Source organism: Nyctereutes procyonoides, unplaced genomic scaffold (assembly GCF_905146905.1).
Source record: "Nyctereutes procyonoides isolate TBG_1078 unplaced genomic scaffold, NYPRO_anot_genome, whole genome shotgun sequence".
Classification (NCBI taxonomy): domain Eukaryota; kingdom Metazoa; phylum Chordata; class Mammalia; order Carnivora; family Canidae; genus Nyctereutes; species Nyctereutes procyonoides.
Window position 1 is genome coordinate 63685586 of NW_026575135.1, and position 288358 is coordinate 63973943.

Below are 288358 nucleotides of genomic sequence, written 5' to 3' on the forward strand. Positions count from 1 at the left end.
CAGATGGCTTGCCAGGGGAATTCTATCAAACGTTTAAAGAAGAAACCATACCTATTCTACTAAAGCTGTTTGGAAAGATAGAGATGCAATACTTCCAAATTCGTTCTATGAGGCCAGCATCACCTTAATTCCAAAACCAGACAAAGACCCCACCAAAAAGGAGAATTACAGACCAATATCCCTGATGAACATGGATGCAAAAATTCTCAACAAGATACTAGCCAATAGGATCCAACAGTACATTAAGAAAATTATTCACCATGACCAAGTAGGATTTCTCCCCGGGACACAAGGCTGGTTCAACACTCGTAAAACAGTCAATGTGATTCATCATATCAGCAAGAGAAAAACCAAGAACCACATGATCCTCTCATTAGATGCAGAGAAAGCACTTGACAAAATACAGCATCCATTCCTGATCAAAACTCTTCAGAGTGTAGGGATAGAGGGAACTTTCCTCGACATCTTAAAAGCCATCTACGAAAAGCCCACAGCAAATATCATTCTCAATGGGGAAGCACTGGGAGCCTTTCTCCGAAGATCAGGAACAAGACAGGGATGTCCACTCTCACCACTGCTATTCAACATAGTACTGGAAGTCCTAGCCTCAGCAATCAGACAACAAAAGACTTAAAGGCATTCAAATTGGCAAAGAAGAAGTCAAACTCTCCCTCTTCGCCGATGACATGATACTCTACATAGAAAACCCAAAAGCCTCCACCCCAAGATTGCTAGAACTCATACAGCAATTTGGTAGCGTGGCAGGATACAAAATCAATGCCCAGAAATCAGTGGCATTTCTATACACTAACAATGAGACTGAAGAAAGAGAAATTAAGGAGTCAATCCCATTTACAATTGCACCCAAAAGCATCAGATACCTAGGAATAAACCTAACCAAAGAGGTAAAGGATCTATACCCTAAAAACTATAGAACACTTCTGAAAGAAATTGAGGAAGACACAAAGAGATGGAAAAATATTCCATGCTCCTGGATTGGCAGAATTAATATTATGAAAATGTCAATGTTACCCAGGGCAATTTACATGTTTAATGCAATCCCTATCAAAATACCATGGACTTTCTTCAGAGACTTAGAACAAATTACTTTAAGATTTGTGTGGAATCAGAAAAGACCCCGAATAGCCAGGGGAATTTTAAAAAAGAAAACCATAGCTGGGGGCATCACAATGCCAGATTTCAGGTTGTACTACAAAGCTGTAGTCATCAAGACAGTGTGGTACTGGCACAAAAACAGACACATAGATCAATGGAACAGAATAGAGAATCAAGAAGTGGACCCTCAACTTTATGGTCAACTAATATTCAATAAAGGAGGAAAGACTATCCACTGGAAGAAAGACAGTCTCTTCAATAAATGGTGCTGGGACAATTGGACATCCACATGCAGAAGAATGAAACTAGACCCTCTCTTGCACCATACACAAAGATAAACTCAGAATGGATGAAAGATCTAAATGTGAGACAAGACTCCATCAAAATCCTAGAGAAGAACACAGGCAACACCCTTTTTGAACTTGGCCACAGTAACTTCTTGCAAGATACATCCACGAAGGCAAAAGAAACAAAAGCAAAAATGAACTATTGGGACTTCATCAAGATAAGAAGCTTTTGCACAGCAAAGGATACAGTCAACAAAACTCAAAGACAACCTACAGAATGGGAGAAGATATTTGCAAATGACATATCAGATAAAGGGCTGGTTTCCAAGATCTATAAAGAACTTATTAAACTCAACACCAAAGAAACAAACAATCCAATCATGAAGTGGCAAAAGACATGAAGAGAAATCTCACAGAGGAAGACATAGACATGGCCAACATGCACATGAGAAAATGCTCTGCATCACTTGCCATCAGGGAAATACAAATCAAAACCACAATGAGATACCACCTCACACCAGTGAGAATGGGGAACATTAACAAGGCAGGAAACCACAAATGTTGGAGAGGATGTGGAGAAAAGGGAACCCTCTTACACTGTTGGTGGGAATGTGAACTGGTGCAGCCACTCTGGAAAACTCTGTGGAGGTTCCTCAAAGAGTTAAAAATAGACCTGCCCTATGACCCAGCAATTGCACTGTTGGGGATTTACCCCAAAGATACAGATGCAATGAAACGCCGGGACACCTGCACCCCGATGTTTCTAGCAGCTTGTCCACAATAGCCAAACTGTGGAAGGAGCCTCGGTGTCCATCGAAAGATGAATGGATAAAGAAGATGTGGTCTATGTATACAATGGAATATTACTCAGCCATTAGAAAGGACAAATACCCACCATTTTCTTCAACGTGGATGGAACTGGAGGGTATTATGCTGAGTGAAGTAAGTCAATCGGAGAAGGACAAACATCATATGGTCTCATTCTTTGGGGAATATAAATAATAGTGAAAGGGAATAGAAGGGAAGGGAGAAGAAATGGGTGGGAAATGTCAGAAAGGGAGACAGAACATGAAGACTCCTAACTCTGGGAACTTGGGCTGGTGGAAGAGGAGGGTTAAATGGGTGGGGGGTGGGAGGTGGGGGCAAATGGATGGGTGACGGGCACTGAGGGGGCACTTGATGGGATTAGCACTTGGTGTTATTCTTATGTTGGCAAATTGAACACCAATAAAAAATAAATTTATTAATAAAAAATTAAAAAATAATAGCCAACACTTACACAGCCTCTACTATGGCTCCCCCTGACCACTGTGTGAGGGGCTTTCTACCAATAAGTTTTTCTGATCCTCCCCAAAGCCCTGTGAGGCAAATATCCCAATTTCACATTTCAAATGTTTTCGTCATGGGACACCTGGGTGGCTCAGTGGTTGAGTATCTGCCTTGGGCTCAGGTTGTGATCCCAGGGTCCTGGGATTGAGTCTCCCCACAGGGGGCCTGCTTCTCCCTCTGCCTATGTCTCTGCCTCTGTTTCTCATGAATAAATAAATAAAATGTTTTTTTTTAAATAAAGGAAAGGGGGTATCTATAATAATCAATAATATATTGAAACCATACACACGCCAAAAAAATTACCCCTTAGAAACGGTGGTAGGCATGGCTTTTACTCAGCAATATGCAGATCTCCTTCCCTTTTTCGGGTATATGGGGACTACAGTGACTAGTGGTGGCCAGTAAAACTACCAGGAAATGAGGTAAATGCATAGGGAAGACTCTCCAGCAGCCCCACCTGCCTGCCGTTGTGTTGGTCCTGGAAGCGGACGCTTGACCAGATGGTGGTTCTACACTCTCAGGGCAGCAGCCCATATTGTTGAATGACTGCTTGGAGAGTCTCCCGGACTCAGGATGAACTTGGAGTGAACGAGAAATAACTTAGGTCCCTCTGAGATACTAGAGTGATTTGCTACTACAGCATGGCCTAGATTATCTTGACTTAAACAGAAATACACTTGTTCTTCTCTCATGGGCTACCTTTCCACAGCTTCAGATAAGTTCTAGTAAAATGGTGACCTTCAACTGCATAGGTTACTCATGCACAATGCTAGGGCTACTCTCTTAGGCAGTTCTGAAAGGCTGGGAAGAATTGGGCCATGGAGGCCAAGTGCCTGCCTTACCATTTTGGCCTGGCCACTTCCTGGTTCTACCATCTTGGGCAGCACAGCACCACTCTGGTGCCATAGTTTCACTTGCAAATGTAGATAATAACAGTGTCTAAGACATTGGGTTACTACAAGGGAAAATGGTGTTATGAGGGAACAATAATACATATAAAACATGATGAAGAATGTTTGGCACAAAGTGAGCCTTGACAAGGGTTAGATATCACGTCTTGTCAATATCAACCCTAAACCACTCCAGGGCCCATGGCTGGTTTATTTAGCCAGCCCAAAATCCCCTTCAGTGGTTAAAAGAATTGACAACTACGTTATCAAACAGTGGAAAATTGTATCTGTAGTCTAGTAAAAGGATGGAAAATTTTTTATTAAAGAGAGCTCTAATGCACTGGTTCTTTGGTGGTTCCCTAGAATGGATCAATTGCTATTTTTAACTTTAGGGTCAATATTAAATAGTTGAAATTCACAAATGAAATACCAGGAATGAAAGTGACACATTCAGGGTCAAATGGCATTAATACTATGAAATCAGAACCTCTTAGGCAAAGATACCAAAATAATAGACAGCCTTTGAACTTAGAGAAAAAAAAAAAGAAAGGTGAAGCTGCTGGTATAATCCACACGAAAATGAGGCTGGCATTATTCAGCAGCTCATTCACTTTAGACGGTTGCTAAATTGCCTGAAATCCCTTTTATATTCTGCAAAGATCAAACATATTAAGACTGTCAAAATAACATTAGGTAACCCCTTTCAAGCGTCAAAATAACTGCTCAGAATAAAAGAAAGATTTGCAAAGTTCAGGGTTATGAAGAACCTAATTAAATAGTGATGTTATGTGGGGAAATTATGGGGAGTCAAGCTGGCATAAAATGCTAGCTCAGTCACTTACTAAGGGGTTGATTTTGGCAAAATATTGAAACTGAGGTCCTGGATTCCTTCACTTGTGAATCAGGGTAAAGTCATCTATTTTATACATTCATATGAGAACTTAGAGAACCTTTAATGTATGTAGTTTCAGAAAACAGTTGATAGTGTTACCTTACCTAACTCTGATCAATCTAGAAGTCAAAATTATACGCAATATTTTCTCCTTATTTTTCCATGGCACTTACTCAAGTGTCTACCCCATGTTGATTTAACTACATTTTAGAGAGAGGGTTATTTGCAGAGCTTCTTTATGTTCCACTTTAGTTTTTCCTAAAAAGCCTGGAATGATAGACTCAAGTGCTTCCAAGGAAATGACACCCTACATAATTGCTGCTTCACAATGATGTGGCTAACTACAGTTTTATGTTCAACACCGCTGTGTGCCTTAATGGTAGTATTACATCTGTCATTATTTCAAGATCAGGCAACCTGAACGATTCGAAAACTCTAAAATGTTTAGTCTAAACATTTAAATACACTGTCACAGTTACAAATTGACCTGAAAAATGTCATATGATTTGGTGATAGTGTCTACTAATTGTCAGATTCTGTGCACTTTATCTAATTATGTGATATGGTTTTTTTGATGATACGAGTTTTTAATGGAACTTCATTGCTCATGAATCATTTCCTCACTTAGAACTCATCGGTATGTACAAAGTACATTACACTGCTATCCCCTACTACATATTTCAGTGTACATTAGAGCAAAATGTGCTATCAACAGAGAATCAGGAGAAACTGAATTGGGACAATTATAAGACTTGACATCTCATCATTGCATATATATTTATATTCCATGGAAAAAGTTCAGTCAAGGCAGTGATTCATGACTTGATTATATCACTCCCAGTGCAAATACATGTGGAGCTACTCAGGCTTTTCTTCATGGAGCATCCAAAAAGAACTATAATTAGAATCTGTAGATAAAAGGTCTTGCATAGTTTCATAGATGGTATGTAGCTGCTGCTCTTGGTAATGCTAAAAGCAACTGCTGATTTGTCCAAAGAAAGTTTTATAATACAGTGTCCTATTCCTTTATTCATTAAATAATTAGATACAGGCATAATTCAAACACAAGATTTTTTAGGTTAATTAAACCACTTCAGTTAATACCACTTATTTTTTTCCTAGAATAATGTGAAGCTAATGAGGGAAGGTATGAATATAATAATAACAAATTGGAAGAGTGGGAAATTTTGCACGCTCTGTATTTTTGAGCAGATATTTTAAGTTTAGCTTCAGCATAACCTAAAAAAATATCAGTTTTATCTCCTTCTATAACTGCTATAACTACTGGGGGATGGAAGAGAACTTTGGTCAATTTTTATTTCCTTTTCACCTTTCATCTGATGTATCTCATCAGATGAGATACAATAACCTCCCATTCCCAAAATGGGATAATTGTTTAAACTAGTAAGAGAAACCCTTTCCTGTTCCAACTTAATAGATGCTACTTAAAAAAAAAACAAAAAACAAAAACATTTTTTTACCCTTTGCTCTGAGTTAATGTTGCCATGAGCAGCATTACCCTTGTACATTTTGTATAGCAATATCGCCTTCAAAAGAGGATGGAGGCTAACTCGGGGGGTATGTACTCTGCAAGGGAATGAAAGTCAAGTGCACACTGGGGGAAAGAACAGCCCTGGAGGGTTTGAAGAAAGCATTTTTGCTTTGGGATCTTCAGGAAGAGCAACTTTTTGCCATGTTTTGTGATGATTAAATGGATGATGGGCAGAGCCTGTACTACAGAATTTAAATTTTGAAAGCAATGTTGGCTCATGGAAGAAATGGCACTGCCACTTATGATACTTTAATTATACCTTTATTATGATGCCCTATGTTAGTTGTTTCCCATGTTTTACAAGTTTATATCTATTTAAAGACATAAGTTCCAGTGAATGATGCAAAATGATCAGTTGGGGAAAAACAAAAACAAAACAAACCCCATTGGCCCAATATATTTCACACCTTAAAGGAAAAAAATGAAATAACATATGGAATAAATAAACCCAAAAGAAAGTCCCAACACGGGTATAATCTAACATTTAATGCTGAATATTTAATAAACTGTAATAAGGGAAGGTCAACACCTCTTACCTTTTTTTTAAGGTTGGGATTTAACTTGGCCTTCTATACCAAAAGTTACTTATAAATATGTTGACTGAGAACATATTTGTGTTGTCATTTTGGCAATGTCACCAAATTCACTTAAAAAGATGGTTTTTCACAGGATACCTTTGTCTATACTTTGAGAAACAGATTAATTTGAACCTCACAGGTTGTGGCTAAGCACCTGGCTCAATATCCTTCTTGGATCAGCTTGAATTAGCTTATTCAACTTACTTCATTGCAATTAAGTTATCTACTCTGCGAATGATTTGTGGTTTCTAGGAAGCTCTTTTTTTTTTTTTTTTCTAGGAAGCTCTTACCTTGAGATCCAGACTGGCCCCCAGATTGACAGAGGTCAGCATTTCAAATGAAAAGCTAATTATTAGGTCATGGTACCTGGTTATGGAAGGAAGATGAGCTGAAGGGAGAAAGCTACATGTCTTCAAAGACTATTTATAATACCAATATGGTCTAACACTGCATGCACATTTGAAAGGAAGTAATTATTAAAATCTAGGAAGATGATAAAAGCTGGGTTTATTTATATCAAGCCTAAACGAGTGCATGAAAAAGTTAAGAATATATTAGTTTGGTATTCGGGAAGTCAATTCTGTGTTTACTTGGGTCAGATTTATTAAACATACTTATCACACTATTAATTTATCTATTTTAGATTATAGCCTTTTTTTATTATTGGTCTTATGTTCTGTAACTTCCTGAAAAACATGGATGTTTTGTGCTTGCATTATCTTCATGGCCAATATACAAAGGAATGAAAATCATGCTGAGTAAATTTGTAACATGACATCCTCTATTTTTTTACTTATTTAATTGTTCCTTCAAAAAGTAATGCCTACTTTCTGTTATTCTGCCTAAGGTACATTAGCATCTTTTAATAGGAAGTTGTTGAAAACAGTATTCCAGATTACCATGATATGGCTTGAAAAAGCAACAAAGAAATATGACTAGGTCCCTGTTAGCAACAAAAATGAAAGTTTTGAGATCAAAAGCCAAATAGTCCAAAAGATTACAGTATTCTTTATTATGCTGCACAATAAACCAATTTCACCAAAGATAACTCCCTCTACTCCTGCCACTTAATGGACAACTTTTGTTCAGGTGTGCACCTATCAATCATGATTCTAGGATGGATAAACTAATTTCTAGTTCCAGGGCAAAATATCCAATCATTCCAAAGCATAGTAGTTGGGAAGTGAACTTGAACTTGGGTGGGTTATTACATAAGTTAGCAAGTTAGGTTTAAGAGAAGGCCCTTTGTAAGATGTCAGGAGGAAAGGATTTCTCCTCTTCCTTCTATAAATGACAAGGACCCCTGGGATGCTTCAACTGTGAGGGGAAACAACATTAAGGCTGGTACTTAAAACATTCTATTCCAGAAGCATCTTTATTTTCTTCTGGGATTCTCTTATAAATAGGGATTCCCTTGGGGAGGCAGAGGACTTGCTGATGCAGGGGGCAAATCATCCCACTGCTTTAATGTCCTGGTTTATGGTGTGTCCAGGAGGGATGCTGAGTGTGAGGAGGACCTAAAGGGCTTGGCCATATACTGTGTCAATGAGACACTTAATATAGGGTCTTGGGGTGGGGTACCACAATACATAATATGAAAATGTGTAAAGCACTACTTATGATCTGATTAGGATGTTTAATTTGGAAAAGTCTGCCATATACTCACTGTAATCTTCAAACTCTGTCAGAATAGCTATCCATTTTGATGACTATTAACATGGGATTAAATGAAGAAGCACGGCTGCATTTTAGTTCTGAGGAACATTTGCTTTTGCCATTATGTACTGTTGTTTATTGACATATGATATTTCCACAGACAAAATCTTTCATTACATATATAGCTGAACATAGAATCATAATTGTATAGTATAGAAAATAAACTTTCTGGTATTGTTCTTGGCATTTCATGATGTAAAACTAGTGACAAACATCTTTAGAAAAAATAATAAAATAGTCCTTCTGTATTAAAATTTCTTCCTTAAAAAGCATCTGGTCAAAGTGAGAAGGATGACATGTTATTAATGCATAGATGAGTTAGGCATGAATAAAATGAATCTAATCCCGTCTGTGAAAGTAAATGAAACTATTTGAAATCTACAGGTCACTGTTTATCCTAGGTCAGTTGAAAAAAAAAAAAAAACATAGGCAGCTTTTTCATGGTTCTGTGGTTTCTGATGACGCAACTTGTTAAATACCGCATTACCCGGCATATAAACAATATACTGCATACTTACCAGGTGGTTTTTATGCCACTTTGCTGAATGCAGGATTAATATATTTGGGATTTTTTTATTGCTTGAGTAGAAAGTGCTCATTACTTATTATTTTATGTTTATAATATAGAAATTAAAAAAAAACAAAAATCAATGAAAAGGTTTTGGAAATGGCATACATCACACTGTTGTAGTGGTCGATTTCCTCAAGATGGTCTTCTGTGGTTTTGGTGCAGTGGGAGGAGGCACAGTTGCAGGTCTGAGAGGGGGGAAGCTGTTACTGTGGCTTATTCCCAGTCCCCCGTTTTCCAGCGGAAAAGGAGGGAGATGGGGTGGAGGAGGGAGGGGAGGGCCGGGGTGCGGGAGCTTTCCCGGTGGGTGGACAGGTTCGCGGTGTAAATGGACCTCCCTGTTTTTTACATTATACCGGGCATCACAGTCGGGACAATAGCCATGGTACTGCACTTTCTCATTAAACCGAACCCGTTCTCGGGACCCTGCCTGGGGACACCTGTCTTTTTCAGGTCTGTGCATCAGAGGCTGCATTGGAGCCTTGTCCAAGCCACCAGTGGGGATGCAGCAGATGTCTCCGTTTGGAATTTTGTTCGGTGCTAGGGGTAAGCCTCCGTTTCGCAGAAGGGTGCCATTAGTCTTCACAGGATTGACAGTCGGCACCACTCTTTGGGCGTCTTCACACTTCACAGGTGTCAACCGTGGGGGCGGCGGCGGGGGGTTTGGTTTTCTCAGGACCGTGAGGATGGCAGACGGGTGGGCGGGGGGTTTAATGAGGGGTGCGTTGGCCTGCACTTTGATCTTCTCTATGCTGGAGGCTGTGGTGCCGCTTGAGCTACTATTCAGGGTGTCCGTTTTGGAGCTGTCGGTCATCTCATCCTCCAGCTGTAGGTCAGAGGTCAGGGTATCAATCTGGTCAACCACCTGGTGGAAAGGACAAGGTAACTGTGTTGAACAATGACCTAAAGCCAAGCATACTAGAAACAATGTCTCCCTGTCCAGCTGGAAATCTGCTCCAGGAGCCTTAATACACTAATACTACATTGTGTATTCCAATTTTTTTTAATATTGTATTTATTTATTTGAGAGAGAGAGAGACCACAAGCACAAATGGGGTACGGGCAGAGGGAGAAGCAGATTCCCCGATTCCCTGCTGAGCAGGGAGCCCAATGCTGAGCTCAATCCCAGGATCTTGAGATCATGACCAAGCCCAAGGCAGACACTTAACTGACTGAGCCACCCAGGTGCCCCTGTGTATTCCAATGTTGCATAATATTTACATTCAGTGAATTTACAGAACAGCCTCCATAGGCATGTCGACTGTTTGACAACCTAATGATTTCATGTATCTAGAATATAATGGATGATTTATGCACACATTTTATTCCCGGCTCTGCTGAACTCACCAAAGATAAAAGCCTGATGCAGAAACATAACTGATTTGTAAAAACAAGAGGCGGGGACTTTCTCTCTGCTCAGCATGTCGAAAGCTACAGAGGAACATTAATCTCATGCTAAGAAGGAGAAAAGCCAGATACTCTGCAAAATCCTAACTTTTCTTGAGACCATCGGAGAATGGAGATCACAAGGACACCCACCGAGATGAGCTGCAAAAAGTCTCCAGCCCTCTGAGGATAGAAAGGACACATCAACTGTTTCACCTCTGGCAAATCAGAAGGAAGAGGCAGCCTCCACCAAAATGAAGAAAGGAAAAAGCTACAATTTTAATGAATAATTAAAGGTGAAGTATATGCAATCCTGACAATTTAGAGTCCCCAGGAACCCAGACACAATGTGGTCTGTCCTCACTCATTGTCTCTGTTCCATGGGCCTCTCCTGTTGGGGGCTGAGGGCAGGGCAGGGGACGGAATGAATGAGCTCGCCCTGAGGGAACACAGGCATAAAACCCCAGGGACTTCCCAGACCTTCGTCCCACATAAAACAGAACACCAAAGCATTGAGGGAATGGCAGAAACCCCTGTGACACCTAACACACAGGCAGAAAACTCTCTTGGTCCAAGAACTTGCACTCTAGATGGGTGCCATCACTTGCAAGGAGAGATCCAAGTTGCAGCATCTCAAGACCTGCCACAGACACAGGGCAGAGGCAGAGAATCAAATGTGGCCCGCAGAGCCACCAGACCATGATGGAGGTTTGACTCAAATGAAGAGAATGGATGTGAAGGAGCAGATGTGCCTGAGGAGTCATGGTGCTAAAGCCACTCATGGAAGGAATCTGTCATCACCCCTACGAGGCTTGCCTGAGGGTCTCTATCCTGTTCAGTCATTGTCTGGAGGCAGTAGCTTCTGGAAGAACAGCCTTGGCCCAAATGCTGGGCATCAGAACATGGTCATTCACTCTCTCTCAGAGATCTTGGAGACCATTCTCACGGTTGCCATAAATGCACGATTACCCATAAATAAAGATGGAAAGGTTACAGATTACTTTTAAAATAATTTATTTATATATGGAGATAGTCTTTTCATTTCACGTTTCCATATGCACATTTTTCTCTTATTCAGGCCTCTGTTCAACTGTGAAGTTGGCTCTTTGACACACAGTGGCAGAACTGGGCTCCAGATGAAAATCTCGTAAGCAGCCAGAACTTAGGGAGGATGTAGAGATTCTACTTCTTCCTCAGGTGGGTCTTAAGTGATTGCTTCACACTACTGTCACTAGAGCTCAGCCTTCTATTTTTTAGCTCCTAAATATATATCAAACCACTTCTCTGCATTTTCATTTCTTTGGTCCTAGTCGGAGCCACAAATATTTACCACGCCCCCCTCCCAAGTCACAAGGCTTCCTCTTTCATTTCTGTAGCATCAGTGATTTTTTAAAATAGAAATGAGCTCCTGTCAACGCCCTGCTTAAAATCTTTCAATGCCTGTTCATTTCTCCTGTGATAAAGATCAATTCTTATCACTGTCTCCCAGGTCGTGTACAGTTTCGCTCAGTGCTGTGCTGGTAAATGTTTAACAGCTGGTTCTTAGAGGTCTAGGGGAGTTTTAAATATAACAGCCTGCCAATTTCCTTGGTGTAAATTCCTACTTGATCAATTTCGAGTTAGTAAATGTGACATCACTGCCTGTGAGGTTGGAAAGAAATGTTCAGTGGCATAGCAATATGAGGTGTTTCTACCATGCCAATAGAATAGGCAAAAAATAAACTCAGGAGCACAATAGTAAAATGTGTTGACTACATTTTACTATTAAGAATGTAATTAAGAATGATTAAGAATAATTAGAAAACCTTTGTATTTGGGCACCTGGATGGCTCAGTGGTTGAGTACCTGCCTTTGGTTCAGGTCGTGATCCTGGGGTCTAGGGATCGAGTCCAGCATCTGGCTCCCTGTGGGGAGCCTGCTTCTCCCTCTGCCTATGTCTTTGCCTTTCTCTCTGTGTCTCTCATGAATAATAACTAAAATTTTTTTTTAAAAGAAAGCAAAACATTTACATTTAACATAATTACTTAATATATTAAATGTTTTATTGGTTATATAATTTATTATCTCAAAAACACAATTTTATTAATATATTAAATAATAAATATGTATAATATAAAATATATTTTTAGATTCAATTTAATTTTATTTAAATTCAAGTAGTCTACATAGGGTGTGTATTATTAGTTTCAGAGGTAGAGTTCAGTGATTCTATACTTTTGTTTTTAATAATGGTTATTTAGTGGCTGGCTCACACAAAATTTCTGAAAATAGAACAATTGGCCCTTATTAGCCAGTACAAGTCAGCATGTCACAGTTTCTCCTTAAATGGCTCTCCATTCTCAACTCTAATAAAATTTCCTTTTCTTTCATTCTCAAATCTCTTGGGTCTTCTTATAGACCCTTATCATTGTCAATCTGCTTCCTACCATAAGACATTTGCACATACTAATTTTTCTCCTTGAAGTGCTCTTACCTCTCCCCTTTGTCGAATTAAAATCTTAGCTCAGGAGTTAGTCATGATGTTAGCCTTCCCTATCGTCCTGCAATTTCCCATGTAGGTCATGTGAATTTGTTAAGGTCACAGGGAACTTTATTTTTTTCATTCAAAGCATTCACATACTTTTTTACTATTTAGTTACTGGTAGGAGTACAGGAATATGGAATAGTCTTTCTTCTCTATACTCTAACTTCAGTGATAACAGTATCTATGCTGGTTTTTTTATTAGTGTGACCTAAAGTTCTAATGCAGTGAATGGCACTCAAAAGCATCTCAATAAATATTTGTTAAATAAAGGCACTGAAGGTTATTTCTTTAGTTCAGAAATGAATGAAAACATGTTCTTTCTCATTTGATTTTTGAAGTTGTTACTTTTAAAAGTCACATCTGCTCAGTTATTCTGGAATAAAATAGGCGAAAGGGATTTATCAGAAATGATCCAGAGGTGGTGGCACTTTCTGCAGCTCTGGCTCAGACATCCCAGAAATTAAAATGGGAGGACACTGAATGAATGTGAAACACAGGGGGAGTCCCGACTCAAAGGTACTGTATACTATTTAACCCAGAAAGATCTTGACCCTGAGCTGTCTATTGTATTAAGTATCTGCAGAGAAAGAAAGAGAGCTGGTCTACTCTAGGAAGTGAAGCTGCTGGTCAGAGACGAATCAGTATTGCCTGAGTCTCTCATAGTTCTAGAGCTTCTGGCTGGTTTTAGTTTCCACGTGGTTATTTCCCGAATGCGTACAAAATGCCAACAAGAATAAAAAAACTAAAACAGACAAAATACAGTTGACTCTTGAACAATAAAAGTCTTAGGGTGCCACTTCCACTGTGCAGCCAAAGATTTGCATCTGTTGGATCCCCAAAACTTAACTACTAAGAGCTACTAGCCTACTGTTGGTTGGAAGCCTTATTGATAACATAAACAGTTAATTAATACATATTGTGTATATTATATGCATTATATACTGTATTCCTACAACAAAGGGAAGAAAATGTTATTAAGGAAATCATAAGGAAGATAAAATACATTTACAGTAGTGTACTGTATTTTTTGAAACAAATCTGCATATAAGTGGATGTACAGGGTTCAAACCTGTGGACTTAAGGATCAACTGTTCTGCTTTCATGGAGGAGGGAATCTCATAGAAGCACCTGGCATTAATTAGATACTCAAATAATTGTAAAAGTACTCATGCTCCAGGAGCTCTGAATGACAGACCATGGTACTGTAAGAGGAGGGGCACCTGTGTGGCTCAGTGGTTAAGCGGCTGCCTTTGGCTCAGGGCATGATCCTGAGGTCCCGCTTTGGGCTCCCTGTGGGGCTAGAGCCCTCTGTCTCTGCCTCTCTGTCTCTCATGAATAAATAAAATCTTTTTTTTTAAAAGATTTTTAAATAGGAGAGGAGATAAAACCCCCATCAGAAAAGTCAGTGAAGCCCACCCAAAGGATGAGTGGCTGTTAACTGGCTAAGAGAAAAGAAATTCCAGAAGGCCACTGAGGAAAGAGCCTGATGATAAAGGTACTCTGACAGGAGAGAGGGCCTTAGTGTGAGCCATATAAAGAAGATTCTAGGCTGAAGAGCACCATGAGAGGTGAGGCTGGAGAGTCACTGAGCAGCCAGGCTGCTGGGGTCCCTACTAGGTGCTGAGCAAGCACCCCATAGTTTTAAGGAGTTCCAGAAGTGAGAGACACAATGTTTAAACAGATGATGAACTGCTGTTTTTCAGAATGGAAGCATCGTCTAATGAGAGAATACACGTCGCTGAAAATAGGAAAATACAAACAAACCCATGTGCTGACATACTGTAGAACATACACAGAACAAGGAAAAGTGTAGGTGCCAAGGGTAGGCTGCCCAAAATACCACAAAGGCATATTATTTTGTGTTAAAGGTACTCGGGACCCAGCTGGTACAAGGACACTCAGACCCTCCTTGGTCCCCCTGAAAACAAGATATAAATCTTCTGTATAAAAGGTACCCTCCCTGTACTAAGAAATAAAAAGGCATCTTTATCACCAGAGATAGGAATTTTAAAGTCAAGAAAATGGTAGAAACAAATTTTATTACTTTCTTACTCATCTACTACCTCAGCCCAAATTCTGCTTAGAATTCCTTACTAATTAAAGTTCCCAAGCATCTGTTTTCTTTATCCTGTCAATTCCTCATTATTAATTTATTTCCTCTTTGTCTAAAATGTATAAAAACTGCCTGCCTCAGTCATCTGTTTGGGTCTTAATTTCATCATTGAACCATCATGCACACGTAATAAAACTCTGGTTTTTTTTCCCTCCTGTTACTCTTTCCCATGTCAATTTAATTCCTCAACCAGCTAGAAGAACCCTGGAAGAAATGTCTCCTCCTATGAAAGGAATGACACAAGTTTTACAACAATAAAACAAGGGGTATCAAGTATGTATTGAGTCACAAAATTAGGCTGACAGATTTCCAACCAAACGAGAAATCCAAAGAAAATTTTAGGAATATGGCTCATATTGAAAGGAAGTAACTGGAAATACAATTTAGTTGAATTCTTCTGTAAAAGCGAGGGTGAAATCAACATTGTCAGACAAAAGGATTAGGAGACTGTACTTTTTATAGCTCAGTTTAGAAAGTACTGATAAATGACAATTCAGAAAGAGGTAAAAAAGAAAAAAACAGAAGAAAGGGCTAGAATACAAAAAGCATATGTGAGCAAAGAAATCATAAAATATTAAAAACGTGCATTGTTTACAAAATGGTAATATACTAATGACTAAGCAGGGAGATTAGGAAAATGTGAAAATAAAATGCTAGGGAAAATGACATGTCTGTTTGAAGAACAGGGTTAGAGCACTTTAAGGTCATGATATTTGTGTGCGTGTGTGCCTGCAAGGAATCAGTAGCTATCTGATACTGATTCATTAAGTCAAGAGTGTGTGTGAAAAAATTTTAGGGCCACTACTCAGTTAATAGACAAACTTATACTTTCCAAAATAATATAAAGTTTAAAAAGTGAGTGAGAAAAATTTGGCAAATTTTAAATTTTAAAAAGACAGAAAATAAGAAAACTAAAAAAAAAGCATAGTAATAAGAAAAAAAACTATAATATAGAAAAAAACTTCAAAAATATTAGTAATCATAACAAACATAGATTACAATAACTTATTCATAAAGGAACACAGAAAGATTGATATAAACTGACACAAGTAAGATATAGCAGGCAAATAGCCTAATAAAACCTGATGCAGCTTATACACACTAAGCAAAACACCTAACATAATTTTTTTCATCAAAACAGTATTGTATTGATACTTTGGCAAAAAAGTGAATGAAACAAAATTTAGAACTTATGTACATATACACATGAAATATCAGAAAAATGTAAAAAAAGTAACTGACACAGCTGAATGACAGATTTCCAAAAACCATGAAAATGCATTTAATCTCAGAAGTACTCGAGGGATGGCAAACTGAAGATGCAATAGCATTTCATTCTCAATCGTTATTCAAAACAAAACAGTCTGATAATTCCAGCTGATGATGATGATGCAGATAAATGGGAACTCTATACATGCTATTGCCAATATAAATTTGGTCTGTGGAGAAAATTCTTAACAATGTCCTCTAAAATGGATAAGGTACATACCTTATGTTATAGGTATTTGAGGAACAAAGCCTACCCTATTCTAGAGAAACTCGAACGGATGTGTACAAGGGTTGAAAAAGCATAAGAATGTTCATTGCTCGTTGTTTTTTTTTTTTCTTTCTTTTTTTTTTTTTGTGTGTGTTTTGTTTTGTTTTTTTGTTGTTTTTTTTTCATAGCAAAAAAGCTGGAAACAACCTAAATATCTGTTAGTAAGGGCCTGGGTACGCAAATATAAAGCAGTTCAAAGGAAATAACTAGAGCTATATGTATCAGTAGGGATAAATCTCAAAAACCTAATGTTGGATGTAACAAAGTTAAAATACATATACTCAGTACGTCTGTATTGTTCAAATATAGAAACAAGGGTAGTTTTATTTATAAAATGTGAAAATAAATAATACACATCAAATATAGGCAAGGAAGAAGGTGAACAGATGTTGAAAGGCAGCAGTCATATAGTTAAAATACTTTATTTCTTTTAAAACTCAAGGCAAAGACATGGTAAAAGGGTTAGCTTTCATGAAATCTGGGTTGCATTTGTTGCCATTAGTTTATTTATTTTTGGTCATGTGTGAAACATTTTATAATTTCAAAATAAAAGAAATATTTAACACTTGTTAAATAAAGTTAGAAAGAAAGAAAAGAAGCAACGCTTACAGCTGCCATGTGGAGAACATATTGAAAGGTGATGAAGTTTATTTACTTGGCTAGTTAGACTCCACGGCAGCCAAGTGGGAGATGAATAAATTAGCCAGACAAGGAATACACTGTGTCCTTATAATTACACTTCAGAGTTTTGCTGAAACTCTTCCCAAAGTATCACACTGAAACTCAAGGAATCATAACCACAGGAAGGATAGAATTCAACAGAACAAAATGAAAGAAAGTAGGACTAGAGGGACAGATCGTTTGCAGATATTTGGAGGTGAGAAGAAGCGTGACATCAATCATAAGTCTGAGAACATGCACACCTAAACATGTGATGCAAAGGAGACATGTATATATCAAACATGAAACTGAGCCATCTGTCCAACTGTGGCTATTCATGTCTATAGAAGAATCTGCTAATGGAACTAAAACAGAGAGATTTAAAGAAAGGACAATGACTTGTGGGTTTGATGATTTTAGGAGCTTTCTGTTAGCATCACATACAAGGAAGCTGTGGTTCAACTGTGGAATAATTAAGAATAATGGTAATTGACTTGGGAATTAGGAATTAGGAAACCTTGAGCTCAAGGTTTTCATATGTGGGGAATACCCAAATATTTCACAAACGAGAAGTGGATTTGGTAGAAATTAAGTGAGTATATATGATCTAAGTTATTTGTGGAAATCCAAAATTTATTTATATGAATTCTATAAATATTTAATTATGAAGAATAAAAATAGAAACATTGTAGTGTTATCATTAGAGTGAAATTCAGGACAAATAGATTTACCTAAAATTAAGAGCTCTTTGTCTTATGTTCTCACGTGGCTATGTCCTTTTATTATTACAACAGGATTAATAAATTGGAATTGTCTATTCATATGTGTTCCACTCAGACCATGAGCATGGATTTTTGTCTTTGTTTCCCTGGGTAGGGAGCAGTGATTGCCAAGAGTAGATGCTCTAATAATATGCTGAGAGAGAGAAGTGACAAAAGTAGACTCGGAGAGAAAAGACAGGTGTTGACCTCACTTCCATCCCTCCCCAGCTTTTCCAGCGTGGGTCTGATTTTCAAAGTCTTTAAAATACACCAATTCCAGAGCAGCCTGGGTGGCTGAGCAGTTTAGCGCCACCTTCGGCCCACGGCCTGATCCTGGAGACCTAGGATGGAGTCCTACATCAGGCTCCCTGCATGGAGCCTGCTTCTCCCTCTGCCTGTCTCTGCCCCCCCCCCTTCTCTCTCTCTCTCTGTGTCTCTCATGAATAAATAAAATCTTAAAAAATAGATAAATAAAATACACCAATTCCAGATGGTTCTAGAAGGCAAAAAGGAATGGATTAAGCAGAGAAAAAGGAAGGCAGAAATAAGGCACTGTTGACACTTGGTGAGCTCTTTTATTATGTTCTTGACTTTGCGCACCTGGCTCCACAGCTTGGGACAGAAAGCATTTCAGTCTCTCTCCAAAACAATGAAGATAGCTAAAGTGTATATTTATCTTTAATTATTTGTCTACATCGATAGCTCTAGATGTATTTATAACTTTCCTAAATCCTGTTTATCGGTTTAAATAAAAACCACACAATATATAGTTCAATTGCCTTAGAAACAAAGAAAACACCCTTTCAATGTGAGGGAATCTTCCTCTGGGATCTGTTCAGTAACAAATTGCAACTATAAAAATTGCAGTTACAAACTTAATGGAAAGAAAGAAAGAATTTAACCCCAACTTAAAAATCTGTATAAGAAAATTTATGAAAACTTCTAAGGTTTTTAGTGTTGATGTATCAAAACAACCACTTTTAAAATATGTGGTATCAGCAGCAAAGATCTAAAAAGAGAAATTGAGTGGTACCTGGGTGGCTCAGTGGTTGAGCGTCTGTCTTTGGCTCAGGGCATGATCCTGAGGTCCTGGGATCAAGTCCTACATCTGGCTCCCTGCAGGGAGCCTGCTTCTCCCTCTGTCTGTGTCTCTGCCTCTCTCTGTGTATCTCTCATGAATAAATAAATGAAATCTTACAAAATAAATAAATAAAAAGAGAAATTGAATGGGAGCCATACGAATTTTTTCCCAAGAGAAGGAGGCAGTTGAAAACATTCCCTCCTCATAGCTCTTAGACCATAGTCAGTGGCTGAGCCCAAATGTAGGTGGACCAAAGAGCTTTGTCCAGCAGAGGCACAGTATAGAGAATAGCAAATGATGGACTCAGTCAGATCCTCCCTGGATGGATGAAACAGAAAGGAGTGGAGTCACCAATGGGGCTATTCCAGCATGAGGACAAGTAGTCAATTTCCTTGGCCTCCTGTTCATAACTCACACACTTCATTTCTATTTTTGATATTATACCAAATTTTAAAAACTAACATTTATACTTATCTATGTACCCATTATCTATCTATGCTACTGATCTATTGATAGGATTGAAATAAACAGTTTATCATAGAGCATACAACTTTGTGTTCCATTGCCAGATCACAGGTTTTGTTATTTACTGCATCTGATTTACTATGTACAAATAATTCCTGTAATCATTTTGTGAATGCACTTGTGTTAGAAACAATTTAATACATGGAAACACTGAAATTATTCCACAATTTGGTTAACTCTACTTTGGCATTTATTTAATCTTAAAATATATATATATATATATATATATATATATATATATATATATATCTGTGAGAACTTTAAAAAAAAAAAAAGAAGTGACTCAGGATTCTCTTGACTTTTGAAAAGGCCCAATGACCAGTATGAAAGAGCTGCTCGAGTGGTAAATGCTAAATGCTTGCTTCGCAAGGGATGACTAGAATAGTCTTGGGTTCCTAAAGCTGTTTCTGGATTTCTACAAGAAGTGGGGTTACATCTTTAACCATATTATTTCTTAGAGACCTAGCTGATCAGCTACTGATACATTTCCATAATATGCCAAAAACCATAATAAAGCTGTTGAATTAGCTAATGTTTACTCTCCTTGTCCTTGGTGTGCCTGACAGAATATACAATGCTGGTAATGGAGATACCTATAAGTTGGCAGAGATTCAAGCCCTGGGTAGCTTTCTGCTTTAGTGCATAACCTACATTTTCAAGTCCCCAAGTTCTGAGCTCGACTTCCAGTCATCACATAAGCATTTCAAGGGAAAGAACAGATAAGGTTAGCAAAGGCATAAGTACTCCTGTTTAAAGAGCTGTTTCAAGAGTAATGCATTTGATTTGCTTATGTTTTACCAGCCAAAATTAAGTTTCCTAGAGGAAAGGAGGCTGGGAATGTAGACTTTTATCCGGGGCTCAGTGTGCCTAGTGAAAAGCAATGATTCTAAAGAATAAAAAGAGAGGAAGGATATTCCAAGTCAAAGAGCATCCTCTGAAACAGAGACTAAATAAAACACATACACATACATAGCACACAGACAAAAAAAATCATATACATGTAATCATTCTTGTTAGGAACTACATGGGAAGGATAAACATACTTAAAAATGTTTAATATTTTGAAACTTTTATAGGTATGGGGCTTGATCTCATGACCCGTGAGATCATGACCTGAGCTGAAACCAAGAGCTGAGGGCTTAAATGACTGAGCCACCCAGGTGCCCCTTTTGAAACTTTCTGAGACAGCACACGGTATATTTTGAAGAGCTATTGTGTTGTTTGCTTTTGTAATATACATAAAAGTGGCAATTCTCAGCCTGTTCTCTGGAAGTAACTAAGATTAAAAAGAAAAACAAACAGTACATCATTCATGTCAAGCCTCATCAACAGAAAAGCAAGATAAAGCTATAAGGCAATCTGTCTTATTTTCTGTGTGTTCAGCTGGGTTTGACAAATATTTCTTGTGCAAATACTACTCATGTTATTATATGAGACAGTGAGGATTAAAAAAAAAGTTTCCAAAAAAAAAAAAAAGTTTCCAGTTTAATAGGGACTTATCTGGGCAACCCAACCCGGGTGGCTCAGTAACCACTGAAGGCACTGCCTTCGGCCCATTGTGTGATCTTGGAGACTCGGGATCGACTCCCATGTCGGGCTCCCTGCACAGAGACTGCTTCTCCCTCTGCCTGTGTCTGTGCCTCTCTCTCTCTCTCTCTCTGTCTCTCATGAATAAATAATTAAAATCTTTAAAAAAAAATAGGGACTTATCACATGTACTTAGTATCTTCCTCTCCAAATCATATTTAGATGAGAGTAAAGTGGAAAAACAGTAATTAATTCAGAAAATTTTATCAAAGTGGGGTATATACAGATCAGAGATTTTTATAAATATAGGGATGAATTAACAAAAAGGTGGAAAAAGCACTGATGGAGTCCCAGAAAAATTCTAAACCTGAAAGTTTAGAGTATAAAGCTTAAAGTATAGAGAGAGTGGTAGTGAGAAGTAATCCAAATTTTAGAGTCTGAAGTTGTTGAGTGACTATAATTCACAATGGCAAACACTGTATCAAATGGCCTCACACTCTTTAATGTGCAGCAACATTAGCAACACAGTAATAGCTCATACTGAGAAAAACTGAGATTCTAGCTATAAGGAAATTGAACAGTGTTTCTCAAGGCTGAGTGTACTCAGTAATTCAAAACAAAGCTCTTCTCCTTTACTTTTTGATTGGGAAAGCAGTGGAAATGGGGTAAATACAGCTAGTTTCTCACTAGCTGGTCTAGACATGGTATAGTAGTGCCTGCCCATCTGACATATTCAGAAACTTCAATCAGCACTGTGCCTTGTCCTATATCTGGAAAAGACTGTAAAACATCTATATAATATAAATATATACCCGAGGATCAAAGGATAATTGAAGGTAAATGTAAACAAAAGCACAAAATAGAAAAATCAGGATAAATGTACAGATCAATACTGATGATGAAGCTTCCATTATTAATGAACCAAAGAACTTTGCAGTAAATCTAATTAATGTGTTATAGACGTTTGAGAATGTCTTGCAGCTCTAAAATAAGAACACACAGTTATTTGAAAAAAAAAAAAAACGTAGTAGACATAAGAGAAATATTTGGAATATAAAACATAAATACTAACTTAAAAAGTTAGTAAAAAGGCCAGAAGATACAATCTAAGAAATATTCCCAACCATAAAGCAAGAAGATTTTTGGGGGGGAAAGTAAAAGAAAAAAAATTAAGACACTGAGAGCAAGAAAATCAATCCTGGAGCCCCAACTGATTGAGTTCCAGAAGAAGGGGGAAAATGTAGTATGACAATATTCAAAGGATCAATGATAGAATTTTAGATGATGGAAAGCATCATCTGAGGGTTAATCAGGATGGATAAAAAAGAAAACAAAGCCAATCTCCTACCACACAAACCCAGGACACTCAGAAAGAAATGAAAATCAAACAATCATCACAATTTCTTCAGGATGAATGGACGACAAGAAACATTTTTACCAGCAACTTCAAGGGTTCTGGCTAAAGTGATTTCAACCTCAATTCTACACTTGGATCAATTAATAACTCATTGTAAGTGACAAAATATTTTTAGATAGTAGGGACAAGGACAGTGTATGAATGTTGTATCTTCTTCAAAAGTGAAGGGCATACTGTAACACAGTAAAATGGAATCCAAGAAAGAAAGAATTAGAGCCAAGAAACACAGATGAAAGCAAATAAAAGAATTTAAGAATAGCACCTGTATTGTTGACCTAAAAAGAAATATTAAAAGAAAGATTTATTTATTTGTTTTAGGGTGGGGAGGGGCAGAAGGAGATGGAAGGAGAGAGAAAGAGTCTTAAGCAGACTCTGTGTTGAGCATGCAGCCCTATGTGGGGCTGGATCCCACAACCCTGAGATCTCGACCTGAGTCAAAACCAAGAGTAACAGACAGAGCCACCCAGGCACCCCTAAAAAATAGTTATTCATAACTGAACTGAAAAGCTCTAAGAAAAACTAATAATGAGTTACATTCAACATGTCATATAATTGGAAATTTGTAACACAGCAGTGAAATGGGGAAGAAGTACACCGTTGGCAGTGTGATTGATAATAACGGTGGGCAAGAAGAGAATTCATTTGAATTTTCAACTGAATTCCCTTCAGGGAGGTTCAAGTTTAGAAACACATGTTTAAATTAATTTCTTTATGAGTCCATTACAACATTTCATTCTATTTTTATTATCGAGATATTGATTATTGGTTGATCTCTTCAACACATGGAAAAAACAATAGATTAATTCTTCATTGTCCATAAAGATGGAGTCAAATTACATGAGTTGAAGTTAAAAAAAAAAAGTGTTTGAGCATATTACTTAGTTGACTAATTGGAAAATAAAGACAAGTAGGGTGCCTGGGTGGTTTAGTTGTTTAAGTGTCCAACTCTTGATTTAGGCTCAGGTCATGATCTCAGGGTCATGAGATCAAGTCCCACAATGTGACCCAAGTCTAGCTCTGCAATCAGCAGAGTCTGCTTGAGATTATTTCTCTCCCCCACTTCTCCTCCTCCCCCCTCACACTGTCTCTAATAAATAAATAAAATCTCAAAGAAAAAAAAAGAAAATAAAGTAGTTAAAAGGGGTTATGTCTTAGGAAAGGATTCGATATTAGATAGAGATGATAAAGAAGGAGGGGTACCTGGGTGGCTCAGTTGGTTAAGTGCCTGAGACCTCAGCTCAGGGTCATGAGTTTAAGTTCCGTGTTGGGCTCTCTGCTGGGTGTGGAGTCTTCTTAAAAAGGGGGGGGGTGTGGATAAAAGAAGGAGAATTGTACTGGTATGCCCTTATAAAGAACCTGATCTGGAGATGGGAATGCAAGTGCATATAAATAGCTCGACAGTGGTTAAAATTATAACCAAGAAAATCAAAAAGGATGAAGTAGACTTGATTCTTCCCTGCATAGGTTAATAATTATGATACATTGTGTGCGTGTATGCTGGTAAAAGGATCTGCAAGTATAGGAAAGCAGGAGTGATCTACTCTTTCCAAGCAGTGGTTGGTAGCATTGGTTAGAGATACTTTCTAAGCCAGGTGACACCTGAGAGAAGTCTTGAATGATAAAATTTGGAGGAAAAGTCATCTCTTGGCAGAGGCAATAGCATGAAGGTACGAAATACTATTTTTTATGTGTTTATAAAGAATAAAGTAAGAAATGACAAGTGAATAGGACACAAGGCTGAAAACAGATAAAGGCCGGGTTGTGGAGGGCCCAGTGGGCCACAATAAGAAGTTTGGATGCTGTAAATTGCAATTTTAAAGATGAGTCCTCAGAAAGTTGAGATTTGCAGCACCATTAAAAAAAAAATGTTTGAAGTTAATGCTTTGACAGAGAAATGCAAATATACGCTCATGTTGTAGTAGATTCATTTCCTTAAAGTTATAACTTATTTATAGCCATAGTATTGAAAGTATATAGATAACCTTGATCTAGTTATAAAATTCAACTCTTGATATGATTTGTCCAAAAATGTTATTGAACACTGACAGCCTTGGAAAATCACACAAGTTTCAATAGGTTATGTTACTTGAAACACTAAATAATCAAAAAAATTTAACTCTACAGTTTTCAAAACCAAAATATTCAATTTTTTAAAAAAAACTCATAACATAAGTGTTCCCAGTTCCATTTCAATCAATTCTGTACAGGACCATAGCATTTCTGAGATGCTCTTGAAGGAAGTAGAAATCCCTGAAATTATTATACAGGCATATTTCATTTTATTATTGTGATCTGCTTTATTGCACTTTGCAGATACTGCATTTCTCACAAATTGAAGGTTTGTCACAACCTTGCATCGAGCAAGTCTGTTGGCATTTTTCCAACAGCATTTGGTCTCTTCATGTCTCTGTGTCACATTTTGGTAATTCTCACAGTATTTGAAACTGTCTCATTATTGTTATATTTGTTATGTTGATTTCTGATAAGGTGTCTTTGATGTTTCTATTGTAATTGTTTTGGGGAACCATGAACCATACACATATTAAGATGTGAAATTTTAATCAATATATATCGTATGTTTTCCAACTGTCCTATTGACTCACTGTTCCCCCAACTCTCTCCCTCTCCTTGAACCTCCCTATTCCCTGAGACACAACATATTGAAATGAGGCCAATTAATACCCCAACAATGGCCTCTAAGTGTTTACATGAAAGGAAGAATCGCATGTCTTTCACTTTAAATCAAAAGCTAGAAACGATTAAGCCTAGTAACGGAGGCATGTCACATGGTGAGACAGGCTGGAAGCTAGTCTTTTGTATGAAACAGCCAATTGTGAACACAAAGGGAAAGTTCTTGAAGGAAATTAGAAGTGTTCTTCCAGCGAACACAAGAATGATAAGAAAGCAAAACAGCCTTATTGCTGATATGGAGAAAGTCATAGTGGTCTGGATAGAAGATCAATCCAACCACAACATTCCCTTAGGCCAAAGCATAATTCAGAGCAAGGCCCTAACTTTCTTCACGTCTGTGAAGGCTGACAGAGGTAAGGAAGTTGCAGAAGAAAAGTCCGAGGCTAGCAGAAGTTGGTTCATGAGGTTTAAGAAAAAGAAATCATCTCTGTAACATAGAAGTACAAGGGGAACAGCAGGGGCTGATGTAGAGGCTGCAGCAAGTTCTCCAGAAAACTTAGCTAAAAGATCACTCATGAGGCTACACTAAACAACACATTTTCAATGTAGACAAAACAGCCTGATTTTGTAAGAAGATGCCACCCGAGATTTTCACAGTTAGAGAGGAGAAGTTGGTACTGGGCTTCAAAGCTTCAAAGGACAGGTGACTCTCTTGTTAGGGGCTAACGCAGCTGGTGACTTTAAGTTTGGAACCCAGGGCTCATTTACCTTTTCAAAAATCCTAGGGCCTTTAATAATTCTGCTAAATTTACTCTGCCTGTATTCTATGAGTGTAAAAACAAAGCCTGGGTAACAGCACATCTGTTTACAATATGATTTACTGAATATTTGAAGCCCACTGTTGAGAACTACTGCCCAGAAAAAAAAAAAAAAGATTCTTTTCAAAATATTACTTCTCACTGACAATGCACCTGGTCACCGAAAAGCTCTGATGGAGATGTGCAATGAAATTGATATTGTTTACATTCCTGCTAACATACATGCACCCTGCCACCCATGGATCAAGTCTCGTTATTGGAGAAATAGATTTCACAGCTGTCCCAGACCGTGATTCCTCTGATGGCTCCGGGCAAAGTAAATAAAAAAACTTTCTGGAAAGGATTCACTAGTCTAGATGCCATTAAGAGCACTTGTGATTCAAGGGGAAAAGTCAAAATCTCAACATTCAAAGGAGGTAGGAGGAAACTGGTTCCAACACTCATGGGTAACTTTGAGGGGTTCTAGACTTCAGTGGAAGAAGTCACTGAAAAGGTGGTGGACACAGCAAGAGAAGTGCAGCCTGAAGACAGGATTGAACTGCTGCCATCTCAAGATAAAACTTGAATGGATGAGGCATTGCTTCTTATGGATGAGCAGAGAAAGTGGTTTCTTGAGATAGAATCTACTCCTGGGGAAGATGCTGTGAAGATAGTTGAAATGACAATGAAAGATTTAGAACATGACATACATTTAGTTGGTAAAGCAGTGGCAGGGTTTGAGACAATTGTCCAACTCTGAAAGAAGTCCTGGTGTGGGTAAAATGCTATCAAACAGCATTGTATGCTACAGAGAAAGCATTCATGAAGCGACATGTCACGCAACACAACAAACATCACTGCTGTCTTCCTTTAAGAAACTGTCATAGCCACCCCAACCTTCAGTGCCCACTACCCTGATGGGTCCTCAGCCATCAACATCAAAGCAAGATCCTCCACCAGCAAAAAGACAGTAACTTGCTGAAAGCTCAGATGATGGTTAATATTTTTTAGCAATAAAATATTTTAAAATTAAGGCATGTACATTGTTTTTTAAGACATAGTGCTATTGCACACTTCACAGACTACAATATAGTGCGAACATAACTTTGTATGCATGGAAACAAAAAAAAATCATTTCGCTTTATGGAGATATTTGCCTTTTTGCCCTGGTCTGGAACTGAACTCACAATACCTCTGAGGTATGACTGTACACAGTTTCTAACAGTGACAGGCCACCTAAATGCATACTCTTTAGAATAAACATAAAACAAGAAGTATTAAGGTAGAAAGTGCCATTAAATCATGGCTTAGCTTTATATAATTAACATGTACTATGCATGTTATAAATCCCACATTTACTTATCAGTTTTTTGCTTGTGTATCAGGTGAGGTATTTACTACTATTCTTTCTCCTGTGACAAACATTACCCACACATTATAAAGGCTGAAATGCCTTTACTAACTTTAATTTCTGCTTTTATAAGATATCTTGCTATTTTAACAGGCAACATGCTTCTACTGAGGCTACTTGTAAAGTATGGAAAAGGAAGTATTGCTCATTGTAATTGCTTTAGCAGCTTAATAGAAGTAAAAGACTTGTCTCCTTGCACTTTGTGAGTATACACTTCAATATGATTCTATTATGCTAATAATATTCCAGAGGAGGCTGTAGCTCATGATAATGGAAGTGCAAACTTTAACACCAGCTTACAGCTCTCAATCTATCTTTTTGTATTTGTAAAAGTGTAAATGAAATAAATCTCAGGGCGTATATTATATTCCCTATTGATGTTAAACTAGCTCAATAAAAAATATTCTGTAAGCATCATGAGTAAGGTTGTACAAACAAAACCTCCCTCTAGCCAATTCATTCTTCCATCTATTCTCTGCATTGCAGTCAGACAGAGCTCTTAAAAAATATGTATATATTTCTTATACGTATTGACATAACATATTCAACCTCAAGTGATTTCCTACTGTTCTTAAAATCAAAGGCAAATAATTAAAAAGGTCATAATCTCTCTCAGATTTAGGTCTGGTTTTCCACACATGCATGCTCCTATGCCACTTTCTTCACTCCACGCTCTTTTCATTTCTTCCAGTGCTTCAAAGAAACTAAGCTCCTATATCTGGGTCTATTTTTTTTTTAAGAGATGGCTGGGGGAAGGGCAGAAGGAGAGGGAGAGAGAGAATCTTAAGCCCAACATGGGACTCAATCTCACAATTCTGAGATCATGACCTGAACCGAAACCAAGAGTTGGATGCTTAAGTGACTGAGCCATGGAGGTGTCCCCTATGGGCCTTTGTAAAACTCATTCATAGAGAATCTATAAATTTACATAGAAGTCCACCTAGACATAATCATTCCCCACTGTTTTCTCCCATAAGACACACACCTGCATACACACAGACTCTGTTTCACACACCTTGCCTATCCTTAAAACATTAGTCTACATATCTCCTCTTCAAGGAAATTTTCCAGAATGCTCTCAAGTTCCATCCCAGAGCCCTAGAGCTTCTGCATGTAACTCTTCAGAGCACAGATCCCACTAATACAGTGATTAACTGTGCAATCAGCTCTTTAACGTCTATCTCTGTGGCAAGAATATAAGCTCCCAAAGGGCAGGGTATCCTATGCCTTTATCTGGAACAGACATATATATTGAAAGAATAAATAATGCGTATTTTAAAAATCAAATGAAAAATACTGTAACAAGACATTTTAAAGTTAGTTACTTATTACTTACAGATTGATACTTATAAACTTTTGGGGTGTTGAATTTGGGTTGTAAATAAACTATATTAATGAGATTTCTAATTTCCCTCTCTTTCTAATATATACTGTTATATTACATATATTTAATAATAAATAATATGTAACATGTTATATATCACATATGTAATGTTTATGCATACATACATATATGCATAGTTTAAAAATTTGGTAACTTTCAGATATAGCTCTCTTGAAGACACTAAAATGACACATTAAAATAAATGTGTAAGAGGATCCCTGGGTGGCTCAGTGGTTTGGCACCTGCCTTCAGCCCAGGGCGTGATCCTAGAGTCCCGGGATCGAGTCCCATGTCGGGCTCCTTGCATGGGGCCTGTTTCTCCCTCTGCCTGTGTCTCTGCATCTCTCTCTCTCTCTCTCTCTCTCTCTCTCTCTCTCATGAATAAATGAATAAAATCTTTTAAAAAAACAAATAAATGTGTAATATTTCTAAAGCATTTCATTTATCAATATCTCTAAAGAAATACATGTAGGTTAAAATGGCATTTTGACAAATGTGTTTACTTTGTACATCTCAGATATTGAATTAAATGTTTAGTAAAAAACATAAAGGAAGAAGTCAGTAAATTAGATTTTTTTGTCTAAAGTACCTTAGAATCCATGCAGAACATTAAATTATTTATTAAAAACACCAGAAAAAAAACTGTTATTCCTTTCCATGATATTTAAAGCATATAATCAAACTTTAGAAATAATAGCATGTATCAACTCTCAAAATAATAGTACTAGAAATATTGATATTGACAATACTATTTGATTTGAAGGTAGAATATCTGAATGTAAATTTAATACAGACTCTGACTAGTTACACAACGGTGAAACTGGGTCTTTCCTTTCTGGCATTAGTTCCCAATTTCATCAATTAAAAAAAGAAGAAGAAGAGAGAGAGAAACTGTCTGTGGCATCTGTGATACTGCTGTAGCCATGGGTAAAATATTTTGAGAGGAGAGAGGAAAGAACAATTAATTCTACCATGGAGGGAAAGACAATGTCAGGGAAGGTCCAGGAGGTAGGAAATATTTAAAATGGACCTTGAAGGATAAGGTAAAAAATAGTGGAAGGCACTTAAAGCACAACAACATGCAATGCAAAGGAAGGAAGGTCTGAAAAATAAATTGCAATTTCCAGATGTGGAAAGTCATTTGATATAGCAAACTGTAAGGGATATGGGATGGATGTGTGTGTGTGTACACACTGTGGACACATGAAGGAGCAGTCTAGGAAGGGAAAACAAATGTAAGGACAGAAAAGGAGAAAGATGCAGGTGAGGAAGTGCTAGAATGCTTACAGGTCTTCACTAGCATCCTAAATACCATGAGTGTGGCTTATATCTGAAAAAAAAAAAAAAGGCAAAGTTTGAACAGAAAAAGGATGTGAGCTTCTATGATTTTATAAAGCCCCAAGGAAGTGGAAACACATTGCCATAAAGCAAGCCATTAAAAAAGATTATTCTTGTCCTAAGCAAACCTAGGAATAATTACAGAAAATGATGCAAATGGGAAGATTATATTACATTATTTTAGCATTAGTGAAAACATATGAAAATCTCTGAAGCTCATCTTTAAAACGTCTTTCCCAAGTTAAAAGTACCCAGTCTAACTCAATTAGGGTGAGAGCATGTTTAGCACGAATGTACACAGGGACACCATCCTTGATTGAATAAAGGTATGCAGGCGTTATGATATTCCCTCTGTGCCTGAGTTCCAGCATTCTTAATGGAATAAGGTGTGTTATATTTTAAAATATAATACCTGCATGTCTAATTTAATGAACCAGAATATATGAAATGAAAGGAAAAGAAAATTTTAAATTTGAAATTCTTTTAGAATTGGCTTCTCAAGCATCTGTCTTTATTGTCTCAGGGCCCCAGAGATATTTTGTAAAAATAAATTGCATATAAGTTGAAAAACAATGAACATTTTCACCAAAGAGAGCCAGCAGCCACTTAAATGTGCCTAAGGCTTTGGAAATTGATATTTCATGGCTCTTATTGTTGCAAATTCCCTGAAAGACTTCAACACACTTTTTTTTTTCTTTGTGAGAATAGAGATTTCAGGGCACTCACAGCAAAAGTTATTCCTATGGGTTAGTTCTAACAAAACTGTTGGAAAAGGTGCTATAAATACACATGCTCTACATATGGTATTTGGATAAGAAAAATGTAGAATATTTTTCTAACACTTTTAAAATGTTAAGTCAATGAACAATGAAAACTTTAAAGCTTCTCACACCTGTGAATATGCATTATTGACTACTTTTCACTTATTAAAATATGAAACACTGCCTTCCCCACATATAGTTTCAAATATTACACACTTTGCTTATACTCAGGATAAGAGTCTCATACACTATATAATCTATATAGTTGTAATATATATTCTATATTATGTAGTTATTTAAAACTTTGTAGTTATACAGTTAAACTTTTGGAAACCATAAAGACTTGTTTATTTTCACAATTATATTCCCATTGCTTTAGAAAAAAAAAAAAAAAAGCAAAGCCCTCTAGTGGCCAAAATTATATACAGATCCATGATAAATCCCCAAATTCTCTATTATTATTAAAAAAATTAAGTAGCGTATTTGTTACACTGTTAGCATAAAGCCTTACTTATTCAAAGTGAAATTTTCTTTTTTCCTGAGGTCTAACTGAATGAAAAGGTAGGACAACTGTGCTATTTAAGTTAATTTCATTAAGGGATTTTAAAAAATATTCCATATAATAGGAAATTCTGAGTGCATAAGCCACATGTTCTGAAATGCCAAGATCAAATATGCAGAGGATTGATTTATATGGATTTTAGAACATAAGATTTTCCTATGTGTAAACCAACAATTAGGGAATGATAACTAAATCTTCTGGGTAATTTGTAATACTCATTCAACTTTTTTTCTTTTTGCAAAAGACTAAGGTTAAAACATTGACGTGAGAACTATACAAGGAATGTTTACAAAATAACACAGCATTTTCAAGCATATCACAGAGTAAAGTGTTCACATCTGACAGGTGGAGGCCGTATGTATATACACCACAATAAAAAAAAAAAAAGGAAACATGGTGGACAGCACCAAATACCACTGTGTAAAAAAGTGACAGAGAAAGAAGGCCTTGTCTTGCGCTTAAAAAAAAAAAAAAAGATTTTATTTATTTGAGAGACAGAGACAGAAAGAGTGGGGGTGGGGTGGAAGGAGAGGGAGAAGCAGACTCCCTGCTGGTCAGGGAGCCCAAGGCAGGCTCCATCCCAGGACCCTGAGATCATGACCTGAGCCGAAGTCAGACGCTTAATCAACCAACCACCCAGGTGCCCCTGCCTTGCCCTTTTCTAAATATTTCAAAAGAAGCTAGAAAGACTGATTGTGATGTGAAATTTACAGATTTTTCAAGCATTGGTGCAATTTAAAAAAATGATGGTGCAGGGCAAGCCAAATCTTCACGCAGGCATCATCCACTTCACACATTACCAATCTGAGACCTCTGACTTAAAAGACTCTGAGTTACTACATGAATACACTATAGTTGGTCTCCTTTTACACAACTGAAAAAATATTTTGGACAAATCTTCCTCTAAATTAAAAAACCTGAATTAGCCTTTCTCAAACGATAAACACAGGGCATCCAACTTTCCCAAGGGTCATTTTCTCTCTTAAGATATTTTTTTCTCAGCCCTGTCATGGTCTCATCACATGTAGGAAGATGGTACACACAGCTATAGTTCCCAGGCCTGTAGCATAAATATCTTACAATACAAGGATCTGTCTGGTTCTGGTTATGTTCACTGTTCTAACAGATACACTGCCGAATATCATTACTGTTTAAAGTAAATTAATTTCCCAATTTCCATATTTACTGTTGATAAATATAAATTACCTTCAGTCCATCTCAGAATAGGATGTGACACTGGGATGTCATAGCACGTTACTGAGGCACTTTCCTGGTACAACATAAACAATGGCTTAGCAAATAGGGCCAGTGCACCGTTAATGAGTTTAGATTCAATTGTCAGAAGCAACAGAATAATCATCTAATCCCCCAAAGTAGAAAGGGTGTACTCTACAGTTACATTAATGTGCATATAAGAGAGAGAAGAGTTTCTGAGATAGGAGAAGAAAGAAGTTGTAATGCTGAAAAGTCATAATAGATAACTTTCCTTTTTTTTTTAAATAAAAGATGATTTTCAAAACAATGTTTTTCTTTCTAAAGCTCCTCTGGGAGCTCCTTCTCCTCAACTTCAAATGCTCTGGTACAAGCTAAGTCAAGACCAGAATCTACTTACTTAAGGCAGCATGATAGATATAATCTCCAGGAAGCAATCCAAAGGAAAAGTTTCTGGGTAATAAGAGCCAACGGCTGGAGGCGGTGTGCTACTGAATGAAAATGTAAATGAAATGACTTTTCACTGTTTTACTTTTTATACCCTATTCAACTTTTTCACTCTTTTCAGCAGCATGTGTGCATTGCTTTACTCATAAAAAGAGAACACAGTGAAAAGTTAGTATAAGTAGAATCTCCTCCCGCAATAACAAACAAAGCAAGAAAGAGCAAAAGTGCTTAAGAACAGAAGTGGTGCCATTCACCATCTTAAATGTGAAATAATATTAGCTAAAGAAAACAAGAGTTTTAGCTTGGCTCAGGCATCCCGAGATCCACCTTTATGCCTCGGTATAGTACCAGTGAAGTTAACAAAAGTGCTCACATTTTCACAAATCATAACAAATATGAAAATGTGATGTGGACTGTGGGCAGGACTGCAGAAAAGCAGGTGGCAGAACAAGGGAAGTGAGCAGGGGCTCAGGGCAGGAAGCAGATGTGCTGGGGCCATGCTGAACAGAAGTAACAATATGACACACAAAGACTTTCCCCATAGGCCCATGATAAACCCTGAACATGGTAGGAGAATGAACTAGAACACAGCATGACCTATGCTATAAAAGGAGAGGAGGTAATTCACTATTCCTTTCCATCTCTGCCTCTGCTCCTTCTCCCCCAGGTGTTCAAGCTCTGGGACTGTGGCTACTACATGAAAGCAGCTCACCTTCAACCTCGGGGCTTGCCTGGGAAAGTAAGTCAGACTCAGACACGAGAAGAAGGTGGTACAGAAATGTCACCCACACTGCTTGAAACCCAAGGCAAGTGCTAAGAAAGATGAAGAAAACTGGTATGGAGATGCTATAAACAACATTGTGGCAAGGGCAGAGGGAAGGAAAGAAACACAGAACACACAAAAGGTGATGAATTCCATTTGGAAGAGATAGAAGAAGATGTGCCCTGAATGCTTTGTGCTAAAGATATACTTAATAAGATATACTTATTCCATTATCTAAAGCATTATCTAGGTCTACATTTATAGATACACAGATACATAATATACAGACATAGAGATAAATTCAGAATGAAAGAGAAGAGAAACTAAAGAGCAAAAGAAACAAAATGAACTCTAAAACACCATCATTACCAAAATGATCAATAAAATGCAGAGCAAGACGGAGAATAGATATTATTGAAACTAAGTTATTGACCTTGATAAAAAGCCTTGGGAAGTCCAGGTTTCAATACAGAATTTTTGGACAACTCTGCATCCTATGTCAGGGTGTGGCAGTGAAGAAGACAAGTTCCTGGCCCCCAAGACCCTAGTCTTCCTTACACCATGAGGGGCTTCGAATGCACATATGGGGATACCCTAGCCCATACTTCCAAGCTCTGTCCCTAAATAGCCTCTGCAAACAGTCACCTTTGGCTACTCTTTGGGTTCCAATATACCAGGGATTTGGTCTGCTCTCAGAAAGAAAGATCATGACAGGAAGTTGATACAAGTCCTTGAACCATTTGGAGCTGAGAGCTGGGGAATGCCAGGCTCTAGGGTACTGGGGTGTGATCTAGATGGGAAATACAGAAGTCAGCTGGACATGAGCGCTGGGTCCCAATGGCAGCACAAGAAGGCAGAACAAATGGAGCTGAACAAATGTTTGAGAGTCATCCAAGCACGGGTCTCTCTTGATGAGCTCTAAAGTCTGTACTGACTGCAGAAATTAGGGAGGAAATAATAATAGATATGGAGAAAATAAAAGTGGATATCCATCATGGGAAATGTTGGTTTTCCTAGTAAATAGGCTCCACTATTATAAAGCAGAAAAAAAGCAATGTATACAAAAAGCTCATTTCTCTGATAGGGAGGAACTAGCAAATGTGGTTGTTTAAATTACACAATACCCATCAGTAAAATCTGCTGGTGAACAACTGCCACCGAGAAATATCCAGCACTTCAAAGATAGGCAGCTGGGCAGAAAGGGCAAGTTGAATTCAAGTGAGAAAAATCAAGCTGGTATCAGAATTTTCCCAGAGCAATATCAAATAACAGGAGATGGAACAACCATGCGCATCAGGTTCTGATGAAGAAGAAGAAAATGTGACCCAAGAATGTGCTCCCCAGCAACAGCGTTGTGCAATGTAGGAACAACAGACATCATAGTCTCAAATCTCCAGTACCAACAGAGCAGACACCAAAATTCGCCAACCCAGATGATAGAAGGGAAAGCTGTGCAGAAAGGATTAGATCAATATTCATCACCCAGGTCCACACATCCCGAAGGAGAAAATAATATTACCCGAGCATTTAAAAAAGTATCTGTCAAGTATGGAGAACACTGACAGAAAATCGCAAGCATCTGAGAACACAGAGACTACAGGATCTCTTGAACACTTCTTTGAAAGCAAATGTACAAATAAAAACAAACAGAAATTACTTGACAGTATACTTAACAACACAGGATCTCATCAAACATGGATGAGGATTTCAAATCCACTTTTGCTTTTTTTAAAATTTATTTATTTTTAAAGATTTTATTTATTTGAAAGAGCAAGAGAGAGTGAGACAGAGAGGGAGCACTAGTAGGGGGAGGAGCAGAGGGGAAGGGAGAAGCAGGCTCTCCACTGAGCAGGAAGCCCAAAGTGGGGCTTGATCCCAGGATCCCAGGATCATGACCTGAGCCGAAGGCAGATGCTTAACTGACTGGCCACCCAGGAGGCCCCACTTTTGCTTTTTATATTTCCTAAGCATCAAGCAATAAAATTAGAAATTAAATTCATAAATTATACCACTTATGCAAATTCTAAAAATGCAGGTAAGACCCTATATTGTCATGAGTATGTATGTAGTAAAAGTTCCAAGAGGAAGGGGGTGGTTGGATTGGGATCAAGGGACTCAGAGGTTTTGTGGTTTCTGTGTTGTTGAAACAGAAAAAAAAAAAAAGTTCCTAGGCAGACAGAGCACACCAGAATATCTATAAAATCTGTTTCTCTGGTACCATGTGCCTGTTAATATTATTTTTTGTAGTTGTCTGTGTGCTTAAAAATGTTGTGAATTTGGGATCCCTGGGTGGCGCAGTGGTTTAGCGCCTGCCTTTGGCCCAGGGCACGATCCTGGAGACCCGGGATCGAATCCCACGTCGGGCTCCCGGTGCATGGAGCCTGCTTCTCCCTCTGCCTATGTCTCTGCCTCTCTCTCTCTCTGTGACTATCATTAAAAAAAAAAAAATGTTCTGAATTTAAAATGTTTAAAAATACAAAGCCTACAAAATGTCTTAGTTTGTGTTACCAGGTAGGAGCTCTGAACATTTTTAATACATAGTGTATTAAGTTATCAAAATTTACATTCTATGTTAAGAAAACATAAAGAGTATCATTGGCAAGCTTCTTCAGAAGGATGCCTGTCAATGAAAAAGAGTTACAAAATATGTTGCCACTAACATTGTGTCACTTAAAATGTGTTGTAAACAAAAAATATTCATAAGATATATGGTTTCAAATTTAAAAACAACTACAAGTTTGGGGATCAGAAAAAAGTTGATGCACTGACTCTAAAATGTTTGCTTTGCATAAAGCAATAGATGTATTTGTACTGTCCTTCTGTATAGTTTCATAATTTGAAGGTGAGTGCAGTAGTGGAGTTCTCCTCCATGACCCGCGCTTTACATTCAAGATTGCTAAGGAGGCAATCTAAGATACGAGTAAGAAGACTCTGACTTGAGAATGTGTATGATGACACAGATGTAGTGACAGGAGGGCATGCGTGTTATCTCAGCTTCTCACTGACCAGGCTCAGGAACCTGTGAGAGTGCTTTGGCTATGAAATCTCTCATCTCCTTGACATCGAATGATCTGTTAACCAAATTGTAAAGCTTCTCCTAGACAATGTGGTTGGACGCATGGTGGGATGAGAAAGAGACCAGCAAATAAATCTTCACTTTGAATGTGGAAAGCTTTTGAGATTGATTTAATTATTGTACTCATCTGAATAATTTCTGAAGACAGTGGTGTGGTGGACATAGGTATTTCTGCTTTCCCTCGTCTTTTATCTAGTGCTGTTTAGGCTTCGCACAGGTTGTGGGCTCCATGGAGAAAGAAATTTCAGAGCATGTCTCTGGACACCCATGGAAAACTGTTATGCCAGCTGCAGAAACACCCAAATCCTATAAACCCAGGTGTGGCTAAAGTTGATATACTACACAGGGATATATTACACCAGAAAATTATAGAGTCATTAACTTCTCAGGATGGCGTGAGGAATGCCTGCCATTGTGAAATCACGTATTGTTCCAGAAAACAAAAATGTGCAAGAAAATTCTGTAAGGTGACTCTATAGAGAGAACGATGGAATTTAAATCTATTAATATTTCATTTCATATGTGGGTCCATAGGTAGACTTTTCTGGAAACAAAAGATAATGGGCGACCAGTACTTCCAGAGGGTACTCAAAGAAACAATGGTTGGTATTGAGGTAGCAGGCTCAGAAAAGTAGGAAGAAAACTCTCCTAATGGAATGCAAGTTTCCCCCCAACAGAGAACAGTATTATTCCTTAATAGTTAATTCTTAATGGTTAAATCCAATAGACAAAAGAGTAAAAAATGCAGAGGATTGGGGGCAATTTATTGAAGATGAAGAAACATTAATACCTGTAATGTTTCCTTCCTAGTGGAGTCCAATATGTTCATATCCTCACTTCTTTGGCCCTTGAGAATGTGGAATGAATGGAAGAGTTTGCAAAGAACAAATATAAAGTTGTTCCTTTTCACTTCCTCTAGTGACTTAGCTATATGCAGAGAACACATTTGTTCAGCTCCAAGTATAAGGAGGGCATCTTCTGGCCTCCACTGTGTGGGGTTGACTGGGTCACCCTGGGATTCAGTACTTAGACTAATTTATGCTTTCAGACAGAGGTACACTGTTAAATGTTTAACAATCAGATCTCCAGGAGGAAAAAAAGTCCCTGCTAAATGTCATTAACTGATTTCCATGGTGTACATACTTTGATCACAGCTCATTTTAAGCTACCAACATGATGTCACTAATCATGGAGCTGGGGAAGTGCATGAACAATGGGCTCTCACAGCCCCTATGAGTTGGCTCCAGCATACCACTGCATATGTCATTCTTCAGGCTGATTTTATCAGTAACTTAGGTGATATTTTAGATTCAAATTGCTTATGCTGATTCTCAATTGGTTTAAAGCTGGAGTTAGCAAGAGGAGAGCTAATTATTTGTCTCCCTCAAACAGCAAAATATACACGGTCTAGTACAGGGATCATTTCTAATTTACCCTTAGAGCTCTCTGAGTAATAGAGTAAATGAATCCTATGAAACACTTAGCAAATTAAAATGAATGAATATACTTGAGTTTATGATGATGCAGAGATATTTCTATAAATATAAAATAGCATGATGTGCAGCCTTTATTCAAATAATCTAGGCTCTTATGTAAAAAAAATCATTTAGCTACTAACAAGGTAAATGCAGACATTTCTCATTCTAAAGCCTTGGGGAATAAAAATACTTAGTCCTTTTATTATTAACCTCAAATATTTCTACTGAAAGTGTTTGGATATGTTTTCTTCACACACATATGGTCAACTCATAATAAATGTATATTGAATTAAAGAAAATCCCAGTTTAATAATGAAACATTAAGCACAAAAATATCACATATGTGTAAGTCAACAACAGACTGACTATTTAAATTGATTATTTCGATTAGACACAAAAATTATATAAGTGGTTATTTTTAAAAAATGGCAAAAAGCTACTTTGGCAAGGTGTATATGTCAACCTAAATACATCCCTTTTGGAGCTTATTTGTCACAGTGAATTACTGGATTTCAGGTGCTGACTTCTGTACTTACATTTATTTTTCCCCTATTCTGGTATGTTTGATAAGTACTTAAACTTTTTTTTTTTTTTTTTTTTTTTTTTTTAGAATCATTACTACCATTACAGAGTCTTTCTACTTCTTTTAGATCTCAATGTGATGAGATATCATGGAAAAAAAAAACAATTTTTTTCACATAATAGCTACCACCTTTCAGCTTTACATCTATTAAGAGGTGCTATAAGAAGTGAACAGGCAATTGAGCCAAAGACAGCAAACACATAACTTTAAATGAGTTACACAATTAAGTTTCCTCAGTTGGCTTCTTTTGCCATGATGCTGAGGTAGTATAATAGCAGATTTCCAGTCAGCAGAAATTAGAGTACAATAAAACCGTAATGACATGGTAAGTAGGCTCCAAGAGATTCATTCATGTAGAAGTTGGTAATGATACTGTAAGGATAACAAAGCAAACTGGACACATCTCTGCAGCTAGCAGAGCTGGGATGCTACAGGTCTGGATGTGCAATCAAAATCTATGAAGTCTCAGCTCAAAATGGGTACCACCTGGTGGCAACTGTCCACTCTGTCTTAAATGTAGAAATGGACAAAGGTCAGATTCCAAGACTTGCTGGGATTTCGGGAGAGTGATAATAATTTAGGAATCTCCTGATTAGCTGGCACCTGTGTCATCCCCCAACCAGAGTTGGGAAGGATGAATACCAAGACCAGGAGGACCTTCCTCAACCTGCCTGGCTCCCCAAGCAAGGTCTCCTTTTTCCTTCCATAACCAGCCTCCTCATTTGATCCTCTTCATTTAAATATATGGAGTGGATTGAGGACGAAAACCAACCTTCAATCACTATCATCCAAATTTGCATTATTGTGGGGCATGTAATTGCATGGTTTTATTGCATTACATTTGATTCTAGAGCATTTTAATAGATAATCCCACAGACCATTTCCCTGAGTTTTCAGATTATAAATTAAATTAGGAAATGTTAAGGGAAAAAAATGAAGCATCAAAATGAGTCCTCAAGTATTACTAAACCACTCCTTCTACCCCTCCTTCCTCTCATTTATTTTTTGCTAATTTATGTGACAGTATATATATATATATATAATATATATATATATATATAAAATATGTATATATAATATCCACCTCCTCCCATACTTTTCTTTACATAATAAACTATTAAGTATCATAAAACTCTTTTTAAAAAGTGTTTTATTACTCAAGAAAAAACATGCATTGAAAACTCCTGTCAACGTAATAAATTTCTTATCCTTTGATTATGTGTACAATTCAATTTTATGGACTTAATGCCAACAAGCCAATATATATAATCACTAGTAGAAAATGAGCATTTATATCATTAACTACCACATTATTAAGTACTCATCATTTCTACAGGCCAGAGTTAACATGAACAATATATGAGCAAGTTACGGGAAAAGGCTGGTGGGTTGTATATTAAGGAAAAATAAGGGAAGATATGAACAATGAGAAGGAGATCTCTTTTGCTTTATGAAGTTTCTGAAGTTTTTCTGTCCTATCAGTTTTTTTGTCTATTCTCACCCTCCACTGATGGCTCAATATATCTTGGTGTGTCTTTCACAGCATTTTTTTTTCCGGTGGTGGATCTTCAATAACTATGCCCTCATCATCTTTATTGTCATGGCTCACGAAGGGAATGCAAAAGTTCACAAAGACAGGCATATTGCTTATAAATATAAATATTGCTCAACCTTATCATTTAATATCATCTTTCATTGAGAAAACACAAAAGTGAAAACTTTTACAATACAGCCTTGGCAAGCATGTAACCTAAGTTGGTTATTTGATTAGATAGTTTAGTGGACAATGTTTTAAAAGAATATAAAGAGGTTGCTTGGTCTCAGTACAAACAAGACTGCACACAGGCTGCTCCATGCATTTATATTATATACCCGAGGCACCATGAAAATCTTTGCGTGGGTGCATAGGGCAGACTAATTCTGGTAGGTAATTTTAAATTAATCAAAATGAAAAATAAATATATCATTTGGCCCTCAACTCTACATCTAGGATTCACATTACCTGTGTGTATGTATTTATATACATATTTTCTTTCTCATGTTCACTAAGGTACTATTTGCAATACAGGTACATATGTGTCAACAGAGATATATTCTCATCATGAATATAAGAATGCTAATCTAAATATCATTTGTTGAGCAGCTCGGGTGGCTCAGCGGTTTAGTGCCACCTTCAGCCCAGGGTGTGATCCTGGAGACCCGGGATTAAGTCTCGTGTCGGGCTCCCTCCCTGCATGGAGCCTGCTTCTCCCTCTGCCTGTGTCTCTGCCTCTCTCAGTCTCTCTCTTTCTCTCTCTCTCTGTCTCTCATAAATAAATAAATAAAATCTTTTAAAATAAATAAATATAATTTGTTAGGGGAGCCTGGGTGGCTCAGTTGGTTAAGCATCTGCCTTTGGCTCAGGTCATGAGCTCGGGGTCCTGGGATTGAGCCCTCCATCAGGCTCCCTGTTCCATGGGTAGCCTGCTTCTCCCTCTCCCTCTGCTATATAGAGAGAAATAATGCAGATATGTACATTTATCAACACTTGAATCACACTCAATTCAAAGAGATGCTTATATTATACAACACTGGGGGGAGTAGATATTACTGAGACTTGATTCTTGTCACTAGACAAGAATATTTATGTTCCCATTCTCGAACCTGTGGACAATGAACAGACTGCATAAATTCACCTCGCAATACCCTTTGTTATGCTGAATCAGCAGAACCAGCTAAATTCCATTAGTTGAAGAACTTACGTTGAAAATTCTCTGAAAATAATACTAACATGTTTTTAAAAAGAAGGCATGTGTATGTGTATGTGTGTGTACAGGAAGGTTATCTAGAAGAATAAATAGCATCTGTGAGACAATAAGATTTACATTGTTCTCAGATCTTTGAATGTTAAGAAAAACATACTTTGTTGGTCTTTTTGTATTTAAATTTTTTACCATGTGCATATTCCATTAAAAAAATCATAATACACATCCTTAGAGAAACAAAGCTTCTCTACCAATAGGACAAAAGTCCTCTAAGATTTAGAAGGGGCATCTGACGTCAAGAGTATTGCTTGCCATCTATTTGATTCAGGCATGGGTTTATGGTGACTGCACTTCCATAAATAATTATAAATCAAATGTACAACCCTGTGGATAAAAAGACAAAATCAATTCAGTCATTTAATGTCGCTGACATTGATGTTCTCTCTCCAGTTCCTCTGCACAGCTGGACAAGTTAGACTTCTCATAGGTGCTTCTCATAGTTGCCTAATTGCTCAGACAACAGCTAATTTAATATCACTTTATCCTTGATGCCACAGCCAGATTGACCTTTCTGAAGTGGAGATTCCTTGGCTTGAACCTCTTCAGGGACCTCTCTCCACTGTCTCAATAAAACCTAAACTCCTAAACAAGACTGTGAATCATCCCCTAACAAATTCCCTTTTCTTCCTCAACAAAAGAATACCTAACTACAAGAATGTTAGCAGGGCACATGGCCACCCTCTGCCAAAAGTCTACATTTCCTAGGCTCTTGTGTAATGAGTAGATGTGATATACAACTTCGGCCTAGCCAATGGAAGATAACGTGTACAACTTCTGGGAAACCTCCTCAAGGGAGGAGATTTTGATCTGCTGTCTGCTCCCTGGAATGCTGATGTGATAGCTGCAACAGCCATCTTGGATCACAGATGCACTGGACTACCTACTTTATATGAGAGAAAAGTAGATTTCCAATTCATTTAAATTCTTGCTATTTTGAAAATTAGTCCCTCAGAGTTAATCCTAATTTGAATGAATACAAAACACATGACCACATGTGGTCAATCTATTCTTTTCACTCATCTTTACTACTCCTACAGTTGCCTCTACACAGCAGCTACAACTAACTGGCACTTCTCAGACCATGCCATGCTATTTCTTACTTTTGTGTTAGTTGAAGACGGCTCATCTGTCTGAAATATTCTGCTCCTACCTCTATTCAAATTCTACTCCTTTGCATGGAAAATTGGGCAATGGACTCATTAGAAGACAAAAATAGTATTTTTATCCTGCCCTACCCCATGTTGTTTGACACATGGTAGTTGCTGCAGAAAAGTTCAGAAAACCTTTAGAGCTGAAGAAAGTCTTCTTAACCTTCTCCTACCCTCATTGGCCCAGGAAGGGAAAAACAGAGAAAAAGGATTTAGAATACAAGGCAGGGAAAAAGTAAACCTCACAGATAAATAACTTCTGAGACAGAAAGAGAATATACCGCACCGACTTAAAAAGAATATTGTAAAAAAAAAAAAAAAGAATATTGTCCTATGAAAATATGCAATAAAAAATAAGAAAGAGCTCCCACATATTTGACATTTTATTGCCCTATTTAAAATTCCAGTGAAAGGGACAGAAGAATAAAGCCCCAGAAAGCAGGACAAAATGACTGAAATGGAAAATAAGAAAGAAAAGATACAAATATTAGCATGATCAATCTGAAACACTCTATAATCCACTTCTAGGAAGGTGAAGTTCAGCAAGAGAGAAGAAAGGAATGAGGAGCATTATCAGAAACATTATACCTGAGCACATTTCAAAAAAGTAAATGATGTTCAGGATGTACTTACTGGAATATGCATGTATTCATTCTTTAAGCTCATGTAATCCAGTCCTAATTACTGACCACATGCTTCAGCCACTGGAGAGCAAAAGATGAATAAGGTAATGTTTCTGCTCTCCATGACCTTATTCTATTGAAAAAAACAGGGCACATAAAATGGTAATTATAATAAAATGACAGTAAGAACAAAAATAAAAGTTTGTAAGAGCTCTGCAGGAGTATAGGAGTGATACCTCACCCATCTAAGACTCAGTTTGGAGTTTTACAATATAACACTTACATGCTACACTTATGGGTTAATACTATAGTTTCTAACTTCTGATTTTCTTTTTTTAAAGATTTTATTTATTTATTCATGATAGACACACAGAGAGAGAGGCAGAGACATAGGCAGAGGGAGAAGCAGGCTCCCTACAGGGAGCCCATTGTGGGACTTGATCCTGGACCCCAGGATCACTCCGGGAGCTGAAGGCAGATGCTCAACCACTGAGCCACCCCGGTGCCCCAAACTTTTGGTTTTCTTTTAAATCATTCCCATAAAATGCATTTTGGCATTCAACTTAATGCTAAAAAACCTTTATAATCTATGTACTCCAAAAGCCACTGGGAAAAACCAAATAACCCCATTCCTTTTTTATTTTTATTGCAGTATAAGACATATAGAGACAAGAATAAATCCTAAGAACAGCTCCATGAGTTTTTTTCCAAGGTGAACTTACCTATGTGACCCATACAGAGACCAAGAATCTAATACTGCCAGCAACCTGGGAGATGCCTCATGGACCCTTTCAGGCACTTTCCTTTCCCAAGTGAAACCATCTTCATGATTCCTAATAGCATGGATTAGATAGGTTAGTTCTATCCTTGAACTTAATAAAAATGAAATCATATCTCATATGCACTCTGTGTCTTCCTTCTTTGGCTGAATATTAAGTGATAAGATATGTTTACACTGTTGGATATGTAGTTTTACTTTAAATAATATTTTTTAAATAACATTTTTAGACTGATGAATGTGAAAATGGTACAAGGAGTTGCCACATAACCTCACACTCAGTTTTCCATATTATTAGAATCTCATATTCATATGGTACATCTGTCAAAATTAATGAACCAATATCGATACATAATTGTTAACTAAAGCTTACAGTGCACTGAAATTGCTTTAGTTGTCCCTTAATGTTTTTTTTTTCTGCCCAGGGCCCCATCTAAGATGCATTAGATATAGTCATCATGTCTCCTTAGGTTCTCTTGGTTGCCCGTTTCTCAGGTTTCCCTTGTTTTTCATGATCTTAACAGTTTTTAGGATTACTGGTCAGGCATTTTGTGAAAGGGCAATCAACTGGAATTTGCCTGATGTTTTTCTCATGGTTAAATGGAGGGAATATATTTTTGGGAAGAACACCACAGAGGTAAAGGGCCATTCTTATCACATCACATTGAGGTATATGTATGTGTATGATGTCATCTTTGATGTTGAGCTAAATCACTTGGCTTCAGGTAGTACTTGTCAAGTTTCTCCACTGTAAAGTCACCATCCCTCTTGTTTTTCTTCATCCTTTCCTACCATACTCTTTGAAAACAAGTAATACATATAGACTAGAAAACAACAAGATTATATGATTCCAAAGTACAAGTCTTAACTACTAGAACATAGAAACTTACATGACAGCGACATTTACAATGGATCCAATTTATTATATCCACACAGATTATCAGCCCAGAAAAACTACTGTAGTTTTTTTTCATGAAATCATTTTAAATGACTGTCAAATAACTTGATTTTTCTATTAATGTGGCATCTATGGAAATAGTCTTAGACTGATTCTAAAAAAGCCAAGTGAAAAACTAGAAAGTATTGTATAAAAATCATTTGAAAATCTGGGTTAGCTAAATTTTGCATGATTCTATTCACTTGTCTCTTTGCACGTATAAGCTTAGTTACAGAGTTTCTAAGGAAGATTTCCAAAAATAAACACCATCTAGTATTAAGAGTTGATATTGCAAATACACAAAAATGCTGAGGGGATCTACTCATAGAAGATTAAAATAGATTACATAATTTATTAAGAAGTACCTTATTAAGAATACCATCAACAGATAAGTTACCACCATCATTTTTATCTCATAAGACAAGATTCATAAATCTAATGAGAAATATGCCTGTCTTAACTACTTCCTTAGTTTAATATATAAAGTATATTATTAATCTAATATCATAAAAGTAACACAGCATTATTTTCCATATATGATATTGTAAATCATATAATCTTCAGTTTTATAACGACACTGAGTAACCTAAACTATCTGCCAAATGGCCATAGGCTAGAATTATATCTCTTCACATTATTCTTAAATCAAGTTTCCATCCTTTTTGAGTGAAGTTTCAACATAAGGTACTGGATAACTCATAGTCAGTAGTAATAGAAATGACAGTGATCTTCAAAACAGATTCTGTATCTTCATCTATCCCTGAGGGAAAATGACCTTGATCTTCACATTAACTGTGAATCACATGGGCTGCCCTGACTCATATTCTGCAAATAGGAATGATCAATGTAAATTAGCAAGAAATACATTGCAAACTTCCCAGAAAAACCCATACTACTAAAATTCCATTATTAAAACTAATACACTGAACTTCAAAAGAGTGGGAGAGAACTATATTGAGATAGAGCTACACTGTTGCCCAGATAGTTTATTTTCTACATGACTCAAAATAGATCCATCTCAGGGGTGTGCTGAAGCCAGCTTATTAATGGCTTATAAGAACCATTTGTTGAATTTTCTGGAATTTGTGAACCTATTGTTGAAGTCATTATTAGAAATTAAATTATATAAACAGTATCATATTAAAAACAAAGGTAATGAATATTCAAACCTTATCACTTCCTAACACCTTACTATTATACATGTTCTTGAGCTCATTTACATCTGCTGTGTATGCAAGAAATTCTACATATAGTTGCTACTGTGCATCATTTTCAATTCCACACTCAGTGACATCAGGCTGGTATCTTGAAATAAGCCATGAGGGGCAGTATTTACACCATAAAAATAAGAAAATGTTACAAACCAGGGCTCTGCTACCTCATCTCAGAGAACTGGTTGTAAAACATTTACCAGCACACCACTGACCAATCCATGTCTAACCCTCCCTCTTGCCAATTCTATCCCCCACTCCAAAAGCAATCTTAGTATCAATTCTCTTTAAAGACACTCATTTTGGGGGAACTTCCAGCTGTGTATATAATACTGGTTCACTTAAAGATAATGAAGATTTAAATTCTTTTGAAATAGAATTTCAATAGAAAAACAGAAAAGTGATGTGATTCCAAGCAAGCAACTGTCTTGAGGGAGAAAGTTCCTATGTGGGTTTAACAAATTCTGAAACTTATATGTGACTTTAAAGTTTTGAATGTAAGAGAAGGTAGGAAAGCCTATTGGTGAAAGACAGAAATGGGTTTCATCTTGATTTCACCATTTACACTAGGAACATAATATCTCTAAGACTTGAGTCTTAAAAATAATAAAAAGTAATACCAATGTTGTCAAACTTTTGATGAGTAAAATGAGATAACAGATGTGAAGTTACCACAGACATTCCATAAACATTGGCTGTTTTGTGGTATACACTTAGGTTCAGCAATGGACCACCATTGGGACCAAAGAAGCTTGAATTCATAAATGCTCAATGAATGCTATGCAGATGAGCTATTTACCCTCTTGCATCTATACATTGAATATTAGCATAGTAAAGCTCAGAGAAGACCAGCATATAAGGAACCTGAATAAGTAGTCAGCAGTGTTTATAAAATTTCTCATATTTTACCCAATCTTCTCATTTTGGTTACTTCTATGCCATTCCTCTCCAAAATGCTGTATCTAATAACATAATAAGTCCCCTTACTTCTACCTCTGTAGGACAGCTAAATATGCATTTACTGCTGTTTCATTCTCTGGTAGCCCCTAAATCAGGATCTTAATACTGCTCCCCCACAAATAAAAGTATATAACCTGGTAATTTCCTCCTATTACCTGTAAATTCATTTTTTTTGGTAAAGTATTTTAGGAAATAATTTTAAAATAAAGTATGACATCCAGATAATCTTATAAAGGCCTATTCTAGACTGTACAGAATTCAGAAGGATTATATAAGCTTTTAAAGAAGGTTCAGAGGTCATCTAAAAGCAATAATGGGTTTTAAAAAATGCACTTATGAGACTGGAATTATTAAAGAAATAAGTTGAAGGGTTGATATTATAATAGATTTCAATAAGTTAAGACTTAGCAGTAAAAGGGATTGGTCAAATGCAATCTATGAAGCCACAGACCAAAAAAAAAAAAAAAAGCTTACATTTTGGTGTAAGTGTTTAATCATACCAAAGTATAATTATACAAGAAAAATTTCTTGGCAGACATTGACATTTGTCACCCAAATATTTCAGCTTCTAAAAAATTCTTTTTTGAGGGAAATCTCTTTAAAAATTAAGAAGATTTTCATGTATTTGGAATACTTAATTGTCATTTACTTGAAAGCCAGAGAGAAGAGAAGAAGACCTTACAATGTTCTTTTCTTTCTACAAATCCATGGTTAAAGCCAAGACACATACCAGGCAATAAGTGAACGAGTGGCAAAACAAAAAATGTAGCCACTATTTCCTTCTGAAATTTCTCATCCTATGCCTTTTATGTCATAGTTCCATTCTAATTTTTCATTCTAAATTTATCCTGAAGTTCCTGTGAATTATTTATAATTTACTTTATTTCACAAAGCATTTCATACAAGTTTTATTATTGTTAGTCATTCTATTCAGTGTCAGACACTGAACATCTCCTACAATGCAGTCTCAGGAATCTACAATAAAGTCCTTCACCTAGAAGAGCCACTGCCTGTTCTTACCACAATATTCTATCCATGTGCCCCCTATCCCTGTAAACAAAAGAAAAAACAAAACAAAATATAATGCCTGCTTCTGGTATCTACAGTTGTGGTGTCATGGTTCTCTTGGTCTTTCCATTGTTAATTCCCTTTTCTCTTCCCTACATTTTAATAAACCTTCTCAATGTAATGTCGCTAGATGTGCATTAATTGCAGTTTTGTTACTCTGCTAATCCCAAATCAGGATCTCAGTAGCTTCTCAGACACTGGCCAGTGTCGTACCCACTCTGTCCCTTTGTGGTCAATCTAACATATCATTGCCACGTTTCTCTTCCAAAAGCATATCACCAATTAACTCTGAAACGTTCCGTTCTCCTTACTGACTGCTAAGAAGAATCCTTGCATTTCATCCTCTGCCTATCATCCCAGCATAGTTTCTGATTCTTCTACTACCTTCACTCTAAGCTTCGAGCAGATGGCTGAGCTTTCCTGATTTAGGGCTTTGCTAATTATGCTCCCATTATCTAGAATGTCCTCCTCTCACTAGCTTAAAATTCTACACATTCTCCAAGGCTATGCATTCATTCTTTGATTCATTTACCAGAGAGGGACACGTTGATGAATAAGATGGTCATTTCTTTTGTCCTTATAAAGTGCCAGTATGGAAGCAACAACAGAAAATAAACAAATCATCTTGTAAGTAATCAGCTGCAATTATGATAGGTGCTATGATGGAAGAGTTAGTAGTAACATCTTTAAATAATGTGACGGAATTTTTTTTTTTTACCACTTTCTTTATCTATACCACACGATCTCAAAGGGATCTTGCTCATTTTTCCTCCTGTCGCTAAACCCCACGTCATTTTTCCATTTCAATAATACCTCAGTAAGATTTCTTGAATTTGTATTATGCTAGTCTGTATAATATTTATTTGCAATTTCAACTTATCTTCCTTCCTATTTGGGGTAATGTAACTCCTGGAGACCTTATGCACTCAAATGACCAGTTTAAATCAATCACGGTCCCTGCAATGGAGGGACTAAGCTGTTTCCACGGACAAAAAAAAAAAATATATATATATATATATATATATATATATATATATATATATATATCCTGTCTTAAGAAAGATAACCACAAGATTACATGGTATGTTTTATTCTTCTTCTGGCCATTGATATTCAAGATGGCCTGGAAGTAGCACAGATAATTAGTCATCAGAGTGAGAATAATACCAAAACCAAGGATGACACAATGAACCAATAAAAGAGCCTCAGCTCTTGATGGAATTCTTGGGCCACTTATTTCACCAATCCTGTGGTACCCACAGACATACCTAACCCTAAACCCCTTATTAAGTTGACTTGAGAATGTTCCTGTCTGTTTGAGCCAGTTATTTGCAGCAAGTCTGACATATTACGTTATAAGATCACAAACACTCTGAGGATGGGAGCATATGTATTTCTCTCTCCATTATTTCCATGTTATCTGTCATGATTTTTGCTCATATTAGCTGGTCAAAAATAGTAGATGGGACAATTAAAGTTGCATTTCAACAGAAGTATCTTTCATTTATATTTTCTCTGTCTCCCTCGGTCTTCCTCTTCCCTTCCTCTTTCACACTGTGTGTGTGTGTGTGTGTGTGTGTGTGTGTGTTTCCAGGTTTTTAAACATCACACAGCAGTTACAGGCTTAATTGTCTAAGCTCAATTAGAATGTGCTTCCTGTGATGCTGTAACACAAAGGTTTATACTTCTGATGATATAAAAGGACAGAGGCAAGAATTCCATTTCATTCTCTTTCTCTTAGTAAAAAAAGGATTCACATCTTGTCTACATAGTGAGGCCATAAACACAGCCAAGTAATCTACAATTTTAAAGAGAACAGAAAAGGTACAGCTGTCAGAAAAGTTGAAAATATTGAATATGCTCCAGAGATGACAAGACATACAAATATTGGCAAGGCGCATAGTCAGACAAGAGCCCTAGGAATATATATTTTATTTCAGTCAATAGCTGGCTTTAGATGAAGAAGTTGTTGAGATGAATCTTTTAACTGTAAATGAGAGTCAGGTAAGAAGGCTTTCTATTAAAGGTCTCATTTCAAGGTATTTAAATTCCCATATGGCTTATGAACTCACAATACAAACCAACTGCAATATATAAACCAGCAATATTATTTCCCTGTTTGGAATACCCTCCGTGACAATGTTCTACCTGAGAAAACAAGCACCATCCATTACTCAAAGCAAGGGACTGGGATGCCTTTCCAAATGCCAGGTCAAATGAAGAATATGATGATGTATCATAAAAAATGAGGTAGGCTTGGCTCACAGCTCAAAACTTTATGAAACATTTTGACCCGAGAGGCAACATTTGATGAAAATATAAATATGATTCCATTTTCTGTTGACTTAGGTGTAAATTCAATGGCTTGCTGTCAGACACACTGGGAAGCCCTGTTCGCCCTCCCTGTTGCCATTAACCTGTGCCATCTATCTGCCCTAAACATCTTTAACTCCCATCAGACGCTTTTATTAAGAACATGAACAAAATTAAACATTATTATTTTGATTTTTTAAGGATTTTATTAATTTATTTGAGAGAGACAGAGAGCGAGCACAAGCAGGAAGAACCACAGGCAGAGGGAGAGGGAAAAGGAGGCTCCCCACTAAGCAGGACCCCAGGATCATGACCTTAGCAGAAGACAAATGCTTAACTGGCAGAGCTACCCAGATGCCCCCAAATTAAACATTATTCGTTATGATTCCAGTGCTTGACATTTTCCAAGCTCTTTGCACTTAGCATATTTAGGCATTTCCTTTTTGCCTTCTTCTCTTGGCAGCCCTACAACATACATCAGAGCTTTTCGGAGGACCAATGTTATACATGTTGGCATCAAATAAAAATAATAGCCAGCATTTATTGAATGCTCACTATATGCCTGGACTTATGTGAAGCACTTTAAGTACATTATTGCCATGGATGCTCACTCAGAGGGAGTTATCATTCCTACTTCCCAGAATTGGGAACTAGAGATTAGAGAAATTAAGTGATTGGCTCAAGTACTCGCATGGCTAATAAGAGAATGTACTGATCTTGGACCTGGCTCTCTTGAGTTTTCCCAAAGCCTCAGCTAAATGCTTTCATCCCATGGCTACTTCCCACTGCCCACTTCATCCAGGTTTACTGAAAGCAGACCTGGAGAAGAGATCCACCTACTAAGCTCACAGTGAGTGTCCACTGGTCCCCATGATATTTTCAGGACATGTCATACAATATTCACCAGGTTCCTGATATGAATATTTAAAATAAATTTTAACAATTTTAAGGTAAAAAGAAAGGATAAATCACAATAGGTATACTTCACAATTTGCTAAAGATTTATACCGTTTTGACCAAAACAAAGAGTAATTTTTTAAAGATTTTATTTATTTATTCATGAAAGATAGAGAGAGGCAGAGACACAAGCAGAGAGCAGAGGGAGAAGCAGGCTCCCTGCAGGGAGCCTGATGTGGAGCTCAATCCCAGGACCCTGGGATCACGCCCTAAGCTGAAGGCAAACACTCAACCATTGAGCCACCCAGACATCCCAGAGTAATTTTTTCTTAAACCATGTTTCCATTTTCTAGCACAGTCTGAACATAGTTGCCCGAATGTAATGTGGACATAAAATGATCACAAATGGTGACATCTGACTGCCAGTACTCCCAATAGAATCACACAGAATACAGAAACCCTGAATAGGCTGGGGACTGGGCAACGTCTCTTCAGATACCTTAAATTTACTACTAATAAACTAAAGAGGCCAAAACAGAAAGTTTCACACCCAATTTATAATAACTGGACCATATCACTATATCAAATGTTTTAAGAGTGTATTTAACTTTGAAATTAACTCTATAATAATTCAAGAGGCAAGTTTTCCATTTATTCATGTTGAGATATTTATTATGAGTGACCCTCTGTAAGCTGAAAGACTCTGCTAGGCAGTGAGAAATTAAGAATGGAGAACTAGTTAAGGTCCTCAAGTATCTTGCAGAAACAGATGGTAAGACATGAGTCCACAAAGCAGTATACTATAGAGATGAAGGTGTAGTATGGCAGGAATGTGTAGAAAAGGAGAAGTTTAGTGTGCCTGGGGAGTGGGGAGAGGGGAGTGTGATAAGGAATAGATGATGCACGCTGAGCACTAGAGGACCAGTAGCCAGTTGCTTGGCGTACTTGTCAGAAACTTGCATTCTGTACAGAGAGATGGATGTTCAAAGACAGATACATGACAGAGCTCAGCGTGCCTGTGAAATAGCAACAGTTCAGTGTGGGCACAGCATAGAAATGCTGAGGGGAGGAAATGAAGAAGGATAATTAAGTGTTCATAGGTAACCCAAAGGAGCTTACACTTTTTCTATAGATTGATGATTTTCAAGCTGCCGATCTGCACTGTAGACACAATGAGGTATCTTAGGTCACCCAGCAAGCCATGACAGTAAGGACCTTTCCGAGATCACTGCTCTCTTGCATTCTTGTCCCACACATTAAATGTCACATTGAAATGGCTCCATACAGTTCAGCTAGTACACAAATATCATTTGAAAGAGGAGTCTAAGAGATGCCTGGGTGGCCCAGCGGTTGAGAGTCTGCCTTCGGCCCAGGACGTGATCCTGGAGTCCCAGGATTGAGTCCCACATCGGGCTCCCCACAGGGAGCCTGCTTCTCCCTTTGCCTATGCCTCTGCCTCTCTCTCTGTGTCTCTCATGAATAAATAAAAATCTTAAAAAAATAAATAAATAAATAAAAATTAAAAAAAAATCTAAAAAAAAAAAAAGAAGAGTCTGCCCAGTAAACACAGGTTTGAAAACTACTGCTACAGGAAATAAGCAGACATTGAGCTATTTTTAAATTTAAATACAATTAGCCAATATATAGAACATCATTATTTCAGATGTAGAGTTCAGTAATTCACCAGTTGCATATAATACCCAGTGCTCATCACAGCATGTACCCTCCTTAATGTCTGTCACCCAGTTACCCAGTCCCTCCACCCATCTCCCTTCCAGTAACCCTCAGCTTGTTTCCTAGAGTTAAGAGTCTCTCATGGTTTTTCTCCCGCTTTCATTTCTTCCCATTCAGTTTTCCCTCCCTTCTCCTTTACTCCTCTGGGCTATTTCTTATATTCCACATGTGACTGAAACCATATGATAAGTGTCTTTCTCTGATTGACTTATTTTGCTCAGCATAATACCCACCAGTTCCATCCACGTCAATGTAAATGGTAAGATTTCATCCTTTTTTGATGGTTGAGTATCATTCCATTGAACTTTTAACAGGAAAATGACAGGTTCAGATTTGCAGGTAAAAATACCCAAAGTTTCATGTGGTGGCAGACAGGGCTGAGGCTGACAAGGAAGGAAGCTGTCCCTACCACCCAGAAAAAGAAATGGTGACACTGTGAAGGAACTAAGGAACAAAGGAAGAGATAAATCATGGAGAACTTTGGAAGTAGAACAGGCAGGACTTGGTGGTTGATGGTGAAGGGTAAGGAAGAAAGGAAGGTTTAGGAGGGCACCAACATTTCTGGCTAGAGTGTACAGATGTACAGATGGACAGCATACGTAACAAGGGAAGACGATGTGCCGTGGTTGGGGACAGAAAGGGGAGAACCACATGGGTTCAGGATTCACATAGTGAATTTGAGACTCTGGGGACAACCAGATAAATGTAATCAACAGGCAAAAGGATGTCATCCTTACAGATTCAGGTTAATGTTAGGCTTAGTGTAACGTAGGAGAGTGAAGCTACCTATGGATGATTTGTCCCCAGAATGTTTTTTAGTGGCAACAGTGACATTTTCTTGTAATTGTTGTTTTCATTTGAAGGAATGAAGGTCAAATAGAACAGAAGAAAGCCTGAGCTGTCCCTACTTGGGAAGGCAAATGGATGGCCATCTAGAGGCGTGAATAGTGTTCTATTTCTACTCTAGAGCATGGAGAATGTGCTTCTGGGCAGAAACGCTGCCTGAGGCCCATTCCAGACTTCAGCCAGACAGTGTGAAACTGTGACAATATCCCTGGAAGCAGGGTTCTCCTTTATCATGAAAGGTTGGATAACTTAGTTAAAGACAAGGAAGAGGAAAAACATTTGCTTCCCAGTCCTATGCATTTTTTTAAGCAACATCATACTCTTGTGCTGTTGCTGCTTATTCAACTGCATTATAATTATTGGTTTGGTCTTTCTCAGCCATTAATCTGTTAGCTTTGCCAGACGAGGTACTGTGATTTTTAATAGTGACTCTCCATCTGTTATACATTACCTGGCACATAGTTCTCAATAAATGTTTGCTGGATGAATATATCAAGAAGGAGTTTTATTATTATTATTATTATTATTACTATTTTGCATATGGAGAAGACGGCATAATCTGCTCAGCCTGAGTATAATTTTAAACTGGGTGAGGATTTCATTTAACTCCTTGCCCTCACTGTTTGTCTTGTTTGCTTGTTTGTTGCTATGCTCCTGCTCTTTTTCCACCTCCACCCCTACTTACTCTGCTCCTCTAGCCTTAAAATGGTCTCTTTTGAAAAATTTTAGGCAACAGGATCCTTCTCTCACTCTCTGCCTCCAGGCTCTGCAGGAAGACAGCCAAATCACTGATGGGCAAGTCACAGACAGCCAATTCACAGAATGGCAAAGCAAAAGCTGCCTAAACCATAAACTAGCTCCACCCCCAGGATTAAAGCAGACTTGTGGTTCTGTGGGTGACCCAGTTGGACATAGGAGCACAGAAGAGCTGGGGTTTGCTCTGTTTTGTCTTTTTTTTTTTTTTTTTTTGAGAGTAGTAAGGTCATTTGACGTGCTCTCTTTCTACCTTTAAATAAAGATGAGAGTTAGCCAAAAGTTACCCTGTGAAGAAAAGAGCAGGAAAATACATGTTCTACCTCTGGCCCCTACTTAATGCTCCATTCATAGGCACATGCAATCATTCTAAACATAATCCTAGCTCTCTATCTGTGTATGAATGGTTACTGTATAAATAAGACACAGGCTTTCCTAAGGATATGCTGCCTTCAGAATTGTGATTGACTGCAATGGCTGTGAATTACAAGGGCTTGGCACGGCATGAAAATGACCATCATCATGAAGCTTGTATGAGTGCCTGTCTCATGTTTTCTTTCCATATGGCATCAAGTACGTTACTGCCATTAATGTAAAAATCCTTGTAGTTTTTATGTCACAAATTTTAATTCAGTGACATTTGACTTAAAATGGCAATGAGACTCTTTTCAGGTGAAGAAGGAGGAGAATCAGAAAACTGATCATCATTTTGGGGCTTTGAATTTTGATGCTATACAAAGCACCTCCATAGAATTTTTTACTAAACTCAGTCAAACTAGAGAACAGAATATAATCTACACTAATATACCAGGCAAGGAAGCAAAATGTTCTTCCTATTCAGCAGACTGTATTTCCATTTTATAATCTTCTTGCTATAATTGAGATTTCTTTCCAAACAATTATATGATATAAACAAACCACAGTAACATGAAACCTTAAATAATATTAAAACAATAAAAATACATTAATTGAATCCAAAAATCATAATTAAATATCAAGTATCGGTTAATAGGTAATTATTATGTATAAGATAACTAAGTACCAAAAAATAAGTTACTTACTAATGATAAATGTCATTCTGAGTTAGTAGAAGGCACATATGCTGAATCAAGTCACCAGATACTGAAATTAAAAATAAAATCTGTTGTTTTTCAATAATCACAAACTAAGAGTTCTTATGCTCCTGAAGTTCACCGTATGGACAATATCTTGGCTTCAAGCCTATGAAATATTTGTCTGTAAAATAATATCTTTCAATAGGATTGGAATATTTGCCAGAAATCAGATAATTCATTTAATTAGGGCCATATTATCAACTGAATAGTGAAAGACTTCGCCTCTTTTCTTCCTAATCAGATAAACAAAGAGAAAGATAGAGGTAGAAATATTTCTAAGATAATTATATCAGAGGTTAGATATGTTGAAGTGTGTATGTGAGAATGTGCATGTGTTGCTATGTGTATATACGTGTGTGTGTGGTGTGTGCGTGTGTGCATGTGTGTGAAGGAAGAGACAGGGCGGAGTAGTAGCTGACAGCTAGTCTGTGGAGCCACATTGCAGATGACCTGGTTATAAATCCCAGCTTCACTACTACATCCTACCTCCATAATGTTGAGAAGGAGCTCAGTTTCTCAGAGAGCCTGGCCTTTAAATGGGATTAGAATATAATTTCATGGACTGTTAGGACTAAATGAACAAATAAATGGGAAGTCTTGAAACAGTGCCTGATTCACAGGGTTATTATCTCATTGATTACCAATACCAAAATTCTTCTAGCTTCTATGTGTTGTAAATTATCTTTAAAGACACTGGGTCAAATACATTGTTTAGAGAGCTTCTGGACATACTTATGCTTAAAAATACTGTAATTACTAATAACCACATGAATGACGTTGGTGAAATAAGCCATCTATGATGTCATTTCTCTATTCTAAAAAAGATAGCTACAATGCTTGCCAACACTGGAGGAAGAGATCAAGAAGAATTAATGAATCTGACTAAAGTTTCTAATGAGGACGATGATATAATAGTATTACGATACCTTAATATTTCTTTGCCTTTATGTGTTACTTTGCATGCATTTCAAAGCAAACCAACAAAACCGCTAAATCAGGGTTCCTTTTAAGAGATCTTTTTTTAAAGTGTGTGGGAGAGAGTGAGCTGAAAGCAGCAAAAAATAGGAAAACATAAAGGCAGAGGAAGTAGATTCATCTAATAAGAAAAAAAAATCAAGAAAAAGCAACACTCAAATGGTAAATTATTTGCCTTCCAATCTATTTCTTTTCATGCTCAGCAGAAAAGGAGTATTCCAGGTTTATATTATGCGTGTGCATATAAAATTAGGGCTCTTAATATGCCCCAGAATCATGAACTTTAAAATACCAGCTCTTTAGTGATGTAGAAAGAGGAGGCTGTGTCTATTTTGAGTCCTGTGAATTCCCTCTGAAGTTTTAGGTTTTAAATAAATCTTCACTATCAGCTTATTCTATGGTCATTTGCTTCTTTATGGTAAGAGTCACGACCAAACATTAAAAATCTGCTTATCTGTGGGTGATTCATGAACACTTAGAGAGAACATATATAACTAAGGAATATGGGAGACTTCTGTGTCCTACAATATACTGGACTAGATAGACCAGAAAACCTGAGACTTCTCTAGAATACATAGTTAGACTTGCTCAAAAAGAAAGGGACCATCCAGGTGGAAGGAAAAGACATGGAAGCCAGAGAGCTAGGACAGAAACAACCTTGTGGTGAAGAAGAAGGTGGCTGATTAATCAAGAGGTTTGGGGTTTGACTCTCAACATGGACCATAATAGGGTAGCAACACCACATCAGAACACAGCCCTGGAAGAGCCACGCCCTCTGTGAAGGTGGAGCCAAGGAAACAAAAATATCAACTTAATGTAGAACTTAAGGACATTGTTCTATACTGTGGGGTCAAGGAAAACGAAGTGCGAGTTGTTTTCCTTTGTTTCATTTTTTTGGTTTCTTTGGGTAACTTAAAAATATTTTACCCAGATTTGGGATTCAAACATACAGAATCTGCCCACTGTGGCAATCCCAAGCCAGGATTACACTTATAAAAGTGTATCTAGCAATGAGCTAGGGATAGCACAGAAACATCTGAAAGAAGTGGAGGCAAGTCTGATCTTAGGATATTTTCAAGATTTAGATAACTTTATCATAAAAAGAACTGACAGGGGGTACCTGGGTGGCTCAGTGGTTACACGTCTGCCTTAGGTTCAGGGTGTGATCCCAGGGTTCTGGGAGCAAGTCCCACATTGGTCTCCCCATGAGGAGGCTGCTTCTTCCTCTGCCTGTGTCTCTGCCTCTCTTTTTCTGTGTCTCTCATGAAAAAATAAATAAAATCTTTAAAAAATAAATAAATAAATGAAAAATAAAAAGAAATGATAAAATGTGTAAGGAAACAGGCCACTATGACAGAGTGTCGGCACAGGGAGCAAACAACAGGAATAGCAATCCAAGAGCTTAAAAGAGACCAGCTGTGAAATAACTATGTTTAAAGTAACTAAAGACATCAATTTAAAAAATTAACATCAAAAAAGACACTGTGCATAAATATAACTAAACATATAAGCAAGCTAAACATCAAAGTAGACAGAGCTGAAGGGGAAAATAGTGAACCAGAAAACAGATAAGGAAGTAGAGTAGAGTAATATGAAAATTGAGAAAATATTAATGAGTGGCTAGGGGACATAGATGATACAGTATGAAGGAACAACACTTTTTAAAAATTTATTTATTTCGAGAGAGCACACGCATGCACATGAGTGGGAGGAGGGTCAGAGGGAGAGAGAACCTGAAGCCAACTCTGAGCTGAGCGTGGAGCCCGACATGGGACTCAATCTCAAAACTGTGAGATCTCAAACCTTAGCCAAAACCAGGAGTTGGACACTTAACTGACTGAATGACACAGGCACCTCAAGAAGGAACAGCATTTAACAGGAGTTCTAAGATGGAGAGGGAGGGAGGGGGAAGGTATGAGAGAATGAAAAAAAAAAAAAGGAAAATGGGAATACATTAGTATTTAAAGGAAGAATGACAGAGAATTTTCCAGAATTGACAAAAAACATGAATCCTTGCATGAGGGAAAAAATTAGATGTGTGATTAAAAAAGAAAAATTCACATCTAAGGGCTGTCATAATGGAATGACCAATGACCAAGGAATAGAGACACTCTTGAAAGCAACCAAAATGAAAAGACATATGAACTGCTAAATAATAGTAGTCATGCCAACAGCTGAATTCAGACCAGTTGATGCTAAAGGAGACACCAGAAGATCATGGATTGGTATTATTAAAAGGCTGAGTGGAAATAACTGTTTGCTCTGGATCCTCTGTCCAGTAAATCTAAAATGTAGGATCAAATACATATTCTTCAAAGCAAGAACAAAGAGAGGCTTCTACTAGCTGCTCTTTATCTAAAAAAAACAAAGGATGTACTTTAGGAATATGGAAACTGAGCCAGTACTGAATGTGAAATAATGAGCAAAGAAATGGGGAAACATCAGTAAATCTAAGTAAAAATTTTTCAGCATAAAACAACTGCTTTAAGGCATATAAGCAAAGAGGAGTCTAAAATATTGGGTAGTAAGGTAGTGAGTAAAACTAAAACATTCTAAGATCCCTTTACCAGTCAAGTGGCATATAGGAATACTGTGCATGTAATGTTAAATTTGCATTTTAGAAATACACACTTGGAGAAATCAAGCAGGCATATTAAAAATTGAATGTGGTCTGTAAAAAAGCAGGAAAAAAATGTGTGCATTTCAAACAATTTAAAGGAATTCAACAATGAAATGAGAGATTCCCACCTTTAAGATGCCTGATTTTGGACGGCAAAGAAATAGATACAATTTCCTGCAACAAAATAAGAGACAAAAATCTGCTTTATCCTACAGAAATCTAATATCTCTGTCCTACATTCCGTATCTTTTCCCCTTTCCAGCTTTAGTGGGGGAAAAGAGTTTCAATAAACTTATATTTTTCCTAGACTTTAAAAAAGCACAGTGCTGGGCACTGCCAAAAACACACAACAGAAACAGAATCTATTATTCAACATGTGAGCAGAGAGTTCTAACAAGTGTCTGCAAAGTTGCCAAGACATGTGCTTTACATTAAGTCCACCCCACTCAGACTCACTTATATCACTTATATCTAAAAAACAACTATCTTCAAAACAAAGTAAGTGTAACCAGAAAAATGTTTACATAGCTCCCATGCATACTGCTTTCTGAAAAAGATACCCAGCTTTATGTCTTTGCTGTCAGCACATCAGTTTCTGAATACAAAAACCATAAAGTGAAAACAGGAGGGCCATAGATACAAAACAAAGCATCCAGGCTTGACGTTCAGCCTTCCAGGGAACAATCCATCTTCACATGTAAGGCACATAAATTTACAAGATAACAGAACAATTGAAGAAATGGTAAGAGGATCCACGTTGCTGTTAAAAGAAGAAAAACACCCCGCAGAAGAAGGACAACAGAAAGAGAATACAATCAAGGAATGTAATTGCAACTAATAGGTCAAGAGATAGTGTTTATTTTTTTTTATTTTTTTTTAAGAGATAGTGTTTAAAACAAAACAGGAAATCATACTGAGGGTTCTTTTATTTCTTTAAGAAAGTGACTAAAGAGGGAGAGAATGGATTTGTGAGGTTTCGACAAATCCGTCTCTGATGGTAAATTGTTGAGTACAGGAGAAATAGCCTGAGATCTGAGGCTTTTAAGCATCTGGGAATGTGCCATTCAGGATTTTCCTTGGGAAAGAATAACTTGGAGGTATGTCAGAGCCCAGTTCCACCTTTTGTGAGCAGAGTATCACTCTTTTGTTTTGATGCATGGAGTGCCAGCACAATAGCTAAATAATCTATAACACTTCCCTAATTTTTTTCAAAGGCTTGAAGCCCAGGAATGAAAAATTATGCACTTAGGAAAATTATCTTTGGGTACAGTTTGTGTGGGATCATACTTTTCTCCATCTGCCCATGTAAGATGCCTGATAATGCACAGCAAAGACTATTATAATGCATCAGTACCAAGTCATATTCTTGATCCTTACTGCTTGCAGTTCCAACTTATTACAAGAAGTTAAGAGCATCTTTTAAGACAATAGTCATGAAATTGCTTAAGAACCTAGTGACCATATTTACCATGGCTCTACCAAATTCATCCATCAGCACTTATTAAATATCTATTATTTCAAATAATGAGTACAAAGTATTAGGATCATCTATGGATCATACATGACTACTATTCAGGGCAACTGAGTACAAGACCCAATTAAATCCCTATATGCCTCTGTTGCTTAATCTGCAAAATAGGGGAAATGAAAAACAAATGCCCTGCATATCTCGCAAAGTAGCAATGAATAAAGATCAACGGACAGAACTTAATACAATTGGACCACTGACTGAAGAAGTATATTAATAACCTATCCAGGGTAAAGATAAAGAGTTTCTTCTATACTTTGCAGAGATTCCTCTCTACATGAATCTAATTCCACGGTGCAACTTCCATTTAATAAATGTTTTTACTTAAGAGACAAGCTTTAAATGAAGTACAGAAACCTAATTTATTTCCAAAGTTAGATACACAGTTTGTCATATCAAAGGGAAATTACGTATGACTGAATTCTAAAGAAATAAAACTTCCTATTTTATTGTTAACTTATTTTGATGCAAAATGTAAACAATGACTTTTTTATTCTACAAATTATGGTGAAAGGGTAGAAATATGTGAAAATTACAATGTTATCAACTTTTGAACTTGATTTTCAGCTGCTTTATCTTAACACTAAACTATGGACCAAAATACTCAGTTTCTGGGCTATGATTAGGTTTATCTCTCTTTTTAATTAAACAACTTTACTGAGGAATAATTTGCATATGATAAAACTCACCCATTAAGCGTACAATTCTTTCCTACTAAATGATTTTCAGTAAATTTACAAATTTGTGTAACCTTCAACACAATCTAACTTTAGGATATGCATCACCCCTTAGAAAGACCTCTCATGCTTATATGTAACCCCTATTACAACCTCTAGTTCCAAGCCACCAATTATCTACTTTTCAACTCAATGGATGTATTTTTTATGGATATTTTATATAAATGGAATCATACATTGTTTGGTCTTTTTTTTTTTTTTAAGAAAAAGGTTTTATTTATTTACTTATTTATTTGACAGAGAGAGAGAAAGAGCACAAGCCAGGGGAGTGGAAGGCAGAGGGAGATGGAGAAGCAGGTTCCATGCAGAGCAGGGGGCCTGATGCAGACTCAATCCCAGGACTCTGTGCCGAAGGCAGATGCTTAACCAACTGAGCCACCCAGGCACCCACCATTTGGTCTTTTATATCTGGCTTCTTTTACTTAACACAATGTTTCTGAGATTCTTGATGTAGCATGTATCAGGATTTGGTTACTTTTTATACTGAATAATGTTCTCTTGCATGGTTATGTTGTATTTCATTCATCCAATCATCAGTTGATGGACATTTGGACTGTTCCCATTTTTTGGCTATTATGAATAATGCTTTTATGGATATCATAATCCAGTTTCACAGGTATATACTGAATTATTTCCCTGATACACACACACACACACACACACACACACACACACACACACACGGGTATATACATCTGTAGCTTTTACTAGGCCTTGGGGAAATTGGTATTGAGATATACAAATCATAAATTTTGGCTTTTCAAATGCTAGTAAGCACTGCCCAAAGTGTGTTCATCATCTAACTCTCACTGTAAGCTTATAAAACAGACATTGTCATGGCACCTGAGTAGCTCAGTGGTTGAATGTCTGCCTTCAGGTTCGGGTTGTGATCTCGGGGTCCTGGGATTGAGTCCTGCATCAGGTTCCTTGTGGGGGAGCCTGCTTCTCCCTCTGCCTATGTCTCTGCCTCTCTGTGTCTCTCATGAATAAATAAAATCTTTAAAAATGAATGAATGAATGAATGAATGAATGAAACATTGTTGGGGTACCTGAATGGCTCAGTTGGTTAAGTGTTTGACTCTTGGTTTTAGGTCAGGTCATGATCTCAGGGTCCTGGGGTCGAGCCCAGTGACAGACTCCCTGTCTGTCAGACTTTCATGGAGTCTGCTTCTCCTCTTTCTCTACTCCTCCCTCTACCACTCATGTTCTCTCTCTAAAATAAATAAGTATTTTTTAAAAAATTAAAAAAGGGAGACATTGTCATTATCTCCATTCTACAGTAAATAAAACCGAAGAAGCTAATGACTTGTCTAACCTATAATTAGTTATGATGGTTTACAAATCTAAGAAATCCAGAATCTGTACTGTCAATCACTTTACAATTCTGTTTCTCTTCACCTCACAACTTTAGAAGAATCACAAAGCATTTGAAATAATTCAGACTGAGAAAGACAAATACCATAGGATTCCACTCATAGGTGGAATCTAAAACAAACAAATGAACAAGCCAAAAAAAAGCAGAATCAGACCTATAAATACACAGAAAAAACTGATGGTTGCCAGAGCAGAGGAGGTTTGGGAGCTGGACATAATGGGGGAAGGGGAGTGGGACATATGCACTTCCAGTTATGGAATGAATAAGTCAGGAAATAAAAAGCCCAGCATAAGAAATGCAATTGATGATATCCTGATAGTTCTGTAAGGGCACAGATGGTAACTACAGTGAACCCAGCATCGTGCATAACCTCGTCAAATCGCTAAGCTGTACACCTGAAACTAATGTAACATTGTGTGTCAACTCTACTGAAAGAAAGAAAGAAAGAAAGAAAGAAAGAAAGAAAGAAAGAAAGAAAGAAAGAAAGAAAGGTTCTCTGGACACAGAGACAAAGCAGCAGAATTGAATTTCCACCACGAACATTCTTCCCGCTAACAGATCCTTTTGAGTAGGACACTAGACATACTACAGAAGAAAGAGAATGAAAAATAGGTAGAAAAGCAAGGACATAGCTTCCTCAGCTTAATTCACTTATTTATGACAGTGCCAGGAATGCGCCAGGAATAATTCTCAATCCTTTAAAAACAGTAACTCATTTAATCTCCATCACTTCCTATGAGAGAGTATCTTTTATCTCCAATTTCAGATGAGAGAGCTGAGGCCAGAGAGGCTGAGTAATTTGACCAGCATCACACAGCTAGTCAGTGTAGCCCGGACAACAGAGATCCAGGGTGCAGTTCACACCATTATGCTTTACTACCTATTTTACTGAAAGACAAAAATGCCCGACTAAACTGAGACATATTCCCAGAAAAGACAAGTAGAAGCCTAATCAGTTTTGTTCTGCACAAAGACCAATTGCTTTTAATCATACTATTTGATTTACTTTAAGCTATAGGAAAAAGCTTCTTTCAAAGACGAGGGAAATAAGGAAGGTCTAAATTATACAATACTTTCAGTTTCATTTTAAATTCCATGATCCATTTTATATAAATGCAATACTGGAAAAGCCAAGCTTCTCAAGATCATAGATGAGATTCTTCATAAGTCAGAAAGGATTCCAAACCTGACCATAAGAACATTCTCTCTTACCAATCACTTTTTCACTATCCATGAATTGAGAGGGCAGTGTTTTTCCCTCTGAGGAAAAACATTCCCAATTCTGAAAAATCTTGCACAATTTATGTCCTTCTTGGAAGATCATGGTGCATATAAACACTTTAACTTTTTAATTATGTAAGCACTTAGTACATACTCCTAAAGATTTAAAAGCTCCAAAAAAATGGAATGTAGCCAGCCCTCCATGAACATTTTAAAGGCTCTGAAAAGTCCTGATGTATAAGAACCTGATTAAATTTGCTTAATGCAGCATTTCTCAAAATGTTAAAATAATAATAAAATAAAAGCCTGATTTTCCCCCTTGGAATATCTGTGACCTATATTAGAAAACATTGCTCTAAAAAAAAAAAAAAAGGAAAAAGAAAAAAGCATTGCTCTGGAAGGCTAACCAATCTAAAACAGATTAATGCAATTATTTCTTATTCTTCTAATGAAAACAATCTAACGCAATCTTTGGAGCCTGCATCATGGGAAAGATGACAGTTAATAATATATGCTAACACAAGTAACTGTAAAGATGATAATAAATAGAGTAATATTTGCTAACTTATTAGGGGTTTATCATGCTCTGGACATTAAGTGTTTCACATGGATTACCTCATTTAAAACCCTAAAAGGCAAGCATGTATTTATTGATTCTTGTTTCGCAAAAGAAAAAACTGAGTAATGTCCCCGGGGCACACACTTAGAAAGAGGTAAAGCTGGGCTTCAAAGGCATGCATTTTAAATCCAGAATTCATATTCTAATTATTAAACTGAACCGCCTTCCACCATGTTGTAGGCAATCCTAGCACTTTACATAAATACAGAATCCCTCTTAAGAGGTACCAACTAGGGAGTAGGTAATTATTTCATAGAATACCAAGGAAAATCTAAGAACGGTGATAGGATTATTTATTTATTTATTTATTTATTTATTTATTTATTTATTTATTTATTTATATTTATTCATGAGACACACACACACACACACAGAGAGAGAGAGAGAGACAGAGACACAGGCAGAGGGAGAAGCAGGTTCCATGCAGGGAGCTACCCAGGCTGCCCTCACCATAATTTATATCAACTCTTGATACATTTATTTTTTTTTCTTGATACATTTATTACAATAAAACCTTTCCATTTGTGTATGTCTCTTTTGCACATTATTAAGGAGTCCGATGATTGGAACATTTTTCTTCTTTCCTATCCTAAAATAACTGCAGCACCAGCACATTTTCAAATGGTGCTATATTCTGTAAATCCCTGGGAAAAAATGTATCTGCAGTCAAAGCACTATTTCATATTACCTTGATTTTTTTCTTTGTGAGGAATTTCATGCATTAATCCCTAATTCCAAAATGCAAAATGTGTTGTGCTTGTGAATGAACAGCATGCATTTTTTTATTGTTTTCTCCCTACTGCATACATTTCAAAGGGCTAACATTAAGTTTCTGCAAATCAAATTCTATTTTGACAGAGACTTCTAAGGAGTAAAAAGGAAGTCATGCAAAATGCACTTGATTTAAGGACTGCAAGAAGTTACTAAAATATGGAGAGCCAGCTTCTAAAAAAATGTACACTTTTCATGATTTGTTCCCAGAAGATGATATCAAAGCCATGAGTGAGGCATTTCTTCAGCTCTCTGAAGCTTCTTTATTTCTTGGTGACCCCTTGACAGCCTCTGAAAATGGAAAAAAGGACAAACTGATCTGCAGAAAGGATCTTTTTCTTTCTCTCCATACATACTTATTGGGCCATTACTTTTCTAGATGTGGAGGATTCAGTAGTGAAAGGAACAGGTTCAGGCCCTTAAGGAACTCACATTCGGCAGGGAGGAGACAGTCGACAGGAAAACAAACACATAAATGAGAAATCACAGAATCGTAAGTGTGATGAAGAAAAATACAAAGCGTACAGTACAGTGAGAGACAACTATGTGCCAAGAGGCTAAGTGTGTGACAATGTGGGACAGCAACACATATGGACAGCGACAGCCCAGGCTGGGTGGTCAGCAAAAGCACCTCTGAGAAAGGTGACCCAGCACTGGGAACTATAAGAGGGGAAGGGACCAGCCACCAAAAGCAAAGACCTGGAAGCAGGAATGAATTTGGGAAGCCCAAGGAACCGAAAGAGTAGCTTGTACAGTAAATGGCAGGCAGGGACATCTGACTGATGGATGAGTTCTGGGGTCAGAAGAGGCCACAGGGAGCTAACCACAAGGTACACAGCCATGGCAAGGAAACTGAAGACATCCATGTGACAATGGGGAAACACAGTTTTCAACATGAGACGACACTCATTCTTTTCTATTTCGACCCCTACTTTGGGTGCTCTGAGAAAAACAGTAGTTATAGGATGGCAAGGGAGGAAGCAGGGTCTGGGTAGGAATTCATGTAAGGATCATCTAGGGAAAGGATGAGGATAGTAAAAAGGAGGATTCAGGATATATTCTGGAGGCAGGTTTGACAAGCCTTTCTAGAAGACTGGGCATGCAAGGTAAGTACGAGGGAGCAGACAAGAATGATCCCAAGAATTTGGAGCCAGGCAACAGTAAGATTATGGGGCCATTTACTGACATTGAGCAAACAGAAGGGAGAAAGAGAGTTGAGGGTCTGGGTTCGGACTCTGAGTTCTCCTTTTGACATGTTCCTTTTGTGATGCCCACGACACATCCATCAGAGATGAAGCATGGGCTCTGGAGACAGGTGAGTTTAGAGCTGTGATTCTGGGAGGCACTCACATCTACCTGGTGATGAGCTCTGAAGGACTAGCTGAGGTCAGCAGCAGGGTGGGGAGAAGGAGAGATGCAGGAAGAGAGCTCTCAGACCGAATATTTGAGTACAGAAACATCTAGAGTTAAGAAAGCCAGAAGTATTCAGCAAAAAGCACTACAGAAGGTGGCCAGTCAGAGGGGAGATGTAATTTTACCCATTCCATGCAAAGGACCTTGACAGTTACCATGGTAATAACCAAAGTCCAGCGCACTCTGCCTTTTTTTACCTATGGCTTTGTGTTTATCACAAATTCAGGGACCTAGGCCATAGAAGCACTTGCTTGCTGATTAAAGTTGAGTGTAAACAATACTCCCCTAGAATAATTTCTACAGCGTTGTGATTTAACAACAAAATCAAGTAAGCCCATCTCACAAGCACATTTTCCTGCAGGTTCTCAATCACTGTACCACCAGTGGAGAATTGCAACATAGCCATGAAGCTGGTCTTCCTGAGTCCCCCTGCAACCATGGGCCCTCCTGCCACCATGCCCTCCCAGTTCTCCACTGGTTACCATATTCAAGGTCATCCTCTGTGATGAATAGATTGGAGATAAATTCCGTCCACTGTCTTGTTATGGCACTGCACAACACCGCAAATGTTCTGCTTGAGATTTCTCATCTCCTTTTCATTGCACTAACTGAAAGAGGAGACTTGGCCATGGCTTGTGCAGTCTAGGTTTAGAAATCTCAATGGCTATGAAACAATACTTATTTCAGTTTGTGAGCCACATTCATTTTAGTTTCTCTCTACTGCCACTAGTCATCCTTATTCCCTGAACTCAATTTATGACTTTATATTCTTGCTCTGATTTCCTTCCAACTCACTTACCTTACCTTGTTTTTTTGTTTTTGTTTTTTGTTCTTTTTTTTTTTTTTTTTTTTTTTTTTTTTTTACTTTTCTACTGCACTCTGAACATATCAAGGGCAGAACTTTGTCTTAGGAATCTTCACATCTCTTTATTTCTAGCACGGTGTCCAGTTCAAAGGACATTTTCACTAATTGCTGAGCAAATGGATGATTAAGTAATCTACTATATTAGTTCAAACTGTTTCTTTTCAGTTTGACAAAAATGATAAAGATATCAAAGGACTGCTTTATTATATCTAAATGACACACTTAGAAGGAGAAATTTTCCTATTGCTGAGATTTATCAACCTCCCAAATTTTCCCACATCTCTTTAAATCGGATATGTAATTTTCATCAGTGTGCTGGTATAATAACAACCATTTTGAGTGACAACTCTTATTCAATCGACCTAAGATTGATTGATTGATTGATTGATTTTTGGCCTCAGGAACTAGCTGTGGTTAAACTCAATAGCATCATGAAATGTTGGAGTTTTCTCTTTTGTGCAAGGTGGCAAATACTTCTGAAGAAGTATTTAAAAATTTATAGCCCTTATAAACATGATGAAGACACTGCAAATTCCATAGCACTATTTTTACTAGTCAACTTTATAATCATTTCAACAGTTAATCCTATTTATAGTTAACTAAACTCAGCTAAAACAGTTAAATATTAGACCTGAATCTTTTTACTAGAAAAACTATAAATGAATTTGAGAGGTTCTATCACTGTCTGATGAGTGCAACAGAAATCTAAAGGGTACAAAATACTTCACTGGAGAAGAAATAAATTGTCTGGTTGTAGACTGTCAAGACTTTATTCCAATGCAAAATGCTGGGCCTACAGTGCTCTGTTTTTTCTGTAAAAGTCATGTCAAGCAGAATACATGGAAATTAGGTCCTGAATTCTTTGGTCCACTAGGTCAGCTGAAGGTCTTAGGAACTCATATTGAATAAATGACTTGCAAAATATTAATCATCAGTTAATATTAGAGCCAGAATTTAAATATAAGAAATCTTTGTTTCTAGTCTTACATTATCTCCACCATGTAATCTGATCTTGGATATGGCATGTAGCTTTACAGTGAAATCATATTATTTATAAAAAGGGGAAGTGAAATAAAAAAGCTATTCTAAATATTTCTCTACAGGTCATACCTACCAATATAGGTATAGACAGTTTTTTTAAAGCTCTTTTCCTGATTTAGTCAATAACATACCCTTACTTTTGATTCAGTATATTTACATAGTACTCAATAACTTCTATTTAACTTACCTCTAAAGTGGAATTTGATTGAGAAGATGAGTATAGCTAAATCCCAAATAACATTCCCTCTTGTTTTGTGAGTAGGGCACATTAAAATGAAGACAATTTATGGCACAGGTCCTAACTATTAAAAACCAGTATGGCTGTTACAACTCCAAAATTGAAAAAAAAAAAATTACCATTTACATTATTGAATTCACTATACACTAATACAGAATGCTTACTTAACAGGCTCTCAACTACAAAATCAACACTACTCTGAGGAATTCATTTCAAATACAGTATTCCCAAATGCATGACAAAAGAATGTAACTGATTAAAGAAAAACAGCCATTGGAAACATGTCTAATATCCCCAATATCTGACATTACCCAGACATCTTTTATTTTTGGTTTTAGATATGATAAATTTGCTCTTCCAATTCAATAGTTAACTGACCATGGCATCTTACAGATTTTATCTAGTGTGGAAAAGTTTAACATTCATATTTAACACAAATGATAAGTAGAATCCTATACAGATACAAATGTTGAAATTAAATTATTATTCCAGAAGCCTCAGAGCTTAATACGTAATAAACCCATATTCTTTCATATATAGAAAAGTACTGGTACCAAGGAAACCTTTATCAGTAGCCTTTGATGTTGGGATAATAAAAATTTGTAACAAAAAACTTTGTTGACCTTGACTGTACACGTTTTCACTTCATTAAGAATTCCCAGCTGTTAAAGGTAATGATCCTTCTTACAGTCACATATGGTATAGCCAACTATCCCTGAATTATGAATGAGTTCTACAAAACACAAATCAACTTTTAAGGGAAAAATGAAAATAATTCAATATTTGATTCTAAATAATCATATATTTAGTAATTTTTGTTTTTAATGGCCAACTTGACTAGTTGTCTATAGTCAATATATATAAAGAGAAATTATGGAAATGTAAGCCAGTTTTGTTCATAGAAAGTGTAAGTGTGCTAACACAAACTCATTAATCCTGGCATCTTGGAAGTCAAATCCTACAGTTACAAAAATACTATAAGGGTTCCATAAAAAACCTTTGGAGCCCACAAAGCAAACAATGCTTCATTTCATGGTGTTATTATATGTTTTTTCCTCTATGAATTTAAACATAAAACACAGACTGAAAAATATGACAACTTACATGGTGTTGTGATTGCTAATTGTTATTCAGGGTCATTATGTAATTACTTTAGTAGTCATATATCTGATTGTTAACCACAACTTTTGTCTATATTTCAAATAACGAATGATATACTGGACTTGCATGTTTCTTAGAAATGCTGGTATGTGTTGTCCAAATCCCTGCACACATCATGTCAAGGTGGGGCTGACCTTCTCAGGCACTTCCTGGTGTCCTGTTGTCACTGTCTGCCTGTAGCACTGTCTCCCTGTGTCATCATGTGGGGAGGTGGGAGGAGGTTATGGAGCTTCTGTTAAAAAAATTAGAGAACTTTTAAAAATAGTGTAGTTACTATAGACTTTCCAAACACACGGAACCTAACAGGTACAGGAGATTATGAATGGTGGGGCATGGGGGGGAAAGCATTAGTCAGGTAATGGAATAGGAAGAAAGAGGCTGGAGTAATGGAGATGGACACGTGACTGGAAGAGAGGACAAGTTAACATATGAAGGAAATGTATGTGAAGGACATCATAAGGCTGAAAACATAGGAAATGTGGTATAGATCAAGCAATCAAGTAAGTGTTCAAGAACTTTTCAATGAGTACCTGTCCTTTCTAAGAACAGAATGCTATATAGCAAGTCACTGGGAAGTTTCCTGAGATTAACACTTATTCATTAATCATTCCTGTTTTAGTACCGCTGCCCAATGAGTCATTAACAGCCACAAATCAGGACCAGCTCTAGCCAGTGATCAGAAGGACAAGGAGGAGTCAATCAAGTCCTGGAGACTGATGTAAATACCCCCAAGTAGTATGGTGGCATTAGAGTAGCCTCTGGAAATCAGAGAATGGTCCTAAAATATTTGAAAGGATGCCTTGTCTTAGGAAACCAAAGCTGGCTGGATGAGGGGCCAGTGGACTCAACTAGCTGCAGACAAATGTACCCTTGAGCATGTTAACAAGCATGTTAACAAAAGCCCACACAAAATCTTAGTGACAGAGGAACTCAAAGCAGAGGCTGAGTGATCTCTTGGCAGTGCTACTATAAAAACTCTAAGTACCAGAGGGTAGTGAACATAGAACCCTTGGACTTGAGGTCTAAATAAAGACTTCATGGTCCATAAAGTTGCACCCAATCCAGAGATGCTAGATCACTATTCCCCAAGGAGGTGGTCCTTACACCTGCTTTAAGCCTTCAGTAATATGTTCCCTAAACACTGAGAGTGCTATACTTGTATTTTATTCACATGAGGTGTCCATGAAAGGACACAAGCTATGTCACTCAGTCTGCTCAATCATTGACTCTGTCACTAATGACTTCCAGAGCCCTGCACTTTGTCAGTACTGGCAATGAAGAGAAAACTAAGAAGTACCCCTCTTTCAAGGACCTCAAAAGAACCAGCTTGGGGCAAAGGGTTGAGAACGGGCACGATTTTCTCAACATCCTGCTGCTTCCCATTCTATTCTTGATTTTATTTATCAACAACCTGAATATTTATCTAATAGTAGAGGAAACGCAAAATTATGCATTTGAATAAGCTCAAATGTTATTTGAAGCAGTTAACTTCATCATTCGTTTATGATGAATACTCATTCATGAAATACTCATTGAGCACCAACTATGTGCCAGGAGCCCTTGTGGTTGTGGGGGGGGGGTAAAACAATCATATAATCCATGATCACTCTTTTATTACATACATGTGGATTACAGGAAACACTTCTGTTAATAATGAATCATAAAATGTGAATGCAAAAAAAATGCTCATTTAAAAAATAATCTAATAAATAGTATTATGCAGGCACTATTATTAGTATTAAACAATTTTATGGTTCACACTTTTAATAAAGTTAACAAGAACAGCAATCAAAGTTTCTAACTACATTTCACATTAAGTCTACATTGAGTACTCCTAAGAATTGTGACAAAAATCAGAGATTCATAAAGTTATAATGTGGAAAAACAAAGAAATGGTAAAAATTAGGCTGTCTATATTAATACTTCTTTTTTTATATTAATACTTCTGATGGAATTTATGTACCTCTGTCCCCCGACCAAAACAAATATTTTACATAAAAAAGACACTAAAATCAAGGCCTAAAGGAAGGGGATCTAGATTTTTCTGTTGAGCACCACTGTATCATTCCTCATACCAAGACACCGGAGAGTAGTTGAAGCATGACGTCCACAGCCAGACTCACTAGCTATGTGTCCCCAGACAAGATACTAACTTGCCTCTCCTTTCTTAACTCTGAAAGGAAGGTAAAAATAAACAAGCAAGTAAACAAATAAATAATCATAATAGCTTCATAAGGTCAATGTAAGAATTAAATGAGCTAATACATGGAAAGGAAAAACACTTTTTTGAGCACATTAGTATTTACTCTCCATTTCTGTTACTAAATCAGAAAAGCAGTGTAGCAACGATCCATGTCAGAATCTTCACTGACAGAAGTTCTCAGAAAGAATTTGGAATCGAACACTTTCACCTTTTCATTAGTTTCAGTGTCAAATATTCTCTGGGCAATACAGGAGCCAACTACTCTGCAGTAGTTGGGTGTCTGTATGTTCCTCCTCATGGTAACGTCCAAGAGCCAAATTCTAAGGTCACCTCCAGAACTCCCCAGCTTCATAATGGCTACCACTTTTTCCATTTTTTTTTCCATTCTGACAGTATAGATTATGTTCTTCTGTTTGGCAGAGAGTGTTTGGCCTTCCAGTGTGGAAAAAACTGTTACCAAACCATGTCAGCCATAACATGTGATCTTATTCAGCAATACAACTTCTCTGCCAACAACAAGCTAAACAATTCTGTCCTTCACCCCTCCTCTGACCCCTTGCCATGTATTTCGCACAGAGTCTCAGATGAGGCTAAAACCAGAATGGAAAAGTTTTGAAATTATCTGGTAAATGTTTGAAGGAAATCATGAAACCACATTTCAGTTGTCAAGAATATTATTACCCATTCTAGAAGGATGCTGTCTGAACTCTATGCTTAGAATCACCTACTGAGAAAGTACAGAAGATGAGCTGAATTTGTGAGAGGGAAAAGCACCAAACCTTAATTCTTGACAAATGTGCATTTACGTTTTTGGCCTTTGCAGAACTAATCAAGATCCACAATCTGTTTTAATACCTCTGTTCTGAGTATTTGCTTATCCTTCCAACAAGAAGATGCAAAAAAAGCCCAGAGTAGAAGAACTGAATGTTGAATAGGTTTTTCAAAAATCATGACAGGTTTTACACTGAGCTTGCCACATTCTCTGGTCTCCTCATGATCAACAACATACATTTGTAAAATGTGTCACATGCACAGGTTCATGGTATGGTAATAGAAGAAAAAGATGTCTCTGTATTAGGCTATCACATTTATCTAGGAATCAAACATACACCCATACCCACAAGCTACAAATATCCATCAACTGAATCCATGTGTGCTAGTGTGCTTTAAGAAAAGCTCCATTCAAATTCTAATCAGTATCCAACTGGCTGCACTGAAAGTTCCTGCAGGGAAGTGATAACCTTTTACTACTCTCTAGAACACTAGCATCTGAAAATCAAAGGAGATTTGTTTATGGCTAAACAAATTTAATTAATGCTCAGCTCTTAGGCATTACTGGACTGAGTCCAGATTTCTTAAATGACTCGTGTCTGGATATAAAGAAAGTTCGGGTTCTGTCTCACTTTTAGTGGCAATCACCTACCTATATGATGTACAACTGCCTTAAAGAAAAGGTATTTATCAAGAATCAACACATCATGATGCTGTTGAAGTTGCATCAAGAGGGGCCTCTAGGTGGCTTAGTGGGTTAAACATCTGCCTTCTGCTCAGGTCATGATCCCAGGGTCCTGGGATCTAGCCCAGCTATTAGCTCCCTGCTCAGCAGGAAGCCTGCTTCTCCCTCTCACTCCTGCTTCCCCTGCTTGTGCACTTTCTGTCAAACAAACAAACAAATAAATAAAAATATTAAAATAAATTGCACCAAGAAACCCAGAAAAGCCTACAATATAAATACATTTTAAAAACAGAACTTAATTATATGACAAATCATACATGTAGAGCAATCATATGAATAAACTAAACTATTCAAATTTTGGATATACGTTACTTATTTTATCCCAAATAGAAGGTAGAATGGATGGCTTAAATCGCTTTCTTGTAAATGATATGGAAACATCTTCGGGGATTTAAGTAATGGGTTTTAGTAATAAAAGGCTTATAGAATTCTAGAAAAAATACAGAGCATGACCTTCCATAGGGTAATTGAAGATTAAAGATTTATGTCTCAAGATTTAAGAGAAAGGAAAATAGCAAAAGAAAAAAATTTACAAACTTCAAATTGAAATTAATTTCAATTTAAGTGCTATCAGAAAGACAATGATGAAAGCTGACTATAAAATTGAACATACCTCATTTATAATATAACAATATTAGCTCTAATTGTGCATTCTATGATTATCCAGAAAACCAGCAATTACATAAGATGTGACCCTTGTTTTAAAATTCAAGCTTAATTACTAGGTTTCTTTCATAGTATTTAGATTTGGGCAAGATATGCTGTACCCAGGATCCATGAATAAATTCATGGGTAGATAAGAGCATTATCTATCTTTCAATTTCTGCTAAACTACTAAGTGGATGCTTTTGCCCAGAGTCTTCAGGAAGTATCCATAACACTCATTCATGTCTTTGTCCAGTAAGAATTTCAATTGCAGAAAAGAGAATGATCTCATCACTAAGGCCTCATTTCAATAAAATGAAAATGTGAATTTTCAGGGCCAAAATATATCACCTGAGTGCTCAATTTCAAAGAAAAAAAAAAAAGCCCGGCATTAATACCCATACTAAAAAGGCCTTTAAAGTTTTGTGAGAGTATATGAGTGATATTATATACATGGTTCACTGAGTAATGCAATAAAACAATTGCATGTATTCACATTTTAGAACACAAAATAGCATATATTTTCAAAAGAATCACATTAAATAATGTATATATGGAAACTTTTTTTAGGTTTAAAGTATATTTCAACCATAGTTAACATTGACCTCAGAATTAGCATTTATTTTTAAGATTTTATTTATTTATTCATGAGAGATACAGAGAGAGAGAGAGAGAGAGAGAGAGAGAGAGAGAAAGAGGCAGAGACACAGGCAGAGGGAGAAGCAGGCTCCATGCAAGGAGCCTGATGTGGGACTTGATCCCAGTCTCCAGGATCACGCCCTGGGCTGAAGGCGGCGTTACACCGCTGAGCCACCTGGGCTGCCCTGACCTCAGAATTAAAAGCTCATATTGCCACATCAGATATTCAGAGTTTAAATAAGAGTGTAGCACTGAAACAATACTCCAAGGCAGCTGAATTTTGAACTAGTTAGCCTTGTAGGGAATTTATTCAGCTGGCTAGCAGAGACACATACAGTGATAGACAAAACATCCTCCACTGCAAATCTATATATTAAACAGTAAGGAACTGCTTTTCTTAGAGAAAAGAGGGGAATAATTTCATAAAATATATACTCAGTCTTCCTTTCATGCCTATATTAATATTATTTTAATCCTGAAACTTTTCATGGTCTAAAAGCCTGAATAAATGGCACTTTATCCTGAGATTTTTGTATCTGTTTCCAGAGGATTTGACAAATGTCCCTGAATAATTTGAAAAAAGAAACCAAGTGATGTAACTTGATGAAGAATATCCCTTCTTATAGAAGGAAAGCACATATTTTTGGAAGATATGATCTTCCCAGGATGAACAGTCAGCTCTTTTTTTGAATATGAGGAGTTTCAAAGATTAATTTGCTTCTCAGAATCCTGAGACCAGCAGGAGAGATCTTCTTTTTGACAACTTTCTGATACTAGGAATACAATGAGAATGAAGATCTCAGCTGACATTCTAAAACTCCACCAAAAGTGGGTTAATCCCATTTAACTTTTTAAGGGTCAAACATAACAAAAGAACTTTGGATGGAGCAGGAATTAAAAATAAAAAAAAAAAAACAGATGAAATACCACCTAGACATTTAAGAAGACTTAATAATTATCACAATATATATTTTTGGGGGGGAGGGACTGAAGGAGAGGGAGAGAACCTCCAGCAGACTCCTTGCTGAGCACAGAGCCCTACAATGAAAGACTCAATCTCATAACCCTGAGATCATGACCTGAGCCAAAATCAAGAGTTGGACACTCAACTGACTGAGCCACCCAGGAGCCTTATTTCTTTAAAAAACCCTGCTTTTTAAAGAAATGGAGTTTTCTAATTGAAAACAGGTTAGTAACATCTAGCCTAATAGAAACATGCCTATAACTAATAGATTAAAATGCTTTTTTTTTTCAGTATATAAAACCATGAATTAGTACTCTAGCCATTTTTTAACTACTCAAGTGCTTATAAAGTTTGAACTGTTAAGCAGTAAACAAACCTTCACTGTGAAGACATGTCTACAGTTTTGTTTTTGTTTTGCTTTTCCCATTTGTTGGACAGCTTTACATCAACTATTCTTCATTTTTGCACCCTATTTTGAATCCTAATGTAATAATTAGTGCTGAATATCAGTGCTGGTTTCAACATTTCTGCATGAGAAGGGCTCAGAAGCAGAATCTAATTGGAAAGTGGGGCCAAAGGCCTGGTCTAAGGAACTTGTTTTGTATACTGAGAACCCTCATTTTAGCGAAAGCATAAGTTCCTTCCCCAGGGGTAAGGATAGGAGAAAACATGGAGATTATAGAGGGAAGGTTAAAGCTTACTCCATCCTTGCCCTTCCAAAAGCCTCTAGTCATTACTTCTTATTCATTTAGGTTCAAAGTGAAACAACTGGATATTTTCCACGGAAATATAAGGGACAGATTTCAATCAAAACAGGTCTGCAGGTCTGTGATGCAGCTATAACAAGTCCAAGATGTGCTACCCACTTGAAGGATGAGTGGAAGGAAAAGAATAAGTGATTTAAAGACATTAAAAAGTAGGTCTCTCAATGTAAGTTGTTACTGTTTATTTATTTATTTATTTTTAGGGGAACAGGAATTAGGAAAGGATCAGAATGGCTGAGGATATGTCAAATTTAAAAGACTTTCCAGGGTTCCTGGGGGTTCAGGTTGGCTAAGCCTCCGAATCTTGATTTCAGCTTATGTCATGATCTCAGGGTCATGAGATCAGGGCCCCCGGTAGGAGGCTCCATGCTCAGCAGAGTCTGCTTGAGATTTTCTCTCTCCCTCTGCCTCTCCCTGCCCCTCCCCTGCTTGGGTACGCACTCTCCAAAATAAATAAAATTTGAAAAAAAAATTTTCGTGGTCTCCTCTAAAGTGAATTAATCAGAACATTAAAAAAATACATAGATGGGTAACAAATGTCAGGAAAACAAGACAAATGGACAGAAACAAAATAAGCACCACAAGAAAATTCCCTGCTGGTATAATTTAAAGAGGTTAGTGAAAATCTTTAACATGCCTTGGGAAGTGGGAAGCCCTGGTAAAACTGCTATCTCAGTGAAGCAGATTATTAAAAGGGACTGTGAAACTAAGACAGACGGTGAACATAGTAGGAGACTCCAAGGAAGCAAAGAGCAAGAGTCTCTAACAGCATCATCCATAATCCCAACACAGCTCTTGTCCTCAGCAACCCTGTACAGACAAGTCTCTGTAAATGCCCAATTAGAATTCCTTTGTAGAGTAAGATATCTCAAAGAAACTGTGGATCTATTTCTAAAAGTGAAAAAAAAAACAAGAAGTTTGTCTCAGTTTCTTCCTTTCAGGGCTAACACGACACAAATAATTATCACATTGCACATTACATCACTGCATCTGGAAAACAGTATGTTAAAAAAAAAAAAACACCGACAACTTTTCAATTTTTGTTGATAGGTGAAAAGAGATGTCTCTCTTAGAAAAGTGAATAAGCTAAGATGTACATTTTACAACTGGCTACCTGAACAAAGTTGTTGTAAATTACGGTTATATTGTAGTGTTTCAAATACCTTCCTGAAACAGCTGGACCAAGCACAACTATATACAGGTTCTAAAGAGGCATCAATAAAATATAATTTTCTGATATTTGAAATTCTTATACTCACAAATCTAAGGGAAAAAAGGATATTTCTTTCTGATTAGATCCTCAAAACATTTCCTCCATTTTTGAAATTATTTAACACAGCTCTGGATGTTTGCTTGACTAAATACCTAGAACCAATAATATATGATCTTAGATAAAGAAAGTGGTATGGTTTACAATAATTTTTCCTAAGAGTATCGCACTGGTGGTCAAGAAAGTAGCATAAGGTCATAACTGAAAAAAACTTAAATTTAATATTATGTATTTATCTTAATATGATTAGAAAAAATATAGCCAGCTTCTCAAATCAGTGACAGAAGTCCTTTTATTTTGATTTTATTTAAGACTTGTTTATTTTGAGAGAGAAAGAGAGAAAGAGACAGAGAGACAGAGAGAGAGAGAGAGAGAGAGAGAGAGAGAGAGAGAAAGGAAGGGCAGAGGCAAAGAGGAGCCCAACAGAGGGTGTGAGGCAGAGCTTGATTCTATGACCCTGAAATCACGACCAGGGCCAAAATCAAAAGTCAGATGCCTAACCTACTGAGCCACCCAGGTGTCTTGACTTTCATATATTTCAATGGCCAGTTCTAGGGAGTCAAAGCCAAGCAATTGGTGACACTTGAGAACAAAAAGCCATCCTTAACTTCGATGAGAAACCTCTTATATTTTCACAATAGTTGCCAATCTTTATTTAGTCCTGCTATGGGCATCTCAACTATAAAAAGTGCTTAAAATATTTTCATGTGTCCTATAAAACAATAACCATTATTATGAAAATCTAATGTTATTTATTAGCCAAGATACAGAAATTTATAGTATCATTTAAAAAATAAATTATGATCCTCTAAGGATGAATTAGGTAGAGAGTGGGCAGCAAAGAAAAATAAAAGAACTAATGTATAGAATAGTTTTATGTCAAATTGCTTTTGAAATAAACCACTGCAGAAGATTATAGCTTCATCATTCACCAAAAAAGCCTGTCTTCTTAATGTCACAATAAAAAAAAAAAAAAAACTCTTCTTTATTCTGGTTCATATACTTCATATAAATGTAAGATATCAGTTGACACAATATATCAAACAAAACAAAAATAAATTGGCTGGTCCTGAATATTGCATTTTACAACTTGGCCACATCAACTGTCAGTTCACTCAAGAGTATTTACTAAGCATTCACCGCAGACAACACTGCTCCAGAGTCGTTCTGCATTTCATTCCCTAGGTATACAAATATATTTTTCACATTCATAAATAGACTATTTTCATCTGAATTTTATGTTTGAAAGACAGTGTTGTGGAAGCAGCATATAAACTTCAACCAAGGTGTGTTACCAAAATTTATGGAGTAGTATAACATCATCAGTATGTATGGCAAAACTGTAACACAGTATAGTGCCTTGATGATGCTAGTTTATTTCTCAGGCATTTTTTGATTTGAAAGTGATAGATGTCCAAAATACAATATAAAGATTTAAGCTATGATGTTGCATAAGAAATAAAGATGAGGAGAGCAATCCTAGAATTTTTCTCTTTTATACACAAATAAAAACGCAAGCTACTTTTGCAAAGCTGTTATACCACGTCTCTTAGGAAATACATAATTCTAAACCTCATACTTTATTCCTTCTTTTAAAGATTCAAATAAGAAATTCCAAATGCTTTTATGCAAGTATATTTACAACACTATTAATTTCTTTGAGTTTACTCTTTGAAAAGTACATTTTAAATACTTTTATATTTATCCTGATATTATATAGCAATTTCTATAATCTTGAAAATTGAAAGCAACCAACACAATTTATATACCCAAGGCACTTAGACCATTCATGTGATTATGGTACAAAAGGAAGTTATTATACAGATAATTTAAAAAACAAAACAAATGAACACATAAAGTTCTTGACACAATAGACCCTCCAAAACAGTTATTGTATTTATTAAATTAACTAAATAAAAAGCAATTTACATTTTACTATATAATGTGCAGATAATTCATAAAATGTGCAGGATTCTAAGACTAATACAAAATAGACATACACTGTTCATTTGTTATAAATCAAGCCAGGGTTGTATCCATCTATAAAAATATTTATACAGTCCTTAGAACAATGATTGTGACAGGTGAAGGAAGAGAAATTTGTGAGATACATGTATATATTCTCTGAAAATCAAGGACATTCCATAAAAAATTATACAATACTATTATTGAGAACAGTCGAGAATATTATTAAATCTAAAGAATACAAAATAGCTAACAGTTAAAGATCAGAGAAGCTTTCTTCATGGTGAGCTACTACATATCAGAACAGTGATAAATAATCACAAATATATGTTTCTATAGATTCATATTTTATTCACAGTAATAAGACTAACATCGAGTCTTTATTGAATGCTCATGATGAGCCAGACACTTGAATTCACAGTCAAGGTGTCCTTCGACTTTCACTAAACCATTTAAAAATTTTTCCTTCTCCATTCTACAACTACAGAAACTGGAACTCTGGGAGCTCACACATCTAGAATCAACCTCACGGTGATGTCAGCCTGGTCTATCTAACCTCAAAGTTCCCCAGGAACAGTTCCAGCATCATTCTTAGCTGCTAAGAATTCTAGATATGTATAGTGGCTGCTCAAAAGATGGCAGCTTTCTGAAGAAAGTAACATTTTCTAAAACTTTCTGGAACATGGAATCGGTCATTATAAAATGAACATAAAATATTATCAATGATTACAGACTAAGTGTAAAATAAAATCTTTATTAAGAAACTCTTACTGACAAAATACTTGTGGAAAACAGGTAGACAAGGCAAAATCCTCTCCAGTGGCTATTTCTTGGGGAAACGAGTCAAGTGCACAAATGGCCTTAGGACACAAAACGATGCCAAGGGTGCATCAAGTTGAGTGCCAATCGCCATGGGCTCTCAGAGGCAGAGAGTGAAAGAGAAGGAATCCTGAACCCAAGCTGGATCTGGAGGGATCAAGCTGAGAAGAGGTTGGAAAATGAGGCCTTGGTAACAGAGCATCTGATGTTGTCACTTATCTTTTGTTTACTTTCTGATGAGACGGAAGCATATTCTTACATTTGTTTCTGAAAATCATGTCTTGGATGGGGAACAAAACAAGCTGAAATGAACACTGGGAGTGCAGGTATCTCTTAAAATTTTGCTTTAAGTGTAGATATTATATTAAGTGCTCTTCTCACAAGATATAATAATGTAAGGGGCAGCTGGGTGGCTCAGCCAGTTAAGCATCTGCCTTCAAGTTGGGGGTCGTGATCCCAGGGTTATGGGATGGAGCCCTGCATCTGGCTCCCTGCTCTGTGGAGAGTCTACTTTTCCCTTGACCTTCCTCTTTGCTCGTGATCTCTCTCTTTTTCTCTTTCTCTCTCACTGTCCCTCTTTCTCTCAAATAAATAAAAAAAATTTTAAAGAGTTTATTTATTTGAAAGAGAAAGGGAGAGCAAGAGAGAGCAAGTGTGCAGGGGGAGGGGCAGAGGGAGAGGGAGAAGCAGACTCCCCACTGGGCAGGGCCCCACCCCCCTACACCGGGCTCCATCCCAGGACCCTGGGATCATGACCCCAGCTGAAGGCAGATCCTTAACTGAGCCACCCAGGTGGCCATAAATAAACTCTTAAAAATATATATATAAAATGAGGGCAGGAGAAAACCTTTGAAAGAGACAGATATGTTTATCACACTGATTGTGCTGATGGTCTCACAGATAAGTATGTATTCAAATTCAGCGAGTTGTGTATGTTAAATAAGGGTGCCTTTCTGTATGCCAATCATATCTCAATGAAATATTTAAAAAGTATGAGTTGAGGATTCTAGATTAAAAAAATTAAATCAACTATGAATCACAGAAATAATTTTCAGTAGAAAAGAAAAAAGCATTCTTCCCAGCATACAGAGCAAAACTGTTCTCAGTTTAAGCTACTTTCTTGGTAGGCAAATTCTGAGCCCAGACCCTCTTGTGTTGTGGCCTTCTGATCAGTTACTCTAAAGATCAGTGCCCTAAATCCACAGCCTCTGATTAAGCCTACGGGAAATGGCAACATTTCTATACCTTGAGAATTTATGGGTACCGTCCTTGGGCTGGGCTAGGTGACATCAAATACTATTAGATTCTAATAAGGGAAAGTAGGTAGAGGTTCTTAAAGACAGTACACTCGGCAAACGTGTTCAAGTAATAGCCAGTAGGGAACACTCAGAAAATTAGCCTTGTTCCAGGTTAAATGGAACAAAGATTTTTTTTTAAGGCAAATAATACATTTCATAAAGAGTCTTTTTTTTTAATTTAATTTAATTTAATTTAATTTAATTTAATTTAATTATGATAGGCACACAGTGAGAGAGAGAGAGAGAGAGAGAGAGAGAGAGAGAGAGAGAGAGAGAGGCAGAGACATAGGCAGAGGGAGAAGCAGGCTCCATGCACCGGGAGCCTGATGTGGGATTCGATCCCGGGTCTCCAGGATCGCGCCCTGGGCCAAAGGCAGGCGCTAAACCGCTGCGCCACCCAGGGATCCCCATAAAGAGTCTTTAAATTAGAGAGTAAGAAAGCCTTACAAATCAGGCTAATAAGCTTAATTTTATTCTTTATTAAAATAAAAAGCTTACTGATTTAATCCTCATAATAACTATATAAAGTGGGTTTTCTTATTATCCCTATTTTACAGAAGATAAAACTGGAGCCCAGAGAGGCTAAGTAATTTCAGTTCACTTTGCTAGAAAATAGTAGAGCCAGCGTTCTAATCAAGGAAGTTTACTGGGACTTTTCCCTTGTGACTTTTTTTTAAAGGAAGAAATAAAGGAGAATGAAGCATGGATACCTTAATCCTAGATTGAGAGCTATTACACATATTATATTTCAAGATTATGATTTGCACACATCAATTTAAAATCTATTTTTGGATTTTATTTCTTGATGTAGAGAGTGAACTCCAAGATAATAGAGATCCCAGAACAGAAGGTAATATGTTACCAAGCACCTGAAACACACATGCTCAGCTAGAAACACTACCTTGATGTGCTGAATACTATAGCTGACATTCTTAATGGAATGAAAATATCAGGGGAGACAAACAAAAATTAAGCTTTATTTTTAACCAAACAAAAAACTGCCTTCCTTCATTCTCTCAAATTAGCAAAATTTTCTTACACTTTTGTATAGTGATATATGCTGCTCATTTTATGACTTGAAATTTGACTAGTAAAAAAATTAGGCCTCACTTCAATAAAAAAAATAATAATAATGCATTTCCCTGAAGCCTAGAAGTAAAACTGACAAGTCTGTCTTGTTCTTATTTACATTTCGAAGTCCACTGATTTTTAAACTGTTTTAACAATTGAACCTCTCATTTCCCTTTTGGGGAAAACGTAAATACATTGCTGTTTTATTTTATAGAATACTTTTGAGAGACTGAGGAGAAATGGGGGGCTATCTGGTGAGGGAGGAAGTCCAGGGACTTGGATTTCAACACGACATGTTTCATGATGCCCTGATCATGATGGAAATGACCTCGTGTCTCTGAATCTTTAGTGTCTCTACCACACCACCTATCTCCCAGGAAGGGGGAAAGATTAAACAAGATAACATGAAAGGAGCTCGCAGAGGTTTTTCTAAAAAGTAGGCTCTGAATGAACACAGATGGTTGCTATTTTGGAAGAAACTACCTTCACTTTAAAGCTGTGATTTGAAGTCAGAAGTCAAAACTATTACTCCTGGTTGTATAAGTTGCTAAATTTTGATCATGGGCTATTCACAACTCACCCAAAAAACATTTTACTCCATTATAAAATGCAGATAATTTATTCTCTGCCTGTCTAAAAAGAAATTGCTTGAGCACCAAATCAGACACTGCATGTGAATAAAAAGGCAATATAAATGTAGTAAAACAAGTTCCAAGTAGTGTTCATAAAATAGTTTTTTAAAATTTAAGAATAAGAGTAAGAAAAAAGTTTAGCAGTTAACTTTTTTATTAATCAATGATGATATGTTCCCAGGACAACTTATTACCCTGCATTTAATTAGAATTATATAGCTACCTCATGACTTCTAAGATCCTTTTTGATTCTTGAATTTTATAATTTTTCATATTCTCCTGCAAAAACCACTTACCTGGACTATAAATCAGAACTCAAAAAAGTGAAGGCATTTTAAGTGTATAGTTCAGGCAACACCCCTCAAATAATAAAACTCTTTCTCTATGTCCCGGATGCTACTTACTTTGATAGCCTCAACTCTTACCACATCCCACTTTGTTCTATAATGAGTTCCTTGGGGCATTGTGTCTCTCTATTCAAGTGCTTTTCCCTCTGCCTGGAAGATCTCCCTTTCCCTGACCTTGTGTCAGGACACTTCACAACCTATAGTGACATGTCCTATTTGCATGTCTTCTTTCTTTTAAGATTTTATTTATTTATTCACAAGAGACACACACAGAGAGGGAGAGACATAGGCAGAGGGAGAAGCAGGTTCCCTGCAGAGAGCCTGATGTGGGACTCGATCCCAGGACCCCAGGATCATGACCTGAGCCAAAGGCAGACGCTCAACCACTGAGCCACCCAGGTGTCCCGCCTTCTTTCTTTTACATATGTTCTTGAACAGGGAAGGACCTTGTACATCTTGGTACTTCCAGTATAGCAAACAGTGCTCGACCCACAAGAGATACTTAATGTGTTACAATGGGCCAATAAAAAAGTCAAGACAATCTCTGAAACTTCGAACAAATTCCTAGAGTACCTGGGACTCCCGGGTCAGATGATTCCAACTGCTATATGATTCCAGCTGTTGTATCAGTGAGTCTGAGAACCTGGCCAAATAATGACAAATAGTGGGTGGCCTAGAGTCACAGTGCCCAGGACTTAAGAGGTGGTTTCCTTTCCAACAACAAACAATGTAATTGGAAAGCATCTACCCATGTCCATGGTTTCCTTTGTACCAAGTAACCAATCTTAGCCTTCGCAGAACAGCATGACCAAATCTCATGAGATTTATAAGCAACTGTACTGCCATTCTCGAGACAGTTATCACATCCTGAACCCAGTTGTTTTATTTTTAGATCTGTTTCCAGTTATCATCAACAAGGGAAATTCCCAGTTTCTCAGTATAAATACTTACCAAAATGTGCATGCTAGAGAAACAGAATAAAATCTCCCCTCGTGAACTGCCCTAACCCTTGCAATTTTAATAAAATACCTCCAGGAGACATATGTGACTCATTGCTTCCTACCTGGTTTGCCAGGCTCTGGCAATTTTTAGAACCCTCAGATGGAATGGCAGATTGCATTTTCAGTAATGGCAGATATACACACACACATACACACACACATCCCTTCCCACACACTTCTATTAAAATGTGATGGCAGTCCTCCAATGAACTGAGGTGAGGTCTATGTTCTCTCCTCCTAAAATCTGGGTGGACCTTTATACCTGCCTCAATTAATAATATGCAGAAGAAGCAGGGCTGTGTGACTTCTGATGCTAGATAATAAAAAGCAAAATGACCTCAGACTGGCTAACCCTCTGTCTTGAGACACTTGTTCCTGGAACCCGGCCACCACATTGTGAAGAATCTCAGGCTACATTAAGAGGCCCCATGTGGGCGTACTAACCAGTAGCCATACATAGCAAGACCCTCTACCAGATTTGGGAGTGAATGAGAAGATAAGCCCAAACTCCAGTGTTGGAGTCTTCTAGCTGAGACAAACCATGACAGATAATAGATGATGGTTCCTATTTGAAGCCATCAAGTTTTGGAATGATTTGTTATGCAGCAATGAATAACCAAAATAGACCTGGCAGGCTGCCTCATCTTTGGAGTATCAATTTGCAACTAGATTTAAGGCAGTCTGAGACCTCATACTCTGAGCAATTTTTTTCTTTTTTTATTGAAAGACTATCTGCAAATAACCATTCTGAATTTCATATCCTATAGCAAATATTACTATTATGGAAGAAACAAGAAAATCATTCAGAAAATACTAAATTCCTGAACTGATAGATTTCAGATTGTTAATAAACTCCTCCACAATGTTTCCCAATGTTTTTAACTATATTTCTCCAACAAGGTTTGAAGAGCATAGTTTTGTTATTATTGGCGGGGTGGTTTTGCGTGTGTGTGTGTGTGTGTGTGTGTGTGTGTGTGTGTGTTCTTTTTTAAAGATTTCTTTATTTGAGAGAGAGAGTGCATGGGTGGGAGGGGGAACAGAGAAGAAGGAGGGAAGAGAATCTCAAGCAAACTCTGTGCTGAGTGGGGAGCCTGGCATGGGGCTCGATTCCAGGCCCCTGAGACCATGACCTGAGCCAAAACCAAGAGTCAGAAGCCTAACAGGTGCCTCTGTTATTGTTGTTTTAAGACTTATTTCTCCCTGTTTTAAATGAAATGTGATCTCTGGCAGAAAATTCACAAGACTCTACCCCATAATGTCTCACAATAAGGCCTTCACACATTTATATGAATTTATCTCTATAAACCCTTGATTCCAATAAATTTTGTGGTTTATAGAAACACTCCTTTGAAACAAACTTTGGTTTACTCAGTTTTCATTCTTAGACTTCCCTCCCACCTGTCATTAAACCTATGACTCATCTTAATCTCTTCTCTTCCCAGTCACCCATCAATAAGCATATCCACATTCAACAAGCCTCCACAGAACACCCTATCTAGAATATCTCACTCTGATCTGCTAGATAATATACTCCCCAGGTCAAAATAAGTCCATCTCCCCTCTGGACCATTATTTATCTTTTATATATGCTTTAGTTTTCCCATCCATCAAATGAGACTAGAAGTGGTATCTAGCTCTTGCTGTGAGAGAGGTTGCTGTAAGAATTAATTAAAAAATAAGCATTTAATAGGTCCAGGTATACACATAATTATTATGATATTTACATCTTCTCCTAATAGTATTCAAGATATTTTGAGCACGTTCTTTGTCTCACACTACCATTGTGCATAGCCAGTTACATAATACTCACTGTATGTGATGATCTGCATTTGGAGTAGGTCAGCATGTTGAACCTTTAAATTACTTACTGACATTAATTATATTCAAAATCAAAGGCTGCCTACAATTTAAAACACAGGCATAAAAGTAGAAACATAATCCTTTTCCAATATTTCATGTAGGATTTATTAATTTTGACAAAATATATGCAAATTCAGGAAATCAAGCTAGGACCAGAACTTCATCTGTTAAGACACAACTTCAGTGAATACTCTGTTTCCCAAGAAAACTGAAGCTCTTTTTCTCAGTTTAGAGGTATAAGGCACCTCCTCCCCTGCCATCTCTCCAAAAAAAGCTTAGGCAACCTCTCTTGACTCACAGGACTGATGTCAAAATATGATTTTGACAACGAGGTCCAGCCTGGGATTTAAAGTAATAAATACTATGATAGAAGTCTACATAGCCTGAAGGTGATAAGGGATGACTTAAAATAAAAAGTTGAAGAACACAGCACTCACTTTATGGAAAAAAGTAGATCTCCATTTGAATATTTCTGATCTGTATTGTTTAAAGGCTTACTTTAAAAGGCTAAGGAAGAATTAAAAAAACAAGTATTACAGTTGTAGAAAAGAAGCTCATTAGTATTCTAAGATTTTAGGAAAAATAACATCTAAGTGCTTTATCTTGAAAATCAATATGATATACCATGGTGGCAATAGCTAATAATACTGTATTGCATATTTAAAAGTTGCCAAGAGAGTAGATTATTTTTAAAGATTTTTTTTATTTATTCATGAGAGACACAGAGAGAGGTAGAGACATAGGCAGAAGGAGAAGCAGGCTCCCTGTGGGGAGCCTTGATGCGGGGCTCGGTCCTGGATCCAGTGAGCCAAAGGCAGACACTCAACCACTGAGCCACCCAGGTGTCCCCAAAAGAGTAGATCTTGAAAGTTCTCATCACAAGAAAAAGAATTCTGTAACTCTGTTGTGATGGATGTTAACTAGACTTATGTGGTGATCATTTAGCAATACATATAAATACCAAATCATTATGTTGCAAGCCTGAAGCTAATATAATATTGTACATCAATTATATTTAAATTAAAAAATGATATACAATTTATTGCAAGGAAAGTTAAAACGTCAGGCTGAAAAGGCTTACTATAATATACCATTTCTAAAATAAATATTCTGACAAGAACCGACTATTTAAAAAGCTTACTACAAAACAGATATTCAGATAGATGATTAATCCTAAATTGGGAAAAAGGTCTATGAATACTGATGTTCATACTTGTATTATGTATCACAGCAAACAAGTGAATGTCCCCAGATGGAAATGCAGTTAATTAAATTATGGCTCATTTTCTTAATGTGGTACTATACACCATTAAATTGTTTACAAGGATTTATAGCACCTAAGAAAATACTGAAAGCATAATGTTTAGTGAGAAAATAAGATAACTAAAGCACATATATCATAGGACCACAATCAAATGAGTGTAACTGGCAGGCAATATAAGAGGTTCCTTGGATGTGAGTGTCTAGATGACTCTTTGCTTTCACATTTTATGTTATTTTACCAAATATTTTATAATGGAAAATATATATTTTCTAATGAAATCTTTTATAATTAAGTTTCTCTTTGTCTTCTTATCCCATCTCCCCCCTTTCCCTTCATTCTTTCTCTTCTTCATTCACAAGTTAGCATACCAATCGAGAGTCTGGTCTCCAGGGGTGTCCAGGTGGCTCAGTCAGTGGCAGACTCTTGATTTAGGCTTAGGTCATGATCTCAGAGTCATGAGATAGAGCCCTGCATAGGGCTCTGTGCTCAGTGGGGAGCTTGAAATTCTCTCTCCCTCTGCCCCTCCCCCCCACATTTTCTCTCTCCCCCTCCCAAATAAATAAATAAATCCTTAAAAAGAGAGAGAGAGAGAGAGAGAGAGAGAGAGAGAGTGTTTGGTCTCCAGATTCCAAAACAACTGAGTTTAAGTTACATCCCAGGCACTTTCCAATAGTGGGAACTTCTGAAAGTTAGGAACTCCTTATACTTCCACATTTATAAAAATTGGTATAATAATAGCATCTGTATCTCTGATTGCTGGAAGATTAAATGGGAATAATAGAAATACAGCTCCCCACATTGTTGCCTGCCACATGGTCATTAGTCAATAAATGAGATCTGCTACCTTACACTTTATGGCCTGCTGCTCCCCCTTCTGTGTCCTCTACCTCCTGGAAAAGAAGTTCAATATTGTTAACAAAAGTAGAAGGCACAGCAAACATTACCCAACCAGAGCAAACATGTGTCTTCTGTAATGTTGCACTGACTTGTGCAAGATTTGCAAAATTCCCAAGAACCGGTGATCTTGAAACAGTGTTTCCCAAAAATATCAGGAGGATGTCAGTGTTTCAAAAAAGAAAAAAACCCACACAACTGAAAATTAGCTTGAAGAAAATAGTGGTGAAAAAAAAGAAAGAAAATAGTGGTGGTATTTCTTAGCTCCTAGTTTATTTCCCCAGAACTGAACTAATGTGCTAATCAAGTCATCGTCCATGGGAGGATGGATTGATCAAGGTCATCCTCCAGACTTTGATAAAAGTATCTCGCAAGCTTCTATAGTTTTCCGAGGTTATAGCCTTTGCTTCCTGAGATTTCATAGGCTATTGCCTTCTCCATATGGACACGGCAGAGCTTGAAACAGGACATTTGAAATAAAAATATAAAAACGTTCTGGTTCAGATTTCTTTGTTAAAAATTTCAAAGCACATTCTTAGAACACATATTGCTTTTGTCCATACACATTGCCATTTATAGTTATATGTGAATCATATTAGTGTGAACCCACAACGATATGCAATTATTCACCCATTCTGAACCGTTTCCTGGAATTCACCCATGTTTATTGCTAAAAAAAAAAAAAGAATATGTAAGCTTGAGTAAAACCAAATCTTTTCAAAAAATGGTTTCTGTGTCAGTTAACAGAATAAATGGATGCATCAAGAGAGAGAATATATGGGATTGGTTTAGGAGGTGATGAAAGCCAAAAAGTTCCAAGATGTGTGGTCAGCAAGCTAGTGATCCAGGAAATCCAACAGGGTTGTTCCATTCCCAGTCCAAAGGCCTGAGAACCAGAACAGCCAAGGGTATAGGTTACAGTCCAAAAGTCCGCAGATTCAAGACCCAAGAAAAGCCAATATTTCAGTTCAAGTTGGAAGGCAGGGAAAAAAATCAGTATCTTGCTACAGTTACTGTTTTTTAAATTTAGTGAGAAATTTCTGATTTTTCCAGACAAAAATATAAGAACAAAAGTAGTAGTATGATTAAGGAATTATGGCTCAATTTAGCATAGTAACTGGTAAAGGGTCATAGAGATGAGTGGGCATTTTCCTACTATCAGAAGTGATTTTTTTTTTTTTTCCTGGACGCCTGGGTGGCTCAGAGGTTCAGCATCTGCCTTCAGCTCAGGGCATGATCCCAGGTTCTGGGGATCGAGTCCTGCATCAGGCTCTCTGCGAGGACCTGCTTCTCCCTTTGCCTATATCTCTGCCTCTCTGTGTGTCTCTCATAAATAAATAAATAAAATCTTTAAAAAAGAAATGTGATCTTTTTCATAAAAAATTATTAAGCTTTTGTCTTGGAGGAATCAATCCCAAGCAATTTTTTTATCTTCAAATGTTTTCCCCTGCATTTATGTTTCCAATCTTTAGGAACACATTTCATTGTAGTATACCATACATACAGAAGACTGCACAAAGTATTTGGAATTCACAAAGAGAATACAGTAATGACATCAGGAGATAGCTCAAGAAATAGACCATGAACAGCATTCCAGAAGTGCTTCATACCCCTTGTGTGATTACTAGTTCTCCAGAAAAATAATCATTATCCTCATTTCTAATTCCATAGATCCCTTTCACCTCTTTTGAATTTTTGATAAATGAATAATCTTTTGTGTCAGGCTTCTTTTGCTCAACATATGAAGTGAAATATTATGAATGCGTAAGATTAAACTACAGCGTTGCATAAACTTCATTCTCTCTGCATGTAGTATTTCATCATAGGAATATATCACACTTGTCCATTTTATGACTGATACGTACTTCGGTTACTGCTACTTTGGGACTATTTTAAATATTCCTGCTATAACATTGTTTTACATGTCTTCCAGTAAATATATGAACAAGTTCCTTTTGGTATATACCTAGAAATGCAATTTCTCTATTTTAATGTATATATTATATTCAGCTTTAGTAGACTCCAGGCATGGTTTTCAAAGCAGTCCTACCAATTTATTCTTTCACCAACAATTTTTGAGAGTTCCAGTCATTCTTTGTGCTCACCAGCATTCCATATGGTCTGTTTTTTTTTTCACTCTAATCATTGTGCTGCATGTTTAGAAATATCACAAAGTGAGCTTAATTTGCACTTCCCTTGACTAATGAAATTGAGTAGCTTTTCTTATGTTTTTTGGGCATCTAGATAAACTCTGGAAAAATGAACAATCACATCATTTGTGCATTCTCTCTCTCTCTCTCTTCTACAGGGTTGTCTCTTTTATTGCTACTGATTTGTTGGAATTAACTGTATATTCTGGAAATAAGTCCCTTCTTAAATATTCATATTACATTTTTCCTCTTTGTTTTCCCCTTTCACTCTTTGTGATTTTTAATAAATAGTAGCTCAATTTTATTTAGCCCAATCTATTGATAGTTTTCCATTACAGTTATATCCTTCTGATCTTTGTAAAAAATTTTTGCTTACTACAAGGTCATGAAGATATTCTATTTTTTTCTTAAAAGGTACAGAGTTTTGTCTGTCACTTTTAGAGCTTCAATAATAGTAACAATGTTTTAATCATAGGAAGGTTCAAAATTCATTTATTATTTCCGGTCTATATATTCAATTGGCATGGTATTATTTACCAGGAAAAAAAAATCCTTTCTCCACAGCTGCGGACATTTTGAGTACTTAAATTTAGCTTTGTTAATGCACAAGCATAAAATAGCAAGTATTACGGATAACTGTTGCTTTTTAAAAGTGGTTTGGGAATAAGCGTATTGTCTACAAAATAAAAAGTAATGCTTATAATCTCACCACATTCCTAATTCCATGACTTTGCTAGCTTCTCATAGAATGAGGAATTCAAGATCTTATATTCACAGCACCTACAATAGTAACTGGCATATTGTAGGTGCTCAGTAAATGTTTCTTGAGTGAAATGATTTCACATTTTTCTAACTGTACCAGATTCTTCATTTATAAAAAACGGTAGTCTTGGTTTTCATTATATATATATATATATATATATATATATATATATATATATATATCCTAGTCCACAATAGTTATGAATATCATTGTGCTTTACATTTCGTGAAAGAAGTACCAGAATTCCAAAATCTGAGAATTCTCTGTTCTGAAATCTCTCGAAAGCAGTTAGGTCCTAGCATTCTGTAGAGCAGGATCCAACACATGATGCTGTCTACCACCATCTCTGTCTACTCACTGGTACTGCAGTTGCACGAGACCACATTTGCTAAAAGAAAACACTTGACTTTTCCTGACCAGGAAAAATTTGCAAATTTCCTTTGCCGCAACAATGACTTCAACAGTTAAGACTGGTGCCATAGAAGGAATTGCTGCTTTTGGAATTCAAGGATTTTCATCTAAAAAGCATCAATTTTTGCCTTGGAATTATATTTCAAGGCATACCTCATTTTATTCTGCTTCACTTTACTGCACTTCACAGATCTTGTGTTTTTTACAGTTTGAAGGTCAGTGGAACCCTGTGTGGAGCATTTTTCCAACCGTGCTTAATTACTTTGTGTCTCTGTGTCAACTCTGGTAATTTTCACCACATTTCAAATGTTTTGATTATTATTACATTTGTTCTGGTGATCAATGATCAGTGATTGTGACTTGCTAAAAGCCCAGATAATGGTTAGCATTTCTTAGCAATAAAGTATTTATTAAGGTATCCACGTTATGTTTTTAGACATAATACATAATACATACTAAATACTACACACTTAATACAGTATCATCAGATTACAGATACCTAGTAATAGTTACACCGTAAGCATAACTTTTAAATGCACTGGGAAAGAAAATTTATTTGACTTGCTTCACTGTGTTGGTCTGGAACCAAACCTACAATATATCTGAGGTATGCCACATGTTACTTTCTTCTTTACATTTCAGTATATTAGCTAAACTTTTGACAATGAATCTATGGTGCTTTTACACACAGAAAAAAAAATATTTTCAAAAGGTCTAACTTACATTAAAACAACTAGTTTTCCATGAGAAACGTTTCTATCAGTTTTCAAAAAAGAAGACTAGTTCAATACAATGCAAGGAGCAAAAGTTGGGATGCCTAGTCTGTCTCTTGTGACTTATGAGGCTAGAATAAGTGGAATGATAAATAAAACAAAACAACAAAAATTTTCTCAAGTCCATTTCTTCCATAAATTCTCTTAATTGTGGGTGGACGTACAGCCATTTGGCTAGAAAAGTCCATGTTTTCTATTAGCAAATGTGGTTTCCATACATCTGCAGTACTCATGAGTAGACAGAGATGGCGGCAGAGAGCATCATGTGCTAGATTCTACAGAATGCTAGGACCTAGCAGTTTACAGAACAGAGGAAATCCTGAATTTGCAATGTCTCAAGTTTTACGAAATCAAATTCTGTGCCAGGTTTTCCCTATGCTCTGGATTACTAAACAACTGTCTACAACCCAAACATTCCTTTCTGAATTTTTCAAGTTAAACCATTCTACCATGTTACCCCTATGTTTATAGTTATTTGAAAGAGAGAGAAAATAGGCCATGTGCTTTGCAGAATGGTTTCAGCATGCCTTTTGATATCTGAATTAGTTTCATAGTATGTAAATTGGTAGATATTGACTATATATAGCCTTAGATCCCTATGTGTACTTCCCTGGGTGAAATAATATCAAAATGAAGATAAATTGAATGAAGACTATCCTTTGTAACTTAACAGAGAAGAGAGAACCTAACAGTTTATTAAAAAAAAATAGTTTCAGGCTTTCTCTTCCCATTATTTTCTTGTTAGTTTAACATAAACATATTTTGAAAATCAGGTTAACACTTTTTATTCCTTGAATCCTGTATATGTTTCTCTGAGTTCTTCTAATTTTTCAGCTTAAAAACAAAGGAATTGAGAATGAATTTTTTTTTCTTGCAGTGGTGTTGTAGAGGTGATGGTGCTATCATTAACATCACTGCTATCAATATCATCTAGTGAGTAGTAAGAGTTCCTCCGCTCCAGTGAGTTCCCACCTGAGGGGCTGATGTCTTCCAAGCTCATTGTGCTACCAAACTTTTACCAACTAAATCTAAGGGAAGGTTGTAGTCTTGCCACAGTGAAACCAACAGTTCAAATACCAATAGCTTTGGAGACAAGGAGGAAAATAAGACAGACCATAGTGGTGTGAACAATGGCCAGCTGGTAAGTGTTAAGTCGAAAGGTTTTCAAATTCCATCTTTTTCCTCATAGATTTGAAATTAGAATTTATTCCTCCTGTCGTTTTGACATACTAGTAAGGAAACATCTCCAAATGAGCATTTAGACTAGACTTAAGTGAGAAAACTTCTGGATGTTTAACAGTGTGAGAGGGAGACAAACAGAAACATCTTCAATGGCCAAAACATTTCTAGCCAACATTCTTTAAGGCACAGACTTAGTGTCACAGACATTACCTTCAGCAAGTGCCCTAAGTTGAGACAAATGCCCTCTATTCACCTCTGTTCAGACACAGGGGCTATAAGATGGAGAATAGACACATTTTATTCTGGCAGACAAGAGGAAGACAAGACAGTGGATTATGGATTTTGCCCATGTTAGCATTCTCTACTTGCTTTCCTCATGTTTTTTTCTTGGGGCCACTCTAATAGGTTTTGGTTCCTATAACTCAAACAAATGGCTCCTGTAAGGTTCACCAATGGGTTCTAGGCTCCAAGGTAATACTCATGTTTCAGTCCTCACCTATGTAATCAGCAGTGTGTACTAATGTGATCATTCCTCGTCCTTCAAAAAGTTTTACTAGGCTTCTTAGACATCATTTTCCCTTGATTCTTCTACTTGATGACTCACTCTTTCTTGGCTTCTCTGCTAGTGTCTCCTCATTTCAGTAATTGCTAATATTTAAGCTTCCCTTAGGCTCAATAATTAGATTTCTCCTCTTCTCCACCTACAATCCTCCCTAAATGAAGCTCATCCAGTCCCATTAATTTAAATACCATCTATATGCAAATAGCTTCTGTTCAGCCCCTTCTCCCGAACTCCATAGTCATATATCTGACAACCTACTTGACACGTCCACTCAGGTGTCTACCAGGCAGCTCAAATTTATCATGTGCAAAATGGAACTTCTGCTTTTGCTTTTCCATAATTTTCCCTATCGCAGTAAATGGCTGCTCTGTCCCTCCAGGTATCTAGATAAAAAAATCATGGTACCAACCCTGATTCTTCTTTTTCTTTAAAAAGGTACATCACATCCATTAGCTAAACCTATAGGTTTTACACTGAAAACTTAACTAGAACTTGGCCATTTCCCACAATCTACACCTCTTGTACTATGGCAGGTTATATATGACCACAAATTCTTTGAGATTCCCACCAAGAGATAAAGTTTAAATCCCCTACCCTGGAAATCCAGTGGGCCCTGTGGCAATTTCAACAAATAGAGTATGACAGAAGTGAAGCTACCCCACTTTTTAGATCTAGGGTTTAAGACATGGCAGCTACCACTTTTGGTCTCTTAATTAAGATACTTGTTTTTGGAGTTGTAATCCACTCTGTACATTGACTGAATAATGTACTGGAAAGGTCATGTCAAGAAGTTCTGAAACCACATGAAGAGAGAGAGACATGGGGATTCACTGAAGCCCAGCCTTCCTGATCTCCCTTCCGAGGCATCGAGCATGCATCTGAAGTGATCTTGGATCATCCACATTAAGCAGCCAACCAAATACCTCTGAATGATCTTTGCTTGCTCCTCATGAAGCAAAACTGGCCAGCTTAAATCCCTGATGACATGTTTGACCCATAGAAATGTAACATAGTATAAACTGGCTGTTTTTTTTTTTTTTAAGATTGATTGATTGATAATAGACATAGAGAGAGAGAGAGAGGCGCAGAGACACAGGAGGAGGGAGAAGCAGGCTTCATGCCAGAAGCCCAACGTGGGACTCGATCCCGGGACTCCAGCATCGCCCTGGACCAAAGGCAGGTGCTAAACCGCTGAGCCACCCAGGGATACCCCAACTGGCTGTTTTTATAAGCCACTAAATTTGGGATAATTTGATCCAAAGTAATGGATAACAAGAACCATCATGCTTTCCCAAGGAATCATCACTCTTCTGTTGGATGACTTCAAAGCCTTTTTAACTGATCTCTGATCTTGATTCCAAGCTTGGCCTTCCCATTTGCTTCTTTACGAAGAAGCCACAGTAACTCTTAAAAATACTATATCACTCATCTCCTCAAAACCCTCCAAAGGATTCCTACCTAATGGCAGTTAATAACCAGGTCTTATAATAAGGTTGATAGACAACGTGATCTGAACCTCCTCTGCTGTTCTGACTTTTCATCCTACCATGTTTCCCCATACCTGTGTGCTTCAGCCATATTGGCTTTTCTGAAGCTGCCGGGACACATCAAGCATATTCCCATTCCATTAGCCACTGCATTTGCATTTACTAGTCCCTCTACCCAGGAGAGGTCTCGTCCTTGGTCAACCACATGGCTTCCTCCTTTAGTTCCATCCATTCTCTGGTTAAATTCCTTCTTCTAGGAGAAAATATTGATGACCATGACCTATTAAATAACATCCCAACATTCCCACTCCAGTGAACTCTCTATTCTCATACTGATTTTTTTCCCCAAACCATGTGATTCAGCCATTTATATTACCTATATACCTTGTTTATTTATTTTCTGTTTCATCCCTTTGTGTATAATTTTATTGAACTGGTATTATTCTTAAAAACTACATATTTTAAAATTTTAGTTGTTTTTAAATTTACAGAAAAATGATGTTTATAACCTTTGAGAATCCATTTTTTCATTGAATAGTTTATTACCAAGATTTATCCATGTCATTGGATTTTGCTAAGGTTATTCATTTTGCCTATGGTATTATTTTGTGAATACACAATAAATCACATCATCTCCTCTTATGCTCATTCACATTGAGATGGTTTTCAAATTTGCTACTGTGAACAGTGCTACTATGAATATTACTGTACATGTCTCTATGCACATGTGCAAGAGTTTCCACTGGTAAAATAAAGCCTAGGTGGTAGGTTATTTGAATGTTATGCTTTTCCATTATTCTTTGTACCAGGTCATGGTTCATGTTTCTACTGAAAACCATCTGAGCTTCTTCAGACCCTCTGTTATTCATCTGGAGCAATATATTTAACTATGCAGGACATCTAGTGGCTGCCTTTTTCACCATCTACCCTCCCTTTCTTCTGCCAACAGTACCCTAATTTTCCCTTGATAAACTCAATTTTCCATTTTCAGAAGTTCAGGTGGGTGTGACAGCCAGCTCTAGGATTGAAAACGACTGGCAGAAACCATTCAATACATCCCATCCTCTCAACCCACAGTAATGCCTTCAAAGATAGCGAGGTAAACTGTTTAGAGACATTCATTGGAACTTCTGGGAGGAAGACTTTTATTACTCTTCTATGGAATTGACTACAGAGGTACTCTCATCTCCTGGATGAAAGAGGCTTGTAACCTTGAAACAGAACAAACCCTGGGGATGTAGGATCAAGAAACAACAACAGAGAAACCAGGTCCTGGTCACAACTTAAGATCCTCATAAGCCATATCTAAACTTAATCTTCTACCTGGAATTTTATACTGTCTGATCCAATAATCCATACCACTTTATTTTTTCTTTAACCAGAGTTTCTGTTACATGTCTCATAAAAGCCATAATACATTCCTAATTTTATCTCCAATAGTTCCTTTGCATTAACCTTTCACCCAGCCATTCCCAGCCAGGTCCCTTGTTTCCAAGAGTCCCCTGATATTTATTATATTCTACCTCCCATCTAGCAAATTCCTGCCCATACTTCATAGCCCAGCTTCATTCCCACCTCTTTTATGGACCCTTTCCTAATCATGCTGGAACTTCACAGGATACCACAGCATGGTTCTGCTTTCCTTTGTGGGGTAATGTTCTGTTTTCTCCATTTCTTTTAGTCTTATGTTCCAATGGACATCTTCTGCTATGCTGTAGTATGCTTCTTGCCTTGTCCAACTCATAAACTTGCTGAGTTCAAGGACCATGAGTTGTATTTCATTATCTCTTCCAAGACAGTAAATCCTTATTAATGAACACACTCTATAAAGCATGTCCATGTCTTTTCCATTCTCACTCCTCTTTCTCAGTTTCCAAGGTGCAAGACTCCATGTTGTATTGAAAACCCCAAAAAGCCACCACTGTTAAAACTAAAGCAATGAATTTGCCTTAACCCTTGACTACCAAGTATCTCTCCCCAGTGTATTACACTGGATGCTCTAATAGTCTATGCACCACTCAACAGTTTTTACAGATAAGAAATTTGCAAGCTTTTAAGAGAGCACATTAAAAAAAAGCACTTTAATGCTCCTAGAGGATAAATTAAACAATTGATTAAAGAACATATTTCATGAGTATATAACAGAAAATCTTAGAACATCTAATAAATGTTTACTTATGTATTCACTTATTTTTATTTATTTTTTAAAGGGGGGGAGGTGCAGAGGGAGAGGGAGACAGAGAGCCATAAGTAGGCTTCCTGCTGAGTGCTGAGCCCGACATAGGGCTCGATCTCACGACCCCAGGATCATGTCCTGAGCCAAAATCAAGATGCTTAAGTGACTGAGCCATCCAGGCATCCCTGACAAATGTTTATAAACATTTATAAAAAGAGAGAAAAACAACCTCTAAAAGCAGGATCGTGATGAGAAAGATTTATGGAATGGGGCTGTCAAAACATGAGTGGAATGAATGAATCTTACTTAACCCAGAATGAGAACTTAAAAAAAAAGATCCATGATTTGAGAAACCAGACAGAAGACCTAGTATCAAAGCTTTAAGAAGTGGCTGGTGATTCCATTGTTGTGTTTGTCAGGAGCCAGTGATGACAGCATTCCAAAAACACTTCACAGTTTTCATAAAATTAGCTAAATTCATTTCACAAATCTTCTCAGATGGTTGTGACAACATAACCTAGTATATCAAGACAGTTAATGTCTAAATCCTATGTGCCAAAAAAGTATCAGAATTGCTTAAAAAAAAAAGGTTTGTGGTATTGTATGATCTATCATTGCCGAAAAATGTGTAATTCTCACTTTTATGTTACCCTACTCACTACAAAAATGAAAAGTGCTGTAGCCTATACACCATGCTATATAACCCAGACAATAAATCCACAAATATTGAACAGTTTTTTCTATTCTGAATTGGTTCCTTTGATAAGGTGATAAAGAAAGTGGGGAGGCTGAGGGGAGACTATTTGGTCCTTTATATTATTTTTTTATATAGAAACACTAAAATGAAAAAAAAAGAAACACTAAAATGTGGGGTGTCTGGGTGGCTCAGTGGTTGAGCATCTGCCTCTGGCTCAGGTCGTGTTCCCAGGGTCCTGGGATAGGGTCCCGCATCAGGCTCCCCGCAAGGAGCCTACTTTTCCCTCTGCCTATGTCTGCTTCTCTCTGTGTGTCTCTCATGAATAAATAAATAAAATCTTAAAAAAAAAAAAACACTAGAAAGTCACTTTTACCCCAGATGATTATATGCTGTTTTCTTTTAAGAAAGATCTTTCTCAAATGTCTGATATCCTTGATTAAAACCAATGACAGAAACTTCATCTCTTGCTCTTTGGTGCTGTAATTCCCTACTAACTGTACAACTGTGTCACCACCTATGGAGCTTTAAAAAGTACATATTGTCTGGGCTTTAGCTCAACCCTATTGTTCCAGAATCTCTTTAGGGACTACCTGGAGACCTACATTTCTAGAAAGCGAGCTGATGAGGGTCTCATATTGGCATCTGCAGTCCTGCATCCTGCATCCCTGTATCCTGCCTAGCTCCAGGTGAGTCGGTTTTTCTGGATTCCCCAGGTCTCCTAAAAGATGACTGATACGCAATTAAGCAATTACCTCACAGCAAAGCTTGTAATCATTTGTCCAGCAGGCAGTGGCGACATATGTACAACCACAGAAACAATGCAAGTCCCTGGTAAATTCACTTAAACTAAAGCCTGTGTCATATCATATTATAAATCTACCTTGCAACCATATGAAACACAAACGACTGCCATAATTCTGTAGCCTCCTCCAAAAGACATGGCAAACCACAGTGGAGACAAGTGGGAAGGAGAGAAGGCCTGGACAAGATAGGGCCTGGACCAACATGACAGATCATTTATTGCACAGGACTGTCCTCTAGAAGGTAGTCACTTATCTTAATGATAACCTTCCATCTGGCTCTACGAATGCAGTCTAGTCCAGACAAGTGCGATGGGAAAAGCACTGTGGTAGGAAAGTTAACTGAAAAACTAATGGGAGGTCTAGTCCATCAGGTAAGAGGCTCTACTAGACAGGTTGTCAGGGCCTGTCTTAGACAGTCTGTACTGTTATAACAAAATACCATACCCTGGGTGACTTAAACAGCAAAAAAATTTCTCTCTCCTGGTTCTAGAGGCTCAGAAGGCCAGCCAACATCCCTCCTGGGTTGCAGATGGCCTTCTATCTTCTTGTATCCTCGCGTGGCAGAGAGAGGAGAAAGAACAGGCTCTCAGGTCTCTTCCTATAAGGGTATAAATTTCATCATTAGGACCTCACCCTCATGACCTTTTTTTTTTTTTTTAAGATTTTATTTACTTATTCATGAGGGACACAGAGAGAGAGAGAGAGAGAGAGAGAGAGAGAGAGAGAGAGAAAGAAAGAGAGAGGCAGAGACACAGGCAGAGGGAGAAGCAGGCTCCATGCCGGGAGCCTGATGTGGGACTGGATCCCGTGTCTCCAGGAACTCACCCTGGGCTGAAGGCGGCGCTAAACCGCTGAGCCACCCGGGCTGCCCTCATGACCTCATTTAAAATTAGGTTGCCTCTCAAAGGCCCCACCTCCTAATATCAGGAGTTAGGACTTCCACACAAGAATTTGGAGATACATAAACATTCAGCTCATGACAGGGCCCTAGGCAAGCAGACTAGATCTCAGAAACAAACAAACAACAAACAAAAAAACTAGCCCAGGAAGCCAGCAACACAGACTGGGTATGAATTCTGAAGTTAAAGAGTTTGTACTGCCAATGAATAGGCACAAGAGTGCTATTAGAGTCTTAAACGACATGTACAAGATATTTGGTTTAGGACAATAGGTTTGCTCCTCTACACCAATTTCTAAAATAAAAAATAAAAAAAGCATAACACACACTAATTTGATCAGCATGAGAGACCAAACTCAAACTGCTGAAAAGCAGTTTACTTAAGAATTATGCAGGAGCTAAGTATGCCTCAGGAACAGAAAGAAAAATAACTGATAGAACTTCATAAGACATATAAGAAAATCACCTTAAAAAAAAAAACAATTTAAGAGTAATATATCAAAGACCAGAGTGAAGCCTAAGCACAGCAGGATGCTGGCTAAGTTAAGGTAAAAGTGCTTTTCTGACTGAATTCATAGTGAATTGCTTCTAGAATATGTATGGGAAGCAATTCGAGAACTGTTAACAGCTCTCACTCCCCAGGAGGAGTGAGAGGCAGAGACAGAGACTATTCTCATTGCAAAATGAATGCCCTTTTGAAGCTTAAATTTTATAGAATGTTTACCAATAAACTACTTTAAATTACAGAATGTTCATCTATAAACTATTTAAAAATTATATGAATTTGAAAACCAGAGAGAGTGCTTCAATTTCTCACTTTGTTTTTTATATATACAAACACAACCATAGTTTGAAGTCTGTGACAAAAACCTTGCATCAGCAGAGAGCATACTTCAGCAAAAGACATTTTTCTAAAGAGTTGTAGGGCCAAGAAATTCTAAACTGTTGGTGCAAACACCATCAAAACAAAATACGTAAAACTCAATAGGATACAAAAACACATGTCAGTCAAGCTACTGTTTTGGTGACATCTACTAGAATGGGCAGAGTAAGTCACCCACTCAGTCAACCGTGACTTTTTATCATTTAACACAGAACATGCCATGATCCATGTGTGAATAGTCTAAATCAGACCTGTCAAAATTTAGGGAGAAAACTATTCAGGATAAATTGCAATGTCAAAATACTGTGAAAGAAATCCATTTGTGAGCCAACTGCAAAGTTAATTGTACTTATAATAAGCCCAGTATGCAAAACAATGAAATTGAATGGTATTTTAGAGAGATCGGGTTTTGAGACAGTAACTACTAAGGCTTATCATGCATGTTAAAATTAACAACGATATTTCTTAGCCAGCACTCTTCCATCCCACAAATCCTTCAGTGGCGAGCATTATTTCTTTTTATTTTACGTGTAAGGCCAGAAATTTGCTACGGATCTCACAGACAGAAAGTGGTAGAGAAAGAAGTCACAGTCTGGCTTTATTACAAACACCTATGATCTTTCCAGGTCACATTTCAATGAATTACACATCCATTGGAACATAGCAGGACATGTTCTTTTTGAAACTATTAGTTTTCCAATGGTTCTCGTTGTTTAGGCAAGGTTAAATCAGATTATCTGGTCTGAATTTAAGAGTAAAGAACCTTAAAATGTCTTTTCATCTCAGTGCATGTATAATTACATCAATTTACCATTTGGTTTTTCAAGATTATACCTTACTTTAATGTTTTTTAAATCCTTTTGCCCCAGTTAACTTCTAATATATTACACATGAAGAAAGTGAAAAACAGCCAGCATTTTAGCACAAGTACCAAACACATACATATAAGTGGATCACCAGTATATTAGATACCCAGAAAATGTTACAACCCATTATGCCACTGCACACATCTGGATCTTTCAACTGTGGATTACTAACACAAGACAATAAAAATTTTTATGTTAATTTGTACCATAGCGTGCTATAATCCAAAGATAACCAAAACCAAAATTACCAAATCCTACATATTTTACTGATGTCATAATTAAGTATGCAAGCTGTATCTCCTTCACATAAGGCAACCACTAAAGTTCCCTACAGAAATTGTGTAAAAACAATTGGAAAATACTGACACTTAGTATCATTTGTTAAAGGGATTTATATATGTGGTTTTAAAAAAGCATCACTACCCAATTGTTTCCCAGGAGGATATGACTAATCTTTCCTTAAAATAATAGGCGAGATCATATCCAAAGTTACATATGGAACTAACATTAGAGCCTAGTGACAATTTATCTATTTTGTTTCAAAATTTTCTATGTCAAAAACACAGAAGAAGAGTTAGCATCCTATTTATAATCCTCCCAAAAGCCTGTTATCTTTCCATACTACATGTCACTTTTATGAAGGAAGAATTTACCTCCAACTCATCATACCAATTTACTTGTTAATGATCTTTCAACCTTTAGGTGAAGAAAAATCTCAGGGCCATTATTCTGTTTTGTGAAAGAATGGATTGTTTCCATTACTTTATTTTCAGCTTTACTGACATAATTGACAAAACTGTAATATATTTAAGTGTACAACATTATGATCTGATGTGTGTATACACCGTGAAAACATTTCCACAATCAAGTTAATTAACATACAGATTAGGGATGCCTGGATGGCTCAGCGGTTGAGCGGCTGCCTTTGGCTCAGGGCCTGATCCCAGATTCCCCGGATAGAGTCCCACATCGGGCTCCTTGCATGGAGCCTGCTTCTCCTCCCTCTGCCTGTGGGAGAGGCATGAATAAATAAATGTGTGTCTCTTTCTGTGTCTCTCTTTCTGTGTCTCTCATGAATAAATAAATAAAATATTTTAAAAAATTAACATAGATTAGACTATTTTAAACAATAGTTTTAAAAATTTCTTATTTTTAAATTTTAATATCCAAAAAACATGGAAATGCTTAAATAACTTTAAATTAAAAAAACAGCCCTGATATAGTAAGATATCTCACTTGTAATAAAAAGCTCCCATACTTTGATAGGTGACCTCTAACCCATACCCATACCATCCCTGATTCTTGGGAATCTGAAATATTTTCTAATATAAGCAGGTTCCATGTAGAATGAGTTCCAAACTACTTTTCTGATGTACTTATGTACAAGAATCCTAACTTTGAAAAACATATTACATATTTTAAAGAATGCTAAAAAATTCAAACTGCCAATAATCTAATTATCAGATATAGTTCATATTTCTTCTAATAAGCATTTAATGAATCTAAATGTAATTATATATCGCAATTCCTATTTAAGAATGCCAAAGAAACCACAGGAATTACAATTATATATAATCAAACCCTTTATTTTGCATGAGAAAATGAATATCCAGAACTGCCAGAGATTTGCCTAAAGTATTAGTGTTGGCAGTGATTTTTTTTTTTTTTGGATTTGACACTAAAAGTAGAGACAACAAAAGAAAAAAATAAGCAAATGGAACTATATAAAAAAGGTTTCTTTCCTTTTTTTTTTTTTTAGAGAGATTATTTATTTATTCAAGAGAGAGCACAAAGAGTGCGGGAAGAAGACACAGAGGCAGAGGGAGAAGCAGACTCCCCACTGAGCAGGGAGCCAACATGGGACTCCAGCCCAGGACCCTGAGATCATGACCTGAGCCAAAGGCAGACATTTAACTGAGTCATCCAGGTGCCCCCAAACTAAAATGTTTCTGCATAACAAAGAAAACAGCAAACAAAATAAAAGCAATATATGCAATGGGAGAAAATATTTACCCTGTATCTGATAAGGGGCTAAAATCCAAAATATATAAGGATCTTAAAAAACTCAATAGCAAAAACCCAAATAATTGGATTGGAAAATAGGCAAAAAAACAAAAAACAAAAAACAAAAAACCCTGGATAGCCATTTCTTCAAAAAAGATACACAAATGGCTAATAGGTACATGCAAAGATGCTCAACATGACCAATTGTTAGGGAAAAGCAAGTCAAAACCCCAATGATACATTACCTCACACTTAATAGGATGACTAGTATCAAAAAGCCCCAAAATAACAAGTGTTCAGAAGAATGGGGAAAAAAACGGCAACTCAGGTTACTTGTTGGTCGGAATATAAATTGCTACAATGAATATGGAAAACAGTATCATGATTCCTCAGAAAATTAAAAATAGAACTGCCACTTGATTCAGCAATCCTATTTCTGGGTAAACTGAAAGGAATTAAAATCAGTATCTTGAGCAGATATTTATATTCCATGTTCACTGCAGCCTCATTTCAAATAGGCAAAATACGTAAACATGGTAAGTGCCCATTAGCAAATGAGTGGATAAAGAAAATGTGATATATATATATTTATATACATACACACAGTCAATGAAATATTAGCCTTTATTTTTTTTTAAAGAATTTATTTATTTGAGAGACAGAACACAAGGAATGGGTAGAGAGGTGTGTAGAGGGAGAAGCAGACTCCCTGTGTGGGGCTTGATCCCAGGATCCTGAGATCATACCTGAGGCTAAGGCAGACACTTAACCAATTGAGCCATCCAAGCACCCCACACTATTAGCCTTTAAAAGAAAGGAAATCCTGCCATTGTGACAACATAGTTAAACCTGGAGGATGTTACACTAAATAAAATAAACCAAAGAAAGGCAAATACTACATAATCTCACTTACATATGGATTCTAAAAAATAAAAATAAATCAGAGAGTAGAAGGGTGGTTAATGAACAGGCTGGTTCAGAAAAAGGCAGATATTGGTTAGATGGTATAAACTTCTAGTTATATTATAAAGAGGTTCTAGAGACTGAAAGTATAGCATCAAGACTATAGTTCATAAAAATGTATATTTAAAATGTGTTGACACTGATCTCAAGTGTTCTCACCACACATACACAAAAGGATAACTATGAGAAGTGATGGATATATTAATCAGCTTAACTGTGGCAATCATTTCACAGTGTGTGTGTGTGTGTGTGTGTGTGTATGTATGTACACACACATATATCTCAAAATATCACATTGTATACCTTAAATACATACATTTTTATTTGCCAATAATGCATCAATAACGCTAGTGGGGAAAAAAAGCTAACAAATAACAGTCATTTATTTGGAGCCAGGTGTCCTGAAACCCAGTCCTTATCTCTTTTCATCTTATCAGGGTAACAGTAATGATAACGTAAAGCAATTGGCAAAGAAAAATAAGAAAGCACAGATACAATAAAATCAAATACCATGATGTAAGTAGAATAAAATAGTGTAAGGAAGAATTGGGAAGTACTTATATATTAAACAGTTATTAGCATGTATATACCTAGAACTACCCAGGCTCTGGTGAGCTGTTTTAATATTTGGTCTTCAAAACACATGCATTTCTATATGCTATAGAAGGAGATACAAAAATGGGAATTAAGACACATTCCTATTTTACACCATTTAAAATGGATTTTCCATTTTAGAAGACTGTGAGTCTTACAATGGTATTGGTGAAAAGTTTGGTGATTATATTCAAAGAATATGACTTGGCTGAAATATAATTCCCGTCCATGGAAGCAAGAGCTTACCATTAAAAAAAAAATCAGTTTTCTATATGGAAAAAACAATTGTGACTGTGGTCAGACTTACATTTTAGAAGCTAAAATTTTGCCCTCCCACATAGGAAAGAAAGTGACTGAGAAATTCAAACTGATAAAACCTTAAAAAGTTTTCTGCCAGATTACATCTATAATTTGTGAACTAGGAAGTTATTCATTTTATAGATCAAGCCATGTTATGAACATTTGTGGGCTGAAGTTTCATGTCTCCATCAAATTCATATACTAAAGCTTTAACTCTCAATGTGACAGCATTTGGAGTGGAGCCTTTGGAAAGTAATTAGGTTTAGATGATCTCTTACTAAAATCAAGATATGATACAAAGGAAGCAGCATCTAACTGACCATTAAGTAACCCCACCAACTTAAGCAAGTGTGATGAAATTGGTTCTTAGGGCATACACATTATATTTTGGTTATCACTGCTCTTTTTAATGGCCTTACATCATGGTTTAACAAGTCTACATAGGATTTTGTAAGAATGAAAATCTATGTACCTCACGTGATCTGTTTTGCTAAAAGGAAGAAAATGATTTACCACTTGGGAATGTGTTTTCTTCTTCATTGTGCATGGCATCTGAAGATGTAGTGGAAAAAGCCCAAAAAGAAGGCAGAAGAATTAGATTATATTTTTAGATACATTAGCTGAACAAATTTGTCTTAGACCAACCAGCTGAAATCTCTGTGCTCTCTATACGAGGAGAGAAGTAGTCGGAACTCAGAGTTACCTGGTCTATTCTCTGCACTGTGCGAGCGAGCCCAGAGTCTAGGGGACAAAGCTGATTAATTGAGGAGGCGGGCTCACAACTCAGATTTCCTTAACTGAGTTCTAATCTGTCACTCACCATCAACATGCAGTAGGAGACTCAAAAATCAGTAAGATATTACCACTAAAGAATTTCCTAAGGCATGACATGCAAATGGAAATGAAAGCTAAAGCTACGATAGTTTCTTTAATATTCTTCTGCAAAATTTGTATTACCCTAAGATTTAATATATCTACAGTGAGAAAGCTGCAGAAGAAATCTGCACATGGTTTATTTCTCCAAGGAGGGTCGAAGATCAAGAAACATGGTTTACTTAGTGAATAAAACAATACTAGTTTTTGAATGACATAATTTCCCAAAATTATTTCTAACTAAAAAACCTGAAAGCCCAATTTTGTGGAATGAGCCATTGCTAGCTTTTCCAAATCCACATACAATTGGAAAATATATTTCTTATTTGCAAGTTCATCTTAAGTGATACGAATGACATGGATTCTGAGTGGTAGAAAGATAAATTTTGTGTTTAAGTACATGCCTTACAAATTCCACTTGACTTCAGTCCTATTACAAAAGTCAACACCACTGCCCAAAATAATACATATGCCTATTGTCTTGGTCATCTTTGTAATTCATTGGTATTTTACAGGTGATATTAATGTTACATCCACTGACTATCAATAAGAAAGAATAAAGCATCTGGTTACCAATGCAGTCACTTGAAGGAATATAATGACAGTGAGAAAAGAAGTGTTTACCATTAGTCCCTACTGACACCTTCAGTTACACAATGACAGGGACCACTGTCCTGTCCAAAATACACAAATTGAATTTCTAATCAGTATAAGCTTTAGAGGCTCATGAAGTCTTATTGAAATGGTCTGCATTCTAGTCTGCTGCTACTATGAAAGCCATATGTCACTTTTAGTCCCAAATGCCGTAAGTGATTATGAATTGGGATCTAAGAAGATGCCTGAGACTCACTTTTGTTTATGGCTCCATCAGCAAGAAAGTTCTCCTCTGGTTCTACATGAGTAGGTAAATGCAACAGATATTCTGGATATCCTGCACTGAATCCCCTGTTGGACACAGTCATTCCTCTCATCAAATATGTCTAAATATTCATTACATACATAAGGCATGAGGCTAGCACAAGAGAACGTGTTCTTGTTAACCATGTGAATCTAAAGTGAAATTAAATAACCAGTTAACAGGCACACAGCTTCGTTAGTCAAGGAGCCATACCCCAACCCAATATTATCCAACTTTAGAAGTCATGCATTAATTCAGCTTCCTTTTAAAAGGAGGAAACACAGTTGGGAGGGCTGGTAGAGAACAGTGAAGGTATTGAAACAATCAGGGCATCTGCCAAGTTCTGTCCTTCCCTTCTTGAGGCTACACTGCATAAAAAACACAGTTGACCCTTGAACAATGGGGGAATTAGATTTGCCAACCCCAGGCAGCCAAAAATATTCATATTACTTTTGATGTCCCGAAAACCTAACTACTAATAGCCTACAGTTGTCAAGAAGCCTTACCAGTAACATCAACAGCCGATTAACACATATTTGGTATGTTCTATGTACTATATACTCTACTCTTACAATAAAGTAAGCCAGAGAAAAGAGAATGTCATTAAGAAAAGCATTAAGGGGACAGCCCCGGTGGCCCAGCGGTTTAGCGCTGCCTTCAGCCAGGGTGTGATCCTGGAGACCCAGGATCGAATCCCACATCGGGCTCCCTGCATGGAGCCTGCTTCTCCCTCTGCCTCTGTCTCTGTCTCCCTCTCTGTGTCTGTCATGAATAATAAAATCTTTAAAAAGAAAAGAAAAGAAAACCATAAGGAAGAAAAAACACACTTATAGTACTGTACTGTATTAACCGGAAAAAAAAAAAAACTAGTTCAAACTTGTGCTTTTCAAGGTCAGCCATAATGTTATCAACAAGGAAGAAAAGTAATGAGGGTCATAAAGAAGGAGAACAAATAATGGAGAGAACATCCATGATCAAGATATTGTGTTGAGTACATACACAAGTATTAACTCAGTTAATCTTCTTAATATTGTTCCTATTTCCACACATGGAGAAATCACCCTCAGAACAGCAACACCCAGATGAAATCTAGGTCTGTTGGATTCAAACACGGTGCATTTTCGGATACTTTTGTTTGCTTGCTGTATACAGAGGTGCGCGCATCCCTTCCGTCAGAATGATTAATACAAGGGATGTGAGAGCACTTCTTCCTCTCATCAGACTGGAAGGGAAGCGTAACTGTGTTCTAAAATTTGTTTCATCTTTATTTGCCACCAAACCCAGAACCTTCTTCCATCTTGTGCCTGGAAAAGAATCAAACACACCATTTGCCACTTTACTGTTCTTTTTCTTAGTTATTCTTTACCATTGTCAGGGCGGGCATATCATTTCTTTCTACCAAAATATCTTAGGAAAACTAAGAGGTGAGCTATTCAAACCTAATGGCCAACTCTGTTATACTTTAAGAAATTCTAGAAAGGCTTAAGCTTCATTTTTGGAGTTAGTGTTAAGCAATAAAAGATGACTATGCTCTTGAAAATCCTCTTCTAGTGATAAGGACAAGCAGGTGCCATAGAACATCCTCTGCATACTTCATTTTCCTGGGAACATTTTTATGAATGGCATGCTCCGCATTCACACAGGCAGACTCTCTCATCAGTTGCTTACCTTGAATTCACTTTTCAGTTTCTTCTCACAGGAAAGTTTGCTCTTATTTTCCTGACCTTGTCAAATCTCTCTTATCACCATCCTTTACAGGGCCGATGAGTGCTGCATTTGTACATTTTTATGAGAGATTGTAATTCTAGTCCTAGGGGAGGAATATAAACTATAGAAGGACAGGGGTTTATCTGCTTTTAATCAATACTGTCTCCTTAAATGTCTAGCGACATTCCAATGTGTAGTAGGTGCTCTGTAAGTATTTTTTAATAGATTAATTTGCAAATTAACGACCTAGGGTTAAGGCTAGACAAATCTGTAGCCATGGAACACAATAAAGTCTACCAGATTGAAATCTTAGTTAATTAGGACACTGTCCCCATCCATAGCTATGTTAGTCGTGACCTGCCTTAGCTCCAAAGACTTTACCAACATGTCATTTTTCTCAATACCAAGAATACAAAGGTATATTTTAAAGAATCAGTAAGTATGCAATCAGAATCTTTCCAACACATGAGATGTTACAGAAGTACAAAGAAATACAGGTTGTGCTTCCTCCTCTCAAAAAATTTGTAATGGGGGCACCTGGGTGGCTCAGTGGTTAAGCATCTGCCATCAGTTCAGGTCGTGATCCTGAGGTCTGGGGATCGAATCCCACATCAGGCTCCCTTGTGGGGAGCCTGCTTCGCCCTCTGCCTATGTCTCAGCCTCTCTCTCTGGGTCTCTCATGTATAAACAAATAAAATCTTTAAAAAAATTCATAATGTAGTTGACTAATATGCTGAGAGAAATTTGAGGAAGTGAAAAAAAAGTAGCAACATTAACATAAAGGTAACCAAGAGGGAGGCCACTGGAGTCAGAGTGAGAGGGGCCTTGGGGCAGACCAGGGCCATGGAGCCCAATGCTCAGCCTGAAACACAAAGGAGGGAGATTGAAACAGAAGATGTGTTCTCAGGCCAGAGAAACAAGGAGAACATTAGCTATTCAGAAGGCAGGGAAAAGGAAGGAAGTCTGCTTGACTCCTCCAGAGGGCAGAAAAATAGTGAGAATGTTTTCCTAAGTAGGGAGACCAGAGAACAAAGAATGTCTTAAACCCAGCCTGAGACTTGAGGTGATAAGGTAGGTCACAAAGAGCCACTTCCAATTCTTAACAATGGAAGGACACGTTGGAACTTATGTTTTAGGAAAACTATTCTAACAAGTTTATTTTTTAAGGAATAAAAGTAGAAAAACATGTAAGTAATTGGAGGTATGAGGAAAATAGTCAATATGCTCTTCTAGAATGGTAATAAATAGGTATATAAGTTCATGTGCAAGTATGTGTGTGTAGAGTGGAGAGAGGGCCTAATTGTTGTTGTTGTTGTTGTTGTTGTTGTTTTTAGCATCAAGTCTCCATGTTTTCAGCACTCAGATATCAGCACATTTAAACTCAGTTCAGTGCATCGAAATCTAATTTGTGGAATCTAACCAAAAGCAGAGAGCATGGCAGTTATGCAGTGGTTTCTATGACTGTCTGGATGCTAATTCTTTAGTCACCTCCTGGTCAAGGGCAAGTCAGATGCCACCTCAGTGTGATATTACAGTCAGTCCATGGAAAGATAACCTGTGTCAAGCCCTTGCTTCTTTCTGGCTTTATTGATGAAAGATAATTCCAGCACAACAGCAAAAGGAAAAGCAGAAGGCTTGAAGGTCAATTATAACATCTGACCCCTTAAATTGAAGTTACTCTGTCAACCAGCCAGAACACGGAAAGTCTGAAATGACCGACCTGTTACTTTTCTATAAACTTCAAAATGTTTCTTTAAAACATCTCTGAATCAACTAAAGTGACACATTCTCCTCTGACCAGCAATGAGAAGTATACAATAATATATATATTTTCTCAGTATCACTGGCTGTTTAAGGACTGTTTTTTTTTCCTGTTCAGTATTTAGTGTTTAAAAATCCAAGCCCCCTTCAATGAATTTGCTTAAAAAGCTTTAATTGAGCCCCCTTCATTGAATTTGTGGCCAGCAATCATCTTCTAGTTTCTGAATCATGGAGGTCCTACAGATGCACTGGGGGAAACTCGGGGGGGTAGGTGAGAGGAATCAAGGGAGGCTAGGTCCGATCAACAACTATCTTCCAACCTACATAAAACTATTCTAGTATTTCAACAATCCAACTGGCACATCTTTACCATTGTGTACTCCCAAAATTAGCCATATTTATATGCATAAGCATCTCCTCTATATTCTAGGAAGTGTGAAGACTTAATCGTTGGTAGACTTACAAGTAAATCTTTTTTAGTTAAGAATGGAGACAATGTAACACAATGGTTAAGAACCTGGGCCATACCACTAACTATACAACACTGTTACTACCTCCAGCCTCCTCAATTCATAAAATGGAAATGATAAGAATACTCCTGGGAGTGCTATGAGAATTGATGGAGTAATGTATAAAAAGCACTTTGCATGGCAGGTGCTCAATAAACACTGGTATACATCTACTTCAATAGTAGAACATATCTTTGTCTAGCTACACTGTCACGATCAGTAGAAAATAGAGCCTCCCATCTATTTTAAGTTACCTAAAAAGAAATTGGCATGAATATATCTTACTTTTCAAGCTGTTGGGGAATGATGTATGCCTTCAGATCAAGTTTGGAAATTGAGGAACAAATGTATTTTTGTAAGATCTAAATTTTAAAAAGGTCAAAAAAAAAGTGGTAGCTGGTGTCTTTTCATTTTAATGAGAGAAATTATTTATTATCAGTTGTGTGCTACGGTTGTGATATTACATGATTCACTGACAAAATATATGGCTTCAGGATATTTCTCCACAGATATGAATAAAGAATTTAAATATATCATGCAGCATTTTTAAAAAAATTTCATTTGGGAAGCACTATATGACATCTTATTTTTATGAGGAAGATCAATATTTTTTGCCAATATTTTCTTCTAAAAATAAGCTCCAATGACTTAAATAATTAAAAAAGCATATGGTAATATTTTTTCAGCCTTCTTTAGGACATCAGGAAAGTCATTAACATATATAAGTTGCCTATTATAAAATTATAAGATATTAGAGCTGAAAGAAATCTTGTCAGGGATGCTTGGGTGGCTCAGTGGTTGAGCATCTCCCTTTGGCTCAGGTTGTGGTCGCGGGGTCCTGAGTTTGAGTTCCGCATCAGGCTCCCCACAGGAAGCCTGCTTCTCCCTCTGCCTATGTCTCTGTCTCTCTCATGAATAAATTTTTAAAATCTTAAAAAAAAAAAAAAAAGGAAACCTTGTCAATGAGCTTGATGCTAACTGGAGAAGGCTGATTAATTCCAAATAAAGTATCTAATAAAAATACCAATCTCATAAATAAATCTAATTAATAAAGCCAACTGTAATGATTATCATCAATAATTTGTGATTTTCATTAGAATATTTTACATTTTCATTAGAAATAGATTTTTATTTGCCAGGAAACAACTACAACATTTAGAAAAGCCAAGGATCCTTGCAGACACTGCCATGTGCATATGAGTAAGCATGAAGACATGCCATCTGTTGGCAATTAAAAGGAAGAAAATTATCTCTTTTACCAAAAAGAGCTGTGATGTTCAAATGTAAGTTTCCTAAAAAAAAAAAAAAAAAAAAAAAAAAAAGTAAGTTTCCTAAGTAGCTGATCTCTGTCCCTTCTCTCCTACTCTCTCTTCTTAGCCTTATCTTCTTAAGGCACTATTATTTTCTACTTAACTGATAATTTGAGACGGAGAAATCCCCCATTCTCCATAGGTAATGCCTTGTTTATGCTGGTTATGGAATGTTCCTTATGATATCAAGTGGAGGAAATCATGTCTGAGGTATCTTGTATCTCACAGATCTAGGTCTCAAAATCACATGTAGGTATCAATAGTATTGCCCTCCGAATTGTTCAAAGGCACAGTGACTAGGAAATGCAGTCCACAGATGAGCCATGAAAATGACTTAACAGGAATGAGACTGCTTTTTTTCAAGAAATTAAACATGAAATTACAGAAGAGAAAACATGTTATACAGAATAAAACAGAAAACATAATTGTATCACACACATTATTTCATTACTTTTGTTTCAATTTCATATAGACATACACATGCATGTGCAAACATCACAGAGATGCATGTACTGTGTTTTGATGAAAAAGGCATTTCTAACTGTTATAATGGGCAAAAGTGTTTGAAAGCCACTGAAATGAAAAAGAAATCACAAACTGGCATTTAACACATAAGTTTCAGTCAACCAATACTACTTAGTCCACAGAGTGGCTTTCTGGACACTGATCCATTGCTAATATTTAAAGACCGCAGGAGTTCACATAAAAAGCTGTGTATGTGGGTTCCTTTGAAAAGTTGGAAGATCTAACATCCCTTTGGGTCACAGTCCCTGGAGCTGAGAATTAGCTTTGCCACTAGAAAAGACATGGGCTCTCCAGGTCATCATGGTTCCTCGCTTCTCCTTTCTTTCTCAGTTTTATACTTGCCAGATAACTTCAGGCATTTGAACTTGACACCACTGGTCTATACCTGTGCTCTGACAATGATCACAGAGGTCCAGGAATTGTTAAAGAAACTCATGGATCATCCACTGCCTGATAGATGCTGAGTCTAGACTGTCTCTGGTCATGAAAAGAATAATTACAAAGCCATCCATCAGTAAAGCCAACATATCCCTTAGAGGTCCTTACTGTCAACTTTTCATTTCACAGACAAGAAAACTGAGACCCAAAGAGAACAAGTGAAATGCCAAATGTCATAGCTTTAGTAGCTCCATGACCAGAAATAATGTCTCACTTCTATCTTGATGCCCTTTCATGGCTGTCATGAGTTGAATAATTTAAAGAAATGAGAGGTATTTTTTTTTCAGGCTACAGAGACATATCTATGTGATGTGTAAATGATCTATAGGTAATGAAGGCACTGCTGGTATAAATAAAGTACTGGCAATCAACATTCTACTCACAACATATTTTGTTCACATCCCTTTCCTTCTTTACCTATGGTATCCAAATGTCTATCAATTGAAGAAATGTAGCTAGGATAGGTCAAGGACTGCATAGCATACATTCTAACATAAGAACAACATGGGTAAATTTCCTAATTTTGATAAATATATCATGGTAAGGCAAGAAGTTAACATTGGGGAAATTAGGTGAAGGGTGTCTGGGAACTCTCTGCACAATCTGTGCAACTTTTCTGTAAATCCAAAATTATTTCCAAAACAAAAGTTCTGTTTAAAAATATTGAGAAACTATGAATAAAGATGTTATGCGAATGCCATATTCCTTAGCAGTAAAAACAGAAAAGGATAAATTTATCTTGAAGAAAACATTCCTTTGTCAAAAAAATGACTCGAGCCCAACTGTCACCACTCAAAACCTTGCAACAGGCTGGCTCAAGGCTTATAAAAAGGTCATGGCTCTAAAAAGGCCCAAATGTTGCTTCCACATTAAACATAACTCACTAGGACATATAACACCACACACACACACACACACAAATAGTTCTAACTAATAAAGAGGGGTGCTTTCCAGATGTTCTTTGTAACACCCTAGAGAGAAATAGCAGATTTGGTTTTAATGGCATAGACCTGAGAAGACATACTGCTTATCTTTAACCTGTGGTTTCAATGAATACTTTAGAGTACAATTAAAAAAAAAAAAAGAAACAAAGGAGTTGGGGGAAGCTCACCAACTGATTCAGAGAAAGTTCAGGAGAATATGAAGAGGCCGAGGTATCCGGGGAATTATCTTTTCAGCTGATGAACAATGTCCATGTCCAAAATAGCCCATCTGGATCCTCAAATTTGCATGACCCCAATTATCCTGGAAGGAACTTTCCTATGTCTAGATCAATTATTACCAAAGACAGGTGTTTGTTAAATAAACAAACAAACAAACAAACAAACATCTGATATGGACATGAGGATATCTCAGCACTTGAATCTTAGGAAACAGGCAATTTTTCAAAATGCCCATAAGCAGTCATTTTAAAGCTCCATATCTTCTGTGGCAGAAGAGACTACATAATTTCTTGCCATGAGTTCTCAGGAGAGGAACACAGTCTAGTGTGCACTGCTCAACAAAATCCTATGCTTGGGATGAGAAATGATGCAGAACTGGGGAGGAGAGAAAACATCCAGGCTTTCCAAAAAAGGTTACCTATTGCTGTGTCTGTATGTCTAAACTGGGCTACTACTGCCCTACCTCAAATACTAAAGCAACCGACTAGAAGACTGCAAAAGACTCCCTTTATAAATTAATAAATCAATGGATAGATATATTACATTCTATTTGTAATTGTCTGAATAGCATTTACTTCACATGCCTTTTGTTTGTGGCTCTGTACCATGTGCCCACACAGAATGTACATTCTATCTGGGCTGGTAGATGATGAAGCTAATTTGTAACTTAGTGTGGTAATATGATAAATGCCACAAAGGAACAGTAGTATATAACACTGAAAAATAGCAAACAAGGGGTGTTCGTCTGTCCTGGGGTCTACAAGCTAAGTTCTGAAGGGCAGAGAAGAGTTGGTTAGGGAACACCAAGTGAGAATGGATGGCGGTAGGGGCTGCTGCAGTGATTCCAAGGGCCAAGGCAAGAAGGGGCATGGTATTTTCAAGGGGTTAGAAAACAGGCTTATGTGACCTGAACACTGGCTGTCCCGGGGCATAAGATACATGGTGAATCTCGATAAAGAGGTGGTCCAGGTCACACAGGGTCCAAGAGCACTGACACAGAAACCTCGCTGTGATCCCAAGAGACCTGAAGTTTCCAGTTAAGGCAAGCCCACATCCGTAAAGTGTGCTAAGAAGCAAAGTGACAGTTCCATATTTATATTCAAAAAAGATCCAACTGGCTGCTGTGTGAATAAGAGTGACTCCTTTTGGGGTCTCTCTTGTGGCCCTAAGACTTTTGTCCTGGCCTCAAGAGAAGTCGTCAAAAAAGCAAAAAATACAGTGGGTGAATGTTCTTGGCTCACTCAAGAAAATGACACTTTAATTAATGTCTTCTCTGGGGCACCTGGGTGGCTCAGTTGGTTAAGTAAGCATCTGCCTTCAGTTAGGTCATGATCCCAGGGTCCTGGGACTAAGCCCCACATTGGGCTCCCTTCTCAGTGGGGAGTCTGCTTCTCCCCCTGCCCCTCCCCTCATGTTTTTTTTTCTCTTTCTTAAATAAAAAAAAAAATTCTGTAAAAAAAAAACTTAAAAAATATATTCTCTATCTAATGAACCATCAAAATATGAAACCTTATTAGGTTCACCAAAATGGAAACGGGTTTTAAAAAAAAAAAAAAAAAAAACATGGCCGGCTACACATAGGTAGAGTCTCTATAGAAGTAGCTATATTCTTGGGCCTTTGGAGCAACATGTATCCAAGTCAAACAAAGAGACGTTTTGAAACAACAAAGAACCTAAAACATAAAAGGCAATGAACTCTAAAAGTAACCAAGTCAACTCTCCTACCACTACATATGTTACCACCCATCAAAAAACACAAAATATTAAGAGGAAAACTTAATATATGTAAAATTTTTTCATAATATTTTTTGCAAAAAGCAGAAAAAAAATACTCCATATACTTTATTTGTTTGAGGCTGATATATTAATTGTTGTTAAAAAATTAACCACCTGGCACGCCTGGGTGGCTCAGTGGTTGAGCGTCTGCCTTTGGCTCAGGGCATGATCCAGCTGTCCTAGGATCTAGTCCCACATAGGGCTCCCTGCTTGGGGCCTGCTTCTCCCTCTGCCTACATCTCTGCCTCTCTGTCTCTGTGTCTCCCATGAATAAATAAAATCTTTTTAAAAAATTAACCACCCAATTACATTATACTGAACTGATCATTTCAACACTCAGTGAACTATACAATAATCTCATGCTTCATAATGCTCTTCTGCACACTTTTTGCCAATAAATATAGCTAACGTTTTGCCAGAAAAAAAGATTAAAAGCCACAGAAGTCTTAGATGCTTATTCACAAAATAAAACCTAAATTGAAATCATTTTGAATAACATGTAGTCATTGTTTCTTATTTCTTGGTCCTTTTGTTAATATTGTAATCTTAATTAAATATCTGGCCTGGATTTAGAATATTTTGAAACTGCCAGGGGAAAAAAATATATTATGTAAAAACACATAGAGTTGCTTTGTTTTACCCAAATCATGATTTTTTGAAACCTTTCTTCCTTCAATAGGAAATATTCATGAGAACCTGTATCCCTTCTCCTGTTCATGTTGTAGAAATAGTCTCGAAGCTGCCTGCCAGAAACTGCACAAAATACTGAAAGCCATACTGAGCTGGTCTTTCCTGTTTTATCAGGAGCCTACGTATTAGGAGGAGAAAAATAAAGCCTTTCCTGCCCTTGGGGTCAACTGCTCCTGATTTAGTCATTTTCCTTCATACTAATTTTCTTTTCTCTCTATTTCACTTCACCCAACTTTTTCTCAATCTGCCTCCAGGGAACAAACTCACATTACAATTGCTAAATCAGCAGCCAAGACTTTCTCCCAACAGTGGCCCTAAACAGGTGGCACAAATTCAAAGACCTCCAAACAGGGCTGGAACTTCTGGGAATAGAATAGTGAGGTCATTCGGAGAACTGAGATCTCAGAGGAACTCGATTATTTGAGAGCTTGAGAAAAAGTCTTAGAAGCAAGGACAACTTTCTTTTGTATCAGCAACCATAACACATTAATGCAAAGGCTAAGACTCCTTTCTGTTTTCAAAAGCACCCTATGTACCTCCTTTTTTTCCCCCGAGGAATTTAAACCATGAAGCAGTTATCAAACTTTCAGCAGTGGAAGACTTTATTTAATCCATTAAATCTCCACTAAAAGTGGCATTTTAATAGTATATATTAATGTTCACAAGTTCAAAATTGTCACATGTATACCCAATAAATGGAAATGATGTATATTTAACAACACAAAATTTTGCAGTTGAGGTTGATATATGACTGCTGCTTTCATAAACAAATTACTCAGGGATTTCATTTTAGTTGCAGAGCAGTGACAAAATCCTAATTCACATAGAAACGGAGCTGAAATTGCTGTGTTTTCTCAAGAGCTCCTCTTAAAATCTCAGGCTATTCATCAATTAAACTAATTCAGTAGCTTGAAATAGGGGTAGTAGAAATTTCTTGTTCAGATTAGAAATGGAACATTAATAATAGCTTTTTTGCATTTCCTAAATAATAAATATTCAACATGGGTGGAGTCAATGAGCAGACAACTCAGCCTTAATCTTCTTTGTTTAGCAGAAAGTATGCTTTAAAGTATATTTTAGAATTATGATAGGTTAAAAATACCATTTTTAAAAAAGATCTGAACTATAGAGGTAACTGATGAAGTTTTGGAATATAGGAATATAGGTGAGGTCTGGAGCCGACAACCAAGAAAGAATTCTTGAGACATCTTTGGTGCAAAATGGTGGTGTTATTAAAGTACCACGACAGGACCCAAGGGCAGGAAGAGCTGCTGTCCCAGGCCTGTGAGGGGTGGTTGATTATATACCTGGAAGTTGGGAGGGGTTTGAAGATGGCACACTCTCTAAGGAATTTTAGGAGCAAAGTTTCCAGGACCTTGAGGGGGCTAGCTATTGTTGGGAAAAGGTCACTTATTACCATCTAATAAAGTCTGAGTCATGAGACCCTTCAGATGTATACCAGTGAGCCATGTGCTTGGGGGATGATAGCCAACATGTATCTCAGGTGACTTAGAGATAATGGAAATTTCTAAAGGAATTTTTATATGTTAAAGTAGACTCACAGACTCCTGGGGGTTGGGCTAAAATTGCCTTTGCCTTTAGCAAAGTATAAGCGTTGTCAAGGCAGTTGAGTCTACAGAGGAATGTCCTTTGTCTGTTTCAAGGAATTGTTAATGTGCTTTGTCCTGAGCTAGTCCTCTGTTCCCTCATCAGTAACCATTTATGGTTAAAAATCATACAAAAGTTCTAAAACAATTCATTTTACGCTGACTTTTTAAGGACAGTCACTTGCAGGTAACTATAGTTAAAGAGTCTGTAATGAAACTAAACTATAATCTTGGCTTGGCCAAATTCAGCTCGTGCTGTTCAGTTAACAGCTGGGGTGGGGAAAGGGGCCTTCTAATTTAATAATTCCACTAATATCATGGGTAAAATAGTGTTTTATGATGGAATGGATAATACTGTATAATAGTTGCTAGAGTAGCCACTGAGTTTTGCCTGGTATGCAATGTGTATGCCACAGGAACTGAAAAATCTGATATATTTCAAGAGAACCAAGTATAACACTATACCCTTCTAATCAGTAATACATTTTCCAGAAGTGTCAAATATATGTCCAGAGATGGCAGGGAAATGTTTATTCCAAGAATCAATTTGGTAAAACAAATTAAATACCTTGGTGATCTTCGCTACATTTAAATTTGTTGATTAGTAAGTGTATGTTATCCTATAACTTTCAAGTGATTAATTTCTTAAAATTAAATTTGAATCAAATAATTATTTCTTCTTGAAGCATACTAATGGTGTTAAGGAACACAAGCAGAAAATCAATCACCTAATTTTAACAGAAAGGGAAAATACCTTGGCTGATACGCAGACAATAGCTAATCTTAGCATTGTAACTTAATTCCTTGGAGACCAGTAAAGACAGAGGTAGATCCAATAAAATGTAAACATAAACACCTTGCACACTCATCAAAATTACATTCTTTCACATAAGCCTGTTTCCATTGATTCATGTATGTTTTGTTTAAACTGAACAATGTATACATACACTTATTTACAGAATTTTTTCAAAAAAGGAAGACCTTTCATCCAGACATCTTTGAATAGGACAGTCAGATATTTAACTGGAAAAATAACATGACTTTTAAAGTACATTGTCTAATATAAAATATGTGTGATACTGTGCTACTACAGAAGAGATGACCATAACTAGTATTAATGGAAATCAGTATATCAATGACATTAAGGCCACTAAAGAGATTCAAACAGAATTTCTCTTCTGATCACATGAAGGTCAGACACACAAAGACATTTGTTTTTGCCAACTGTCATGACTTTTTTTTTTTTTTTTTAAGAGAGGGGTGCGGAAGGAGAGAGAGAATCTTAAGTGGGCTCCACGCTGGGCATGGAGCTCAATCTCAATCTCACAACCCTGAGATCATGACCTGAGCTGAACCACCTAGTCACCACCCTCAACTGTCACAGCATTATAACTAGTGTATAGCTGTGCAAATTCTCTGTGACTGAAGTTCAGAGTACTTTGTTTTTTTAAGATTTTAATTATTTGAGGGAGAGAGCAAGAGAGAGAGAGTGCGTGCTTGAGCGCTCATGAGCTGGGGCAGGGGGCAGAGGGAGAAGGAGAAGCAGACTCCCCACTGAGCAGAGAGCACAATGCAAGGTTTGATCCCAGGACCCTGGGGTCATGATCTGAGCCAAAGGCAGATACTTAACCAACAGAGTTACCCAGACACCCCCAAAACAAAAAAGGTTTTACAACCATCTTACATAGCATATTTTCTTTCATGATGATTAACAACTAATGCAAAGATCTGCAATGTTATTCTTAACTGTGAAAAGAGAAACAAAGTAGCAGATATGATACTCCATGGAGCTTTTATCTATGCACATATATCTTTTCTGTGTCACGTATTTTGTGATTTCTTCAGTTTTCATGGCTTTAAATACTGCCTATTTGCCAACAGCACCCAAATTTTTTATCTCCAGTTTGTACTCCTTGTACAAACTCCTAAATGGTGTATACAATTGCTTATTAAAAATCTGTCTGGAGCAGCCCGGGTGGCTCAGCGGTTTAGCACCGCCTTCAGCCCAGGGCCTGATCCTGGAGACCCAGGATCGAGTCCCACGTCAGGCTCCCTGCATAGAGCCTGCTTCTCCCTCTGCCACTCTCGCTCTCTGTCTGTGTTTCTCATGAATAAATAAAAATAAAATATTAAAAAAAATCTGTCTGGATTTCTACCAAGTACCTTGAGCTCCAACTGTCAGAAACTGAACTCCTGATATGTCCCCACACCTGTCTCTCTCTAGTTTCCCTTATCTCAGTAGAGGTAACCCCAAATAACCAGGCCAAAAAAAAACCCACCTGAATCCATCTATGACTACTATCTTGCAAGTACAACCCACATCCAATCTGTCGGAATGCCTTGTTAGTTTTACTTTCAAAATATATCCATCCCCTAGCCACTTCTTACTACCTCCACTGCTACCTGTCTGGTCCAACCCATAATATCATCTGTCATCCAGACTACCTTAACAGCCTAATTTTCTCACAGTTTTCCCATGCCATCCTCCAGGCTATTCTCAACACAAACATGAGGATGATCCTTTAAAAACATCATTCAGATCATGTACTCCTTTGCTCAATAGTCCACACTGGTCCTCAATTTCACTCAGAGACATGGAAAACAATACTCAATGGCCACGCTCTCTCTGCTTTCTGATTTCATCTCCTAGGACCTTTCTCCTGTGCCCTCGGTTTCAGCCACAAATGCTTTCTTGAATGTACCAGGCAGGCATTGGTCTGCCTTGGAAACTGCCCTGGCTGTATATACCAGCTGAAATATTTTTCCACAGATATTCACATGGCCAATTCCTTCACACCCTTGAAAGTCTTTGTTTAAACCACACCCCCACAAAAACCATCCTATTCAAAATAGCAACCTATCACCACCTCTACCTCCACCATGGCACTCTAGAACTCCTTCGTACCAGATGACCTTTCCTTTTCCTCATCACTTCTAGCATATTATACAGCTTACCAATTTATTATGTCTATTTTTTAATGCCCATATCCCCTTTTAAAACTTAAGCTCTAATAGAGCAAGGATCTTTGTTTCATTTACTAATATATACCCAAGTCTCTGCAATAATGCCCAGCACATAACAGGCACTCAATAAATAGTTAAATTAAATTGAAAATAAAACTTAGTAGGGGTATAGATGATTAACTTGTTTTTGGAATCACTAAATTTGACGCCTTTGGGTTGTATCCAGGTGAATGAGGGGAATATATATAAAGAATACTGCAGAGAAATCCAGTAGGTTACTTCAAATGGCAGGCATGGTAAGATCTTGGTCAAATTAGTCTAGCGACTTCTATCCAGGCTCTTAAGTTCCAGTGGTAGTCGACCACTGAGGTAGACAGCCAAAGATGAAGGGAAGTGAAAAACCAGGAAAGCAACAAACTGCCTGAGACCTAAGGGACATTGTTCTGAGTTAGAATGACCTAGAAACCCTGAAAATGTCAGAGAGACATAACTCCAGCCCACTCATTCTATACATTTTATTTTTATGCAGAAAAGTTTTGTAAATGACATTTGCAAAATACAATGACTCTTTTCCTGGAGAATGGGCTCTGGAGTGGGTTTTTGCTTCTTTGTCATGTCTCTCGTATGTGGATATTTGTCCTAAAAATTCTTATAAAATTAAAAGTTAATTCTTATAGAGAATAAGAGTTCTTCTAAAAGCCTATATACCTTTCCTTGTAAAAAATAAAAGTTAACATTCTTGAAAGATACACTTGAGTATACTGTATATATTCTAAGTTTCTTGAATGTAATTTTATATATTATAAAATTTTTAACCTTTGAGGAGCAATAACTTGGATGATGAATGTATAAAAACTCTCAGTACCAGGGTAAACCAGCATTATTAGCCATTCCTATGAAGTCTGATCTCAGATTTAACACAGAATTTCTGAATCCATTATATCCATAAAAAAGCCAGAAAGGTATTGCAAAGAAATTGTGGATAGATTTTCTAAAGGACTTACATAAAAGAAATAAACACAGAAAATATTTCCAAACCATGGTGTATTATCTTTGCCCAAAATGACATATCTGATAATCATAATGAGATTTGTGTGTAATCTTGCCCAGAGTAAGGGAATTGGGTAAGATAATGTCTTTGGATCTCAACCAATTGGATCTTATGATTTGGAGACCAAATTATACGATTATCATATAGATTTCATTCTCATCTTCTCTGTTGATAGAAAATTCACTCCATGCTTACTTTTTCAAAATATAAGTGAACACAAGGATACTCAAAATGGAAACTTCTAATAGATTTTTTTATAATTAGCTCTTCAATTAGCTCACTGTTAACAAATTGACTTTGGATATCTTCAACTCATTAGGTGCCAGTTAACAACTCTTACATTATTTCTTGTCAACTTACTGTACAATGGCTCAGCAGTCACAGCACTAAATTAATTATGCTTTGTAGCATATTTACATATCTAAATATGTATGCGTAAGTTGAATATTTATAATTTAGTATTATACTGAGAAAATACCACTTATTTTGTGCATGTTCTCTTGGGTTCTTAACCAAATGAGTGTCAGTTTAGAGAGTTTTAAATTTCTTTTTTTTTTTAATTTTTATTTATTTATATATGATAGTCACAGAGAGAAAGAGGCAGAGACACAGGCAGAGGGAGAAGCAGGCTCCATGCATCGGGAGCCTGATGTGGGATTCGATCCCGGGTCTCCAGGATCGCGCCCTGGGCCAAAGGCAGGCGCCAAACCGCTGCGCCACCCAGGGATCCCAGTTTAGAGAGTTTTAAAGCATTATTCAGACAGTGGCACAAAGCAAGCTGCCTAAATAAGTAAAGATACAAATAAGAAGGCATAAATCAAAAGATTCAAACTACTTCATAGAGGAAAACACTCCAAGTGAAGTTAATATGGGAATGCCCTGCTAGTGAATGCACATGTTCAGTGACTGGTTTACTGTATTTGGGAATGATGGATATTATGAATGGGAAGCTTGGCACTGGGCATATTTTTCTAGACCTCTGTCTACTATACTAGACCTCCACCTCACTCACTACAACCCATCTGCCATACTGCATTCTGGTCATAATGGTCCAAGCTCTCTGGAGCCTTGCAGAGGGAGGAAGAATACTAGAAGTATTCTCTCAAAAGTATAAATCACCCCCTCTGAACAACTATTTCCATAGTGAAATTGAGATCAATATGGCAACCTATCATTTGTCATCAAACTACCACACTCAAGATGATAAGATGCTTAAATTCAAGGCAAGTTCTTACCTGACAGTCCTTTAATGGAAATAGAAAACTTGAACTCTGAGTTTTTTTTTTAATTTATTTATTTATTTATTTATTTATTTATTTATTTATTTATTTATGATAGTCACACAGAATGAGAGAGAGAGGCAGAGACATAGGCAGAGTGAGAAGCAGGCTCCATGCACCGGGAGCCTGACGTGGCATTCGATCCCGGGTCTCCAGGATCACGCCCTGGGCCAAAGGCAGGCGCTAAACCGCTGCGCCACCCAGGGATCCCGAACTCTGAGTTTTTAAATCTCCTAGTTATTCTAGCCAGTCTACTGGGGACACAGAGAAAATGGAGCTGAGCAATGAGAATGTTTGATTGAGTAGAAGGAGGAGGCTGTCTGCATTTCTGTTAATCTTCAATTATTTTTCACCAAATGAATGTCTATTTCTGTTTCTATCCTCTGTTGCACTAAGCTATGCACTGCATGGAAATATGTAGGTAAAATTCTAACTGAGATTCAATGTGCAGAATGTTTGCTAAAACCCTCTACTATTTTAGTATATGGATTCTATGAAGTTCTCTGGCTCAGATGGGAAAACAAAAACTTCCATCTTGAGTCTTGCCAAGGAGACGCTTCCTTATTATTCAGTTCCCTCTTCTACTAAAGTTGTTTCTTTCCCCTCCTTTCAAATTCCAGCCTGCCATCCATTTCTCATACCCTACTACTCCCCTATATCCTCTGCACTTTACCTCATCCAAAATCAAATGCTTCTCAACCTTGTAACAAGACTGTTTCACTAACATGAGGTTATCCTAGAACTAGTCTTCTGCTAGTGTCACTGCTTAATCTTCAAAAAATTATTATCAGTTAAGAAAAATGGAAGGAAAAGAAAAAAAGGAACCTAAAGGAGAAAGGAATGAAGAAACAGAGAGAAATTACACAAGAGAAAGTGCAGGGAGACACAATGAAAGTGAGGGAAGGAAAAAATGCAGACAGGAAAAGTCAGAGGAAAAAGCAAATAGCCAGCAGAGAATTACCAGGGTTCACAGATACCTGGGACTTGGTGCAGGCTTTGTGCTAACTGCTTTCCATGCAGTATATAAATTTTTTAAAAATATATATAGGCTTGATATATGACAGGAAAAAATACATTTTAAGAAATGTAAGCTTCCTAAAAAACAAACATGCATGATATATAATGTATTCTTTTCTTCCCATTTTATCCAAGCACATAAAACTTCATTTTATATTATTTTTATTTAGTTTAAAAGGTTAATGTTATAAAGAAAGCAAGCCTATAATATAGCGAGCAATATTTTCTGGTATTATAATTGAGTGATTTTATCTAGTTATGTGCTCTTAAAAGATGTATCACCATGGTAACTAGATCCTTTGACAATTATTCTATTTTAGTGCAAACCAATACAAAGGGGTTAAAAATACCTTAGTCTTGAATCTTGAAATTCACATTCACCCTGCAAAGTTTGTCCATTCCTCCCTTCCCATTTTCAAGACAATGTTTTAGAATTTTTCTCCATCCTCTTTCACCTCGCATCGAAATGATTTGAACAGGAGTAATTCTTGAACCATAAAAGCTGATGCACTTTGTGATGGTAAACTCCTGATGGGAATTTCTGCACTTAATTCCAATGGATAAATACCACTTATATAACTTACTGTTACTTATTGTGCTTGCCAATTTCAGAGAGAAAAATTTAGATTTTTGTCTCAGAGACAGATACTTTTAAAAAAGAAGGCAACATCTGATATGGCCTTACAAAGCATCATTTCAGTGATGACAGGTTGTCAATAAGCCAGTCCAGAAAGCATATCATATTCATCTTTATAATTCTAGCACAGCACCACACACTTAGTAGGCTGTCAACTAACATTGTAAGGAGGGAAGCCATTATAGTGAACACTGATTGTTTTTCATCTAACAAGTGGACTGCTCTAATATACATTAGGAACTCACATCTGCTGGATTGAGATTAAGTCACATTTCAGGGAGGATAATAATAATGACAAGAGTTAAATAGTAATTTTAAAACTTCTGTAGCAACATGGTAAAAGTATGATTTTTCTATTCAAGAGAATATCATCCAGGAAATTGGGAATTATCACCATCCAGGGAAACCAGTCACAGGGTCAACTTTACCACTTTGCACAAGGCTTCATTGTATGTGCCAGCCTCTGAAGAATGTCAGAGCTCTTCAGAGTTTTGGAGAAATCCATACTATTCACTTTCCTGTATTCCTCATGAGCATGCCCATTGTCATCCAGCGTGTGGGTGGTCAGAGGGAAGACCCATCAACTGTCTCCAGATGGCGGCCTCTGCCTGTCTCCGATATTTTCCTGCCACCCTCAAACTTCTGAGGAAAGAACAGGGTCCCACACCCTGCTTGAATGAACTTTGTGTAAGTCACACCCTCTTTGTACCTCTTGCCTTCCAATGCTCCATGGATGTCTGCATTGGATGGGATCCTACTTTGCATTAGATTTCTAAGGCTTGCCTGGAAATCCAGATGTCTTCACTGAGCCAGAATTTCTAACTGATTTAAGGACTCTATTTCCTCAGAGGTTCCCAGTTTTCCCCATTTTCTCCTTTTGCACAGGCTCTCGGACACTCCTAGCTCTTTACTCCATCCCCAGAGTATGGCAAAGGTGCCACAGATGGTTGATGTCCTGATTCCTATAAAACAATGTGTCTAGCAATCAACATTCAGCTGCACTCAGATGAAGGCCATTTTAGAGCAATGTCAACTCGACTATATTCCAACTGGCTCTGCTCTCCTCAATCACTGTTCTCTGAAATTGCCCTTTTGGCTCTCTGCAATGCTGACTTAGTGCAAAAAGCTTTGTGTACTTTTGTCCCTTCACATTTGGATTTTCTTCTTCTTCCTCCTCCTTTTCTTCTTCTTCCTCCTCCTTTTCTTCTTCTTCTTCTCCTTCTCCTTCTCCTTCTCTTTTTGAAAGATTTTAATTAGTCATGAGAGACAAAGAGAGGCAGAGACACAGGCAGAGGGAAAAGCAGGCTCCCTGCAGAGAGCCTGATGTTCAGGACTCCATCCCAGGACCCCAGGATCATGCCCTGAGCCAAAGGCAGACACTCAACTGCTAAGACACTCAGGCATCCTAGATTCTTTCTTTTGATATCACCTCTCCATCACACCTAAATTTTAGAATTTTCCATAGCAGCAGCAGGTAAAGGATATTCTACATGTCCGGGTGCTCAGGATGCTTATCATGGCACGGCGGGAAGAGCTCTGTTGCCATCACTATTAAGGCTTCTGCATGCCTTTCCTATCTGATTTTTATCTAAAATGATATTAAGTAATTGAATTTGGCTTTTTTTTATCATTTGCCAAAAGATTCTGTAAAACATCTCTGGATTTCCCCTCATTTCTTCATCTTGTTTCCACACTAAGCATGAAGGGGAAAGGTAATTTATTATTCTTGCCTGTTTTCACTTCCAGGCTACTGTGTTCCTCTAACAGAGAAAATAAAATAAGCATCCCTCAATGCTGCCTTTGATGTGTTTTTTCTCCCTTCTGTCAAAATGGCCCCAACATCTAAGAACACGCACATGAGAAGGTATATGTCAACCATGTCCTACCCTGTTAGCAAAAAATTCAGGCAAATGTGAAAAGAGAAAGAATGCTCAGTTTCAGATTCTAGACCCTTCTTCCAGAAACCAGGGAACCCATGGCACAGTCCCAAGTTTTGTTTCCAAATGCATTCTACATCTAAATATGTACAGACACTATTACAGCTATACTTCTCACTTCATGACTCAAAATTAGCCAGAGGCAACTCAAACTGTTACTTGCTAACATGTTAATTTGATCAGAATCTCTCATGGCTCTTTTGCTTCCTTAATCTTTTAAGACTGAGGTCAGCAAACTGCAGCCTGTGAGCTAAATCCAGTCTGAGAGGCAAATCCAGCCTGCCACCTGTTTCTGTACAGCCCATGAGCTAGGAATGGTTTTTACCAATGAATGTTAGCAATCACCCTGACAAATAAGGAACAGTAACTTTGAACTACAATTAAGGAAAATGCTATTCCCCCCAAAAAAGAATTCAACTTCTTATCAGTAAACCTGTACTCATTATGATTATATATCTAACTTCATCAAAAAAATGTGAAAATGTTTTTGTGGTAGAAGCATCTACATTATATTCTTGATTTGGACTCTGAGCCCATGAGCCTAAAATAGTTACTATTTGGTCCTTCACAGAAAACGTTTGCTGATCCCTGCTTTAAGGGAACACAGCTGGAGATGTTCCATGGAATGCAAAGGAAAACCTCCACAGCAGTTAATGCAAGAACTCTGTATGTTTCACTATAAATTTTTTTCAGGTTAAACTATATATATAAATATATATTTATTTATCTGTATATTTATATGCACATTTGTTCCCCTGCTTGTTGCAATGTATATTAATTAAAAGTTGTAAATGGTAACTCCTCTATCCTCACTTTCTTGCTAAAACAATTATTACTATTTTTAAATCAGTACTCATTACTAGAACTGAGTGAAAGTTTCCTAAGTAGTACACTTTATGGCCTTCACAGATCATATGAGGTAGGCATTATTCCTGTTCAGAAATTACAAAATGGAGGCCCTGGAATACTATCCAGCCTACATAAGACAGAGAGCTAGTATGAGGCACAGCTGACTTTGACTCGAGTCCCCATTTTTAATCACAGTAATATACTGTTCCTGCTTTTGTTTACCTTCTCATTCTGGAAATTTCCTTTAAGCACCTCCAGTCTGTGGTATAGGTAGCAAGTCACTGCTGTTCACCCTCCACCACACCACCCCCATTCAGAAGCAGTCACACTGGCATGGAGATTTAGAAGTGTAGCAAGAGCTGTGTCCCAAAGCTAATGCCAACTTCTGGTACACTGATCTTGTTTAAATCACAAAGTCCAGCATGTAAGGCTGAACAGAGGCAAAGATCCCAAGTGAGAACCGCAAATGAGCTGGGGCTGCCAGGGCCAACAGGCTTGACTTGCTTTCCTTAAATCAGGAGCTCTGATCAAGGGTGGTAAGGGAGCCTATTTATTTCATCTTCCACTTCAGTACTAACCTAAATAGGCTTTAATTCTGGGAGCCATCGCCTATCATGGCAAAAACCTATAAAGAGTTACAGGAAGTACAAATTAAGTGATCAGGAAAGGCAATGTATAAGCAGTAGGTAAACCTAGATCATCAATCCACTTCAACCATTAACTCACTGAGTGACAGTGGCTTCATTTCACATAACCAGTTTATGATTTAGTTACAATTTTTACTTTGATGATTACTCAAGTTTCTTCCAACTCTATGCTTCCAAGATTTTAGAGCTCTAAAATACATCTGTACAGTGATACAATCTAGACAGGAATGCTGTCTGAATGGTGGCCCAATATGATCAAACTATTCTGGTACTGGCTAATTAGATCACACATTAATGATTTTCTTCTTCAAAGGCTCATCTAGAATAGTTGGGACAGTCTACTATGATAATTTTTAGTCTGGAAATGCTTGTAAACTCTTGGAAAATAATTACTGTATATTCTTTCATCTGTTACTTTGCTGTGATTTTTTGCTGAGATCAGATAGTTCTAAGTTTTTAAGGATGCGTGATTTAACCAATTATTGCACTTACAGACTATACTATTTTATGATCACCAATCTCTGGTAGAGAGCCAAACTGGTATAAGCAGCAGTGGCCATACTTCCAAAGATGTGCCTAATGTAGGGCTTAACCCACAATGGAGCTTGGTATGTGCACTGTGAGAAGAATAAATGAAGGACAGTTTTAATAATTCATGTTATTTCCTGGACTGGTTGCCTTAGGAGCAAACACATTAAGGCACAGAAATGTATTCTGGAAGTCAAAAAGGGAAAGAAAGGTATGTAATTATATTTAAATAACATAAATGCTTTTGGAAGACTAACAGATCTGAAAGTAGTTGTATAAATGAATTGGGGAATAACAAGGGACTAGGGAGGCCTAATCTGTGTTCTCATTGGGAAGAGTGGATCTGGGCAGGACCTGGTGTATGAAGGAGGGAAAGTCTGTGAGACTCAAATTAATGACAAGAAGGTGGCCACAGGATGAAACTTTATAATCCAGACTCATAAAGGCTCTGGGAATTATGTAACACTTTCTTTGCAGTTCATTCCCTGGATGACTTACCCCTTTCTTTTACGCAGGAAGAGGAAGTCTGGAAATGTAGACCTGATTGTCCTCTAGTTTCATCCATCTGAAGAATGAATTAAATTAGATTTCTTTTCATATCTATCTTAATCTATCATGTTATTACATGGGGAAACCCTTGTCCAAAAACGTTGTTTCTTTTTTTTAAACACTTGAAATTCTTCAAACAGGGAGCAAAGCCTATCATTACCTAACAAATCACCCATTGCGTCATTAAAAAAAAAAAAAAGTTTATGCCTAACATCTATTGCATTAACTTGACCATTTGAACTGTACAGTGAGTCTTTGTCCAGGCTTATTTCTCAAAGTGCACTAATGACCTAGAAGCACTGACATGCAGCTGCTTTGTGTGTGTCCATTTTGTCATTATTACTTACTCATGGGTGCAGATTTATTTAGCAAGATAATGGCCCTCACAATACCTAGCAGAATTTTCTGCCCAAAAGTCACTAAAATAATGCAGTACTGTTGTTGCTGCTAAGGAAAATTGTATGTTCTTAAATTAGGTCACTACTGCATATTTATAGTGGCCCACAGAACTGAATAGTTTGAAGTGGAACATCTACTTAATAAATGTATTTACTTATAATCAGTTATGTTCCAGAAATAAATTAGGATGGCTTATAACGATTCTTAAAGTATAGCAAAGAAACATAAATTAAAAGGGGGAAAGTGGTAGAGTTACAATTTGTATTTAATTTATTAAGGTTAAGTCTAGACACAGAAGAAGTGGCAGAAATAAGGAGCTATAATAATAGGGCCACGTGGTATAGCTTCAGTCATTAAGCTTGCAAAGAGAGGACAGCTTGGTGAATTTGAAGACAACTTTAAGTAGTATATTTAAATATTTAATAGAGTCCTCCCATATTTACTAATTACTTTGCAGTAAACAAAGAATGTTAAACACATTTATTTAAGCTCAGTAAGTCCACATTAAAAATGAGGAAATTAAGCCTAGAAAGAAAGTGACTTACCATGACAAGTTGCCTTGTATAGATGATAATATAGAATATTTTCAAGAAGAATTACAGACTGGTAAAGCAGAACTAGAGAATCTCTTAGAGGAAGTCTACACACTATCCTACTGACAAATGACATGTTCCCACATTATCAAATCTTTGAGATATCACTTTCAATATTAGGTTAAACCATGGGATTGCCATTTTGTAGGTTAAACATGGTTAAACATCAGCCATTTCAGATGTTCAACCTCATAGTTTGGGTATCAGTGAAAACCAAGTATGATATGGATCTTCTGAAGCACCGTAATTTGTTTACTTTCACTTAATTTTGTAGCTTGCACATGAGACCTGTGATGTCTTCACTAAGGAAGATATAAATAAATAAAGACACACTAATTATCCTTATAAGATCTTTTTGGAACAGTACTTCAGCAACAACCAACTCCAGATTTTGGTACTACGTTTTCTGCAGAGATTTTGTAAGGGTGGATACTGACAACCGTTCCATAGAGAAAGGTGAAGTAAGAATCTGGCACAGAAGTCAGTTTAACTACTGGAATCCTTAGTCACACTGGATATGTTGCATTAGCAGGTTACATAAATGTCTATGTCTTAGTTTCCTAATCTGCAAGTGGAAAATAATACTATCACTTTTTTAACAGTGAATCCATATAACTGGAGCAATTGCTCCAAAATTTCTATTTTGAATTATGAAAAACTCAGAGCCAAGTTGGAAGCTCAGCTTCAGGAATCACTTTGATCCTTGTGGTCTACAAATTAATATTCTTTTCTTTGATTTTCAGCTATTACTTCTTTATATTTCTCTTGGGGTTTTTTTGAGATTTTATTTATTTATTTATTCTTAAGAGATAAAGAGAGGGTCAGAGACACAGGCAGAGGGAGAAGTAGGCCCCCTCTGGGAAGCCTGATGTGGGACTCGATCCCAGGACTCCAGGATCATGACCTGAGCCAAAGGCAGATACTCAACCACTGATTCACCCAGGTGCCCCTTTATTTCTCCTGGTTTTAATGATCTATTTCTTCTTTATTCCACCTTTAGGAGATAGTATTTCTCTGTATTTTTTTTAAGTAAGGAAATAGCTTTTTTTTTTCTTTTTTGAGAGACATAACATGACCAGGGGAGAGGCAGAGACAGAAAGAGAAAGTGAATCTTAAGCAGACTCCACACTCAGATGGAGCCAGACTAGGGTCCCGATTTCATAACCCTGAGATCATGACCTGAGCTGAAATCAAGAGTCGGACACTCAACCAAAGGAACCACCAGGGTGCCCCAAGAAGATAGGATTTTTAATATTACCTCAAATCTTTGTGGTACAAGATGGGTTAATATATAATCAATAAATGAATAAATGAATAGTATATACTCACTCTGAAAATGTTGACTGTGAAGGAGATTTCTGTCAGGAAATACATGTTATGCTAATTTAAAATGCATACAAATTCAAGCATGATAAAACATTGACTGTGGGGAGGTAATAACTATAGTAAATTATAAAGCTCTCAGAAAAATTTCAATTGAATATAAATGTTAAATCATAAAATATTAATGATATTTTATGTTCAACAAATGTTACTGAAATTAAAAGAAATTAAACAGTATGAAGTGAATAAGCCATATTCACTGACATCAATACTAAATGGTAGCTAACTATACTATTTCCAAATACAAATGTTATTATTCATGTCTATGCTATGGCAAGTTCATATATTCAATTCAAAATAACATTTGCCTCACTGGTAAGTGCACATTAATAATAATGTTGACTACCAAAAAACACATCAGTACCACATGCTGTAATTGGGTTATTCCACTAAAATATATCAATTATACAGGCCAATACACCTAAAAAAATTTCCTTATATTTTTATCAACTCAACACAGAGCTCATGATTAATTAGATCAGAGCCATATATAAATCAAATGATAAGATGCATTATTTTCTAGAAATACACAAGCTGTGAAGTCTACCTCTATATGAAACAAACAAACAAAAGACTTAAAAGCAAATCATTCCAGTCACTCTTTTGAAGTTAATTTAGAATAAGAGAGGCTAGGATTCATGCTTTCTGATTCTAAATTAAGTCAAAAGGCAGATAACAAGCTCAACATTTTACCACAAAAATAAGTCCCATAAAGACAGGCAAACTATAATTTGCGATTGCAGTCTGGGCTGTGTGTGCATGTGCGTGCTCATGTGTGTCACACAGAAACAAAGTATGTACATCCATTAAACTATAGTGATAATAACAAAAAATACAGAAATCTACAGAATGACAAAACCTAAAAATATGTTCTTTCCAATTCTAAGAAAAGGGAATGATTCCAGTCCAGACACATTTAGGTAAGACTTTACATACTTTGAAGACAGAAAACGAAATCTTTTTTGGACCACCTATTATTTCTGTTTCCTCTGTCCTTAAACTCTTTCCTCAGTTATTGCAATTTTTTCCTTCTTCACTTCACCAAAACTGTAAATTTAATTCTGGATGTTGTCTACTATCTCCCTTTAGAATAGAAGCATAATACTCCTAGATGCTTGCTGACAATTTACAGCTGAGTCCCTTCTAGGAATCACCCTAAACCAAGGGAGCTGTCCCATCCAAGGTGGCCTTCCTCCTAGAAGTGCCCTCTACTCAAGGTCTGGATTATGTGGGGGGTAACAAGGGCTCTGGCCTCACATCCAACATCTCTGAAGGGCCACAGCAAGGTCAGAACTTCCACTATAACTGGCTGAACCCACTGCTGCAATGACAGTGCATTTCAACTTCTCCCTCTGCTTAATCCTGCTTCTGTTCTTCCCTTATAGGTGTTTCCAAAGGCACTTCTGAATAAGGCTCTTGTAGACCAATCCCCATCTCCTGAGAAAACATGATCTATGATACTGTGCAGGAAAAAAAAAAAGTTTGCTATAGTTCAATTGATAACAAATTAAACAAAAATGTAATCAGTACAATCTTTAAGAATTTGGGTGGGGGAAGACACAAAACTTCCAGTGGAGAAATAAGATTCTTAAGATTTTAAAGAAAGGACTGTCATTTTCACTTAGACATTTTATTAATTTATGACTAATTTGCAAATCTAATACATACATGATAGCTCATAGAAGATGTTCAATTGAGAACAATAAACTGAAATGGTGAAATATTTACCCAATTCAAAGGAGACCCAATGTTACTACAGGTAGTAAAATAATAAATGTTTCAGTTGTTAAGAGTATGAGACCAACATGAACTGAGTTCAGGTTCAACCAAAGTTCTTTTCAAGGGAAGACGTCATAAATCTGCAGGGGCCCTCTGCCTTGCTTCCTTTTTATTCTGATTTTACTATAACTTCAGGAACAGGATTGAACTCTGTGGGCAAATTCTAAGATATTGGACATCATCCTATAAAAATAAAAAATTTGATTCCACTCTTTCATAAGCTTTATAAAAATGTCCAGGATTAATTGTATCTAGAAAAGATTTAGAAAAGAACAATAGAAAAGATTAATTTAGGGATGTATCTATAGAAGAGTGAATTAAAAAGATTCTGTATTTTCAGTATATAAAGGGGGTAGGTGGAAATGAGGTAACTGGCATTAGAAAATAAAACCCCAAAATATGAAAAATAAGCAATTCCTCAGCACACTAATTCCTCTAGCAGGCCATGCCTTCCTGCAACTGCATTCTGTTTTTAGTTGGATCATAGCCCAGAGCATTCAAAGGCTCTGGAGTCTCTTTCCTTCCATCTTAAAAGATTCCCATCAGCTTCTAAAAAAATTATAGCTCTTTCCGCCATCTCTCCGAGCTGCCACAATGGTGCGCATGAACGTCCTGGCAGATGCTCTCAAGAGCATCAACAATGCTGAAAAGAGAGGCAAGCGCCAGGTTCTTATCAGGCCATGCTCCAAAGTCATCGTTCGATTTCTCACTGTGATGATGAAGCATGGTTACATTGGCGAATTTGAAATCATCAATGATCACATAGCTGGGAAAATTGTTGTGAACCTCACAGGCAGGTTAAACAAGTGTGGAGTGATCAGCTCCAGATTTGATGTACAACTGAAAGATCTAGAAAAATGGCAGAATAACCTGCTCCCATCCCACCAGTTTGGTTTCATTGTACTGACAACCTCAGCTGGCATCATGGACCACAAAGAAGCAAGACGAAAACACACAGAAGGGAAAATCCTTGGATTCTTTTTCTAGGGATGTAATTCATATGTGCAAATAAAATGCCTTAATGGACAAAAAAAAAAAAAAACATTATAATGCATCCTGTCTCCATGTTCTCCACTACTATCCCTAACAACTTAATCAGATCTGACTGCCGAGTCCACTGCCCAAAGAAACCACTCCCGTTACAGTTACCAGTGACCTTAGTGCTATTAAAACCAGGGCTACTTCCATGCTATCTTAGTAAGATACTAGATACTTCTAGTGGCAACTGAGGAACACTCCTTTCTTCCTAAAATTCTGCTTCTGTCCCACCTAATGGTTTTCTTCCCAACCTGTTGGTAGCTCTTTTTCCCTTCAGTCACCTCATTCCTACTTTTGTTCATTTGTTCATTCATTCATTCAACTGGCAAAATGGAGTCTGGAGATGCAACAGTGAGCAATACTAGACATGGCTTCTGCTCTCACAAAGTCCTTTACACCTCCTCTAGCTTTGCCTTGCACAATTCTTTACCAATATCACTATGTTGCTGTACATTTTCTCTAGTTGAGCAACCATGCAAAGGTCTTCTATAGCAATCCTTTCACATGCATTCTTTACTCTTCTTAGAAAGGTCTGCCTCAACTAATGTGTTAAGGAAAAAAAAAAAAAGGTTTGCCTCAGCTAGCCCATCCCTAAAACAATTTCCAAGCCAGTTCTTCAGACACTTGCCCTGGTATTCCCATCTCAATCAGCATATCCTCTTTCTTCACAGCATCCAACTCTTTCCCTCTATAATAACTATAATCTGTAATTTCATAGCTGCTGTGTTTGTTGGCTTGTCTAAGGCTCCAGGAAGTTAAGAATCCTGTTCACTATGCCATTTACCTAGATCATAAAGGCCCAATGAAATAGTGGGCACATATTTTTCTTTAAAATAAATAAGACCTAAACCAAGCAAACAAACAGCTTCCATTTCACTGTTGGTGCAAGAGATGGTTTAGGTGAAAATGCAAATAGGCATCTAAGAGATTTAAGTTTATAAATGAAAGAATCATAATTAACTTTTGCTAAAGTTAACATCAGAAAAGATAACTAGGTTGTTTCATATCACATTACTGGGTCATATACACCCAAAAACAGACAAGAAAAATCCACACCCAGGCAATGTGACTGCAGATGCAATAGATTAACAGAGCTATCCATCCTTCACTGGATGGACATACATTTACCCCCAGCCAAGATAACTCTATTCCATCTGCAAGCATACTAATATACTATAGAGAATCTCAGAATTAGAGCTAACTTAGTGCCTGTAGATCTTAGAGAGATCATACCCAGGAAGGTCAGAGAGAGAGCAGTAGTAGATAAGATACTAGAATTCGGATCTCCTAGTCCTCAGGAAAAAAAAAAAAAAAAAAAAAAAAAAAGAGCTCAACCACTACCCACTTGCCCTTCTTTTTGGAAATAAACAAGGAGGAAGATAAAAATAAAAAAAAAGTTTAACATACGAACACTCTTCCATTACCTACAAAGTATTAACCATGAATATTCTAAAGTACTTCTTCACTTTAAAAAAGAGAATTTTTTAAAAATTTTAGCTACTTCTTAAAAGAAAGGCAATCTATGAAATTGCAATCATTTTAAAGACCCTGGAGGTTTCTCAGGATATATTTTTTGACATAGAAAAGTTTTTTCCTTCCATTTATGTCTTATAAAAAAGAAAAGAGAACTATATTTTGCTATGGGAACCCAATTATGTTTGTGAAAAATTGTGAAGTATATGGAAGAGTACGAACAAAAGTCTTAAAAGTCTTAAGAGTTATGGAGGAAAGTATGTGGAAGTGGGTGGGGGGCCCAGAGAGAAGGAACCAGGCGCATTGTACTGTGGATGGTAGAGCAATTTCTGCTCCAACTGTTTCTCTCTTAAAGGGGAATTAATTGAATTAATCCATTGTTTGTATACCGATAATAAATATAGATAAAATATCAAAACTAATATTCTGAACCAAACAATAAGTAGACCTTCCAAAAGGATTTAGGTCAAGTAAACTAACTGGCCAATGATCTCTGTCATAGCAGTTTTCTCCCAGACTTTTCCAGCAGAGTGGTGGAAAAGTATTTGCTGCCAAAGATTTCTTTGCACCAATTTTTTACTGACTCAGGGAAACCCCAAAGAAGCCTTCTCTTTGGACTGTATTTACCTCAGGAGGATTTCTCACAGATTGTGCTAACAATAGAAATCATTCTTGGTTATGATACAGACCCAGCGGGATGTTCAAAATGCCACAGGCTACTCAGTGGTCCTGCCTGGGAAGGCCTGCTGGTAGGTACCATATGAGCCATATGGAAATGGCTAAAATGGGAAGTAAAAGCAGCAGGTTCTGAAGTCATCAGCTTCCCTTGCCATGGTAGAATTAGTATGAGTCTGATGCAAAGCATTCCTGCTTCTGCAATGCCCACTATTCATGGAGAATCACCAATCCATGGTGGTATACCAAATGATATGTGCCAGTTTCTTTTTTACTTATTTGACTGGCACCTGAAATAGCCACATTTTGTTTTTTTTTTTTAAGATTTTATTTATTTATTCATGAGAGAGAGACAGAGACAGAGACGGAGACACAGGCAGAGGGAGAAGCAGGCTCCATGCAGGGAGCCCGATTCAGGACTCAATCATGGGACTCCAGGATCACACTCTGGGCCGAAGGCAGAAGCTAAACCACTGAGCCACCCAGGGATCCCTGAAATAGCCATGTTTTGAAAGAAGAAAGTGTAAAAAGCAAAGCACCTATGGAGGTGATACTTTGCGCAGCAGAAGTAATATCCTATAGACACTAATGTTGTGATAAGATCATTGTGAAGTGCAATGTAAACACTCTACAACTGACAATGTATGTCTATCTCCTTCCTGAGAGATAATATTGAGACTTTTTTTTTTACTTCCTAACATAAAAATTCTGCAATTTGAACTGTAACATGGAGACAATGTAGGGAAACAACAGTACTAATAAGAGAGACCTGTCAGAAAAGTGAAAATCACCTACCAGAATATCCTCAATAAGGAGAAAAACACCACCAATTCATATTTGACAGGTGTTTTAGGTCAGGCACTCTCCAGAGAGCACTGGAGAAAGAAATTATATCAATATGTAAGTATGAAATACAGAAGCTCTCTTTTATACAGTCTTATGTCTCCCTCTCAGTTACCTGCAGTCTGCTGTGGTCCAAGATGATCCTCCTTCTGACATATGATCAAAAGGTCAATGGTAGCCTAAGACTACATCAGCTGTGACACAATGCCTATGTCATCCACCTCACTTTGTTTCGTCACTTCACTTCATCACACAGGTACTTGATCAGTTCACATCATCACAAGAAGGGTGAGCACAGTAAGGTAAGATATTTTAAGACAGAGACCACATCCATGTAACTTTTATTACAGTATATTGCTCTAACTGGTCTCCTTCATTAGTAGTTGTGATTGTTTAATCTCTTACTGTGCCTAATTTATAAATTAAACTTTATCACAAAGGAGGTATGTGTAGGAAAAATACAGGATACATAGGGTTCAATACTATCCATGGTTTCAGGCATCCAGGGGAAGTCTTGGATCATATTCCCCCTGAATAAAGGGGGACTACTGTACCTTCCAAACAGATAAAAGCAAAGTAATTACAGAATATATAAATGCTATAAAAGCAAGGAGTGTGGGAATCTTTGCATAATCGTAATCCACACAAGGAACACCGAATTACACTTTCCAGGGGTGAATTTTCTGTAACATACTGCTTAAAACTGATGGTGAGAAACATGTTGTGTTGACTGCAGAAATGAATATGCACATACATACGGAGGATGTGTCAAAGACTGATACAATATACCACTAACCTGTTTTTTGAGGGTGACTGAGGGGACAAAGATTTTTAAAAAGAACAATGGTCAGTAGGGAGGGTCTTCTGGATGCTGTTTAAGCCACACAATTTCCAAAGAAAGGTGTCATGCTCAGCCACATTACATAGAGTTTCTGTCATCCATAGCATCAAGCAGTATTACATCACCAGAATTAACCATCACATATTACTTTCTCATTAATTTACAAAGTAGATTATTTTATAATGGTACTTCATATGAAAATAGAATAGGACATTTAACATTTATCTTTCTAATTAAAAAAAACAGGGAGAAGTTTAATAGGAAGGAGTCCCTGGAAGATGTTAGGGGACAGATGATACACTCCATAAATATATCTTTGACAGTTGAAGAAAATGCATCAATATTCCTTTATTACAAATCTTAAAAGATCCTTCAATTCCATTCAGAACTAAATTGAATCCTTGGATTTAGTGACTGTCCAAGCATTGTGGATGCCACCTGTCACAGTGGTATAGAGAATCAGTATATCATTAAGCCTGGAAACTTAGATTCATCTCTTCATCATTCATTTAGAAAATACTTACTGAGCACCTATTATATGCTAGATGCGGTGCTAAATACTAAGCATATGATAATATGAAACAGATGTTTTCGCTAACCCTGTGTGTCTATTTAAAAAAAAACACAAGTAAACATAAAATTACATATTATGACAAGTTCTACTACAAGTTCTCTGGAAAAGGAGAACACAGTGATATAGTAGAGAATACTGGGAAGGGGAGCACAGGGCCAGCACTTAGGACTCAGGGTCTGAGGATGAATAAGGAGTCAGGTGAAAGAACAGGAAGGTCAAGACTCAAGGCAGATGGAACGCCTCAGTGTCTCAGTGGTTGACTGTCTAGACGCCTTTGGCTCAGGGCATGATCCCGGATTCCTGGGATCGAGTCCCACATCGGGTTCCTTGCATGGAGCCTGCTTCTCCTCCCTCTGCCTGTGTCTCTGTTTCTCTTTCTGTGTCTCTCATGAATAAATAAATAACATCTTTAAAAAAAGACACTCAAGGCAAAGGAAGCAGATGTGAAGACTTTGAGCCCAGAGAGTATTAAGTTTTGAGAACTGGAAGGGGATAGGTGTGGCTACGTTGTAATGAATAAAGGAGAATGAGGTCTGGGATGAATGAGGTTGAAAAGGCAGGCAACAAGAGATGGCCACAAGGAGAAGTCTACATTTTCAGTTTACCGGGAAGTCACTGAAAAGATACAAGCAGAATGACTGATCTGATTTAAGCCTTCAGTAGGCTCTTTGGAGAGTGCCTGTAAGCAATACCACCTCAATGTCATCCTAAGTTTTTTCCCTGCTACCAAAATCCAACCTCCTGAAATTTATCCTTCCCTTCCAAATGTATAGGAAAAATGGCCAGGAGCAAGGGTCTCAGAGGAAGGGGTTTGCATATATCAAGTTCTACCAGTACTCCAGCCTTACTGGCAGTTCCCCCACCCCATCCTCAAGATTGCTGATTTTGTTAGCTAAATATAAAGCCACAGCCAAGCAAGTGTGATCTTTAAGGATTGGGTCCCCAGGAGCCCTCACAACCTCAATGCTCAGAAAGCTGGGCAGAAACGGGAAGTTATGCCTCCTAGAGAAGTAAGGGGCAATGGATGCAGGAGGGAACACTATCCCCTGCCTAGGGGTGGGGAAGAAGAGGTCAACAGAAGTCCAGCCACAGTGGGGGTTCCAAGTAGCAGTGATAGCCTACAAAGCCAGTAATGCCTGGATCTAGGGCAGTACTGAAATGTAGCACAGCTGTGATGGAGAAAGTTCTGAAACTCTATTAGCATCTTTCCTCTCAAGGTTGCTTAGTTAGCCACACTAATAAAGCATTACCTAATGCTGCGGTGAATTATTTAACTGTATGGCTTGGGGATTTCTAACAGATTTCTCTTGCACCCAAGGCTTTTAAAAACAATGGTTGTTCATTTTCCTAGAAGATCTCCAGAAGCAGTAAGTTGTTTTTTTCCCCTCTTCCAAGATAACTCAAATCGATGGGAATGACATATCTACAGTAGTTCCTATAGGTGCTGGGGTGTGTGTGTGTGTGTGTGTGTGTGTGTGTGTGTGTGTGTGTTATTGGCACGAAAACTGTGTCAAAAACAATGTTATTACTTCTCTGTTGTCTAGCTTGCATTTTGAAGAAATGTGATTCTTTTCTATAGGATGAGAGTAAAATCTGAAAAATCTAACTGCTCCTCAAACACCAAGAATTTCCCAAATAAATGCATTAAATGAGTAGAAAGTTGTCCTAGATCTGACTTCTCTAAGTACTGAATTAATCTAATATAGGCAGTGAAGGGAGGAGAAAGCTACTGAAAGAAATTCCACCAAGAACTTAGAAATAAGAGAGATAAGTTTTCCTTCGAAAATTGAATTATAAAATCACCACATAAATGGGTTAGAGAGAGATAAGGTGAGTTATTTTGAAGAGCCAGAAATGGTTCCCAGACATGAAAAACTGGCTATCATCAACAATAATGAACCAGTCAGAGGAGAGACAGCAATGGAAGTTGAGAAAAATGTAGAAAATGAACATTCTGAGAGGCCTGGTCCAAGGGAGGAAAGGCTTTGGCCTGAAGATATGTTCTCTCTGGTCCCAGGGATAAATAAAGCCTTCTATGCATGAATTAACTTACCTTAGAGTGATGCCATTTAATCTAAACTGATTTCATGCAACCTGTACAGGCTTTTAATTATATTCTGGTTTCTCAAGTAGCCTGCCTTTAGGAAAAGAAAAAGAAAAATCAGCTAGCCAAAAGATGATACCTCCTCTGGTAATGCTATTTCTCATTATATATTAATACACTGGCATTCTGCTTTTATTCATTAGTTTATAGGAGCCTGTATGGGGGATCCTAAGAGACAGATTCACATTCAGTGTGCCAATAATCAGGTCTCTGAAACAGCCAGGCTGAAAACTAGACCATATCTCATAATGTCGTACTGTACTCTCATCCACATGACATGAGAGTTTTCAAGTAAGTAGAAAGAGGCAACCCATACATTTCACTGATTAGATAACTAAAGTCACATGGCCCATACGTGGTAGAGCAAGGACTGGAATCTGGGTCTCCCCATTTCTTGTCCACGCTGCATCAAAGATATATGTGACACACTAATTATCCACTAAATCTGACTAAATTCTAAGGGTTTGGGAAGAATAGGAATCCTCTAGGTATTCCCATCTGGGGACCATGCTATGTAGAATTCATTTATCTAATTATAGGTGATTTTCAATTTCCCTGCTCATCATCATCCAACGCATCATTTCTCCTTTATCTGCCACGTATAAGGCTGCTTATGATACTTAAGAAAAAAAACTAGTGGCATCGTACCATGTCTAACATCCAATATGTGGGTACAGATGGCATTTCACGGGACATGATCCTTTTCTACAAATGATAGGAAGTGCAAAATAATCCCTCAAAGATAGCAGGCTCTGTTGCACAATGATAAGCATGCCAGAGAGTAATTTTTCATCTTAGCAATTTCAACTGAGGAGCAGTTTCAACTGTCAAGACCTATCCATTTCTCATATTTCTATCATGAACTGTATTCTAACATATATTAACAAGCTCCTATGTAACATGTTGAATGTTATTATTTAGTATTTAAGTAGCTTTCTGAGACCACAAAGTGTGGTGCCAATCATGAGTATTTTGCTCATAATACCATCTCTTTGGAAGCAGGCATAAATCATTCTCCCCCTTTAACAGTTGAGAAATGAACACTAAGTCAGAGGTCAGAGTAACTCAATGACAAAACACTTTAAATGATAAGCCCAGCTAGAATAAAACATGTATTTACCCAGTTTGGGCCATTTTACCTTAAGGATCTTTTAATCTTTGGTGCACTGGCTCTTTTGGAAACCTTCTTTTTTGGCTAGTAGCAGCCTTATTGATGTACTAGTACAAACCCTGACACATAGAGAGGGCATTATACTGAACAGGGAACCAGTCATCCTGACACACCAGAAGCCCAGTATGTCGAGCTGGAGAAATATCCCGGAAAAAGCACGTGAAGTCTGGGTAAACTATTATAGATTAAATATTACTCAGTGCTGATACAAAATTCAGCAGTGAACTTAGGTTATTTGTTCCCATGTTTCTGATTGAACAGATATGATGAAAACTGAACAGCCCTGATATTCACCTGCCAACTTTGGTTCACATGCATTTCCTCTGGCTCTAACTCAATACTATGGGGGAAAACTCTGGTGCTGAAAGATCCCAGAAATTCAACAGCTATCAGTAGCAGAAAATTGATAGCCTCATCTTTTCTAATTTAAATCCACCTCCCTCCACCTCCAAATAATGTCTAGATGCTACTACATTTAACTATGAAGAATGAGGAAGGGAAGTGTCAACAGAGAGAGAAAGCCTCAGTGGGGGAGCCCTTCTCAGTCATTATTCTTTCTACCCCACACTAAGAAAATTGAGCCTTGGCAACCAGCATCCGCCCCCCACCCCCATCCGGGGCATGTGACTACCTCAACTGAAAAAATTCCAGTACCCTTGAAAGACTTGCCATTCATCTTCTGGTGTTCTGAAATGGCCCTTTTTCCTCTCACATAATCCCAAAAGCATATGGTTGTAAATAGTCCTACAGATGGATGCAGAAAACTCTAACAGAAGCCAAGGGGAAAATCTGGCCCACAGATGTATGATTACACCAGAGTGGGTCTGTGCTGCGTATAAACCATGGGAGTTAAAGTATTTACAAGATGAATACAAGAAACACGCGTGAACATAAAAGACAAGGATTGACTACACTACTGCCTTTTGTTAGCTAATTAAAAATTCACTATCTAGAGTTATGGGTAACCTATAACAGAAGATAGAGCTGTATAATCAACTGCCTATTTTAGATTGAGTGAGGCCCATCACTATACAGTTCCAACTTGACAAACTTTGTTTTACTAAGCAAATTATCATCACCATCCAAATTATACAGAATAAAAGCATTTAATAATGGACATTTAAATTCACACAATGACAACCCTGGCACTTCTTATGACTTTATGGTTTAATGTATGCAGCAAATATATATGTTTAATATACACTCACTGTTTGATTAGGCAGATCATGATCACATAGTACCTTTGTCCCCAAATTAATGCTTTAAAACCTCAGATGAATTGGAGCACCTGGGTAGCTCACTCACATGGTTAAGCATCTGCCTTCCACTCAGGTCATGATCCCTGGGGTTCTGGGAATCAAGCCCCTGGTCAGGCTCCCTGCTCAATGGGGAGTCTGCTTCTCACTCATCCTCTGCTCCTCCCCCTTGCTCCTGCGTGCTCTCTCTCTTTCTCAAATAAATAAATAAAATCTTTAAAATAAATAAATAAAACCTAAGATGATCCTTGTAATTGGGAAAAAACATTCAAAGTGTAAAAGTAAAATGTCTGCAGAGGGGTGTTACCCACATGAAGTGCTGCTAAGTAGAAAGAAGTTTTATAATAGGTACATTTTGCACACACAAGAGAAGCGTGAGGAGAAGGATCATACCATTGTTCTAAATACTTTCCTTTCCAATGTAATTTCTAAAGCAATTGAGGCTCAGATTATCAATTGTCTGAAGGAAGTGAATTTTATCATACTGCAGCAGACTGCTATTGCTATTAGGAGGGCAAACTGTCATTAGTCGCCACACTTTTTCCTTTAAATTGAAAAACATGTGAAGTTGCACATAAAAAAATAATAAATAACACTGCTCTTAGCACATAGAGATTTATATAACAGAAAATCCAATTTTAGGCACTCCAGAGATGATGCTACAACCACAAGAAGTCTGGAATGAATACTCCAGATGTCACCCATCTTGGTGTGACTTTTTAATCCCGATGGCTCAGGAGGGCAGCTGTGTCCCAGGGCATTATATCCCTATTTCGGGCAGCAGGAAGGGGAGGTAAGAAAGAAAAAAGAGAATGGTATGTGCAGCTGTCTACTTCCTTTTAAAAGATTTCCTGGAAGCACTACCAGTGACTGAAATTTAGATGTCACTACCTGACTGCATCTCATTTTAGTAAAAGGGGCTGAAAAGTAATTATTCAGGGGGGCACATTAGCACCTCCAACCATACTGGCATTCTGACATGAAGGGAGAAAGAGGGAACATGCAGTGAGTAGTCAACCAGCAATATCTTCTGCTGATATGAATACACTGCTTTGCTGTCTAGTTGTTTCTGCACACAAACACAATAGGACAGAGTTTTGAAAGTTCCAGAAGAATGTTGGCAGTAATGGCCACTCCTTGAATCTCTAAGCTCCAGGTGCCAAGTGTGACACTCCAGGAAGACTCTGAAATACTGTTAACTTTCTTCCAACATCCCCACCACCCCATCTGAAACAAAGATTATAATAGAACAAGGCTCTTTGGGGTATGAAGGTAAAAAGCTAGAAGTGAAAAGGAGGGAAGGGAAAGAAACTAGGGACTCCACCACACACAGGTTCTGTGCTAGGTACGGCACATGTTTTGTCTCACAGAAACACAACTGTCATTCACAGGGGAGGCAGAATTGTCACTGTTTACAAAAAAGAAAACAGGGACGCCTGGGTGGCTCAGTGGTTGAGCGTCTGCCTTAGGCTCAGGGCATGATCCCAGGGTCCTGGCCTCAAGTCCCGCATCAGGTTCCCCGCAGGGAGCCTGCTTCTCCCTAGGCCCCTGTCTCTGCCTCTTTCTGTGTCTCTCATGAATAAATAAACAAAATCTTAAAAAAAAAAAAAAAAAAGACAGAAGCTCACACTCCCCACTTAGTGACTTCACTGAAATCAGACACCTGAAATAATTTGAACCTGTGTTCTCTGACTCTAAAATTCAAGTTATATCCTAAAACAGACTTGAGCTTGTAGTTAGGAAGGAAAAAAAGACATTTCCAATTAAAATATATGAAACAAAGTAATAAAAAATGACCGAAATATTGAATTGCACTCTTCAGGCTTTATATAGACAGACTATGCCTACATCACGTTGGCCCTGTCACCTCCATGACTGATATGGACATGTTGATCATTAGAGAATTCATACTTTTCTGTAAGAAGAGCAAACTAAATTGTTGAGGTATGCATTCTGTTTGCATCCAGTCACACATGGGCCAATTTTGGTAACTAGAAGGTTTTTCTTTTTTTTTTTTTTTTTTAAAGATTTTATTTATTTATTTATGATAGTCACACAGAGAGAGAAGAGAGGCAGAGACACAGGCAGAGGGAGAAGCAGGCTCCATGCACCAGGAGCCCGACGTGGGATTCGATCCCGGGTCTCCAGGATCGTGCCCCGGGCCAAAGGCAGGCGCCAAACCGCTGCGCCACCCAGGGATCCCTACTAGAAGGTTTTTCAAACTGAAAAACACTACTCATAAATTAGGAATGATAATCAATAAAATGTCTGTTTTGTAACTGAAGTAACTATTTTCCAGATATAATGTCATCAAACAGAAATAAATCTTAATGTACATTTTAGCTTTGGCAGATAGAGACATACACACATAACATAAAAATGCCTTAGATAATGTAAATCTTTAAGATTAAATGTGGAGTATTATCCCATAAAAGTGTGACATGTTCCAGAAAGAGGATATCTTTATGTATTTTAGTTTTTTAGGGCTTCTGGATATAGCCTCAAAAATAAAAATTGACTTCTAAATTAAATCATTCAATGATGAGATTGAAAAGGAGAAGCTGTATGGCTAATGTTGAAAAATCAAAAGGTCTCTCCTTTGGATTTCTTTAGCCCTGTGAGATCACTGACAGAAAGCTGTGATGAATGGGGTGACAGACATCAAAATTACTCTCCAACACCTTTACAAGTGCCTTCTTCTGAGTCCAGAAAGCTAAAATACTCCCCTTTCCAGCCTCCTTGCTTGTCATAGGACCCACCTGTGTTCAATGAGATGGAACAGAAAGGAATACTTTTTTAAAGGAACAGATAGCTAGCAAGCACTTCTGAACCCTCTTTAGCCTTTTGCTCTTCTCCCTTCTTTCTGCCTGAAACTGATGTGATGCTGGCATCCAGCAACCATTTTGTCACCAGAAGGGAAAATAAAAATCACATGACGTGGGTAGAGAAATAGAAAGACAGAAGATGTCTCAGTGCCTCATGACACTGTGAATTTGTTGCTTTAGCTCTGGATTGCCTGCCTCAGAATTTACTCTTACATCAGAAAAATCACTGTCACAAATTTTAGCCACTATTAATCAGGTTTTCTAAAATCCATAGCTTGAAGAGAGTCCTAACTTAAACCAGTTCAGCTTACATGTTTGTGTTCATTGAACATTAGGCTGTATCTCTGGCAGAAACCTTTAAACATTATTTAGAAATACCTACACAAAATATATTCCAACGTTTTAATTTTCATTTGCAGGGATTTTCTCCTAAAATAATATTATATTTATCCTTTCCTTATAAAATGGAATAAAAATAGAAGGAGTTGTGAATAAACCTAAGAGGTAATTTTATTAAAAGAATTTTATTTATTTGCATGAGAGAGAACATGAGTGAGGTGAAGGGCAGAGGGAGAAGCAGACTCCCCACTGAGCAGGGAGTCCCATGTAGGGTTCCATCCCGGATGAACTCCCGGATCCGAGCTGAAGGCAGACGCTTAACTGACTAAGCCATCCAGGCACCCCCTAAAAGGTAATTTTTATGAAAATTCTAAACTGAACCAGAGATACATAGTTGGTGACTCAAAGGGAATTCATATGAAAATACTCTGTGGCCTCCATATAGTATATACGTTCCTCTATTTCTTAATCTGTTTTTAAAGTATCATTGCTGAGACATCAGTATTTTTAAGTTTTCAAAGCAAGGAATCTTTCATTCCTTATCACATGATATTACTTTGTCAAGACACAATATGAGCTGATATGTGACTTCACAAAAAGGGAAGTACATTTTTATTTACATATATGCACATAGATACATAAAACACACATATACACACTTTCAGAAGAGAAATAGGAATTTAAAAGTAGATATTACAGCAGTTTAAGGTAGACGTGCAAATAACTTATGAACAATTTTGACGTTGTACAGCTTTTGAGATTTACTCAAAGAGGAAACACAACAAAAGGTTTCAATCTGTTTAAAACTTACTATGTAGCAATCTGTTAAAAGAAAAATGGAAAATCCCATGCCACTTTTTCCATCAAAATAATTGACACTTAAACAACAGCCAAATGCATATAACCTTTGTCCTGCAGTGATGGAGAGAGTCTGATAATTCTTAATAATGAACAATCTAAAGGAAAAACTTGAGAACCATGCTTAGAATTTCAGCTTCACATACTCAAACCCTTTCCATTTGGTAAGTGGGTACGAAGGACCCTATTTAGGAAATCCATTTATGACTGGACACCTTCCCAGACAGGATGCAAAAGCCATATTCAGACATGTTTAAAGTAACCAACTCCCTGTCAGAGTTCTTATCCAGAACTTGGACTGTTTTTATTACATTTTCTTTGGAACACTTAATAACCAAATGCATTGGAAATTGTTCCTTTATTAAGGAGCCCATCAGTAATTCTTTAGACATTCGAGTTTTCAACTGAAATACTTATGAGAAGCCTCATTAAGTTTCTATTATCCTGGAACTCATTTCTAGTAGTCAGAAAAGTGTTTGGAAAGGCAGAAGAAAAAGAGCAGGAGGAGAGAAAGAGGATTAAATTAATCAGGTGGGATTCTATTTAGCATTATTCTTGACACTACTGAAACTCAGCTTGATTCTCCAGATTACATTCCAAGTGTGTACAGAAAACATAATACCAAATTGAGAGAATTTCTAAGAATATGGAGAGGCGCTATCATAAAAGCTGTCAATATCAAGCACAAATGATCCTGCTTCCTATCATCAACTCTGTCTTCCTGTTTCCATTGGTGAGTGAGATCTTTACATCCTCAAAGATGCAGAACATTTCTTTGCCTACTTATATGTGATCATGGGCCCTACGGGATTCAATATGAAGGTATAGGTAATTCCTGAATCTGTGACTCTCTGGCACTTGCATTCAAGATGCCTAAGAAGCAGCATGAAAAGGCCACAGTCATTGTCATCTCCTTCAGAGTCTTGGCTTCAGAAGGGTTCCCTGTGGCTAACAGGGACTGCACGGCTGTGTAGCAAGGAATTGGCTCGGTGCTCTCTTCTGAATTCCCGCATGAGCTCCTCTCTACTAACCACATGATCATTTTCTTCCAGAGTCTGCCGTTCTTTAAACCAAATGTTCACTTCCCCTGTCAACCCTATGAGGAGTGACTCATTGCTCTCTGTTAATTTGAAGTACTTCTCAAAGACTGAAGGAAAGAGTTTCTTTTCAACATGTGTCAGCCCAGTACATGACATATCCACACAATTTCTTGACTAACTCATCAGCTTTGAATATAAGAAACGTCTGGCAGGAACTCAAAGAAATTATCATCATCCCTTTTGATTTGTCTCCATCAGTATATAATATGTTGTAAGACCCCCAAATGCATGTCTGCTGATTTCTGGTGTGTTGCCAGTGACACATTTCCCACAGGAAATAATGATGATGCAATGTGGTTGGCTGTTTATGTCCAGCAGAATCAGCACCATGGCCAGAGGGAAGAGGGCAGAGGGCAGAAGACAGTTGGGTGAGAGTCTAAACCTCTGCCAAATACCACCATCTCCCAACAGGTGGATTAGTTTACAGTTTGTTTTTCCAAAGAAATGTGAATCTACTCGAGTGATAAGTATCCTCGGCTCATGAGGTTATCTGAATCTCTCTGCCCTCTTCTTTCACCATACTTTAGCAGTGCGGCAATCAGATTCCAGATTTTCCTTGCAATGATTGCATTTATTGTTACTTCTATTAGAGCATTCATACTATATCAACAAACTCATTTTCCCTACCCCTAAAATTAGACCATGTAATATTATATCACTTCTTGGAAGTTGTAAAAGAATAAAATTCTATTAAATTTTTTTTAAAAAAAGCTTTAAGTGCTTATAATTTGCATCATTTTAAAGTAAATATTTTTCTATAGTTTACATTTTCTCTCCTTTTCCTTCATTTCATCCAACACAAATACTTTAGTCCCTAGAGTCTGATTGATTTTATTACTTTTATGACATTTACAAAAATGCTCAATACTGATATTTTCTAACTTATTCTAAAACTTTCTTATAGGTGAAATTTGAGGTCTTAAAGATTAACTAAATGTGTAACAATTGACTTTTTTCAACCTAGTGGACCCCTAGTATTTTCTTTTTGTGCTTCAACATAGCATGGGATTGTGAACCAGGAAAATACTTTTTTAAATGAAAGGATAAGCTAACCATTTCACTAGTTAATATGAGAATATTTTTGAATGGCCAGAGTCTCCTCTGCCTCTTAAAGCAGATTTTTTGAATAAGAAGAAACTTTATTTTTTAGACAAATCAGCCTTAACTCTACAACAAACTCACAGATCATTGGTGCTAGGAGAAAATCTATTATTCATTTTATTACACTGAACCAGAAATAGCCAGTAGAGAACTGTTTTGACCAACAAAAACAGCAACATCATATGTTTCAACTAATAAAAAGAAAACTGCCTTCGGAGGGATTAACAGATTTGCCAAAGGTCAGTAACGAAGCTGGAATCTAAACTAGGACCTGTGGATTCCACACCAGGTGGCCATGCATTTTAAGCACACAGAGCCTCTTAACATATCAGTTGTCTTTTTATTACAGTTTCTGTTTTCTCCCATTTTAAACATTCCTATCACAGACACAAGAAAGAATTAAAGGGATTTTGTGCCTAAGGAGTAACAAAGACAGTAAGAAGAATATTTAACCCCTGATTGGCTACTACTGAATGGGTTTTAAATGGGTCAAATATTATAGTTTAAGTATAGGTTTCTGAAAATAAAATTTCTTAGATTTCTTTACCAATTTGGAAAGTGATACTATTACTTGTCAAATACAAAAGACAAGTAAGAGCAGAAATATGAAGAAAATGAAGACCAAAGTAAAACAAACAGAAAAACTGATACAGATATTTTGACACACATACTTATTTCCATTTTTCTGAACTTCTCTGATTATTCCTTTAGAATGGATTCTTTGATGTTAAATTACTGGGATACAGGGTTGGCATGACTTCTGAGAGATATTGACAAACTGCCTTCAAGAACTATTATTCTAATTTGTATCTTCATTAGCTTTGTTTTGAAAGTGTTTGACTACTTCTTGCCCTTCACAGTAATTTTTCATATGTATACTAGCCTCTTCTTTTTTTTTTTTTTATTTTATGGACCACTAGATGACATTTTCTGACACTTTTTGATTTGGATAGCTCCACTCATTTCTATGAATGAGATCTGAACCATCTTACAGATGAAATACCATCTTAGTATAATGTCCTTCAAATTGTAGAGAAGATATTATGTATTAATAATGTCTCCTTAAAAGATTGAAGTAGCAAATAATTAGTCTTTCATCATACCATCATAAACTAGACCTAATTTTAGAAGTTAATCTTTGCTTATCAAGATCCAATTTGGGGTGTGTGTGCATGCATGTGTGTGATTTAATATCTCTAAGCCACCTTTTTTTTCTAAACTATTTTTTTTTAATTTATGATAGTCACAGAGAGAGAGAGAGAGGCGCAGAGACATAGGCAGAGGGAGAAACAGGCTCCATGCACCGGGAGCCCGATGTGGGATTCGATCCTGGGTCTCCAGGATCGCGCCCTGGGCCAAAGGCAGGCGCCAAACCGCTGCGCCACCCAGGGATCCCTTTTTTTTTTTTTAGACAAAAGAAATATCTGGCATCTAAACTTTTGATGAATATAATATTTTTCTCTAATACTATCATAATATATGCTTAAACCTACTTCTACTTCCTTAAGAGTAAGTGGTAGAATTCAGAAGCAAAGTGCAATTAATTTAATTCATGCCATTAAATGAAGTGTGTCATTCACAAATAATAAAGGCAATTCTGAAGATTTATTTATTAATTAATCCTACACATTTCTCCTTTCCTATGGTCCTTTACATTTACTTTATATACTAATGCAGAACCTTTCATGTTATTTTAAGGTAATAAGTTTAACATCTTTGTCATTTGAAGTTAAGGGTCTCTTCCATAAATTCAGATCTTTTTACTTTGTGTTTCCATCATCTTTCGTATTACAGTTACTTGCTTTGTTTTTTAAGGATTCTTGGTTATTATGTAGGAATAAGATCAAAACAGTAAAATCCAAAATAAATACAAGGGAGTCTTATCCAAAACATTAATTTCTAATCACCATACCAGATAACAAAGAAAAGGATATAAAATTTATAGAATTTAGCATAATTTAAATAATGTTGCTTCTCTTGTCATGGATTTACTTTATTTGACACAGCCCACTGTAAGACCACTTCTGAAAGACCACTTCTTTTATTAACAAAAAATAAGTCATGGCCTTTACTGTAATTTCTGTATTTGTATTTCCTTTAATGAGATGGACAGAAAATACAAATTTCTTCAGAGGGAACCAGTTTTCCATGTGATGTTTCTATTATCTAATTACAAATAGGCAAGAAATCAAGAATTAATGCTTCTCTTTGGTGACTGCCATATTTTTGAGATTCATCATTTAAGTTTTAACAATTTAGCCAAGAAAGTTTAATTATTACAGTATGTCTACACTATAATAAACATAGAATTTGTTTAATGTTCCCATTTAAAAGCAAATGGTTTCAAAGATTTCTGCTTCTAAAAACATGGGGTAGATGTATTTTATCCTTCTATGAAGTACAACTAAAATCCCTGCACATTGCATACAAAATGAACATAATAGGACTCTAAGAGGAAGAGAGAAGGAAGAAAAGCTAAGGAGCTCAAAATCCAAGAGAAAAAAAAAATGATGAAGAGTCCCCTGAATTTTATTTTATTTTTTTGCATTATATATCCATGACTTGTTGCTGAAGGAGCCAGCAAGCTGGAAATATCAAAGGAAGTAGACTAAAAAGGGTCAACAAACATCTTTCTCCCTCTAGCCAAATCACCAAGAGGAGAACAGCCCAGCAAAACAGGAAAATTTAGACAACAGCTGCTCTACTCCAACCGAACACAGAAAAACTGTAGACCCACTCCCACCTATAGCAGGAAAGACCAAGTGGGAGCCTAGATTTCCACCCTTGAGAGGCTATAAAGAGGCACTCCAGAAAAGACTGGGTATGGAGAGAACCTGGACTTTCATACTCAAAGGATAGTAAAAACTATCCCTCCCCTTCCTACAGCCTTCTTTCCTTCCCTTGGGTGTCAAAAGAGCAAAGTACAGAAACTAGATTTGTACCTGATGGGGGAACAGAGGACTAGCTGAGGACAAAGCACAGGCCTGGGGCAGCACATTGACAAGTCCTTGAAACAGACAAAGGGACATTCCTCTACAGACTCAACTGCCTCAATTTTTATATTTTGGCAATGTTAGTCCAACCCCCAAGAGCCTGTAAGTCTACTTTAACATATAAAAATTCCTTTAGAAATTTCCTTTACCTCTAAAGCCCCAAGATATGTGTTGGCAATCACCCTCCAAGCCCATAGCCCAAGGTCTCATGACTCAGGCTTTATTAGACGGTAATAAATGACACTTCCCCAACAATAGCTAGCCGCCTCAAGGTCCTGGAAACCTTGATCCCAAAATTCCTTAGAGAGTGTGCCATCCTCAAACCCCTCCCAACTTCCAGGTATATAATCAACCACCCCTCACAGGCCTGGGGCAGCAGCTCTTCCTGCCCACAGGTCCTGTCCTGGTGCTTTAATAAAACCACCATTTTGCACCAAAGACGTCTCAAGAATTCTTTCTTGGTCATCGGCTCTGGACCTCACCCCACCAAACCTCACCTATATTCTAAAACTTCATCAGTACCCACTCTAGCAGTAATCATGTATTACATTCACTTCACAAGACTCTCATAACATACTACCCCAAAATGTCCAGGCTTTAAGCTGGGAATCACTAATCACTCATTAGCTGGGAACCAGAAATTTTCCAAAATGAATGAAAAAGAAAAAAGACAAGAGATATGATGAGAAAGATATCAGAGAAAGATGAGAAAGATTTTAAAGAGGCCATCACACACACACAAACACACACACACACACACAAACCTTCAATAATTATGAATATGCTTGAAACAAACAGAAAAATAGAAAAAAAGTGGAAATAGAAAGACTTGGCAAAGAAATCAAAGATATAAAAAAGAGCCAAATGGAAGTTTTAGCAGTGAAAAATACAATGATCAAAATTAAAAACTTAGTGCATGAGCTCAACAACAGAATGGAGGGGATAGAAGAATCAGTGAATTTATTTGAATATTAAAGATTAGATGGAGCAAAAGAAATAACCCACTCTGAAAAACATGAAAATAGACTGAAAACAACAACGGCAGCAACAAAAAGAGCCTCAGGAATCTATAAGACCTTAATCAAAGATCTAACATTCATTTCACTGACTTCACAGAAGGGGAGGAGAAAGACAGGGTTACAAAGAACTCAAAGAAATAATACCTGAAATTGCTCTTATTTTTCAAAAGACATACACTTTCAGGTTCAGGAAAATACGGAAACTGCAAATAAGATAAATTCAATAAAGTAATACAAACCAAGATACATCAAAGCCAACTTTCTGAAAACTAAAAACAAAGAAAAATAATGAAATTAACGAGAGAAATAATTCTTTATCTTTTCTCCTTATCTTTGAGAAAAGTAATAAAATTACAGTAAATTTTACATCAGAATCCATGGAGATAAAAAGGAAATGGGGCAGCTTCTTTTTTTTTTTTTTTTTTTTTTAAGTGCTAAAAGTAAAGAATTGTTTGCCTAGAATCCTATAGCCAGGGAAAATATCCTTTCAGAATGAAAGATAAATAAAGATGTTCTCAGATGAAGGAAAGCTAAAAGATTAGCCATGAGAAGACCTTTTCTTAAAGAAGGACTAAAAGATGTTCTGTAAACATAAAGGAAATAATTTAAAAAGACACTTAAAACATTTGGAAGGAAAAAACACAACAAACAAAAACATGGGTAAATACAATAGATAGTGCTTTGCTCTTGAGTTTTCTATATTATGTCTGGTGGTAAAATAAAAACGTTTAAGATCACCTGATAATGGTTTTAAATATATAAAGAGAAAATATTTAAGCCAAATATTACATATGAGGAACATCGAAGGGATGGATGCAAAGTGAGGTAAACTTTCTATACTGTACTCAAATTGGTAAAATGACAATCATCAGTAGATTGTGACAAACTATGCACATATAATGTAAATCCTAGAGCCACTGCTAAAAAAGCTGTAAAAAGAGAGAAACAGGGCAGCCGCAGTGGCGCAGCGGTTTAGTGCCGCCTGCAGCCCAAGGTGTGATCCTGGAGACCCAGGATTGAGTCCCACGTCAGGCTCCCTGCATGGAGCCTGCTTCTCCCTCTGCCTGCGTCTCTGCATCTCTCACTCTTTGTGTCTCTCATGAATAAATAAAATCTTAAAAAAAAAAAAAAAGAGAGAGAGAGAGAGAGAAACATAAAAACACTATAGACAAATCAAAATGAAATTCCAAAAATGTTCAAGTAACACAGAAGGAGTTAGGAAAAAACAGAGGAATGAAAAGCAAAGAAAACAAAACTAAAACGACAAATTAAAGCCTTAACATGTCAATAATCATGTTAAATGCAAATAGTCTAAACACATCAATTAAAAGAAAGAGCTTAGTAATGTGAATGATCCAATTCTATATTGTTTACAAGAAACTTACTTTAAATATAATGATAGAAAAGAAGTAAAAAGACATACCATGCAGGCATTAATTTAAAAAAAAAGCAAGAGCGGCTATATTAATATCAGATCAAATAGAATTCAGAGCAAAAACATATCACAGAAAAATAAATATTACATAAAAATAAAAAGATCAATCCAAGAAGATAGAAAACCCCCAAGAATGCACCAAAACAGAGCTATGAACAAGTTAAGCGAAACCTAATAGATAAAACCACGGCTGTAGTTGGAGACTTCAAAACCCTTCTCTTGAAATCGATAGTACAACTAGACAGAAAATCATAAGGATATAAAAGAATTCAAAAATACTATCAACCAACAAGATTTAATTAACATTTATAGAACACTCCACACAACAGCAGGATGCACACTTCTTTTCACTTGTGTATGGGATATATACTGAAAAATACCGTATTTTGGGTCATAAGTAAAAGGCTCAAGTAATTAGCAGAACTGAAACCATACATAGTGTATTCTCTGACCTCAGTAGAAATTGAACTAGAAATCAATCACAAAAAGAGAACATGAAACTCTCCAAATACTTAAAAACTAAACAACACACTTCTAAACAATCCATGAGTGGGTCAAAGAAGAGGTTTCAAGAGTAATTAAAAAATAAACTGAATTGAATGGAAATGAAAATATAAAATGTCAGTCTATGTGGGACACAGCTATTGCAGAGCTGAGAGGTAAGTACGTAGTACTACAAGCTTCCATTAGGGAAGATGAAAAGTCTAACATAAATAATCTAAATTCCTACCTCAAGAAACTAGAAAAAAAGAAAAAAAAAACACCAGTACAAGATAAAATAAGTTAGTAATAAATATAAGAGTAGACATCAATTAAATTAAAACCAGAAAAATGGGGGATCCCTGGGTGGCGCCGCGGTTTAGCGCCTGTCTTTGGCCCAGGGCGCAATCCTGGAGACCCGGGATCGAATCCCACATCAGGTTCCCGGTGCATGGAGCCTGCTTCTCCCTCTGCCTGTGTCTCTGCTTCTCTCTCTCTGTGTGACTATCATATAAATAAATAAAAAGAAAGTATTTAAAAAAAAACCCAGAAAAATGTAGAAAATAAATGAAATCAGCTGATTCCTTGAAAAGATCAATAAAACTGACACACCTCTAGAAGGTGACAAAGAAAACAAGAGACAATACAAATTACCAGGATTAGGAATGGAAGTGGGGAAATCACCACAGTTCCTGCTGATATCAAAACAATAAAAAAAATATAAACAGCTCTACAGACATAAATTTGACAGTTTACATGAAATTGATCAAGTCTGAAAAATACAAATGACTTCATTTTATTCAATATAAAACAGGTAATTTGAATAATCCTATAACCATTAAGGAAGTTGAAATAATAATTTTAAAGCTCCTAAAAAGGAAAACCTCCAAGGCCCAATGGAGAATTCTATCAAACATAAAAAGAATTAACATAAATGCAACATGATCTCTTCCAGAAGATATAAGATGTGCGGACACTTCAAAATTCGTTTTGTAAAGCTAATATCACCTTGACACCAACATCAAAGACAGTACAGGAAAATAAAACACATACCAATATCTCTTATGACTACAGAAATAAACATCCTTAACAAGGTATTAGCAAATAAAATTCATATATATATAAATTATACACCATGACCATATGGAGTTTATTTCCAGAATGCAGGACTGGTTTAATCACCATAGTAAAAGGCTAAGGGAAAAAAAATCACTTGATTATTAATCAATGCAAATAAAGGATTTAATAAATTAAATATCCATTCATGATACAAATTCTCAGGGGAAAAAAATAGGAATAGAAGGAAACTCTCTTCAGTTCATAAAAAGCATCTACAAGAACCCAACAGTTAAATTTTATTGACTGGTGAAAAAAATGAATATATTCTCCCTAACAATGGGCACAAGGAAAGACAGCCACCCTCCCTACTTTTTCTGTAACATTTACTGGAAGGTCTAGTCAGTGAAACAAGGCCATAAAAGGATACAAAAGGCAAATGGATAAGAAAGGCAGAAATAAAACTCCTTATTTGCAGATAACATAATTGCCTGAAAAATCCCAGAGAATTCAAAACTAAACTAAAAAGGAAACCTCCTAGAAATAATAAATGTGTTCAGTAAAGTCACAGGATATAAGATACACAATTCCTACTTTGTGAATGTGAAGTGCCCAGGATTCTATAAAAACAGCACCAACTTTAGCCATGCCCAACAGTTAGTTTGGCTGGTCTACTGTCTTCTGCCAGCCTACAGGAGGAAAAGCAAGGCTTACAGAAGGATGCAGGATGCTCCATCAGAAAGAGCACTCTGAATCAAGATGAGTAGGAAACCATCACAATAAACACATTTTAGATTCAAAAAAAAAAAGTTACATATTGAAGATTTCAGAAAAACAACACATAAGGAAAAATGTAACCGTTAAGGTATAAAGTGCTCTTAACCAATCAATAGGCTCTTTGTTATTTCAACTAATCATCAAACAAACAAACAAAAAACAACAATAGTTCCAAAAATTAACCTTAGAAAACTGAACACAGTGTGTTTTACATATGTGGATTAAAAATAAAGGTGAAGGGCAGCACGGGTGACTCAGCAGTATAGCGCCACCTTCAGCCCTGGGTGTGATCCTGGAGACCCAGGATTGAGTCCCACCTTCAGGTTCCCTGCACGGAGCCTGCTTCTCCCTCTGCCTGTGTCTCTGCCTCTCTCTTTCTCTCTGTGTCTCTCATGAATAAATAAATAAAATCTTTTAAAAAATAAAAATCTTTTTAAAAAATAAAGGTGAATAAAGAGATTAGACGCTATAATTTATTAATTCCATTTTCATTTTCTGTAGTACCATGTACACTGGTAATTGTGTCATTTCAACTCACTGATTGTAATCATGCTCCTATGGGATTTTGCTATTAAGGCTTTCTGATCTTGAAAGTAACACCATTCCCTTAACTGGCAGATAGTCTAAAGAAAGAAAAGTAATAAAAATAATGTGTCCCCCTAGGTCTTATATCTAAGTTAATACAAAATATACAAGAAAAGAAAATACTCTTCAATATTTTTGTTTAAGATTTATTTAGTTAGTTAGTTGAGAGTGTGCAAGGGGGAGGGTCAGAAGGGAAAGTCCCAAGCCAACTGCAGTTAAGCATGGAGCCCGATGTAGGGACCCTGAGATCATGACCTGAGAAGAAACCAAGAGTTGGATGCCCAACTGACTGCATCACCAGGTGTCTCACTTCAGTATTTCTAATGCACTTTCAAGCAAAGAGATTTCTAAGAAAATTAATCATGGGACCTAGCCATATTCTATTCTTTTTGAGTGACTTCTCAAGCTAAACTCAATGTGACAGTAGAAAGCATTAAAAACTAAATCTAGGGCAGCCCCGGTGGTGCAGCGGTTTAGTGCCGCCTGCAGCCTAGGGCATGATCCTGGAGACGTGGGATCGAGTCCCACGTCAGGCTTCCTGCATGGAGCCTGCTTCTCCCTCTGTCTGTGTCTCTGCCTTTCTCTCTCTCTCTCTCTCTCTCTCTCTCTCTCTGAATAAATAAATAAATCTTTAAAAAAAAAACTAAATCTAGACATGCCTTATACCAACATATGCAAAAGGTTCACTAGTACCTCACAATGAACAATTTCACTGCAGTCGATCTATACTTTGCATGATACATCACTGCTTTCATTTAATAGAACTTTAGGAAATCCACAGCAGGTACAAACGGCAGATGTTATAAACTCATAAATAATTCTGTTAATGCCTGCTGTATGTTGGCATTTGCCATCACTCAAAATGTATCTTCAACAAACGGTGAAAAGTATACCTAATTATGTGTACTAATTTTTGACTAATAAAATGCCTCAAACTGCAGATAATCAGTACTTATCCTAATACTTTTTTGGGAACTATGGAAAAACAATTTGAGCAAAAATGTGAAGCAAATTGTTACAAAAGTACAATTATTATACAAGATACAGAGAAACACTTTTAAATCTATTCTTCTAAATGATCTAAAAAAAATCCTAAAACATAACAGTTTAGCAAGTTAATTAAGATTTCATTGTAACTGCAAATTAGTAGAAGTGCACAACCGCCATGTTATTAAGAGAGAAAATGAGAAATAAAAATCTATATGGCACATTTTATTCTAGAAATTCAAAACACCATTATAGCATTGTCTTCTAATTTATATCAACAGAAATGAAAATGTATGCTGAAAATCTCCTATTTCTGAAGTTTCCAGTTTTAAGGAATGAAACTTGTTTTTTACCTTGAATAGTTGAAATGACACCATTTAAAATGTTTCATGTATCTGCCTGTCTTTTTAAAACAGAGTATGCTACTGGTAATTTAACTTTATTTGGGAGAACCTGAATAATAGTGGAATAGATATATTTTCTCCTACTAAAAATATGGTTAATTGTTGTTGCATATTTGCTTGTTTTTTAATAGGCATTCTGGGTTTTTCCTAATTGTTGGTTTTTATGCTTTTGTTTTACATGAGTGCCAGTTCACAAGTCTCTAGCGTGAAAAGAAAACCTGCAAGCCATTCTAAGCTATAACTTGCTATGGGCTGAAAACCAGCTCATGTTAATATTTTGTGCCAACTAAGAACAAGCTGGAATTAAATGAAATAAAATAAATTTGCTTTAGTGCATGGTCTTTGCACAAATTAGTGAAGAGTCACTTAAGTCAATTACATGCATTTCTTTTCTCTCTTAATTTCTGGTCCGTGGCTAGGCTCCGACACTTGAGATCATCAGAAATTCCCTCTCACGGTAAGCTAAATGGTGAGTTATTATTCCATTTAAGTATTATTGACAAGCACAATCAAAAGTGATGTGTTCATGAGTTTACTGTAGGGTAAAGATTTCATTAAATGTGAGTTTCTTCTTTTTATGACACATCCTACCATTTATTCAATCTATTCAATCAAGAAGAATGTTTTCTAAAATTGCACCACAGAATACTAGTTCTGACAGATGGTCTCCAAAAAGCAGAATCCTCACTCCAATAAGTTTAGGAAATAATGCCAAATTTATTGAGTTTGACAAATTTTCCGTGAATGTAGGAATCTCTGTGTGTGTGTGTACGTGTGTGTGTGTTTAAAATCTATCCAATGAAATGAGCATTCCATAAACTTCATTTTTGAAAAACAAGAATCTGAAGACAGTCAAGTTGTGGTCAAGACAACAATGGGTTCATCAAATACCAACTGACTTTCTTCATCATGGGTTTGTTTATAAGAAGACTTCATTTCCCTTGCACTTAGGTTTTTACTACAGTTCCATATGCACAAGCAATCTGTGTCACTTGCAGACTAAATGCAATAAATTCTCCTTGAATTCTTTTTTGCCTGGAAACCATGCATTGAGGTAACAGGATCACAAGAGCCTGGATCCCTTAGCAACTCTTTGAAGCAGCTACAACCCCCATCCCAACATGCATACAAGAGTACAGTGTTTTGGACAAATAAACCTTTGTTGAGTTACACTGAGATTTCAGGGTTAATTTATTATTGCTGTATAATCTAACCTATCTTATCCAATATAAGAGTTGGATTCTGAAATAGAGCAAAGACACTTGATATAAGACTTAAATTATAGATGTTTAAATATTGAAAATTCCTTATTCATTCTATCGCTATATATATATTGTCAACACAAAATGTAACAAATGTTACATTTTACTTTTAAAGGTATTCATTAAATATACTTTGCTAGGCTACTACATGATAGGCACTGCCCTAAATTAAGAAGGTAAAGTAATATAAAGTACACACACAGTCCTTACTCTCATTGAGCATACATCGGATTGTAAGGAAGAAAATGCCCAGCGGGGAATATGCTCATTAAGAAAAGGATGGCAATTTTCTTATTAGATAATCATATCTGTAATTTTCATTCTCCTGCTAAATTTTATTATAAAATATACTAAAATTACAGCTGTTATGGCAACCAAAAATGAACCATTATCACTTTTTGTTAGAATGACAGATATTAAATCAAATATGGATATTTCTTGGTTCTCTTTAGTAATGAATGGAAGCCTCTTTGAGGACAATCATCACACTATTTCAAAATTAATTTTGCAAAAGCAATATTCTAGGCAAACTGAAATAAATTTTATTTAAATCCCAAAATCTAAACTTCTATCACTAGCTAAATTCTGTTCATTGAAGCAACACTTCTGCTAAGAAGCTTTTCTGAAATTTACAGAAACATCTCATTTTTAAATTGTATTCCTAGTCATGTTAATGCATCACTTCCCACCTGTATTATAAAACTCATATCCTTCTATAACTTATAGGAACAATATTAATGTATTATCATTTTTATCTTTACTTTCAAAAAACAAAGAATCTCCCAAAGACTTCCCACAGAATTTTATACTGCATACATGTGTACTAAATACTTCTCCTATACTAATAATGGAATCAGTATCTGTAATGATATATTTTAAGATGCTGGTAAAGTGTGTCTAATTTGAAAGTTAATGAATATCAAAGGGAAGTAAGTCAGCCAAAGTCCTGTCTGCCATGTACTTTATGGTCTGAAAGCACTTGAGGTCAATGCCAAGTTGAGGATACTAGACAGGGTAGCATAGAGGACTTTTGAAGACATGAATTCAATCAGTCCTCATACATTTACTGTTGATAATAGAGTAAAATAAGACAATTTTATACTATAAATGCAAATGAGATGAAAAGTTAGTGACTTAAAAGTAGTCAATTAGTTTACATACCCTCATAATTTAAAACAATCTTATAATTTTGTGTCAACTTAGTAAATAATAGCCTATCTTCATGTTCACTAAATATTATAACAACAGTGACTTAACTCTAAACAACATAAGCTTATTTGTTATATTTCCCATTCAATGATAGCCCTTGTTCTTTTTTTCTTTTCTCTCTGCAACTCTGTTCAGGTATCAGTGCTTTTTAAGTAAATCTTTTTTCCTTTATCAATTTTCCTGAGGAAAGAAGACAGGTGATTAGAAACTAATATGAATATCATATGGTTAGAAACATTTCAAATCTAAGAAAGGACTAAACATGACAATAAAGGAGTTTATTCTGTTAGGTAATAATAAATTATCAATATATAAGATAGGACTACTTTTTAGTAGAATGACAAAAAGAGAGGCACTATGAGTAAGAATTTGGATAGTTTTTTTTATAACTATCCCTCCCCCCTACACCCACCAAAAAATACCCTAGAAGTGTTGTTGGCCAATTCAGTATTCAATATAGAGAATATCAGAACCCAGGTAACCAAAGAGGCTGTTGAATTCATTATGACTCTTATGAACTCCAGGCTACAATGTAGCCAGTTATGAATAAGGTTTAAGTACTGAATATAAATTTCATGGGATAGACGGAAGGTAGAAAATAACATCTCTGAGTCATTAAAAGTAATTTATTCTTTCTATTTTTATGTCATATGATAGTGAGTAACTGAAACAGTGAATATCAAAGTGGTTTAAAGACTGTACGGTATTAAACAAATATAAGTAACATAATTATATGATGTTTGGAAAAATTAACTTTGACCAATAGTCTCTGATTTTTTAAAATGTATAAACAGTAATAATTATTTAACTTTACAAATTACAAATATCTTCTTTTATATATATGCCAAGCAATTATTAATATTCTATATTAAATTACAATTATATATTATTTCTTTTTACTTATTCCTAGGGCTATCTTGGTTATTTCTTAAGGTAATTTGAAACCAATGCATTCAAATAATGTTTCAATGTATCAAAAAAGGATGCCAATTATTTAAATATTTTAACTTCTATGTTCAAACACACTTCTCTAGTTCATAAATTCTTTTCAATTTTGTATATATTTAGCATGTGAAAAAGTTTTTGTTCATATCCAAATTGCCCAACTAAAACCTATATTTCAGTTTAAAATTGAAGAACTATTTGTAATATAGTATTGTCTTTAAAAGACAGAAGCAAAGGGGCATCTGAGTGGCTCAGTTGGTTAACCATCCTACTCTTGATTTCAGCTCAGGTCATGATCTCAGGGTTGTGGGATCGAGATCTGTGGGAGGCTCCATTCTTAGCAGGAAGTCTGCTTGATATTCTTTCCCTCTGCCCCCCTGCTCACTCACTCTCTCTCGAATAAATAAATAGAATATTTTAAAAAATGAATAAACAAAGACAGAAGCCAAGAAGTCCGATATTCTTCCTCACTGAGGTGGAAGACTAAAAATATGTACACAAAAAGACAGACATGACTAGATACATGTAGGAAAGCAGGAGAGGGAATATGTTTTTCATAAAATATGTCACAAGTTCAGCAACCAGACAATATAATCTCCTAAGCAACATAGTAACAACAACAACAACAACAACAACAACAACAACATCAGGTTAAGAAGGCCCTTTTTCTACATTAATGTCTGTTCTTTAGTATCTCAATAGGCTAATTTTAAGTACTCATATTTTTGAACACTAGAGGGAGTACATTAAAGAAAAAGCAGCCCAATGCTGATATTACCTAGTTCTTCAGGGTTTTACATAATATTGGGTCTTTACAACAAACTGCCTGCTTATTTCTTATGGACATGGTGGAATGACTAAAATGTTTTTAAACGGCATCCAATATACCTTTTTAAATGTCATTTGCCAGTTAATTTAAAATTTATAATGCCTATCAGCAAGAAAGGTACACAATAGTCAAGAAATAGCAAAACAAAGTGAATGCTATAAAAAGTAGACATACGTTCTTCTCATTTTAGTCTGCGTATTCTATTAGAAGACAGTAGAATTATATCTTAAGTACTTTGAAGAGTTTAAAATGACATTCCTGGGTTTAAAGGAATAACTTTCAAATCAGAGCCAGACTTTTGTCTGAAGGTGAAGCCTTGAGGTTGCACTGCATTTAGGGGTACACAGACAAGCTGTCTCCAGAATTTCCATATGGGAGAGATAACATGGGAACCAATGGTTGGGGGACCAGAAACATGAGGACTTAATGAATTAATATTTTTTAAACACTCTGCCTCCCACATAGTAAACATTTAATGTATCAGGTATTACAGAGAGATCCTTTGTTTATTTCAAATCATAAGAATATGGATTTGAGTTTTTAATGATATGCATTTGAGCATTGAGACAAGTAAATTATGAAATTGAAGGAGGGGAAACAAGTGTTCCCTCCAGCCAACCTAACACTAAAAGCACATTAATAGGAAGATTATAAAAATTCTTGTAGAAAGTATTTAATAAGCATCTATTATATGCTCCTTCTCTGTAACTAGTAGAGATGCAGTAGAGAGTAAAGGTGATAGGCTGGTCCTTGAGAACTTTGATGGAACAAGAGCTGGAAGAGATCCAGTTATGCATTAATTTGTTTAGTGAGTACATCTCCCATGACAACTATTGTTCTATGAACTTGAGATGCATAAGAGAATGCATACTCTCTAGAGGCTGACACTCTAAAAATGGGACACAAACAAATAATAAACGCTAGAGATAAATTGTTTAGTATGACAGCAGCTGCTAAGTATTAAGAAAAAGGGAAAAGGCTTAACAGGGAAAGAAGAGAATGCCGGACTCTATAAACACAGATGGTGTTGCCAGAAGAGGCTGTGGTAGGGCGACAATGGAGCAAATCATGAATGAGGTGAAAGAGTCAGCACAAAAGCAGAGTGGGCCATGAAAATGTGCATGGCACATTCGTTCCTGGGACAGCAAGATTATTGTGGGTGAAACAAGTAGAACCAGAAAGAAAGCAGAAAGAAAGGAGGGGAAGGCGGTAACAGTCAATGAAAAAAAATATCATGAGCCTGAGAACCATTGTGACTTTGAGTGCAATGGGAGGTGGCTAAGGGGATTTGAAAAGAGTAATGAGATATAGCTTGATCCTGACTGCTAAGCTGGAAGAGGGCTGAAGGAGGCAAGAGAGAAAAACAGTCAGGAGTCTACTGTAGCAATCCATAGGAGAGAGGATGTTGGCTTGGTGAGGGTGACAGGAGGCAAGAAGAACTGGTCAGATTCTGGAAACATTCTAAAGACAGAACCAACTAGACTTTGCAATGAACTGTTGACAATGCATAGGAGAATGAGAAGCTAATGAGGACTCCAAGGTCTGGAAGGCTAGAAATGCCATCTACTGACATGGGAAAGATCACAAAGAAGGTTTTGAGGGAGGAAGGAGATCAGGGTTCAGTTCTGGAAATGAAAAACAATGTGTTTCAGACATCCAAATACAGATGTGTCTTCTGTGGGGAAGACCTCAGAAGAAATGTCTGAACTGAAGATACAAATTTGGAAGGCATAGACCTCTCCATGGAATTTAACCCAAAGACTGAATACAAACACCAAACAGAAGAGTGGAAAAAAATTTTTTTTCAAAAGAGGGTCAAAATTTGAGTTCAGACATCTGAAAGGAGGAATAAGTAAAGGTAACAGAGAAAGAAAAATCATGTGATAAAAGGATAGTATTCATCAAGCCAAGTGAAGAAAGATTAGTAGAGACTCTCAAATGCTGCCAGTAGATTAAACAAAATGAGGTCTCAAAATCAACTATGATTAAGTAAGGAGTCACTGACAACTGTGACAGAGGCAGGCATGGTCCAGCGGTTAGAGCGTACATCTGATCAGAGTGGATTTAGAAAAGAAGAGGAAATAGGTGACAGTAGTGAAGATGACAACTCTCAAGGTTTTTGTAAAAGGGAGCTAGGAAGGAGGATGGTAATATTCAAGGGAAGCCGGGTCGAGAGGATTTCACTATTATTTTTATTTTCATTTGTACACTGATGGGCATCATCTGGGCCAGAGTGAGAAAGGGAAGGCATACAAGAGATAGGGAAGAGTGGTGGGGATTTTCTTGAGTAGACAATAAAGGAGAGGCTCTCCTTCATAAGTAGAATGACTAGCTTTCAGCCCTGAATGCCTTTAATAAGTATTATCAGGAAGTGGACCCTCAAGTTCAAATTCCTCATTGTATAACAAGAATGAGACCTTAAAAATGCTTTACTGATGATGACCTGGGTAGTAATTAAAAGAGAAAGGGTACTGGATGTTTTTAAGAAAACAAAAATAAGGAACAGTTGTTAAGCAATGTAAGCAAATGCAAGTTGGTGACAGTGACAGTGACAGTGATGAGAAACAGGACTACAGAATGTAAATCAGATAAAAAATCGAGATGATGTCAAGATTGGCAGGGATGGTCTCCAGGCTGCTCACTGAAGGGAAGACAGAGATAAAGCCAAACGAAAAATGGGACTCTTCACGTTAAACTCAGAGGCTGGGTTTGTTCATTTGACATTTTAAGTATCAGGAGGATAGTATACGATCTTTCAAGCAGGGGAGTGGCCCGAAGAAAGCAGTGCATTAAGAAGATTAATATGGCTGTGTTTAGAGAATGAATCGGCAGAGAACAAAGGAGAGATTGGCTGTAGGGCTATTAAAACATCATCCATGAAGTTTACAGCAAAGGGATTAGAGAGGTGGCAGTGGGAAGGAAGAAGGCAGCCAATCCGAAATCCTCTGTTTTGCAATGCTATGCAAGACTTATCAGTGACGTTATGCTCTGGTGGCATCCTGCACTTTTCTTTCTGAGTCCTTAACGCTCTTTCATAAATATGATTTCTGTCCCTATCTGAACGCGGACTCCACACTACCACAGAAATTCCGGATGGGAGGGGCCGTGCCCGTGGTGCTCACTATTTTATTTCCATTGCCTCACTTGGGGCAGCCGTTTAAAGAAAATCTCTGAATAATGGAATACAATGTTGGGGCATATCAAAGAAGCCGGTAAGAGAGCAAAAGGAAAAAGAGGAGGACAAAAAATGTGGAAGACAGGAAGAGGGGGAAAAAGAAGGAAAGAACCAGAAAGGGGAAAGTGATGGATAAAGTAAAGAAAGGAGAGGAGGGAGAGGAAAAAGAGGCCAGCAAAGTGAAAAACCCAGAAAACAGAAGAGCAACTTGGTTGCTGTGGGGAATGGGAAGCTGGTTATGGATGATGGTTTAAAGGGAGAAATACCCCAAGTCCAACTCCACCACTTGTTCTCCACATTAGTGACCCCCTCTGTCTTAGCTTCCCCAGAGAGAGATCAACCTCATAATCACCTTGTAATAACCTCACAGGCCAGCTAATGGGGGGGGGGCGGCGATTCCATGAAATAGCTCAGAACAGCTCCTGATACACGAACAGATTATCAGTCATGTTCATCATCACCATTACCACCACCACCATCATCATCATCACCATCGCTGTATTTCTTCTATTGCTCATGCCAGACCCCAGAGCATGAGACACCATTGGAACCTCTTCTATCTCTACAGGCATGTTAGATGCAGAAGGAATATAAAACAAATTGGCAGGTGAGATGCAGAGCCCTTCCTTCCAGGCAAGGTGGCCACTGACCTCCCTCAGGAACCATGATCAGTAAAAACATGAGCACCTAGCTGCTGCCACTACCCCTGCTGAGTCTCCTTTCTTTTCCCCAAATTGTGAAACAGACATGCCCTTAAATTCCTTGAAATGGGTCAGTTTCACTTTTCATTGTAAAAAATGGAAAAAAGGAAATTGGAAAAGTGCTGAATGAATGGAAATGAGGAGGTGACTTTTAAAGGTAGGTTAAGTGAAGAAAACAGAATCAGGTAAATATAGAGGGATAAAAACCCCACAAATAATGGTTTATTTAAAGAGAGAGAATATGAGATACAGAAGAAACACAAAATCCCAATGCTTGATGGATAAACACCAAATAAAAGCATAAATAAAGAAATGGTGGGTGAAGGAAGCAATATTAAGTAACATGGGATAAGAGGGAACACCTAGACCAATGGTTCTCAACCACAATGAGTCCCCTCTCCCCCAGGGGATATCCAGCAACATCTAGAAACATTTTCAGTTCTTGCACTGACATTTTTGGTGGCTATTGGCATCTAGTTAGAAAAGGCCAGGGCTGCTGCTGAATATCCTACAATACATAGGACAGTCTTCAACAACAGAAGTTTCCGCCCAAAATGTCAATAAAGCATGTTTGAGAACGTGCCAACCAGGGATTCAAGTCAAAGAGGAAAAGATGGAGGGCACCTGGGTGGCTCAGTGGTTGAGTCCCGTATCAGGCTCCCCGCAGGGAGCTTGCTTCTCCCTCTGGCTATGTCTCTGCCTCTCTCACTCTCTCTCTCTGTGTGTGCCTCTCATGAATAAATAAATAAAATCTTCTTTAAAAAAAAAAAAGAGGAAAATACGGAAATCAATAGGATCTAGTCACTCCTCTGCTCAAAACTGCAAAGTCCCCATCTCACTCTAGGAGTTCTATAATCCTTAGATATGTTGCCTTGTGTCCTCCTGACCCCTGCTCATATACTTCTGCCACACTAGCCTCCTGGCTCTTCTGCAAATACGCAGGACACTGCTATTCTCTCTACCTCAAAAAATATTCTCCTAGATATCCATACAGGATACCTCTTCACCTTCAAGCTTTTCCTTTGACAGTGCTGTCTCTTTCTCAGCCAGGCTTATTCTGCAAAAATTGCACCTCCTCCCCATGACTGCTTACCCCCTTATAATCTCATATTGTGTTCTAGGACTTGTCACTTTCTAGGATTTGACACGATCTGAAAATTATGTTTGTCTGTTTTCCTCATGCTTAAGACAGATGACTTTCTTCAGCGCCAGGCCCTTGAGCTTATTCATGATTGTATCCTTTATAGTCTTCAGCACAGACCAAGATTTTAATAAACCTTTCTTATTTCGTGAATTAATGTCATAGAGGAAAATGTTAAACAAGGAAAAACACTGTTCTGGGAGTAGTTTTAAGAAAAACAAATGCTTTATTTACAATAAACTCTGAAAACATTTTGTCCTATGTATGATGTATTATAGCACTTATCATTTTTTTTTAAAAGGGGAATTAACCTTTAGACATATGACCATCCCACAGTTTAGGAAGAGTAGTAAATGTGTGTGTGTGTGTGTGTGTGTGTGTGTGTGTGTGTATCAGAAGGAAACTGCTGATAAGCTACCCACTGCCCCCCTCCCCCCAGCATATAAAGACCATCAAATTACAGCCATCAGTATTTCTTTTATTCCTTTCTGAGTTTGTTTTTTTTTTTTGGGGGGGGGGGTGAAGGGAGAGAGGGAATCTTAAGCAGGCTCCATAGCCATGTAGAGCCGGATGTGGGGCTCAATTTCACGACCCTGAGATCATGACCTGAGCCTAAACCAAGAGTCGGGTGCTTAACACTGAGCTACTCTCTACTCTTGCCCCTCTCTTTCTCCTTTTTATATAGGCAGGACATATGATCTTGAAAATTATGGAGCTAGGTTTCAAATATCTACCTGATAATTAAAAACAAAACACACAAGCAATCATTTGTTTTGTCTCTTTACCTGAGTTATTCTCACCTACTCAAGATTCTCTCAGTATCTGCAAAATCTTACTTTCATATGAGCTTTTGTCCCAGGAGGAATATTCATGATTTTGTCAAACTTTTAAAGGGCTCTGTGATATAGAGGGAAAAATTAAGAACTATTGCTGCTAGAAGGTAATTGACTATATATATATATATATATACACACACACACATATATATACACACACATATATACAAATTATATATCAAGTTATATATATGCACATAAGTATATATACACACACATAATAATTTAACTTGGTATTTTTCTGCAGCATGAACATAGTTGGAAATCTTAGGATAAAATCTGATACTAGGCAAGAGGCAAAGAAATGCCAACGTATCTGTTAGCTTTCATGTAGTACTAGAGAAGAAAATCTGTTGGAAATCATCAAATTTGCTTTCTCCAAGCAACTATGGCATACATTATCTGTTGCTGAGAATCTATTTACAGTGTGCCAAACACCATAATAACTGATTCACTGGGTACAGGTATATAATATGACTCATTTCAATTATTCTACAAGTAAACATTTATCCCAAACACCAACATGAAGTAGCATCTGCAAAGCAGGAAGGAGGAGAAAGACTGTAAGTATAAGTTCTGTCTTAATAATGGTAATGATTTTACCTAAAGTGGGGTCTAAAAGCTGAATTCTCTGGGAAACTGCATGTCCTTCCATTCTCAAAAAAAAAAAAAAAAAAATAGGGCATAGAGCAAATAAGGCAATATCCGTCCCGCATTAACAGGCCAACCTGTGAACCCGCTTTGCCTGGATATTGCGTAGATATGTCTATTTCCTCCTTTTAATTAATGGTACCTTCTGGCTCTTATTTAGAGCCCAAGAAGTGCTTACTTTGGGTTCTCCTCAGTTCTTATGAGAAATTATAGCCTAAAGCAGTTCTTCCTTAAGTTCAACAATCTTTTCTCTTCATCAGTCATAGCAGAAAGCTATGAAACCCCAAACACCTCAAAAAAACTTAGGGATACTACCCCCCTTCTAAGACAATTTGTTAACATCGAAAGAAAATAAGTTCCCCAAATTCTTTTAAGTTCATTTTAAATAGCTGTACACAAACTACATATCAGCAAGCACCCATATTAGTTGCTCCTTTATTTGCTGTCACAACATAAAAAAGCTAAATAATATCCTTATTAACATTTTTTAATACTAAGTAGGCTAAAAATAATCTTGTACACCTATTTATTTGGACAAAGCAAATTCAAGGGCTGACTGACTATTAATTCTACTTTGGAACTGATGCCCATAATTGAGTGCAATCCAAGAAAACAAAGCACATTACCACAAAATAATAAGCCATACCACAAAATAATAAACCACAAAACAAAATCAAAAAGATTTATTACCTTTATATAAAATTTTTAAAAAACAGTATCTGATAGACGAATGAATAAAGAAGATGTGGCTTATATATACACAATGGAACACTGTATTCAGCCATAAAAAGAAGGAAATTAAAAAAAAAGGAAATCTTGCCATTTGCAATGACAGGGATAAAGCTAGAGAATATTATGCTAAGTGAAATAAGTCAGAGAAAGACAAATACTGTATGATTTCACTCACATATGGAATTTAAGAAACAAAACAAACAAAGTTAATAAGAGAGACAAAATGAAGAATAGACTCTTTAGATACAGAGAACTGGTGGTTATCAGAGGAGAGAAGGGTGGGGAGGTGGATGAAATAGATCAAGGGGATTGAGAGTACACTTATCTTGATGAGCACTGAGAAACATATAGAATTGTTGGATCATTATATTGTACATTTGACACTAATATAACACTGTATGTTAATCATACTTAAAGAAAATAAAAGGAAACAGCATCTATATATACTGCTGCGGGGAGTAAAAATTCCTAAAAACTCCCTAGAAGACTGAATATGAACTGAAAACTTTTTTTTTTTAAAGACTTTATGTATTTATTCATGAGAGACACACAGAGAGAGGCAGAAACCTAGGCAGAAGGAGCTGCAGGCTTCCTGCGGGGAGACTGACAGGGGGCGCAATCCCCGGAACCCGGGATCACATCCTGAGCCCCTGAGTCAAAGGCAGACAGATGCTCAACCACTGAGCCACCCAGGCGTCCCTGAATTGAAAACTCTAAAACTTATACACCCTTGACTTCTAAGAAAACGTAAACACCAACAAAAAAGTTAAGAAAAGTCACAGAACTTAGTGATTAAATGCCTAGGTTCTAGCACGAAAATGCCTGGTATCAAAGACCCACTTCAGGGATGCCTGGGTGGCTCAGTGGTTGAACGCCTGCCTTAGGCTCAGGATGTGATCTTAAGGTCCTGGGATTAAATCCTGCATCCGGCTCTCTGCAGGGGAGATCTATATAATCATTATGATCTAATACTCTTCAAGAAAGAATATTCCTGTATATAATTTCATAATTTTATATGACTTCACCTACGTTAAAAATATGCATACAAAAAGGCTGAAAGGAATATAGCAAAATGTTTAACATATCTACTTGTGTTTGACATTCCAGATAATTTGAAGTTTCTTCTGTATAATTTTTAGATTTTTCCAAACTTTCCATAATATTCATATATTCCGTTACTTCTGAAATCAGGAAAAAAATAAAATTAGTTATTTAAAAAACTAGTACCTGAGCAGTTGGTTTTGGAAGAGTGATGAAAACACCATGTATGATACCATGATGATGGAAACTTGTCATTTTGCCTTTTTTCAAATCTGTAGAATGTGCGACACCAAGAGTGAGCCATATTATAAGCTGTGGACTTTGGGTGATTATGATGTGTCAAGGTAGATTCATCACTTGTAATAAATGCCGGGAGAAGTTGATAATGGGGGACACAATGCCTGTGTGGAGATGGTGGGGCAGGGGAGGCGGTATTTGGGAAATCTCTGTGCCTTCACCTCAATTTTGCTGTTAACCTAAATCTGCTCTAAAAAATAAAGTCTTAAAAAAATAAAAAATAAAATCTTAGTAAGGGAAATAAATGTTTAAAATATTTTTTAAAAAGAAAAAAATACTATTTGTTGTTATCTTTTATATTTAGCTTGATGACAGTTATGGACATCTCAATCAGAACTGAATCAACAACCTATTGGAATTTTACCCCTCTAATTCTCAAAAATTTCCCATGAATTTTTTCAGAAACTAGATCTATGGAAGGATCTGTAGTTTAATTTGTAGGGAAAATTTGTTTTACTCAAACTTGCATTTCTCTTTTGCTACATTCTGATTTGAACATCTAAGATCCCTTGTGTAGTAAGGGTGGAAAAAAACAGAATCCAGGTAACAGTGAAACCTATTGCATTGGTTTTATTATCTATTTACTTCACTATTGGGGGAGGCACATTATCTATTTATTACTTTAAGGCTGCGTGAGTTTCCTATCGACTAATTCCCTGAGTCTTGAATGGTTTTAATGCATTGAAAACAGAGAGAATGAAAGATGGTTATTGGTTAATTTTATTTTCTCAGAACCATTCTACTCCTTCAGTAATGTGCTAAGCCATCATGTTCAAGACAGGAAAAATTAAAAAAACATTTTAGCATTTGGTAAATATCCTTGAGAGTTTGAGGAGGTAGACTCTTGTACAGAGTAGTCAAAGTACAGCTATTGCTACAATTGAATGAACTGTGAAATTTTATTCATTCACAACTTTAGAACGTGGAAAATGCTCTAGAGATTATTCTCTATAATTTCTTCTAGTAATGAATTTTATGTGCATGGACTTATTCACCAAAAAATACTTGGTAGGATTTCCTAGCGCAATAAACTACAGAACTTGACATGGGTAAGCCATTGAAAGAGAGGAAAACATTTAAAAACAAAAATATTTTGCAGGTAATTTTGAATTCTGTCACGTCTGTTTTCATCAGTCCCCTAATGTATCGTTTCTAGTAGATTTTCCAACTTTTCAATATTAAACTTGAGCTTAATTTATTTCCGTTTATGACCTCAAGAAAAATCATGAGTGCTTTCCAATCCACAGCCACAGTGTTGACACAACTTTGCACCACTGAGTGAGTCCGGAGTACAGAAAGAATAACTCACCTTATCTGGGTCGTCTATGAGAGACATATCTACTCAAAAAGCTTAGCAAAAAATAAATCATATATATATAATTCTATATAGATAGATACACACACATATATAGAACATATGTAACTATTATCAAATACTTTAATAAATTACATTTATTAAACAAATAAAGAATATATGCATATAGTCTACCCATCAGCAGTCTTATTACTTCAAATTGTAAAATAAAACACTACAAAAAATGTTCAGTTATTATCAGTCTAAACTAAAAGAGAATATAGCTAAAGCAGCAACAAATTTTGTTTCCAAATCAAAGGCTCTTTACTACATATTCCAATCTCTGTCTAATAAACAAGATTTGTTATACCATATTAACACCAACATCTGATGCAGAACAGTTTACCAGTGAAATCTTTTTTTTTTTTTTATAAATTAATTTTTATACCAGTGAAATCTTTATAAAAGATCAGGCAAATTGGTACCCAAAGATGTCAGATTACTTGATAACTATTTTTAAAGAGTAATAACTATTTTTTCTACATTTCTTTAAAAAAAAAGGATACACTCACACCTAATAAGCAAGTAATGGTCAATTTTATCCCTAAAATTCTAAGGTTTCACTACTACTTTTTTTAATGTGCAGAAAAAAGTATCATGGGTTAATATTATATCCTAATGCTATTTCCTGTTGATGACATCTCTTCTCTACTTCTTCAAGTTGTATCCACATATCGAAGATCTAAAATTTTCCTTTTTGACTGTTCATCTACCTAAAGGTCTTGTCCTCATGAAAAACTCCCAATACTCAGTTGTAGGACTTGGATATGTGACTTCTATATGGCATCAATCCATTTGTGTTAATTATGACAATGTGAATAAATTGTTAAGTTCCTTAAAATTCTTTTTTTTTTTAAGATTTTATTTATTTATTCATGAGAGAAGGCAGAGACACAAGCAGAGCGAGAGAGGCAGGATCCATGCAAGGAGCCGGATGTGGGACTCGATCCCGGGTCTCCAGGATCATGCCCTGGGCCGAAGGCAGACGCCCAACCACTGAGCCACCCAGGTTCCCCTTAAAATTCTTAACTTACTATCGTTTTAAGCTTCCAATTTCTTCACCAAAGTCTTGCTATCCTACTAAGTACATAGCAAATATCACTGTATAAATCTGCATACACTAATTCTTATTTTCAATTCTGCTTCTTATTCTCAAGCCTATTAGATAAGAGAGTAGCCACTAAAAGCAGTAATGCCTTTTTATACCATTGATGTTCAAAGACAGGAAAAATGCATTTGCAACTAATGTTCTGAGCTCAGTGAGACCAGACACTACAACTTATTTATCTTGGTAGATGTATAAAGATTACATAGCACTTGGCACATAGTAGGCACTAAATAAATATGTTGAGTTATCCTTAAGGATTTTCCATTATACCGTAGAAGATCAAAAGATTATTATTATTTCTGAGAAGTCATGTCATTTGAGATTTTACTGAATGCTGAGGACAGAATAAAACTGCCCTAAGGCTTTGAGAAATGCTGTTCCTCTTCTTCCAATATATAATCCAATTATAAATGATGAAGCAATGGATAAATAAATAAATAATCATAAATTCATTATAATGTGGAGTTTTGTTCTAATTAGTTAAGTGTTTCAAGCAGCTATACTATGTTCGAATCTACTCCAACACCTGGATTTTCAGAAGACTCAAGTCCAGAAAACTTCTAAAAAGAAAAGCAATTTCAAAATAACCTCAAAGGTCCAATACTATTGGTACAGAGTTCATGCAAAAATAAAAAATAGAATATTCAAAAAAGGATATTGCATTTTAGAATAAAAAAGCAAAAAAGAAAAACAAATACCATATGGTGACTGGTATAGTGATCTAGTCATAATCACTTTTTTTATTTCTAATTTTTGTTCCAAGTTAATAAGAACTCCCTAATTTATATCAAGATATAGTATGGTCGAAGGGCACAGCATTGCCAATAAAAGAATTAGAATTCTAAATATAACAGTTCATGTTTAATACATACCAATGATAAGCTGCCAGAATATTGAATATAACTTATGAGCAGTGAAATTCACATTTACAAGTCACAGATATAGAGACCAAGATTTGCAATTTTACAAAGTTTTAAGTATACTCCTCCATTCAAAACTACATCAAAGACATGTTCAATCACATGTGCAGTACTATCTTACAATGATGAATGCTGGACAACTGCAAGATGTCATAGGTTAAACACACCCCATAAATATTTGTTCTCAAAATAACTATCATTCACATTATATAAATGGCCAGTGTTCTGAGATTCAGCCTTAGTAGAACACCACCATGTGTAAACTTTGGATGATATCCTCACAAAAGTAATTAATAACCACCTCACACCATTTATCATTCATAAATTTCACTCTCTGGGTAAGATTGTTACATAAACAGGCCCTGGCAGCCAATCAAAGATTCCAAAGCATTAAGTCAAAATTTTATCTCTGGATCTGCCTAGAAGATAGATCCTTTCTTTTACTTGGTTGTACATTATTTATGCTTCCCCATACTTTTTGTAAACGACCTGTTTTTGTTTTTTCCCTTACAAATGCTCATATAAAAGAAGACACAGAAAGAATGAAAGAGACTCACAGATTTCCTGACTGACCTCTTTGCGATTCTAACCAAGAACCATACCGGGAGGTTAAAAGTTTCACTGTAGATCTACCTGGTCTCCAAATGCCTACAGGATAATGAGCCAGAGCAGAACCAGGACTCTTTGCAGTTCCTCCTTATTTATTCTGTCTAAAATAGAGAGTGGAGTGACACATCCTAAGGTACGGAAGCATAGAGACAGAGGTTTGACTGCCTCTCTCTCCATTTCAGCGTCCTCCCTAAGGCAGTAAACACGTTACTTTGTGATGGGAGTTTCCCACACCCCCAGTGTAGAACCTTCACTACTATAAAGCACAATTCTGCCAAAAGGAATGTGCCCACATTTGTTCATTTTTTGAAACGCCATAATGTTTCAGATGAAAACACAGCCTGCCAAAGGTGTCAAATAAAAGAATAACAACGAAGAAACGAAGTGCATCTTTAGACTTGGATTTCAACGCGTACCCTCGCCACCCGTCAACCAGGCAGTTGTGCAGCAACGATCCCACGGAAGCCCCGCCAGCTCGGACAACTCGGATCCTCGCACTTAGCAGCTCCAACAATCTCCACTCTCAGGACCCCAGTGGTAATTACGTTCTGTCTCTGCAACGACCACTGGCAAACCCAACCGGCCGGCGAATGGGCCATGTTAACAGATTTCCAGGTGGTGTAGCAAATGCGGAGCTCAGTTCCTGGAGGTGGGGGGAAGTCCGGGGGGGGGAGGGATCTGGGCTGGGCAGGTGGGCGTGGAGGGGGCTCTTTCCTCACGTTTGGATGGCGAAGTGGAGAGGAGAGGTGGATGTCGAGAGGCCAGACAGCCTAACAACCCTCAGGGCCCTCCCACTTGGCCTCAGAACACCGGAGTACAAATTCTGGAGTCCTCCCCTTCCCACCACCTGAGAAGTTACAGTCTCAGCTCTCGCACAACTGCGGGTGCGGACTCCCGGACCGAGCACCGCACGGGCCGCCCTCCCGCAGCGGAGCAGCGGCTCGGCCCCCGCCACCCGCTCGGCGACGCCCGGGGCTGCCGGCGGGGCCGGCTCGCGGGAGACCCCACCCCGCCCCCCCTCCCGCCGGGAGCAGCAGCAGGACTTACGCAGCCTCCACCCCGACACCGCCTCGGCTTCTTTCAACCCCAGTCGCCAGGGGCAGGGGTGGGAGGGGAGAAGCGGAAGGCAGGGTGGGGGTGGGGGGAGGGGCGGCGGAAAAGGACCCAAACAGTCCGGTTCCCAGGAGCCAGGACGCTAGTGGCAAGACCCTGCTGCACGCACACCCCCACACGAACACTCTCACCGACGCGCGCCGCTGCCCAGGTTCCACGCCAAGTGGCTCCAAGACCGGAGGGAGGAAGGAGGTGGCCGGCAGGAAGGCCCCCGAGTTACTGCGAGCGACCTTCAGAGAGCAGGGGGATGCTCCAGGAACTGCCGAAGTGAGAAAGTCCCAGACCCCCCTCTCCGTCCCCAAGTACGGGCTCCCCTGCCTGCAGCCCCGGTCGCCTCCCTCCCAGCGGGGGCTCGAGAGGCTGGGAGGGGAGCGGGAGCCTCCCGGCCTGGCCCAGGGCCCGAACCCCGGCCCCGTCCAGCCAGGCAAGGAGCGTCTGGCCAAAGACTCTGGGGGAGCAGGAGGGCAGGGCAGGAGCATTTCGCACGCTCTGGCCGGGCTGCTCATTTCTTCCTCGGTCGACACACCCCCAGGGAGCCCCCTTCGCCGACCCGACACGCGCGCACACACGCGCACACACACACACACACACGCGCGCGCGCGCTCGCCCTTCCCACCGTCTCAGGTCCATCGATTAAAACACTAGTTGATTTCTTCCTGATTAAAAAGAAAAAAAAAAGTGCAAAAACTCTTCTCAGGAGTCGCCAGAGCAAAGAAAGTCCGTGTGCAGGCGTCTTCCTATAGTTTTCCAGGAGTTAAGAAAGACGCGGTCCCCAGGGAACACGGGACCGGCACGCCGAGGGGGCGGAAGGTGACGAACTCCTCCCCACCCGCGCGCCTCTCACCTCTTTAAGTTCCTTGGCCACGTCTTTCAGGTCGCCCAGTACTAGTTCCAGGTCCTCCACGATGATCTTGATCTGCTCCTTCACCTTGGTTTTGGAGGCTGCCGGCGGTCCCTCGGCTGGAGAGGACGAGGAGGGGGTCCCCTTGGGCTTGGCGGACATTCTCTGGGGGCAGGCGAGCAGGTCAGCACAGGCGGGCGAGCGGAGGCTGCTGCGCGCCCCCGTCCCTGGCGCTGCTGCGGCCGCTGGCGCCCCGACCCCCCCGCATGGTGGACGCTCCCCGGGCGGCGGCGGGCGGCTGCGCTCGGCGCTCGGCAGGGCGGCCGCGCCGCGGTGCTGCCATCTACTCCCCGAGCCGCGGCGCTGGGCGCGGGGCTGCGGGCGGGCGAGCAGCGCGCCTGCGCCTCCTCCCGCCGCCGCCCGCCGCCGCCCGCCGCCGCCCGCCGCTCCCGCGCACACACGCGCTCGCTCCCGCCCGCGGAGACGGCCGCCCGGCCCTGCGGGAGCCCTCGCCCGGCCCGCCCGGGACCCCGAGGTGCCCTCGGCTCCGCAGCCTGCTGCGTGGGGGGCCTTCCCGCCGCGAGCCGGCTCGCTGCCTCCTTCCTCACCCGCTGGCGGAGCCTCGCCTCCCCCGCCACTCTCCGACCGGGTGGAGAGAGCAGCAGGAGCGCCGGGAGTGGGGTCGGGGCAGGAAAGCGCCCCTCGCAGTGCAGCCGGGACCGAAGGAGGGGCCGAAGGCCTCCAGTCACTCTCCCGGGGACCCACGAGCTAAACAGAGGTGTTCTACTTGCTCGGGAGAGCGCACGAGAGAGCGACAGAATGTGCATAAAGATAACCCCTCTCCCCCCTGGAAGAAGGAAATTCAAGCAATATTTTTGAAAGAGGTTGCTAATCCTGCTCATTCCACAAAACTAATAGCGGATTTATTGATTGAAGTCCCCACACCAAAAATCCCCCCCCCACCCCGACTGTCTAAGTCATCTTGCCTGTACTTACCTGGGACGGCTTGCTTGCTTGCTTATTTATTTATTTATTTATTTATTTATTTATTTATTTATTTATTTATTTATTTATTATTTACCTTTCTGTTTTCATGACCTATGCTGATGTATGTTTTCGGTAGAGGGATAAGAAGTCTGCAACTCTTAGAAGAGTTGAAGAAGAGTGCCTCCAACTTTTTTTTTTCCATCAATTTTTTTTTTTTTTTAAATCTCCATTTCACGTTTTCTGCTACTAAATAGGAAATAACGTTCTGACTGTTGTTGTCAAAAGGACCCAGGGAGGGGAGTTAATAGGAAGCCTTCAGTTTCATTCTCAGTAGGTGGCTCCCATTCTCATTAGCTAAAGTTTTAATTTCCCTAGTAACAAACCCATGGGCTGTTAGCTACTGACCTGGCAGGATGGCTGCACTTTATTGTCTTCAGTGCACACGACTCCAAATGATTATTTTAATAGGCTTTCCATTTTGGTCATGCCTTAGCAAGGCCTTGTTTCTTCCTTCTCACAACTCAGGTTGGTTGCAACAAGTTTCTACAGACCAGAAACCCTTGGCAGTTCTTCTCTTCTGACTTCCTTAAGTCTTAACTCCAAAATCATTGCAAGCCATGTATGGAATATGGGGGGAAGGGAGGAAGAGGCAACAGAAAAAAAAATAGAAATTTAGATATGGTGTCAAAACAATAACAGCACTGAAAAATACATTGAAAAGTCAGAGGACAAAGAAGAATGGTGGAAGGCAGAGGATCCTGGGGGACAATTAAAGAATAAGAAAACCAGTGTGCAGTAAGCAAATTGGAGAGGAGAAAAAAGAAGCAATAATTGAAAGTAGATTTAAATATCATCTGTGGATAAAGATAAATGGTTAGAAATGGCAAGAGATCATATGAGAAAAAAAAAAAAGTGCTTTTCCTCTCAGCTTGAATTTTTGACACTCAGTACCAAGCAGGTGAATACAGAAGCCCCCAAAATCAAAGTATAGTGGTTTGAGGCAAGAATATTGGAGAAGAAAGAAGTAGTATTTTCTCTCCCACTGACAGAACAATACTCTTGTAATATAAGACTATATCTATGCTACTCTGAATCTCCTTCACTAAAGATTAAAAAAAAAAAAACTATTGTCCTATGATATCCATTGCTGGCTCAAAATTGAATCATATTTATTACTCTAAAAAACACACCATCCACACCCATATCATAACTTATTCTTAAATAATAGCTATCACCTATCTATGTCTATATCTGAATACAGTATAGAGTTCATTGGAAGAGGAAAAGTTAAAACTGACTTCCAAACCCAAACTAAGCTTATAGGAGCTCAGCAGTGGTGGCTACCACTATCTTCCAGTTACCACGCAGGTATGGGTAAAATATTCCTAAAGAGGAAACTTTTACAGAGAGAGTTAAAAAATACTGAGGTAAAGGAAGCAGAATGAAAAGGATACAAACACATATATACACACACATACAGAAAGTCTATTTTCTACTATTTTTATCCTATGGGGGAAAAAATCATTCATCCCTTTGGCTCATCCTGGACTCTTTCAGAGGTTCATATATGATGTTTTAAAGCTAAATTATGGGGACCACAGAGCAAAAGTGACACATAGTAAAAATTTCTGATGAATCTGGCCATAAATTTATTTAGGTACCAGAACTACCTACATATAGGTACATACTCAAACCTCGTCACTTACAAACTTAGACACAATAACAGATCTCTAAAAGGAAGTAAAGGAAGGTCTTATTCACAGAAGTGACTGCGCACCCAGCATTTTATTCTTCTGTGTCTTTCTATTTTCTGAGTTTTGCAGCAAGAAGGATTGGATAATTATAGGAGATCATCTAGTGGTTGTTTTTTTAGTTACAAGCACTTATCAGTATTCTTGAGTGTGTGTGTATGTATGTTTGTGTATGTGTAATCTATTGCAATCGATCCCTAATTATTAGCCTGCAGGAAATGTTATAACACTGACATAATCTTGAATTCATAAAGAGTTCAAGAATATTTCCAAATACTTTGTCCCATTTTGGTGCAGTGGCTCTTACTGATTTATTACCTGAAAGATGTTCATTGATTCTCAAACAATGGATGATGTGCATAATATAACATCACTCATAATGGATACTTTGGGTTTTCTTTTTTTTTTCTTTTGCATGAATTTATTTTCATTGTAAAATCTAATAAAGTTATTAGAGAGATTTGAAAAAAATGAAGAAAAAAAAACAATGGCAGCATTACTCTAACCAAAATAGTTTTCACTGAGGATTGTAGGGGAGAGTGGTGAAGGGCATTAGGTGGCAAAAAGATAAAATGTTGTTAGTGAAACACATCAGAGAGAAATAAGGAAAGTTTTCCATATATACATTGACTATTAAATACATGGCATATGTCTGGACAGTGGTTCTTAAACTATGGCATGCACTGGAACTTGTTAAAACACAGATTACTGGACCCCACCCCCAGGGTACCTGATCCAGTGGGTCTGGGGTGAGGTCTGAAATTTGCTTTTCAACATGTTCTCTAGGCTGCTGGAAAGGGACCACTTTCTGAAAATCACTGGTTTGAGAGATGAAAAGAAAACTTCAGGCTGAAAAGAGCCAGAGTAAAACTTAAAGATCATCTAGTGATATTTGTGTTTGAGATGAGAAAACTCAGGCTTTGGGAGGTTAGATGCTATGTACAATGTTTCCCATCTAGAGAAAACAAATTAAGAATTAGAACTCTGTGTGGACTCCGACATTTTGTGGAGTGGTCTCCATTTGTCTGGAGAAGAGCCTCCTTTTTCTTAACTGCTTTGGGCATGATGTCCACCTACTCTAGAAATGCATATTGGTTTAAAAAATGGGATCTCAAAGTTTAAATGGAAGTATTGTCTATTGCAGCAAAGCAGCTCCTCAATAGATACTTGACAAGGAAAGAAAATACTGAATAAAATGTCCTTCTCTATGCGTTTTGAGATTAATTTAACAAATATTTTTTAAATGGCTACTCTAGGCAAGAATCTACACTACGGAGGGTACTTAGTGACTAAGTTTAACAGAACATAGTTCTAGAAGGAACAATTAGGTAATTCCACACATGACTTGAGTATAAAAACTGAGATTACCTCAGAGTATCTCATCTTGTGCTCTTTTCCAACTTTATAGTCAGTTAACTTTACTTGACGTCCAAAGTCAATATATACCTGTGTGGGTTTTAAGAGATTTTATTTATTTATTCATTCATTCATTCATTCATTCATTCATTCATGAGAGGCAAAGGCAGAGACACAGGCAGAGGGAGAAGCAGGCTCCCCATGGGGACCCGATGTGGGACTCGATCCCAGGACCCCGGGATGATGACCTGAGCCGAAGGCAAATGCTCAACCACTGAGCCACCTAGGTGCCCCTGTTTTTTTACTTTTTATCCATGTGACAGAAACTGAACTTTTGCTTAACTCAACAAAGGACATTGTTTTGTAGCCAAACCAAAGAAAGGTAAGGGTAGAAATATCTTTAAGTGGAGTTGGAGCCAGAAATTCTAAGATAACTGGGACTATTTCTTTCTGTTCCTGTATCCTAACCCCTCTTTGTAGATGGCTTCTTTCTCTTAAGCTCATTTCTACATGTTTAAAATTTGGTCACTGTTACATCCAGGCTCACATCTTCACAAACTTTGCAACTAGAAAAGAGAAAGATCATCACAGCAAGCTTCCAGGAGAAGACTTTGATAGGTCTGACTTAGGATATGGACACATCAGCCAATCTTTGTGACTTGGTTTGGTGCAAAGCTTCATACCAGATTTGTGCCATTGCTACAGAAGACATCCATTTGTATACTCATTGCCATGAATATCCAGCAGGTGGCAGTAAAACAAGTTTTTTCCTCCAAAATCTGTATATTATGAGAATTTTCGTAAATAGAAGTAAAGTGTTTTCAAGAAGCAAAGTCATTTCCAGATTCACACGAAGAAAGACACCATATAGACTAGCAATGCTTGGGTGAGCAACGGGTGGTGAGGATGTACAATGACTGGCCCAACTTGGATCAAGTTGCCTACACCAGTGCCCTATTTCTCCACCAAAAAAAGGAGATGTACCTCTGGGAATATAAAAATAACAAGTATCCTCCATATAGACCTTAACTTAAGGATCATATACCTTACTTTTTTTTTTTCCACATCTTCCCTAAGCTAGTTTCACTCGTCTTAGATTGGGCGTTCAGTTTACCCATACCAAGAACCCTTCATCCAGTCCCATCTCAGGGTCCCAGCTTGGAAGACCTCACTCATCCCAGAGCTGCCAAACTGCCCCACCACACGTGCAAGCAATTTTGAAACAATTATGCACTTCACCTAAGCCTTCGCGAGTTTCCACTCATCCTGAATCCCTGGGACTTGTGCCTGACATCTCATTCTGCCTCTCGGCTTTAAACTTCAGGGCCAAGTGAAGAGAGAACCTGAGACTTTTGATACTGCACAACTACTTAACAGACATGCCAGAAAGGTGTTTTTAAAACCTGGCCAACTGCCACTCTGCACAGTTTGACAGCTTAGCAACCTCTTTCCCTGGAAGGCGATTCAGCTACAACCAAGGAAAACCTGATCATTTAGTAGAAAACAATATACACTAGTAGCACCAAGATCATTGAAAATTCTACTCAATCATTCATGCACCCAATTAATTTCAGTGGATACTTGGCGATCGCTGTCCTTTTAAGTTTCAGGATCCCTAGTTTTTGTCTTAGTTTTTGTTTCCCTCCAAGAAAGTAAGTTAGGGTGAGCCAGGAAGAATTACTGGTTTTGATAAAGTCATGGTGGACAGAGAAGTTGGCAGCTATTGTACTCTTTCCTCTGCTTAACAAGTACTCTGGCCCTTAGGGAAAAAAAGCCAGGTCCTGCCAGGTATAAGGTGGCCAGCAATGTCATCCATTGTGTATGGTTGGATAGAGTATGCAGTTTTAGTTCCACAATCAAGCTATTACTCTATTGGATTGACAGGCTACTTGCACTCTTTAATCTGTCTTGCTCACCAAAAGTCCATGAGTTTTGGCCCAAGCCTCAACCCAAGCTTCAAATATATATTGCTATAGACTGAATGTTTGTATCTCCAATGTATTCACATATTGAAGCCCCACATATTGAATGCCAAATGATGGCATTTGGAGATGGAGCCTTTGGGAGGTAGCTAGACTTAAATTAGTTCATGAAAGTGGGGCCTTGGAATAGCATGAGGTTTTGTTTTTGTTTTTTTTTTTTTTTTTTTTTTTTTTTAAGATTTTGTATATTCCAGAGAGAGAGAAAAGGAGAATGTGGGGGGAGGGGCAGAAGGAGGAGAGAGAAACTCAAGCAGATACTGCTCTGAGCATGGAGCCCGATGAGGAGCTCAATTGCACCTCAATGAGATCATACCCTGAGCGGAAGGAAAGAGAAATCCACTTAACCAACTATGCCACCAAGGCGCCCCAGCTTTAGTGGCTTTATAAGGAGAGGAAGAGAGAGATGTCTCCTTCTATGAGCATGCACCAAGGAAAGGCCATGTGAGGCTACTGTGGGAAGACAGACATCCCAGACCTAGGAATCCCCAATTCGCTAGGACCTGAATTGGCCACCACCCTGATTTTGGATTTCCTAACTTCCAAAACTATGAGAAAATAAGTAACAGTTATTTAAGTCACCTAGCTTTTAGTATTCTGCTATGGGAAGCCCAAGCTTAGATAGATTTTGTTTTGTTTTGTTTTTTCCCAGCTTTATTGAGATAGGTGACATATAATGCTATAGAAGTTTAAGGTGTACAATGTGATGATTTACATGTTGTAAAAGGAGGGCCACCATTATGTTAGCTAATGCCTTCATCCTATCACATGCTTACCATTTCCTTTATGGAATGAAAACAGTTAAGATCTTCTCTCTGGGGAACTTTCAAGTATGTAATACAGTGTTGATAGCTACAGTCACTATGCTATAGCATTAGATCCTAGAACTTACTCATCTTATAATAGTTTGTACCCTTTGACAAATATCTCCCCTTTTTCACCATTCCCTACCACTAGTAACCACCACTCTACTGTCTCTTTCTATGGGTTCAGCTTTTTTTTTTAAGATTTTATTTATTTATTCATGAGAGACCCACAGAGAGAGGCAGAGACATAGCCAGAGGGAGAAACAGGCTCCCTACAGGGAGCCCGATGCAGGACTCAATACCAGGACCCCAGGATTATGCACTGAGCTGAAGGCAGACATTCAACCACTGAGCCATTCAGGTGTCCCTGTGGGGTTTGTTTCTTTTTGGTGGCTACATAATACAACACTGAGAGACAGAGAAAGAGAGAATGAGAGAGAGAGAGATGTCTTCTTTACTCATTCATGGTTGAATAACGCTCAGGTTGTTTCCAGATCTTAGCTATTGTGAATAATGCTTCAATGAACATAGGAGTATGGATAGCTCTTCAAGATCCTGATTTCATTTCCTTTGGATATATTTCCAGGAGTGGGATTACTGAGTCAGATGGTAATTTGAACATAGATTTTGATACTGAGAAGTAGAACACTGCTGGACCAAATATGTAAAAATGTGAAAGCAGCTTTGGAGCTGGGTGAGAGGCAGAGGCTGCAGGGTTTTTGAGGTGTGTGCTAGAACTATGGATATTAGGGCTAGTCTAGTGGGGACTGAGGAAGAGGACAGTGAGAGAGCAAGGCTCCATCCTTTCAGGGAGTGCATAAATACTTATGCACAGAATGTTTGTAGAAATATGGACATGATGGACCATCCTGGTGAGTTCTCAGATGGACATAAGGGATATTTTATTGGAAACTGGAAGAAAGTCAATCCTTGTTATAAAGAGGCAAAGAACTTGGTTGAATTGTTTTGGCATTTTCCTGTGTTGTAGGATGGAGAACTTGGGAGCAATGCAATCGGATATTTAACAAAGGAGATTTTTAAGCAATAAGTTGAAGGAGCAGTGTGCCTCCTCCTGGTTGCTTAGATTGTAACACATAAGAAAGAGATGAATTGAGGGAGGAACTATTAGGTTAAAAGGAACCAGAACTGGGACGCCTGAGTGGCTCAGTGGTTGAGTATCTGCCTTTGGCTCAGGGCGTGATCTCAGAGTCCTGGGATCGAGTCCCACATCGGGCTCCCTGGGATCGAGTCCCACATCGGGCTCCCTGCCGGGAGCCCACTTCTCCCTCTGCCTATGTCTCTGCCTGTCTCTGTGTGTCTCTCATGAATAAATAAATAAAATCTTTAAAAATTAAATATATATATATATATATATAAAAGGAACCAGAACTTAATCATTAAGAAAACTATTAGCCTGACCATTTTGTAAAAATAAATAATAAGTAAGTGCATTCAAAAGAGAATACAAGGAGATCCCTGAGTGGCTCAGCGGTTTAGCACGTGCCTTCAGGCCAGGGCATGATCCTGGAGTCCCTGCATGGAGTCTGCTTCTCCCTCTGCCTATGTCTCTGCCTCTCTCTCTCTCTCTCTCTCTCTCTCTCTGTCTCATGAATAAACAAATAAAATAAAATCTTTAAAAAAAGAGAGAGAGAACACAAGGGTGGGGCTGAGATTGTATAAATTGAATACAGCCAGTTTGAATGGAAGGGGATGGAGATGGGACAAAGTAAAGAAAGGCTGTCAGACTCGTTAGATCCTATAGGATTGAGTCATAGTGTTATTAGGATGTGAACTTACACCTTTCTTCAAGAAAGGGGAAGAAGGACCCCCCAAAGGCAATTCAGAGATCATCCGGGCCACCATTTTGGTTTTAACAGATTGGATAGGCCTCAACCAAAGTCTTGGAGATGAGTCCATCCTGCAAAGCCATGGAACCAGAGAGCTCACAGCCTGGGGGGTTGTAATGCAACCCAGCAGAGCCACAGAAGTGGGACGACTGCCCCCTCTGAACCAAAGAGGATTGATGATTCTTGAACTTTAACATCTAATGAAATTTGCCTTACTAGATATTGGACTTGCTGGGGACCCATCTCCCTTTCCTTGTATTTCTCCCTTTTGGAACAGTAGTGTTTATCGTATACCTGTCCCACCATGGTATGGTGGAAGCACATTAACCAGCTGTCTGGTTTCACAGGTTCACAGTTGAAAAACAATTTTGCTTCAGGATGAATTATATCTCCAGTTCTCACCCATATTTGATTTTGATGATATTGAGATGACATTCTGGATTTTAGGCTGTAGGGTTAATCCCAGAACAAACTAAGATTTGGGGGGCTGTTGGGATGGGATGGATGCATTTTGCATGTGTGAGGGAGATAAATGTGGGGGAGCCTGAAGTGTGATGTTATTGACTGAATGTTTGCGCTCCCTCAAAATTCCTGTGTTTAAGCCCAAGCCCAGTGTTATTTGGAGATGGGGCTTTGGGAGGTAATTGGGGTTATGTAAGTAATCAGAATGGACCTTCATGACAGGATTAGTGACTTCTAATAGAAGAAGCACTCTCTCAATACTTCTCTCTCACTTACCCCTCCTTCTTTCCCCTTATCTCTTTCTTCCCTTCTCTATCCCTCTCTGTGCAAGCACCAACGACAGGCCCTTTCTTGTCAGGACATAGCAAGAGAGCAGCCATCTGCAAGCCCAGGACAAGAACTCTCACTAGGAACCAAATCTGCTGGCATGCTGATCTCCGGCTTCTCATCCTCCAAAACTACGAGAAAATAAATCTCTGTTGTTTAAGCCACGCAGTCTATGGTATTATGTTATGGCAGCCAGAGCTCTCTAAGTTAGGTAGTACCCACCTTAGAGGAGTTCTATTATTACATAAAGATGATGTTATCTCTTAGAGAGTGTTTGAGTTAAGCTGTGGAGTCTGGTTAATGCATGCAGTGTGTACTGAACAATGCTTTCTGGGGTTCTGCAATTCACAAGCTGAGAAGTTGAATGTTAAAGTCCCCTGACATGGAGAGAAAGGAGTCTGGAGAGAGAAACAGCAGGTGGCCCAGTTAGGGTGGTTGTCGTGGATGCACAATTGATACAGCCTCAGGGATAACTAAATAGGAATAATGAGGCTGGACTGGAAATAATCCATAGGTTTTTCAGGAATGAGGAGGTATCAGCAACATGCCCTGGCAACTAATTCAAGACATCAGTGTAAAGGAAGTCAAGTTTGATTTTAAGATTTTGAGTTTATGTTATTTGCTAGTTTTCATTCTAATATGCTTTGAAATATACTTAAAAGTCATACACAATCTGGTAATGATGCATCTCAGTGGACTGAAGGAAAAATAAGCAAAATGAATGTATCATCTAATAGGAAACCAAGTGATTGTAGGTGCTATTTTCCTGCAGAGTTCAAGTGTGTATGTAAAGGATATACCATTCAAGGACCAGATATTATTGTCAAAGTTCATGTATAAGGATAGTCAACATCACAAAATAAGCAGGTGCTTGCACTCTACTGTAAAATATTCATTACAGTGAGATTTCAGTAGGGGCACCTGGGTGGCTCAGTGGTTGAGCATCTGCCTTTGTCTCAGGGTATGATCCCGGGGTCCTGGGATCAAGTCCCATATCAGGCTCCCCTCAGGGAGCCTGCTTCTCCCTCTTCCTCTCTCTGTGTGTCTCTCATGAATAAATAAATAAAATCTTAAAAAAAAAAAAGAAAATCTTAGAATTTCAGGATTGGAAATGACCTTAGAAGCCATTTCATCCAAATCGTTTAATTTGACTAATATAGACACTGAGTTCAGAGAGATTACACAGAATTAAGAAGTGACTAGAATCAGACCTTCTGATACTTGATCATATATGGACCCTAGAATGATACAAATAGGTCAGAAGAACATTAGCTGTCCTTAAACTGAATCTTTTCAAAAGCACTATATAATAATTAGGTATCATAAGAACCATCTCTCCTACCTTAAAAGCTCCTACATCTTGAGGCCTATGACCAATCTCTAGTACTCTGACAGGTCTTAATGACAATATTCTTTGAAAGTCAGCAGGGATGAGAAAAAGAAAGCATTAGTACTATAGGTTCTAGAAAAGCTGTATAGGAGACCTCCAAGGACAGTATCAGAAGATAGAAAAGAAACTGTTAACTTGGTAATAGAGCCAAAAAAAATAGTATGTAACTTTTCATAACACAGATTTTTTTAAGATTTATTTTTATTTATTTATGATAGAGAGAGAGAGAGGCAGAGACACAGGCAGAGGGAGAAACAGGCTCCATGCCGGGAGCCCGACGTGGGACTCGATCCCGGGACTCCAGGATCGCGCCCTGGGTCAAAGGCAGGCGCGAAACTGCTGAGCCACCCAGGGATCACCATAACACAGATTTCTTATTACGTTTCAAAAGTGTATTGGATGGCAACATAGGAAATATTTTTAACCATTTGTCACTCCTGAAATTTGATCAAAGCCTTGATATCTCTATTTCATTATTTGGCTCTAATATTGTTAAATTTTTCTCAATATCCTTTTCACACTTGTCAGATGTTTTATTTCTTTTATAATAACTTCTAATTTTTTTAAAAAAGGTATTTTTTTATTTTATTTTGAGAGAGAGAGAGAGAGAGAGAGAGAGAGAGGTGGGGGCAGGGGCAGAGGGAGACAGAGAGAATCTCAAGCAGACTCCATGCTGAATGTGAGCCAGGTGAGGTCTCAATCTCCCAACCCTGAGATCATAACCAGAGCTGAAAACAAGAGTTGGCCGCTTAACCTACTGAGCTCCAGGTGCCCCTCTAATTCTCTGAAACCAGTTTCAACCCAGCATGTATTTGTCAATGCCAAAATTAATACAGAAGAATGCTCAGTGTTGATCAATTTAAGACAGTGTCTTTATTCCAAGTGGTATCCCATCATAACACCTTATACATTAGCTTTTCACATAATTTTTGTACAAACTTTTTAGTATTACCACGTATAAAGTCCTGCTAGACCATATTTCTACTGTGCTTAACATAAGCTCAGCTTGTAGTTTAGCAGGGCATTCGAAAATAGTTCAGCCCTTTCCCACATAGCACAGTGGGACGGTATATTGTCCCTCATCCCATTAAATGCCACTCATATCAACTGTCCAGATATCTAAAAGGCCCTAGAGAGGTTTCCTTTAAAAACCACTTTGCCCTGTGGTTTTTAGGATCTAATAGAAGGAAAAGTCTCTATCCCTTATTTTGGGTTTTTAAGGAACTATTGCAAAGTGCTACACTGTCTCTCTTATTCTTTCTAAAAAAATAAAGCAGCAGGTGATGGTGGAAACTCAGTAGATTCGAAGTTGGACACTTTAGATTTGAAACTCCTATTCTCTCACTAGTTCTGTGATTTTAGACACTGAAACTCCACCACCATTTGCTTCTTTATCTGCCAGTGTGTTTACAGGACCTATTTGCAAAAGTGAATTGAGAATCAAGAGATAATTATGTGGAAATGTTTTGTAATCTGTGAGTTACTGAACAAATGTTAGTCACTGTTATTTTTTCTGTTTGTTTTGATTGATGTTCTCTATGCATCAAGGAACCTGCTACCTCCACTGTTCCAGGACTTGGCTGCTTTCCAGAAGTGCTTAAGTAAACCTCTCTACAACATCAATTTTTTCAAAGTATATTCCAGCAGCTTCAATTAAAAAAAATGCTTTTGAAACACTGCATACCATGTGCCCCTCTTATATATGATGAAGGTAAATATCAGGGTGTTAAAGTCTGAAAAATCTTATCTGTTTAATTTTAGTTTCCAAATTTATTTTATTTGACCATAGAATCCCATAACTTTCCATGTCTTGTTTTTCCCTTCCCATCCCTTCCCTTACTTCTTCCTAAAACATAACACCTGTAAGTATTCTGCTTAAAGAATTTCATGGAGCAAAATTTACTAAGATCTATTCCAAAACTTTCTAGTGATGATTACTCTTGATCATATTTTGCTTTTCCTAAGAATTGATTCTGTATACCTAGATTATTTGGTATAGGAGGGCTTTATCAGAAATCATGTTGCATGTTTTGGTAGTATTTTTATCCTCACGTGTTTTTCCAAAAAAAAAAAAACCACAAATTTTGTTCTGCTACTTTTAATCAGGCTGCATTTGCATAGATCCTATTTTCCATCCACTGCCTATTGTCACATCATCATCTCCCTTGATGCTCAGTATCAAGCAATAAAACTCGAATGGAGCAGTACTATTATCCTCACTTTAAGGTTAGGAGCCTTAATTGAGATCACACAACTGTTGTAGGACAACCAGCAGCACAAAGCTGGTGTCCTCATTCTTGCTCATTGAGTTTCTACAATGAAAAGCTTCCCAGCTCGTTAGTCTTTCATACCCTGCACCCCTGATTCTCTTTGCTGTGCCAAAAACTTGCATGTTTTCTGCTTTAGGTCAGACACCCCCCTAAAGAGGAGAATTTGCCTATTTATAGCTGCCTGATAACCAAACTCAATCTTTATTTACTACAGGGTATTTGGGAATAGGAGAGCGAGAAGTTGGGAGGGCTCTATTTGGTTTGAATTACTTAAGGAAAAGTAACCCATTCTCAAATTCAGATCAAGATTTATTCAAAGAAACCTCAAAGACTGTGACTATTAGAGTGAATCCACTCAAAGGTTTGGGTTAATAATTCTGTAGCAGAACAGTATGAGCTATAACAATCGGACTTTCCCTGCCTCAAGGGCATGACAGTGTTTTCTATGAAAGGAAAGCAGTTGTTCAAATGTTGCCCATCTGGAGCCATAAAAGAGCTCAGAATACACTAATGCAACCAAGAAAACAAAAGGGAAAGCTTTTTGCCATGTACTTTCCACCATGCATTTGACACACTGGCAGCTTAGTAACATTCTTGACATTTCTGAGCTGTTTGGTAGAGCAGCACATGAACAGAAAGTGTGACTTAGACCCCACTGGCACATCATCAGGCTCTAGCACTAGGTAACGTTCAGCTAGCTCCTCTTTTGATAAGCTGAATGCCAGGTAATTTATAGCGAGTGAACTGATAGTTGGAACAGTGTGAAAACCACACCGTGTACCCAATTCTGCAATAATATAACCACTGGATTCAATTTGCTCCTGACCCAGGATTTTCACTTATTTATTGCTTTATGAACTGCAGCCCCCAAATCAATGACTTATGTGGTACTGATTCTGGTAGAGGTATGAGCTATTTCTCATTTATGTGACAACATGCATGTTTCCAGGCTTGAAACTCAGGGTTGTAATACACAGGGTTTTACTATTCCAGTCATCACTTACATGTTATAAAATTAACTCAGTAGTCTCCTTTTGATTTTGACATGACAGATACCTTAAAATCTTTTCCATTTTGTAAGAATAGCCCAAGTAAAGCTAAATGGAGCTCCCCAGTCCCTTTCTACTAGGCTGATTCTGCGGCCACAAAATGCAGGCTGGACGGCAGGTAGGGATGGAGAGGTGATGAATGGAGCCTGATGAAACAGTCACCAGAGCAAGAGTTTGAATTAATGAAACCAGACAAACTCTCCACTAGTTTTTGCAGTGATCTCTGCACAGAAGACCCACCTGTGTGGATTACATCCATGCGTTCCTTTATTCTCTGCTTTCTACACTAGTTTATTTATTTTTTAAGATTTTATTTGTTTATTAATGAAAGACACAGAGAGAGAGAGGCAGAGACACAGGCAGAGGGAGAAGCAGGCTCCATGCAGGGAGTCTGACGTGGGACTCGATCCCAGGTCTCCAGGATCACGCCCTGGGTTGAAGGCGGCGCTAAACAGCTGAGCCACCCGGCTGCCCCCACACTGGTTTAGACGATGGGAACTAGAGGAAGAATATTCTTTTAGCATATTTCCTGCACAGCTGACTGTGTCCGCAAGTTTCACAGCCCTTGACAAAAGCCTTTCTGGGTTCCATGTATTCCCTTCTTCCCACTTTTCTCTTCAGACCTCGGCCTCACCTCACATTCTGAACCACGGCTTGATGTCACTATACCCTGAGCACTCTTGTCACCTTTTCTTTTATTAAACTCTTTTCAAATTACCCTATGTGAAAGCACCATGTTTTACTTCACCCTGCCTTATTATACACAGTACAAGTAGAACACGTCTACATACATATGGCTGGCCAACCAGTTGAGGCCCTACTTGCACGAATATAAAAGAACTGTGTAGGAATTCCTTTACTCTCAGAGAAGAGTGAATGAGGGTCCCAGCTTTTGTACTAAATTGACAGTCATTGCAGGAAAATAATACATACGTGTGTGTGTGTTTTACAATAGAAGGTGTATCTTCGGGCTCATACTTCCATCCACATGCCCACCTTGGAATATGAGTGCATTCATAACCAGTTTATTTAATAAATTACTTACATATTAGCTCAAAACAGTAGAATTTTGGCAAATTTAAATGATCAAAGTAACACATTTTCACAGGTGCACAAAATTTTATATATTTCTAGTGGTTTTTTTCTTTAGCTCTTCCATTTAAATTGTGCAAATAACTTTTCCATCATATACACCTTGTTCAGATTATTCTTCTAAGCTATAAAACATATTTGGGCACTATATGTGTATAATTGTGCCAACTGTTTCTTCCATAGGCAATGTCAGGCAAATAAAAGAGATTGGGCAACACAATGATAGGTGGAAATAAATATTTTTAAAATGCAGTTGAATTATTTTAACTCCTGTGGTTACATCTTTCATACAAGAATAGTCAATTGTGCTGCCAATTAACTTGAGAAGAATGTATTAAAATTGTGTTACATATTAATTATTTTAGAAACTCTGTTAGAAGTTGTGTTTTTCCATGCCATGCTGGCTTATTCTTCCTATTTAGGTGTTCTCATCTGAATATTTTATAATGACAGATGCAACTCAACCCTGTGCAGTATTTCACGGTATCTGCATTTTTCTATAGAGTTATATATTGTTGGACCCCTCCAGTCTCCACAATAGTTCTATAAAATGGAAGACTTGAAAGACACATTGGATGGATTTTCATTGAGGCATGGAGAGAGTGGACCGTTGCTGATCATATTCTCAAGAAGTGCTCTCAGGGTATCTGTTGAGTGTGAATGCATCTGTCCTTTGGAAAAATGTAGCTGAAGTTAACATGCATTTAAATACTATATGGTCTCATTCATTTGGGGAATATAAATAATAGTGAAAGGGAATAGAAGGGAAGGGAGAAGAAATGGGTAGGAATTATCAGAAAGGGAGACAGAACATGAAGACTCCTAACTCTGGGAAATGAACTAGGGGTGGTGGAAGGGGAGGAGGGTGGGGGGTGGGGGTGACTGGGTGGCGGGCACTGAGGGGGGCACTTGACGGGATGAGCACTGGATGTTATTCTGTATGTTGGCAAATTGAACACCAATAAAAAAATAAATTTATTATTTAAAAAAAATCTAAAAATATAAATAGCTGGTTGTGGTTTTAAATGTTTCTTTGCCCAAGGGGTCTGATGATTCTGCCTCCTGAAATTTTGTTTCCAAAATTAGATGCTGGATCACTAACAAAAGTATTAGGTGAAAGCAACCTTAACCACTGTTAATATTCCTTCTTAATGTGATCAGAATATAGTAATGTCCACCTACATAGCTCCTCTTCCAGGCAGAGGCTGTGGCTGACAGATAACTATGGGAACAACGTAGGGACAACTATGGGAAGAGGAGATATAAGTGGTGGCAAATTGAAACCCAGGCGGGAGGGTAGAGCCCTGGGATGTAAAATTAAGTAAGACAGGAAAAGGCCAAGATGTAGCTCTGCACACTAGAAATTGTATGTTTTCACATAAAGACTAATTCTTTAAGTTTGATGCATAAGAAGACAGCAGAGAGTAAAATGAGACCATTTCTTAAGGCAGAAATACACCAACTCTAAGTGCCAAGAATGAGCCTGGAATCATACATCATAATGTGCCTTATGGTTGTACCTGACGTGTACTCAGGTCCTCAACAGTACCCAAGAGGAATATGGAAAGAATAGGGAAACTGGCAGTCCATGATTGCTGGCAAACACTGAGATGGGGAATAGATCTCCTCAAATAAGGATGGGGAGCAGCAGGAGCAGAGGGAGGGAGGGAGAGAGAGAGAGAGAGAGAGAGAGAGAGAGAGAGAGAGAGAGAGAGAAACAAAGAATATGGGGACTGATTACTGCAAAACAAGTACAAAAATCAACTTTAAAAATAGCAAAGAGGAGGGATCCCTGGGTGGCGCAGTGGTTTGGCGCCTGCCTTTGGCCCAGGGCGTGATCCTGGAGACCCGGGATCGAATCCCACGTCGGGCTCCCGGTGCATGGAGCCTGCTTCTCCCTCTGCCTATATCTCTGCCTCTCTCTCTCTCTCTCTCTCTCTCTCTCTCTCTCTCTCTCTGTGACTATCATAAATAAATAAAAAAAAATTTAAAAAAAAAATAGCAAAGAGGATGATTGAAGAGATAATTTAATAAAGAAACCAGAGGAAATACTTTTATAAACGAAACCCATTTAAAAATATCAATGAGAAACCAGAAAATATGGCACCTATGGAATAACACCAGAAAAGTATAAGACAAGAGTAGGTTGAGAAGTCAAGTAAGATACTTGATCTTTGAATATTTCTGGAATATGTATCAAATGTATTAAGCCCTTGGTACATTTTCTGTAAATAAGATACTATTTGGCATATTCTCTGATCAAAACACAATACATCCAGAAGCTAATAAAAACTTTAAAAGACATTATGAAATGAATAAAAGTATTCTTAGAAATCCCTGTCAGATCTCATTAATAAAATGCTTAGTAAATAATGCTAATGAGATCACTAGCCTCTGAGCCCTATGAAGCCACTAAAGTGCTTGTCTTATTCACTGTTGCATATCTTGTGTGGACGTGCCTGGCACTGGTATATACTCAGTAAATATGTAAATAAACATTACTATACTATGTTGGGTTCCCCAGTAGCAGAACCTGAGACAGAGATTCTTGCCTGAGTATTCTCAAGGAGAGCATGGAAAGATGTGAGGAAAGCAGAGGAGTATAAATAAAACAGGCAATAACAAAATACCATGGACTTGGATGAAATAAGAGTCATTTATATTTCAGTCTGGGAGCTGGCAAGTCCAAGATCAAGATGCCAGAAAGGTAAGTTCATCTGAGCCTCTTCTTTTGCCTTGTAGATGTCCTCCATCTCACTGTGTCCTTACAGGGAGAAACAGAGACCAAGGGAGTGAGCCTCTTTAGGGTTTCCTCTTACAAAAGCAGTAATCCCATCATGAGGGCTCTAATCTACCCTATGAGATCTAATCTATGATCTCATTAGCTAACTAACCCTAATTAGATCCCAAATGCCTCATCTCTAAATACCATCACCGTGGGGCATAGGGCTTCAACTTGTGAATTCTGGGAGGACACATTCAGTCCACAACAGTGTCAGAAGAAGACTGACCTCCTACTGTGACCTAGTGTCGTCCCATCAAGAGCTCTTAAACATGAATTGCACCACCAGGGCTACGTATATAAAACAGACACTCTGAGTACATCATGTTTTAGGAGTCATCTCCAAGGATGACCCAGCTGTAAGATGTCTCAAGGCTGCTATTTGACTGAGATGCCCCTTCTGGTCATTACACCCACATTGCTTTTGATGATTAAGTGCTGCCCCCTGAGTCTGGCTATTCTGGGATTCTCTCATCCTCACTGAGTGATGGAATTGTCCACTGTCAATCCTGTCATACAGAGGACAGCCATTATTGAGGTAATTAGGAATGCTGGTGTTCACCAGCACATCCTTTATTGCTTTGGCATTTGCAACTGGAGTCTCTTCCAATTTTCCATAGCAGATTCATTCTAGCACTTGCTCTTTTCTGAGACTCTAGACCCATTCTCGCACATTCTCCCATAGCTATTCTGCTAACTCACTGAAGGTGAGCCATCGCGTTTTGCAAGTTTCTAAGAATCATCCAAGAAGCACATTACTATCAATCTCCAAAGGCCTGGGTCAAGGTGTTAATTTCTAAGGCATGCAACTAGTGCCTCAAATTGAAAACTCTCTTATTTCCACAATTATATTCTTGTCCCTTCTGGTTCAGGGTCTTTAGTCTCCACTCACAGACATAGTCTCCAATAGATTTTGGCATGTATTAGGCATGTTATATTAGTTAGGTTTGATAGCTCCTTTGGCAAAAAATTCCTCTCTTCTCTTCACATAATGAGCTCTTCCCGTCTCGAGTCATGCTCAGATTTGACAAAATTATTGGTATGGTGGCAAGGAGAGTAGCTGAGGAATAATCCTGAATAGGTCAAGACTGCCCTGAAAGGCAAATACCAGTTATGTCTTTGAACAAGGGTGACCATTTTTCTCTAATAAGGCAGAACAGAGTAAGTCCACAGGCATAGAGAGCTTGAGGGAATCTCGGAGTTAGTATATTTCAACTGCCTCTACCTCAATATACCCATCCTTAGTCTCATGTACCCACATCTTTCCTATCAAAGCCTTGATTCTAGCTACTGACACTATATATATATACATATATATATATATACACACACACAATACACGTATATAATGTGTGTATACAAAATACACATGTATATATATACACATACATATATATGATTGATACATATGATATATGTATTTGATTGAATGCTAAGCATTTGCAAAGTCCTTGATATGTTTCCTATGTCCTTCAGAAAAACTATGCCTGGAACATATTCCAACTCCATATCTTTTAACCTAGTTTATTAAAACAGAAATTTATGAGCACCAGGTGTGTACAAGGCATCTCAGTGGATACTTACTGCCTTTTCTTGCTAATTTTGTGTTAATCAATATGACACTGTCACTCATACCCATGCCCCTGTGTAAAAGCCATACAGCCAGAAGTGTTTTCCTCACTGCACGCTCCCTATTTCCACACCTGTAAGTAAGGGCTAATTACAAAGTTATTTGTCCAAATGGACTACAGATTTCAGTGGTCAGTTTGCTGCTGAGTAACCTGTTTGCTTTAGATAATAGAGGTAATCAGTAGAGGCACCTGGGTGGCTCATCGGTTAGGTGTCTCCCTTTGGCTCAGGTCATGATCGTGGGGTCTTGGGGATCATAGAGCCCCTCATCAGGCTCCTTGCTCAGTGAGGAGTCTGCTTCTCCCTCTCTCCCTCTCCCCACTGCTTGTGCTCTCTCTCCCTGTCTCAAATAAATAAATAAAATCACATATATATCTTTATATATATATATATATATATATGAAAGAAGTAATCAGGAAATAATAAATCTAGACTGTTGGTTTGTACAAGAAAACCACAATGATGGACACCTGGGTGGCTCAGTGGTTGAGCATTTGCCTTTGGCTCAGGTCATGATTCTGGAGCCCTGGGATCAAGTCCCACATCCGGCTCCCTGCAGGGAGTCTGCTTATCCCTCTGCCTATGTCTCTGCCTCTCTCTCTGTGTCTCTCATGAATAAATAAATAAATGTTAAAAAAAAACCACAATGATAGTGGGAAGATATTCAAGTGGGTCCTGAAGAACATATCACAGGAAACTTGAGTGACTGCTGTCTTCCTGCTCCCTAGAGATCACCTTAGAAATTTAGACTATCGGGACACCTGGGTGGCTCAGTAGTTGAGCACCTGCCTTTGGCTCGAGGCATGATCCTGGAATCCCAGGATCGAGTCCCACATCAGGCTTCCTGCATGGAGCCTGCTTCTCCCTCTGCCTATGTTTCTGCCTCTCTCTTTCTGTATCTCTCATGAATAAATAAATAAAATCTTTAAAAGAAAAAAAGAAATTTAGACTATCTTTTCAACTCAAAAGCTTGGATGATAAGTCCTTGATGAAAAGTCTGTGGTACAGCAAAACACGAAAAAGATTTCATCTGCAGTGTTCCTTGCTATGCACTCTGCCCAATGCTTTAGATGTATTAGTTCATTCCATCCTTCCAAACATCCTAAGTTCCATAATGTTTATCCCCATGTACAGATGCGAACACTGAGGCAGAAAGAACTTAACTGGGATCCCTGGGTGGCGCAGCGGTTTGGCGCCTGCCTTTGGCCCGGGGCGCGATCCTGGAGACCCGGGATCGAATCCCACGTCGGGCTCCCCATGCATGGAGCCTGCTTCTCCCTCTGCCTATGTCTCTGCCTCTCTCTCTCTCTCTCTTTGTGACTATCATAAATAAATAAAAAAATAAAAAATAAAGAACTTAACTGCATGTGGAGGTTCTTTTTTTTTAAAAAAAAGATTTTATTTATTTATTTGACAGAGAGAGAGAGATGAGCAGGGGGAGGGGCAGAGAGAGAGGGTGAAGGAGACTCCCCGTTGAGCAGAGAACCCCAAGATCATGATCTGAGCCAAAGATAAGACGCTTAACCAACTGAGCCACCCAGGCACCCCTGAATGTGAAAGTTCTGCACAAGAAGTAGCAGAGTTCTGAATTGATCCCAAGGCTGACTGACTATAAATTCAGTAGCCTTACCTGCTACTGCTGGAGTTAAAAACAAAAACGAAAACACAAAACCAGAAACACCATTCATTATCTGTCATGACTCTATAAACTTGAATATGTTTCTATCCTTTCTGGGTTTCAATTTTTCTGCACAATGACAACATTTTATTTTATGAACCTCATATATTTTCCACCTGCAATATTTAGTATTTCCAATTAATCATTTACTCAGTGAACTTGTATCAGGTGCCTAGAAACGTTAAAGTACACTGCTTGATGACCTGGGTAGTATAAGTCAAATTCTTCACTTTTCTTGCCTTGCTTTGTTTTTCATAGGAGATTTTACCAAGAGACAAAAATAAGTCATCACCTGTGTTCTTTGCTTCTTTCCTTTGCTACATTCCATCAACATTACAGACACACAGATGCATTTTTTTATCTTTACCAATATTTGGGCCACATATTTCTTACCATTAATAATATTTTCTTTATTCTAAAATCAGAGAATATTTGTTAAAAACACTCCATGTTTATGTAACTGACAAACTGTTTTTCTCATTTTCTTTCCAGCTCTTTAATAATGTAACTATGAAAAAAAAGGGTCTGGAATGTTTTCTCTGATGGCTGAAATCTATTACTTGGACCATAAAGTTGATGTCAGAAAAAAACAGGATCTTTTATGATCACACATTTTTACATCCCAGAAGCTATAAATGTTTCCCACATAAGTATCAAAATACTTTTGCTTGTCTATTCCTCATGTTTCTAGCAGCCTTACACACTCTACATGTCAGAAATGATTACTCTCACCATGATTCTCTATTGTATGTAACTTTATTAATTACTCAGTATGTTTTCTCATACACTGGGCCCTCTTGTAGTATTCGTAAATTTAGTGTCTGTAACACTTTCATTTTGAAAGAGACATATTTGAAAGACATATCCTTGTTCTCCTAAAATAAATAATGCCAGAGAAGACATCTATATTGAATTCATCTACATTGAAATAGTATGTGTCCCACTGGCCACAGGCTCGCTCTGCTGGAAATCAGTCCACCAGGTATTTATAGGGTCAATTGCACTGGGTATTTGTTACTTCACTAATCTTTTTTCTGTGCTTTTCTTCACCCTCATTCTGTTCTTCATCACAGGTAACACCATTTTTCTGCCACCTAGCTTCTCTTGCCAACCGGCTTCTCTGCAGGTTTAGGCAAACGTGAAAACAGGGAAGCAAGAATAAGAAATGGGAGTCTTTTTTCCTCTCCTACAGGATGGTTAGACATTGTGGCAACATCCTTAGCAGTGGCTGCATCTCCTTAGCCCATGCAGAATAGCCCCTCCCTCTGTGCCCCAACCACTGATGGCCATTATTCTAGCTCCCCTTACTTTTTACTCCTCTTACTCTCCAATTTTTGCATCTGGTATCACTACCTCTTCCCTCTGTGCCATCTGCTCCCAGACTAATCATGCTTCCAGCATATGTTATTAATCTTTGGTTTGCCTCCTTATCTCACCATGATTCACCAGCAAATCTATGTAAACAGTTCCTTGAATTTTATTCTCTCTTTTTGAAAGACCTAGTTCTGGTTTTCTCTCTCTTTCTATTTTTTTGATTGGTCATATAGATTAACCCACACTTATTCATTTCCCATTCATTCACCCAGACTTCAGTACATATCAGACTTTTGGAAGGCAGTGTAAGGGTAAGAGCATACCTGGAAATAAGATGCCCACATTTTCCCCTTCCTTTATGAAAACTACCATCCAGCAGAAGAGACAGATATTATATACTAAGTTGTGTATGTGATATGTATTGTAAGAAAAATGATCTGATATTACAGGATCTAATAACAAGAGAAAGTAAGCCAAAATGAAGCGTCAGGTGAGAACTTACTTTATTTTTTTTAATTTTTTTATTTATTTATGATAGTCACACACACACACAGAGAGAGAAAGAGGCAGAGACACAGGCAGAGGGAGAAGCAGGCTCCATGCACCGGGAGCCCGACATGGGATTCGATCCCGGGTCTCCAGGATCGCGCCCTGGGCCAAAGGCAGGCGCTAAACCGCTGCACCACCCAGGGATCCCGAGAACTTACTTTAAAAATATATTCTACCTAACTTAATTTCCCATTTTACAAATTATCTATAAAAATCTCCATCAGTATTTGCCTTAAGTGTATTGAGTTAAGTGCCTGGGCAATGTGAAAAGGAAGAAGACTTCCTCTATTATGCATATTCTTCTACAACCTTTGAGTGATGAGCTAACTGCATGTAATGCATATTCAAAAGCATCATTTAAAATTACCTGTGCATACCTTAGGGACCCCTGGGTGGCAGAGTCAGTTAAGTGACCCACTCTTAGTTTCAGCTCAGGTCATGATCTCAGGGTCATGAGATTGAGCCTTGCATCAGGCTCTGCACTCAGGAGTCTGCTTGAGATTCTCTCTCCTTTTCCTTCTGCCCCTCCCGCTCATGCTCTCTCTCTCTCTCTCTCTCTCTAAAATAAATAAATCTTTAAAAAAATAAAAATACAATAAATATCTGAACATTTTAAAGATAGAATTTGGTGAATATTTTTTCTAATTTAAATACATACCCAGAGAAGTGCATGACAATTCACTATGGTCTTACAGATTTCTCTGACTAGTAGAAGGTTCCCAATTAGGATGAAGGTGACATAAAATACTTCAAATATTTCAGCAAAAATTGTGAGTGTATGTAAGAAAACATGTGACCCCAGATGCTTACATCATAAAGGAGCATGGATGTGCTAGTTGTCTGTGTAATACTTCATTCAGAACCTCCTGCAGTCACACTAAAGAGTTACAGGGTTTGCATGTGCAAATGTAAGTGCTGAAGCCCATTCCTGTATGTTACCTTGCCCTTTATTTAGCTTGGAAAGACCACCTTAGGCTTAAAGCCATTGTGACTTGTTTTCATACTTTCTTATTTTTTTTTGTGTTCAATTTGATCAAAAATATTTACAAATTGTATAGCATTTCCTTGGTGCTTGTCTGGCTCTGAGAATGATATAATACATAAAATACATATCTTCCCCTTTAGGAATTTTTTTGTCTGAGAGATGCAAACAAGTGAATGAGTTTTAGATATAGATACAGATACAGATATAGATATAGATATAGATATAGATATAGATATAGATATAGATACAGATGATATAGATATAGATATGATATATCCCAAGAGGGAGGCTGACATAGTGTGTTATGCGAGTCCAGGAGAAAGGCATCTAGCTAGACTTGGGAAATCAAGGTATGCTCACTGGAGGATAGAAGAGCTAACCGGAAAAGGAACCAAAAGTCTCTATTGCCGGAAGTACACAAACCAGTTTGTTAACTCCTTTTTGAGTCACAGGACTAAGGTCGAACACTGGTTAATTCTCCAAAGAAGCAAAAAGAACATGATAGTTAATTTATGAGATCCAGTTTATAACTGCTATACAGACTATAACTTACTTACATGAACTGCTAAACCCTCACCAATGGCACATCAGGATGATTGCTACTGAAAGAGATCCCACAACATGCCAGCCTCAAATATCGTTTTCTTAGAACTAAGGCAGAGGGTTTGTTTTACCCTGAGGACTCCTTATCCCCATAAAAGCATTATAATTAGAATAATAGTTAGTAAAGTTGTTCATTAGTCTTAACTAAATTAGACATTAGCTATACCTCAAAAATTATAATACACACCTATTATTTGCCAGAGTTATTCAGGTAATTTGCTTTATGCCTAATGTATAGCCAAATGAAAACAAAACAAAGCACAAAAGTACAGCCAAATAAAGCCAACAAACCAACCTCTCTTTAAAATTTCTTCATAGCAGAGTCCCACGCCTGCCGTTTTCTGTGGCTCCCTTCTCCATGGCTCCCTTTTCCATGGCTTTGTTTCTGTGGGTTCTTAACTTGACTTTCACTCTCAGTAGCTTTCTCTGCCCTGTTCTGCAAGAGAAAGTCAGAGAAAGGTCAGGGAGGTTCTAGCAAACATCCAAACTTACTCACCATGGCCATACTCCATCATGCTATAAATCTTTTATTTCATCTCTATTGGTTTCCTAGCCAGGGTGGTTGTATGGCCATGATTCCAAGTTCCCCTCCCATTTTTTTTCTTTTAGTAGGTGGTGGAGTTTCTGTTTTTTGGATTTTTGTTTTGAAAGGATAAGGTCATTAACATGATTTCTCTCATTGTTCTTAGTTGTCATTTCACCAATACTAAATCTTTCTCACTTCTAACCTCTCTCAATATAGACAGAGAAACACAGTCACTGCTTTCTAAGATTAATTATTTTACTTTGGTTCTTTTTCACAAACAGTATTTTTAAAACCAAGCAGGTATTCTTGCTTTGTTGTCCTGCATTTTTCTTTTAATTTTTATTTTCCCTACCCACTTGCTCCTTTGTCTTTGTCCATAGATGTACCATTGTCTGCACTTTATACGAAAGGCCATTGCTTGATCATACCTGTGCATGAGTTTGTCTTTGTCTCTCACGCACACAAAATACACATGTGCAAAGGCATGTCTTATATGCATGTATTATATAAATTCTATACAAGAATAGAAACGGAGGGAGTGAGAGGCTAGGGAGCTATAGAAAATGTTTCTTAAGACTGAAATTTGAACCAGGTTCTGGAAAAATCAATCAGATTTTTCTAGACCAGCAGTTTTCAAACTTTATCTAATGTTCTTTATGTTCTTAAAAGTACATGAAGATTCCAAAGAGCTGCTGTTTAACTGAGTTTTAACTCTATTTTCATACTATAATTTGAAAAAGAAATTTATAAAGTATTTTAATTTGATTTACAAATAACCATAAAAACCCATTACCTGTTGACATAAAATATTTGTCTATAGGAAATAGTCACATTTTTCCAAAAAAGCCAGAATATCATTGTTTTACAATTTTTCAAATCTCATATATGACTTAAAAGACTATTATAACTGGCTTCTCAAATCTGCTCTGCATTAAATCTATTGCAGAGTGTTTCGATTAAAGTGTGTAAAGAAATTCCTACATAAATAAATAAATAAATAAATAAATAAATAAATAAATTCCTACATCACAAATGTATATATTGTACAAGGGAAGATAATTTTAATATCCTTATCAGATAATTGAGACTATCATTCTTTGATATTATATACTAACACTCAACATGCGGTAAACTCTTATAGGTTAGTTGTAAGGTTCAATCTGAAACCATACCAATGGATTATTCTCATTGTTTTATTAAAAGACACTGGCCTGTCTTGCCCTTTGCTATTTTACATGAACCACTGTGCACTGGTCATGTGAAAAATCTTCATTCATAGACTTATGCAGAACGTTCAGTTTCTGACACCTTTCATTATACAATATAAAAACATCCCATTCATCATTATCAGAACTGTCTTTTAAGTGCTGAGAAATGGTCAAGCCTACAGTAGCAAATAAAATTTTTTCAGAATTCCAACTGTCATGTCAAATTTCAAATTTGTCATTGGTAACATATACTATCCATTCTTTTCCTTGAAATAATAAGTTCACTTTGCTCATTTTCCAGAGAAGGTCAGCAAGTATCCAATTCTGAATAATTTTCATTTATTCTTTTAAATGCATTTTCATAAAAAAATATGGCTAGTTCATCTCAAAACTCAAACAACTACACAATGCTTCTGGGATAACCATTGTATTTCAGCGTCTAGGATAATTGCTCTATATGTACTTCCCTTTTTGCCACATAGGATGTTTAAAAGTTGAATAAGGAGGAGTCATGATTTAATGAAAATAATAATCTTACTGCTTTATTAAAGATATTCCTATGTAAAATTTGTTCTCTCTGTCTCACTTCAAGTGTTGGCAGTGAAAAAGACAGTAATTACTTGTATAGTTTGGTGCCAATGCTTTGATTGGTGCCAAGTGTGTCTATCATTTTATAAAATCTTTTGTAACATCATTGCAAACGTTATCACGGTGAAGAAAGGCAAGTAGTGTCAAAGTCTATTTTGGAAATGGTCTTGATCTCCCTAAAAGGATCCTGGGACTCCCCCCACACCCCATTTTCATGGACCAAACTTTGGAAATTTCTGTTGTAGAAAGAGAAGCTTAAAAGACATTGTGGTGGAAAAAAATAGCACAATAAAGATTACAAAAGCACATATTTATCAACTGTATCTAGTTAACAAGAGCTATAATTATCCACAATATATCACTCTCTGCCCCCTAAAAATGACTTACTCTTTGGTCTCCACGCTATTGTACCCTTAAAGGAGTAGGGGAGATAGTCAGATGCCTGGAAAGCCAAGTGGAAGACGCTGTGGGTTCACTGGTATTCTGTGCTCCAGTTTGGTGGTAAGATCAGCAATACAGTACCTTGCCCTTATGGTTTTTAGTCCACTGTTCTTCCAAATCACAATGTTCAGTGATAGCCATTAGCCTAATGCAGTTATGTAAATTAAACTTAATTAAAATTAAATTAAATAGCATTAAAAATCCAGTTCTTCAGTTAAACTAGTCCTATTCAAGTGCTCAATATCACATGTGGCTGCTGGCTACTACTTGATTAGTGCAGACATAAAGCATTTCCATCACTGTGGACAGTTCTATAGACAGGGCTGGGGTAGGATATCATACCCTTTTTATCTTCACCCTAGTTTATTGCACTCCCTTTACCCTAGTTACCATTATAAGACAGATTTTCAATCACCTGCTTTATTTATAATCCTTGGCTATTTTTTTGTTTAATACAAACCCCCATGAGAAAGCCCTACTCAATCAATTCATTAGGCACACAATTTCTTGATGTCCTATATTTCCAATGTCCTTTATCCCCAGGCCAGTCTTTTTTTTTTTTTTTAAGATTTTTATTTTATTTATTTAAGAGAGAGAGCATGAGCAAGGGGAGGGCAGAGGAGAAGCAGACTCCCTTCTGAACAGGGAGCCCAATACAGGGCTCGATCCCAAGACCCTGAGATCATGACTTGAGCCAAAGGCAGATGCTTAACTGACTAAGCCACCCAGGCCACTGCCCTTCCCCTGGGCAGTCTTTAAACAATCCAGAGCTGCTCCATCTCTGAAATGTTAAACTTCGCTGTCTCATTCTCAGATCATATATCCCTCAGTTCTAGCTCCCACTTGTCATTTGTGTTCTACCTGCTATTTCAACTCTTTAAGAGCAAAGGCTCATGGACCTATATTCAAATAACAGTATTACATCAACATAAGAAGAAGGCTCTTCTGGCCTGGAGTCTTGATTGTTGTCACTTGAGTGAAAGTTCTGGCACAGGTCTAGGGTGGCCACACATGGATAGGACTGATCCAGGCCATGGTCATCTTTCTTTCGTGTCTATACATTGCTCCTTTCCAGACATGTCCTGTTCAAATGTCTCTCTACTTCTACCCTGCCCTTTTCAAGCTGGACAGACATCATGTGTTTGAAACATAATCTCAGAGGTTACTAAAGCCTGTTGATCCACTAGCTCCCCATCCTCTTGAATCTCTATCATTTGTCTTCTACTACTGGTCTCTACCAGGATCCAGCAGCCTGCCCTAACTCCTTCCAATCTTCTATGACTCACATCCAATTGGGCACTGAGTTCTGCCACAGGGATCTGGCAGAAGGGTACCTCCCAATTGTATTTCAGATCAATTCTGTCCTTCCCAAAATTTTTACAATAAATCTACTGGTAGCACTGGGGAAAGAGACTGTTTGATTATAAATGGAAGTTGCCCCAGGGAGAGGAGAGACTCAGAAAGAGTAATCTGTGTTTTTAATGGATATACTTCTAAGAGACTTCTAGAAAAGGAAAAGAGAGAATTTTCAGTTGATCGTGGTCAGTAATTGAAGAGCCAATAGCGTTGATAATTTCTCAAGAATTAGAGGTAAATTTGGAATCCACAGCCCAGAACTTCCTAAAGCTGTACAGAGAGAAGGGAATAAGCTATTTTCAAGCAGTAAAAAACAGCATTTGTCAGGGTGCTCTTGCAACGAAAAGTCAAAGCATGATGGTAGCCAGCAGCCAGCTGTGAATGATGGTAATGGCTTTGTGGAGCACAGTAGCTGTCTCAGAGGGAAGAGCAGCCTTGTAATGAAACTCCCTAGTTTTTTCTAGTAACACAAAAACTTGCCTACTTGCTCTGCACTCTGGACAAGTTCCTTGCGTATAATTTCCTGCCCAAGGCAAGGGAAGAGCAAGCAGGGAGCAGCATCCTATTCCCGGTGCCCAATTTCACTGATGCACAGGGGGAATTAGTTGAACAGCAGGTTGTGAACTATTCCAGCAACACCTCATTCTCTGAGAGGTGCCAGGGCAACCAGGAGTAAAACAAGACTGTAGAAGACAACCGGAAAATAAACCATTGTTGCCCCTTTGATTACCTGGAGCTTCTATAGTCCTAACTTCATTTTAACACTATTCCTGTGCTGGTGGCCTGGAGATATGAACTTTACATTATTATTTCTGTATTTGTTTTATTTGTTCTACTATAATACAGACTCCTTGAGGACAGGGCATGTATCTTTATTAAGATTTTATTTTTTTAATTAATTCATTCATGGGAGACAGAGAGAGAGAGAGATGCAGATTCACAGCCAGGGGGAACAGTAGACTCCCTGCAGGGAACCCCATATGGGACTCAATTCCAGGACCCTGGGATCATGACCTGAGCCAAAGGCAGAAGCTCAACCACTGAGCCACCCAGGCGTCCCCTGGGCATATGTCTTAATAACAATGGCACACCCTCTCGTAATGTCGGATGTTACGAGAGTCTCTGTGTTTGTGATTTAGGTATGAATAATCTAAGGGATATTGTCTCTTCCGAGAGTGTACTAACACAGAGAAACCAATTTAGTAATTAGTTCTCCTAAGTAGTCACTTATATTACATTTTTATATTCCCCTCTCTTTTTAAAAGTTTTCATGAGAATCATAAATTCTAACATCTATAATACTTTTAACTCCAGGAATATTTTAGGATTTATAGGATCTGTAGTATAATATCTCTCCCTTACTCTCTGAATTCCCGTTCATATATATAGAATGTCTCTCTGTCCTACAAGTACAGAAATAGAAGTGACCAAAAGAGCCTATTCGCCTGTCTCCGCGACTTTAAGATAGGTTTGAAATTATAAGAGTAGGAGCAATATCTAACAAGTATTATATTAAGCAGTGTATGTGTGTTTTCATATTTTCCAAAACCAAGACTGAAAATCAGGAATCAACAAAAGATTTTTGCTCTACTTCTGAAGACAAAAGCCATTCAGATGCCAATATTTGGAAATTTTAGATTAGCTTGATATGTATATGGAGAAAACAGCCTACTTGGAAGTCCTTATATCTGGTAGCCCCAACACTTTCTAGTTACTATACCTATTTTATCATTCTTTATCACACTTAGCACTTCCTGACATTATTTTACATATGAATTTGTTAACTTCTCTCCTCCCATAGATTAAAAGCCTGATGAAGTCATCTCCTTTGATTTGGCCAAAATTCCTATCATCTGAATAGCATACATAGCTGTATTTGAGGAAAATTTGAGTGAATAAATGACTACAGAACACATGATCACTTTTTATTAAAGATGGTAATAGTTACTCTGCAAAAATGCATTCCAGGGCATCTGAGTGGCTCAGTCAGTTAAGCTCTGACTCTTGGTTTCATTTTTTTTTATAAATTTATTTTTTATTGGTGTTCAATTTGCCAACATATAGAATAACACCCAGTGCTTATCCCGTCAAGTGCCCACCTCAGTGCCCGTCTCCCAGTCACCCCCACCCCCCGCCCACCTCCCCTTCCACCACTCCTAGTTCATTTCCCAGAGTTAGGAGTCTCTCATGTTCCGTCTCCCTTTCTGATATTTCCCACTCATTTTTTCTCCCTTCCCCTTTTATTCCCTTTCACTATTTTTTATATTCCTCAAATGAATGAGATAATATGTTTGTCCTTCTCTGATTGATTTATTTCACTCAGCTTAATACCCTCCAGTTCCATCCACATCGAAGCAAATGGTGGGTATTTGTCGTTTCTAATGGCTGAGTAATATTCCATTGTATACATAAACCACATCTTCTTTATCCATTCATCTTTCGGTGGACACCGAGGCTCCTTCCACAGTTTGGCTATTGTGGACATTGCTGCTATAACTAAAAGACAACCTACAGAATGGGAGAAGATATTTGCAAATGACATATCAGATAAAGGGCTAGTTTCCAAGATCTATAAAGAACTTATTAAACTCAACACCAAAGAAACAAACAGTCCAATCATGAAATGGGCAAAAGACATGAACAGAAATCTCACAGAGGAAGACATAGACATGGCCAACAAGCACATGAGGAAATGCTCCGCATCACTTGCCATCAGGGAAATACAAATCAAAACCACAATGAGATACCACCTCACACCGGTGAGAATGGGGAAAATTAACAAAGCAGGAAACAACAAATGTTGGAGAGGATGTGGAGAAAGGGGAACCCTCCTGCACTGTTGGTGGGAATGTGAACTGGTGCAGCCACTCTGGAAAACTGTGTGGAGGTTCCTCAAAGAGTTAAAAATAGATCTGCCCTATGACCCAGCAATTGCACTGCTGGGGATTTGCCCCAAAGATACAGATGCAGTGAAACACTGGGACACCTGCACCCTGACTCTTGGTTTCAACTCACTCATGATCTCATGGGTCGTGAGATCCAGCGGTGTGTTAAGCTTCATGCTCAGTGGAGACTCTGCCTGAAGATTCTCTCCCTCTGCCTCCCTCCCCCACTTGCTCACACACACTTTCTTTCTCTCTCTAAAATAAATAAGTCTTTAAAAAATGCATTTCATATGACTAATATTATGTTTGAATAAGTATTTGATATGTAGACTTTAACACTACCAAAAACCTTTGAAATTGAATATTATTATTGGTTTTAAAGAAAAGATAACTGAATCTAAGAGAAGTTGAGAGGATGGTATAAAATCAAAAGCTTGTGAGAAAATCACTTCTAGTAGAACAGCCCATGGAGCTTTGAGGACCTGCCCCCTCAGTAAAACTGGTGAAAACTATTTTTAAAAGACAACCTTTGAAGCTCTGTAAATGGTTCTAGGAGTGTACAAGAGAGGAAGAAAGATTTCCTAAAGAAAAGATACTAAAACTCAGTAAGAATGATGAGCTGCTATTTGAATGAAGACCTCCCAACTCAGGTTAAAAAGAGGAACGCTGCTCCAGTTGGGCATAGCCAAGAACAGGACTCTCCTCCCTATAGCTAGATCCCCCTCAGAGATCTCATATATTCCCTTGGGGGGTGGGGGGCAAGTCAGTCAGCACTTACAATAATTCATTACCCCCCCCCCGGATAACTTCCAGCAAGTGTGGCCGAGAAATGGGGACTCCCTTCCAACCAGCTTCACTGAAGACTCCACCTTCACTACAGCAGAAATATAGCATTCTTTATGGCCCTCACCTTGCTTGCTTATTTTTAAATTAACTACATTATTATCACAGTAATGAGTTCATGTAGTTTTAAAAATACCTCTCACGGTCTCAAACTGAAAAATAAAAGTTTCCGTCTAACGTCCCACCCCTTAGTCTTGCTTCCTGGATGCAACTCCATCAACTCTACTGCTATTGTTTATAGTATTTATTTCTATGTTTCTAATTAATGGACTTATGCCATTATTTCTTGATTCATTAATTTTACAGATGATCTATTTACTTCTGGCCATGGTGGATGATGTTTTAACTTGAAAATACTCCACTCACCCATACGGTCTCTCCACCCTCTTCCTATGTAGTTACAAATTTATTTTTTTGCCAAACAACTAGTCAGTGAAAACATTATGACTGACTTTGCAGGTGTTTTTCACTGCTGAAACAAGTACAAATATTTACTACAAATATTTCTCCAACCTGGTACATCTCATCATTTTTCCTAGAATTATTACTTAATTTTCATTTTTTTAAAAAAAGTTAGGACTTCATTTATTTTTTAAAAAGATTTTATTTATTCATGAAAGAGAGAGAGAGAGGGCAGAGACATAGGTAGAGGGAGAATCAGGCTCCATGCTGGAAGCCCGATGTGGGACACAATCCCAGGACACGAGGATCACACCCTGAGCTGAAGGCAAACGCTCAACCACTGAGCAACCCAGGTGTCCCAAGGACTTCATTTATTTTTAGAGTAATTTAAAGTTCACAGCAAAACAGAGAGGAAGATACAGAAATGTCCCACTTCCCACTTCCCCTCCTGTATTAGTAATATCCCCCTGCTACAGGGGTACATTTGTTACCATTGATAAACCTATTTCTTTTTCCTAATGTGCTTTTGATACTTTTCTCAGAAGTATGAAATATTCACATCTTAGTTTTTATATATTCAAGTATGTTACTTTTATTTTTCTCCCTTAGAGATCCTTCATGTAGAGTCCTTGATTCCTTGGATCCAGTTCAACCTGTTGCTTTCTGGGCTTGCTGTATATCTGTCCACTTGGGACTCTTCTTTCTCATTATTTCAGAGTTAAATTTTGTCAGTCCCCTTTAATGAGCTACCTTTCCCCTGGATCCCATGTCTTTTACTTTTTTGGTGTCTTCATACCTCATTTGACAATAGCATGTCCTCTGTAAATTTCCTATAAATATATACATAGCAGATACTAAATTATTTAGTCACTGTATCTAAGTATGTCTTTATAGTGTCATAAGAACTATTTGATCTGGATATAGAATTCTAGCCTGGAAATAATTTTTTATCTGGATTTTTAAAAAAGATTTTATTTATTTATTCATGAGAGAGAGATAGATAGAGAGAGAGAGAGAGAGAGGCAGAGACACAGGCAGAGGGAGAATCAGGCTCCATGCCTGGAGCCCAATGCGGGACCCGATCCTGAGTCTTCAGGATTGCGCCCTGGGCCAAAGGTAGGCGCTAAACCACTGAGCCACCCAAGGATCCCCATATCTGGATTTTTATGACATCATTACACTACCTTTTAGATTCTGAGGTTGACTTTGCATCCTTGGTGTACATCATATTGATGTGTCTTGAAGTAGATCTTATTCAGTGGGCCTTTTCCATCTGGAGACTCATCCCTGAGGTTCCAATATTTTTTCTTATATAATTTTCTTCATAATGTTTTTCTATCTTTCTTTGGCTAAAACTACCATTTTTCAGATGTTTGCTCTCTTGGATTGATTCTTAACTTTTAAGCCATTCTTTCTTATTTTCAATCTTTTGCAGGGGTGTGTGCATATGCATGCATAAGATGCATGTATGGACAGTACATTTTAGGAGATAATCTTGGTTTTATTTTCCAACTCTTCTAATAATATTTTTCTCATATATTTTAAGTTTCTAAAAGTCCTTTCTTGCTTGCCGATTTTTATTTTTCCCTAGACTCTTATTTTAGTTTCATAACTAAACTTCATATTTCTATGATGATATGTAGAGGGGGTTTATATTTTTCACTCTTTTGAAGAGTATTTTCTTCTGTACATAACAGTTTCTCCAGATCCTTCCTGTTCCTTTTTCTTATGTTGGGTCTATTTTATGTAGGAAGCTTCCTTCAAATAGCTGGTAACTTCTCTCTCTCCCTGTATTTAAACGGATGCAGCAAACTGGTTACTCCCAGCATATATATACTTGTTTCTAGTGCCTTTTCACTCAAAGTTTGGTTCTCCATCCAGCAGAAATGTGGAAGTATTAGAAATGCAAAACTCAGGTCACATCCCAGAATGAATGAATTAGAATCTGCATTTTAGTGAGATGTGAGGGATTCATATGCATATTTAAGTTTGTGAAGACCTGGTTTAACTGACTTCATTATATTCAACTTAAAAAATAAGTCAGGCTTTCCATTACCATTATTTAATTTATGAATCATTATTTAATTTATGAATATCTGTAGGACGTTTCCCTCTGAGGTTCTTTAAGTTTTTCTAGAGAGTAATCCTTTCACCTTGGGGGGAGAAACAGTACCTATTGACTTCTAGATTTCTGGGGTAAAGATAGTAATGAACTTGAAAGATCTACAGGACTCTGTTTTTGACCAATCCCCCTGGTTTTAGTTCCGTGTAATTCCTGGTAAATATCTCAAGGTTTTGTTTTTTTCCGGGGGGGGGGGGGGGTTTACAGGGCAGACTGCCTTCCTTGTCTTTAGCACATCTCTCCCAAGGCACTTTGGTTTTAACTCTGTTTTGTTAAGTCATGTATGGTTCTTCCTTCTATTATGCTGTCTCTGCTCCAGTTTTTTCTTTTCATGTAATAAAGCCATTGAAAAAACTCACTCACTATTATTTAGTTAAATATTTGGAGAGAGCGCACATGAACGCTGTGGCCAATCTGGGAGGTAATTTCAAAGCGGTAGAGAAGTGGTCTGTTGCAGAGGAAGGATCTGAATAAGAGAAAAAGCTGCCTGTGGGGTCCCAAAGAGCACTCTGATGAGGAGATGAAAGAAAAGAAAGGACATGGAAAGAGGTTGCTAAAAAAATAATAATAATAAACCATCTGCTTTGCCATTTTGTCTTGGTTTGGTCCTAACGCCATGTGTCGATGCCAGTGCCAGGCAAAATCCTTGTCGACTCAGGGAGAGGAGAGTTGGGTTAAAGCAGGTCACCTGGGTCCACTGCCTCCAAAACTCAAAGCAGAAAACATCTTCAGTGTCATTGTGTCCTCCAAAAGTGATCTTTGGCCCTGGTATGATTGGAGGAGGTAGCTGGGTCCTTCCTTACCCACAGAATCCTGAGGCAGCCATATCAAACCCATAGTTATCCCAGATGAGCTGGTGGTGCCAGAAGGTTCCCAGAAGGAAAAATATTACAGTGAACTTAGGCGAGAATAATGACAAATGACAAACGGGATTTAAAATAGCGATTCTCTAAGTGAGTTCCAAGCAACATTACCCCAGTAGATGCGCCTTAAAAAAAAAAAAAAAAAAAAAAAAAAAAAAGGCAGCCCTGGTGGCTCAGCGGTTTAGCGCCACCTTAACCCCAGGGTGTGATCCTGGAGACCTGGGATTGAGTCCTGCAGCAGGCTCCCTGCATGGAGCCTGCTTCTGCCTCTGCCTGTGTCTCTGCCTCTCTCTGTCTCTCATGAATAAATAAATAAAATCTTAAAAAAAAAAAAAGAAAGAATCCTGTATCAGTTCCACTAAAGGCCTTTCACATTGAAAAAAGTCAGGTTCATAACCACCATGCATACCAAAATAAGCACATTAGACTGTGTAATAACTGCAACAAGTCCAACGAAATCCTGATTATTTTCCCTCATGTTAACTTCCTTGATGCTTTAAACTAATATTAAATATTTATCTAATGGTTTTTCTTCCCCAATGTGCTGATGTCCCAAACACGTATTTTATCTGCCTAATGGTTAATGGTTATGCTGGCTCAGGTTCTATAGTTCAATGATTTGGGGAAGTGAGGCATTTACTCTAGAAGATCCATAATACGTGTGAGTATATTAAAGGGTCTGACAGTTCAATGGAGAGAAAAATGTGCAGCTTCAACACAGTGTTTCCAAATCTCATTTGACCAGAGCACCCATTTTTGACAGAGTAACTATTAGTATTCTACAGAACTAATGGTCTGCAGAAGGTATTTGGAGGCTGCTGTTTACAGGACTCAAGTTGGACAAGGAAGGCATCTTGGCCGACACAGGCCCCATCGTGTCCAACATTCTGCACAAAGAGACATGATGGCACCGAAGATTAATCTTTCAGGGCATCTGTTCTTTTAATGTGGAACATAAATCCCAGCCATCTAAATATACTTCTTGCTTTTTCCAGATAAAATATTTTCTGTACCTAACTGGAATGTAACATTATTGGTGCTATTTTAATTGCCACTTGATATCATCTCAGAAGCAGCTGGCTATGTTTTGACCGAGAGAGAACTGACAGAAGTTGCGTATGTGTAATGTAATTTGTAATTCTCGAAAGTTTTGATGTGTGTGTGTGTTTTTTTTTTTAAAGCACCATGTACCTCAATAAATGATAAGTCATGCCAGGATTGTGAGGTTCTAACAATCTGGTATGGACTGAAGAGGAAGTAAATTTAAATTATTTATACATTGAAAGGTAAACAAAAAAGTACAAATTTTCCTTTGCTTAGTAACATTACAGGCAGTACTACATGGTGTTTGAAAATTCAAATTTTTAGGTTGTGTCCATCATAACCCAATGTACCTTGAAAGCAAATAAGTATATACCTCTTATATACACAATGGATATAATGATGTAATAAAGCAACACCATCTTGGAGGATGAAGTCAATTGCTTTATATAATAATCACTCATAGTAACAGGTAAGTCAGAAATGACAGTCCTGAATAACTCTGAAGGAAATATATTTTGAGCTATTCTCTTCTAGTTTAATTTATGGATATACTGATCTATCCTTCTTGTTCCATCTGTCCTTGTTACCGATGTCCTGCATTAAAAGAAGGCTGAGATTTAGGATATAATCTATGACCAGAGAAAAAACACAGCTAATTTAGCCAAATGAGTATTATAATATTAGCATAAGGCCTTGTCCACATAAGTTAATAAACTACAATAAAATATATAGTTTCACAGTACATATAGTACAAAATTCTTACTATTTCTTATTGTCTTTAACATCAGAGCTAAATGAACATTAGGAAATTTAAAGTCACCATATGTTTTATAGCCAATGGAAAGCCATATTAGGGATTATAAAAATAGTGTTAATGTGAACAAAAGCTTACAATTAAGTGTTTTCTATGTATAATAACCTAAAATAAACTCACTACATATTTTTTTAAAACTAGACTTTATTTTCTGTAGCAGATTGTGGATCACCATAAGATTGGGCAAAATCCACAGAAATTCCCATTTACTTCCTGCCCACCCCCACCCCCCCGCCACACACACACACACACACACACACACACACACACACATAACCTTATCAACATTATCAACATCCTCAACCACAATGGTGCATCTGGTACAATGGATGAACCTACAATGCCACATCATAATCACCAGACTCCCTGGTTCAGACTGTGGCTCACTTGTGATGTACATTCTGTGGTATTGGAAATTCCTAATGACACATGTCTAGTATTGTAGTATAATACAAAGTAATTCCACTGCTATGCTCTGCATATTTATCCCTCTCTTTCCCACAACTCCTGGCAAACCTGATCGCTTTACTCTCATCATAGCTTTTTACCTTTTCCAAGGTGTCACATAATTAGAACACTATTGCATGTAGCCTTTTCAGGTTGGCTTCTTTCATTTAGCAATACACATTTAAGTTTTTTTATGTTTTTTCATAATTTCTTTCCAGGGCTGAAATCTATTCCATTAGCTGAAAGTATCATGGTTAATTTACCTATTCACTGGATGCTTGGGTGGCTCAGCGGTTGAGCATTTGCCTTTGACTCAGGGCATGATGCTGGGGTCCTGGGATCGAGTCCCACATCTGGCTCCCTGCATGGAGCCTGCTTCTCCCTCTGCCTGTGTCTCTGCCTCTCTCTCTCTCTCTCTCTCTCTCTCATGAATAAATAAATAAAATATTTAAAAATAAATTTACCCATTCATCAACTGAAGGACATCTTGGTTGCTTCTGAGTTTTGGCAATTATACATAAAGCTTCTAAAATGTTCATGAGCAGGTTCTGAGGGAGACATAAGCTTTTGACTCCTTTGGGTAAATATCAGGGAGTACAACTGCTGGGTTATATCATAACAGTATATTTGTTTAGAAAACAACAAACACAAGACTGTCTTCCAAAGGGGCTGTACCTTTTTGCATTCCCACCAGCAATGAATGAGAGTTCCTCTTATTTCTAATCCTCACCAGCATTTGGTGTTGTCAGTATTTTGGATTTTGGCCATCCTGATAGGTGTGTGGTGGTATCTTATTTTAATTTCCATTTCCCTGATGACATATGATGTGGATCCTCTTTTTATATGCCTACATGTTATCTTCTTGGATATGTACCTTTTAAGACCTTTGACCCATTTATTTTATTTTTCTATTTTTTATTTATTTTTGTATTTTTTTATTGAAGTTCAATTTGCCAACATATAGCATAACACCCACTGCTCATCCCGTCAAGTGCCCCCCTCAGTGCCCGTCACCCAGCCACCCCAACCCCCCACCCACCTCCCCTTCCACTACCCCTTGTTCACTTCCCAGAGTTAGGAGTCTCTCATGTTCTGTCACCCTCACTGATATTTCCCACTCATTTTCTCTCCTTTCCCCTTTATTCCCTTTCACTATTTTTTATATTCCCCAAATGAATGTAACCATATAATGTTTGTGCTTCTCTAATTGATTCACTTCACTCAGCATAATACCCTCCAGTTCCATCCACGTGGAAGCAAATGGTGGGTATTCATCACTTCTAATGGCTGAGTAATATCCCATTGTATACATAGACCACATCTTCTTTATCCATTCATCTGTCGATGGACACGGAGGCTCCTTCCACAGTTTGGCTATTGTGGACATTGCTGCTAGAAAGATGAGGGTGCAGGTGTCCTGCTGTTTCACTGCATCTATATCTCTGGGGTAAATCCCCAGCAGTGCAATTGCTGGGTCGTAGGGCAGGTCTATTTTTAATTCTTTGAGGAACCTCCACACAGTTTTCCAGAGTGGCTGCACCAGTTCACATTCCCACCAACAGTGCAAGAGGATTCCACTTTCTTCACATCCTCTCCAACATTTGTTGTTTCCTATCTTGTTAATGTTCACCATTCTCACTGGTATGAAGGGGTATCTCATTGTAGTTTTGATTTGCATTTCCCTGATGGCAAGTGATGTGGAGTATTTTCTCATGTGCGTGTTGGCCATGTCTATGTCTTCCTCTGTGAAATTTCTGTTCATGTCTTTTGCCTATTTCATAATTGGATTGTTTCTTTGCTGTTGAGTTCTTTATAGATCTTGGATACTAGCCCTTTATCTGATATGTCATTTGTAAATGTCTTCTATTCTGTAGATTGTCTTTTAGTTTGTTGACTGTTTCTTTTGCTGTGCAGAAACTTTTTATCTTAAGTCCCAATAATTCATTTTTGCTTTTGTTTCCCTTGCCTTCATCAATGTATCTTGCAAGAAGTTGCTGTGGCCAAGTTCAAAAAGGGAGTTGCCTGTGTTCTCCTCTAGGATTTTGATGGATTCTTGTCTCACATTTAGATCTTTCATCCATTTTGACTTTATCTTTGTGATGGTGTAAGAGAATGGTCTAGTTTCATTCTTCTGCACATGACTGTCCAATTTTCTCAGCACCATTTATTGAAGAGACTGTCCTTTTTCCAGTGGATAGTCTTTCCTGCTTTGTTGAATATTAGTTGACCATAGAGTTGAGGGCCCATTTCTGGATTCTCTATTAGTTCCAATGATCTATATGTCTGTTTTTGTGCCAGTACCATCACAGTCTTGATGATCACAGCTTTGTAGTACAACTTGAAATCCCGCATTGTGATGTCCCTGGTTCTGGTTTTCTTTTTCAGTATTCCCCTGGCTATTCGGTGTCTTTTCTGATTCCACACAAACCTTAAGATGATTTGTTCCAAGTCTCTGAAGAAAGTCCATGGTATTTTGATAGGGATTGCATTGAACGTGTAAATTTTCCTGGGTAGCATTGACATTTTCACAATATTAATTCTTCCAATCCATGAGCATGGAATGTTTTTCCATATCTTTATGTCTTCCTCAATTTCTTTCAGATGTGTTCTGTAGTTTTTAGGGCATAGATCCTTTACCTCTTTGGTTAGGTTTATTCCTAGGCATCTTATGCTTTTGGGTGCAATTGTAAATGGGATTGACTCCTTAATTTCTTTCTTCAGTCTCATTGTTAGTGTATAGAAATGCCACTGATTTCTGGGCATTGATTTTTTATCCTGCCAAACTGCTAAATTGCTTCATGAGTTCTAGCTATCTTGGGGTGGAGTCTTTTGGGTTTTCTGTATATGTCATCTGTGAAGAGAGAGAGTTTGCCTTCTTCTTTGCCAATTTGCATGCATTTGATTTCTTTTTGTTGCCTGATTGCTGAGGCTAGAACTTCTAGTACTATGTTGAATAGAAGTGGTGAGAGTGGACATCCCTGTCATGTTCCTGATCTTAGGGGAAAGGCTCCCAGTGTTTCCCCATTGAGAATGATATTTGCTGTGGGCTTATTGTAGATGGCTTTTAAGATGCTGAGGAATGTTCCCTCTATCCCTACACTCAAGAGTTTTGATCAGGAATGGATGCTGTATTTTGTCAAATGCTTTCTCTGCATCTATTGAGAGGATTATATGGTTCTTGTTTTTTCTCTTGTTGATTGTGATCTATCACATTGATTGCTTTAGTGTTGAACTAGCCTTGTATCCCAGGGATAAATCCCACTTGGTCATGGTGAATTATCTTAATGTACTGTTGGATCCTATTGGCTAGTATCTTGTTGAAAATGTTTGCATCTGTCTTCATCAGGGATAGTGGTCTATAATTCTCCTTTTTGGTGGGGTCTTTGTCTGGTTTTGGAATTATGGTGATGCTGCTTTGGCCCATTTTTGAATCAGGTTGTAGGGAACTCTTTTTTATACGGCTAGAGTCTTAGGTATGATGACTACCCAAACGATGTCACTGCTGCATGATTCATTCTCTGTTTTGTGAATAGAAGAGGCCATCTATTATTTTTTCTTAATTTTGCAAAAAACAAAACAACCCAACCATATCTTAAAATATTGCTGAGAAAATCTTTTCCTTCTAAGTACACACCACTCAGCCCTCAGAGGCTGCTAGGGACTAAGACAGTTTGTTGGAATGGCCTAAAAATGGGAAACTACAATGTTTCAGTTAATATTCTTTCATTCAGTTTTATCATGAATAGAAAAAATCCCCATAATGAGATAGTAGAAAGTAAATCTGAATTTTTCTATAAGAATATGTAAAAATCATGAAACATATTTCATTAAGCCCATGAAGGAAACCAGCAACAAATGTTTTTGGTGAAAAAAGCATAGTGTTTTGTACTTTATGCTAGAGAAAAACATTGGGATCCCTGGGTGGCTCAGCGGTTCGGCATCTGTCCTAGGCTCAGGGTGTGATCCCATGGTCCCCGGATCGAGTCCCACATCGGGGCTCCCTGCATGGAGCCTGCTTCTCCCTCTGCCTATGTCTCTGCCTGACTCTCTCTCTCTGTCTCTCATGAATAAATAAAATCTTAAAAAAATAATAAAAAAAGAGAGAAAAACACTGACTGAATAGAATATATAGGAAAAGAATCAGGTTTTATATTATGCCATCTATCCCACTGAAAGCCTATGTTTCTGGGGAAAAAAATGTGTTGCATGTTAAATGATCATGCTTTTGAAAGTACCAGTCCTTATACATACTAGAGTATCTAAGACAATGCATGACACAGGGTATATACCATAAATATTTGTAGATAACATTGTTCTTGGAAAAGTCTAATTTTTCTTAAGTGATTTTAAGTATACAGTCCTACTAAATGTGCTTATTTTTTTAATATTTTATTTAGTTACTTGAAAGATAGAGAGAGAAAGGGAGCATGGCGGGGGGGCAGCCTTCCTATTGAGCAGGGAGCCCGATGCAGGGCTCGATCCAAGGTTCCCAGAATCATGACCTGAGATTAACCAACTGAGCCACCCAGGTGCCCCAAACATTCAATGGAATGCTAAACCTAGTAAGCCAGTAGAGAAAATATGTATCCTAATTTACTTTCTTCAGACGTTTCTCAGGGAAAAAGAAACCTTCACTTTGATCTTCACTTCGTGTTCTCATCATTCTAAATTATATTGGTTAAGTGGACCCCATCTAAAGCATTTTTTAATTCTTCACAAATACCTTTTAATGTAGCATAGCCCAGCTCCTGATCCCATTACTTCCAGAGCCACCACAAGTCTCTCCCTGAGACAGTGCTTAGACCTTGCCAAAGTATTTCTTAGCCTCACAGAGAATTTTCTCACCTGACAGACCTGTACACTTATCTCACTGATTCAAAGTCCTGTTTTCCTTACTCCATCTCTTCCTCTTGACTACAATTTCTAAAATATTGCATATTATCTTCTATATTTATTCTCATAATAAAGAACTGGACTCCAGTGCTCCTGGGTGGCTCAGTGGGTTAAGCAGCAGACCCCTGAATTTAACTCAGGTGATGATCTCAGGGTCATAGGATTGAACCCTGAGTCAGGCTCTAAGCTCAGTAGGAAGTCTATTTGAGATTCTCTCCCTCTTCCTCTTCCTCTGCCCCTCCTCTGCTTGTTCTCTCTCTCTTAAATAAATTTTTAAAAATCTTTTTAAAAAAGAATTATACTCCATTTTAAAAAAATTGAAGTATAGTTGACAGATAATGTTACATTTGTTTCTGTGTACAGTGTAATAATTGGACAAGTTTATATGTTATGCTAGGCTCACCACAGAGCAACCTTCAGATTCAATGCAATTTCTATCAATATACCAGTAGCATTTCTCACAAACTAGAACTAATTATACTAAAATTTGTAGAGAACCACAAAAAAACCCAAATAGCCAAAGCAATCTTGAGAATGAAGAACAAAGCTGGATGTATCACAATTCCAGATTTCAAAAGATATACTACAAAGCTGCAGTCATCAAAACAGTATGGTACTGGCACAAAATAGACACACAGATCAATGGAACAGAACAGACATCCCAGAAATAAATCCGTGATTATATGGCTGATGAATCTGTACACCATTTTTTTTGTGTTTGACCTGACAGTTTTTAGTTTCTCATGTATCTTTCCTACTGCCCCACATAGGGCAAGCATAATAAGAGTCCCTGTGTGCCACTCATCCTATGAAGTCAGTGCAAACCCACCTGCAAACTCCCACCCAGCACATAGACTCTTCCCCAGACCCTTTGTATTCTCCTTGCTTTGCTTTTGGTTTACTCCTTAAAGAATTTCACTACTTCAGGTTAAGAAGTCTGTGAGTGGCTTACTGTGTGAGTAATAAATTTTATTTCACATACGTTGGTATCTATAAGTTGTTTGTCCTGGTATCCATTGTAAATTCTTAGAGGGGGAGGTGGGATTTATAGCACAAGACACTAGTCACCCACATAAACCAATTCCTATGCATTTATTTATACCAATAAATCTCATCCTTGTCATTAATACTTTTCATTGAAAATGTTAAAAACATGCCTTATTTTCATTGTGCCCAATGCAGATATTTATGTAATATATATGCATAATATATATAATTACATGTGTAAAAGTATAATGTCTCCATCTACACAAATGTTCTTTTTTATATTCTCTATCTTGATGTGAAAACTATTAACAACAAAAATTATCTTCTTTGTTTCTCTGTGATTCATTTTAGTTAGGAGGTAAATGTATTCAATTAAAATAGAAATAGGGGTGCCTGGGAGGCTCAGTCAGTTAAGCATCCAACTCTTGGTTTCCACCCAGGTCATGATCTTAGGGTTTTGTGATGGAGCCCTGTGATGGGCTCTGTACTCAGTGGAGTCTGCTTGAGATTCTCTCTCTCCCTCTGCCCTTCCCCTTTGCTTTTTCTTTCTCCCAAATAAGTAAATAAACATTTAATAAAATAAAACAACCATGGAGGAACAATTTCTCTATAGCCTAAAGACTCATACTGTGTTTTATAGTTTACTGTTCAATACCACGTCTTGGTAACATAATATTTATTTATGTTCAGTTTGTTTTACATCATGTCTCAGTACATACACAGGCTTCCAGGTATGATTCTTCATTCAGGGTATCTTTTCAAGCTTTCTTTCTTAACTAACCTTGGGTTCTTGATGTGCTAATCACTTTGTACGGGCGGGCCTGGCTCTCTGTGGATTAGCAGTCAATTTTTTGACTTTACAACAATGTTTTTTAACCTTACCACTATGTACTATGAGTTACTGTGACTTACAAATTACTTCCTGCGAAAAAAGTATCCCTTTCTTGCTAGACATTATTTGTATCAGTCACACATTACTGCAAACATCTGGAATAGAGAAGAAAACATTTGGAGTCCTTCCCAAAAATGCCTCAAAGACCAAGCAACAGGATCACAGAGTTGAATGAACAATACAAAAGTACAATAGAGAAAGCATCGAAACCACTGGGGTCATTTAAGGAGGTGGGAATAAAATCAAATTTGTGATAAATATATCAGTTATCCTATCTTCATTTAGGGATGACACGTTCATTGTTTCTTTGGCAAAAGTCCCCTGGTATTTTTTACATTTACACAATCCTAACAAGCATTTTATACAAATGCGACATCCAACTCAGACGGTGATCAAATGGCCATGGCACGAATATAAATGCTCCGGAGCCAAAGACAGAAGTTAAAAGTGATATTGGTGCCATAGTCTTGCAACTAGTGTCTTTCTTTAATTTAACAAACACCATTAACACTTTTTTTGTCTAGTAATTAACTTTTATTTACTTTAGTACAACTCTCTCCAAAATGTCTCGATAACCATATAACTTAACTAGTTATCTCAGAACCTTGAGTGCTATTTTCTGCTCTCAGCACACTTATGATAAATCTTCAAAATGCAAATAAAAGCTGCAGGCAAGTGAAAAAGAATTCTAATCTATAAAAATATACACTTCATTGATTTTACAAGTGTTGGAATACTTTATAGCTTCTAAATTAGCTGAAATAAGTAGTCTAACCTTTCAAGGAAAAAATTTTGATAATGACTTATTGAACAAACATGCTCAGAAAGAATACAATAGGTAAACTCTTTATGAGAGACTAGTGTATCAATGAATTTACTAGACACAAATGACAATTTTATATAACCATTAACTTTAGGAAAAAGTAGAGAGGGAATGCATTCTGCTTATACAAGAATGAGTCTTAGAAATGTTGAAGATGACTTGTGCCCCTGAGTGGCTTTCTTTCCTATCCTTAAGGGCCTAAGAAAAGAGTGTAGGACACTGATGGCACCCTCGGGTCAATGATTCCCTTTCCCTGTAAAGGACCCTGTATGTACGCAGGAGACCATTGACTCTTAACTGCCATGAGACCTATTTTCCATCCTCTGCAGCTTACTCCCTTAAAAACTGGCACACTGAGCTAGTCAAAGATACTATCCAAAGAATTTGAAAATTGGGCAATGTAACATAAAGACATTCACTGGAGTAGAATTATTTTGATGGACACTACCTAAAGAGAAGATCTATGTATTCCTGTTGACATCAACACAAATTTCCTCATTTAATCTTCTTGTTTGGCTTCACTTCCTCAGTTATTCCCATGATTCCTATTCTATACCCCAGCTCTTTCACCAAATAAACTCTCTTGTTATTGCTGGTAATTTGTCCAGAGGTGATTTCTGTCCCCTGTCAATAAAAAAGACACTTAAATTATACAGATACTGATACCAGAGAGTAAATTGTAAGGAATGGATACTCAGGGACATGTAGAATATTTATTTATTTATTATTTAAATTCAATCAATTAACATATAGTATATTATTACTTTCAGATGTAGAGTACATGGATTCATCAGTTGTATTTAACACCTAGTGCTCATTATATCACTTGCCCTCCTTAATGCTCATTATGTTGTTATCCCAACCCCCTACGTGGGACATGTGAAATACTTAGAATGGAATGCGATGCCAAGAAAGATTGTAATGTATTGAGTCCTTTCCTTAGTTTAGGATATAAAGCAGCTTATGGAACATGGGGTCACAACAAATTAATTGGGTATTTCCTGTGATCCATTGACCACAACCAAAGGGAGGGAGAAACTCTGAAGAACTTGACATAATACTACAGGAAATTTAAAGCAAATATCATAGGTCCAGAGAAACATAATATTTTTATAGCATTAAATAACATAAAATAAATTCAGGATCAGATTTAAAATTCTAGACTAAGCTACACAATAGACTCCCAAATCCTGAGAGCTGCTAAAAATAAGTCTACTCTTCTGAGAAACAAAACTTTATGGTATTACAGCTTCTATCATCGTGTTCTGGAAGTACCATGGAAGAACTCTGAGTAGTGCACTTTTATTATCTAATTCAACTACAGAAAGAGACAGTCTAGCCAGTGACTAATAATACAGCCCAATGGTCAGAGTTTCAGGAGGTAGATGGAGGGTTAATAGCAACGTGATTGGAGAAAGAGTGCATGAATCAACCTTTCAGGATATTTTTGAACTTGAATATTCTCTGGATGATCACCAAAAAAATCCCTCAAGGAAATAGTCTTAACAAATGAAAGGAGTAAGATGACTCAATTGTGAATATCAGCTATCCTTTGCCATCCAGACCAAAGCTTGTTCAATGATCCTGAAAAAGCTGCGATGGGATAGGGAAGTAGACCATGCATGGGTACAATGACACATTCTGCCTTCAACAAGGTCAACTCCACCATCACTAATGATTCCAATCATTACTGCTCGAACCCCATTTGGCAGCTGCATGTAATGTTTTTAAAAATTCAACCAGCCTTAAGATTCCTGTATAGTAACATTCATAAAGGTAAGCTGTAAACCTTGGTGTCGGATAGATTCTATTAGATCTCTTCCATCATGAGCTGAACAGTAATTTTCTTCTTATTCTGAATAACACTATGACACTTATTCTGAGTTTACTTCTGACAGCATCACCTTTTGTAGACTTTCCGAATTCCTTATACATGGTGGTGCTATTCCACAAAACTGTGCATGGGCATAATAAGCACACTTCATGAGGAAACAGGGACACCTGGGTCGCTCAGTAGTTGAGCAGCTGCCTTTGGCTCAGGTCATGATCACCAGGTCCTGGGATCAAGTCCCACATCAGGCTCCCCGCAGGGAGCCTTCTTCTCCCTCTGCCTATGTCTCTGCCTCTCTGTGTTTCTCCTGAATAAACAAAACATGGATATGAATATTAATGGATGAATATTAAATGAGAATAAATAAAATATTGAATATGAATAAATAAAATATTAAAATGAGGAAACAAATAAGAATTATATGCAGTTGATATTCACTGGTATTTTCATGCATTCTATATTTGAAACTATTGGAAAAGAATGTGTTTTGAGGTCTCAGCAGTGGCTTCATATAAAGATGAAAATTTATGATTTCAGGAGGATCCTACAGGATGTTGTATATGTTTTCTATTCTTTGCTGTAGTAGATTCAAGGTTTACTTATTCAAGGAAGGCACAGTTTTCATGAAATGTCTTGGATGTTGTGAGTGAGTCACTCAATCCTATTCCAAACCACTTCTCATGTGCAGGAGACAGAATAATAAAAACAGGTTTGGTTGTAAATATTTTAGGGTGCTATAACAAATGTAACCGGGTAGAACTCTAAATTGCTTATTTCCCTGAAGAATAAAAGTGTAAGCCACTCTATTTGGCAAAGCATCCAAAAGTGCCAGCTAAAGAGTTAAGGAAAAATTAAAGAAATGGATAGTGGTAAAGTAACGGGACAAGGACCTGCTACTGCACTGTTGTATGTGATGAGTTTTGAGAGCTCTATTTTTTCCTCTATTTCCCTCCTTGATTATTACTATCATTGTTATTAGTTTTATATTTTATGCTATTACCACATTTGGTATTTTTCAAACATGAGTGTGTGTTGTGTGTTAAACACGCTAATTTAAAAAAATAGAATAAAAATTTTAAAACATGCTAATTAGGTGTATTATTAAACTTCTGCAGTATTCAACTAGCTCAACAGAAAAGTAGACAAAGATAAATGGTAAAAATAGAAATTACTGATTATAAACTAATCCACTTTTCAAATGATGAGAACATTGGGCTCAAAATAGAGGAGAGTACGAAAAATAGAGGTATTCAATTTTCTATCCTTTTTAAAGGTTACCTTTAGCTAGGAGAAAGTTCTCATTGCAAGAAAATTATAGTGACATCTACATCATCTTTAACAAGTGAATAAATTCTCCTTTCATTTAAATAGACTATGCTATCCCATTCCCCCTAACCACTATACTGTCTCAAACTTTGACATCTTGTCTTTGTAGGAAGGAGTCAGAATAAATGACTTCATATATTACCACTATACTTAAGTGTAGTGGTTTCACTGATGAGTCACATGAACTTTTGAGGAAAAATAATATCAATAATAACATCAGTATTATGCAAACTTTTATGCAAAGATATTTCCAGAAAGGAAATCACAAACTAAAAACCATCATAGAGAATAAAGGAAGAAAATTCTTATCAAAGTATTAGTAAATTAAATACAGTAATACATAAAACATTTAACATATCACAATCAAATCGAATTTACTCCAGGAATGACAGATTAGTTTAATACTTAAAAATTATTGATTTGGACAGCCCCGGTGGCGCAGCGGTTTAGCGCCGCCTGCAGCCCAGGGTGTGATCCGGGAGACCTGGGGTCAAGTCCCACGTCGGGCTTCCTGCATGGAGCCTGCTTCTCTCTGTCTCTGTCTCTGTCCCCACCTCCCCCGAATAAATTAAAAAATAAATAAACAAACAAATAAATAAATAAATAAATAAATAAATAAATAAATAAATAAAAAAAATTAATTTGCCACATTATATTTCTACAATGTAGAAAAATATGTCTTTATAATCAACTCCCATGTGAAATACATAAAAGAAACTCTCAAGGTATTTGCAGTAAGAACTTCCTCAATCCAATAACTTGTATCTTTGAAAATTTATAGTTACCAATATAGTTACTAGCCAGTACAATGAGACAGGAAAAAGAAATGAGAGAAGTAAAGATTGAAAGGAAGAACTGCCTTTATTCATAAGCAATGATTACATATATCGAAAACCCCAAGGAACCACCCAAATCTACTAGAACTAAGTGAATTTAACACATTACTGTATACGTCAAGAGTCCAAAATAAATTGTATTTCCATATATAAGCAAGAAGCAATGCAAAGGAAAATATAGAATACATTTACAATAGCATCAAAAAAAATACTTCTGTAGTAATTTAACATAAGATATGCAAGATCCCATACTGAAATCTTTTTTCTTTTAAGATTTTATTTATTTATTCATGAGAGACAGAGAGAGAGAGAGGCAGAGACACAGGCAGAGGGAGAAGCAGGCTCCACGCAGGGAGCCTGATGTGGGACTCGATCCCTGGACTCCAGGATCACGCCCTGGGCTGAAGGCGGTGCTAAACCGCTGAGCCACCAAGGCTGCCCCCCATACTGAAATCTATATAGAACATTGCTAAGTGGATTAAATAATACCTAATAAATGGATAGATATATCATCTTGATGGATTGGAAGACAATAACATGCTAAGACCTAAAATTAATGTGTAGATTTAATGTAATCACAATAAAAATTCCAACAGCATTTTTTTTTTGTAAATTGTAAATTAAACAATTTACAAATTGTTTCTAAAATTTGTATTAAAAAAACCAAAATATCTTGAATTTAAAACATCACTCTGGAAACACAAGAATGAGCTTGCAAGAGTTATACAGCAGTATCTAAAGAATTATGCAAAAGCCACAGTAATCACGATCACATCGTAATAAAGATAGAGCAATAGGTCAATGGAACAGAAGAGAAAGTACACAAATAGCCCTACACATGTACGAAGGCAGTTCAATAGGGAAAGCAAAGCCTCTTCAACCAAAGGTGCTGGAATTGCAGGTTAAAAAATGTCACTTATTTACGAGAACTGCTATTTAATAGTATATGTTAATTCAGTATCAATAATTTCACTTAAATTAAGAGAACGGTCAGCAAAACCTCAGAAGACATCTATTGGTCTACTTCTATTTATTTTTATTTTATTTTTATTTATTTTTTGATAGTCACAGAGAGAGAGAGAGAGAGAGAGAGAGAGAGAGAGAGAGAGAGAGAGAGAGGCAGAGACACAGGCAGAGGGAGAAGCAGGCTCCATGCACTGGGAGCCCGATGTGGGATTCGATCCCAGGTCTCCAGGATCGCGCCCTGGGCCAAAGGCAGGCGCCAAACCGCTGCGCCACCCAGGGATCCTGGTCTACTTCTATTTGAAATTAAAAGGCCAGAATATGAATTCAATCTTTTCCCTGTGCTGGGTTGCTGTCAATGAATGCATTACACAACATCTGTCTTCAATGTTTTTCATTTACTGTAACTATTTTTCATTTATCATAAAAAAATCTATCAGGTCTTGAGCAAGTGCTGTATCTATAGTAATGAACACAACAAAATGGTCTTTCTTCTCAAGGATTTTCAGTATATAGTGTTTAAGGGAGGAACACACACTCATTAAATGAAAACACAAACATAAGGTGACCTATTTTTTTTTAATTTTTTTAATTTATTTATTTATGATAGTCACACACAGAGAGAGAGAGAGAGAGAGGCAGAGACACAGGCAGAGGGAGAAGCAGGCTCCATGCACCGGGAGCCCGACGTGGGATTCGATCCCGGGTCTCCAGGATCGCGCCCTGGGCCAAAGGCAGGCGCCAAACCGCTGCGCCACCCAGGGATCCCCAGGTGACTTATTTTTTATAACATAATACAATTTGTATGATTTTTCATGCATTCATTTTGGAATGGATCTCCTCTCAATATGTCAGTGTAACTTCTTCCCATCAACCATGAAAGATGCCATAATTGTACTTAGAAAATTCAATGGTACCTAAGTAGACTGGGGATGATGAGCAGCTTTTTCAAGGAACACGGAAGTCATGGTTGGCCGGAGAGCTAAAGGTTGATAGGAATTAATTAAGTAGCGAGTATAAGGACAGAGGTTTTACTTTTAGGAACAAGTGGAAACATCCTGGAGTGGATGAGAATTTTATGTGTCTGAGGAACTTCCCAGATCACACAGAGCCCTGGGGCCATGTTACAGATTTTGGAGTTTATCTCAAGTGCATCACAGTGGGCTTTTGAAAGGTTTTGAAGAAGACTGGTGCTATTTGATATACTCTAGGTTTTAAAGAGCCACTGTCCCCCTTGAGTAGGAGACTGAACAAAGAACAATCCACAGATTTTAGGGGATCCCTGTGTGGCTCAGTGGTTTGGCGCCTGCCTTTGGCCCAGGGCGCGATCCTGGAGTCCCAGGATCGAGTCCCGTGTCGGGCTCCCTGCATGGAGCCTGCTTCTCCCTTCTCCTGTGTCTCTGCCTCTCTGTCTCTCTCTGTCTCTCATAAATGAATAAATAAATTTAAAAAATCCACAGATTTTAGGTACAGAAGGGAACAACAGTTGCCACATGCAGTTAAGTGCCAAGGGCAAATGAGCATTCAGGCCCCTGAGAAGACAATCTCATTTCACAAAGAGCACACAGGGCACAGAATATCTCTGCACACTGCCCGGTTGCTGATTTTTAGAGTTCCTTTGAAGCTTTCTTAAACATGTAGATAATTGATTCATCATGGCTCTTGGCTCTATAGCTTACGATAGGGAAAAATTTATTCTGACTTGAAACATTTGAACTGAGATGCAAATCACCTCCACCACAGGAGAACTTCAGCATAACTCCTGTTGAGCATATGACTCAGAGCAGTGTAGCACCATCAGGGGTCCTGTAAAGGACTGGCTTGTTGCAAATACACACTTTAACATGGCTAAAATGAAGGAATAAGGGGAGTTGTCTAAAACTGTATTTCTGCCTTGAAAGTTGTCCTCCAAGACAACAGTGCTAGTATTTATAGAGTTAATGCCTAGTTACTATTTCTGAGAGTAATTAGAAGGTGGACTAGAAAAGAAGCCTATTGAACACCTTTAAAGGCTGGAAATGAACCTACCCTATTACCATTCTTAATCATTTAAGAGTATTTCATGATATAAACTCTGAAGAAGTATTGAAAGCCTGCAATTGTAAATTAATGCAGTTTAGCTGTAGAAATAAACTTTTCATGGGTGAGAAGCTTGTATAAACAATGAAAGCAAAGCAGGTGTTATTTGCTGACTTCATTCTTTATTGATACAACAGTTCATGACAGTAACACTTTGCAGTTTTCCTAAAAACTATGTTCCCGTTCACCCATAGCCTATACTGCAGGACTCACATATGCAGTTTGAGAGGACAGCATGAATGTTCACAAGGCTAATAGACTAGACTTAACCTTGGGAACTGTAATTCAAATGCCTGTTGAAAATCCCACCTCTGACTTTATCTATAATTTTTGAGTGTAAAATCTAACTTCTTCAGGCTTCCACTCTGCTTTGGTGATCAAAGTAGTATTTTAGAAGTGTAGACCTTATGTTCTCACTTCCTTGCTCAAGTTGCAAGGAAGTTGGTATACAACACCTTCAGGATAGGATATAAATTCTTTAATGTGGTAACAACAACATGAACAAACCTTCTGGTTCCTGCCTCACATTTCAGTTTTCTCTTGCCATGTAGACTTAGCTCTGGATTTGCAACGGCTCAGCTGAATACACTGTGATATAATATCGCTGTGACAAATGCCAATGCTGGGACCTGTCTCTGAGAAATATTTTATTTTGTCCTGACTTCCTTCCAACCCAATCTGATTTAGCATAGATTATGCTGTATTTTAATTAATTCAGTGTCACTCTTTCCCAATTAGATTCAGAGCAACATAAAACTGAGTGTTTAACAGAATTCTTAAGATACACCACTCAATTCCTGTTTGTTGAATGGACACATTTAAAGGATGAATGAAGCACACGTTCATTCAGTTATATAGTTTTGGATTAGATACTGTAGTCATATGAAAATGGATTATAAATTAGCATAGAGGTGGCTCTGTAAACAACCAGTAATATTCAAGATTAAGGTTAGATCAGAAGAACCTATAGCACCCACATTTCGAGAAATAATCAATAACCATTCTGATCTGTGGAGTCATACAAAAACTTGTATTTATGGTTCCATATTTGAAAAGTGTAACTAACAAAGGATGTGAAGAAAGTGACAGTGAAACACTAAATTATATGTAATACATAATAAGAGACTGTAAGTGTAAAATAAAACAGAAATTTAAAAGGATGTGATTTGTGATTAAAAAAGATGTTTTGTCATAAAGATGATATGACATAATAATTGTCATATCAGCAATACTAAGGAAGTCTTTAGTGAATCCCTTTCTACAAATATGTAAAAACTTCCTATTATATGTAAATAGGATACAGTTAACTGACGGTTTGCTTCTTTTTCTCCTTTTCTTACTCCATTTATTTTTTTCTTATTATTTTACCTAAAGTAGTTAGAACAAATAGAATTCTTTTTTAGGAGATGATGTTGAGTATCCTTATCCTATTTCTCATGTCAAAGGAAATTACTCTAGCATTTCACCGGTAAGATTATTTCCTGAAGTTTTTCAGAAGCTAGTATACATTCAGTGAAGAAAATTTCCTTCAACTTCTAGTTTGACTTTTGATTATAAATATGTGGTGAATTTTTATTGGAAAGATTTTTAATCTATTGTGCAGACCTTATAATTTTTCTCCTTTAATTGGTTAATGTTAAAACATCCTCCCATCCCTTATTAAACCATACTAGCTTAAAATGTATTATTTTTGGGGTGCCTGGGTGGCTAAGCTGGTTAAGGATCTGCCTTCAGCTCAGGTCATGACCCCGGGGTCCTTAGATGGAGCCCCGGAGGTGGGATCCCTGCTCAGTGGGAGTCTACTTGTCCTTCTCCATCAGCCCCTGCACTGCACTTTCTCTTCTCAAATAAAGTCTTAAAAAAATAAAATTATTTTCTGCACTGTCTCACTTTCTCTTCTCAAAGTCTTAAAAAAATAAAATTATTTTCTACATATTGGTGAATTCAGTTTGCTGGTATTTTTCTTTCTTTTGTCTCAAAATAAGATTGACATAAAAATTCCCTTTTTCTTTCTGAATGTACATGGAATTTGAATCAAGAATATATTACTTTCATAAATTCACTGAGGAATGTATTGGTTTTCTATTACAGGTATAACAAATTACCACAAACTTAATGGCTTCAGACAATACAAATTTATTATCTTATAGTTCTATAGAAGTCTGACATGGATCTCACGGGGCTACTGTAAAGATGCCAGTACAACTGTATGATTTTCAGGCCCTTAAGAGATCATTCATTTCCTTGATTTTTTGAGCTCCTACAGGCCACCTTCCTTTGGCTCAGGGCTCCTCTTTCCATCTTCAAAGCCAGTAATGTAGCAGCTTTTGGAACCTTTTCCCACTGCCCTCTTTGACACTCCTCTTCTGCCTCCTTATCACACTTTTAAGGACTCTGGCAACTACACTGAGTCACCCTGGATAATCAGGAGTATTTGAGGTTCCCAAAACAAATGTGAAGTCCTTTTTGCTGTGTAAAGTTAACATGATCACAGGTCCTGGAATCAGGATACAGATATCTTTGAGGGACAATCATTCTCCTTATCATAGGTATTCCTGCTTTTTGTGGAGGAATTTGTGGGGGATTGAAATGATACTTTCTTGTATGTTTGGTAAAATTTTATGTGTACCATTAAGAGGATTTTGGGAGGGTTCTTCCTGTGTGCGAAAAGATTTTAAAATAATGAGTAAACTTATTCAATGATAACAAACTCATTTATATATATATATATAAGATTTTTTTATATTAAAGATTTTATTTATTTATTCATAAGAGACAGAGAGAGAGAGAGAGAGAGAGAGAGAGAGAGAGAGAGAGACACACAAAGAGGCAGAGACAGAGACAGAGCAGAGGGAGAAGCAGGCTCCATGCAGGGAGCCTGACCTGGAACTCCATCCTGGGTCTCCAGGATCAGGCCAGGGACGGAAAGTGGCGCTAAACCACTGAACCACCTGGGCTGCCCCCACATTTATATTTCTTGAGTAGGTTTATATAAATTCCAGGATATAGAGAGTTAACCTACATTACAAAGAGACTTATTACCATGTTTTCAAAGTGTTATTTTACAACCTTTTAAAATGCACACTTTTTCTGAATTAAGGTTCTTTTTTTAATATCAGTTTTGACACTCAAAACATTTCTCTATTTTATTGGTCTTTTCATTGAAAACAAAAGATTCTAGGGTTGTTGAAGGTCTATTTGTTTTAATTGCACTGATTTCCAAACATGTAGTTATTTCTTCTCTTTTCATTGGAGTTATTTTATGGTTTTGTTTTCATTTTGAAATTCTTAAATTAGATGTTTAGTTCATTTACTTTTATACAATGAACACATTCAAGGTAGTAAAATTCCTTAAAAGTACTATTTTAGCTTCATTCTACAGCTGTGACATGGAGAAATTTCTTTAACATTCAATTAAAAGTTGTTTTATTTTTATTTATTTATTTATTTTAATAATGCATTTCTTGCATAATTGTTTATTCAAATCAGCTTGAAATAGTAAGTGTCCCCTCTCCTCTTCTGGCCATAAATCCAATGAAAATGCTTTTTAAATAGTCACAAATGGCAAGCAGGGACTTCCTTAAAAGTTGCTTTAGTTTTACATTGTTTTTGTCTTTAAATGATTAGGTATTTAAAGTGTCCTTTTAAAATTCTTTTTTTTTAAATTTTTATTTATTTATGATAGTCACAGAGAGAGAGAGAGAGAGAGAGAGAGAGAGAGAGGCAGAGACACAGGCAGAGGGAGAAGCAGGCTCCATGCACCGGGAGCCCGACATGGGACTCGATCCCGGGTCTCCAGGATCGCGCCCTGGGCCAAAGGCAGGCGCCAAACCGCTGTGCCACCCAGGGATCCCTCCTTTTAAAATTCTAAGTATTTGATATTTTAACCAATGTTTTTGTTATTGAGTTCAAATATAATTATAATGTGCTCAAACATGGAGTATAATATTGAATTTTAAAAATTGGTTGTAGTTTTTTTTTAAGACTTTATTTATTTAGAGAGAATGAGAGAGAGAGAGACAGAAACAGAGACAGAGACACAAGACAGAAGGAGAAGCAGGCTTCCTGCAAGGAGCCTGATGTGGGACCCGGTCCCGGATTCCGGGATCACACCCCAAGCTGAAGGCAGATGCTCAACCACTGAGCCACCCAAGTGCCCTAGTCTTTTCTATTCTTTATTTGTGTGTGTGTGCTTCCCTCCCGTCCCCGCTTTCCTGAGATATAAATGATATAAGACATTGTGTAAGCTTAAGTGTACACCATGTTGATTTGTTACACTCATATATTGCAAAATGATTACTCTCATAGCATTCACTTTCACTCCAACACATCACATGATAACCATTTTTTTGTGTGTGTGGTGAGAACATTAACTTACTCTCTTAGCAACCTTCAAGTATGTAATACAGTATAATTAATCATAATCCTCATACACATTAGATCCCTAAAATTTGTCTTGTAACTAGAAGTCTGTATCCTCAGGCCAACATGCCTCCATTTCCCTCACCCTTCAGCAGCCCCTGGCAAACACCTTTCTACTCTCTACTTCTAGGAGTTCTTCATTCTTAGATTCCATATATAAGTCATATCATGTAGTATTTGTCTTTATTGCCTGACTTATTTCATTTAGAATAATGCCCTCAAGATTTATGTATGGTGTTGCAAATGGAAAGATTTCCTTCCTTCTCACAGTTGAATAAAATGCCATTGTACGTACACACAGACACACACACCTCTTTATCCATTCAGCTGTTGGAAGACACTTAACTTGTTTCCATATCTTGGCTAGTGTGAATAGTGCTCAATGAACATCAGAGTGCACATATATCTTCAAGATACTGTTATCATTTATTTTGGATATATATACTCAGAAATACCATTGCTGGATCATAATGTAGTTTGAGATTTTTTTGAGCAATCTCCATGTTGTTTCCCATAGCGGCTATGCCAATTTACATTCTCACTAGTAAGGTACCTCAGATAGGATATTCCCTTTTCTCCACACCTCACCAATACTTTGTCTTTTTAATAATTACCATTCTAATAGGTGTAGGTGAAATCTCATTGTTGTTTTGATTTGCATTTCTCTGGTGATTAATGATTCTGAGCACCTTTTTGTCTACTTGTTAGCCATTTAAATCTGTTTGGAAAAATACCTATTCAGTTCCTCTGCCCGTTTTTTAAAGATTTGATTGATTGATTTATAAGAGAGAGAGAGAGAGAGAGGCAGAGACACAGGCAGAGGAAGAAGCAGGCTCCATGCAGGGAGCCCGATGCAGGACTCGATCCCGGGACTCCAGGATCACGCCCTGGGCAGAAGGCAAGCGCCAAACCACTGAGCCACCCAGGGATCCCTGCACTGAATTTATACAAGAGTTTAGGTAGTATGGATACTTCTAAAAAATAGTAAGACAATGTTAATTCTTTCATTCCATGAATACAAGATGTCTTTCCATTTGTTTGTGTCTACTTAAATTTCTTCCATCAAAGTCTTGTAGTTTTTAGTGTATAAATCTTTCACTTCCTTGGTTAAATTTAATTATAAATATTTTATTGTTTTTGATGCAATTGTAAATAGGATTGTTTCCTTTATTTCTATTTTAGGCACTGTTATTAGTAATTAATATTATTTGTTAACACAAATGATTTGTGTATGTTGCTTTTATATCTTGAACTTTACTGAATTTGTTCATTGGTTCTAAGAGGTTTTTTTGGGACTCTAGAGTTTTCTATACATAAAATCATGTCATCCACAAATAGAATTTTACTTCTTTCATTAAAATTTGGCTGTCTTTTCTTTTTCTTGCCTGATTTCTTCTTTAGCTAGTACTTCAATATTATTTTGAATAGGAGTGGTGATAGTTGGCACTTTTGTCTCATTCCTGATTTTAGAGGAAAAGGTTTCTATCTTTCATTCCTGGGTATAATGTTAGCTGTAGCCTTGTTGTAGATGGCTATATTGTATTGAGGTATGTTCCTTCTATATAACCCATTTGCTGAGCATTTTATCATGAAAGGATGTTGTATTTTGTCAAATGCTTTTTCTACGTGTATTGAGTAATCACAAGATTTTTATCTATCATTCTATTAATGTGGTGTCAACATTTATGGTTTGGGTATGTTTGAACCATCCTGTATTCCAAGGATAGATTCCACTTCATCATGGTGTGTGATCATTTTTATGAGTTTCTAAATTTAGTTTGCTAACAATTTGTTGAGAATGTTTCCATCCATATTTATCAGGGATTTTAGTATGTAGTTTTCTTATCTTGTAGTGTCCTTATTTGGTTTTGGTATTAGGGTAATCTCCTGCCTTGTAAAATGAGTTCACATATATCCCCTCTCATTCAATTTTTTTAAGAATTTGAGAAGGACTGACATTATTTTTCTTTAAATATGTGTTAGAATTCACCTGTGAAACCATCCGGTCCAGAGCTTTTCTGTGTTGGAAGGTTTTAGATGAACTGTTACAGTCTCCTTTCTCATCACTGGTCTGTTCAGACCTTCTATTTCTTCATGATTCAGTCTTGATAAATTGTGTGTTCCTAGGAATTTATTCATTTTTCTAGATCATCATATTTGTTGACAATAAATGTTCATAGTGGCGTTTTATAATGCTATGTACTTCTGTGGTCAGTTGTAATCTCTCTTTTATTTCAGATTTTATCTGAGTTTTCTCTCTTTTTGTCTTGGTCTAGCTAAAAGTTTGCCAACTTTATCTTTTAAAAAAACAAGCTCTTAGTTTCATTGATATTTTCTATCATTTTTCTGGTGTCTATTTCATTTATTTCTGCTCTGATCTTTGTAATATCCTTCCTTCTGTTAAGTTTGGCCTCAGTTTGTTTTTCTTTTTCCAGATCCTTGAAGTGTAAAGTTATGTTGTTTAGAGATCTTTCTCATTTATCACTATAAACTTTGCTCTTAAAACTGCTTTTACAGCATCCTATAGGTTTTTGGTATGCAGGTTATGTTTCCATTTTTGTTTGTTTCAAGATTTTAAAAAATTTCTTCTGTGACCCATTGGATGTTCAGGGGTCTGTGGTATAACTACCGCATATTTGTGAAATCATTCAGCTTTTTATCCTATAAGTGATTTCTAGCTTCATACCATTATGGTCAGAAAAGACTCAGTATGATTTCAATCTGCCTAAATTTGCTAAGACTTGGCTTGTTACCTGATATATGATCTGTCCTTGAGAATGTGCTGTGTGTTCTTTAGAAGAATATATATTCTACTGCTGTTGGATGGACTGTTCTGTTTTTGTTTGTTAAGTCCATTTGGTATAAATTATGTTTCAAGTCCAAAGTTTTCTCATTGATTTTTTGTTTGGTTGATCTATTCATTGTTGAAAGTGGGCTATGCTCTATTAGTATTATGCTCTATTAGTAGTATTAGTAATAGTATATCTCTGCCTTCAGATTTGTTAGTATTTGCCTAATATATTTAGGTGCTCCAGTGTTGTGTGTGTGAGTATGTATATATACATATTATTAAGTCTTCTTGATGAATTGACCATTTTATTATTATATAATGACTCTTTTTGTCTCTTGTTACTGTTTTTGGCTAACAGTAAATTTTGTCCCATTGAAGTATTGGTACCCTGATCACTTTTGATTTTCACTTACACAGAATATTTCTTCCATCTCTTCACTTTGAGACTATGTGTGTCCTTAAAGCTGAAGTGAATCTCTTATAGGCAATGTACAGCTAATTTTTTTAATACACCTAGCCATTCTATGTCTTTTAATTGGAGAGTTTAATTCAGTTACATTTAAAGTAATTCTTGATAAGCAAGGACTTATTAACATTATCCTATTCATTGTTACCTAGCTATTTGTAATTCCCTTTTCCCTTTCTTCCTCTCTGGTTGCTTTCTTTTGTAAACTGATCATTTTCTGTAGCAGTACTCTTTGATTCCCTTCTCTTATTGTGAATCTACTGTAAGTTTTTATTTGTGGGTATCAAAAGGCTTACATAGAACTTCTTCCAGATATAACAGTCTATTTTACACTGATGATAACTTCGACAGTATACAAAAACTATATTCCTTTATTCTCCTTATTTGTTAATATCAAAATTTACTTCTTTTATATACTATGTACTCATTAACTAATTATAGTACCTCTAATTTTTTAAAAAGATTTTATCCATGTACTCATGAGAGACACAGGGAGAGAGAGAGGCAGAGATACAGGCAGAGGGAGAAGCAGGCTCCATGCAGGGAGCCCAACGTGGGACTCGATCCTGGGTCTCCAGGATCACACCCCGGGCTGCTGGTGGCACTAAACCACTGGGGCTGCCCAGTACTTCTAATTATTTTTAATATATTTGTACTTTCACCTTATAATATAGATTAGTGGCTATATTATAGTGTTAGATTTTTTAAAATTTGATTATATATTTACCTTTATCAGTTGTGTTTTATATTTTCATATATCTTCATGTTACTTATAAGCATCCTCTCATTTCAGCTTGAAGGACTCCATTCAGTGTTTTCTGTAAGGCAGTCTAAGAATGTTGAACTGTCAACTTTTGTTTTTCTGAAAAAGTGTTATTTCTCTTTCATATCTGAATGATAATTTTTCCAGATTAAATATTTGTTTTTGACAACTTTTTTCTTTCAGCACTTTGAATATATTATTCCACTTTCTCCCAGGTTGTGAGGTTTCTGTTGAGAAATTCACTGATAGCTTTATGCAGGTTCTACTGTAATTTACAAGTTTTTTTTTACCTCTTTTGAAAGATATTTTTTGTCCTTAATTGTTGATAGTTTTATTAGAATGTGTCTTGAAAAATATTTTTTTTGTTTATTGTTTTGGTGACCTATGGGCTCATGAACTTGGACAACTCCATCTTCCCAGATTTTGGTAAGTTTGCAGCCATTACTTCTTGAAATAAACTTTCTGCTCCCTTCTCCCTATCTTTTCCTCCTCCAGATGATTCATAAGTGGTCCCTTTTGGTGGTATCCAACATACCACAGAGGCTTTCTTCATTCTTTTTCATGTTTTTCTCCTTATTACCATTTGAAGAGATTATTTCAAAGTTCCTGTCTTTATCCCACATATTCTTCCTTCAGCTTGATCCATTCTATGGTTGATACTCTCTATTGCACTTTTTATTAATTGTATTTTTTTAGCTCGAGAATTTCTATCTGGTTCTTTTTTATATTTGTCTCTTTGTTAAGCTTTTCATTTTGTTCATTTATTTTTTCCCCAAAGTCACTGACTTGTCTTTGTGTGTTATAGCCCACTGAGTTTCCTTAAAACAGCTATTTCGAATCCTTTATTTGGTAAATCACAGCTCTTCATGTCTTGGGTCTCAGTTACCAGAAGTTTGTTGAAATCCTTTGGTGGTGTCATGTTACCTTGATTTTTCACATTCTTTGAAGTAGCAGTCACCCTTCTCCAGTATTTACTGCCTTTCAGAGAGAAAAACATTCCATCAGCAATGATGTTCTGAGACTATGTCAGATCTTCTGTAAGTATACCTGCCTTATACTTCTTGCGCCCTCTTATGGCAGAAATCTTAGCCCTATATGCCTTTTTTGGATGTTGCAGTGCACCACGCCAAATGCTGACAGCTTCTCTTTTGTTTTCTCAAATGTGGTGCCAAAGCTGAAATTTCTGGTCTTTTTCTGGTCTGCAGATTTGATCAAATTCCTGTGTATGCTCACTAGTCATCTGCCAAAGTTCATTTCTGCCGCTCTGGGGATGGAGAACTGGCCATAGGGTGGGGTGAGATTGGGGATGAGGCCTGCAGAGCACTGGGGTGCCCATGGACCAGTTGAAAGGATCATGAGTAAGGCATTCCCACTAGCTCATGGGTGGGCTTCTTGAAGAATACACAATACAGTTAAGAACCACATCTCTTCAATGTCCTCCAGGAGTCCTAGCTACCACTATTCCTGCCTCCTCCTGTTCCCGGGTCATTACAGCTCATTGGCTCACTTAGAACTCTGGGTGGCGTGAGAGAGAAATTAAGTCATTCTGGCAGCATCCCATGCAGTTCAGAAAGCTGGATGCTTACTCCACACTCTCCCTTTTTCCCATGGGATAAATCATGAGCCAAGGAAAATCTTTCAGCACCTAAGCTGTGCTGCCTTGCAGGAAGAGTGATATGGGTAACATAAAACTGTTCCTCTTACTCACCCCAATAGATCCACATATGTATTTATTTACTCTAATAACATGCTGGAACTTTTCCTCTGGAGACCTGGGCTTCTACAAAGCTTCTCTTGTCCATGAATGACTGTCTAAGTTAGTGTTCTCTGGGGCCTTCTGCACCATGCCTGGGAGGGGCCAGCGCTGGTTTCATGACCCACTGCAAGGTCCATAGCTGGGATCAAGGTCTATCTGCATGTAACTGATGCACAGATGAACAAGACTCCTCTTGGGCCCTACTGTACATGGTGCTGGATCCCACACTCACCCCAAAGACACTTTTATCTGTGGATGCGAAATTTTATTGTTGAGGAGTGGGGCACAAAGGACAGTTTAGACCACCAGGATGCCTATTTCATCACTTTGGTGCCTATTTTTAATTACATTTCCTATATACAACATATATCTGAATTTGATCAATTTTATCAATCACTATCTTTGTTTTTGTTCTTACCTATGAAACGATTTCCTTTGTATGCATAATTATGCATATGTATGAATTGATTTCTCTCTCGTTTTGAGCTTTTTTGGGTCTCATTCTGCGTATATCATTTGTTTTTCCTTATTTTACTTTTTTCAAGATCGATTTTTTAAAATTCTATTTCCTCCCTGTATCTTCTGGAAGTTGCATATATTTCAATTATTTTAGTGGTTGCCATTCTACGCTTACCACACATACATAACTCAAAGATGAATCAAAATCTTTTCTATTCTATCCAAGTAATATTTGAGCTCACTTCAACTCTTACTACCAACCCTCTCTTTCTGGTTTATGTTACTATTGCCCACAATGTTACTACTGGAATTTTTCACTCCCCAAATTAGATAATAATACTGATGATGCCTATTTTCCCAGACATGTACCAATTTCTTCATTGATTATAATTTCTTGCATCTCAGTCCTTCCTTCCTGGATAAATTTTTCTCATTTGTTAACTCATCCTCACTATTTTCTGTAGTAATGTCTGTTGTTGATAAGCTGTGTCAACTTCTGTGTCTGAAAATTATAAATTGCAGCAGTCATTGGCAGGAAGCAAAGCACTCTGAGTTTTCATTTTAGGCACAGTTTATGGTGTAAGCAGTCTTGTCATTTGGCCATTTTAGTGAAGCAGACTGAATGGTGCTTGAAGTATCTGTACATGATAGGGCTGGTAGGCAAATTGTACTAGATGAATCACAGTAGAGGCTTTTGTAGCTCACTATTCATTCTTGGGCTACAGTGGAGGCTGACTGTCCTGCCATGACATAGCAAGTAGCCATCTGACCTCAACTGCCTATCATGAACTGGGTATTTTCTGATCCAGCAAGCCATAAATTCTGACATAACCAGGATCATTCCATATCATCTGAAGCGGCTGCTGTGGTATAGCCGTGAACGAACAAATCCTGAAGCAGATGATTCACATTCTCAGTGTGCTCCTGCTGTACTGCCTGCCCATCCTCCCTTACACAACTTTAGCCCCATACAGAGTTTTCTAGTCTAACAAGGACAAAAGGAAAATAAACTTATCTTGGCACTGGTTTTATGTAGTACGTCTGCACTTGCTCCAAGTGGACTAAGATGTTCCAGCCCTACCTTGGCATGGCAATGAAGGACAACAAAGTAAAGAAAACTTCTTTGTAGGCAGAAAATATTTTTTTCCTAGAAGGAAATATATTTTAAAGTATAATTGACATTTAAATGTAAGAGGATCACCTAGTCAGTTTTTTCAGGATGGTCAGGGACTTGAAAGGGTGAGTAGAGAGCAGAGAATTGGTAAAATCTTGGAAAATTTTCCTCTTGGAATGAGTCCAATCTAGGAGTAATTTTGCTCTACATGAGTGTTCATCCAGCTGCTGAATATACACTTAATAATTAAGTTAATGAAAAATAAACTACTATAAGAGGCTGATCAGTAAGCCTTTTCTCCCAACCACTCCCAGATTTGCTTCATGATCACTAACAAAGTGCCTACGGTAGCAGGAATGGACATAAGGTATAGATGTAAAAACACAGGCTGGCTATTACCAAAGATGACTTTTTTCCCCACCAATTTTGCCTGAATGAATGGAAGCAATATCTAACCCTGCATATGACTAAACAACTGAGTAACAAATCACCTGATCACAGATAAAGTACATCCTAATATAGGGAAATTTGTTCTTACTGGAATAAACACATTTTTGTAATCTTGACTTTTTCGTTCATCACACTTCTAAAAGCAGCAATATCTATATTGTAATGTAATAACTCACCACTACATTATTCTTCCTAGTCTTTCTTCTAATCAAGAAATTCAGTTTTACAAAAGAAGTAAGGCAATGGGGTTTGTGTCCATGGGATGTGTTAGCTTTGTCATGTACCTCATCACTTTGAAACGATCTGAATTATAGACTACTAGAAAGGAATAACAAGAAGTGCCTAGGTGGCTCAGTCAGTTCAGCATCTGCCTTTGGCTAAGGTAATGATCCCAAGGTCCTGGGAATCAGCCCTGCATTGGGCTCCTTGCCCAGCAGGGAGTTTGCCTCTTCTTCTCCCCCTGCTTATGCTCTCTTGTACACTCTCTCTCTCAAATAAATAAGTAAAATCTTAATAGGAATAATAAAGGCAATCATAGTCCTTGATAAGATATATACCCTAAAATGTTTTGGAATCATCCTTCAAGAAACTAGTATATACTCTGAGTCAGCAATTAATAAATGGTTCTGCTTCCTTCTTTGCCCAACCTGGACTACAGAGTTATGTGGGTCTAGAAACATTGTTAGGCATCAAAATGAGACTGGTCCCTCTTACTATTGCAACAAAGAATTCCCTCACAATGTTGATTGCCTTGTAACCAATTCTTTAATACTCTAATTGGCTATAGTGGATTCTGTTTTATATAAATAAGAATGCTGGCAGATATGAGTGTTAATATTACCTATACAAAGTGTACTGAGTAAATGTTTTTGGAATCTATGGCATCCATTAGATTCTATGAAACCTAAAAAACACACTATATGCACACTGTTTTATAGTTAGGTGACTCACTGGTCAAAGAAAAAAATCTATTATTAGAAACCGTGCCTGGAAAGCCAGTCATTAGATGATTACCTTGAGTATTAATTTTCTCATTTTGCTTTAGTTTCCTTACAGTGATAGAAGATATTTGTAAAAGAACTGGATCGTGAATTTCTTATATGCAAGGACCACGATTTCCATATTTGGCTATATTCAGCATCTACCATGATATCTGACACACTGTGTCAATAAATAGCTATTCAGTTAAACTGCAAAGTTTATGTACTATGTTCATGTTAATTAATATTAATAAAGCCAGTGTTTCAAAATACCTTCATAATATTCACTTATTTATTTATAAATATAGACATAGAAAAGTGTTTCTTGTGTACAGGCAACAAAAGACCAGCAGTTTCTTGAGCTAAAGTCATTAAAAAACTTAGTTGGAAGCTGTATGCCAGGGGCTGTGTGTTGGCAGGCACTCATGGTCAGAAAATCTATGATATCAACAAGAGATTCTGCATAAGTAAAGAGGCATGGAGAAACTGGTTTAGACTTGGAAAGTTGAGATAAACAAGCGACAGCCAAAGAAGGAATTATAGGATGATTAACATATCAAAGGATATACTTATTAAGGTATTTTCCGTTTGGAGTTTGGTTTAAGCCATTTTCTCTCCTTCCTTGAACATGACATAATTTGGGAAACTTATGTCCACACAGCTCACTGATAACTTGGTAGTGGCTTTAATTGCAGAGAGCCATGATGAAGAGCCAAGTCTTGTTTCAAGGTTGGGAAAAAAAAATAGAGGCTCCTTAAGGGATGATACTCACATACAGATTATATATTCAAATTGTTGTTTATAAGTAGCTTCTAGAAAACTTGCTTTGTAAATACATGCAGATTTCTAATTAATATAGCCATTGGGTGAGTTTACATTTTATATCCACTGAGTATACAACAGGGTATTTAGAGTTTTCATATTTATTTTAAAGTATCTTCAATGTATAACATTGTGTTAGTATTAATTTGTTCATTCATTCATTCATTCATCTTAAATAGTCTTTATTAGGACATAATTCACATACTGTAAAATTCATCCTTTTTTTTTTTTTTTTTTTTTTTTTTTTTTAAGGTGGGGAAAGGGCAGAGGGAAAGGAAAAGAGAGAATCCTAAGCAGGCTCCACAGCCAGCACAGAGCTGGACAGAAGGCTCGATTTCACAACCCTGAGATCATGACCTGAGCCAAAATCAAGAGTTGGATGCTTAACCAACTAAACCACCTAGGAGTTCCCAAACTTGCCCTTTTAAAGCATACAATTAGGTGTTTTTTAGTATATTCACAGTGTTGTGCAACCATTACCACAAAAAATTTTAAAACATTTCTATCCCCTCAAAAAGAAACTTCAAATCCACTGCCTTCCCCAATACTCCATCCCTTACCAGCCACTAATCTAATTTCTGACTTTATATATGTGCCTGTTCTGGACACTTCATATAAATGCAATCAGATAATATGTGGTTATTTATTACTGGCTTTTTTTTTCACTTAGCATAATGTTTTCAAGGATCATCCAGTTGTACCATATACCAGAATTTCATTTCTTCTTATTGACAAATAATATTCCTCTGTATGACTATGTAACATGTTATTTATCTATTCTTAGGTTGATAGACATTTGAGGTGTCCCCATTTGGGGCTATTATGAATAATGTTGTTATTAATATTCATGTACAAGTTTCTGCATGGATAAATGCTTTCACTCTCTTGGAAGACACTGAGTCATATGGTTCCTCTGTACTCACATTTTTGAGAAATTGCTATATTGTTTCCAAAGTGGTTGCATAATTTTGTATTACACCAGCAATGTTTGAAAATTCCAATTTCTCCACATCATCAACAATACTTGTTATTGTCTGTCTTTTATCATACTCATGAATGTGGGAGTGAAATGGTATCTTGTGGTTTTGATTTGGATTTCACTAGTGACTAATGATATTAGGCAACTTTCATATCCTCTTTGGCCATTTGCATATTTTATATGAAAAAAGTCTCTTCAATCTATTTTCCATTTCTAATTATTTGTATGTTATTATTGAGTTCTAAGAATTTCTTAAATGCTATAGATACAAGTCTTCCATTAGATACATGATTTAGAAATATTGTCTCCCATTCTATGAGTTGTCTATTTCCTACTGGTATCATTTGAAACACAAAACAATTTTTTGAAATTTTGATATAATTCATGTGACCTATTTTTTTCTTTCTCTTTTTTATTTTTGCATTTACTTTTACTTTAGGTGCCATATCTAAGAAACCAATGCCTTACCCAGAGTAAAGTTTACCCCTATGTTTGCTTCTAAGGTGCTTATGATTTTAACTTTTATATTTAAGTTTGTGTTACAATTTAACTTTTGTGTATACCATGAAGTATAAGTCCAACTTCATTATTTTTCATATGGATATTCTGTTATCTTAGTAGCATGTATCAAAAAATATTGTTTAGTTGTTTAGCACTTATGTCAACTAACCATCAACCCAAGATTTCTTTCTGGACTCACTTCTTTTCTGCAAGTCAGTGCATCTACCCTAGGTGAATATAATATTCTCTTGGTCACTGAAACTTGTAGTAAATTTTCAATAAAGAAACTAAGTATTTCAACTTTTTTTCTTTTTAAAAATATTTTAGCTCTTTTGGATCTCTAGCATTTTTATTGAAGTTTTTTCTCCAGATTATCCAATATTACAAAAGAGAAAAAACAAACAAGCTAGAATTTTGATAGGGTTACACTGAATCTTTAGATTAATTTGGCAAGTACTGCCAGCTTAACAATATTAAGTATTCTGATACATGAACATGGGATGTCTTTCCATTTACTTACATCTTCTCCAATTTCTTTAAACAATGTTTTGTAGTTTTCAGTGTACAAGTGAATTCCTTTTGTTAACTTTATTATTATTTTGTTCTTTTTGATGTTATAAATTTGTTTTCTTAATGTATTTTTATTACTAGTAAGTAGACATGGTTATTTTTCATACATTCATCTTTTATTCTAATATACTGTTAATCTCATTTACTAGGTCTAATGCTATTTAATGGAATACTTAGAATTTCTATGTTTAAGTTTATGCCGTATGCAGAGAACTAATTTTACCTCTTCCATTTCAATCAAGATGCTTTTTATTTCCTTTTCTTGCCTAATTAACCTGTCTAGGATCTCTAACACAACTTTAAATAGCATAGTCAAGAGTAGGTATTCTTGGCTTGTTCCTGATATTAAATGAGAATCATTCAGTTTTTGTTTTTGTTTTTTTTTTGTTTTGTTTTGTTTTTTACCTTTTGTGGCTGTGGGTCTTTGGTAGATATGCTTTATCAGACTGAATAAGTTATCCTCTATTTCTAGTTTGTTGACCATTTTAATCATGAAAGAGTATTAGATCTTATCAGATGCTTTTTCTGAATTTTCTGAGATAATCATTTGTTTGTGCTTAATTCTATTAATATCATGTATTACTTTGGTTTTTAACTGTTAAATTGACTTCACATTCCTGCAATAAATCCCAGTTGGTCATAGTATGAAATGCATTTTATGCATTGTTGGATTTGGTTTTCTAGTTTGTTTGTTTGTATCTTTGTTTTGGTTTTAATATATTTTAAAAGTCATTAAATATAGTAATAAATGCCAGTTATTCTGCTACACAATTAGGATGAAATTGAGATCAAAATCACACATAATTCCTTCGTTCATGAGCTCCCAGTTTAGTTAGGGAGACTTTATTCAAATAATCACACAAATTACTGCTAGTAACTAATTAAAACCAACATTGTCAATGGAAGGGACATGGATGACTCTATGTGAGTCTGTAACAAAGGAAAAGACTTGAAATGAAATGTGGTGTGGTTAGTTCTGTAATTTGAAGGATATTTAGTTGCTAACTAAGAAATAAAGGAGAGAAGGGGACAGCTGGGTTACTCAACAGTTGAGTGTCTGCCTTGGGCTTAGGATCCAGGATCAAGTTCCTGCATCAGGCCCCCCGCAAGGGAGCCTGCTTCTCCTTCTGCCTGTGTCTGTGCCTCTTTCTGTGTGTCTCTCATGAATAAATGAATAAATATTTAAAAAAAAAGAAGAAGAAGAAGAAAAGAAAGGAGAGGGAAGCATTCTAGAAAGAATGGAATATTTGAGAAACTGTGGAGTGTGGGAGACTCCACAAAGACATTTTTTAGAGAGGTCTGGAGAAAGGCTCCAGCCCTCAATAAGACCTATATTATCCACGTCCTTCTAGGCCATGTTAATATTTTTCAATTTTACTCCAAAAGCAATAAGAAGCCATTGACAAGTGTTAAGCAAGTGAAGTGATACTATTAGATTTTCAATTTTAAAAGATAGCTCAGACTGCTTTGGAGAGAAGGAGCAGAACAAAGGACATAATGATTGTAAGGAAATCACTGAGGAGACCAATGACAATAGTCCAGCTGAAAGAAGTTGGCTGGTATACTGGCATAGTTTGGTGGCAAGGGAGTTTGCCAGGTAAAAGGAACTGTGAAATAAGATGAAATTTTATCTCTGGCTTTTTTTTTTGTTACTACAAATGACGAAATGGTATAATTCAAATTCTTCACATTTTATTCATCATACTACTGCAAAATTCACAATTTTCACCAAATACTCACACTTAAACTTGGAGATTTTAGAGGCTTATGCCCTGTGGAAATAAGTTAAAAAACAGGGAACACAGAAGCCATATAAATAATTGTATAGCACCAAAACACCTAAGCCAAGCTCACATATCAATGTTCAAATGGTTTGATAAAATAAATGGAGAATGAAAAGCATCTTTCAACTTCATTTGAAGGAAAAATACTCTGAAATTAATCTAACATTTTCTAAAGGACTGTGTACTAATAATATAATTAAGAGAATTTTTATACTTCTGCTTTAAAAATATTATGTATTAGATTTTTACCATTTAAAAATTAGTACTTTTATTATGGAAGTGAATTTTTATATTTTGTTGTTTCTTTGTTATATAACATATTGCTGGTGCAAATTTCAATAAGCAAGAAATTAATTTTCTCGTCACAAATTCTGGTTTCTAGTATTTTCATTTTACAGAATCACATTTGCAATGATGAAAGCTCTAATTTGCACAAAAGAGCAATGGAAAATTAATTTAAAAACACATTTGGTTGCACATATGTTAGGAATAAAATTGTTGTTTTAAATGGCTTAATTAGAACAGTTTGTCATACTTAGTGGAAACTGGTATAATGGCATTATTTTAACTACTAAGTTGTGGCAGAAATCAAAAGAGCATATGAGAGACACTCTTTTGAAGCCTTGTGACTTTTATGTTTTTCAGAACAGTTCTATCTGTCTCATTATCTGCAAGGTACTTGTCACTATAAAACTGAGATATTCAGAAAGATGTGAGACTAGAGCATAAAGAAAAATCAGTCTTGAGTAAAATAATGTCGATTCAACATTTGGTGCATGCAAAATCTTTTCCTCTTTGAATGTGATATTGGTCTGAAGAGAGTTTGATTTCTAATTTCCTATTATGAGCTAAATTAATTAGCTAAATGCCTGCAGAAGGACAGAAGAGCAGGCACTTTGCTGAACATGAAAGGAAACACACAGCTTAGGTCTCAGCTAGGGTCACATTCTCCATAGGTCCTAGGGGGCTTCCATCAGGCACTTGATCTGCACATCATAACTTCGCATGCTACTTTTCTGTCCACGTCTCCCTCTTCCTCTCCACACACTAAATATTCTGACCAAATGAGGCCATCGAATCTTTCTCAGACACATACCCGATGTTCCTGATTTGGTTTCAGTAGAAGTCAGCAGTGCCGCATCTCAACAACTCTTGTGTCCAAATTCTTCCCAAACCTCAAGTAGTAGCTGTTCAGATGTCCTCAGTTACCTGTGACCCAAACCCTAAAGGAGGTAATCTTGTCCCTCTCCCCATTTGTATAAGTGAGAAAGAAAAAAGTGTTCCTCACTTATGTCCTTACAGCATAATCACTTATACACTTGGCTAGCTTATGGACTCCATGAGAGTATAGGCTCCCCTGAGGTCAATTCCTTCTTATCTGCATATTTTACCTCTGTCTTTGCCTCAAACAATTCCATTGTGCAATTGGTCCATTGTGCAGCTCTGTCAAAATGACTTGTCTTCACAGGGTTATGGGTAGGCTCAGGTTCATGATGCACAGAACAACTGAGTGACTCATAGACCCAATAGAGGGAGAAGAGGCTGCTGCTCTAGGCTTTTAATGGCACCCCAGGGATGCATTTGGAGAAAGACTGCTTCTCACAGCAAAGTTTCTTATATGTCAAAAGAGAAAAAGAGACATAAAGGAAAAAGCCAGGGGAGTTAAGAATTTTGACCCAGAAAAACAACAGTGGTACTAAAACAAGACTGAGCTAAGTCTAAGAAGGAAGGAATCAGGGCACCTCCTGAATTCAAGTGGAGACTTCCCACCAAACAGCCCTTTTGCCCTTCCTGATGGAATTCTCTGTTGCATGGCTTATTTGTGAGAACTAGTCCAGCAGAGTCACTTAAAACTGGGTCTTAAAAAACATTAACTGCCTATCATGGATATCTGCTATTCTTTCCAAAGAATCAGTGTCTCCACTCCTTTGCAGTGCTTCCAGAATCACCTCTCACAAACTTGTGTGCTTTGATGGGATGGCAGAGAGTGCCTCCCACCACAGAAGCTAAAGTTCCAGATACTCACTCTTTCAGGCTCTCTCGCAGCTCAAGTTCAGGCAAATGACCTATGTGTTGCCAATCAGATTTCTAGAGAAGAGGGGCTAAAGCAACTCTCTGGCAGAAAGGCGAATTACAGCAAGATCAAATGCCAGAAGCAGCCAGAGCAGAGGTGCTATGTGGGTGTTTTATCTCCAGGGATAACTCTGCGGATGCACTAAGTGCAGCTTACACTGCTCTGCAGGGGGGTACCTGATAGTGATCACAAACGCATTCCATGAAGGAGTTTGGGGAATTTTTCTAGACTACTTGACTGCAAGTGGCCTAAGTTTCTGGTGATTCCGTCCACAAGCTAGTATTTTAGCACATTATTTTCCTTAATGCAGCAGATGACTCAAGGACCTGCCAATCAACTTCCAACTATCAGCACCTGCTCTTTGTTTGATGGCTCCCTCTGGATGCCTGAGCCAGCCCCATCCTGCACAGGCTGGAGAACAGACTGGAAATGCTGGCGATTAATGGTCCACAGAAGCAGCCCTTCATCAGCAACTGTTAGGAATTGGTTCACAATAATATCCAGATTTCTCCTCAGGGTAATAATCACGTCAGATCAAGCTACTATAGTAGCCTGTTTCAATAATGTAACTTTTGGGGGCTTCTTTCCCTTTTCTCTATCATTTCCCCATTCCTCTGTTCATGTTACTAGGATCACTTCCCCAAATACTTTGTGTATGAATCCTGTCTCAGAGTCTGCTCCTGGAACACAAACTGAAACACTTAAAAAATTCAAAACTTGGTTTATGCTGCTAATAACTCAGAAACCTGATTACCTACCTGTATTATGGAATTTCACATCAAATAAAAATTTCACATCTCTTAGTCACAGAATAAGTGATAATCTAAGTTCCCATGATGTTTTGCTCTTTACCTTTATACTCCTTTCTCATTCTAATTGGAATTTTGTAAAAATTAAAATTTTAAAAAGCATGGGGGTGGGCCTGCATGGCTCAGCTGGTTAAGCATCCGACTCTTGGTTTTGGCTCAGGTCATGATCTGAGGGTCGAGAGAGAGAGAGAGAGAGAGAGAGAGAGAGAGAGAGCCCTGTGTTGGGTTCAGTGCTCAGCAGGGAGTCTGCTTGAGATTTTTCTTTTTCCCTCTCTGCTCCTCCCCCACCACATTCTCTCTCTCTCAAATAAATAAATAAATAAATAAATAAATAAATAGATCTTTTTTTAAAAAAAGCATGGGAAGGGATGCCTGGGTGACTCAGTGGTTGAACATCTGCCTTTGGCTCAGGTTGTGGATCCCGGGGTCCCGAGATCAAGTCCCACATTGGGCTCCCTGTGAGGAGTCTGCTTCTCCCTCTATGTCTCTGCCTCTCTCTGTGTGTCTCTCATGAATAAATAAATAAAATATTTTTAAAAAAAGAACTAAGTGAATAACTTGAGGATGGCCACATTTTCCATTTAACTTAAGAGCTATGTGAGCCTACAGGTTGATATTTTGTCTTAGAGTGTATATGGGAAATCACTGTCTATCTTTTTGGAACAACATGACTCATATATAATGGACACATAATTTTTTTTAGGGACACATAATTGATAACAAAACCAAGAGCCATACTGAGAGTAGACTGCAAGATTAACATGGAACTTTAGCAGAAAGACCCCAGGAAACACAGATTTAACTGTGTTAATATCCTATTGGTTGCTAAAGACCAGACCGAATGAAGGTGAGGTCATGAAAGAGAGTGTTCAGAGACAGAAAAGCAGAGTTTTGGAACAGATAGACCAAGAGCTACACGTGACAGAGCTTGAGGGGGAGTACTGGGAGATGTAGGGGGTGATCCAAGACAGAGCTGCCATGGGAGGTAAAATGTCAAAGAAGGGATTGTCGTCCCTGACAAATAATGCAGAGAATTCGAGTGAGACACAAATTAAAAGATATCCTTTAGATTTAATTCTTAATAAATTATTAGCAACATCCTGACAGTTATTTCAGGAAAATGGCATTAAGAAGCTCAAGTAAGGTTAGAATTTTAGAGCAGTAACCAGGTTTCCTTTCTCATCCTCATGAGAAAGTGGCTCATCTGTAGGTCACAGTTTCCCTTAGGTGAAACCCTCTGGCTTCCGACAAGTGCCATTAGAGTTCCTTTTCAACCAGCCTAGCAATCCATATGCCTCCACTGTGCTCTTCAAGATGAATGCATGACATCAAAATAGGGAGATTTTTAGGATTGATCCTGATAGGGGGAAGACAACATGTGGAACAAGGCCTCTGAGGGAGAATGTTGGCATGAACTCTGTCCTGCAGTGACAGATCTGTCTCCAGGGAAAAGTATTATCTCCAAAAGAGCTGAAGACCCGTAGGTGGAAAGAAGTAACACTGTTGTGGGTGAGGAGTCCTTTTAGAAAGAAAAAAAATGCAAATGCACAATGAAAGTATGATGCTTATAAGTGTTGATTAACTCTGACCTTGAGACCTGTGGTTCTTCCAGGATCTTCCAATTTCTTAAGTCTTTTATATCCTAAGATAATGATAAGTTAGGTACATCTCCATTTTGGAAGATGGAATGTAAATTTTTTAATGCTTTTTAACAGTTTCAAAGGATATAACTTCCATTTTAAACAAAACTGTTAAGTCACTTTTTAAAACATACCCAAAAGGGTTATAAAAATAACTATGATGATATAATTACCTCATCATTCAGTTCAAAACATGGGAACATATCCTTTTTAGTATTCAAAAAATTTTATTGCTTTTTCTTCACTTAAATTGTATTTTCACTTAATTTTTTCCTACAGATTTTTATCATAATGTATTTTTATACTTGAATGTTTTTACTGAACACTCTATCAAATTTCTTTGCAATAAAAATACATAATTAAATATATATTAACATTTCCTAAGAACATAGGTTTTAAGTGCCTAAAATCTCTTCTGGAATTGTTCTAACAATTATTAGTAGTAACCAACTATTCAGGGCAATGTTAAAAATCATTATAAATAACATTTTTAAAATATAGAAAAATTTTTAAAAGTTTTATTGTAAATTTATTTATTTATTTATTTATTTATTTATTTATTTATTTGAGAGAGAGAAAGCCAGAGACAGAGCATGAGTGGAGGGAGAGAGGCAGACAGAGGGAGAAGGAGAAGCAGACTCTCCACTGAGCAGGGAGCCCGACGTGGGACTCCATCCCAGGACCCTGAGATTATGACCTGAGCCGAAGGCAGACACTTAACCAACTTAGCCATCCAGGCACCCCAGAAATGGATCTATTGATGAGATAGATGGGATCTATATATCTATGATGCTTTGACTAAAGAAGCTTCCCATTAGCACCTGGGAACTTCTGCATCTCTGGGCCACAAGGCAGGCAAGATTTGGGATGGGGACAGATGTGAATAATTGCCAAAGGGGAAGCAGGAAAGGAGGACAGACATGTCCACTCAGAGTAAGCATTTTTCTAGGCAAGAGCATACACAGAAATTGAAAATCTGAAAATCAATTTCCTTAATCTATCCTTATTCACGCACAATTATGGTCTCTTGTTATATAGATACAGGATGCAACATTTAAAGAGCATCTCAAAGAGTGAAGTTCTCCCCCAAATAGAGTTTTCTTCCCAAGCTGCCCTCCCGATTTGGGAAAAAGTCTTTGTCTTTTGTGCTATAGACTCCGGTACTGGAGTAAAGTCTGTTATATTAAAAGAGCCATTATAGGATCGAATTTAATTTGAGGAAAATAACAGTGGGATTCCATTCCTCCTTGCTATATAACTTTGCTTTGCCTTAGTCAAGTGGTGACATGGTTTTACTGAAAGGATTCTGTTGAAAAATCCAATCAAGTGCTATGCAAAAGACTTGGGTAATTGAGGAAGGTGGTGCCAATGTTCACCATGAGAACACTGTTATGGGAATACAGTAGAATTCTGTTCAAAAGCGGGGTAGAAGCAAAGGTAGGGAGAAGGGAGGTAGTGCTGAGATGTGAGTTGAGACAAGAATCAGAAGGTTTTTAATTACCATATAAACAAGTTTTCAAGGCAAGTTCACATACGTAGGCTTCAAACCACTAGCTGTGAAAATGGCTAAAGGAAAGTTGCTCCCTTTAAAGCAAAAACTATGTAAAATAGGAATTGTAGATGACGTATAGCCACTAACATATAAAAATTAAGTAGTAGAAAACAAATGATCAAAGGTTTGGGGAATACCATTCAGGGTGGGATCACATTGATAAAGCCTATACAGAAATGACTTTACAAAAATGATTTTAATTTTTATATGACTATGCTGGACCCAGTTGCAGTGACATGATGAAGAAAACATATTTATCTGGCATTCTATCAGACAGAAGAGCAACATAATAAATGCAAGCTGTAGCTGTCATTAGAACTAATGCATCCCACACTAGTAAAAGGAAAAAATAATCAAGCAACAAACCAGAAACTAAGACAGTGAGCAAGGTATGAATCATATCCTGTTCTCGTAGAACTTTGTGGTTATATTTGATTTACACAATTTGTTTATGGGAATCAGCCACCAGAAGTTTGTATAAATGTTTTCTGGACTGAGCTCTACAGAACCAAAAAGGATAAACAGTTTCAAGCAGAGGAAATTGCTACATCTTCAGAGTAAAACCCTGGCATTTACTTGAATTTGTGTTCTAAATGTCAAACTTAACACAAGACAAAGTTTAGCTATATTTCAGGTCTAATACTTGTGAGATACTCTCAGCTCTCAGCACAGTGCCTGCCTGCTTACCGGACACTTAACACCTGTTCAATGAATAAATCAACTAACTAATGAATGGCCAGTGCTCACACAAAAAAATAAAAAGCATTAACCCACACATCAGACATGAGCACATCAGACTATGACATCTCTGAAAATCTGCTGTTACTGTATTCTCACAAACAGACTAATATTATTAAGATACTTTTACACATTTAAAAAATAGTAATTTAAAAAATTAATTGGATTTTCTTAGTTCTTTTGCTTTGTTATCTCACCTATTCTTAATATACTAATGAATTATTTTCCCTCAAAAAAAAAGCACAAATTCTAGGGTAAAACCTAAAGGTTTTATTTCAAAAGGACAAGTGAAGTTGAAGGACTGAGATTACTTCAAGCAAAGCCACCCTACAGCAGCAGTCTTCTGCTGTTACTTTTTTTTAAATTTTTATTTATTTATGATAGTCAGAGAGAGAGAGAGAGAGAGAGAGAGGCGCAGAGACATAGGCAGAGGGAGAAGCAGGCTCCATGCACCGGGAGCCCGATGTGGGATTCGATCCCGGGTCTCCAGGATCGCGCCCTGGGCCAAAGGCAGGCGCCAAACCGCTGCGCCACCCAGGGATCCCCTGCTGTTACTTTAATGTAATGTTTGTGCCTATGCTTCTTAGGTTGGAGTGGAATAGCCCAGGAAGCTACCCTACAGTGCATCTACCGCAGAGGTATGAACAATCTGCACATGTGCAAACAAACGGATTCTGAGAGGTGGATTTTGTTTCTTCCCTGAGCTGAAAAGAAGTGAAAATTGAAATTAAGCTGATCCAGCAGCCCATACATTTTATATGCATTTGATAGTATTGTTATTAAAATCTACCAGGAAGACAGAGCAAAGGCATTTATCGTATCACATTCTGATCTCATTTTCTTCGTTGTTAAAAGATGAAATAAGAGTGAACAATTTTTCTCCCTTAGTAAATTACAAGCTATGGAAATTAATTTTTTTAAAAAGATTTACTTATTTTAGGGAGAAAGAGGACATGAGTGGATGGCCAGAGGGAGAGGGAGACAGACTCTAGAGCAGACTTGGTGCTAAACCCAGAGCCTGACTGGGGGCCAAATCTCACCACTCTGACATCGTGACTCTGAGATCATGACCTGAGCCAAAACCAAAAGTTGGACAGTTAATCCACTCCACCATCCAGGTGCCCTGCTATGGGCATTAGTAATACAAATGTTATTAGGCTCAGATCAGGAATAATTTCAGTGGGCAAATATGCCACTAAGTGTAGGTCACTCCTTCTGCTGAACTGAGCAAGAAGCTGCTTCTGACATATTCATTATCAGTCTACGGTATTTAGTATGTGGTTCATTTTGGTGTTGAACAACCTCAGGCAGGTTGAAGGTCCAGTCCTATTAGAGTTTTCACAGCCACTGACTTGCACTTAAAAAAGATGAGAATTTAGTGCCTAACAAATCGAGTGCTTTTGCTTTATGGTTTTAGAGATACACAAGTCAAAATGTTGTTCCAATATAATATCCTGCCTCTGTCAAGTTCATGGTAGGGTTACCTATTTATTAAATTTCCAATTTTTAAATTGTGCTAATATACTGCTTCAGTTAATTGCACAGTATTGTCTGTACTGCAAAACTCCTAACATGAACCACATCATTTTATAGGTATGTAGGTGTCATGTAATTTATGTAGATTTTTGAAGATAGTAAAAGACCTTATGAGTTACTTTTTTCTTCCTCCCCAATCCTAGCATCAAGTATTCACACAAATAATGACCACATGTTGCCAGGTTACTTGGAAATAGGACCATGTACTTATGGCTGATTTCCAGTCTGTGACCACTGTAGGAAGGCTCCCTACTGCCCCCTTCATCACCACAAGCTGGCTACAAGTAAACCAGGCTGCATAGCTGACACATCTCATGTGTCTCTACACCTGCACATTGTCATCTACATGTCTCTTGTTGCTTATCATTTCTCTTCTATAAATAAATTATACACCTAAGTGTATATTGTGATATACTTAGGTGATATATACACCTAAGTCTTATGAGAATTTTTGCCATCTGCCTTTCTACATTCAAATAAAATATATTGTTATATTACTTCTTAATATCTTCTTAAAGAAACTAAAATGCTTCATACAGACAAATCTTAAAAATAACAAGAAACTTCCAATATATTTCTTTTGCATCAGATATTTGGCAAATGGCATTTCACAATTCATTTTAAGTAGGCATCTAAATACTGGTTTTCAATAATACATGGTTGGGGAACCCAATTATTCAAAGATAAAATCCAAAAGCAGAAATTTGGTCATTAAGAAAATTCATGGCCAAATTATTGCTTAATTTCCTGGGAATAAAATTCAAATCAGAGATTCTTATTTCTCTCTCTACAATTACATGTGTGTGTGCGTGCACACACATATGCATAAAAAATTATCAACTTGCTAGATATCGGTCTAATTAGAATATTTAATGACTAGCAGACAAAACGGAAGAGGTTTTAAATTACCAACAGAGGCTAGTATTTTAGCACCTTCACAGTAAATTATAACTCAAAACTCAAAGTTTAGTCTGTCTTCAAAATTATCTATAATTATTGGGTTTTACAGGCATTTTATAATGGGCTTCAAAACATAACCATTTAAAAGTGAGTAAAACATCTGCCTACTGTTAATATATATCCCTTATGTCTCCTATGCCATCTGAGTGATAGGGAAGTACTGGGTATGCTTAGGTTTGTAATGAACAGCTTTAAGAAGATTCCCCTGTGGTTGTCTTGACCTTTCCAAATGTAATATTCTTGGGATTAGCATTTTCCTATGTTAAAAACATCCCTGCAAAAAGAAATAATGTCTGCTGCACAATAAAGATTGGAGGACAATGTGTGTTTTTATACATTCAAATTTTTACACTGTGATTTCAAATGTGGTAAAACACTAATATTAATGCTTGGGAGGGATTAAATAATATTAAAAAAAACTTGAGTAGGGGAAGGAAAAAGAGTAGGATTTCTAAGCAGAAGGTAGGATCAAATTCAATGGGCCGCTACTTAATTTACTAAGATGATAAAATAAGAAAAGACCAAAGAAATGTGGATGAATTTCCACCAAGGAGAACACTGAAATATATATATTTCACATAAATAAATAAATAAATAAATAAATAAATAAATAAATAAATAAATAAATGTATTTATGTATGTATGTATAGGTTACCTACAAAATATTTAACAACATAAACAAGTTTAATAACCACTGAATTGATCAATTAATTAGATTTTATATAAGATGTGCAATCTCCTTCCTCTCCTTTTAAAATGCAACCAAAATGCCCAACAACACATGGTCAAATATATCATCTATTGATGGTACAGAAAACATGATGCTGTCCTGTCTTCTCAGCTAAATGAATCGAGCCAATTGCTGACTGGATAAATAACCACCAGGAACATATCCAGTGGAGCTGTGACACCTCTAAAACCTTTTTATCATCTTTAAAACAGATCAGGCACAAAATCACACAACATACCTGATGCAGCTTCTCAGAAAGCAACTCCTCAATACATTGGATAGCATTTTTTTAAAAAATGAATTTCTGATTATCAGATCACCCTTGTAATTATACACCAAAAGGGAGGATGAAAAGCCTTTGCTACTTATGAAAAGTTGCTTAAACCTATCATTTATGTGACTCATGAAAGTCACTTAAACCAAAACTAATTCAACAAACTGAGCAGTGAAAGTCAAAGCCTATTGTACTTTATATACACATTGCAGATTAAAGGCAGCTTATCTAAAACCTGTTCTGCCATTTTTCTTCCCTAATATTATGCTTCATTTTTTGTTCCCTGCTATGGTTTAAACACAAGAGTTGAATCTAAGTATCTACCACTGGTTTCATTACAGAAACAAAGCAAACAAACTATTATTTTTGCAAATTTCTACACTTAAAAAATAGCATATTTACTGCTCTTTTAGAAGTCTTCTAAATGAGAATCTTTTTCTATCTCTGCAAAATATATTTCTAAAGAACCTTTAGTAAGATATAAAAGTGCAGGAAAAATTATGCATTTCTCTATAATGGCAATTGTTGAAAACTTTCTTTAAACAAAACTCAGTATGAAGTTTTCTGGTTAAAAGTTATTGTTTACAGTCTTTGCTACCTCTACTTTGTGCTCTGAAATCAGTGCAATAAAAACAAAACAACAGGAGCAAAGCTTTTATTTTTAATGAAACTCTGGAAGACCCACTGCTAGTGAAATGAAAGATTGGCTAAACTGAGGGAAGATCTAGAGATTTAAACCATTTCAGATCTCAAAGAGGATACAGAATATGCCCAAGTTAGGTGGCATGCCCTAAAAGATGGGCATGGGGGCAAATCAGTGACATCTTCTTTGGAAAAAGAAGGCCAACTGGCACATAAAGGCAGCAAGAAAGTCCATGTGCCTATGTGACACCATGGAGTGACAAGGGAAGCAGAGTAAAATGAAGAACATAACGGACACATTATCTTGGCCTCAGGCTCGTCCTACACTGCTGGGATGGAGGAGTACAATATGGGATTACCATTTCTAAAATTTCATATCTCTAACAACCAAGGACAAGTAAGAAACCAGCAAGGGACATGGAGGTTTCTGCTAGGAGTCAAAAATATCTTCTGCTATCAATAAGCAGCGATATACCCAAAAGTAAAGTGTGAGTTTGCATAACTGACCCGAATTTTACATGAGTGTTTTTCCAGCTCAGCACCCTGCCTCAAACTGAAGTACTGTTCAGCAGCAGCTTACTGTTCAGCAGCAAGCTGGCCCAAGAATGATACCTCTTATTCCAAGATTAGCAATAATTAGAATTGATACAGTATGTGATACAGGCAAAGAAATTATAAGAAAAGATGAGCAAAGGAATACAATTAAGGGGTGCTTGGGTGGCTCTGTTGGTTAAGTGCCCGACTCTTGATTTCAGCTCAGGTCAGGATCTTGGAGTCCTAAGATTGGGTCCTGTGTCAGCCTCTGTGCTCAGCAGAGTCTGTTTGTCCTCTCTCTCTGTGCCTCCTCCTTCTTTATCTCTGTCTTTCAAACAAATACATAAAATCTTAAAAAAAAAAAAGGAATACAATTAATGTACCAACAAACAAGAAAAAAAAACACAAAAAAATAACAAAGAAATTGAGAAACCATTCCTTCTTAAAATCAATTATAGACAACATGGCCTATATAATGAAAGCAAGGTTGAATAATAGTTAACTTCCTTCAAAGAAGATGTAATGAAAAAACAATAGAACAATGCTGGCATAGCTCAGAAATGAAAGGAAAACATTATTTTAAAAATTTAAAAATAGTTGCTGTATAAAAGAAAACAGACACTACTGAAAAAATCAATTATTGAATAAAACAAAAAGAAAAAACAGGGGTGCCTGGGTGGCTCAGTCATTTGGGTATCCAACTCTTGACTTCCACTCAGTCATGATCTCAGGGTCATGGGATCAAGTCCCAGCTCGGGCTCCACTGCTGGGCATGGAATCTGTTTGAGATTCTCTCTCTCTCTTCACCCCTCTCACTTTATCTCTCTCTAAAAAGCAAAAATGAAACAAAATAAAAACAAAAGCCCCTGAGGCCTTCCCCCCAATATGAAAAGTAAATACTGAAATTTCTGTATGACTATACATGCATAGAATATATCTGGAAAGTAACAAAATCAATTTAACAATGGTGATTCTGGGAAGGCTCAACAATGTGGGAGTCTTAGGGGTGAGAAGGATAATTACCTTTAATTATATACTTTTATTTTCCCTTATTATTTTTTAGCTTTACCATTAAAATTTTTATAATATCAATTATCTACTGAGTGCATACTCTGCTGCATTTTACTATATTAAACTATCGTAAAGATACTTTAAATTATCCTACAGACATTTGTGGCAAATTAAATTTGTACTTTATCGATGGATATTTGTTTTATAGAATATTTCATTAAAACCACATTGTACACTGATCATATTTAAAATTATATGATCACGGGCGCCCGAGTGGCTCCATCAGTTGAGCATCCACCTTGATTCAGGTCATGATTGCGGGGTCCTGGGATTGAGCCCCACCTTGGGTTCCCTGCTCAGCAAGAAACCTGCTTTTCCCTCTCCTCCTGCCTGCTGCTCTTCCTGCTTGTGTTTTCTTTCTGTCAAATAAATAAAATCTTAAAAAAAAAGAAATAAAACTATATGATCAGAATTAAATGTCAATGAGGAAAATATCAAGGTGGAAGAAAGATCAAAGAACATAGAAAAAAACGGTACTGAGGGAAAAAAATTCAAATGATCAGAGATCAGGATTATTAATAGCACAGTTGGATGGAAGAAAACTATTATTTCTATTCCCCCAAGAATGGTGGGCCATCTAAAAACTTTCTATGAATTGTTTAGGCTTTTTTTCCATTTGTTTTTTAGTTTAGTTTTGTTTTGTCTGGGGTTTTTTTGATATGCAACATTTCTAGACCTGGGTAGAGCTGGCTCTAGTAATTTGTGTAAGAGTCCCAATTTTCTTTTCAAACTGCCTTTCTTGTCTGCATACCATTGCTTTCATCATGTCTTCAGTTATTAGTCTCATTGGCACAGGACTGTGCTTACACAGTACCAGCAAGTTAACATGGCTCTACTTAATACAAAGTGTATACATTACATGTTTAAAAAAACCATATTTGAACCACATACTCTGTTTTTTCAAAGCACTGCCTTCCCATCACTGGGGCTCAATGCACACTAGCCCTTTGAGAAGTGACATTAAAGAGAATGGCGACATAAGACATAATCTTCATTTTAAAAAACTGAACATATTCACAGGAAAGTTCTTAAAGATCATGATACTGGTATTTGTTTGCATCATAAGAAACTAGGCAAATTGGAAATGTAGATATTAACATACTTTAAAAAAAACAATGTGCAAATTGATTTGGAAAAAATATACCAACAACACGATTGCATTATTTAATGGCATTAAGTTAAATTTATGTTCCCTTTTTCAACTAAGAATGTAACATAAGGGAAAACTTTGAAAATAAAAAACTTTGAAATCTACTTAGTAGTTGGAAAAGACAATTGGTAAAGGTACAAATGTAATTATTTTAAGATAAAGGATGAAGAACAATAAATCATTGAGTAGAGACAATGATACAAAGGGAGCAAACATGATTTGTGTTATTTCATGAAAAAAAGAACAATTTTCCCATTTAATCATTGGAATTAATTCTTCTAAAATTAGACTTAAAAAAACCAGAACACTCATGGATGATTGATGTGGTGATTTCTGATTGGAAAAGAGAAAAGTGCTGTGTTTTATCTTTAGCAGTTTAAAAAGTGAAGAAAAAAAAGACAGAACCTTTTATTCCAGCTTTTGTTCTAAAACAAAAATTAAATCAATATCCAGGCTCTAAAAATCATTTTCAAATTAAAAAAAGTCAAATTCCTTTACATAACAGAGAAGTGTAATTTAAAATGGAAACAAAATTCCAAAAATAAGAATCAAAACCGAAACAAAAAAAAAAAACAAAAACAAAAAGAAAACCATAAACTAAACAAAATACAAACTCTGATTACATACCACATTGCATATTGTCAAGAGTGGCATTGGCCTTTTTGAATTGGCTACCACTTCTTGAACCTTTATTTTCCTTATGTAGATTTAGAAATTTCCTTTGCCTATAAAAATCACTCCTTTCATCTTTTTAATTTCTACACATTTTTGAGCAAATAAAGGTAAATACTATGGCAATGGAAACATAAACTAGTTTATATTTCTGAGGAGTGGCTCCCATATCGATCAACTCTCCTTTACTGAACTTCATGCTTTGGATACTTGGATCAAGCACTCTCTGGAGGATGCCACTTTCCCAGGGCTATATATACACCAGGTCCTGCAATTCCTTTACACTGTACTTCCTTTCTTCTCTCAGCAGACCCTGCATTTCCCGGGCTGGGTAACACTGTGAGTTAACCCTCATGTTCTACATGATGATCAGAAAGGGAGGTAGGGGGACATTCTTGAATGGGATCTCAAAGGACTAACTAGCCTCTGGCTTCATTTCAAACAAGAAAGTACTGTCCCCTTTAAGTGGGAGGCCAGAGTCACTTCTGCAAACCCAGAGGGTTACGGGGAACCAGGAGATTCTAGACTTTGAATGTGTAGATGCAGGGAGTCATATCACAAGGCACAGTATACCACTCCTTCTCCCAAAAGACCTTCATCTTGGCATAGTAGACTTTCCAGGTTTGAGATTTCTCTAGAACTCTCTGGCCTTTGTAATTTAATTTCTGGGCATGATCCTTCACTTCACCCTCTAGCTTAAGGGTGTGAAATTATTTTTATACGCCACTAATTTGTCCTTTGGTTTCACAGTAGGCTTTAAACAGATGATGAATCACCTTAAGCCTTTCATTGTCTGTCTTCAAGGCCTCTATTAACCTCACTGAAGAGCCACCTGACTCCACAATTCTTATATTTACTACTTTTGAAAATGTCTCAAACTGCTTCAGACTGTAATCACTATTGCATTTTCTTCATCCTATATCACAACTCAGTCCGTTACTCCAACAGTTTTAACAATTACACCTGTATAGCATGCACAGTACTTCCTTACTACCACTGTGAGATCCTCAGTGCCAATCAGCCAGTGGGGAGCCCAGGGCCAGAGCCCATTTTAATCAGCTGTTTGGATCACTCACTCCTAGTGCTAGCTGTCATATATGAAGTTTCCCAGGAGACAGACTTCAAATTGGAGACTGTTCTTGAAGATTAATACCTACCAGGGAGTAAGAGAATCAGGATTGTAGAAAGGGAGATTGGAACTGTGGCGAATTTGCCCTGGAAATCCCAGTCAATTGCAAAGGACTTCTGACAAAGATGCCCCCGACTGAGGCCAATGGGTAGAACTTTGTAGCCATTCACCCCCACTGAGTAGCCTGTAGAAAAGGGGCCTCACAAGGCAACTTGCTCTGGCCAAGAGCATTTACTGAGGAGAGATTCATCTGGCAGCCTTGCAACAGAGAAGAAAGAGTGCCCCCCTCCTAAAAGAGGAATGTGGGTGGGCCACTGCACCTACTATAAAGACTAACAACTCAAAGGTCAGTCTCTTGTGAAACATTCTTTATCCTATGTAAATAACATAATGCTCACACAGCTGTGCATTTGCCAGTTTCTCATTCATTTTTATTAGAAATTATCATTTTTATGCCTTTCTCAACTCCATAATTTTAAAGTTTTTGAGAATATGGATCATATATCTAGCTAATGCTTTACACTTACTAGGTACTGATTAAATCTGTTATGTATGGCCAGAGTTAGCCTCTGTAAGGAAATTTATCAAAATTCCAAGGAAGAGGGCACCTGGGTGGCTCAGCCAGTTAAGCCAGGTCCTGATCCCAGGGTCCTGGGATCAAGCCCCAAATGGGGCTGCCTGCTCAGTGGGTTGCCTGGTTCTCTCTCTTTGTGGTTCCCTCTACTTGTTCTCTGTCTCAAATAAATAAATAAAATATTAAAAAAAAAAGAATTCTAAGGGAGCTAAACAATTCTGCAATTTGACCTCTCATCAATATGGCATTACATATGTAACAGTATGGTTACAAAAGAGTGCTGTGCTGGGGATAATAAAAAACATAATAGAAAAACAATAGTCCGGGAGGAGGGGCAAGATGGCAGAGGAGTAGGGTCCACCAAATTACCTAGATAACCTTCAAATCATCCTGAAAATCTACGAATTCGGCCTGAGATGTAAAGAGAGACCAGCTGGAACGCTACAGTGAGAAGAGTTCGCGCTTCTATCAAGGTAGGAAGACGGGGAAAAAGAAATAAAGGAACAAAAGGCCTCCGAGGGGGAGGGGCCCCGCGAGGAGCCGGGCTGAGGCCGGGGCGAGTGTCCCCAGGACAGGAGAGCCCCGTCCCGGAGGAGCAGGAGCTGCACCAACCTTCCCGGGCGGGCGGAAAGGGGCTCGCAGGGAGTTGGAGCAGGACCCAGGAGGGCGGGGATGCCCTCGGGCTCCCGGGGACACTAACAGACACCTGCGCCCCGGGAGAGTGCTCCGAGCTCCCTAAGGGCTGCAGCACGCACGGCGGGACCGACCGGAGCAGCTCGGAGGGGCTCGGGCGGCGGCTCCGCGGAGGGGGCTGCGGGGCGGGAGCGCGAATCCACCAGCGCAGGCCCCGGAGCACAGGGCGCCGGGACACAGCCCAGGATCCGGCCTCCCCCGGGACAGGCAGAGGCCGGGAGGGCCCAGGACAGCGAGGACGCTCCTGCCCCGAGCTGAGCAGATCAGCGGCCCCGCCCCGGAGCCTCCAGGCCCTGCGGACGGAGAGCTCCGGAGTCACTGCGGGGGCTGAATCCAGGCTGCAGAGCTGGCCCCGCCACTGGGGTTGTTCCTCCTGGGACCTCACGGGGTAAACAACCCCCACTGAGCCCTGCACCATGCAGGGGCAGAGCAGCTCCCCCAATAAAATCAGCACAACAGGCCCCGCCCCCAGAAGACCAACTAGACGGACAAGTCCAGGGGAAGTCAAGGGACTTCAAGTATACAGAATCAGAAGATACTCCCCCGTGTTTTGTTTTTTTCTGTTTGCTTCCCCCACCCTTTTTTTCCATTCACTCTTTTTCTTTTTCTTTCTCTTTTTCTTCTTTTCCTTGTTTTCTTCCTTTTTTCTTTTTTTTCTCTTCTTTCCTTCTTTCTCTTCCCGCTTTTTCTCCTTTTCCCAATACAACTTGTTTTTGGCCACTCTGCACTGAGCAAAATGACTAGAAGGAAAACCTCACCTTAAAAGAAAGAATCAGAAACAGTCCTCTCTCCCACAGTTACAAAATCTGGTTTACATTCAATGTCAGAAAGCCAATTCAGAAGCACTATTATACAGCTACTGGTGGCTCTAGAAAAAAGCATAAAGGACTCAAGAGACTTCATGACTGCAGAATTTAGATCTAATCAGGCAGAAATTAAAAATCAATTGAATGATATGCAGTCCAAACTAGAGGTCCTAGCGACGAGGGTTAACAAGGTGGAAGAACGGGTGAGTGACACAGAAGACAAGTTGATGGCAAAGAGGGAAACTGAGGAAAAAAGAGACAAGAAATTAAAAGACCATGAGGATAGATTAAGGGAAATAAATGACAGCCTGAGGAAGTAAACCTACGTTTAATTGGGGTTCCCGAGGGCGCTGAAAGGGACAGAGGGCCAGAATACGTATTTGAACAAATCCTAGCTGAAAACTCTCCTAATCTGGGAAGGGAAACAGGCATTCAGATCCAGGAGATAGAGAGATCCCCCCCTAAAATCAATAAAAACCATTCAACACCTCAACATTGAATAGTGAAGCTTGCAAATTCCAAAGATAAAGAGAAGATCCTTAAAGCAGCAAGAGACAAGAAATCCCTGACTTTTATGGGGAGGAGTATTAGGGTAACAGCAGACCTCTCCACAGAGACCTGGCAGGCCAGAAAGGGCTGGCAGGATATATTCAGGGTCCTAAATGAGAAGAACATGCAACCAAGAATACTTTATCCAGCAAGGGTCTCATTCAGAATGAAAGGAGAGATAAGGAGCTTCCAAGACAGGCAGGAACTGAAAGAATATGTGACCTCCAAACCAGCTCTGCAAGAAATTTTAGGGAACTCTTAAAATTCCCCTTTAAGAAGAAGTTCAGTAGAACAATCCACAAAAACAAGGACTGAATAGATATCATGATGACACTAAATTCATACCTTTCAATAGTAACTCTGAACGTGAATAGGCTTAATGACCCCATCAAAAGGCGCAGGGTTTCAGACTGGATAAAAAAGCAGGACCCATCTATTTGCTGTCTACAAGACTCATTTTAGACAGAAGGACACCTACAACCTGAAAATAAAAGGTTGGAGAACCATTTACCATCCAAATGGTCCTCAAAAGAAAGCAGGGGTAGCCATCCTTATATTAGATAAACTAAAATTTACCCCAAAGACTGTAGTGAGAGATGAAGAGGGACACTATATCATACTTAAAGGATCTATCCAGCAAGAGACTTAACAATCCTCAATATATATGCCCCGAATGTGGGAGCTGCCAAATATAATCAATTAATAACCAAAGTTAAGACATACTTAGATAATAATATACTTACACTTGGTGACTTCAATCTAGCGCTTTCTACACTCGATAGGTCTTCTAAACACAACATCTCCAAAGAAACAAGAGCTTTAAATGATACACTGGACCAGATGGATTTCACAGATATCTACAGAACTTTACATCCAAACTCAACTGAATATACATTCTTCTCAAGTGCACATGGAACTTTCTCCAGAATAGACCACATACTGGGTCACAAATCAGGTCTGAACCGATACCAAAAGATTGGGATCGTCCCCTGCATATTCTCAGACCATAATGCCTTGAAATTAGAACTAAATCACAACAAGAAGTTTGGAAGGACCTCAAACACGTGGAGATTAAGGACCATCCTGCTAAAAGATGAAAGGGTCAACCAGGAAATTAAGGAAGAATTAAAAAGATTCATGGAAACTAATGAGAATGAAGATACAACCATTCAAAATCTTTGGGATCCAGCAAAAGCAGTCCTGAGGGGGAAATACATTGCAATACAAGCATCCATTCAAAACTGGAATGAACTCAAATACAAAAGCTAACCTTACACATAAAGGAGCCAGAGAAAAAACAGCAAATAGACCCTACACCCAGCAGAAGAGAGTTAATAAAGATTCGAGCAGAACTCAAGGAAATCGAGACCAGAAGAACTGTGGTACAGATCACAAAAACCAGGAGTTGGTTCTTTGAAAGAATTAATAAGATAGATAAACCATTAGCCAGCCTTATTAAAAAGAAGAAAGAGAAGACTCAAATTAATAAAATCATGAATGAGAAAGAAGAGATCACTACCAACACCAAGGAAATACAAACGATTTTAAAAACATATTATGAACAGCTATATGCCAATAAATTAGGCAATCTAGAAGAAATGGATGCATTTATGGAAAGCCACAAACTACCCAAACTGGAACAGGAAGAAATAGAAAACCTGAACAGGCCAATAACCAGGGGGGAAATTGAAGCAGTCATCAACAACCTCCCAAGACACAAAAGTCCAGGTCCAAATGGCTTCCCAGGGGAATTCTATCAAACGTTTAAAGAAGAAACCATACCTATTCTACTAAAGCTGTTTGGAAAGATAGAAAGAGATGGAGTACTTCCAAATTCGTTCTATGAGGCCAGCATCACCTTAATTCCAAAACCAGACAAAGACCCCACCAAAAAGGAGAATTATAGACCAATATCCCTGATGAACATGGATGCAAAATTCTCAACAAGATACTAGCCAATAGGATCCAACAGTACATTAAGAAAATTATTCACCATGACCAAGTAGGATTTATTCCCGGGACACAAGGCTGGTTCAACACTCGTAAAACAATCAATGTGATTCATCATATCAGCAAGAGAAAAACCAAGAACCATATGATCCTCTCATTAGATGCAGAGAAAGCATTTGACAAAATACAGCATCCATTCCTGATCAAAACTCTTCAGAGTGTAGGGATAGAGGGAACTTTCCTCGACATCTTAAAAGCCATCTACGAAAAGCCCACAGCAAATATCATTCTCAATGGGGAAGCACTGGGAGCCTTTCCCCTAAGATCAGGAACAAGACAGGGATGTCCACTCTCACCACTGCTATTCAACATAGTATTGGAAGTCCTAGCCTCAGCAATCAGACAACAAAAAGACATTAAAGGCATTCAAATTGGGAAAGAGAAGTCAAACTCTCCCTCTTCACCGATGACATGATACTGTACATAGAAAACCCAAAAGCCTCCACCCCAAGATTGCTAGAACTCATACAGCAATTTGGTAGCGTGGCAGGATACAAAATCAATGCCCAGAAATCAGTGGCATTTCTATACACTAACAATGAGACTGAAGAAAGAGCAATCAAGGAGTCAATCCCATTTACAATTTCACCCAAAAGCATAAGATACCTAGGAATAAACCTAACCAAAGAGGTAAAGGATCTATACCCTAAAAACTATAGAACACTTCTGAAAGAAATTGAGGAAGACACAAAGAGATGGAAAAATATTCCATGCTCATGGATTGGCAGAATTAATATTGTGAAAATGTCAATTCTACCCAGGGCAATTTACACATTTAATGCAATCCCTATCAAAATACCATGGACTTTCTTCAGAGAGTTAGAACAAATTATTTTAAGATTTGTGTGGAATCAGAAAAGACCCCGAATAGCCAGGGGAATTTTTAAAAAGAAAACCATATCTGGGGGCATCACAATGCCAGATTTCAGGTTGTACTACAACGCTGTGGTCATCAAGACAGTGTGGTACTGGCACAAAAACAGACACATAGATCAATGGAACAGAACAGAGAACCCAGAAGTGGACCCTGAACTCTATAGTCAACTAATATTCGATAAAGGAGGAAAGACTATCCACTGGAAGAAAGACAGTCTCTTCAATAAATGGTGCTGGGAAAATTGGACATCCACATGCAGAAGAATGAAACTAGACCACTCTCTTGCACCATACACAAAGATACACTCAAAATGGATGAAAGATTTAAATGTGAGACAAGATTCCATCAAAATCCTAGAGGAGAACACAGGCAACACCCTTTTTGAACTTGGCCACAGTAACTTCTTGCAAGATACATCCACGAAGGCAAAAGAAACAAAAGCAAAAATGAACTACTGGGACTTCATCAAGATAAGAAGCTTTTGCACAGCAAAGGATACAGTCAACAAAACTCAAAGACAACCTACAGAATGGGAGAAGATATTTGCAAATGACATATCAGATAAAGGGCTAGTTTCCAAGATCTATAAAGAACTTATTAAACTCAACACCAAAGAAACAAACAATCCAATCATGAAATGGGCAAAAGACATGAACAGAAATCTCACAGAGGAAGACATAGACATGGCCAACAAGCACATGAGAAAATGCTCCGCATCACTTGCCATCAGGGAAATACAAATGAAAACCACAATGAGATACCACCTCACACCAGTGAGAATGGGGAAAATTAACAAGGTAGGAAACCACAAATGTTGGAGAGGATGTGGAGAAAAGGGAACCCTCCTGCACTGTTGGTGGGAACGTGAACTGGTACAGCCACTCTGGAAAACTGTGTGGAGGTTCCTCAAAGAGTTAAAAATAGACCTGCCCTATGACCCAGCAATTGCACTGCTGGGGTTTACCCCAAAGATTCAGATCCAATGAAACGCCGGGACACCACCTGCACCCCGATGTTTCTAGCAGCCATGTCCACAACAGCCAAACTGTGAAAGGAGCCTCGGTGTCCATCGAAAGATGAATGGATAAAAAAGATGTGGTTTATGTATACAATGGAATATTACTCAGCCATTAGAAACGACAAATACCCACCATTTGCTTCAACGTGGATGGAACTGGAGGGTATTATTGCTGAGTGAAGTGAGTCAGTCGGAGAAGGACAAACATTATATGGTCTCATTCATTTGGGGAATATAAATAATAGTGAAAGGGAATAGAAGGGAAGGGAGAAGAAATGTGTGGGAAATATCAGAAAGGCAGACAGAACATAAAGACTCCTAACCCTGGGAAACGAACTAGAGGTGATGGAAGGGGAGGAGGGCTGGGGGTGGGGGTGAATGGGTGACGGGCACTGAGGGGGCACTTGATGGGATGAGCACTGGGTGTTATTCTGTATATTGGCAAATTGAACACCAGTAAACAATACATTTATTATTTAAAAAAAAGATGAAAAAAAAAAGAAAACAGAAAAACAAGAGTCCTTAGTTTCCATTGATTTATACATGTTTAAGGAGGACTGCTTTTAGCGTTCAATTCCTCCACGGATTATGTTAGTTTTACCTCTGTACCTATATTAATTTTGTTGTGATAAAGAGAATTAGAAATAATCTTTATTTTGGGATTCATGTTTCACAAAAGTCTGTGAAAGTGATGAATTTGTAAAATACAAATTCATAAACTACCCAAAGCAATCTACATAGTCAGTGTAATCCCTATCAAAATAATACCACCATTTTTCACAGAACTAGAACAAACAATTCTAAAATTTGTATGGAATCAAAGAAGACCCCAAATAGCCAAAGGAATGTTGAAAAAGAAAAGTAAAGCTGGAGGCATCACAATTCTGGACTTCAAGCTCTATTACAAAGCTGTAATCATAAAGAAAGTATGATATTGGTGCAAAAACAAAGATCTAGGGAACCCAGAAATAGACTCATAACTGTAGTGTCAACTAATCTCGGACAAAGCAGGAAAGAATATCCAATGGAAAATGTCTCTTCAACAAATGATCTTGGGAAAATTGGACAGCCACATGCAGAAGAATGAAACCGGACCACTTCCTCACACCATACACAAAAAATAAACTCAAAATGGATGGAAGACCTAAATGTGAGACAGGAATCCATCAAAATCTAGAGGAAAATGCAGACAATAACCTCTATGACCATGGCTGCAGCAACTTCTTGCTAGACACATATCCAAGGCAAGGGAAACAAAGGCAAAAATGAATTATTGGGACCTCAATCCAGATAAAAATCTGCACAGCAAAGGAAATAATGAAAAAAACTAAAAGACAACCAATGGAATGGGAGAAGATATTTACAAATGACATATCAGGGAAAAGGTTAGTATCCAGAATCTATAAAGAACTTGTCAAACTCAACAGCCAAAAAACAAGTAATCCAGTTAAGAAATGAACAGAAGAGGGATGCCTGGTTGGCTCAGCAGTTGTGTGTCTGCCTTCAGCTCAGGGCATGATTCCCGGGGTCTTGGGATTGAGTCCCACATTGGGCTCCCTGCATGGAGCTTGCTTCTCCCTTTGCCTGTGTTTCTGCCTCTCTTTCTCTCTCTCTCTCTCCCTCTCTCTCTCTCTATCTCTCATGAATAAATAAATAAAATCTTTAAAAAAAAGAAATGGTCAGAAGACATGAACAGACACTTTTCACAAGACATCCAGATGCCCAACAGACACATGAAAAGATGCTCAACTTCACTTATATTCAAGGAAATACAAATCATAACCACAGTGAGATACCATCTCACACCAGTCAGAATGCTGAAAATGAACAAGACAGGAAACAACAAATGTCAGTGAGGATGTGGACAAAGGGGAACCCTCAGGCACTGCTGGTGGGAATGCAAGTTGGTGCAGCATTTTGCAAAACTGTATGGAGGTTCCTCAAAAAGTGAAAAATAGAGTTACCCTGCATCCAGCAACTGCACTACTAAGTATTTATCCAATGGATACAAAAATGTTGATTTGAAGGGTACATGCACCCCCAATGTTTATAGAAGCACTATCAACTATCAATTTTCCATAGCAAAATTATGGAAAGAGCCCAAATGCCCATTGACTGATCAACTAACAAACTAACAAAAGGGTAAAAAAATTGTGATATTTTATATTTATTTATATTTATATAAATGATAAAACATTACTTGGTGATCAAAAGAATGAAATCTTACCATTTGCATGATGTGGAATGAACTAGAGGGTATTATACTAAGTATAATACTACTTAACTACTTAGTGTTACACTATTATACTAAGCGAGATAAATCAGAGAAAGACAAATATCATGATTTCACTCATGTGGAATTAAAGAAAATAAATAAAAAAATAAAATCCAAAAGCATATAAACACAGGGGGAGGGAAGGAAAAATAAGATAAAAACAGAGAGGGAGGCAAACCATAAGAGACTCTTAAGGGTTGCTGGAGGGGAGGTGGGCAGGCGGGGGGGAACGGGCTAAATGAGTGACAGGTATTAAGGATGGTACTTGTTGTAATGTGTGCTGGGTGTTATATGTAAGTGATGAATCACTAAATTCTACTCCTGAAACCAACACTAGACTATGTATTATCTAACTTGAATTCAAATTAAAAAAAATAAAAATTCATTAACACACTATTATTTGGAATCTCAAACAAATGCTTTGGGGTATATCAGATTATGTGATGTGTCACCATGTGACTGGGGTAGTTTAAAAAAAATGACTTCCATACTGTTTCTATTTATTTTCATTTTTAAATTTTATCTGTGATAATATCTCACATTTACTAATAAGAGAATATGGAAGATAATGAAACTAAGAAAAGTGTTCCTTTTTTATTTTACAGCAATCATCATCTATTTAGCAATCAGATCTACCAAGTAAGCATAGATTATAAATATAATGGTTAAAATTTCGCCGGTAATGACAGATAAAATTACATCTACTTCTACCAGGTTTTTAAAGAGATTATACTTCTTAAGACACATGCTTTTGGATGGAGTTCTTCTCTTAGGGCAACACAGATTTAAATGATTCATCTTCAAGTGCTCTAGCTATAAGGAACAAAATACCAAAACACAGATCGAGGGTCTTTTAAATAATATTACTTCTATTTTGTGCTACCTTATTTTCTTTCAGAGAATTAAAACATTTAAATGGGCTCTAATAAAATTCACTCAGGATCATTTGTATCATTTCTTTAAAAAAAAAGATTTTATTTATTTGACAGAGAGAGAAAGCGAGAGAGAGCATGAGCAGAGGGGAGGAGTAGGAGAGGGAGAAAGAGACTCACCGCTGAGCAGGAAGCCCAACATGGGGCTAGATCCCAGGACCCTGAGATCATGATCTGAGCCAAAGGCAGATGCTTAACTGACTGAGCCACCCAGGCATTCTCATTTCTATCATTTCTAGGAAAAAGTATGAACAAGTTTGTCCCTGGTGAAATCCCATCTCCCAGTTTATTATTTTCCTTTCCTCTCTTTCTTTATGGTCATTGTTAAACATCTAGCTAACACATTCATTCAACAGCCAACATCTATTAATAAGAAGTGTGGCTTGAGACCAACATCCTACACAATCCTCCATAGCTTCCTTGGGCTTTGCATGGGAGCATCTGTGGGAGAAACTGCATGCCCCTCAACAGACTCGCTGAGTCCCCAGGGTACTGAATTTTTGAGGGAGTTGTCATTGAGAACTCTGGTCTCTCTGGGGCAGCTAGGCTCATATGAATATCTGCCTTCCTGGTCCATGAAACTCCCTGTGAGGTCTCCTTATTAGGGATCTTGAGAGACACTTCCCAGGTGCCTCCGCAGAGACTTCTTTATCCTGAGTTCTGGACAATGCCTTCTCCCACTCTGATGCAGTCACACCAACATCTTCCCTGTCTGTGTCCTCCCACCCCATGGGTCCTGAAAGAGAAAGAAGCCTTTGGTTGGGGCTTGTTTCTGTGCTGCATCCACCTGACCTTTAGCTGGTACCATTACATAATGTTGGGGGCCGGGAGATGGAACATGGGGAGTTAGCCCCACTTTTTGTCTCTTGCTTGTACTGTCATAGTAAGTAGTAAATGCTTGCTGCTATCAGTGTTGTCCCAATGAATCACCTTAACAACTGATCACCTAGCAGCTAACCATTTACCAAATTTCAAACCTTATCTTAGTGATCATGGAACCCTTGATCTCAGAGATGGTCATTGTTAAATGTATGACTTCCCTCAGCCATGTTTAGATTTTAGGAAAGGACTTTTGAAGACAAACATTTTTTGAGGCTGAAAGGATAATCAAAGAGGGTGAAATTTCAGGCTTTGTGAAAACTATTTTAAGTTTGGGGTGCACATACTTTGAAGAGCTGGGTTTCATTTCTAATATTGTTATGGTAACAACACAACAAGAGATCTACTCTCTTAACAAATTTTTGAATGCATAATATAGTACTGGTGCTGTAGCAACAATGTTGTACAGCAGGTCTCTAGGACTTATTCATCTTATGTAACTGCAACATTATACCTGTTCAACAGCAACTTCCCCTTTCTCCCTACCCCCAAGCACGGGCAACCACCATTCCACTGTGTGTTTCTATGAATTTGTCTATTTTAGATATATTCTAAATGAGTGAAATCATGCAGTATTTATCTTTCTGTGTCTGGTTTCACTTATAACATCCTCCCGGTTCATCCATGTTGTTGTATATGGCAAGATTCCCTTCTATTTTAAGGTTAAATAATATTCCTCTGTATCTATACATCACACCTTCTTTATCCACTCATCCATTGGTGACATTTAGGTTGTTTCTATACTTTGGTTATTGTAAACAATGCTGCAACGAATATGGTAATGCAAATACCTCTTTGAGATCCTAATTATAATTCTTTTGGTTAAATACTCAGAAGGGCTAGAATTTGACCCTGCAATTGAGTAGATATCTATTCCACCTACTGAGAGGGTGACCTCCATTCCCTTTAACAGTTATGCTCAGCAAAGTGGCTAGATATTGGCATATCTGTACAGTCTACCATATGTGTGGTCCTTTCCACCCAGCAGATAACTTGAGTTTGTAAATAACCCAAAGTAAAAGCCAACGTTCTTACAATGGCCTATGGAAATTTGCCCCATCTGTCTTTGTCCCTAGATATTCCTCCAATCTCATCTCCTGTACCTTCCATCTTGCTTCCACATGAAACCACATGAAAAACAGGTATGTTCCACTCTAGGACTTTGTATTTCCTTTCCCCCTGTCAAGAAAGCTCTTCTCCAAATACTTATTAGCTTGCTCCTTAACCTTTTCTAATATTATCTCCTGGTCACCCTATCCAAAATTAAAACTGCTACCTCTGTTCACTGCTGAATCCCTAAAACCTAAAATGATATCTGGCACATGGAAGGTATTCAATAAATATTTGTGGAATGTAGGAAATAAACAATTATACCTACAAATCAGGAAATGCTGAATACATTTTGAGATCACAAAAACTATTATGTATTGTCATTGAAGCTCCTCTGTTACTTCAATATAGGCAAGGGCTCTATTTGTAAAGTCCTTATAGTGGAGGGATTGGAATATACAGCAAATGCCCTAGTAGTTGAAGCTAAGGGAGCCATTCAGAATTGCAGCCACAGGAAGTAACCTACAGTCTCGGATTTCTGTGTACAGCCAAAGAATCCTTTTCAGATCATACCTGGCCTAGATGCAGTGCTCTTCATTACTAATGCTAGAGATGGAGGAAAAATCCCCTCCCACTTTGGCAGTATAGTTCAGACAGATACACGGCACAGATCAGAGAGTAAAAAGAACAAAGAGAACGAGCAAGAACATGTAGAACACAGAAGATATTGCTTCTAATGAGTAGCTGCAGGCAGCATTAAAAAAGGGAGCAGCTCTCTTAAAACTCTGGCTTTTCCATAGATTCAAGGAAATGATTAATAAGAACAATTACTTCAAGCAAGAACCTTCAGGAATGGCAAAGACTCCAAGAATAGTCTGGAGCTAGTGATAAACCTATTCTAGGGGGAAGTAACTGCTCAAGCATAGATAGTTCACTTTTACTTGCTCTTTGCAATTCATTAGGCATTACCGTGTTTATCCCTCGTGCCTTCATGTAGTTGTGTACTATTTCATATAAAAGGAAGACAAAGTGTAAAAAACTAGATATTCCACTCAAAATTACAATCTAAGAAGTGGTGAGTTCAGAATGTGAACCCAGAATTCTATGATGTAGCATAATGAAAAGAGCTACCAGATGATTGAACAGAGAAAACCAGGATCTGAACTAGTCTTGCCATTTCTAACATCTCCTAGTGAGGGAGTTATTGGGAAATACCACAATTACACTACACATTTGTGTATGTGTGTGTGTGTACATTTAGCATATAGTGTGCATATATGTATTCTTATTTGGTATATCCCCAAACTGGGGTTTAACTATTTGCAGTTAATAATTCTATTGCACGTATAAAGGCCTGAGTAAAAGAAAACATGGTAAGTTGTATTTCTAGAGAATTTTACAGATTTCCTAGAGATTTTTTTTAGCAACTTTGATTTTTCTGGTGCAGGTCTTTACTCTGAGCACAAGACTAAAAATACTAATTTATAACTATCAGGATCCTGGGTAGGTGCCATGTACTGGGACAAGTGCTTTACATAAGTCACTCCAATAAATTTGCATAGTTATTACTTCCTTATTACATAAGGAAATGCTAAGATTCAGAAAGATAGTATAACTTATGCAAAAATCACAAAGATTAAAAATTACTTCCTACTGGCTTCTAGGCTCCAACCATTCACCAAAATATCGTACCACATAAAGGAAATAAACTGTAAAGAACAATAAACTAGTATACTTACTTTATAACATGTTGAATGAAGGTGGTTCCCAGCAATCTTATTAGTGGTTATTAAAGTACTAGGATGCCCACATACCTTTTCATTTTATGATGTCAGTGCTCTTGCTAATGACAACTCACCATAATTTCCCTCTATGGTTCATTGATCATGCCCTCAGTTCCTGATTTCTGAGAACCCCCAGGATTGCTGGTTCAAAGGTTAGGGTCAAACTCTCTCTTAGGAGTGGAGTGGAATGAGACTGTAGCTATGAGTGGGTATAGGAAGAACAGGACTTTGAGTATTAGTAGGTGGAATCAGAATCCAGGAAGTTCAAGCAGGCAGAGATGCTCAAAAGAGAGGATCGTGCTTAATGACACACAATAAGTGGAAGATTCCCAAATACTATAACAAATCATTTGGCTTTGAGTACAAGACATTCAATCAGATTGCATCCTACCATCATTTTCATTATGCTGTCAGAAAAAAACTGGTCCCTTAAACATCAAATCCATGTTTCTTATAAGAGAGTTAATTCTGAGTCCGCTGAGGTTTTTTTTTTTAATATTTAATTTATTTATTTAAGAGAGAGAGTGAGAGCACATGAAGGGGGAGAAACAGAAAGAGAAGGCAAGGCAGGGAGGAATGCATCTCAAGCAGACTCTGTGCTGAGCATGGAGCCTGAGAAGGGGCTCAATCTCACCACCCCTGAGATCATAACCTGAGTAGAAACCAAGAGTCGCATGCTTAATCAAGTGAGCTGGCCAGGTACCCTTGAGTTAGCTTTTGAGACATGCTTTGTCACTGGTCAGCATTTTAAGCTTCATAAACCTATTTCATTATGATAAAATACCCAAAAATTTTCAGGGAAAACTCCCTATACCAAATTGTAACCCATATACAACCGAGGATTCAGTTTATAAAAGAAGATTGATCCTAAAATGGATTCAAGATTGCAAAAGTAATTTTGATATAATTTTGTTATTTCCATATACTCATTTACACTATTTACCTCTGGCTTATACTAATTTGCATTGTCATCATGCATTGAATACATACTGTTACTTTTCTTAAAAGAACATTTAAAAGGTGAGAAAGTCTCATTTTACAAAACGTTTGTATCACTTTAAGAGAAAATTTAGCAAAAAAAGAAAATCAAATGATGAAATGAACTTTTAACAATATTACTGAGAAAAAGCATATCACATCAATAAATGAATTCATGTTTGAAAATAAGTATAGGGACACCTGAGTGGCTCAGTGGTTGAGGATCTGCCTTTGGCTCAGGGCATGATCCTGAGGTCCTGGGATTGAATTCCACATTAGGCTCCCCACAGGGAGCCTACTCCTCTCTCTGCCTATGTCTCTGCCTCTCTCTTTCTGTGTCATGTCTCTCATGAATAAATAAATAAATAATCTTTAAAAAAAATAAAAAAAGAAAAGAAGGATAAATGGTAAGCTAATCAATCATGAATCCATCCTGAAACACTGAGAAATATTGCCTAAGACCTCAAAATAGTTAAAAGGACAAATATAAAAGCTCAAATTTATCTTATGGGATCAACTTCAAAATTACATATTATTATGTCAACAAGAAATATTTTCATTTCCAAAATGATGTTCATTTTTAACAGAATACTCCATCAAATAGGAGCTGAATCAGATAAAGATGAAGTACAAAGTTACTTCAGGCTGAAGATACTGAAAGACAGGATCAGATTTTTACTTAAAATTAATGGAATTGTTGGAGCCAAACTGGTGTTGGTTATGAGTAGGGTGTTCATATATTATCCAGACTAGGATACTCTTCTAGGTGAAATGGGCACTTTGCCAGGGCAAGAGGTGCAAACCAGGATTATCCTAGGCAACTTGGAAGTTAAAGTCATCTTATTTATAAGGTATGACATAATGTCTATTAGAAGAACTTCAACTTTACCTTCACTTGCTTCTAAATTTATTTAATTTTTAAAAAATGATAGTAAGTATTGATCCATGGAATATAAAGGACTCTGAATAGGGATAATGCATTAAGAATTTAAGATATTTGTAGCAAATTTTTAATTTACTATACCTCAAAGGTATAACACATGAGGTTTACATAGGAACACTGAAAGCTTTGAATAAAAGAGAAGGAGAAAAGGAATGCAAAGTGTATTATATACAACTAGTTTTCATTAATTGCAACATTTGGCACTGAAAATGTGTCACTTCAAATGGTGAGACAATCACAACTGTATAAGGAAATGTGTTAATCATGCTATGATTAATCATTACTTCCCATGTTACTTTGCCTAGGAAAAATATTTCACAGAAAAAGAAAGCGGATGCCTGGGTGGCTCAGTCAGTTAAGTGACCAATTCTTGATCTTGGCTCAGGTTATGATTTCAAGGTCATGAGATCAAGCCCCACGTCAGATTCCATGCTCAGCTCAGAGTCCACTTGAGACTCTTTTTCTTAACCCTGTTCCTTCCCCTGTTTGCGCACTCTGTCTAATAAATAAATACTTTAAGAAAAATAAAAACAAAAAGAAGGCAAGTTTCTCCCACCAGAATGAACAAAATGAAAAGGAAAGGCAGTGCTAACTGTGGGTAAATATATGGAGAAATCAAAAGTCACATACACTCTTGGTAAGCATGGAAACACTGATGCAATCACCCTGGAAAACACTGGAAAAGTATTTGACATTATCTACTCAGGCTGAATATATACTTATGTTTTGGCTCATTAAAGCCAAAACACTGGCTCTGTTTCTATCCTAACAGAAATGTATGCATACATTCACCAAAAGATATACAAAATGTCAATGGCAGCATTATTCACAACAGTCTCAAACTAGAAACTACTTAAATATCCATCAAGAGGAGACTAGAGGATGATTTTGAAATGGTCACACAATGAAATACTATTCATCCATAAGAATGAAAAGTCTGCAAATACTCTCACCAATGTGAATCAATCTCACAAACCTAATACCTAGCAGAAGAATCCAGACACAAAAGAAGGCTATTGTAGAATTCCTTTTATGCAAAGTTCAAAAACAGACCAACCCAATGTATAGTGTTGAGGCGGGATCAACTTTAAGGTGCTAGGACTGACCACCTGTCAGTAGGGAACTGTAGGAGAGCTGTCTGCCTCTGGCTGGTGAGGTTTTGTTCCTCGATCTGGATGCTTATTACATGGGTGTGTTTATGATGTGAAAAGTAATCCAACCGCGACATATTATTTATGTGCTTTCCTTATGTAAATAATTCTTCAGTAAATATTTTTTTAAAGAGGTAAGCTTCAGCATAGCAGTAGTGGAAATGACAATACATTTCAAATTAACAAAGTCTGAACTAATTATATTTTAAAGCATATAGAAGCATGAATTCCCTTTTAATCTTTGAGAAAAGTCATATTACACAAAATATGCTCCAAGGTTTTATAAAATGGTTTGATGGGACTATTGCCAATTCTAAATCTCCTTTTAAAAGAAAACCTACTAATGCTATTAGAACTTGAGATTATAAAAAAATGGAGAATATGGACCAATTTCGGAGTTTTATGTATCAGTATTATGTATAATATACGTATATTACACGTTACACATATATTACACATAATGCATATATGTATAACACATGTATGAATTTATAGTTTTGGTGATTTTTTCCCATGTTTCTTTCTTTTAACAATTACATGCAATTCTCAAGAGTTTTTTTTTCTTAATTTAAGAAATATAATTGCTACAGTTTTAAGGACTATTTTCCAGAATACAAAAATAAGAATGTGGACTATGTGAATGCTTTTTTAAGGAGAAAGGAAAATTATTAACATTAATATCACCTTTTCGCTGACGACCTATTAAAAGTAAAGAGTTTACACTCTATGTATTTCTGGACTAAAGTTACTAGGTAGGTTGTACTCGGTATTTCAGAATATATATAGAAGTGCTTTTAGAGTTATCATATTGCAAAAGTTATAGAACTGAAATAATTCTTCCCCCTTTGGTTAAATATGTATAAAGACCTACCTTTTAACTCTAAACTCTCAGCATTCAAATGCTTGCTCTGAATTCAAAAGTGTGTAATAAGTAAAAAAAATATTATAGTAAACTATGTTTTAATTGATAAACCAATCTTATGACTTTTTATACTTTACTGTTATTTGCCTGTTTATGTGTCTTTATTATATTTTTCAATTTTATTTACACTGCAATACATGGTTAATGCAACACAGAAGTAAAACATAATTAGTATCTGATTCACAACATGCTATCATTGCAATTAGAACAAACATTTACCACTAACAAGCTAGCTAGATATCAAATAATTACTTGGTATTACACTTTGTATGATGTATTATTTAGATGTTCATGAGATTTTAGTAATATTTGATTGGGATTTGGGGGTAAGCAAGACTTATAACATTCCAAATCTAAATAATGGAGTATAGATTCATACTATATCTGAAAATTCATTATACATTTTTTAAAAATTGGATTATAGTGAAGAAAAAGATATGCCTTTAATATGTTAGATAAAAGAAAATACTAATGCTGAAAATATATTTGCTCTTATTTTGCAACTGTGAATGTGAATTTGTGAACTGCTTTAAAATGACAAAAATAAATATCACAGAAATAATTTGGGAGGTAATCCTCAATTACAAAATTTTATACCCTAAATAGTATTTTGTAAAGGCTCTTCCACTTCTTGGGGGCTGGGGCAAGGGTGTGCAAGAAAATTTTAGGTAAAAATTCTTGTATTCGTCAGATACAGATGCCTGTAAATCAACAAAAACATGCCCTGTTGTTGAAAACCAATCTCTGTACTCTGGAACCAAAACAAAACATGAAGACAGAGTTTGGGGATAGAGAGGAAGGATGGTATTATTGCTTTGCTAGGTGAAGGAGGCTACAGCAGGCTAATGTCTTCAAAACTGCAGACCCAAGGCACCTGGGTGGCTCAGTTGGTTGAGCATTCAACTTGATTTCAGCTCAGGTCACGATCTCAGGGTCCTGGGATGGAGCCCCATTTGAGGTTCTGTACTCAGCAAGGAGTCTGCTTGAGATTCTGTCCCTCCCCCCACTCATGTACTCTCTTTAGCCCTCTCTAAAATAAATAAATAAATAAAATCTTAAAACACACACACACACACAAAACCTGAAGATCCTTGTGGGGTAAAAGTTGAGGGGTTTTAGAGGAAAATATAGGATCTGGCTGGATTAGATAGGAATCTGGTAGGAGCTGCCAGCCATGTTCATCACGTCTTCGAGGAGGTCTCTAATTAGCACAAGCACTGGCCATCCACGTCTCTTTACTAAGTATACTTTGAGGTCAGTGAGATGTCTACATTGATACTGAATTCCTGGAACAAAGGATTCTACAGAAAAACAGTCCAGGGGACAGGGAGGCTTCAAGAATGAGGAAGAGAAAAAATTGTTCAGTTGAAAGTCAGGCCTTGCTGAAGCACTAGTGTGTCCGTCTGATTTTCCACCCATCTTGTGTCTGTAATGATTTCCTTAACCTACAAATATATGAAGTGCCTACAAGGATAGTCATGATGGATGCCAGTAAAGCTAAGCATGACTTCGTGAAGGTTATTACAGATCGGAATACAGAGAATAAAGAAAAAATGAACCTAGGATTATTCACAAAGACAGGAGAAAATGAAACCTGAGATTACTAGCCCAGACTCTTTCAGGCCTGATAACTTCAGATGAATTCATGGGTAAAACAAAAGGAGACTCACACCACCACAGCACCCCCAAAGAGAGAAAAGAAAGACTGCTTCTCCTGCGAGAGGTAACCCCACTTGGCCTATTCTCTGTCCACCAGTCTGAAACAAGCTCTTGGCCTCACCTGCCCTCTTATCCAACCAAGAAAGAAGAGATTACTGAAGCCGCACCTTGACTCATTCATCTCATTTGCTTTCTAAATTAAGATATAAAAAAATATCTATGGAAACCATTTGCTTTTTTATTTTGTTTCTTTTCCTCAGTAATTTTGACACAAATATCTTGAAAATGGGAATGGTTATGGATTTTAAGAATTGTGAAATCCACTTTTTAAAAGATCACTATTTTAATAGATATGAAAATTATGTTAATAACCTCTACCTAAAAAAGTCAATATTCTGGAGACTACATTGGAAAATACCAGGTCTACCTGTACAGTCACTGATATTAACAAAGTTAAAGTCTGGGTGTTTCACTTGTTACAAGTCTATACATATAGAGAGTAATTGGGAGTAATTGGGATGGCAATAGAAATTCTCATTCCTTGCCTGGGCTATTTTGAAATTTGTTTTTTAAGATTTTACTTACTTATTTGAGAGAGAGAGAGGGAGAGATGGAGAGAGGGAGAGAGAGGGAGAGAGAGAGAGAGAGAGCGAGCACAAGTGGGTGGTAGAGGTAGCCTGATGTGGGACTCAATCCTGGAACCCGGGGATCATGATCTGAGCCAAAGGCAGACACTCAACAAACTAAGCCACCCAGATGTCCCCAACTTGAATTGTTTCATGAGGAACTGTTCTGCTCAGAGTACTGATATTAAAGTAGATCTGCTAAACATTTTTTTTTCATGTCAGACAGGAAATGTGCCAAGGTCATATAACAAGGTTTCAGGGAGGCATGTGTCACATGAAGGCATGAACATCCAATCATCATGCTTATGAACTACAAAAGGATCAGTGACATGCTACACATTTATTCCTTCATATTTTCTACCTGTACAGTCACTGGAAAGCTGTATTCCAAGCCTCTGTAGAGTTGGTTTTATTCAGCTCTTTCCTAAGGCTTAACTGGGCCTTAGCCTTTACCAAGGTCCGCACCATGGGAAGTATCACGTTTGCAGAGGCTGATTTACCATGAACATGACAAAGCTCAACCTGTAGGGTCCCTCTCTTCCACATGCACCTTCCAGGCCTCTGAGAGGGAGCCGGATACTGGCTCCATAAAGTGGAAAATTTTGGTAAGTTTGCAAATGTAAAATATTTTATTCTACAACCTCTTAGGAACATGGCCTGGGGTCACTCTGCTTTCTCCTTGGACACGTTTCCCCTCTTGCTGTCTGATGGTTACTCATATGACTCCAAGAATGGTAGGTATATGAGAGGAATTCATATTGGCCATACATTTATTTTGGATTTAAATGACGTGATGGCAGTAACTTCAGCGGAAAATTAGGCTATTCTTAGCCTGGCACAGACTGGGCCAGCTCCCCTGGTGTCCTGATACAAAGCTGCAGAGCCTGAGATCATAACATGATCAGTATTGGCAGAGCAAGAGTCACAGAAAAGAAACAAGGTTTGAAGCATATAGAGGCCTGGCTGGTTTTGCAAAAAACACTTCCAATTATGACACAGGGAAAATTGTTGACAGAAGATTTTGCTCTCATCTGTGCTAAATGAATATAGAACTTTCTGCTTGTTGATAATATGCTGAACTATGCAGCATAAACCATTTAAAGAACCACTATGTTTTGTTTCTTTTTTTCCTTTTTATGGAAATGGAGGGAAACATTTATCAGAATTCCTGTCTTGGTAGGACACAAACCTGTAGCATTACTATATACAATAAGTCTGTGTGTGAAATTGCATACTGTATACACCAAATGTTTCAGTTTTTATCTTTATGTATTTGACACCTTTTCTATTGCTAAAGTCTAGAACTTCCAGAGAAAAAGATTATACCCAAAGCAGTAAATCCTGAAGAGGAAAA

The 288358-nt window shown here is 37.4% G+C and overlaps 2 protein-coding genes and 1 non-coding gene across 7 annotated transcripts; 1 reads left to right on the forward strand and 2 right to left on the reverse strand.

Moving 5' to 3' along the window:
- Positions 1–6736: 6736 nt before the first annotated feature.
- Positions 6737–206098, reverse strand: PRR16 (proline rich 16). 5 transcript variants are annotated; one of them, XM_055302526.1, is made up of 3 exons: positions 180889–180965; positions 70788–70885; positions 6737–9793 (listed from the first exon to the last, which is right to left on the reverse strand). In XM_055302526.1, exon 3 carries the CDS (start codon positions 9740–9742, stop codon positions 9038–9040), a length of 705 nt encoding a protein of 234 aa, XP_055158501.1. In that variant the 5' UTR covers positions 9743–9793; positions 70788–70885; positions 180889–180965; the 3' UTR covers positions 6737–9037. The 5 variants fall into 5 exon arrangements, with proteins under 5 accessions (XP_055158501.1, XP_055158504.1, XP_055158499.1 ...); XM_055302529.1 differs by lacking the exons at positions 70788–70885; positions 180889–180965 and adding an exon at positions 206037–206098; XM_055302524.1 differs by lacking the exon at positions 70788–70885 and having other exon boundaries at positions 180889–181274.
- On the forward strand, positions 136771–137196 carry LOC129495139 (40S ribosomal protein S15a-like). The gene has a single exon (XM_055302530.1). It carries the CDS (start codon positions 136782–136784, stop codon positions 137172–137174), a length of 393 nt encoding a protein of 130 aa, XP_055158505.1. The 5' UTR covers positions 136771–136781; the 3' UTR covers positions 137175–137196.
- Positions 206099–287220: 81122 nt separating the features above from the next.
- Positions 287221–287326, reverse strand: LOC129495320 (small nucleolar RNA U13). Its single transcript, XR_008661490.1, has one exon. It is a non-coding gene; the product is annotated as a small nucleolar RNA U13 (small nucleolar RNA).
- Positions 287327–288358: the final 1032 nt, after the last annotated feature.

Coding starts and splice junctions, on each gene's coding strand:
- LOC129495139 (XM_055302530.1), top strand. CDS start 136,782: ATGGTGCGCATGAACGTCCTGGCAGATGCTCTCAAGAGCATCAACAAT.
- PRR16 (XM_055302524.1), bottom strand. CDS start 181,047: ATGTCCGCCAAGCCCAAGGGGACCCCCTCCTCGTCCTCTCCAGCCGAG. Junction 9,794..180,888: donor TGGCCAAGGAACTTAAAGAG/GTGAGAGGCGCG, acceptor CCTTTCCACCAG/GTGGTTGACCAGATTGATAC.